At 50.8% G+C, this 288,358-nt stretch overlaps 2 protein-coding genes across 4 annotated transcripts; both read right to left on the bottom strand.

Annotated features, from left to right (window-relative positions):
- Positions 1–67,564: 67,564 nt before the first annotated feature.
- CLCN4 (chloride voltage-gated channel 4) lies at positions 67,565–131,278 on the bottom strand. Of its 3 annotated transcripts, none has more exons than XR_006295770.1 (14): positions 131,133–131,278; positions 129,739–130,010; positions 105,820–105,974; positions 103,097–103,196; positions 98,564–98,751; positions 96,195–96,317; positions 90,512–90,718; positions 90,303–90,383; positions 88,555–89,100; positions 86,691–86,877; positions 84,820–85,218; positions 76,980–77,196; positions 69,924–70,746; positions 67,565–69,585 (listed from the first exon to the last, which is right to left on the bottom strand). XR_006295770.1 is itself a non-coding variant. In XM_043571263.1 (14 exons), exons 4-14 carry the CDS (start codon positions 105,961–105,963, stop codon positions 70,656–70,658), a joined length of 2,283 nt encoding a protein of 760 aa, XP_043427198.1. In that variant the 5' UTR covers positions 105,964–105,974; positions 129,739–130,010; positions 130,419–130,521; positions 131,133–131,278; the 3' UTR covers positions 67,565–70,655. The 3 variants fall into 3 exon arrangements, 2 of the variants coding, with proteins under 2 accessions (XP_043427198.1, XP_043427197.1); XM_043571263.1 differs by adding an exon at positions 130,419–130,521 and having other exon boundaries at positions 67,565–70,746; XM_043571262.1 differs by having other exon boundaries at positions 67,565–70,746.
- Positions 131,279–154,815: 23,537 nt separating this feature from the next.
- WWC3 (WWC family member 3) lies at positions 154,816–272,256 on the bottom strand. Its single transcript, XM_043570794.1, has 23 exons — positions 272,110–272,256; positions 230,443–230,552; positions 223,370–223,573; positions 212,146–212,222; positions 210,707–210,786; positions 199,955–200,084; positions 196,769–196,915; positions 192,409–192,482; positions 182,723–182,965; positions 179,869–179,958; positions 178,497–179,062; positions 173,144–173,264; positions 172,042–172,116; positions 171,140–171,226; positions 170,220–170,412; positions 168,280–168,426; positions 167,790–167,941; positions 166,160–166,325; positions 162,745–162,909; positions 159,990–160,082; positions 157,072–157,299; positions 156,510–156,637; positions 154,816–155,138 (listed from the first exon to the last, which is right to left on the bottom strand). Exons 2-23 carry the CDS (start codon positions 230,456–230,458, stop codon positions 155,102–155,104), a joined length of 3,219 nt encoding a protein of 1,072 aa, XP_043426729.1. The 5' UTR covers positions 230,459–230,552; positions 272,110–272,256; the 3' UTR covers positions 154,816–155,101.
- Positions 272,257–288,358: the final 16,102 nt, after the last annotated feature.

Below are 288,358 nucleotides of genomic sequence, written 5' to 3'. Positions count from 1 at the left end.
TGGGTGCATGTCAAATGAACTAATTAATTATCAAGAACCAACCTAGGAGTGGCTGGTGTAGCAGACACAGTCTAGGGTGGCCCCCATGATCTCTACCTCCTGGTGTTCACACTCTGGGTGAAAGTTTTCCTTTCTTCCCTTCTGGGTTCTTTGGCTGCTCTAATACTCAAATCAAAATTTTAAAAAAATTATTTTTTTAATTGTTTTAATGTTTATTTATTTTTGAGAGACAGAGTGTGAGCGGGGGAGGGTTAGAGAGAGAGGGAGACACAGAATCTGAAGCAGGCTCCGGGCTCTGAGCTGTCAGCACAGAACCCGACACGGGGCTCGAACCAGCGAACCGCGAGATCATGACCTGAGCCTAAGTCGGATGCTTGACGGCTTGAGCCACCCAGGAAAAACAAATTTAATTCATACATACAGGAGTTCATAGAAATAGACCAAGAAGTGACCACAGCAAGCAGCTTTTATACCTTGTAGACAAAGAAGCCGCAAATCTGTGAAGAATTGACGAAAGTCCGGGCTTGGGGTAGCAAATTAGTGAGAAGTAACAGGTTTGTTTCCACAGCCCTCTGGCCTTGGACCCCCATCTCCGGCAGGAAGGACGTCTCCCTTCCTCCGGGTTCGGGGCGGGCGCCTTCACGGGGGATTTATGTCCTGCTCCCAGGGCACACGGCAGGCCAGAGTGTCCTTGCACGGGCTGCTTATGCGACTTGAATTCGAAACAATCAATGTGCCAAAGTGGCGTATTTGCGGGGCAGCCTGCCCTGAACCCCAGCATGAGCCACGGTGAAGTTCAGCCGTGCCTGCTTGACACAAAGCAGAAACACGTGCAGAGCAGGTGCACTGCCCCGCGCCCAGCCCAGAGGGCACGCTCGCTCCGGTCTTTCCTGTCCATCCACCATCCCCCGTGTGCGCCGACCGGTCCTTAAACACAAAGGAGCGACCCGCCGTCCCTCCTCTCCTGTGTGGGCCCCGCCACTTCTCGCCCCGGCCGACACGTGCCCCGGCTCGTCCTGGCCGTTTCCCGCGGACTGGGCCGCCCCGGCACCATGAAGAGGCGGTGAGCTTTGTAGATACGGTTTTCACGGTTTCGCGTGGACCTTGAAACCCAAGAGAAGTGGGAGAAGGAATCTTCCGGCAGATGGAACGTCATCAGCTGCTAGAATCTTCGAGTGCTGGAAATGGAAGGGATCCCAGAGATTCCGGGTCTGAAAGTCTCATCTCGCAAAATAGGAGACTGGGTGGGGAGAGGAGGAGAAAGGAGCGGGATCCCCCAGGGAGAAGGCTGGTGAGACAGAATTCTCGAAACACCAGGTGTCTTGTCCCGTCATACTCCTGTCCTGCAAATCCAGGCTGGAGACCTCTTGAATCTCCATCATTCTATGACCCGAGAATTTTCCCAAGCATCATGGCTGCCTCTGAAAGAACTCGTTCCCTCGTTTAAATCTTTTATATATTTATAAAAGATTTATAAATGTTTTATATATTTGGCTTTCCAGAGCTCTGCTGACATCCTGGAGCAGAATCCTGTGAGAGGAAGGCCACAGTTGGTGCCTTTACCAGAAGAATTTGCTCAGTTAAAGGTCCCATTTTATAATCTGGTTCAAATGGCAGAGGTCTAGAATGGGAGTAATACTGGGCAGGCTCCATATCTTTTGTCGTCCTTCTGTGCCCAAAGCGAGCGTTGGGCCATTAAAAAAAAAAAAAAAAAAAAAAAAGAGGGTTCTCTAAGATTGGACAGCATTTCAAATTTCCGTAATGGGGGTCATTACACACTTTTAAGACTTGAATAGTCCCACTGCCTCCCGGTTGGCTGTTTAAAAACACAAAGGGTTGGCAGAGTTTAGGTGAATTGCTCACATTTGGGGTTTTTATGTATAATTTTTAGACATAGGAAAGACAAAATAAGGTGCAAACCCCCCTTCGTAAAAGGCCCCATCTGCTGCAAGGAAAAATATTGTTATCATGTGTGAAAATTCAACTACACGGTTAAGGGGAAAATCAGAGCATAATCTAAAAGTAAAAAAGATCACATGTTTCCTTAAATTCCATCTCTTAGCCTGTCTCCTCCAGTTCATTCCGGTATAAGATACACACAGCAGGCTTCAGCTCTCTGCAACTGTGGCCCCAAATAGAGCATTTGTTTTTAATCACGGAAGACTTGATTTTCATTCATTTACAGCCCAGGGTAACCACGAACTTATGTGGGAGTTCAGAACGAGGCTAGAGATGCCCTGGGCCCACCCCCTGGAGAATCTGACTGGTCTGTGCTTTGGGCTCGCGGAGAATTGCTTTTCCCTGCCCGGTGCCCGGTGTCGGCTGCCAGCGAGCTCCGGGAGGGCGCCCGAGCCAGCTCATGGGGGTGGGGGGTGTTTTGCCGTGACACCTTGGAGGCCTCTGGCCGCCTGATGGTTCCCCTTGCTCGAAGGTCTCCGCCTCACTGCTGGATTTACCCTTCTGACCCTGCGAGGAAGGGGACCGATTGCTTATGGCCAACAGGATTGGAACAGTGACTTACAAATCACCAAGTGAAGATGATTTGTCGGGATTCACAAATGCAGTCTGTATTTAAGGCCATCTTCAAAATACAATTAATGTTGAAGGCCTGTTTTCCTTCTCGAGACAACGCCAAGAGTCTAGGGAGGTGTTCTGGGCCGGCTTTTATCTTAGGAAAAAGAAAAAAAAATCTAGCACCGGGCGGTATCCCTGTCTATCCAATGGTTCAGAACAGGAAGTTCACCCCAGTGAGTCCAGAGTTCTGTTGATTCAACAACTTGCCTTTTTTTTTTAATTGTATTTATTAATTACTGACAAAACTCAAAAGAATATTTCTGGTATGCATGTTTCTTAAACCATGATAAAATATATTCCTGTGTTTGCATCACTGGAAGAATTCCAGAAAATGAACATTACTATGGTTTTGTCCCCTACGTGCCCCATCCCAAACCCACTTCTTTTCCTGAAGTTTCTCAGCCTTACCACTACCGATATTTCGGACCGGGTCATCCTTTCCTGTAGGAGGCTGTCCTGTGCATTGTAGAATGTTCACCGGCATCTCTGGCTTCTACCCACTAGAATGCCAATAGCACCTCCCCAGACGTGAAAACTAAAAACGTCTCCTGGTCTTCCCGGTTTGAGAACCACCGATCTAAAGGTAAATCTTATCCTGAATTTTGTGTCATTTCCTGCTGATAGATTTTAATCACCTATATTTGCATAAATGTTATTTAGTTTTGCTAAATATTTTTTTAATGTTTATTTATTTTGAGAGAGAGAGAGAGAGAGAGAGAGAGGCAGAGAGGGAAGGAGAGATTCCCAGGCAGGCTATCAGCAAACTCGTTTGTGAGCAAACCGCGACATGGTGACCTGAGCCGCAATCAAGAGTCGGATGCTTAACCGAGCGAGCCGCTCAGGCGCCCTTAGTTTTGCTAAATATTAAACACTTTTTTTACAATTCTTATATAGTCTAACATGGCGTGTCAACTATATTTCAATAAAAGATTCTTATAAATCCAATTGTTAAGAAGAATATATACAAAGACAATTAGGGCAAAAGGATGCATTGAATCTACTGATCAAAGGGTAGACAACCGATATCTTTATAATATTGAGCACTGTGGTCGAAAATGTGTCCAAAAACTCTTTGGCATTCCCTCCAAAAGATAGGAATGACTTCTCCTCCTCTTGAGTGTGGGCTTGGCTTAGTGACTTGTCTCCAATAAATAGAAAAAAGCAGAAGTGACAGTGTGTGACTTCAGAGACCCTGTCCTTTAGATCGCTCACTCCAGGGGAGGCCAGCTGTCACATTGCCATATGGAAAGACCCATGTGGTGAGGAACTGAGGCCTCCAGCCAAGAGCCATGTAAGCGAGCTTGGATGTGGCTCCTCCAGCTCCGGCCAAGCTCCCAGATCACGGGACTGCTTGATTGCAGCCTCACGAAGCCCTCAAGCCAGAACCACCCGGCTACGCCGCTCCTGAAGACCTGACCTACGCGAGCGGTGAGATAAAAGTGTTGTTTGGCCCCACGAAGTGCGGCGTAATCCGTTCTCCCGCAAGAGATGACTCGTACGTGGGTTCGTTTCTATGAATATGGCATGACTCTCCACTTTTAGTAATTTTTAATGTTTATTTATTTTTGAGAAAGAGAGAGAGAGAGTGCAAGCAGGGGAGGGGCAGAGAGAGAGAGAGGGAGACAGAGTCCAGAGCAGGCTCCAGGCTCCGAGCCGTCAGCCCAGAGCCCGACGCGGGGCTGGAACCCACGAACTGTGAGATCATGACCTGAGCTGAAGTCGGACGCTCGGCCGACTGAGCCCCCGAGGCGCCCCCGTTTTTAGTAATCTTTAATGACATTCAATAAATCTGTGTCATTATTTCCAGTCAACTCGGTGGAAATTATTGTTAAATACTTCAATTTTTTGATGCTGTTGTAATATCTTCTTTTCTTTTTCTGTTTGCTAGTGGTGAAATGAAACAGTTGATCTTGTGTGTTTATTTTGTATGCAGCAATTCCAAACATTTATCCACAGTGATCTGGAGTTTTCTACATAGATAATCATATTATCTGTGCATAATGAGAGTTCTTTTCTCTTCCCTTCCAACTCCTGTGATAATTTTGCTGGCCAGTATCCCTAATACAATAATGAATAGAACTTTTCTATTAGCAAGAAATTTTCGTACACATGATGTTAAAAGGAATACATTTAACCTGTCCTTATTATCATCTCTTTATAAATATTCTTCACAGAACATTACAGAAATTTTGCTCTACTCTTTGTTTACTAATATTTTTTACTATGAATATTGAAGTTTACGAAAAAAGCTTTTATGCATCTGTTGACCTGATTATATAATAGCTCTCCTTCAACCTCTTAATTAATAACATTAATTGGTTTTTTCCCTTGTTAAAACATCCCACTTTCCGAAACTAGACATTCATTTCTCAACCACTCTGGTCTCAATTTGGGAAGCAGAAATAAGGGTTTAACACCTAACACCCGTCCCCCCAAAAAGGTGTTAACCCATCCAATATGATTGTAACTTTTAGCAAGCAGAGAGGTATAAATGATTTGGGGTTTTCTGTGTACTCATAAAACAATTGTATTTATTACTGACAGCCTTGATCTACTGTAAAGGAGGATTTGCTCCAACTATAAGACATTCTTGAAAAGGCAAAACTGTGGAGACAGTAAAAAGATCAGTGGTTTCTGGGGGCTAGTGGGAGAGGGGTGGGTAATAGTTGGAGCACAGGAGATCTTTAGGGCCGTGAAACTAGTCTGTATGTTATTATAAAGGTGGATACGTGTCATTATATATTTGTCAAAATCATAGCATGTACAACACCAAGCGTGAACCTTAATGTAAACTACGGACTTTGGGTGATAATGATGTGTCAATGTAGATTCATCAATTGTAACAAATGTACCACTCTGTTGGGGGGGGTGTTGATAACAGGGGAGGCTGTGCATGTGTGGAAGCCGGGAGATATGGGAAATCTCTGTACTTTCCACCCAATTTTGCTGTGAGTCTGAAACTGCTCTAAAAGATTTAAGTCTATTTTTTTTTTCAAGAGGAGCCGGGGTTTGATTATTGTTTCGTGTTGGAACTGCATACTGGAGGGATTCATGGGCCCTTGCTTTATCCCTAGATCCGACACATACTGAAACACGCTTGAAACACGCTTTTATACTTTTTTTTTATTTTGCGAAGGATGGCACGGGCTAGCGGGAAAGGGGAAGGAAAGAGAGAGAGGTAAACCATTTTGAATATTACATTTCTAATTCACCGCGTTAACACTCCGTGATTATTACTGGAAAATATTTGTGATTGCAAAAGCCTGCTATGGGTGGATGTGTTTTGATTCGATTTGCGTTGCTTTGTTTTTCAAAGAAACAGCGACCATCATAAATAGCAACCCACTCAACGCCACAGATGAGTTAGTGCCAGATCTTGTGATAGATTCAGCGTGCTTGAAATCGCACGTTGGGGGGCGCCTGGGTGGCGCAGTGGGTGAAGCGTCCGACTTCAGCCGGGTCACGATCTCGCGGTCCGGGAGTTCGAGCCCCGCGTCGGGCTCTGGGCCGACGGCTCGGAGCCTGGAGCCTGTTTCCGGTTCTGTGTCTCCCTTTCTCTCTCTGCCCCTCCCCCGTTCATGCTCTGTCTCTCTCTGTCCCAAAAATAAAAATAAATAAATAAAAACGTGGAAAAAAAAAAGAAATCATACGTTGGGATTGCAATCATAACGTAAGTCTTTCTGGTGTATCTTTTTGTTACTTTTTCTCTGCACCCACAATTTACTGGTGTCTCCATTCATTTATTGAGTGGGCCATACATGTAAGGCACCATGCTAAATGCGGTGTTCGGGCCTTCTGGAATAAACTAGAAGACCTCTTCTGAGGTTTAACAAGCTATGCTGCCATCTAAACAATGTTTCACTCACAGTCTCAAGTCAAATCATCTGGCATCGCTACTAACGATGGCAGATTATGCTTCCTGTAGAGCTGTTACTTATGAAAACAAGAAGAATATAGGTCTCTTGTGAGGTAATAAAGATGATTTTTTTTTCTCCTAAAGGAAAAATAGGAAAAAACTATTTTTAAAGACATATTGGCTCAAAGGAGAACGAATTACTCTTTTTTTTTTTTTTTTTTTTTTTTAAGAAACCCAGCTAGATTCAACGTGACTTCTTTCTGGTTTCAGATTGGGACCATAATTTTGATACCCTATCGTGCAACTTACTGCTTTAGGATTCAGGGGGTTTCGTGAGGGTATCACAATGATAGTTGTGTCCTTCCCAGTTGAGTCAAAAAGACGTTTGGTTAAAAAAAAAAAAAACAACCCAAAACCCCAAACAGAAACCTTGTTTGTCTAGTTTGAAAGTTAGTCCGAGTGCTTTCATGGGACGACTGTGAACTGCTGTCCTTGGGCTGTGTAAATGTCCTGGGGCTGCTTCCGCACCACTACGATGAAGCAGTGAAAGCCTTATGGCCTCATTGAGTTTTCCAAGGGAGTGTTTAGTGTCTGGGTCCATCGAGACTTCCCTTCACACTATTGGGTAAATATTATATTGTATCTAAAGAAAGGATAGAACCTAAGTATGGTAAATTTCAAATGGTTTCATTCTTTTCTAGCACGTTTGCTTGAGTGGGAAGAAACTAACCGAGGAACAACGTGCAACGGTTGGTAAATTTTCACCACAATTTTTATAAAGCAGAACCAAAAAGTAACAACGCTCTTTGTCAAGGAAAATTTTCCTTGTCAAAGTGTATCTAGAGAGGTGTGGGAAAAAGAGCAAGTGATTTCATGGTAGACATTTCAGGATTCATTAAAACACACTGGACTTCAGTTGTTTTATCTGAGTATTAGGTATAATAAGGACTTTTCGAGAGGCAGAATTAAATAAAATAGCATATATGAGACCATATAAAACGAGCGTAGTGTTTGCCTTACAACAGATGTTCTAAAAATGTTCATTTCTGAAAGAATAAAATACCCACGAGAAATACCTACTGTCACTCCCGTCGGCATTGGGAGAAGAGCCAGGGGCAATCTGGCCAGTCTTGGATTTTTACCTGTAACACCACTGTATCCAGAGCTAGTCTATGTCAAGATTCGTCAAAGCAATGAGGACTTGTTGCATTTATGGGAGCCTTTTCCATGGCAAGTAAGAGAATATCAGGGAAGGTCCCGGGAGGACATTTTTTTCAGTGTGCTTTTGCACAAGGTGAACAGGAATCTAAGTTAGTATCTGAAGATTCATTACAAGACCTTGGCCTCATCTCCAGAGAAAAGCACGTAGGACCCAGATCACATGGCCTCAGTTCTCATGACGACTTGGCATGACTGGTGTCTGGAAACAAATAGGAGATGATGTGTGAACGCTCTTAGTCCCCACCTCGTTGTATTTTAAATGAAATTAGAGATAATGAGCAAATACACAGAAGGTCAAACAACGGTGCACTTGAAGCACCATGCAGGCGGGAGGACGCTGATGAACAGACATGCAGACCTGTTTATGATGACCTTGGAATGCTGAGCCAACACCTAAGAGCATTTGCCTGTGAACCAGCACCCCTACTTGACCTCTCTTCCCTCCATCTTGAGCCTCTTCCCCTCCTCCCCGGGCAGCCTGTCTGAACGGAAGCCGGAAGCCGGAAGCCCACAATTTCTCTCAGAATTGCTCTCCATAGGAGCACTCCCCTGGGGATTATCAGTTCATTTTCCTGGGGCTTTGAAACCACTCATCCAACAGACCCTACCCCTCTGTCTTCTCTATGTTCTGAGGCCATTTTATCCTCATCATTGTTATTGATGATCCCTGGGATTTGAGTTGAATAAGACTGAAGACCACAAACCCGGTCCCGATGCTCACCAGCAGAGCCCCCACTCACCACTGTTCACTGTCACCCAATGGCTGCGACCTTCGAGCTATTTCTTTCAAATCAATATGCTTACTATGGGCCAGTGGCACGGTGTCCCGAGAGAGCGCTTTCCTCAGTAGGTTGAAAAGGAAAAGGCAATCTTTGCCTTCACCATCTGTGAAGGATAACTGAGGAAATAAATTTAGTAACAAATGTACACAACAGGAATGACCAGGAAGCCATTTCAGCTACAAGAACTGAGCCAACTCAAAAATGAAATAAAACGAGGTAAAACTGAAATAAAGGAGAGACTAACGAAGATCGACTATGCTTCAGGTATCTAATGTTCAGATGCGTCATATTTTCAAAATTCAACTCCTTAACTCTCGTTCCCATCTGATCTTACACATGCCTCTAAAACAGGAAACTCGAATTTCCCAAATAGCTACAAACATGTCAGCCAAATGTAAGAACTCAGGAATCTGTGTGTGTGTGTGTGTGTGTGTGTGTTGGGAATGGAGAGTTCCTCACATTCATCGCCTCTCTCAAGATCGCAACTAACTAGTTTTTTTCACCTTGAGCAAGTTACTTACTCTTTCTGACCCTTAATTACCCATATGTAAAATCAATGTAGTAATACAGACTTCAGAAAGTTCTGGTAAGCAATAAATGAGATATGTGTGGAAAACACCCAATCTGGTTCCAGGCAAAACGGGTGACCAATTATGGATAGCTGTTGTGTTTTTATTGTTGTTATTGAAAGTTCTGCATGTCAATATCTAGATGCATGTCAATATCAGGGCGCCTGGGTGGCTCAGTTGGTTAGGCTCAGATCACAAACTCATGGTTTGTGAGTTCCATCTCTGCATCGGGCTCGTTGCTGTCAGCGCGGAGACCTCTTCAGATCCTCTGTCCCTCTCTCTCTGCCCCTCCCCCCCGAAAAATAAAGAAACATTTTTAAAAAATACATGTATGTCAACATCTAGCCCCAAGTTCCGCGTGTCAGTATTTGAATATCTGAATGTCGATGCTTCGATGTGTGCAGGTCAATATGGAGAACCAAGGATGCTGCTCCCATTCTCCCTTCTAGACACACGAACGGAGAAGGATTTCTTAGCTAAAAACTGCAGGTCAAGAAACTGGGAAAACATGGAAAACAACCCTGTTTTCCGAACTACATGTTACTTGCCTTGCAGCTGGAGAACCAAGGTCCACATGACATTATAACAACTCTAATGTGTGCTAAAGACAAAGGGCGCCTGAGTGGCTCAGTCAGTTAGGCGTGTGGCTTCGGCTCAGGTCACGATCTGGCGGTTTGTGAGTTCGAGCCCCGCGTCGGACTCTGTGCTGACGGCTCGGAGCCTGGAACCTGCTTCGGAATCTGTGTCTCCTTCTCTCTCTGCCCCTCCCCCACGTGTGCTCTGTCTCTAACAAAAACAAACATTAAAAAAAATTTTTTTAAGTGCTAAAGAAGACACAGATTTTTGCACCCAGTAGATGGAACATTAACACATATATATGGTTTTAATTGGCAAATGTGTCCATATACCTTGTACTTTAATATGCTGTTCTTATGTCCAGATTGCACGTGGTGGGCTGAACAATGACCCCAAAGGTGCCCACACCCTAACCCTCTGAACCCCTGGCTATCTTACCCTACACGGCAAAAGGGATTTTGCAGATGCGATGAAGAAGTTAAGGATCTTGACTCTTAACACGGGGAGATTCATCCTGGATTATTCAAATGGGCCCAGTATAATCACAAGGGTCCTTGTTGGGGGATAGGGGTGGGGGAGAGACGAGGTGCAAGGATAGAAGCAGACTTCACAGAGGAAAGAAGAGGCCACAGTGCTGGGTTTGAAGGTGGAGGAAGGAGCCATGAGCCAAGGAACGTGGGCCACCTCTAGAAGCCAGGAAAAGTAAAGAAATAAATTCTCCCCCACAGCCTCCAGAAGGAATGCACCCCTGTGGGCCTGTTTTAGACTTCTGACCTCCAGCACGGTAAGATAATAAATCTGTGTTGTATCGAGCCGCTAAGATGATGGTATTTGTCACAGCAGCAGGAAGAAACTCATACACTGCAGAAATGTATGACTCAGCACGTCTCACGGAAAGCCCTAGAAACAAAGTGCCATGCCTCGCGCCTCTCCTTCTGGACAACGGCAGGAAGTGTCTCACCCACTCACACCTCGATGGTTTGGAAGCTGAGGTGATGTGCCGGGGAGATATCGAGCAAACGCCACCACAGCACTGCTCTCTGTCATTATTTCTACCACGTGCAAATAAAGGTGTCTTGAATCAGAGCTCCATTTAAATGCGACCCAGACTTTTAGATGCTTATCCTCATCTGCAAAATCTCTCGTGCGCAATTCAGATGAGCTGTTTAACAGAGCAGATCTACTCACAATTTATAACAGACACAGAGATGATTGGGATCAGCACCCCCTACTGCTCCGGGTCCCCGAGGCAACGCAACGTGGAAATGCGAAACAAACAAACAAACAAACAAAACCATTCTTTCTCAGGATAATTTTTTTTTTTTTTGAATCTCAAATATTAAAAGCCATCAGTTCCCTGTCATTCCCAGGCACTCACTGCTTTCCTCTGCTTGGGGAATTTTTCCAGAATTTCTACCCACTTTTCTTTCCCTGGACCAGGGACTCTCCCTCCCATTTCCTCTTCGTACCTGGTGTATTTGGCCAAAGAATCATCGTCTGGCTAGAAGAAATCCTGCCCGGTGCTACGGATCACACCTTGCTGATTTCTTTGGGGGTACGTGTGAGCCTAAAAGAAAATTTCGCAGGCTTGTCTGTAGGCTTCTCTGAAACATTTTCTGGCACTAAAAGTAAACTTATGGATTCCAGGCCCTTGTGTGGGATCTTTGATCCAGGACTGTTCCAGAAAGTACATGCTCTATGCATTATGCATTTCCTAATTTGCTGTCCCCTGGTCCATTTCCTCAAATCTCCCATCAATACAAACTTTCCCTGGCTCTGCTGATGTACTGTCCTGTCAGCTCCCTCCCTGCCTCCCTCTTTCCTTCCTTTCTAGCTTGTTTTCTCCTTTCTTTCTTTTTCTTTCTTTCTTTCTTTCTTTCTTTCTTTCTTTCCTCTTTCTCTCTTTCTTTCTTTTTCCTTTCCTGTCCCTTCCTGGACTCTCTCTTCTTTCTCTTTCTGTGTCTTTCTTTTTCTTCTTCACTGTATCTCTCTCTTTCTCCACCCCCCCCCCGCCCCGCCCTGTCCTCCCCTCTCTGCTTTCACCCAGGCCATTTAAACCGTGTTTTCCTAACCCTCAAATGCAGGGGGCTTATTACAACACTTTGTTGGAGCCAGTGATTTTCCAAGGGCACATAGTTAGGTCGTGAGTGTTGGTAGCTTTGCGAAGGCCCCGGGGGATTTTTAACAGACTCCGGTTGGAATTAGCCATTAGCATGTTAATGTCACCCTGCACTGGGGAGGCGGCAGATGGTGATTCTGAGGGATTTACACCCCCATTAACTTCATAGATTAGATTCTAGGTAAGGAAATGCCCATGTGAACAAACAGGAAATAAATTACTAAACGAGGAGGCATCGGATAGCCAGTCTGGTTCCGTTTGTAAGGTCGCATGTGACCAGCAGGAAAATCAGGCACCCTGCGCTAAATTCCTGTTTTGCCTGATGACTGAATGAGTTCCTTCAACTCTGAACCTCAGTGTCCCCATCTAGAAAAAAGGCTGGCTAGTGGGTTTGCTGGCCTCACAGCCTTGCTCTGACAATTGGACGAGGGCAGGCGCGGAAAACGCCTGGCACCTGCCAGGGACTCAGGGATCTCGCCGGGGGATGTCCTAGTCCCTGCGGGCGCTACAGCAAAATGCCACCCACCAGGGGCGCCTCCACAACCGACCTCGTTCCTCCCGGTTCTGGGGGCTGGAAGTCCAACATCGGGGTGCCGGGGACAGTGACTCTGCTCCTGGGCTGTAAACGCCCCCTCTCACTGTGCCCTCGTGTGCTGGGAAGGGTGAGGGAGCGGTCTGGGATCTTTCCTAAGAACATGGGTCCCATTAGGAGGGCCTCACCCTGATCACCTAAGCACCTCCCAAAGCTGCCCCCCAATACCCTCACACGGGGGCGGGTAGGATTTCAACATATGAATTTGGGGGACGGGGACACAAAAACTCAGACTGTATGTAGCAGGGTAGGTCAAAGAAATGACCTTTCAGCCCCCTCCCCATGCTTATATGATCTATTTTAATACCCATAACAGCTCCATCCAGAACGACATGTTAAGTCAGAACCTCTGGAAAGTCTGAGGCCTGATCCCACTTGATCTGATAGGAGGCACGGGGCTTTCTGGTTCGGAGAGCAGGCCATTTATTACTCAGGGCAAAAACAGCCAGAGTAATTTCGCACCAGTCCCGGAGCCCCAGCACCCGCCCCCCCAGCCACCCCCCACCCCCTCCCACCCCCCGGCCCGGGCGACAGAATGAAGGCCAGATGTTAGATATCCACCTAGGATCAGACACAGGAGAGGCTGAGGCCCGGTCATTATACCACCTCTGCTTCTTTAATCCGTCCCCACAACCGGTAAGTAGCAGTATTTCTTATATTTCTCAGAGCCAAGATTTAAGGCGCTTAATTCAGCTGAAGCATTTGCGTGTACTCGGAGAGCAAAATAGGCTGTACAGGAATGAAGTCGGCCCACGGAGATTGTCCCTGCAGCTCATTACTTCCGTCTCCAACACTAAAACTGACCTGTAATCCGTTCCATTTCTTTGGGGAATTTTGATATAATATCAAAACTAAATCTACTTTGAGTATTAATGGAACCTTCTGAAGATTTCGTATTTCACATGGAACGTTGTTGATAAATGATTTAACCCCAAACTTAGAAATCCTCATGGAAGGTTACGGACAGGTAGGTATCTTGGCGGAAAGACGGGGGTCACGCAAGACGCATCTCCGATCGCCAGCTACCAGCAAGCACATTCGTGTACTTTGTTGTATTTGAACCAGTAGAAGGCTCAGGGCAGAGGCACTTCAGATAAGAAACTAGAAGAGCTCAAGGTGATTCCCGGCAATGATGGGGGAGGGGCGGATCTTTTGGAGGGTCAGATGCACCTGGACGAGGGTTCAAACCGTGACCCCCTTTAGAGATTTCGCTATCCCCCTTGAGTGAAAGCCACACTGAGTTTGGGAGACTTGTTACTGACCGTATGGTGCCCTAGCCCGGGGATGGCTCAGAGCGAAAAGTCCCTGAAAGCTACAAATTCAATTTTATCGTTTACCGACATATTTCACGTGGTTAATAGAAAGAATGCCATGTAGTTAATGGAGATATGGTCGTAAAATTAATACCGAAATTTTTAGTGCATCTTGTTGTAGACCCAGCTCAGTGGTTTGTGCAGCAGGCACAAAAATATTCGTATGACTGTCTTTGCGTACATGTTTCTCATTCTTGGTTTCCTTTCATCTGATCAGGTGTATGAGAGCTTCGCTTCTGTTTATCTTTTTACAATGACAGCTAAAGGTTACATCTCAGAATGCAGAAGTCTGAGTTAAGTGTGGTACTTAAATTCTAATAATAATGAAAAATAACTCATCAGTGAGAACCCTTTTGGAAAAGATCACTCAAGGAGAAAATTGTTCTTGACAGTGTTAAGAGCACTGCTCCGCTCCGCCAACGGGCAATCATGAGGCTCCGGAGAAAATCAGCATTAGCATCAGGTAACATTCTTCCAGATGCCATCAAAATTCTCTCTCATCTTCCCCCAGTCCAATACTCTGTTCCTCACCACCTGTTTCATTTGAATTAGCTGCCAGAGAGAGGAGAGGAACAGTGTACATCTCACTGCTCTGCAATTTCCCAGAAGTCAGACTTTATAATGCGAACTATTTTTTAGCTCCCTCCTGCCCGATCTTAAGTGCAGGCAGCCTCCTTTGCATGGCAGCGCAGGCTGGCGAAAGTGGCCACGCAAGCCCAAGCCGTGCACAGCGATCTCAGTCACGCATGGGGACAATAGGATTGTGCTGCGCCTCACATTGATGTTAAAAGATGAAGACCCCTCTTCCCGTCCGTTACGAAAGCGTGGGGGAATAAACCACGGCCAAACTTGTATTTCTTTAGCACGCTGTAACTTATAACCCCCGACACATGGAGAATCGAAGTGTTTTGGCTGTTTGTAAACACTTCTTACGTAACTTCCGACGGAGTGTCTTTTCGGGGCCTTGGAACATCGTCACACTCCTTTCTACATTCGGATCTGCTTCTACCGTCTTACCCTTCGTACTTCCAATAGCGGGAGCTGTCTCTGAGAGTCTCTTCAGCGTGAAGTCTCTTCAGCCAGCCTCATTTCCTCCGGGACGTGTACCGTGTCGTCCCAACCGCTCTCCTCATTTCCGTGCGTCTGGCTGCACCTCTAGAGTCCCTCCAAGGGCGACCGCATGGGTGTTGCCGCGGTCACCCTTTCTTTCCGAAATCCCTTTCCGTTGACTTGAATTTCACTTCCGATGTCATCACTTTTCATTTCTTCGCTGCGCTTTCATTTTCGTTGGCCAAGTCGCTCCTTCAGCTGTCCGTTCTGTGCCATACCGTGTGGATTTGTGGTGGGGACGCAGGAAGGCAATACAACTACTGCTTGGCTGTCTGTGCCTGAACCGAATGACAGGTGCACAGACACACTCACCAATCGAGTCTGAAAGGAGCGATCGCCAACTAGCCAAATGTCCAATATACCAAATGACCAATTTGTCCAAAGCCAATTAACCGAAGGATCAATTTGCCAAATTGTTCATTTGCCACGTGGCCAATGGGTTGAGTTTGCCAAAATTACTCATTGGCTGAAACCTTCCTCTAAGGGATAGTTGTCTTGAATACATTCAATGAAATCACTATTTTATTCTTAGGATCGTATTCTCCTTTACTGTAATAAGTAAAAATATTGAATGGTTGTGTTTTAGAATATATTCACTATGTTTGTAATATAAAATCCTCATGATTATTAACATATTCAATAAATAACTTTACTGACATGGTTTTCCACGAACGTGAACATTAATGGAAAAAATATTCATGAAGTCAAAACCACCCTAAAACCCAGAACTTCTGACAAGTCGATGTGACTAGGAGAAATACATTAACTGACTAGACCCAAGAAGACTATTCTTAAAATAAGTGTTTAGTAAACGTATAAACTTTGGTGAATCAGCCATTAGGCGTTAGGCGATTGGGCCGTTGGGAAATTAGCTCTCAGCAAGCTGGCTCTTGGCCAACTGGTTTTCAGCAAATTGTCTCCTAGTCCACCACTCTGTCCCCCAGACCCTCCCCCCTCTAGACCAGGTCAGAGCCCGAGTGCGTGGTGTTTATCTTTGTGATCTGGCACCTAGCCCAAAATGAGTCCCACTTCCGTGGTAGATTCATTCTACAAATGGTAGAAACGGAGGCCAAAGTCACGCAACAAATACATGATAAACCCGATCGCAGACCCGGCGAAGCAGCCTGTCAGCATCAGGAGTTTCCAGAAACATATGCTGAATTGAGTCACGTTCACTTACTAGTGTTCGTTCATAGACCGGCTGCCTGGGAAACCGTTACGAGCTGGGCACGTCCGTCTACACTGTCTCCAGGGAGCACAGGCAGGGTCCTTATACTGCGGGAGGGGGGGGGGCTTGGGCGGGAACCCCAGGAATCATCTCTAGAACCCACAGCAGAACTATCTTCAGTATGAGCGTTGCTGTTTCTTTCTTAATCAGGAAAGTGGAGATCAGGAAGCCGCTACTGGCTTCAGGGGCTGCACAGAAAAGAAAAGGAAAGAAAAGAATAGAAAAGAAAAGAAAAGAGAGCGGAAGGGAGGGGAAGGGAGGGGAGGAGAAGGGAAGGGAGGGAAAGGGAGGGGAAAGGAGGGGAAGGGAAGGGAAGGGAAGGGAAGGGAAGGGAAGGAAAGATTCCCCGGGGCCCTGCGCTGGGATCTCCGGAAATGCAGAAACAGCACTTTACGCGTCCGCAACTGGCTTTGCCAACATAAAGGGCAGAAGTCAGCACCACTCTGTTCTTGGCGCCTGAGTTTCCCAGGAGTGCATCAGACTCGTGAGACCTAAGGCACGCCTGGACCTCAGCTGAGCGGTAGACTGGGAACGGTGGTTCTCGATTTTCCAACCTAGGAGAACTGGACGGATGACACGGGCCAACTCACCACCTCTACCGTCCACAGTTAACTAGTCCTGAGGTTGTCACAGTGCCACACCCCCGCATGGGAACATAGCGCTGGCAGGTGTGCGTGTCTGTTTTCTTGGTGCAGGAGACGGGAGGGATTGTCCCTGATTCATCTGCACTCTCACCCCTAACCTGTTACCTAACACTTCTTGAGTGGCATTGGGAAGGCCCACGTTTGGGGAAGGGAACAGAGCAATCTTGTGTTTATCAGTGTCCCCATGAGTCAGCCTGCCCACAGTAGACAGTAACCGTCATTAAAGTCATTTGATGAGTCAGCCTCGGCCCCTGCCACAACCGTGCGCTGGTTCCGACAGAATGAGAGTTCCTGGTCCAATCCTCAGAAGGGTGACATGTGGAGCGAGGAGCCAACCATAACAGAGAAAGGAGCCCATCTGTGCCAAGAGCCACAGATATGTAAATATCTCCAGCCAAAAGGACTGAAAGTTAGCCATATGGAGTTGACCAATGGGGAGGGGGAAAGGATCACGACCAGCTATATTTCCCTGCAGAATATTCGGGGGACTCAACGGAGTAGGAAGTAATCGTTGGATGGGCAGCACGCGAGGCAAGAGTGAAGCACAGGGTGAAGGCCCTGGTCTGTGTGATCCCAGCACAGTGTCTCCTGCCGTGACTACCAGGACGGGCTGGACCTGGGCTGATCCTCTTGAGCCCAAGAAACCTACTGAGCCTTCTAGCTGTGAGCTAGAAGACGTAAGAGTTGTGCTCAGACTTTCCCCTGATATGGCCATCCGGTAAGCCTTTTAAAGTTAGAGTTTTTAAGGGTCTAAAGCCTTGTGTTGCCAGTCATTGGCATTTTCCCTCAAGTTCTCACCCGGGAACAAGTAAAGACTTTTTACCGCAACTTGCACAGGGGTATGTTTCTTTAATATCTACATTACAAAGGTTAAATCACATGTCCCTAACACGCTTGCCCTTAGCATTTCCAGACAATTTTAAAGGAGGCAAAACGTGATTATGAAAAGCTACTCTCTAACATGATGATTAGCAAGCAAACATTTATTGCCTCGTCCTTTGCAGACGCTGAGCTAACGTGGGGCGTGTATGGGCTCATTCAATACTCAACGCTCTAAAAAACACCTCCGTTCTCATCCCTGGCTTATGGTTTCGGAAGCCAAGTCATGAACAAGTCAAGTGACACATCCAAGGTCGCACGGGAAGGAGGCGTTGGAACCAGACAATTGCCCCCTGATTCTGATCTCCAGACCTAATCACTTAATCACCACCCTTTTATTTCATCTCTCGCTCTTTCTTTGACGCGCACATACGGAGCCTCGTCTCAGGTGAGACCCTCCGCGGGGGGCCGAGGGCGCAAAGCCAAGACCCGGACACGGTTGTACGATGTGTGCTCTCCAGCTGGGGGCTTGTGACATCCAGACAAGCCATCTGGCCCCAGACCTCCACCCTGACTACCGCTTTATCCTCCACTAAAGAGAACCCATGTGTTTGCATTTCTTTGGTTACTTCAAAGTTGCACTTTTCCATAGCAATGAGTAATAGTTCAAGTTTACTTCTGAAATGTGTTAGTTTGTCTTCCCTTGCTGGGAACTGGTTTCCCAGGAAGACTCCCAAGTGTTTCAAAGGCATACTTTCCACCCAGAGCCTGAGAGTGCACCTCAGCTGGTGTCTCGTGGTTTTTATTGCTTTGCGTTCCTTTTTGCCCGATGGAAGGGGGCCAAGCAGGCATTTCTGAATAGCCAAGGTCCAGGGAAATGGAAATTAATTCAAATTAACACAAATATTTTACACGGGTGATTTTTTCAACCTTACAAATGTTGGAATATCCGAGAACAAAAATGAATTATGACAGGGTGTATTTGCTAATCGTTTTTGGTCACATGTGGTAAAAATCAACTTGAGCTGGTTTAGGCAGAAGGGGGATTTACTCTAATAAGGGGTATCTCATAGAACCAAGAGGAGGAGACATTGGGTCTGAGGAAGGGAATGTAAATAAGAACCAGAAACGAGGCCCCGCCCCTCCCCAAAAGATGCTGAAGGGGGAGGGGGCGGTGGCACATGTGTGCAAACACGCATGAGTGCCCACGTACATACGTGCATATCCGTCGGTTACTTTTTCTGTGTCTCCATCCAAGTGGCAGAACATGGCTAACCTCAGCTTAAATGCTACCATTCCAAGACCACTCAGAGTTCAACTATCTTTCAGTACCAATTTAAGTTCCCAGGAGAGACTCTCATGGGCCCGTTGGGTCATGAGTGCAATCCTGATGCAACCAATTTCAGCCAGCGTGGGCCGGTCACCGTCAAGGCTTCCCAGAGGGTCATCCGTATATCAAATATTCCAGCGAATATATATTAAGTGTCTATTAAACCAGATGCTGGAGAAACAGCGGTGATCACACGGACGTTTGCATTCTTTTTGGTTTTTTAAGTTTTTGCTTTAATTCCCGTTAGTTAACATGCAGCGCTATCTTAGTTTCAGGTGTACAACAGAGTGATTCAACACTTCCGTACGTCACCCGGTGCTCGAGCGCCGAGGACATTCGCGTTCTTGAAGACAGTTCTCAAAGGGAGAGGATAGCATCCGACCTACGCAAACTCCCCAAAAGATTTCTACCACACAATCTCTAACGTTTTAAAATTTGTTTTATTTCTTTATTTTTTAGTGTTTTATTTATTTTTGAGAGACAGAGCGTCAGCGGGGGGGGGGGGGGGGAGGCGGGGGCAGAGAGAGAGGGAGACACAGAATCCGAAGCAGGCTCCAGGCTCTAGGCTCTGTGCTGACAGCTCGGAGCCTGGAGCCTGCTTCGGATTCTCTGTCTCCCTCTCTCTCTCTCTCTCTCTCTCTCTGCCCCTCCCTGCTTGCACCCTGTCTCTCTCTCAAAACTAAAGAAACGTTAAAAAAAATTTTTTTAAAGAAATATTAGGGAACCAAGAGGCAATGAGGTTCATTTCCGTTGGAAAGCGGATTTTGTGTTGTTCTACCTTTATTTCAAAAGTACTGGAAAGAATGTCATAAAAATCTAAATACGTGGTGTCCATAAGCAGTGTGGGAATTTCTGGAGTCCTCAGTTTCATTTTAATGGCATACCATGTTCTAACCTTACTTGGAAATGCCCTCTAACGTCTCTCACCGCTCTCGCCCCCTGTTAGGTTGAGGCCGAGAGTGTGGTCCGTGCTCCTTAATTCTTCACAATTATTATTAGGACATTGACCATTCAGTACTTTGGACTGGGATCTTGGGTTGGGCCCCACTGAATGCACCCCTCGCAACTGCCTTAGCATTCCTAAAATGTCTTTTTAACTCACCCACCAGAATATTTAACTCTTCAGAGACGCCAACACCACTTTCTTCTGCAATAGGAACATCTAAGTTATGGTCTACACCTTCTGCATATTCTGAATGAAGGATTCTTCTCAATCGCTCTAGGATCAGAGTCGTGGTAAGGTTTTTCCTACACTACGTTGTCATTTGAATGTTCTATTTTGATGCACCATTTCAAAGATTGATGTTCTTTAGCTATTTGGGGTGTCTTCCTTCTCCCAAGTTCTCATTCTGCAAGGCTGGGGCAGGTGGGTCTTTTAATTTTACCATCAGGCACAAGAAGAAAAAATAAAAAAAACTCAGATCACTAGAGGCTTCATATGTTTTCCTTAAATAACAGGTTCTCAAATGTTAGTTAGCATCAAAGACACTTGAAGGGCTTGTTAAAACACAGATTTCTGGGCTCTTTCCCCAGAGTTTCTGATTCAGAAAGTCTGGGATAACCTCAAGAATTTATATTTCTAACAAGTTTCCAGATGGTGCCGATGTTGTGGCCAGGGACCACACTTTGAGAACCACTTGCCTTAGATCTTTTAAAAAATGGTTTGTTGAAACCTGACAGGCTCGAGGGGGCTGGGTGTACCTTTAGGAATAACAATGGCATAGCACATTCTGCTGAACGTATCTTCAGCTGATTAGACAAATTAACTGTCCATGGAACCCATTAAAAATGTATGGCTAGTTGCATTAACTACAGATGTCTTGTATGAATATTTAAGAAAAGTTTATCAGCCTTGTATTGGTGCCAAAAGCCTACATTCACTTTCCATGCAAGTGTAAGAATATCTGTGGGGAAGAACGTACATGCATTGTCATATCACTTCTTGTGTTTTAAAACAATGCGCAGTCTAGCAAGTTACCTTGTGGCTACCGAGAAACGAATTCTAAAGTCTCGAATTAAACTCAAATGAAACTAACGTTTTATTCTCTCCGAAGAGAGAGGCAAAAGACCCAGAATAGCCAATGCAGTATTAAAGGAGAAGAACAAAGCTGGAGAAAGGACGCTATGAGACTTCAAGACTTGCTATATGGTGACAGTCATCAAGTCAGTGTTGCGTTTACAAAAGAATAGATAAATAGATCAATGGAACAAAATAGAGGGCTCAGAAATAGACCCACACAAATAGAGCCAGCTGACCTTTGACAAAGCAGCGGAAGCAACACAATGGAGCAAAGATAGTCTTCTCAACAAATGGTGTCGGGGACAACTGGACATCCACATGCAAAATAAATAAATACATCTAGACGCAAACCTTACACCACTCACAAAAATGAACTCAAAATGTATCATGGACCCAAATGCCAAACACAAAACAGTAAAACTCCTAGAAGACAACATAGGAAAAAACCTAGAGACCTTGAGCATGGCAATGACTTTTTAGGTACAACACCAAAAGCACGACCCATAAAAGGAATAATTGATAGGCCGGACTTCGTTAAAATTAAAAATTCCTGCCCTGCACAAGACAATGTCATGAGAATGAGATGACAAGACACGGATTGGGAGAAAATATTTGCAAAAGACACATCTGATAAAGGACTGTCGTCCAAAATATACAAAAAGCACTTAAAACTCAACCATAAGAAAACAAATGACCTGATGTACAAATGGACCAGAGACCTTCACAGACACCTCACCAAAGAATCTATACAGATGGTAAATAAGCACAGGGAAAGGTATTATACATCGTGCGTCATCAGGGAAACGCACGTTAAAACAGTGAGGTGCCACGATACGCTATCAGAGCAGCCGAAGTCCAGAACATAGACGACACCCAATGTCGTCAAGGATGTCGAACAACAGGAACCCTCATTCATTGTTGGTGGGGCCACTTTGGAAGGTGGTTCGGTCTAAGACTAAACACACTCTTAACACACGACCCAGTGATGCTGCTCCTTAGCATTTATCCAAAGGAGCTGAAAACGTAGGTCCGCATAAAAATCTGTGCCTGGATGTTTATAGCAGTTGTATTCACCGTCGCCAAAACTCGGAAGCAACCAGGATGGCCTTCAGGAGGTGAATGGATAAACTGTGGCCCATCCAGACCGTGGACCAGTCTTCAGCACTAAAAAGAAATAAGCTGTCAAGCCCGATCTAAATGCAGATGACGGAGTGCAAGAAGCCAGTCGGAAAGGGCTCCACAGTGTATGGCTCCCACTACGTGACATTCTGGAAAAGGCACAACGATGGAGACGGTAAGAAGATGAGTAGTTGGCAGGGGTTGGGAGGACGTTCATCAGTTGTGACAAATGTCCCAGTCTGGTGGGAGATGCTGACAACGGGGGAGGCTGTGCACGCGTGGGAGCAGGGGGTGTGTGGGAAATCTCCGTATCTTCCTCTCGGTGTTGCTGTAAGCCTAAAACTGCTCTAAAACACAAGGTCTTAAAAAAATTAAATACATTATATACGTGCGTATAACAACCTAACCCCCCCCCCCCCGCCCCGCCCCTGGAAACCACCCTTTCTACTCTGCGTCTCTCTGGATCTTTCTGGAAGCCCATAAGTGGATGAAGGCAAACCAGTCGAGACTTTCAACCGGCATTCGCCGAAGCTAGTAACCCACACTGCTGGCAATTTCCTAATGAGTGACGCTGCTGCTAACGAAAATGTCCCAACTCGCCTCTCACCACCCTCCCTCACCTCACCCTTCCTCTGTCACCGGATCCAAAATGGTCGCGGCCTTCGGCTCCTTAGACTTAAGGCCTCTGATGATCGGATAAGAGCAATGGAAAACCAAAATACAGTGAAGCCCAGTTTTTTTTTTTTTTTTTTTTTTTTCTTTTTCTCAGCCTTGAAAGCCTGGGCTTACCGAAGAGCCTGAGCAGAATCGTGTCATTGGCATCAGGTGTAGAAAGACGCTGCAGCCGGCCGGGTCTGCAAGGTCGCAGCGCAGGGGTGAGCCAGCCTTCCTCTGGATGCCTGGATGCAGAGTTCAAAGGAAACATCTAGCAAACGCTACCTTCAGTAAATCCCCAGGCCAAAGGTAGACTTTTCAGTAAATTAATAATCCCTGAGTGACATCCGATGAGTTGTTTCAAAGGCATTTTCCTTCACCCTGTCCCGACCCCTGACCTATGCTTCATTCCTTGCAAAATGAATGGAACCCACAGTGGGGACTTTTCCATTAAGACTTGCCCTTCCTGGAGGGCTGAGCGGAAACCTTGAGCACAGCAGATCCTCGATTTACACTTAGGCCCCTCTGCAAAACTAAACGGTTTGGTGCCTGTAATTTTTATGTTGCTGATTCTGGAGAAGTTGGCTTTAGCAAAAATAAAAAAAAAGCGTCGAGTGAGAAGCAAAACGCTTCACGAACGCATTGTGTGTTTACCCGACCGAGCAGCTCCTAAATGATGTTTTCAGTGCTCTGCTTTTCTTTCCCTAACGATAGAGAATATTAACGTCATGGAAGTCAAAAGTGACAAATTACGGGCAGGCGTAAGCACAGACCCAAAAGCTTGCTGGAAGGGTTCAGGTGTGGGCCGCATCGCACTAAAAGAGGAAACCCCAAGCGGGCATTAAGGGAAAGAGAGTGAACACTGACCAAGTCCCTCCCACGTGCCAGGACCCCTGCTAGATCTTGCACTTGACCTCATTTATTACCACCACGCCGGCTACCGTCCCCAGCTGCACCAGCGACTGGGCGCCTAGAAAGGCCAGGTGTGGAGGGACCCGTCCACAGTCTTCACGGACGTCCTGATTCGCACCAAGCTGTCCTTTATCAAGAGTGCTCATACCCGGGCTGACGGTCAGATCGTGTATCTGTCTTTGTATTGACTACGGAAGCTGAAGGGGATGAACAATTTGTCCGAAGTCACGTGGCTGGCAAGTGACGAAGCTGAGTTTTGAATCTATGTCTATCTGGTTAAAAAACATGGCACTTTTAAATCACTGTGTTTCAGCCCCTTTGAGCCTCAGCTTCTTTGCCCATAAAATGGGGCTCCCGGCAGCTTTATTCATAATAACCGAAAGGTGGGAATGACCCCAATGTCTGTCAAGTGATGAATATGCATAAACTACATGTGGAATATCGTTCAGCAGTAAGAAGGAATAGAGTCCTGGGGCGAGTGGGTGGCTCAGTCGGTTAAGCATCTGGCTTTGGCTCATGGCATGATCTCCCGGTTCGTGAGTTCGAAGCCCGCATCGGGCTCTCTGCTGTCAGTGCAGAGCCTGCTTTGGATCCTCTGTCCCTCTCTGTCTGCCCCTCCCCCACTCATTCCCTCTCTCTCTCTCTCTCTCTTTCAAAAATAAATAACATTTTTAAAAGTTTTTAATTAAAAAAATAATAATAATAGGGGGCATGTGGGTAGCTCAGTCAGTTAAGTGTCCGACTTCACCTCAGGTCATGACCTCAAGGTTCAAGAGTTCGAGCCCCACGTCGGGCTCTGTGCTGACAGCTTGGAGCCTGGAGCCTGTTTGGATTCTGTGTCTCCCTCTTTCTCCACCACTGCCCCGCTCACACTCTGTCTCTCTCTCTCAAAAATAAATAATAAAGACATTTAAGAATTTTTTTAATAATAAAAAAAATTCAAATAAATTTAAAAAAGGAATCAAGTCCTGACGCATGCTATGACATGGATGAACCTTGAAAACATGATGCTAAGTGAAAGAAGCCACACACGAAAGGCCACATACTATGTGACTTCATTTTGGGAACTGTCAAGAATCACAGAGACAGAAAGTAGATTAGCGATCACCTACTCTCTGCCGTCCGCTCCTTGCTCTGGGCCAGCCCTTTGTCCACCCGTCTGTCCGTCTGTCCATGGGCTGTCAGGGCTTCCACCCCAATGCCGGCTCCCCGGGTCCGCCCTGCCTGCCTTCCCTGCTGCCTGCCACCCACCCACCCCCCCCCCCCCCGACTCCGGCCCAGCAAGAGCAGAGCAGGAGCACCGCTCTGTGTCATTCCTTGTTTGGGGATGTGGTTCCCTCATCCCGGCCTCACACCGTGCTGTGCTGCCCGTGGCAGAACCCACAGCCTGGAGGGAGGACTCATAGGAAGGGGAGGCTAAGTAATGCCAGGACATGTGCAGTTCTCAACAAACAAGGGGGGGACGGGAGAGGGGAGGAGAGGAGGAGAGGGGAGGAGAGGAGAGCTCTCTCAGGAAAATGAGCAGATAAATGCAAGCTTGCAAGTGCTGTTGTGAGAGCTGCAAAGTCAGAGGCCGCCCGCTCCGCAGACCCCCATGGGAGAAGAAAGGAAAGATAAGCCTGGATCCAGGCAAGGGTGAGGGGCGTCTAGGCCCCGCCATGATATTTGAACTTCATCCTATCATGGGACTCTCCTGAAGGATTTGATTGAGGGAGCGCCGTGATCGGATTTCTCTTTTAGAGAAAATATTCTTGCGGCCGTGGAGCAAGAAACAAGGCCGTTCGCAAAGAAAGGAATTCAAGCGGGAGGGGCAGGTGGGGAGGGAGGGCGGCCAATGCAGAGTTGGGGTCGCTTTGAGTTGATAGTGCCTAGGGGAACTGGAGACGGAGCTTTCTGGAAGGGGCGGGAGGCTTAGTTTGGAGCCTCGGAGGGAGCCCTAGGAGAGAGAACAGGAACAGCATCAGGCGGTAGAGGAAGGTATGGTTGGGATCCCGGAAGGCAGACGGGCAGGGCCAGACGCAAAAGGGGTGTGGTGGGCGTTCCAGCAAGTGCTGGAACTTGTGGGCCCTGAGAAGGGAGCAGGCCTTTCAGTCCACGGCCATTGGTGCCAGAATCTGGTGTTTGGATCTTACCTCTTCTACTCTCCTGCCATTTTTTTGTCAGTTGTGTACGTGTTTTCCACACGTGTACTTCACCCCCAAGAGTGCTGACACCGTCACCAATTTTTAAAAGGCCACGAGCACACGGGGGCGCCTGGACGGCTCAGTCGGTTAGGCGTCCGACCCTTGATTCCAGCTCAGGACGTGATTTCGTGGTCCGCGAGTTCGAGCCCCACATGGGGCTTTGTGCGGGCGGTGCAGAGCCCGCTTGGGATTCTCTCTCTCCCCCTCTCTCTCTCTGCCTCTTCCCTGCTCACGCTCCCTCTCTATCTCAAAATAAAATAAATGAACTTTAAAAAAAAAAAACAGGACACATGGGAATGCAAGCTGGTGCAGCCACTCTGGAAAACAGGATGGAGGTTCCTCAAAAAACTAAAAATAGAACTACCCTATGACCCAGCAATGGCACTACTAGCCATGTGTCCGCGGGATACAGGTGTGTTGTTTCGAAGGGACACAGGCACCCCCATGTTTCTAGCAGCACTATCGACAGTAGCCAAAGTATGGAAAGAGCCCGAATGTCCATCGATGGATGAATGGATAAAGAAGATATGGTCTATACATACACAATGGAGTATTACTCGGCGATCAAAAAGAATGAAATCTTGCCATTTGCAACTACGTGGATGGAACTGGAGGGGATTAGGCTAAGCGAAATGAGTCAGTCAGAGAAAGACAAATATCCTATGACTTCACTCACATGAGGACTTTAAGAGACAAAACAGACAGAACGTAAGGGAAGGGAAACAAAAATAATCTAAAACCAGGCAGGGGGACAAAACAGAAGAGACTCCTAAATATGGAGAACAAACTGAGGGTAACTGGAGGGGGTGTGGGAGGGGGGTGGGCTAACTGGGGAAGGGGCACTAAGGAATCTACTCCTGAAGTCGTTGTTGACTATATGCTAACTAATTTGGATGGAAATTACAAAAAATAAAAATAAAAATAAATAAATAAATTAAATAAATAAAATAAAATAAATAAAAAGAGGCCACAACACAAAGTTCAACACGAACAAATGTTGCGACAGGCAGGCAGGCAGGCCTTGAGCCGACACACAGAGATCACCTGGCTACGGCGTAATCCCCAGTTCGGCCACCAAAATGGTCAGATTTTGTGTCTTTTTGTTTTCCATTTTGAAACGTGCATCATTCTTTGCGGCAGCACAAAGAAGACAGGAAAGTATCACGCACCTTGATGACCGACCGCCCAGACTTGTGATCGTCCTGCACACTCTTAAGGATTTCACGTCCGGGAAGCCGTTTCACTTCCGTGAAACCGAGGGTGTGCAAGGACCCTTCAAGTGCACAAACTGCCACGTCGCCTCCCTTGCCGCTCGCTTCTCCCCAGCTCAGCCCACTCTTTTTCATTGAGCCAATGATTCTCCAGCAGCCTAAACAAGAGTTGAAAACTGGCCACCTTTTGAACTGTCTTTCTAAGAAATTATTTGCTTTTTCTGAAGCATGTATATTCCAGAAAGAAAAACTAGTTTAAAATATCGCTTGTCTCAACATGTTCAAACCGGACAGATGTAAAGGAAGACATGAAATCCGTTTTTAAAGGATATGCCCGTTAAAGACACATTCAGACGTGACTGAGCACTTACGCTTCTTATCGTAAATGCGAGCCTTCCCTAAATACCACTGATTATCACCTCCAATGGCCTGTCAGTTTCATCAGAACCAAACATAGCCCCAGATTCCTTCTGCCTTTTTGCCGGAGAATCCTGAACCGGGAAACACGCGGCCATCTGGTTCCCCTTTGGAATCGCCGCGTGTTATAATATACAATCACGTGTGATAAAAGAAAACGTAGGAAACATATGGTGCGAGGTCCGAAGGTATTTGAATGATTGCGCCAAGGGCCACTTTTAGCTCATTTTATACACGGCCGGAATAAAACCAAAAAAGTTTTGTTTTTTTTTTTTTTTTGCAAAGTCATTTGCAACAGTATATTTGTTTGCCCAGCGTGATTGCGTTCTTAATCCGCTCTTTTGATGTTAACTCAGAAAGTGACAGTGAAGCGGACCGACCATAAATCAACAGGTTACAACCGGGTCTCTCTGGCATTCTTCTCCGCTCAGAATGTCACGTCGACCGGCACATATTGAGGCAATTCTACAAATTGGGTTATCTTGAGAAGGGGAGAAGTGAGCGGGAAGAAAAAGGATGGAAGAAAGAGCACACAGAGAGCTCAAAGAAGCTCCAAATTCCTGATAAGGATCAAGATGCCTCAGCTTGTGTGATTTACTATAGCCACAGTTTGGTCTAACCTCGCGGACAACTTGGTTCCAGGTTTTTCGGGAGATGTGTTTTTAGTTCAGTGGCACACAATAACGGCCTGGTAGGGCTGATCTACCTTGCTTATGGAAGAAAATCACGTATTTTCCCCGATCAAATATCTTACTTGTTTTCCAGAGAGACTCTCAACCCGAGACTCCCAGGCGTTACCTTATTTTTTTCTTTAAAAAATACTTACACGGTGCTTGTCACATGCCAGGCATCTTTCCAAGGGCTTGCAAATGTATTAGCCCTCGTGACAGAAATGCCGTAATACTCAAAACAGCCACGTGACGTAGGCATAATTATAAGGCAGAAGTATTCTCGTTTGCCGATGAGAAAACCGAGCCACGGACACGGCACCCGTTGGTGGCCGATCCGGGACGCAAACTCATGTCTCGAATCGTATCGCTGGAAATGAAAAAAAGAGACCCACTCGTTTTCCTCGGGTAAAAAGGGGTATCTGATAACGCACGGGGACTGCTTGGAATGAACTCTGGAGCTGAAAACTTCCAGTCGGCACCAAAGACTAGAACTCTCCCTGCCCCTCTCAGTCACGGCCTGTGCCTCTCAGAATCTGCCCTTCTCTGCGCGCCTCCTTCCCTCCAGCTCACTTGTGGCCTCTCTCGGCTCCTACTCTCTCACAGGTCCTCTCCCCTTCAGCTCTGTTCTATGGTGTGCTCTCTCTCTCCCTCCGTCCCTCCCTGCTCTTGGCTCCAGAGTCTCCAGAAAATGGCCGGTGGCTCTGTGAAGCCAGGCCACGCTGTAGTTTCCTGGACAGCCTCACCTCGCCTTCCCCTGAGTCAAGCCCACTCTTGCCACTCGACTACCGGGATGAGTGTGATAATGAGTCACCAGAGCGGCCTCCAACAGCCCCCCACCCCCACCCCCAGATGTGCATGCTGTAAGAGATGAGTCCGTTTCCCTCCCCTTGAACTGCCAGTAGACTGTCGTGGAAGAGACGTCCCGGGACTTCCGAGCCCAGACAGCTTCTGTTTCCTTTCTCCTGGCAATCGGCCACCACGTTAGAAGTCCGACCACCCTAGTTGGGGTAAAGCCCAAACCCTCACACCATGTTGCAAGGAAGACCAAACTAGCTATATGGAGACAGAGAGATCTGAAGAGACAGAGAGAGACCAACAGACCTAGTGGAGACCTTTCTGAGACGTTCTGGCCCCTCCTGGCTGCCAGGTGATGCCGCCAGATGAACGACCCTCAGTGATACACACGGAGCAGAAGAACCACCTATCTGAGCCCTGCCCCAATTCCTGACCCACCCCATTGTAATAAATAACACATCGTACTTTCCAAGTTCTAAGGCTTGGGCTAGTTTGTTACATAGCAAGAGATCACTGAAACGGTGGCATCGTTTGCTTTTAATAAACGTTGTTGGGGCACCTGGGTGACTCAGTCGGTTAGGTGCCGACTTTGGCTCAGGTCAGGATCTCACGGTTCCGTGGCCATGGAAAGAGATATAACGGTGGGGATGCCATTAGCCCATGTTGGGAGCTACCATTCACATTCAAAGTGATACTCAAACAAGCTCAGTTTAAAAAGACAACAGCGTTGGGGCGCCTGGGTCCCTCAGTCGGTTGAGCGTCTGACTTCGGCTCAGGTCACGATCTCACGGTTCGTGGGTTCGAGCCTGTGCTGACAGCCCGGAGCCTGGAGCGCTTACGATTCTGTGTCTCCCTCTCTCTCTGCACTTCCCCTGCTCGTGCTCTGTCTCTCTCTCTCTCTCTCAAAAGTAAATAAACATTAAGGCACTCTGGCCTCACCCAAACCCCCGCGCCAGTCAGTCTTTGGGGGAAAAGGACGTTGGTGTAGATCGCTGGTACAACTTCTATAAAGTCACTTCTCTGAGATTTAACCCTGACTTCTACACCCCTGCTCTTTTCTCTCTCCCGCGCCTCCCCGCTCCCCCTGACGGGACTTTAGTCCCCAAAGCCACCTGACCCAGCTCCCCAGCCACCAGTGGCGAGCCCGGAACTGCCTCAGTGGGACCGGACTCGAGACCCCCTCTAACAACCCCCAAAGGCCCAAGTGGGAAACCTCCTTTTGTGGTTTCCCTGCCGCCTCCATCCCCAACCTCTGCGGCGCACGTTCGTTGCCCGCATCCGTGTGTGGGACCCTCTGCCAGTAGGGCGCGGCGGTACCTGCCAAGAAGCAAAGGACTCTTTGGAAAAACTGCCATTTGGGAACGTGGATAAGACACCGGGGCGAAAAAATGATTATTTACATTATTTGAAGCTATTCAGGGTGAAATACAGATCTAGGTTTCGATTAATTTAATTACATGGGTAAAATCCCTCCACATCATTATAAGCTTTCAGAATTAGCTGCGTGAACAACTCGAGAGTGGAGCAGTTGACCAAGCGCCCGGGGAGACCCTCGGGGGGTCCTGAGCTTGGCCCCAGAGAATGCGAAAATCAGGGCCTGAACTCTTTTGCCAACGATGATGTTCTGGAGACTTCTCAGCTCCCAGATCCCAGGTCGCTCCATGGTTGACCTTGCCTAAAGAAGACCCCGCCAGTTACATGCTGAAATCTGAACCCTCCAGTTAGGACTCTGCAAAAAAAAAGTCTCTTTTTCATAAAGGATGCAAAAAGTAACAGTGATACCCTCCACTTGGATGGCTCTCAAGGGTATGCTGAGTGAAAAAGTCAGCCTCGAAGGGTTACATGCCGTGTGATTCCGTGTATACGAAACCACCATGGGGGCGCCTGGGTGGCTCAGTCGGTTAAGCGCCTGACTTCGTCTCAGGTCATGATCTCATGGTTCCCGGGTTGAGCCCTGCATCGGGCTCTCTGCTGTCAGCGCGGAGCCTGCTTGGAATTCTCTGTCCCCCTCTGCCTCTGCCTCCCTCTCTCTGAAAAATAAATAAAACATTTAAAACAGAACAAAACAAAAACCACCATGAAGTGACCAAATCATGGTGAGGGAGAACAGATCAGCAGTAGTTAGAGTGTAACACGAGGGAGGTTCTTTGTGGCGATTGAACAATCCCGTTTCCTGACTGCGATGACTTCTGCAATCTACACATGTGATCAGATTTCATAGAAACACACGCACGCGCACACACGCACAGTGTCTTGACAATGAGCCAGCGTCTTTATGTAAGAGCTTATCGTTGGGGAAGCTGAGTGAAGGATACACATGCTCTGCGCTATGTTTCCAACTTCTTGTAAGGTTTAAACTATTTCAAAATAAAAAGTTATAAAACCGAACAACACCTTTGAAAACCAGAGAGAGACAGAGAGACAGAGAGAGATGCAGCCAGTTTTCCCTTTCTTCTCCCTCAAATGCCTGTTTTGGCCATTTTACTGGAATCCAAGGATGTTCTGATGAGATGGTTCGTGTCAAAGGCCTGCTCCAGTCTGTCCAGGATAAACACGATCAGTTTCCACGACGACCATGATCATTATTGACAAACACAATATAAATCGTTACTTAAGACACCTCGCCAGCCAACAGGCTGGGAATTTAGTAAAGGCATTTATTCTACTGCTTAGGATAAGCGAACCGAAGGATTGTCTGAACATTTTCTTTATCCTGATTCCCCTGGCCCCCGACTGCTAAAGAGAATTTCAACTTGGCTGAATGTGATTCAAAGTGAACTTGAGAAACAGAGGGGCTGATGTCAGCGACCAGGAAACCAGTCTTTGACTGGGGCATCATCCAGTGAACTTGATGCAACAAAGGCGTTGAACCTGGTCCCGATGAAAAGAAGATCTGCCTGCCATATGCGTGGCTCCCACACAGAAGGCCGTGGGGCCGAAATGTAGGTGTGCACGTGCGTGTCTGAGACCGCCAGGGCACAGCCAACTGTTTGACTAGAAGCCGTATGATGGACGGGGGAAGGAGAGGGGGGCCGGGGCCAGGTGGTGAGGAAAAGGCTAGCAGCCACACGATGGGAGGTCAGTCACCGGGAGCAGATGTTGGAAACAAAAGCACGTTAGTGGAAGGAAAGCGGAATTGGCAGGGAGCCGGCGGAGTTGAAATCTTTTCACGCGAGCAATTAAGCAGATCGTCAATGGGAAATGTTTAACAATATATTAAAACTATTTTCGTGCCCTAGATGTTAAAGAAACGTTAAGTGCTAAAGGCAAATTTAAGCTCAACATATTCTCAGAGGTGTACGTGCCCGGGCCACCTCCTCGGGCCATGTCCGAGAGTGTGTGTATATATTATATATACTACATATAATGCTGAATGTGTAGCATACAGATGTACGTATCGATAGCCTGGGTCGGTATACAGATATGAAAACTAACCACCGATGTTATTTCTAACAGAGATTTTTTTTTCCAGTTTTATACAGCCCTGAATGAGGTGTTCAGCACGATGGTTTGATTTCTGTATATTGTGAAATGCTTACCATGACAGGTTTACTTAACATCTATCATCTTGTACGGAGAGGAGGAGCGCGAGATTCCTGATCTCAAGTTTAAAGGATGAATAAGAGAAGGAAATGGCATCAGGACGAAGCACTGAGGTCAGAGGTAACACCATGGGCGAAAGTATGCACTGGCTTGAGCAAGGAGCCCAGAGGTTGAGGGAATGGAACAGTGAGGGATCAGACCGGAGAGCTAAGCAGAAGCCATCTCAAGAAGGCACCTAAGTTCCTTGCTGAGGTGTTTGAACATGACCCTTAAGGTGATGACACCCTGAAGAATTTTAAGTACATTCGTACATCAAACTTGGCTTGAGGAAGGTGGCTCTGGTGTCCATGCGGGGTATCGAGTAATGTGGAATCAGGAGAGAAGTCGCTTCGAGGCAGTTCGCACAAGATGTGATGAGAGGTTGAAGCAATGGCGGACATGGACAGGAGGCCACATATTTGGGGGGTATTTAGAAGGTAGAATCAGTGGGTCTTGGTGGCCAGCTGGCAGAGGAAAATCAACGTGGACTCCCGAGTTTCTAGCTGCAGGACGACCGGGCTGGGAAGAAAAGGCAACAAGTCCAATCGTGAACGCGCACCGTGAGTGGAGACGGCCGGGAGAGAGAATTCTGGAACTGGGAGTCCAGCCCTCGGGAGAAAGATCCTGGCGTGAAGCTAAGTTCTCGAGAAGTTTGCAGCTGACAGACACCACAGGCGTGACTGGCTGACAGTGGCATAGGTGAGGTGAGGATAAAACCGAAGGGGAACCAAAGTGGGGAATGCCGATGTTTACAGGATGACGAGGGGACTGAGAGGATTTATTAGGCAAAGGCAAGCAGTGGAGAAAAACACGTTTCAAGATGGAGAGAATAATCCTGAAAGAAGAACATCTTTGAGTTCTCTGTGGGCGGAGGAAAAGGTGTCACGTGGAAAACAGGAAGATCAAGGAGAAATATACTCAATTTGCCAAAATCGATGACGATGAAAATCCATATCAAGTTAATGTGTTTTCGCATCATGCTCCGTAAGTGGTCGAGAGGTTTTACGTAACTTCATACGTGGGCATATAATTTATATTTCGACTTTTTCTGCGGATGAGAAAGACTTTAAAAGCAGGGCCAGTCAACTGTTTCTGCAAAGGGCCAGACGGTAAATATTCTCAGCTTTGAAGGCCAGACGGTCTCTGTCGCGACTCTTCAACCGCCGTATCTCAAAAACGGCCATAAACAGCGTGTACCTGAGTGAGCACGGCCGTGTCCTAATACAACTTTATTTACAAAAACAGGCAGTGAGTTCACTTTGGCCTGAGGACCCTAATTTGCTGACCCCTCACCTATAGTTACCTCTTTCCAGACCTTCCCTCTCTTCAAAAGCAGTTGCCAAAAGGAGGGAAATGGACATGGTTTGTTCAGAAGAGCCCAACTTTTCGCAGGAAGGACACACTGAGGCCGAAAACATGTCGTTGCCCCTTTAACCACCGCAGACTCTCTAGGAAACGTTCGGGGGAATTGAGAGGCGTTCGCTTCTGGCAGAGAGCAAGTTCTTCGGCCTCTTAGCGTAATTGGTGCTGCACCTGCAAATTAAAACACGTAGAATTTTTACTCCAAGCTCCAATTATATGCAAGTGCCGCTGTTTTGTTTCTTTCCTCTACTCGTGTCGTAGGTCACGTTAATAGTCTGGGTAAAACAAAAGGAATTCTAATTAGGTATAGACCTGTGTGTTTTTCTTCTTTCCAAGAAACACCATGATTTACGGACGTAACAATGACAAAGAGGAAAGGCGGTTGGAGCCTTAAGAGGGATACGAATTCTGAAGTGTATCGAATACAGTGCAAAATAGCAACTCAATTAAAACATTAGAAATGTTGTAATCCCTTCAGGGATTTCCTCCCTTTAGTGTATTTCCTCCTGCTCAGGGAAGGGCTGTGGGAAAAGCTTGCCAGAAATCAAAGTTTGACTCAAAACTTAGCAGACGTGGGAGGGCAGAAATTGCTACGGCAATAAATGTTTTAGTATCAGGAATCTTTTATACAACGATGCGCACTTCTGTATTAATTCAAAACTCCCCGTAATAAAAAGTAGATGGGGAGGGGGGGTTGAGGCAGGGAGGAAAGAGGAACGAGGAGGAGGGGGGAACATCTCTGATATTTCATGTAAGCTTTTTGGAAGATGATTTCAGGGAATTAATATAATTCATGGCTTTGTATTTGGCAAAATTCACATAAAAAGAACATTACGGCTGGAGTCGTGGCCAGTATTTTATCTTGGAAATAGCATATGCAATTTTTAATGATTTCTCTAGTCCCTGAGAAACTATAAGGGCTCAGCTGGCCCCTTAATCTATATGACATTTTTATGACAATTAAAATATCACCCTAAGGAGGGTCTTTTGTTCCGTTGACAGAGTTTATTGGGCTAGCAGAAGCTAACAAAGCAGAACAGAATTATACAGCTAATACTATATTTAAAACCTCACTTTATTACACTTAAGGCTATCCCGCGAAAACGCAGTGGCCTTCGGTGTCAACCAAACAAAATTCGTCACACAAATGTTTAGTATCTGATTATAATTTTTCCCTAAGAGTAAGTTTCTCCGTTGGGACCACAGTTAACAAGATTCATCCTCCCAAACGTAATGAGAATTTGAACAGCAGCTAAAAATCATCTCATGTCCCTTTGTTAGTTCCTTGCTGTAGTTGTATGTAAATTCATCTACCTCCTTCCAGAGAAAAACTGCAAGTCTTTGGTGGGGGGGCACCTTTCTCTCCCTCTCTCTCTCCTTCTCTCTCTCTCTCTCTCTTCCTCCCTTTCTCCCTTCCCCTCCCCCCACCCTTGGGCTTTGAACTGCAGAGTTACACAGACATGGGATGGAACCTTCACCCCCAACACTTGTAACTGTAGGACTTGAGCCAAGCTGCCTTAGCTTTTTTTAAGCATCAGTTCCCTCATTTGCCAAAAACAAATAAACAAATAAGGAAATAAATGCCCGGGATTAATCTCTCTAAAGCTCTCGGCACAGTGGCTGACCCATAATAAGTATTCAAGAAGTGCTAGCTGTCTTCCTTTCTCTAGAACCACTAACTTTTTTCTAAAAATTCACTGCCCTCCTTGATCTAGTTCGATTACCAATCACATCTGGTCAAAGATCCTGGACTTAGTCTTAGGGGATCCCATGTCTGGCACGTGTTTAATCGAGGTAAGCTCTGGAGGCAACAGGGGAACTCTAAAAATACAGTTTCCTAGACCCAACCTCAGTCCCGCTGACTTGTAAGCCTCAAGGACAAGGCCCTGGAATCTGCATTTGTGACAAGCCCTTCCCCCCACCCACCCCCGCACTACCCAGGCAGCTCTAAGCAAATGGCTCAGGTCATCCATACAGCTCACCTTTCTGCCACTCATATGGCAGGTTCATAATCAATGTCATGATCCATTTCCTCACTCACAGTCCCTGGGTGCTTCTCACACCTCTGTACGATACCCAAACTGCACCTTTTCAGAAGACAAACCGAAGAAATGCAAGAAAAATACAAAACACGCACTAGACTGGGTGTTGTATGGAAACCAATTTGACGATAAATCTCATATATTGAAAAAAAAAGCAAAACGCGCACTAGAAAATGTCTGGGTCGTGAACTGCCTTCAGCCTTATCATCTTCAGGCTCACGTCGCATTTTCTGACCGTTGCCATTTTCCGATGTAGGGCAGACTTTAAGTACAAACTGGAAGATGAAAGATCAAACAGCAGAGCCACCCAAATGTCACTGATATCGAGGATAATGGCCCCTGGCGTTACAGGGTTCAGGGTTCTGTGCGCATCCGATTCTTTTCTCAATATCACCCTTTTCCGAGTCATCCTTCAGAATAAATGCCATCTCCGAGCGGTGATTTCTCAAGCAAAGGGAGTTCTCATTTTGCTTCTCATAAAGTCGTATCGTCCCTAGCAGTCAGACTGGCGATAGAAACCACAGTCCCAGAGGAGCTCAGGGCCGTCGCTAAAAGCCTGTGTGCACAGCCTGGAGGGACGGCCCGGCCGGGCTAGGACCTCTTCACGCCAGGCCAGCGCGGACTCTCTGGGGGCAGGTGTAATGACAAAATAAGCCACAGTCCTCCGTTTACCTACTCCCTGATAGAGTCTTTGTTACTCTTCACCTTGTCATTATACCTGCCCCCAGAGCTATTCCACTCCGCCGTGTCGCAGAAGGGTCAAGTTGGCCACATTGATTTCGCCTCACTTGTCGTTGGCCCGGCTTCCAGAATTAACCATTCTAAGATGAAAAGTACAGCATAGGGAACACGGCCAATAATATTGTAATAATGGTGTATGGGGACAGACCGTAACTACACTTACCATTTCGTAATGTACAGAAGTGTGGAACCGATATGTTATACACCCGAAACTAACATGACATTGTATGTTGCTTATACCTGAATGAAAATTTTTTTCACCAAAAAATACAAAGGATTAAAAAACAGAGTTAACCATTCTAAAATATTTGTACCAAGGGTGGGGCGATTGCTGGAGGCGAAAGATTTTTAAGGGCACCCATTAAATGTTTATGAGAGAAAAGAAAGGAGCAAAGGAGAGAGGGAGGAAGAGAGGAAGGAAAGGGAGAGAAAGGAAGAGGAGAAGGAAAAGGGAAGGAGAGAAAAGAATGTGTTGGCGATGTATTGGTGACGGACCAACCAGAGGACACCCCGCCCCCCAGCAGAGCCGCCCACGTGTCCATCTGAGCACTCCGGGTCTTAAAGGGCCACCTCCAGCTGGAAGGAAGGCCAAGCTTATGTGCCAAGTTCAGAGCCCCAGCCCATTCTCAGCCCTCTAACAGTCATCGGGGGTTCTTCTCATTAAAATAGTGTTTCATAAAGGAAAAAGAGTACATATACATGTATAAAAATCATATATTTATATATATATAATGAATATAAAATATTAACATATATAAAACCTGAATACACATAGAGTCTGGTCCCTTAAGCAAATAAGTAACATACACCCATTTTCTCATTAACAATTAATATGATTGATTCACACTATCATGGTTTTCCTCTTTTCGTGTTGCTAAATCTTGATAATTTTTTTAAATGCCAATTTATTTATTTTGAGGAGGGGGGCAGAAAGAGAGAGACTATCCCAAGCAGGCTCCCCACTGTCAGTGCAGAACCTGACGCAGGGCTCGATCTCATAAACCGTGAGATGGTGACCTGAGCCACAATCAAGAGTCGGATGCTTAACTGACTGAGCCACCCAGGCGCCCCATTGATAATTTTTACATAATCAGGCAACGCCCTATTTTCACTGATGGCTAGCACAGCTGAATCCTCTCCTCACCTGAGACAGGCATGTGACATGGGATGGTCATTGGACTGTGAGGAAGGCCATTGGATCCCGGTTCCAACTCTGCCACAAACCTTGGGTAACTCACCTGTGCTCCTGGGCCTCCATCGTCTCATCTGTAAAATGGGTCGGGAGATCCCTAAAGTCCGGTCCTTGGATCAGCAGTGTTAGCATCATCTGGAAGCGTGCTAGAAACGCAAAATCTCAGGTCCCAGCCCAGACCTGGCGAATCTGTGCGGGATGTCAAGACCCACAAGATTCCAACGCACAGGCCCTGGTGTGGATGGCTTCTGTGAGTACGAAGGGCCCTCACCTGGGGACACCCGGAACTTTGGTTTACACACAGCCAGCCAATACTTCTGCAAACGTACTATGGACGGAGCCACCGGCGGGAACAACTCCCGCTTGTTCGGCACCTCTGGGCTCTGAGCACTACAGGAAGTGGAGTGATCACGCCCCCCGCGCTTCTATACACACACCCCTTCCGGAGCACTCGGAAGAGAAGATCAGTCTAAGTGGGAGGACAGACAGACAGAAGTCCAAACCAGATCAAAACGGAGGCCGTGCTTGCAGCTGCCTAGTGAAGCTGGTTGATGAATAGGACCTGGGGACGGGCAGCAGGATCTCACGGGGTGGTTTTTACAGCTGCGTTTGGCGACGCACCGCACTCCCTCCTTTCGCCTTCCTGAGGTCCTGGGCTGATGGACTCCATCATGGATTGTCACATGCAGGCCACGGTGTGGTAAGCAGAGTAACGGCCCCCAAGCCTAATCCCGGAAACCCGAGAAGGTGTTACCTTGGATGGCAAAGAGGATTTTGCAGGTGTGATCTAGTTAAGGGGAGATTATCCAGGAGTTTCCAAATGGGCCCAAGGTCATCACAAGGGTCCTTACCACAGGAAAGGGTAAGAGTCAGAGAAGGGGCGTGACCATGGGAGCAGATATTGGAGAGATGCCATGGCTGGCTGGAAGGGAGCCAATGAGCCAAGAAAGCAGAAAAGGCAAGGAAGAGATTCTCCTCCAGAGCTTCCAGAAGCTTCTAGCCATGCCCACACCTTGATTTCGGACCGATTTTCAGACTTGGGGCCTCCGGAACTGTAAGTTAATGAATTTGTGTTTCGTCATGCCACTAAGCTTGTGGCGATTGGTTACGGTGGCCGTAGGAAACTCGTGCCCCGGGAAGAAGAGTGGCCTTCCTGTCACAGTCAAGATTCCCCAGGTGGCAGGGGGCAAGACCAGGTTCCCAGTCACCCTGATGGAGCGTCACGTCAGGAACATGTCACCTGTCGGGATGTGCTGCAGGTGACACAGAGCGTGGCCCACTGGGCCTGGAGTGGCTCTTCTGGAGAGAACACCCTCTTCAAAGGGAAGGGCACTTTCTCCCACCCCCACCATTTCCCCTGTTTCTTTAACAACTGCCACTGTCCAAAGACGTTAGGCTTCCCAGTTTGTCTAAACGTTCGAAACATTCTAAGAAAAATACTATATCATTTTGCCGCGAAATCCTTCGTGATGGAGTCACATACTCCACACCACCAGGGAAGCTGGCAATTTTAATCAATTGTTGCAACAGTGAGCTCACCTGTAAGATCAGGACAATTAATGTCGCCGTCTATGGGAGGACAATTACATTCAATGACATCATAATGATGCTCCATCAACATCCCATTATTTTCCAAGTGTTCCATCAGGCTTGACAAACTTTGTTAAAAGTTCACTATACCTTTTTGGTTTTTTTAAATGTTTATTTCTGAGAGAGAGAGACAGAGCGTGAGCAAAGGAGGGACAAAGAGAGAGAGGGGGAGACACAGGATCCGAAGCGGGCTCCAGGCTCCGAGCTGGCGGCACAGAGCCCGACGCGGGGCTCGAACTCGCCCACTGCGATATCATCGCCTGAGCCGAAGTCAAACGCTTAAGCCACCCAGGAGCCCCAAAAGTTCACTGTACCTTTTGATACATAACCACAGGCAGACTTTCACCGGAAGCATGAGATCTTTCATTTTGGACGTCCCAATGATCCCATCAACTACTACGTCGTTTTTTTTCAGCAACAATCAATTCTCCATCCTTCACGTCAACTGGGTATCCTGCAATTTAACTCAATTCAGACACTACCGTGGAGTTAGAACAGACCTCACAGGTTAAGGGCTCAGGACCACAAGACTGGCCTCACTGGAGATACCACAGACAGGGTCCCCAGCGTATCCACACTTCAGCCTGGCATACTACAAATTCGGGGGTTCCCATGACCGCCTCCCACTCAAGGTAGATAATTTGCTAGAATGACTCACAGAACTTAGGAAAGCACTATACTTACAATTACAATTTATTATAAAAGATACAAACGAACAGCCAGGTGAGAGGTACGTAGGGCGAGATCCAGAAGGATCCTGAGCACAGGACCTTCTTGTCCCTGTGCAGTTGGAGTGTGCCACCCTCCTGGTACACTGATATGTTCACGACCAGGAGCTCCCCCAATCCTCATCCGAGTTTTTATGAAGGCTTCATTACAGAGGCATGATTGATAAAATCATTGGCCACTGGTGACTGAACTCGGTCTCCAGCTGCCCTCCCCTGGAGGTGGGGGAACAGGGCTGAAAGTTCTAACTCTCTAGTCACTGGTTGGTTTTTCTGGCCACCAGCCCCGTCCTGAAGCTATCCAGCCACACCTCCTTCATGAGTCACCTCATTGGCATAATTTCAGGTAGGGTTGAAAGGGCTTTCTCATGAATACAAAAGACACTCCTATCAGTCTGGAAAGTACAAGGGTTTTAGGAGCTCTGTGCCAGGAACCGGGGACAAAGACCACATATATGTTATATTATACCACAACGACCTAGGGCAAAAGCCAGAACCAAAGTGGAATTCGGTTCCTTAGTAGGCAGTGACGGGAACACCCTGCTTCAGAAAGAGGTGATACCTCATGGGGAGGGGCCAGAAGACAGAGCAGCGGCTCTCGGCTCAGCCCGTTCACCCCCTTGAAGGATTTGGCAACGTCTGCAGATATTTTCGGTTGGTCCAGCTGGGGGGCCGGGGGTAGGCGCGCCTGGCATCCGGCGGGCAGAGGCCCAGGTGCCGCTCGACGTCTCACAGTGTGCAGGGTGGCCAAGAATCATCCCGCCCCAAGAGTCCCCGGCGCTGAGGAGGAGAAACCCTGATACGGAGTGTGGGTCTAGGGAGCAAGGAATTCAGGCCAAGGAGTGACTGCAGACTTTGGGACCTGCAGGCAAGTGTTCCCAGGCCCCGAAGACAACGGTCACAGGGGAGTTAGCCCGTCCGGCTAAGCCGTATGGTCATCATATACGTGATTTTGCACCCACATCGTTGTAGCCCTCTTGGGATTTAGTCAAGTCTTTTCCGAGTTACAGTTCCGGTTTTCTTCCTTTATTTTGTTTCCTTTTTCACTATTACATATATTCAGAGTAAAGTCTTTCTCACCTGTCAGAGGGAACCAAGCCGGCGGGAAGGGGGGGCGGAAGGGGGGCAGGATGGTGGTGAGTGTGGAAATCGGGTGAGAGAACCCCAGGGGGAAGAAGCAACTCGGGGTGAAGATTCAGGGGTGCCTGGCCCACCAGCCGCCTCCTCTACAGATCCCCTTTCTGGGGTTCAGACCACAGAACTTTGGAGCTTTGTTGAAGAAGAGGGGCTGCGTCCTTTCCGTGTGTGAATGTCATTACCAGCAAAAGTCGCGGACCAGCAGGAAACTTTTGGGAGGCAGCATCTAGAACAGTCTACGCTGTAAGCTCAGAGAAAGCCTGTTTTTAATCAGAAGCCCTGGAGAACATAGCCCGTGCCTCTGATTGCTTCGTAGAACGGTTTGCGACGAGCCACCACAGGCGGGGGCTTCATAAACGCCCCTGAAAGACAGCGGGGCAGCCACTGTCTTCTTGTAAGGTTTCACCTGGGATGTGGGTTGGTGGCAGCAAAAATTCATGGTCGAGACTCTGAGTAGATGAATCTCATCCCGGCGGTGGTTGGTGGTCTAGTCTCCTGCCGCAGCAACATTAAATAGCACTCACCAGCCCTGCCCCCAGCTCCTTAGACGTGAAGGCATTGGGTTTGCATGTCAGATGCAGGTATCAGTTGTGGGTGTGGATGGGGCTCCCGCGGAAGGCCGACCCAGGATCAGACAATGCGTTAAGAGAGCACGAGGTCTGGGCTCCGCCCTGGGGTGCTCTCGGTTGTGGGGGAGACCCGACCACGGGCCGAAGGAAATGCTCATCAGAGACATAAGGGAGTATGCCGTGCCACTCGAAGTAGCGGATGTGGGGGATTTTCTCCCCCTTCGGTGGCAGGATTTGAACCCCTTTGAACCCCGAGTCAACAGTAATTTCTGGAAGACCAGAATGTTTCTGTTGCCCATTAATCAGCGTTGGGCGTAATGGAGAGCCCGAGTTAAACGGAATCTGCCCTGAGCCAACGTCGTGCTGAGCCGAGCGGGTGCCCTGAGCGCCCCCTGTGTTTGGTTCTCCCAAATCCGGACTGCACTCCCCGCGGCGAGCCGGACACCAGCTCTGCTCCCAGCCTGTGGGAGGAAGAGAAGCAGAAGGCACCTCCATAGGAAGAAAGGCATTAGCCCCGAGTAATGTTGAGTTGTCGTTGTAGTTGCTTCCGCTGCGGTCGGTGCCAAGCTGTGTATCCCTCTGCTGAAGTGACAGCGTTTCCATAATTAAACTGAAGTCTTAGAAAGTCAACTCGAAGAAAAATACCTAGTAAATAAATACACAGGTGGGACAGGGACACAGCGCATATCTGAAGTTTGCAGGGAAAAGACTGGTATTTGGGAAACGCGTTATAATCTGTCAAGTCCTCCAAGTCGAAGAGTAGTGCCGTCCAGGCGCAGGAACCCTGAGTTCCTGCCGCAAAGTCCCAGACAGGTAGACCTTCCCGTCTGGGTGACCTCAGATGGGTGCAAGTTTAGGAACCAGAATCGTAGAACGGACGGGCCCTTATAAGACGCAGCCGGTCCTTTCCCTTTACGGGGGAAAAGGGAGGGGCCAGATTGTTTTAAGTGACTTGTCCAAAGTCATACCATTGGCGATGACTGGGGTTGGAACTCTGGTCCCCTGCCTGTTCACCCCGGCCCCTCCCCTCTCCAGATTCGACCCTTCAAGTTCCGGCCCAGACTCCTCAGGCCGACATTCGTCTAGGAGACAGCTGACACACCGACTCCCACACCAGGTTGCTGATGGAATTTCCAGCCTGGAGCCGGCACGTCCAATATCTGGATGGGCCTGTAACATACAGGAAGTGGGAGGTGGGAGAAAAATGCACATGGTTCACGAGCTGAAAACATTCATCAACCCCGAAGCAGCGACCGGCTTTGAAAGAATGAGCTCGTAGGTTACAAAGAAAGAAAATACTTCTAACAAATATTAGCGAAAGACCTATGTACATAGATTTCTTTTTCTCTTCCTTGTTTTTTCTTTGTTTAAAAGCGTATGAATGTCGTGACGTCACGTTTGTCTATGTCTGATGATTCATGTCTTATGGCAAATAGAGGCCGAAAGAAAAGAGGCGATCGCTTCATAGGACAGACTTTCAGGTAACCTCAGGGCCAAAAGAAACTCCTTGGATGAGAGACCAGGGGACTCAACCGCATTAAATACTTCATCTCTGAAACTGAGGCCTCAAACAAACAGTGACCTGGGACACAGTCCGCACCCTACAGAAAGAAAGGAGAGAAGGGCCTTTTTAGCAGCGAATGGCTGTGCCCAGCTCAGCTTTGGGAGGGCCAGGCTGTGATGATCCCTTGTACTTGGAGAAGGTCAGGCCGTCCGTGTCAGGCTGGCTGTGGCTTATCCTGGATAAATCGCGCCGAACAGACGACGCATTACAAGCTGGCGCCCGCTTCGAAGAAGACACCAGCCCCCTCAGCCGGTGGTCGAAGGTGCCAGTAATTCTCCCATTTTGGAGGCAGCGTCAGAATAAGCAGAACACATTCATTACACCTGGTCGGAGACCAGCAGATGCCAACACGTGTAATTCGGCAGCTGTGTGCCCCAGGCACTAGAAGGTACTATTTCCCAAAAGAATGGGAGCGTTTCCGTTGTTAGCACGTGCAGGTACCCCTCACTGGATGCAACAGGCAGACCCAGAAAGATTAGGAACACATTAAATTTCTGAACGCGGACGCGTACCTTAAACCCCCGATGACAACAAGCAACGAGAATGGAACTGGTGCCGAATGATTTGTCCTGTCGGTTTCCTTCCTGAGTCCTCGCCGCCCCCCGCGGGTCACCATAATGCTCCAGAGAGAGCCCCCATTTCTTCAAAGGCGGCCCCCACCTCTTTCGTAAGGCACCAGACTGGAAAACAGAGTGAGTGCATTCACTCATTCATTCATTCCTTTGTCGTCTTGTACAATAATGAAGACACCGACGCAAGAACATAGGACCAGTCGCAACCTAGTGTTTTAGTTTCGCAAGCTTTGAAAGTGGTATTTTCTATGGCAACCACGGTGCTTTCTGGGCAAGCGAAGGGACAAAGGTTGGTAAAAACCTTCCAATTAACTGTGCATTAAAATTCCCTGTGTGTATTGCCGGTGAGCGAGGACTGTCTGGGGAGGGGGTTGGGGGGGGGGATAAGGGAGTGCCCTCGTACTGAAATCTATTTCCTCAGGGGAAATCGGGTTAAAATGGACTTCAAAGGCCCCTCAGATCTACAGAAAGGAGAGCTTAAATGTCAGGAGATAAAATTGTGATGAAAAGAAATCATCACAAGAGGGGAAAAGGCGCAAAGGGCAGTATTCAATTATTTGTTTGCGTTTGTTTGCCTACGATTAGCGCAGTGAAAATGTACTTGCATTAGATGCCAGCAAGTCTCCGAGGGCTAAAAAGGTGGGGGGCTGGAGGGGGGGGGTCACGGACAGCTTCACCGGGGTGTGCATCCAAAGCTTACTTTACAAATAGTCACATCATTAAAAAAAAAAAACAACATAAAAATATCCGTGCGCATATGGAGATGAATATACACACTTCGGAAGCGGTGGGTTAAATTACAAAACCGACGGACGAATTTGACTTCAGACCCGTCATTCTGCAGCCAAGTCCGGTTCTCCTCATATTCCCTGAATCACACATTAGCAGCCTCTCTGAAAAATACAACGAAGCTGCTTTTCTACCCTGTGTTTACAACCGCTTCCGGTTCCAAGTTCTGGTACGAGAAAAACAAGCCAGAGGGAATGATGACGTTCACGGACGCGTCGTTCTAACGTGACAGTAAGTTACCCACCTTTTTAACTGGGACTGGAGATAGGACGCTAGGCGGGTAGCCTCTTCTAGCTGCATAAGCAGACAGTTTCTTTTTTCCTGAAGGAGAATCCTGTAGGTAAGAAAACGGTCCATTGGTGGATTTTTCAGAGACAGAGTGAGTGTATTTCCCCAACAAGAAATCCAACTGTGAATTCCCCGCGCTCCCAAAGGTTTAGGTTTGAGAGACTAAATTCTAAAAAACCACCTCCAGGTCACAAACACCAGGATAACACAGACTGGTTTTGTCTTGCTTGAAAACGTACCCCCAGCACCCTGGGCAGTGCCTGATACACTGTAGGAGCCCAGCAGGTGCGTGGCCGGGTGGACGGACGGACGGGTGGACGGATGGGTGAGTGGGTGGCTGGGTGGAAGGAAGGAAGGAAAGGAGGGAGGGAGGGAGGAAACGTAAATTATGAGTATACCAGCCTGGGTCCTTAGGTCAAAGGAACTAGAAGTTCTGATCAACCCCCTAAAAAGCAATACGAGGAAGTTCTAACACAACCCCACAGTATATTCTTTGCAATTTGTGGTTTGCAATTGTTAAATATTGAGATGCATGTCGTTCTCCTTCCATAGCACGGTCCGCCTCTTCTCAGCCGATCCTTTTATTATCTTCACCAAGTCCCAGGTTAAGGAGCCGCTCTGGCTGGGTTATAACTCGATATACGACTTGAACAAGCGTCCCTTGGTCACTGAAGAAAAGGTAAGTGTACCCAGAGTGTCGGGCCAAACAGGGAAGCCGCAGCCCTCCGTATTTGGTCTCCACCGGGTTTGTTTCTGTCCCGATGTGCTCCATTTCACATCCGCTCCTCCCAGTTCGGGGCCGGCTCCGCTGTGATTCGCGCCTGGAGGTCACCACACTGTCTGTCGCGAAATCGTTACTCAAGAAAAGGACACAAAGTGCAGTCAGAGGAGGGTTGGAAATGCACCTTGACTGATCTTCATCCTCGGAGAGTGGTTTCTGGCCTGACGATAAGGAACGTCTTCTCTTTCTATTGAGTGGCAAGTGAACTGCCTTTCGCAACACACGGTGGTATATTTATCGATTTACTGCGGCTGTCGGCGTGCACCGCATCCTCCTTCCTGTAGCCACCTCTTTTGCTCTTTGGGGGAGACATTAGGGGTAAGGCAAGGGCTTCGCCTCATCGCTTCCTTATCCTCTCAGAGGATGAGCCCCCCCACCGCCCACCCCCAGCAGCGTTAACTCGGTCACTGACCCTTCAAAGCCTGCAACTTTCCTGAAGCTCCGCTCTACGCCCAGCAACACACGATCACGCCCCTGAAGGAGCTCATGGCCTAAGACAGGGAACAGAGAGGGACACGAGTACTTACTCTCGCTCAAAACACTTCTGTGAGAGAAATATTTGCCGGGGCTCAGGTAGAAGCGTGGGGAAGTGGCCCCTGCGTGCCCCTGAGCGTAAAGAACCTTCCTCGGGCCTCTTTGAAAGCCATGCTTCCACCTTCGTGACTTAAAAGACAGCAACGAACACTCCCGTGGGAGCCTACAATTCTCTCCTCACCCGGTCAAAACCACATCTGAACTGCCTCCTGTTTCGGTTATCTGTTGCGGTGGGACAAGCCACTCTGAAAGTGGGTGGCTTACACCAGCAACGATGTATTTTTTCCCATGATTCTGTGAGTTGACCGAGCTCAGCTGGTAGTTCTTCGGAGCCATTTGGCATCGGCTGGAGGCACTCACTCGGCTGTATTCAGCTGGCACCGGAGCTGGCTGGAAGGGCCGAGAAGCCTTCGCTCACATCTGGTGCCTAAGTGGGCTCTCCACATGTGGTCTCAGGATAGTCAGACTCTCAAATGGCGGCCGGATTCCAGGAGGGAGAACTTTAAGGCAGCCATTCCTCTCAAGGCCCCGGCTTGGAAGTCGCAACCGACGGAACGGGAAAAGACATTTGCTAATGACATAGCGGACAAAGGGCTAGCATCCAAAATCTATAAAGAGCTCACCAAACCCCACACCCGAAAAACAAATAATCCGGTGAAGAAATGGGCAGAAGACATGAATAGACACTTCGCTAAAGAAGACATCCAGGTGGCCAACGGGCACACGAAAAGATGCTCAACGTCGCTCCTCATCAGGGAAATACAAATCAAAACCACACTCAGATATCACCTCACGCTGGTCAGAGTGGCTAAAATGAACAAATCAGGAGACTACAGATGCTGGTGAGGATGTGGAGAAACGGGAACCCTCTTGCAATATTGGTGGCAACGCAAACTGGTGCAGCCGCTCTGGAAAACAGTGTGGAGGTTCCTCAAAAAATTAAAAATAGACCTACCCTATGACCCAGCAGTAGCACTGCTAGGAATTGACCCAAGGGATACAGGAGGGCTGATGCATAGGGGCACTTGTACCCCAATGTTTAGAGCAGCACTTTCAACAGTAGCCAAATTATGGAAAGAGCCTAAATGTCCATCAACTGACGAATGGATAAAGAAATTGTGGTTTATATACACAATGGAATACTACGTGGCAATGAGAAAGAATGAAATATGGCCTTTCGTAGCAACGTGGATGGAACTGGAGAGTGTTATGCTAAGTGAAATAGGTCATACAGAGAAAGACAGATACCACGTGTTTTCAATCTTATGTGGATCCTGAGAAACTTGACAGAAGACCATGGGAGAGCGGAAAGAAAAAAAAAAGGTTAGAGAGGGAGGGAGCCAAACCATAAGAGACTCTTAAAAACTGAGAATAAACTGAGGATTGATGGGAGGTGGGAGGGAGGGGATGGGCATTGAGGAGGACACCTGCTGGGATGAGCACTGGGTGTTGTATGGAAACCAATTCGACAATAAATTTCATATTAAATAAATAAATAAATAAATAAAATAAGTCAAAATAAAGCAGCCATTCCTCTCAAGGCCTGGGCTGGGAAGTCCCAGAATGTCGCGTCCTTGGCAATCTACGGGGTAAAGCAAGTCATAGGCCACAGGCCAGACTCCGCTCTTGGACGGGTGGAGCAGCATGCAGGTACAGGGAGGAGAGGAATTGATGGTGGCCATCTTGGAAGATCATCTCCCTCACTTCCTAAGACGGAATAGACTCCCCTTCTGCCTAAGATGGTCAAGGTACACCATCAACGATCAATTTCAGTACTGTGCAACAGGTTACATGAAAGAAGTAAAAATTTGTTACCATGTTGTCAGAAAAAGGGGAAATAACACCAGTTTGGGAAGAATGCCTCTGGAAATTCTTCACAAAAGTGGAAAGCCTCTGTGGTCATCCTCAAACCCTCGAGCTTTAGCAGAGGTGTTGAGGGCACCTAAATGGCTCCACGAATGCACATTTCCTAGGCAAAAATCAATGGTGAGTGGCTAAGTGCTCTGTATGAGTCAGGCGGGTTAACTACTGCAGCAAACAACTCTCAGATCCCAGTGGTCCCATCAGGTAGGCTCTGCTCCACGTAGATATTCCAGGACCCAGGTCCCTTCTATGCAGTGGCTCTAACATCGGAGGGGACCTTGAAGTCCTCCACCACATGCTCTGTACTAGGTCACCCCTCAGGGAAAGAGAAAGTACAGGAACTGTTGATGGGCCAGGTCTGAAGATGGTGTGCCATACCTACCCCCGTCTAACGGTAAGGAATTCTGGGAACTGTGGGCAAGCGACATGCCCTAGAAAGCAAGGAAAACTGGTGGCCAACTACTCGGGTTTTGCCACCAACTCTAATCCGTCCCTGACTCTCTAAAACGCAAATTCCCTCTGTTATTGGTGGGGGGGGGGGTGTTTAATTCGTATTAAATGTCTGTTAGCAGCCATTTGAGAAGAATTAGATACAAGATATAATTCTGCAAAAATATCTGGGCGGTGTCTTGTGGAGAGCTGCCGAGGGCCCTGAGCTCGGAAAGATGTGACAGAGAGGGGGCGCCTGGGTGGCTCAGTCGGTTGAGCGTCCGACTCTTCATTTCAGCTCAGGTCGCAATCTCACAGTTTGTGAGTTCGAGCCCTGCATCGGGCTCTGCACTGACAGCACAGAGCCTGCTTGGGGTTCTCTCTCTCCCCCTCTCTCTGCTTCTCTTTTCTCTCTCTCTCTCTCTCTCTCTCAAAAATAAATAAATAAACATTTTAAAAAGAAAATTTTAAGGAAGAAAAATGCATCTTATGGTACTGTACTCTATTGAACAAAATCCACATACACGTGGAGCCACACAGTTCAAACCTGTGTTGTTCAAGACTCAACTATAATTCTTACCTGATACTTTCATTAAAAAAAAAACAAAGTTCTTGTGTTTGCCCGCCTCTTGGCATTTTGTAATGTTCATTTCAACTTTCACAAACCGATGAGATAATTGGGACTATCAAAGAGAGTAAGTTGTCCTTGATCTTGGTTAAGTTCCAGAATTACACCAGCAGCAACTTAGAGAGGCAGGTCAGAAAATGATTGTAAATGATTCCATGGTGTTGTATTTCTTTCTAAAGAAAGGCTCCTTTTTTAAGGTGGGATGATACTAGTCTACGGGTGGACCACGAAAATGCGTCTACCGAGAGCAAACTATGGTGGCGTTTACCGAGGAGAGAGGCAGGCACCGAATCTCACAAGTACAAATTCTCTCGGTCCTTAGAGATAAATACCGTGGAGAGAGCCGGCAGGTTCTTCGGAGTCACCAGGACCTGCATGGCATAGCTCTTGGGACCATCCAGTGGCCTCATTTTTAATTCCTCGTTATATACTCAGTCTTCTCGTTTCTAAGCCAACTCCCCAGATGTCCGGAGACCAAGACAGAAGGCTTCGGGGTGGCCGGCACAAAATGTCCCAGCCCTAGACAAAGTCAGGGCTTACATCTGTGTTCCCTGTTACCATTCAGTCTCTTAGCAGATGGGCTACTTGGAGTCAGTGCCCAAGAGCCCAATATCTCCGGTCACGCTGATAAAATAGGCCGTCTATTCTTAAAAACCCAGAACCCTGGTGACCCCCTGCGTCGCCTACACTGTCAACCTACGACCTCGTCTTACCTCTTTCGTCTCTAACTGCACTAGTAAAGACTTCTGCCCTGGATGCGCCCACAGTCTCTCACGGCCACAAGGACTCGGTACAACTTTTATTTTTATTTATTTTTTTTTTTTAATTTTTTTTTTCAACATTTTTATTTATTTTTGGGACAGAGAGAGACAGAGCATGAACGGGGGAGGGGCAGAGAGAGAGGGAGACACAGAATCGGAAACAGGCTCCAGGCTCCGAGCCATCAGCCCAGAGCCTGACGCGGGGCTCGAACTCACGGACCGCGAGATCGTGACCTGGCTGAAGTCGGACGCTTAACCGACTGCGCCACCCAGGCGCCCCTCGGTACAACTTTTAAATAAAGTCATTCTCCTTTGTTGTAGTTTACGATTTAACAGGAACGGACACAAAAAGAGCCCAATTCTTTAACGCACGAAGTAGCAATCAGATCACCCTTTGCTTTTTCAATCTATCCAGCTACAAACATGATTGTGACAGGGGTGCCTGGCTGGCTCAGCCGAAAGAACATGAGACTCTTGATCTCGGGGTCGTGAGTTTGAGCCCCACGTTGGCGGTAGAGATTGCTTAAATACATAAATAAACTTTAAAATAAATTTTAAAAACGATCGTAGTGTTGTTGGCCTTACGTGTGCTCCTTAGGGCCATGGGAGGAGTTTTATGACTCCGTATACTGGCTTTCCGGAAAGAAGCACCACAGAATACCATGATTATCTGTATTCACGTCAGATCTCAGCAATTAGAAGTCAGGTTGGTGAACCAGACCTTCTATTTCGTTCCCTGGAATGCAGGGCGTGAGAAGTCACTATGGGAATGCATTCTGATCCCTGCTCACTCAGAAAAATAAGGATTTTGTTCGCTTTTGTTTGCCTGCCAGCGAAAACAACAGCAGTTTCAGCTCTGTTTCTTCAGACCATATGACTTGGAATTTATGCCTTTTACTTGGCTGGCTTCCGATGGCCGTTTATAGACCCATAATTTTATGTGCCACCTTCCCATAAAATTCACTCCCAGTTTGCGAAGCCAAGGCCAATGATGCGCAAACCAGGTGTTTGGAGACACGTTAGACAGAGCAGCTCCGAGAAATGATGCCACTCGGGTCCGTGTTTCCTTGGCCCTTGGAATTCCAGACAAAGGGGCCCGTACCCTTCCCTGATGTGCCTGTCAGCAGAAGGGACTCGTACGGAAGGTGGTCTCGCAAATTCACGTGGTCCTCCCTCCGGTGCTGCCCAGGGTCGATGTCCCCGTGAGGAGCGGTGGCGTTGGCTTGCCCGGAAGGTGTGGATGAGCACGCCGCCTCCCCTCTGTGTTTATCTCCCTGGCTCCGTGTAGCCCCCGACTCATGGCCCTGTCGGTGATAGGACAGCAGAAGCTAAAAGCATCGATTCCAAATCCAGGCCTGCCTTTTATTCCTACGGCTGGTTACGGAGTGGCGCACGGGCCGACCTTGGGTGGTTCCGAAGCCCTGGCGAGGTGGCGATTGGAACCCTTTGTTGTCCCCACTCAAAGCTTGGGACTCTCTCTCTCCTCTTCCCTCCCTCCCTCCATCTTCAAGGCCCCTCTGTCCTGAGTGAACTCTGTGAGTTCTTCAGGAGGCAGGCACCGAGATGGAGTCAGGGGCGCGAAAGGTGCATTGGAGAGAAGCACCTGAGGGGAAAAAAGAGAGGAAGAAGGATCGGGCAGAAGAAGCTGCCAGACTTGGATGCTGGCCTGACAATTTCTCCATGAGCCCAACAGGCAGCTCCAGAGCACGAATTGTGCTTCCAGGAGCCCTGCTCTGGGGAGCAATGGCTAGGATCCGGGAAGCATTGCCCTGCCGTGGTCCTTGGCCAGGGACTGCCCTACGAAGAGCATGACCTTGGCTCTCAAGCTGAGGCGGTGGGCAGAAAACACACCTCGCGGGTCAGCAGCAAGCTTTTCCTCGAGGCTCGAAGGAGGATCTGAGGGCCACCTCTCGGTGCCTGCCATAGCCACCACCTGTCCACTGGAAAACAACCCGACTCCCAACTCCGTGTAACTCTGGCAGGGCAAGGAGTTGAGACCCTCTGTTTTCTTGGTCACAGGGATGAGCACATGGGCCAAGGAGGGACCATCAGAATCAGTTCCAGATGTCAGTAAGGCTGTGGGAGGGTCAGGAAGATGCAAACGTGGTCAAGAGACGGGTAAGAGACAGGGAAATAGAGAGACGCTGGTGGCGGGTAAGACCAGTTTATGAGCCACTTCGAATCCTCTTGGCCTCTGCCCTCACCCCATCCACTGCGACCGACACTGGTCCCACGCAGGCTTTGACCAGCCTCACACGGGGGCAACCCGGCCACCCCAGGACTTCTCCGAGGCCACCGTAAGTTCATTTCTACCCAAAGACTTCTGTCTTTCGGGACACCTGTAGGACCTGCTGGGCACTTACGCGTGTATAAATGTGGGAGGAGTCAATGCGCACGGGCCACCCTTGATGACTGCGGCGCTCGGCCAATGAATCAGTGCTTCTCCCTTCCGTCTTTTGAAGATCCCATATTGCCAGGGGACTCATTCATGCATCTTTTGCTTAGCTGTCCCGTGTTCCCTTTCCAACACGGCTCCCAAAAGAATTACAGGCACACAAGCCCTTGTCTCAGGCTCTTGTTTTTAAGTTTATTTATTTATTTAGAGAGAGAAAGCACAAGTGGGGCGGGGGGCCAGAGAGAGAAAGAGAGAGAGAGAGGGAGAGAGAGAGTCCCAAGCAGGCTCCGCACTGTCAGATGCAGCCTGATGCAGGGCTCGATCTCACAGACCATGAGATCATGACCTGAGCTGAAGTCAGACAGTTAACTGACCGAGCCACCCAGGCACCCCTGTCTCAGGTTCTTTTATGGGGGATCCCAGACTATGGTAGATAACACCATTTGAACACCTGGATCCAGCTGTCCTTGAAACCACCCCCTTGGACTTTCCAATTCCTTGAGCAAATAAACTTACAAAGTTTCTTTTTTTCTTTTTCTTTCTTGGGGTGTGTGTGTGTGTGTGTGTGTAAGCTAGTTTGAGTTGAGTCTTTGTGGTTCACAACCCTCACAACTCTATTTTCATCTTCTAAGCCACTCATCACCCCCATCACATCACCGACCTCCACGTTCCCCATACCTGTCCGCCATCCTGGTAAATTTCAAGAAGCAGAAGTGTCGCCAATGACTCCCCCCAACCCCCCACCATCTCCTCCTACATACGACCGGGTGCCAAATCCTGCAACCTTTGGGTGTTCGGAATTTATAGTGCGTCTCTTAAAGACAACATGTTGAGTTTGAAGTGCACGGGGGCTCTCCGGCTACATCCAAACAGGAAGTTAGAGAACCAGTCTGCAGTTCCGGAGACAATCAAGGCCAGAGATCAAGGAGAGCTGGTCAAAACCGAGAGCCTGGATGAGGTCACAGAAGCAGGTCGTACAGATGAGAAGGCCAAGGCCGGAGCCCCGCCAAGCCCAGGTTTCTGGAAGAAATCAGAGCAGCAAATGTCAGGTGCTGCCGAGGGTCGAGGAGGACCTAGGAGGTAGAGAACCCTCGTTGAGTGCTTCTTTCCTGACTCTCAGACTCCATGTGTCTGGGCACCAGCAAGAACCGGATGAGGGGCGATCGGCAGCCATTCTAGCATCATCGGCCACACCTCTCAGGGCCAAGGCTCCCCTCAAGACAGTTCCTTCGTCAGCACCAATCAGATTCCTAAAGACTCTCGACTGGGGCACGAACACGGTTCGGGGGGCAGGGATCCTCAGAACCAGTTTCTGCCCTCTGTCCCAGGCTCTCCTCTCTCATTTATTACCCCCGATTTCCCATGTTTCCGTTCAAAATCTCTCCACTCCCAGTGGTTGGCGATACCTCCCACGGTAGAGGGGCAGGCGCGAAGTGCACCCGGTTCCCATGTCGTGCACAGTGAAGGACTCGGGAAAGGTCCCCAGACTTCAGGATCATGCTCAGAGGTGCATCTGGAGGGACTGCGGAGGATCCGAGGAAGCGCAGACATTTCCACAGCCCTGATCGCACTTGGCTCAGAGGCGACTGGTAAGCGTGCTGGGAAGGAGGCTGCAGTCTGAGCCCGGCTGAATCAAATGGGAGGTGACAGCTGATTTTTGAGAAGGCATTTTAATGAAGTTTCTAAGCGAGGAAAGAAGACTCGCTGACAGACAGCGGTTGCTACTGTGATCGCAGACAATTTTCCGGGGCTTTGACTAGGAAGGCATTTTGTCTTAACCGACGCGTCCATATTGCAAATGCCAGACGGTTGGCGCGTGCAGCACAGGGTTCGTGATGGCATCGGAAACCTCGAATGTGGGAGTTCTCTGCTCTTTTATTCCTTCCGAGCCTATTGCTTCTAATATTTACCTTTGGGGATTATATGGTAAAAGGCAAGATAAATCCACCGGTCACCGTTCCTAGAGCACGGTTTGCCCAAACCAAGCTACCTATAGGAGGAATAGACAGAATCCAATCGGACGGGGAGGGGTGAAGAGGCTGAACTTCAAAAGGCGCAAGGCGGAAATATTCCGTCCACCTCCCAGACTCTGCCTTTCTCCTTGGCCCGCACGCTCATTTGCAAAGAAAGCCCTTACTGAGCTCATTTTCCCGAGCCTCTATGTATGGTCTCTAACAACCCGCGGATTAGCTTGGCACAGGGCTGTTCGTGCGGCCTACAGACATCGCTGTAGCAAGCCGCCACTGGGAGCCAGGAGACCAGCCAGAGCCTCCCCTCCCCCTCTGGGGCCAGTGGCTGCCGCTCAGGGACTGTACCGGTCACCACCTACACACTGTGGCCTCGGCTACTGGCATCTGCTGGGCGGTGGGCAGCCTGGAACCCTCCAGCTGCCCAGAGTGAGACAGCCTCACCCTTCCGGAGCGAGGAGAGGGTGTCGGGATCTGGGGGTCACTAGGCAGGGAGTGAAACTGACCAAAGCAGTGTGCCTCCACCCTCCCCCCAACCTCCCACCTCTCGCCCCACAACCCCACCCCACTCCTGCTCCAGCCAGGGCCCGGCCCCGACCCTAGAGCGGGGCCGGAACTCCGGCAGGTGACGACTAGGCACAGAGTCGCCCACCACCCAAGCCCAGTCACCCAGGACAAGCAGGGCGGGGCGCGGCAGGACCTCTCTCCCTCGTTATCTCAGAGCCCACCTAGCACCCTCCATCCCGCCTCCTGGCTTGCAAAGCCTAAAACATTCACTATCTAGCCTTTTACAAATTAACTTTGAGACCCCCGTGTTAAATTCTCATAAACACTTTGGCCGGGAGCGGAATCGTAAAGATGACGCAGGGGCTGGAGAAGGGGAAGCCCCGAGAGCCTACACCGGGAAGTCAGAAGGAAGACACAAATCGCATCTTCACACGCCAAATACACACGCTCGGGAGCACCGCATGCATTTGCGACGCTCTGGGTCATTTGCACGCCAGCCATGGTTATAGTTGGGGATTTGAATGCCACCTACTGCCTCCGCTCATTGGAGACGATCAGTCACACTCCAGAACCGGGCGGCGACACCGTGCCGGGCAGCACCGCGCACGACACTGGCCGGAGGACTTGAGGTTCACGGAAAGGTCTTCTCTGCCACAATTTTCACACTCGTGGTGGAACAGAGTTTCTCAACCACTTAGGGGTGGGGACTGTCCTGCGCGTGGTAGGATGTGTCCTGGTATCCCTGGCATCTATTTTTGCAACGGGTCCCCGATCGTGTCCCCCGCAAAAAATACGTCCAAGTGGGGGCCCCTGGGTGGCTCAGTCGGTGAAGCGTCCATATTCTGCTCAGATCGAACCCCACATTAGGCTCTCTGCCGTCAGCACAGAGCCCGCTTCAGAGCCTCTGTCCCTTCTCTCTCTGCCCCTCCCCCCTCTCACAAGTAAACATTAGAAAGAATTAAAAAAAAAATATGTCCCAGGCCTAACTCCCAGTACCTGTAAATGGGACCTCATTTGGAAATAGCATGTTTGCAAATGTAGTTAAGGTAAGGATCTCGGGATGAGATCATCCCGGACCTAGACCTTAAATCCGATGACAGGTGTCCTTAGAAGAGAAGGAGAGGGAGACGTGAGGCACAGAGACATGGGAGGCGGTTGGGGGGGGGGTGTGAAGTTGGCGGCAGCGTCGGGAAACGAATACAATCCGCTAGACAGCGGGAGCGCCCTCCCCCAGTTGTGACCGTGCAAAATGTCTCCAAATATTGCCAGATGTCCCCTGAGGAGCAAAGTCATCCCTGCCTGAGAACGACTGTGTCGGCCTGCCACTTCTAAACTCCAAAGAGAAGCAATCTTCTGATCTAAAAGGAAGGACCCGGGGAGTCCATAAAGGCTAGGCACCCCGCGACACAAAGCAAACCGCAGCCAGGAGCGCCGGCGTGCCGGGAACACGGGGACGGCATCTGTTGGCTAGACGTTCTCTCCGAACCGCCGCTGGACACAAGCCGGAACCCTTTTTAACGCATTTTGATCACTAAGACCCCGGGACAACTATCATCTTCAGTTCCTGGCGAGGTGGGAGGTGAATCCAGCATCCTGGAAACAGAAAGGACGCCCAGAGACCCTCCCTTCCCAGAAGAGTGTTGCCGGGAGACAGTGCAACAGTTCACGGAGGGGCTGCTTTTGCGAACAAGGGCTCCTGGCTCCTGGCCTCGCGTGTACAGACTGCACAATCCGTACGTGGAGCCCTCAGCTCCGAGTGAGTGTTCAACAGCATAATGAACTCAAAAAGTGCTCAGCCTGGAGTTTTGACTGGTGGCGTAAAATGTTCAGGAACTATTTGCTATTATTATCCAGAATGAAGCAGGTTCTCGAGTAAGCCGACCGATTTGCTGGGAACGTAAAAGTCACTGGTGCGCTGAAGCCGCCAACCCCTCGGCTTCGGAGTGGACGGAAACAGAGAGCGCTCAGGCAGAGAATTTTCAATTATCTGGATGAGGGATTACCCACAGATAGCAGTTAATCCAGAAATAACTGGCCCGCCATCGGCGGCCGCCGCGAACAGCACACCTGTTCCCGGCTCGCCCACCTGCGTGTGGGGTCAGGGTCTCTGCCCCGAGAAGCCACCGGCCGGTGATCGAGAGCAGACCTCAGAGGGCCGCCAGCCCCCGCCTTGATTTGGTTAGAGATAATCCACAAAGCCGATTCCAAAAGTCACTGAAAATAGCCTGCCAGCCATCACAGTCATGTCAGATCCCCAAAAAGTCATTCAGAAATACATAATTTAAAATTTTTGAAGGGCGCCTGCCTGGGTGGCTCAGTCAGTTGAGCATCTGACTTTGGCTCAGGTCATGGTCTTGCCGTTCGTGAGTTCGAGCCCCGCGTCGGGCTCTGTGCTGACAGCTCGGAGCCTGGAGCCTGCTTTGGATTCTGTGTCTCCCTCTTTCTCCACCCCTGCCCTGTTTGTGCTCGCTCACTCTCTCTCTCTCTTTCTCTCTCTCTCCCTCTGCTGTAATAAATTACCACAAACTTAAAGCTTAAAACAACACAAATTTATTAGCTCCCCATTCTAGAGGACAAACGTGTGGACAGGTCTTACGGGCTTAAGTCAAGCTATCAGCAGAGCTGTATTCCTTCTGGGGGCTCTAGGGGACAATCTGCTCCTTACCTTTTCTAGCTTCCGAAGGCCGCCTGAGTTCCTTGGCTCGTGGCCCTGCACAACCGCAATGTGCTTCCATCATCCCATCTCCTTCTCTGACTCTGACACTCCTGCCTCCCTCTTAGAAGAACCCTTATGATGACACTGTCCCCGACCCCAATAATTCGGGATCATCGCCACCTCTCAAGATCCTTAACTGAATCACGCCTGCGAAGTCCTTTTTTTCCGTGGAGGGTAACATGTTCATGGCTGCAGGGGATCCAGTTGTGGACAACTTTGGGAGCCAACGTTTGTGTCTACCACGGTGTGGAAATTCTGATGAAACATACATCTAATCCAGGGTGGGCGTAATCGTGTTAGATCATAAAACAAGAACTCTCTGGTTCTGGCATTTCTAAGATTGTGACTGGAATCATTCTTCATATACGTGAATGCGCTCAAGGGATCTAATGCACACAGAGGTCAGGAGGCATATCCGATTGGAGTCGTGGTCAAGGGCAGCTAAGGAAATACGTGTGCACAGGGTGACGCACCAACCAGTGACTGGAGGGCGCTACTGAACACCCCAGCCGCCTTGTCCCTTGTGGGGGTGATAGCCTGGAAGTGAGTGCTCTCCACCATCCCCCATGTCTGTACCTGCCCACGGCAGCAACTTACCGGGTAACTCCCTTTGCTGGCTGCCTTCCCCTCTCTCCTCCTCCTCCCCATTCCCTTGCGCCGTTTCCTGGCGTCACCTTGCAAATAAATGACTGGCACTTGAACCTTTGTCTCGGGGTCTGCTGTTGGGGGAATCCAGACTGAGGCAGCCCTACCTGTGCCGACAACGGTAACTCAAGGAGAATAAGACACTTTCCCCGCTGCCTGTCGTCACGGAGTGCTTGGGAGTGAGGACAGAATCGCTGTGCTTCGGGAGACACCCACCTGCCAGGTGGACAAGTGACAACCGGAGAAGGCAAGGGGTAAAAGAGTTGAAGACCTGACCCTTCTAACATGACCCGAGACACCAAAGCGTATCCCTGGGCCCAGTGTCCCCATTTAATTTATTTGAGTCTGACCTTACTTCATAGCCACAAACGCTTTCTGAGTCATATAAATATACAGTGCACTAGGCTATAAGGCTTTGGGATAAGACCAAGAAGAAAAAGATATATTCCCGGTCAGTGGTGTGCCGGTAAACGTTCCCCAATGGGGGCGCAGGGGTGGGGCGAAACCCGGTTTACGGTATCTGGCTTTTTGTGTGGCGTACAAATTCCCACCATAACCCGTTTCAAGCTAGGAACGTGACAGCAACCGGCTGGCAAAAGTCCTGCAAATTTCACCATCGGTCTTGGGAACTGGTACAAGTTCATCACACCAGTGCACAGGAATCTGTAATGATATTAAGTGCATAGTCTAGGTAGACTATCTACCTTATCGGACGACCCCAAAGTGGAAAATGACTCAGTACCACAGAGCTTTGTTTCTTACTCCCATGACAGTGAAGGGCAGGTGACAGGGCGCTGGGGAGTCCTCCTCCAAAGTCATTCAGAGGCTTCCAAGATCACCCTGGTCATCTCCCTCCCAACCCAGGAGAGCAGAAGACTGCAGCAGATTGCACACGGGAAGTTTTCCATGGGCCTCGTTTCTGCTCACATTCCACTGGCTAGAACCTGTACATGGCCACACCTAACTGCAAGGGATGCTGGGAGACGTAGGCGTGTCGCATGCCCAGGAAGAGAAGGAGAGCGCAGACTTGTTGGGCATCGGCTCTCTCTGCACGATCACATTTTTGAGCACTCGTGTTGTGTCAGGAACTGCGCTCGCCACGTTGATATGGACAGAAGAATTAACATCCTGGAGAGATGAGAGCTTCACCGCTACAGAGATGGTGGCTGGGGGTGACCTGATCCTGAGTCAGAAACCAGCTGGGTCAGTTCTCCTTCGACAAGACATAGCTCTCAGTCTGGCCCCTTCAGACGCTGTCTTTTGTCTTACTGGTGAGCTTCAGGAAGAATGGATTCTTCCGGGTACGGAATGGGGCCCCACGAGCCTCGGCAGCCGCGAAGCAGGGTCCAAACGGTTGGTTGATATTAAGTACTCAGCTATGCATGGTATTTCTTCGTTTTATAGACTATGAATTAGCATGCTTATTCTTCCAATATCGTTCCCCAGCATTTTGCCCCGGCCTCCTCAAATCCCCAAGAAAGGAGTCAAGTGGCAAACGGTGCCCTGGGATTTGCCGACAAACCCAGAGTCTCCCCGTGGGGGTGTTTGTGCTGGTGAACTTCACCTGTCCTGGATGTCACAGCTGAAAGCAACTTTTAGCAGAACCACCTCTCTAAAGGTCACGACGCTCTTTCTACGTATATATTTTTACTCCCCTTCAGATGTGGTTATTAGACGCACCTTTTGGGTATTTTTCTACTAAGTAAACAGAATCACTTAAAGTTCTTATATCTAAAAGAGAGAGAATCTATTAACCAAATCCAGAAATACTGAAATTTAATCTCATTTCTATTCTCTCTCAACATTGAACAGCAAAAGAACTTTCCAGTCAGTGGGGCATTTCTCCCTTTGATGTGACACGTTCAGTAAAGTCATGGGCACGGATTTCCCGAGCCGTTAGTCTGTGCGGCATTTAGAGCCTGCCACACTTCTTTCTGGTTCAGTTTGATCAAAGGTACACCAGGACACATAGGGTCTGCAGACTCTGCTTTCATATTTAGTCTTTGGAAATTCAGGGTCTCTCAACTGAGCAGCCCTTCTCAGGCCATGAAACACCAAGCCGATTACCATTTTCTTCTGACGCGGAGTGTTTTATGTGACATTTTACACAATGGTGGACGGCTCTCTTTGGGGGAAACGCTCTCTGTCTCCAGAAGACTCTGCCACGATGATTTTCTCGATTTATTCCAAAAGGTCACAACTAAAGAGCAGGTCCTCGGCGCTTATCCGTTCTTCAAAAATATGTAATCATTGATTATCGTCACAGTACGGGATACCAGAACTGACGCTGAAGAAAAATAATGGACACATCGCTCCATGACCTTGAGAAACTCGCAGATTTGAGCAAGAAAGCAAATCCCAGGTTTCCACCTTCGGAATTCCCACTTTGCAAATCAGTACTCCACGTTAGCTCTGGGCCGAAGAGAGGAAATAGAGTCACAAGTGACCCCATCTGTCTCCAGGGACCGTGCTTTGGAACTTGACGTTAAGCTACCGTGGAAAGCGAGGCCTGCTCTCGTTAACGCTCAGAGTCCGACTTGAAGGTCCAAGTGCAGACGTGAACCCATGGTGAGCTCACACAGCCCCGCCCATCTTGGAAACAGCACGTGCGTGGCAGTTACGCTCTCTAGGTCCCGTAATTGCAAAACCAAAGCCCAAATCAGATGATGTGATTTCACCCGCCAACAGTCCCTGCTCCGAGCCTGTAATCATTGTTTACATTTTCCCACGTCAGTCTGTGGGAGCCCCCTCTCTGCTTTTCCTCTCCCGTTGGCAGCTGGTGCTGTGAACGTTTGGTTGAAACAAACATTCTTTCCCGGGGCATGCACATCTGTCCCCTCGCTCTGGGCGGCCGGTGCACACACTTGAATTATGCATGTTTCGGTGAGGTTTTCACGTTGGGAAGGGCAATGCTTTGGGGGGGGAGGGCTCCGAGGGGGACTGAAGAGGAGGCCAGGTTCTTCTTCTCCCCTCCACACTGAGGTGTCCCTTCGCCTTGACTTGACTGACGATGCCTCTCTGGGCACAACTGGGAGCTCACGTTACAGTAGGACTTCTGGGGCCTTTGAAGTCCCAGCTGCAGGGGCAAAGCCCATAGCGATTAGGGGCCAGCCCTCCCCCGGGAAGGACACGGCTGCGCACTTGAACCCAAAGCGCAGTGAGAAAGGAGCACCTGGCTGAAATGGAAGCAAAGAATGCGACTTTGGCTCCGAGCAGAAGGGGGTTCATTTAATCCCACAAGAATGTCCATTTCTACACAGTGCCGGATTCAGAAAAACACGAACTTCAGAAAATAAACACGAAACCAAAAAAAAACAAAAAAAAAACCAAAAAAACCTTCAGATCTGCCAACACAGCAAAGGAATATGCCCGAGTTCCCTCTAACACCGTCGGGGCGCCAGCGCGAAAAGCGGGTCAGCAGAGGCTCATCTCGGGATGACGGGGAGATGTTTTCCTTCTTGTCGCCCCGGTGTCCCCAAGCTTCCGCAGACGCCCGCACAGTCTCACTCTCTCCATCCCTTCCCGCGCCCGCTCTGGCCGTCTACACCCAGGCCTCGTTTCCCAGAGGCCGTGCCTCGTCCAGGCGTGGGCGCGTGTGCATGTGTTCTGGTTTTAGCATCCTCGCTCCATCGGCACTTTCCCATCACCTTAGACCGGCGGTTCTCACACGGGAGCCGCACCCCAATGGGCCGGAGGGCTCGTTAACACACGGGTGGCAGGGCTCTGTCCCCCAGCTTTCTGAACCACCAGGTCAGGGTGGGGCCGAGGGCGTCTTTGCATCTCTAACAACCTGCCGGCTGACTCTGATAGTTGCTGGTCAAGAGACCACACTTTGAGAACCACGGGGATACCCCAACCGGCTTGACTCTGAGACCGATCGGAGCTAAGGTGAACTGTCGTGTTGTTGGAAAAGGTCCCCGGACTGAAAGTCGCAAAAAGGGCCAAGTTTGAGCTCTAGTCAGACCACCAACTAGCTACGCGACCTTGGGCAAGTCCCTGGAGCCCAGAGGTTCTCAATCTGCACCACGCTTTGGGGTCACACGGCAGCCCTTTCTAAAGGGGATGCCAGATCGCACCCGCGACGCATGGCACCAGGGCAGCAGCATGCCGTAAACGCTCTACGGGTGACTCTCCTGTGCTTCGACCTCTCTGAGCCCCAGCTTCGCCCTCTGAACGATGCGTACGATCCCTTTCACCTCACGGGACCACTGAGAAGGAAAAGCATAAATAAATATTGAGACCCCTTCATAAATGACAGAGAGCTGGTCAAACAGAGGGTAGGTGTTACTTTCCCCGGCAGAAAACATATTTAAATTGTAACGGAGGTCACCAATACCTCCGCTGGTATCCAAGCAGGACGGATAGTTTCTGGCACAAATGAAGCCGTTGGAGAGGCTTGGAGGATGAGGAGAGCGTTTTAAAAGCGTCTCTCTTTTCCACCCAGTGTAAGAAAGTTCAATCATTCTTGGTAACTACCCAGTGCTTCGGCGGCCCTGACGGACTCTAAGCCAGGAGTCGGCAAACTTTTCTGCAAAAGGCCAAATACCCGCCGACAGCTGGGAGCCTGCTGGGGATTCTCTCCCTCCTTCTTGCTCTCTCCCTCTCTCTCAAAATAAATACACTTAAAATAAATACATAAAAGGCTGACTAGCAAACACGGTCACGTTTGCTGGCCTTGCACAGCTCTCTTGCAACAGCTGAACTCCGCCATTGTAGCCCGACGGCGGTCCCAGGCGACTGGCAAGAATGGGTGTGGCTGCGTGCCAATAAAACTTTATTTGCAGCAACAGGTGGCAGGCTGGGTTGGGCCCGCGGTCCCGTAGCTTGCCAACGGCTGCTCTGAACTTTCAATGAAGATACAAAAAATGTTCAAGGTCGACTCAAGGAAGCCACCGGGCATCTTTCGGGTGAAATGTTGCAAGCGAAGAGCCGCGCTCTGTTTGCGCTCCGGTGTGCAGGCTGGCGGCGGGCTACCGGAGGGCCAGGCAGGGCACACTGTAGGAGGGCCGGAAGAGCAGCCTTCCGAATCACCGGTTGGCGCCGGGTATATGCCCAAATAAGATGACTACAGTCTTTCCGGGCACGCAGCTGGTTCTCAGAAAGAAAGAGGTGGATGTCCCCGCCTGCCTGACATTGTTGCTTTCTGCTTCAAGGCGGGGGACACTCTTTCCCGGCCACCCAGAGCATGTACACCCTGCCTTGGCCTAACACTAGAGATCTGCAACCAGCTTGATGAAAATCTCACCCACACTATCCCAAGGCAGGGTCCCTGTGTCCACGCTTTGTAAATCCCAGGCTGCCCTCTGCACAATTAGAGTGGGGGGCGGGCTGCCCCTCTCCCCCCGCCCGCAGACGCAGAGCATCACGCGGCCGTGCGGTGACCGGGACGGTCTAGGGGCTGAGAAGTCAGACTCAGGGACCCCACGCCAAGTTGCTCTCCGCCTCGTTCCTCTGGACAGGCTCCTTCGGGGACCCAGTCACCACAGCCACTGCTACTTCCTGCCCTGGAAGTCCCCCTTAGAGATCTGAGAGCTGGAAGTCAACTTGGGAAGTCAACTTGCTCAAACGTTACTCTGCACACAAAACCCCTGGAAAATGCAGATTCAGACTCAGCAGGCCTGAGCGGGGCTCAGACCACTGCACTTCCCACCAGCTCTGGTGATGCAGGAGAGGTTAGTCCCTGAATGTCATTCTGGTTGTCAAGCAGAAGGAAAGGCCCTTGCCTCACAGATGATGTGCTGTAAGTCCCGTCAAAGGGGATTCACTTCTCCCAGGCCCCTCAGCTCTGAACAGAAACTCCTGCCCCCAAAGAAGCGCTTCCCAAGGACTGGTCTTTGCGACCCTGGTCTTTCTAATTCGCTAACCACAGGAGCCACGCTTTCTGCCGGGGGGGGGGGGGGGGCACCCAGAAGCATCCTGTGGACACTTTGGAAAGCGCACTCCCCCACCCCTCCCCAGCCCCCCGCACGCAGACCCATGGGGCGGGTTCTCCCATCACTGTGGAGACTCCCACCCCATGAGCACCTCGCTCCCTCCCTGGAGGGATGGAAATAGCCCGCAGCCACTCCTGGAAATGCTCATCTTTCTGGGGACAGGCTGAAGTTTGAGAAATGTCAGGAAAGGAAACCAGCCCATCAAAAGGAAGCTAGCTCCAATTTCCGCTCGGGTCGGTACCCGCTGGGAACAGGTGGGAGCCGAGTGAGCGTGTGTGAAATGAACATGGGCCCGCGCAGAAGGAAGGAATGTTCCACCACCAGCAAGCGTCCTCTGGATGCAACCTGTCCCGGGCAGCCGGCAGGACGAGAGTTTATGTATGTGTTTCCAATTTCTCTGACAGAGCCTGTTTAGATTGAGGGCGGCCGTTTAATCTTTGAAATATGTGTTCCATAACAGATCCTGGAATCGCATGGAAATTGATCTTCATTCCGTGAGCCAAACCCTGACGAAAGGGGTTTGGAAATCCCCACAAGGTGCTCTTTGCTTATTGTTCGTTGGGAAAGAGAAGACCATTTCTTTAATGAAACGCGACGTGGAGGGCCTGCCAAGAAGAGACACTCCTGCTCTACCTTCCCAGATGGTAGGTAGCTTCTTTCTGGCCAGTTAACTACCAATGAACTGGGGACGAGCTGTAACGATGGGCGTGCCGGGCTCCCCTGCGCTCGGCCAGAGCACGGGTCCCAGGAGGACGTGGAGGTCTCCGGTCCCGTCTCGGTCCTGTCTCAATTCGCGAAAGCCCAGGAAGAAGCCCGTCGACCCCCGGACGTTTCTCGGCAAGGTCATTCTGGGTCGCTGTCGCTAAGCTCCCAGAGTTACAACTGACGGGTCGTCACCTTTCAGACAGATCCTGTTCGTTCGTTCTCCCCCTCTGGTTTTTAAACTACATCGTGTTGAGGGGAAATAGGCAAGGCCCACAGAAGGCTGGTCTTTGAGGAGTTTTACCAATGAGACTTATTTCTACATCAACACCGTGCTAGAGAGGTTTTTCCGTCTGGAGGTACAGCAATAGTTCTGTTACCCCCCACACCTTCTTATGCTTTTCTCTTCTCCGGGCCACTACAAAGCTACAGAGAACTGGAATTTCTCACCGAGTTGTTTCTTTTCTAAGCATTTCCCGTTAATTTGGAGTCAGTGAGACCTTTTCGACGCCCCCGAAGAGATCTGAGTTTTTGTTTGTTTTGTCTCATTGCGGTGGTTTGGAAATGACTGTAGAGCCTGGAAAGAAGGCAGCTGGTTAGCCCGACGCGTGTCACTTTTCGGGGTCTTAAACTTCAACCAAAGCGTAGGTCCTCTGACAACACAGAGTCGGCTTCCAACTAGAGCTGCCGGGAGGGCTCCGTAACGGGAGAAGATGAGACGACCCACCGTTTTCATGGTCTGCTCCGTGCCACGTGCCTTGGGTACAGCCAGTCTCTCGCCGAACTCCCGCGGCCGTGCCGTTGTCACGGGCCACAGCTCAGTCTACAGACACGGGATCATCTAGGCTCGGGGAGGTTTGACCCCTTCGCAGTGCCACACAGACACGAGGCAGTGGCGCTGGCATTCAAGTGCGGTCCTATCGGCGTGTGAGTCGGCGAGCGTGACTCCCTGAAAACTCGATACTGCGATTCTGTCAGAACGTTGGTTGCATCTGCACTGTCAGCACGGAGCCCGATGCGGGACTCAATCCCACGAACCGGGAGATCGTGACCTGGGCTGACATCCACAGGCAGACACTCAACGGGCTGAGCCGCCCAGGGGCCCCTCGCCCCCAGCTGTACCATTTTATATCCGCTCCACCAACAAATGTGTTGGCTCTGCCTCGGAAGTATATCCAGAATTCAAGAGTGTCTCTGGGGCAAGCTTCCATCATAACTCGTGTATTCGGAACAGCCTCCGAGCCAGCCTCCTGGCTTCCAGTCCTGCTACACAGCAGCCAGAATGGTTCTTGTACAGTGCAAGTCAAAGCACGTTGCTCCTCTTCAACCCCGTGTCTGGACCTGGCCCTATGGGACTCTGAAGCATCTGTTTGTGTTAGCTTCCTCCCAAGGGAAAAGCAAAACCAACTTCAAATACCCGACGCTCCCTCCCTCAAGCGCCACCCATCCTGCAGCCCCCGCCCCTGGTGGGACCCCAGGAAGTCAGGCCTGTTTATACCTCAGGCCACTGGCACTCGCTGGCCCCTCTGCTGAGGACAATCCTCCCTAAGTGGTCCCCAGGCTGGCTCTCTCCCCGAATTAGAAGGGACTCCCCTCACTGTCTCTTTGAGGCCGTCAAAGGGATGTGGGCATTCTCTGTGTTTTTCCCTTCAAATTTTTACGAAGTGGAAAATTAAAAAAAAAAAAAAAAACTGTTGGGGAAGGACATAACTTAAACCCTTGTGATTCCCAAAGTGATAGATAAAAAGCTTGAAAAGAATTACTAGACCGCTGCCCAACCTGTCCTCCCTAGCGTCTGTGCACAGGGCAGAAACACGGATGGCCTGGGGACAGTGGTCCTGCCCCATCCTTGGAAATACACAGCACCAAGTCTGAACTGTTACCTAGCTGTCACCCACCAGGCTAAGAGCAAGGGATTTTAGAGCTGACCAAACTGTTCCATCTGGGCACAAACACGCTGCAAAATCAGTATCTCTCCCATCTACAACTTGCTGCTTGAAGACTGTGCTCGTTTTATTTTTAAAAGGAAAGTTCAAACACTTAATTTTTAGTAAGGTGCCAACGTTTACACAGAGGGTTACAATTAAAAAAAAAAAAAACCACCACATTGCTCTGTGGTCGTTCCAACACCAAATGCGAACAGATCTCATAAAAGTCGCACGTAGGCTCATTCCCGGCACACCTAGGACGGCAAATAAATAGTTATTACTGCGTCAGCGAAAATGGAGTCTGGTTAATGTCCCCAAGTCACATATACATGCTCCCCCGTCGTGTAAATCATTTCAGAGGCTTGTGTTTCTCATCTTCTCCAGCTCGGCGTCTGATAAGGAGTCCTGAGCAGATCTGCACTTGTCGATAATCCAAAGTAACCAGTTCTCCCCTCAGTGAAACGAATTCCCCAGTTTCTGTGGCTTACCGGGGCCCAAACGAGATCTTACTGAGAGGTCTTCTCCTTTGTAAGGTCTTTGGGGAGTACCAAACAGAGAAAGTGGAGCTGGCCTGGTTCTGAGAAACAGCGAACACTGAGTATTGATTGCTTCTAACACATTTACCTTTCCATAAATGCCACCCACGCGCCCGCATTCCCGGGGGGGTGCACCGAAACACGCAAGAAATCCATGTGTCCCTCTCGGGATGTTCTTTATGATGTCTGCCCTTCACGTTTCCTTACTAGTAGAGAGGGGGAGCAAGAAATAGGTTGATGTGCTCTGTTAGAGAACTCCGTTTCTGTCCCGCACTTATGTCTCTTTACATAAAACACTGCTTCAGAAAGGATCCAGAAAGTTCTACAGAAGTCTAAAGGGTTTGGTTCTGGAAAAAGAAACACACACACCGTTCTGAGAAATGTTTATTTTACTTCCACATCCCAGTTGTACTCCTCCCGCTCATCAGATCGCCAGATAGACAAGGTTCTACATTTGGCTACAGCAAATCCCTTCAGAATCCCGACCCGGGTACTTTTACAAGAAAGACTGACAAACAGCTCGGAAGCCTGCTCCCCCTGGAGTTTGTGTGAGAGCCCGGGGCCAGCAGGCGAGCGGACCGCACAGGGGACTTCGGGCTCCCCGGGAGGAAGGCAACCAGCTCTGGCAGCCCCGCTGCAAATTCTCCCACCCTTGACCTTCACCTGCCTGTCTGACCATGGCCTTCTGTTGCCAAGAGCCTGAACCCCACGACAAATTAGAGGTTCAGCTCATGAAGGAAAACAAGGCTATTTGCGTCAAAGTAACACTCCCAACGGTCTGCCGTGAATTTGCAGACCTCTTCTACACTAAGGCCTGGGAGGAGGACAGAGCACAACCCCCCTCCACCCCCCCCCCCCCGGCTTGGTGACCTTGGCCTGGAGTAAACTATCCCTTCATTCCTCTATGGCCTCATCTGGAGGAGGAAGAAGTTCTGTGGTTTCACTGCCCTTTGGCTATCCGTTCACGGTTTCGTGTTCCCTTTTGAAGCTCCCTGTTTTAGCTGAAGGGGCTTTCTGGATTATACGAATCCAGGCTGTGACTAACACTCTTTCGGGAGGCCACGCGGGAGTTAGCGGGAACTACATGAAGCAATCTTTAAGACCTCGTAGGATTTCAAGTCCGGGAGAACCCAGCTTCACTGGCACACGCTCCATGGAAACCCCAGTAACAACACTAATATTGGGATCTGTGACTCGACACTTAACGTGCCGTGAACGGGACACCAAGATCAAATTCTCTAGTACTGACCAGTGTTTCCACACTGAAGTGGCTATTTGAGATCATTCTGGAGGGGGCCAAGTGAGCACAGAAACAAATTTTCCAGTGTTTGTCAGCACGATCTGACTTCACTTTTTTGGACCCAGAGGACACAGCAGTACATTTTCTTGTATCAACCAGAAGTTTCACAGAAACCCGCTAGTCGCTAGGTTTTTATACAAGGTGAGCATTTTTACGAGGACTGAGAAACGATGGCTTCCGATTGGGAGTTCTAGGTCAGATCTGAGAGACGGGGCGGGGAACCGCTCGGGGAGCGGGAGAATGTCTGGAGGGTGTGGCAGGAAAGAGAGTAAGGAGGACAGGGAGGACACCAACAGACACATGATGGTGGCATCCAATCCAGGGGACAGTCTTCCCTCCCAAGGACCAGTCCCTCTTCCTTGTTAGAAGAATCCAAAGTTCATTCAGAGAGTACCAGGCCTCACTAAAACTTCTCCTTCCCACACTCACGTGCAGCCAGGGGGAGTCACGGGACCAAAGTCCAGCCAATGGACATCAGCTGGGCACCTGTGGGCAAGCTCTGCTTCCCGGGCACAGGCATCGCACCTTGCTACGTGTCTCCTCCTCCCGCTTCGTGCCTAGGAAGCCGACGGCCTGGCCGGCAGCCGGGTAACAGAGAGCCCGGCCTGCGACTCTGAGGCTACAAGCCAGAGGACGAAGGACGGCAGACAACAATAGCAAAGCGTACGGCTGCTGGGTGGTAATGCGGAGACACGCGAGAGTGCCCGACCCCCGGTCTCTCTCTCGTTCAGCTCATCACTGTTCGTGGGATTTCTCTCGGGCCGCCAGACACACACCTGGCACGTCAATATCCGAGACCGAGATCGCAAAGGGCGCGGGCCACTCGGTGAGAAGGGGGGAGCGGGGACACACGTGACAGGCTCCCGGGGGCGGACGTACTCACACCGGTGCCACAGCGGACCGGAACCGCAGCTCGGTTCCTTCTCGCAGAAAAGAGCCGAGTCCCGACTAAAGGGACAAATGCACCGTTAAGGTCAACACGAAGGTGCCCAGTGCTCCAAGTGGCGGTCTCCAATTTAACTCTGCCCTTCTGTGCTTTGACTGCGAGCATGAAAGCGCGCGCTCAGATATTAGAGCCGGACGTTATGCATCCTACAGAGAAGATAATGGAACAGATTTAGAATCAATTTAGCATTTCTCTCGCAATCCATTTGGAGGAGTTCCCACTGAGACTTCGCATGCCTCACCCTCCCTGCAGCCGTATTTAATAAGAGCTGAGAGGAAAAATAAGTAGTAACACTGGGTGGCCGGCTTTGACTCTCACGTACGCTATCTGGAAATTGAAGCACGCTTACGGCAAGCTGGCAGCATACAGGATATGGCCCGTGGAAAGTGCCGGACTGATCAATATTTAAGAATGCACAGGCCACGGTGATCAACAAGTGAGGTACATACCACAGGGACGCGAAACCATGAGCAGATGCGTATACCCTCAAAATCGCGGCGGGTCCCTTCGTGCGGGAGGAAACACGCGTAGCACTAAACGCTCGAGCAGTGAGTTCACGGTGTGGTCCCGAGATGCTGGTGTTGCACCGAGAAAGGGTTTCTCACAGTCAGCGGAGCAGAAGCCCCGGATGTTGGTGCACAGACGGAGGAGGGCAGGAGCAAGACAACGGGATGGTCACGAGTGAGCCCACTGGCATTCGTGCAGCTTTCACTCGGTTCAAATTTAATTTCTTTTTCTTTTCCGACAAAGTAAGTGCAAACATCTTTAATCCAATTCAGTAAAATAGCAGCAACACTTCGGGAACCAATAAATAAAGATGCTGACGGGCCAACACCCCCTGGCCTCTTAGACTCAAAGCTTCCCAAACAGCCTTAAACAGAAGGGGCAAGCGTTTCTTGACTCAGCATTTGTGTTCTGTGTCCTTGTACAAACCGCATCGTTTACACCCACCCACATGCTCCCACGGCAGTTAATAAACTCATTAAGAAACACAGCTGGAAACTCATAAGGGGTTAAAGCTATAAAATGCCTACTCGTGGATGTCTTTAAAAAAAAACACACACACACCAGGTTTTATCCTCCTTTCGTTCAAACAAAGCTTTTGTTTCCACTGCCCCTAGCGTATAATCGTTCATTAGGATAATAACATATCATTTGTTTATTTCTTTTAAAATGACACAGTTGTGTTTCTCTCAAAATAAATGCCACCTTGTTTCTAATTAAACATGATGGATTCAGGGTCCTGGTTTGCCATCTGGGCCATATGTCTCAAAACATCCTTTTTCGTGATGATGCCAAGAAGTCTCCTGGAGAAGAAACAAAATACAGAAAAGAGGTCAGCCTTACAATATTGACCCACGCATGTCCTAAACCCCAGTGACTTTGCCACTTGGACACACAGAGACACTTCCCAGCTTCCCTTCAATTGGGTGGGGACAACTGAGTGAGCTCTGGCCAACGGCACGTAGGTAGAGAGGAGAGATGCCCCGATCGACGCCCGTTATCGATGGACTCCAAAACCACTCAGCAAATGGTCACTGGTAAACAAAAAATTCCCGAAAGCATCCATCCACAGATGACATACACAGAGAAAAATGTCTCTTTATAATGGAGGGCTCCAGCCGCCACCACCTCATGAGATAGAGCTTATCATCAACAAGGTTGGCATATGGCCAGAAACCACTTATACCAAATCAAACCATGAGGAAGCAACCAAATAGATTCACAATGTGAGACTACTGATTTGGATTCTTCAAAAAAAAAAAAAAAATCTACGTTATAGATAACAAACAAAAAGAGACAAGAGACTGTTCTAGACTGAAGACTAAAGAGGAAAAATAACCAAATGCAATGTGTGAAGCTTGAAGGAATTCTGGATTGAAATCTGATATGAATTGGATATTGAATGATACACTGAGTTATTGTTCATCTTGTATAATTATGGTTTAGTGGTTATATAAAAGAATTTCCTTAACTCTTAGAAGATGTATGCTTGTGGGGCACCTGGGTGGCTCAGTCGGTTAAGCACCCAACTTCAGCTCAGGTCATGATCTCACCGTTTGTGAGTTCCAGCCCCACGTCAGGATCTGTGCTGACAGCTCAGAGTCTGGAGCCTGCTGCGGATTATGGGTCTCCCTCTGTCTCTCTGCCCCTCCCCCGCTTGTGCTCGCTCTCTCCCTCTCTCTAAAATAAACTTTAAGAAATGCTTTAAAAAAAAAAAAAGAAGATGTATGCTTGATTCGCAACTGCCAAATCTCAGAAGCACCCAAGATGGCCTCCTCAAGGTGATGGATACATAAACCGTGGTCCATCCAGACGGTGGGGTATTATTCAGCGCTGAAAAAAAATGATCTGTCAAGCCATGAAAAGCCATAGAAGAACTTTAAATGCACATCACTAAATGAAAGAAGCCAGTCTGAAAAGGCTACATACTGTGCGATTCCAACTCGATGACATTCTGGAAAAGTCAAAACTATGGAGACGGTAAAGAGATCAGCAGTTGCCAGGGCTTAGAGGGAAGGAAGGAGGGATGAAGAGGAGGAGCACAGAGGACTTTCAGGGCAGTGAAACTACCCTGTACGACACTATAAAGATACATGTCATAAAAGATACATGTCATTCTCCATTGATCAGAACGCACAGAACGTACAACAGCAAGGGTGAGCCCTAAACTACAGACCTTAGTTAACGCGTCAATATCAGGTCATGGGAGGCAACAAACGTAACAAGTGCAAGACATTAACAAGGGAAATTAAAGGGATGAGAGGATATATGAGAACTGTGTACTTTATGCTCAGTTTTTCTGTAAACCCAAAACTGCTCTAATAAAAAATAGTCTGTTAATTAGGGGCGCCTGGGTGGCTCAGTCGGTTGAGCATCCAACTTCAGCTCAGGTCATGATTTCGTGGTTTGTGGGTTCGAGCCCCACGCGGGGCTCTGTGCTGACAGCTCAGAGCCTGGACCCTGCTTCAGACTCTGTGCCCCCCCCACCCTCTCTCTCTGTGCCCCTCCCCGGCTCACAGTCTGTCTCTTTCTCCAAACTAAATAAACATTAAAAAATTTTTTAAATAAAAAAACAAAAATAATTTTCTGGGGGCATCTAACTCAGTCAGTTAAGCATACTACTCTTGATTTCAGCTCAGGTCATGATGTCACCGTTCGTGAGTTCAAGCCCCGCGTCGGGCTCTGTGCTGACAGCTCGGAGCCTAGAGCCTGCTTCACATTCCGCGTCTCCCTCTCTCTCTGTCCCTCCCCCGCTCACGCTCTGTCTCACTGTCTCTCAAAAAATAAATAAATGTAACAAAAAAAAATAGTCCATTAATTAAAGAAAACACCCTTGTGGGAGAAACATGGTTGCTGTTTAGAGTCACTTGGCTTCAACTGAGTTCAGAGATGACCTGAAATACATTTCTAAAATTTATCAGAACGCAGTAAAGCAAGATGCTGTTCTACTAAAGCCGCCCGGAGGACTTAGCTCGGGCCGCCGTAACAGCGCCCCACAGATGAGGTGGCTCAACAACAGAAATGACTGTTCTCACGGTTCCCAAGACTAGAAGGCCCGGGTCAAGGTGGTGGCAGGTTTGGGGTCTCCAGAGGCCTCTCTCCTTGGCTTGCAGACAGCCACCTTCCTGCCATGTCCTCACAGCCCTGCTGCCTCTTCCTCTTCTTCTAAGGACGCCAGTCTTATCAGATTAGGGCCCCGGCCTCACGCCCTCACTCACCCTTACCTCTGAAGGACTCCATCTCCAAACACGGTCATGCTGCAGGTTAGGGCTTCAACATAGGAATCCGGGGGGATACAATTCAGTCCCCAGCCGTTCTTCCATTGCATTTAAAATCAAAAAGGGACAGGAAACAGGCGAGCAGCTTATGCCTACAATCGCCACTAGCAGAGGTGTGGTGGGAAGACAAACGGGAGGGGTGTGAGCAGTCGGGTCCGCAGAGACAGGGCGCCGACAGGGCGCTCGTCCGTCTGCGTGAGGCAGGGAGGGCTCTGCCGCTGGCGATCGCCAAGCAGACCGTCTCTCAACCGACACCGCTCTTTTGTCCTCGGACGTTTTCTTTCTTTTTTTTTCTTAACATTTATTCATTTTTGAGAGACAGAGAAAGAGCACAAGTCGGGGAGGAGCAGAGAGAGAGAGAGACACAGAATCCGAAGCCGGCTCCAGGCTCCGAGCTGTCAGCCCAGAGCCCGACGCGGGGCTCAACGCCACGAACCGCGAGATCATGACCTGAGCCGAAGTCGGACGCTCAACCGACCGAGCCCCCTGGACGCCCCTGTCCTCGGAGGTTTTCTACTTGAAAGCCTGGCTCAGGACATTCCTCTCTAGAACACCTGGGTAGTACCACCTGAACTGGAGTGTGTCCACATGCCCTAGTAGATGACAAACTCCCTGGCTCTATTAGTTTTTAGATACCTCTTGAGCTTTCTCCGGGTCTCAAACAGATGCTCAGTAAGATGGTGATTAAGGCAGTGTTGCTTTGAAAAAGTTTGACCTGCTCCTGTTTGCAGAGCGATAGGGATTCTATTCCGCCCGCCCCTCCCTTATCCCCGAGGCCTGGTTCTGTTGCCCCACCTTCACCGGGGAGCGGTCCAGGCAGCCTCCCCTTAAAGCTCTGTAACTACAGCACCTCCAAGTCAAGCTGCTCACAACACTCCCGGGGACATGTGACTTCAGGAGCTGCCTCGGCCTCAGGCATAAATTGTGCCTTGGCCTGCAACGGTAATCGCTGCGAAAGAAGAAAGCTCAACATCTACAAGAAGCAGGCAACATCAAACCCGGCAGAGATCATTAGTGGCGTGAAATGTCCTATTTGGCTAAAATCAAGTGTTCAAAGTTCCAGCCCCTTTGGGGAGTGGCCAATCTGTGACCGTGAACGTATGAGATGAGGGTAGCCAGGCTCTTCTGAGAAGGCCATCCGTCCAAGTCCCGGGGGCCCGCCTAGCAGACTCAGGGAAGGCGGACACAACGTCCCCTGCCCGCCTTCCCTTTCGATATCCTCTGGGGGAAGACCCCACCCAAATGCAGTCTCTGCCACCGGAAGTTTCCAGACTCGGGCATTCTGGGGACAAAGACTTCGGTGGTTCCTGGTCTGGTTTCAAGACTACCTTGGACCCCCAGGCCCCGAGAAATCCTGCAGACGATGCAGGTCGACAGGGCGAGCTGGGGCTCTCCCCGCGAGCAGGGAAGGCACATGGTGACGGAATACATCAAAAACGCAAGCTGGCTCAAGACATGCCTGTCCTGGCTGAAAGCCCGAGGAGATGAAAGGCCCGCAAACAAGGATCCCTTGCCAGCAGTAACGTATCAGCATCTGTGTTTGTTTAAAATATGTAGAGCGAGAGAGAGTGCGATTTTGTTTTCTCGCAGAACATTCGGAGCCAATTTCGGCACCCAGATCTTCACAGGAAAACCTCATGGGGCTGCGTGAGGTGTGAGCGGGCGTTAAGGGCAGAATTTCCTGCCAGAACTGGAAATTCCACGATAACTGACATTGGATTATTATTTTAAAGGAAAAGAGAAACTGCTATGCACTTGAGACGCGGCGGGTGATCACAGTGGTATTTATGCCGAGCACTAGAAATTCAAGTATGTAGATGGGCTTCAGGGTTTTGCAAAGTGGAGTCCTGACCGGCAGCAGCACCGGGGAGCTTGCTAGAAATATATATTCGCAGGCCCCTCCCAGACCTGCGAATCAGTCACTGCAGTGGACCCAACACTCCCGGTTTAACCTGGAGCTTGAATCCCCAGGGGGATTCTGCGATCCACCAAGTTCCTTTCAAATACACCAGCGGAAGTGATCTCTAGCCCCAAACATGTATTTATTCCTTACTGATCGTCCCTCCTGTGTGCAAGACCCCCACCCTGGCTGCAGCCAGAGCTGAGGACGCTCGTCGCGTGGGCTGGGAATTCTCGGGGTCAGTGCGCACCTACGGCCCCTCGTACAGCCCGACGCTGCTGTGACTCTTTGTTGCAACGGGGCCGTCCCATGCCTCTACCCACTAAATGCCAGGAGCATCCCCTGTCCAGTTGTGACACCCAAAATCTTAGGGGGGAGCAAAATCGCCCTGGTCTAGAACCGTCGCGTCAAACTGGAGCATGGGCTCTGCAACGTAAACTACGTTAGGGAATTAAGGCCCCGAGTGCACTTAGGGGCCGGAGTCTCCAGGACCCATGCCCCGGCTCTTCTCAGTCTACAGAGGAATAAGCCGGGCAGCCGACCCTATGCTCCAGGCCACCCTCACTCAGCCAATCTCGTCCCCCACCGAAGCTGCTGAAGCCGTGGGATTCAGGGAGCACCGCGGAGCCCAAAGAATGGCCCTCGAGGCGCCGCACCTCTCCTGCCATCACGAACCTTTGATCTTCGAAATGCCAGTTTCCCGGTCTGCGGTTACACCAAGCAAGAGGTACACCTCCGCCGCGGCAGAGACGATGCCACGGGGCCGCCAAATCTCTCAGCTCTACAGTAACCGTTGTTGTGAAAACGCGAGGTTGTTTTGAACAGACTGCTATATTAGGGAACAATTTGAGCAATTTGAGCACGATGTGAACTCCACATTTGCATGTGGGTGATTTCATCCGGGACACGTTCCAGGTGCGTGCAGAAAACTGCACCCAGCTGAAGCCAGGGGCACAGGAATACAGCCCACCCTTGAACGACACGGGTTTGGGCTGCTGAGGTCCACTTATATGCGGATTTGTTTCAAGAAGTACAGTACGGTACTATAAACGTAGGGTCTCTTCTCTAGGATTTTCTTACTGACACTTTCTCTGGCTTACTTACCATAAGAACACGGTATATAATACATAGAACAGACAAAATAACGTGTTAATCGACTGTTTACGTTATCGGTGTGGCTTCGGGTCAACGGCAGGCTCTCGGCAGCTACGGTTCTGGGGATTCAAAAGTTCTACGTGATCTCTGACCGCGAGGGAATCTGGCGCCCCTAGCCCTGTGTCGTGCGAGGTCCGACTGTACAGAGCTCGCAAGCTGCAGCCCTCACGACACCTACCTCTACAAAACAACTTCAAGTCGTCTTCAAGGTAAAGTGCTACCGTTGTTGTAGTATTTGTGTTTTCCTGACCATCTAACGTGCAAAAGCCGTGCTACTTTTTTTTTTTAGCAGGTTCCCATCGTGTGTGCGTGCGCACGCGCCACCGTGGCGTGTTGCACACACGACCCTGTTTTTCTCATCAGCCCGTGCTTCGTAGCTCCCTGCACGGGGGCCCTGGGCTTCGAGGAATGCGCTCCTCCCCCTTCTGACCGACCTTCAGCCTCAGGCCAGACGGCCCCCCCCGCCCCTGCCCCCAAGCCTCTCGCACCTTCCCGGGCCCCGCGCCAAGCTCCCAAAGCTCCCGGTCACGGTCAGGTCCTGCTCGGCGCGCTAGCTCGCCGCAGCTTCCCGATGCCCTGTCCCAAGTACCTATCCGCCCCGGGCAACCTCGAGGCCCTGCACGGCCGTGGCCGTGTCTTATTCCTCTTGTTCTCAGAGTGCGGCCCCAGCACACAGCCCGTCCGCGCCTGTCCGGCCACTCACCCGCTGCGCGTCACCAGGCACTGCCGGAGCCCCAGTTTCCGGAAGATGTCCACCACCGTCTCCATGGGGGTATGGTCCGTGACCGTGAACGGGCTGAGGTTTAGGACGCGCCGCAGCTTCAGGGGGTGCGGGCTGTTGGCCGGCAGCTCGGGCGGCTCCTCCGTGAAGTACATGATGGAGTTGCTCACGATGCCCTCCTGCCTCTGTCTGGCGTTCTCTGCAATGGGCGAGCGGGAACGGTAAGCCACACGAGGGCCCGTGCTTAGCAACTCCGTCGGCCCCGCACCCGCACCGACACACATCTGCCCTCCATCCACATCCTAGACCCCCACAGGGAAGGGGTTCAGAGGGCGAACGCCACATTCCTAATGAGGGGCTGCAGCCAAACATCTATAAAATCGGCATCTCTCTGAAGCGAGTGCCCTACGAGGGTCCCCACGCTGACCTGATCGTTCACTGCCAAAGTCTCGACACGCGGGCTTGAGCAGGGTGGCTTCTTGGGGAGAGCGTGCTGCCTCCTCCCGGCCTCCAGGGCCCTCCACCCTTGCTTTCCTAACAGTCCCTCACCTCATCATGGGCCCAGGTTGGACGTGACAAGAGGCCTTGCTGAGCTGCCCAACGACCCTAATAAGTTGGGTATTTTTTCTTACAAACTAACTTTTAACTGGCCCAAGTGGCATTATGAATCCTGAGAGGAACAAAAACCATAGGACCATCCTAGGCTCCCAGCCCAGAAATGCAGCTCAATCCCAAATATGACCCTTGGGACCAAAGAAATAACCCCAGAAAAGCCACCTTCCCCCCACCTCTCGGATCTCCTCTCTTAAAAATGGACCGTGTTGGGGATTCCTCAAAGAAAGATAGTAACACTGTGATGGTAACAATTAGCCTCTTTCTATCTGTAGGCAAGGCCGCGCAAAAGCCAGCTGAAGAAAAGCAGGGTAACAGGAACTCATTAGAAACACAGGCTATTTTAAGTCACACATGAAATAAATCCATCGGTCTCAAGATATTTCTCCAAGGCGATTTTCCTTCTGTTGGAATTTTAATCTTTCTTTTGGTTCATGGGAAAAGGTTAGGAAAAATGTAGTGTGAGGCCTGCCTTCAAATGGATCCTGGTTTCGATAATACATTTCTTGCCTTCTCAAAGACTACTATTCACCTATATTGTTCTTTGAAAAATAAAATTCTAACTGCCTGCTCTCAGGCCATTTATTGCAAGAGTACTCTAATGGAAAACTGGCAGCATTCGGGGTCAGGCAGAGTTTGAAAAGGGGTCTCTGTTTAAAAGAGGAACAGAGGGCCCCCTGGGCAAATGCCGGCACATGATGTCACATCACGCGCACCGCACCTTTCTCTCCTCCATCAAGATGGTTCCGGCCGGAGGCACTAAGGTGAGGATACAACGGTCAGCACAGACTCGGGCTCACTTTCACAGACCGACCAAGTCTCTGAAAGGCCCACGTGACAAGAATGCCATCGACCCCAACAGTCAGGTTGACTGGGTCGAGGATGGATCCTTCTCAGGACTGGATCAAGCCACAAACCTCAGTCGAGAACTGAACGCATGATTCGCTGAACCCCTTGTAAAACCCAATACGACTTCGTGAGCTGTCCAGTCTACTTGTTGAAATGAATACCCACCCTATCGATTTCCTCTGAATCTCCCGATCGGGTTAGAAGCCCTGATTCTAATAGCAGCTAGTTCAGTGATTTCTGGCTCACCAGTACATTCCCAGTGCCTGGACAATGCCTAGTATCCAGCAGGCACAAAACAGATATCCGCCAAACGCACGCATCACTAAGCGAATGAATGAGTGAGTAGGTCTCCTAAGTAGGTCTCCTAAGTAGGTCTCCTAAGGGTCCGCCCGCCATGTAGAACCCAGCCCATCCCACGTAGGAGGTGCTGCGAACGAGAATCAAAGGCGTCGGCCGGCGTCCGAGCCGGAGACATGAGCTATGCTCCCTGTCACTCCAAGAGTGGCGACTGCCGCTCTCTCCGGAAGGGTCTGTCAGGCCACTCTGGAATTCTGTTATCGGGACTTATCTCAATGCTCAGACTTTGGGGGCGGGGGTGCTCCGGCCACTAACAGAAGAACCAGCAAGAAAGCTTTTTGCATCGTCCTGCTGGGGGGAGCCATCTACTCCCGGCTCAGATAAGAAATCTTCACCGGTCACCAAGATGCCTACAACAAACTTCACGTTGTGCGCTCACAGGGGGCACAGCCTGGCTACTGTCACCCCCGTCCTGCCGGCTCCCAGAGCTGTTCCAGTACATGGCGCGTGCACGAGAAATAGTCCCCGTGGGAAAGCTTAAACCAACTTCCCGCCCAGGGGATGATCCCGTGCTACCAAGAGTGTAGACTCCCAGACCCCAGGGAGCCATGAAGACTCGTGTCGAAAAAAAAAAAACAAAGCAAAACCAAACCAAACACAAAAAGCCCCAGGTTTACATATGTAAAAGACCTAAAAGACAAGAAGGAAATGCACTAAACATTATTAACCGTGGCTTTCCATGGTCTTGAGAAAGTGGGTATCTTCTTTTTCCCCCTTTTACTTCTGATTTCCCCAATATTCTATGAGTATGTATTACTTTTAAAAATAAAAATGTAATAGAGGCATCTGGGCGGCTCAGTCGGTTGAGCATCTGACTTAGGCTCGGGTCATGATCTCACGGTTCGGGAGTTCGAGCCCGGCGTCGGGCTCTGTGCTGACAGCTGGGAGCCTGGAGCCTGCTTTGGATTCTGTGTCTCCCTCTCTCTCTGCCCCTCTCCCCCGCTCGTGCTCTGTCTCTCTCTCAAAAATAAACAAACATTAAAAAAATTTTAATTTTTTTTTCAATGTTTTTTATTTTATTTTTGGGACAGAGAGAGACAGAGCATGAACGGGGGAGGGGCAGAGAGAGAGGGAGACACAGAATCGGAAACAGGCTCCAGGCTCCGAGCCATCAGCCCAGAGCCCGACGCGGGGCTCGAACTCACGGACCGCGAGATCGTGACCTGGCTGAAGTCGGACGCTTAACCGACTGCGCCACCCAGGTGCCCCAACATTAAAAAAATTTTAATAAAAACATAAAAATGTAATAAACTCCATTTTTAGTTGTTTTAAAGACCACTTAAACTGTTAATAAACAAGATTTGTTATATATTCTACCAGAACTAGTGTCAGCGGCCACCGCTCCTGAAAAATGAGGTACGTTTTGTGAGTACTTGCTAAGGCTATTCAACTTGACATTCCATTTTCTAGCAGACAATACCATGACAATGCCAAGTACAGATAAGAGTGCTGGTAAAGTATCATGTGGAATTTAAGATACCAAACAGATGAACATAAGGGAAGGGAAGCAAAAATAATATAAAAACAGGGAGGGGGACAAGACATAAGAGACTTTTATTTTTTACTTTTTTAATGTTTATTTTTGAAAGAGAGAGAGACACACAGAGCACAAGTGGGGGAGGGGCAGAGAGAGAGGCAGACACAGAATCCGAAGCGGGCTCCAGGCTCTGAGCTGTCAGCACAGAGCGCGATGTGGGGCTCGTACCCACAAACTGTGAGATCCTGACCGGAGCCTAAGTCGGACACTTCACTGACTGAGCCACCCCGGCGCCCCCATGAGAGACATTTAAATACAGAGAACACACTGAGGGTTGCTGGAGGGGTTGTGGGTGGGAGGATGGACTAAATGGACGAGGGGCACTGAGGAGACAGCTTGTTGGGATCAGCACTGGGTGTTATACGTTGGGGATGAACCCCTGGATTCTGCTCCTGAACTCATTACTGCACTATATGCTAACTAACTTGGATGTACATTTAAAAAAAATAAAAAATAGGGTGCTGGTAAAGTAAATTTCACAAACTATGACAGACCAAGAAATTTTAAGACTGGAAATAATCATATGTTCAGTAGGCTATTATCATGGCTCCACGGCAACGGTTCTCAACGGGGAGCAATGCTGCCCCCACCCTTAGGGGACGTTTGGAAAGATCTGGAGACATTTTTGGTCCTCATAACTGGGGGATGGTGTTGCTACTAGCACCCATTGATGGGAGACCAAGGGTGCTGCTAAACGTCTCTCGGTGCCCGGGACGAGCCCTCACACAAAAGAATGATCCAGCTCCAGATGTCAGTGGTGTTAAGGTTGAGAAGCTCTACTTTAGAGTAACATGTTTTTAGAGAGATAACACTCGACCATCCCGTCCATCAAAAATGCTCCCATATGGGGGCGCCTGGGTGGCGCAGTCGGTTAAGCGTCCGACTTCAGCCAGGTCACGATCTCGCGGTCCGTGAGTTTGAGCCCCGCGTCAGGCTCTGGGCTGATAGCTCAGAGCCTGGAGCCTGTTTCCGATTCTGTGTCTCCCTCTCTCTCTGCCCCTCCCCCGTTCATGCTCTGTCTCTCTCTGTCCCAAAAATAAATAAACGTTGAAAAAAAAAAAATTTAAAAAAAATGCTCCCATATGACAGATGTAATTAACTCGAAAGGTTAAAATGGAAAACTGAAAGCAAGCGGAGTGGTGGCCAGTACAAAGATGGGATTGCAAAAAAAACCATCTCGAAGAAAAAGCAGAGGATGTTATGAGAAGTTCCAGTTTGCCGCGGCACGGAGAAGTCCCTCTGTACATGTGTGTTAAGCCCAGCAGAAAGCAGATGATACCGCCGCTCTCCGTGGCCTATCCCAATCATCAACGGCCCTCCCAGGAAGAAACCGCTTTATCCCTAAATAGCCCTTCCAACAGATCTGACACTTTGTTCAGTTCTGGCCGTAGATCCCTTTCTGTAAGCAAGCATCTTCCACATGCTAGAGAATCATCATTAAATCATCCACCAGATGAAAAAAAGGAGCATTCCCTTAACTCTTGCCTGTGACTCCAACTTTCCATCCCTTTAATCATCTTTGCGGCTTCCCGCTGAGTCCTCTCTGAACCCGTCCTCACCTAATTGCAGAATTCAAGACTAGAAGAGTCTGAGCCCTGCTGAGCACAGAAAGAGCCTCATATTTGCAAATGGCACTGAAAGGCAAAGTCCCATTTACTGGGAATTTGAACGAGGGTCAAACGAATCGCTCTTTTAACAAGGACGACGGCTATGGTTCGGCATTCCAGAGATGTTTGGAAATAACAAAACGTTTTCAGCTTCGTGTGAGCAGCTGCTATGATTTTAACAGGATACGTAAGAAAAATCCTCATTTGCCTCAGTTAGCGTTCTTACACAGGCTGTCTGGGAGCTACCTGTCTAGAATCTCTGCTAATTCCCCTGCAAATGAAACTGGCATGAGACAGCCACTAGCGAAATGCTAAAGTCATACTTCTGTCTTCACGAAAGGTCACATAATTCTGCAAATACCGGTCACATATTTCTCCACCCGAGTACAGGGACTCCTCTGTTTCCACAGATCAGGAAAACAGTTTTTCTGATTGCTCAGAGCGAAACACTCCTCGCCTTTCCACAAACCATGTAAACAGCAGCTTCTATCCTATTATCGGTCTGATTGAAAGCATACAGGTATTATTTACCCGGCGTGTTGCCTCTTCAGACATTCCAAACATAGCTTCTAAGAGAGCGCTCCGTCGGCAAGCTTAAATTTCCTCTCTAACCGGTTGATGACAATTACTGCTTCCCACTTGATTACGGTAATGGCTTTCAGCGAAATTAGTAAGCTGTCTCTTAGCAGGTGTGCCTGGAGCTACACAATAGGTAATGGGGCCGGTGACATTTATTACTTTAGTTTTTAAATTTCAACCTTTGCTTAAAAGATTTTAGGGACTGAATGGATTTTTAAAGGCTGCTGATTACATTATTTTAAAACAAACCCTACCCTACTTACACAGCTTAAAACAGATGCCGTTATCTATAAGGCAATATTTACGCCCAAAGGCACCTACCTGTTAAGCGACAGGACCTATAATAAAGAGAAGCATCGGGGCGCCTGGGTGGCGCAGTCGGTTAAGCGTCCGACTTCAGCCAGGTCACGATCTCACGGTCTGTGAGTTCGAGCCCCGCGTCGGGCTCTGGGCTGATGGCTCGGAGCCTGGAGCCTGTTTCCGATTCTGTGTCTCCCTCTCTCTCTGCCCCTCCCCCGTTCATGCTCTGTCTCTCTCTGTCCCAAAAATAAATAAATGTTGAAAAAAAAAAAAAAAAAAGAGAAGCATCGCTGAGCACGTAAGCACAAATTAACGGACACGGCTTATCTAAACTTATTTTTATAAAGCCTTTGGCGAAGATACCTTAAAGCTATTTTTTTAACGTTTATTTATTTTTGAGACAGAGAGAAGACACGCGTGCACGTGGAGGAGAGGCAGAGAGAGAATCCGAAGCAGGCTCTGTGCCCTCAGTGCAGACTCCGATGCGGAACTCGAACTCACGACCCCGAACCCTGAGATCACGACCTGAGCTGAAGTCTGACTTAACCCACAGGGCCACCCAGGCGCTCCTAAAGATATTTTAAAAGCTATTTAACATCACAAAGAGATTTTGGAAACTCAAAAGGAGCCGCAGAGATAGTTAACCAAGGGCAGGGAAAAGCAAACGGTCATCTGGTGGAGGTGTGTTCCCAGTGGGCGTTCCGCAACCCGACCGACTGTGCCAGTCCCCCTGGCGAACTTAGGTACGCTGGAAGACAGGGTACGTGGTAAAGTCATCAAGTGTCCACGGGGGCCGTGCCTCGGGCCCACCGTGGGCTGCCGGAACCAGGAGCAGATCATGGGAGCAGGCGTGCTGAGCCAGACGGCACTTGTACTGGCCACGTGCCACGGGTGGGACCCCAGCCCGAGGGGGCCTCCGAGCTCACTGTCCTCCTTCTTAGGTCTCCACGTGCCTCACACCCAGACCTTTCTCTTGGGAGTCCCTCTACCTCCCGCCCCCCTTTCCGTGCAGGCACCCCTAGGCTGATGTGCCCGCAGGCTTGCTTCTCGGACCCATGGGTCTCTGGCACCGCCTCCCCCCACCCCGACCCCGGTCATCCACGCACTCCTCTCCCAACACGACAGCCTGCCCCTCAGCCCAGCAGAGTTCACCTAGCGCACAGGGAGGAAGAGCACCACGGGGACCTGACCCACGAGGGTCTCGAACTAATGGGACGGGACATAATGCCACCAAGCAAAGTGAAGGGCCTGTGTGGTGCCCGGCGGTGGGGCGGGGGGAGGCGTCTGAGACAAAGAACTCACCACAGAAGTCGGTAAGCCCGCCTGAAAGCCTGTGTCCCAGACCAGCTGGCCCGGGGCCGGGCCGGGCTCTCACACCTCAATCCTCGCCGGCTCTACCTGACAACTCCCTAAAAGAGGCGGCAGCCGCAGCCGGCCACCTAGCAGCAGTGGGCCCCTCGGCTGCGTGCAAACGCGGCGCTCATTTTCCAGCCAAGCACGTCTCTCCCTAGGCGTCGTCCCTGCCAGTAGGACCTGAGGACCAGCAGCATCACCATGAACCAGGAGCTTGGGAGAAATGCGGTGGGGGGGGGGAGGAGGGGCCTGGGTGGCTCAGTCGCTCGGGCGTCCGCCCCTCGATTTCGGCTCAGGTCACACCCACGTCGGGCTCTGTGCTGAGCGTGGGGCCTGCCTGGGATCCTCACTCTCTCTCTCCCTCTGCCCCTCTCCCCCGATCGCACACTCTCTCTCTCTCTCTCTCAAATTAAAAAAATATATACGCAGAGCCTTGGGCCCCACCCGAAAACTACTGAATCGGAATCTGCATTTCCACCAGATGCCCAGGGGATGTGAAGGCGAAATGCGCAGAGCCCCTGGCTTCGAGCCCTCTGGCCTCTGCACTCTACCTCCTTTGAGAATTCAGGGGCTACAGAGGCTACCGTTCCCCTCTGAGTACATCACGAGCTCCCCTCTCTTTACTCACTTATTGCAAGAATCAGCTCCCTCCTCTGGGCAAATCCGATGAGGCGCTCGGAGTCCCTGGAGACCACCACCGGGAAGCCGTTGTAGTCGGTCTCCTTGATGAGCGTCTCCACGTCCTCCACGGTCATGCTGTCCTGGGTGAGCACGGACAGAGGTGGCTCTCCGCGCCGTGGCCGCATGACGTCAGTGGCCAGCGTGCGATGGGTGAACTCATCCTTCACGTCCAGAAACGGGTACCCGTTTAAGTGGATATGAGCCTCGTAGATGCCTTCTTTCCCAAAGGCATCGGCCACCCACTTGCTGGTCACGGCTGCCGCCATCAAGGGCACGATGTACTCTAGGCCACCCGTTAATTCAAACATGATGACCACCAACGACACCGTCATCCTGGTAACCCCGCCTGCAACCGAAGAGAGGAGTACAGCTCTGAAAGCCCACCTCCGGGCCCTCACGAGGGCATGAACTATGGAAATGGACAAGCTGGCTATAAATGCTCCTGACACCTATTCTGAAGAGACGGGTCGTCCAGGTTGCCCATGGCGGGCCTCTGCAACGGAGGCCAGGCTGTCAAATGCGGCCTTCCCTCTTCCCTCAGGGAGCCGTAAGTCACTTCTGACGGGGGGGGGGGGGGCTTTTCTTCGGTGAGGGACAACAGGGTTGTCTGTCTACCCAAGACCACGTGCCTGGCTCTTTGGGAAGGGGATCCTATGTGGGCTATGCAGGTTTCTGACACAGCAAATGTGGCTCTCTTCCAGAACCGCACGAGCTAGAAAATTGTAGAGATTCGTAGGAGCTGCAGACAGGAGAGGGACCCAACTCTGTGTCCCTCGGTATTTAAAAGGAGACTCCATACCAACTCCTACTAATCACCCAATGAGCTTCCACTGGGCTTTCTCGAGCTCAGCACTAGGAACACTTGGGGCTGGATCTTTCTTTGATGTGGGGGCTGCACTGTGTACTCTGGAATGTTTAGCAGCATCCCTGGCCACCGCCCACTAGATGCTAGTAGCACCGCCCCCGTAGGTGTGACAACCGGAAAGGACTCCTCCGTTGTCCAGTGCTCCCGAGAGGCACAGGTGCCCCCAGGTGAAAACCACTCTTCTAGATGGTACAGCTGCCAGATGGAGACTCGATCACCCTGGGCCCTGCATGACGGAGTGGAGAAAAGCCCTCTAATAAGTCACATCACACACACACTCACAACACACACACACACACACACACACACAGAGTTGATTCTCACTGTTCGTGGTGGCTATGATCTATAAAGTTGCCACGAACACTGTATGAGCAAACACTCAATCACTGCCCTACGGGAAACGTAAGGTTTCTGCGAGTTTCTGGTCACAACATTTTTGTGAACCAATCAACACCGAACCTTATTTTATGTGCATTTCTGTTTAAAGACACCTTATCTAGGACGTGTAGATGACTCGTTAACATTGAACTCACAGCCAAGAGCACCGTAACTCGTGCCCGAAGGGAGTTCTCCACACCCCTATTTTCTCTGCAAGCCACGTCCCAGCCTTCCTGTGCTTCGGGTCACCAGACAGCACTGTGGCTGGAGGCCATTTAAAACAGCAGAATCATTAACCGAAAGCATAAAAACGCCAAAACATGGCACTAAATAGACCACGGAAAGGAAAGGATACTCGTGCACAGTATACAAGAGTCGACTGCACGTCACGAGTGAGATACACGCCTTGGTGCGCTAAGCCAAGGAGATTTAGGGCTTTCCTTGTGACGGCAACGCGAGCTTGCCTATCCTGAGAATGCCAGCACTCGAGTCCCCTGCCTTCCTTCTCGCCGGTGCCCGGAGCCACAGCAGCCCGTGCGCTCCGTGCAGCCCGCACCATCCCCCGGGGGCTGTACCTAGGCAGGCGGCGGCTCCCACCATTGCGTAAAGTCCGGGGGTGACGCAGTCCGCTCCGGGCCTGCACCAGTTCCTGAAGACGATCCAGTCGTGGTGATGGTAAGCCAGCTGCTCCACGCCGATTCCCACCATCCTGCCCGCCATGGCGCCCACAGCCATGCTGGGGATGAAGAGACCCGACGGGATCTCCGGGGGAGGGGGGGACACAGGGAAAAGAAGCATGAGTGGAGGAGTCCGCGTGTCCACACCCCACTCCCACTGAGCGCTCCCCCCCTCAGCAAGCCTGCATTTTGCCTCAGTCTTCAGAGGAGGTGCAACGCTTCCCAACAGGGGTCAGCTGGCAAAAGGCGGGACGAGTGATTTCACCCGCTGAGTCAGGCCCAGCTACTGCGACTTGGACGGGACGCACTTTTACACTTGCGTCTCCTCTCCCTGGGAAGCGGGCCTGGTTCCCCCGCTGCGCATTCAAGAATGACAAGCCCCGCTGCAGATGACATTCAAAGTGAGCATCGGCCACTCGAGATACTCCCCACTCTCTCTCTCTCCTTGCGCGCCATTCAGATTAGCGTTTGAAATGAAATGTCAAGCCCCAGCGTGAGAATGGAAAAGAAGGGCGCGCGGCCATTCACAGGTCACACAAAGCAGCTCGGAGCAGCTGCCCTGCGCCTTGCGAAGCTTTTCACGGGCCGGGCCAGGTGAAAGGCAGCAAAGAAACAGACTACGTAAACTGGCAGTAAACTGGGAGATGTCGGTGGTAGCCTGCTTCACGTTTTGCCGTGTGGAAATGCGTTTTATCGCGTGATCAGACGCACGCAACAGAACACGCCTGACTCTCCGTGTTCGCGGAGACGTCGCGTGCTTGGCAATCCCGACCGAGAGTCGCCTTGATGCTCCCTCCCACACACCAGGTAAGTCTGGATCCTCGAGTACGATTTCTAGAGTTTGGGATGTTCCTGAAGAAACTTCCTTTCTGAGCTGCCCCCGATCCCTAGGCATTTAACTCCCCGTAACTGCCAAGGAGACTTCTCCCAGCAGGCACCGGAAGAGGCCGCAAACGTCTTTCTCAGACACGCAAATAATCCATTTGCTAGGAGACGATTCGTCAGAGAGAGTTGGCCGTTTAATAAAGCCCACCCATCCTTGTTCTTAAGGCAAAAATTCAGGTTCGCATTTGACCATTACACACTAAAGTACCCAGTTTCTTAGACTTTGTAAAAAGAAACAAATCCTAAAAGTCCCACACAGAAAGCAACAGTAATGAACACTACAGGGGCTCTGCAGGGTTCAAAACGTTTGGCTTCTGGTCCTGAGTGCTCATGACACAAGCGTGCGTTTTGTGAAAATTCCTCGAGCTGTCCACATCTCCCTATGAACGACATACTCTGAGCCTTAGCTCCTTCACTTGTAAAGGGATGAAAATCTCTATTTCACAGGCTGGCTTATCAAAAGCATTGCTTCTTATGGATTAAAAGAATGTCAAGTGCCCGGCACGAGAGAACGGTCGATAAAGGTCGGTTCCCCTTTCCCTTCCCATCACGATTTTATTTTTTTGGTTTTTTTCTGAAGTTTATTTATGTACTTTGAGAGAGAGAGTACGAGAGGGCACGCACCAGTGGGGGAGAGGCAGAGAGAGAGAGAGAGAGAGAGAGAGGGAGAGGGAGGATCCCAAGCAGGCTCTGCGCCGTCAGTGTGGAGCTCGAACTCAGGAACGGTGAGATCGTGACCTGAGCCACAGTCCAGAGTTGGACCCTTAACCGACTGAGCCCCCCAGGCGCCCCCATCCTGAGTTCATTTTGGCGAGCAGGGCGCTATCCCCAGAAGAACAGGAGGTGCCCCCACATCTTCCTTCCCCCGTTCACTCACCTTCATGCCGAAGGTAAAGATGGTAATGACGATTTTGAAGACCAGTGCCAGGGCCAGCTGCCACATGGCTGTGTAAACCCCCACCCCGGCCGGCCGGTCCGGGATGTCGTCCACGGGCCGCGTCATGTTCGGGTCGTTGATGTAGTCACACAGCTGGGAGGACTCGAGGGCCCCGCAGTCATTGAACAGCTCGGAAATGAGCTCGCTCGTGCTCCGGCGCGTGTACGGGTTCGGGTAGGCGATGATGGCGGTGACGGCGGTCACCACGATGACCTCCAGCACCGGGTACTTGCCCAGCTTGGTGGTCTTGCGCCTCCTGCACCAGGCGATGTTGCCGCGGATGAAGAGCGTTCCCCACAAGCCCCCAAAGACCCCGAGCAGGATGAAGGGGAAGAGCTCGGCCATGTACCAGGGCGTGTGATACTCCACGTAAAAGAGAACAAGGCGGCTGTTCCCAAAGGGATTGATGGATCGCAGCGTGAAGGCCGCCACCAGGGCCGCGAAAAAGGACCTCCACAAGGTCTTCAGGGGAAAGTAGTAACTGACCTGGGACGGACAAGCAGAAAGTTAGAGACCGGCTGAAGAAAGGGCTGCGCAAAGCCCCAGCCTCCGACCCGCAGCCACCCGCTGGCGCTTAGTGTCACGGTCACACCCAGACCAAAGATGGGCAGTACTCGCTTCCTCAAAGTAGGTTCAGTTAGGACCAAGATGCACCAACGGAGGTATTTAAAGGACTGTGTGTCTAAAGTGGAATCGATGCTGGTCACGATGTGTTTGAGCTATTTTTCACGAGGAATGGAAATATTTCATTATACTTCTGTTTATGTCACCAAGACCCTCCTAAAGGCACATAAAGCCCCGGATTTGACTCTACAGACAACAGAACAGGTCGACGGTTGGAAAACCCTGGCCCAGCAAATGTACTTGTAGGACACAGGAGTTAAGAATGGTTTTTACATTTTTGGGGCGCCTCGGTGGCGCAGTCGGTTAAGCGTCCGACTTCAGCCAGGTCACGATCTCGCGGTCCGTGAGTTCGAGCCCCGCGTCGGGCTCTGGGCTGATGGCTCGGAGCCTGGAGCCTGTTTCCGATTCTGTGTCTCCCTCTCTCTCTGCCCCTCCCCCGTTCATGCTCTGTCTCTCTCTGTCCCCAAAATAAATAAACGTTGAAAAAAGAATGGTTTTTACATTTTTAAATGCTTGCGGGGGTTGGGGGGTGGGGAGGGGGGAGAACCATCTTGTGATATCTGAAATATTCAAAAGGAAAAACAATATTTTGTGACACGTGAAAATAATATAAAATCCACACTCCGGCATCCATAAGGCAAGTTTTACTGGAAGGCGGCCATGCCCATTCACGTGAGTGCTGTCTGCGGCCACTTCCCCGCTACAATGACAAAGCTGACAGGTTCCAGCCGGGACTGTAAGACCCCCCAAAGCCTAGAATAGTCACTCTCTGGCCCTTTGCACAGAACATTGGCTGACCCCTGGAATAGATCCATTCGGCTTGCCACAACCAGAAATGCCCCACTAGGTTGGCTATGAGAAAGACTGCCAACTTCAAACAAAAAAAAAAAATTACACCGGCAATTTCCGAAATTAATACTCGAAAACAGGTATTTAACGGCAAGAACTGGGGCTTCTTAATGAGCTGCGGTCAATACCCCTTGGAACACAGCCCTGAGAGCCTACTGCCGTGCCGGCCCTCCGCGCCCCTGACCTCTCAGGCCACAAGTCCCGCCCCGTCTCACCTCCTCGAGGCTGAAAAGCACACCTCCTATTGGAGCCCCAAAGGCAACAGAAACTCCAGCAGCGGCGGCAGCCGAGAGCACCTGTAAGGCAAAGAGCACCACGTAGGCCCCGAGACCTGTCGTGCAAACACGCGTGCGCAGGGGACACGGGGCCAGGACCTCCGGAAGAGGCTGTCACCGTGGACGGGGGTCGGGGGGAGCCTGCTCACCTCGCGCCTCTTGCCCTCGTTCTTGCTGTACTTGGAGAAGAGGCTGCTGAAGAAGTTGCCACAGCAACAGGCCACGTGCACCAGCGGCCCTTCTTTCCCGAGGCTCAGGCCCGAGGACACCACCAGCACCAGGGTGACAGTCTTGATCAGCAGGGTCCACTTCCCCAAGTAGCCCCTGATGATGAAGCCGCTCAAAATGGTCTTTATCTGAAACAGAGCACAGAGAACGAGGTGGAATGAGCCGCCTCAATGCCACAGCGAGGAAAGTGACAAGTCCCCCCTGCCCACCCCCAGATTCACGCGATCATACCGAGGACAGGCTACTTTCGTTCTGGATTTGGCTAGGATTTCATATTAACAGAATTTGTAATAGCATATAATTTTTTTTATTAATGAGAACTTGAAACCATTCAATGCGTAACAAATCTGGAGACTTTCTAAAGTAATAAGAGACCATAATGAGAACTGAAGGAGCGATTATCAGGGTCTCATTTTCTTTACGCCATTTTAACCCTGTTCACGTTATCCTCCGTTGTGTTGAAGAGAGACGTGTAGCTATCGATTTTAACTCTTAATCTTTTATCTCTTTTTTTTTCTTTTTTTTTTTTCAATGTTTATTTATTTTTGGGACAGAGAGAGACAGAGCATGAACGGGGGAGGGGCAGAGAGAGAGGGAGACACAGAATCGGAAACAGGCTCCAGGCTCTGAGCCATCAGCCCAGAGCCCGACGCGGGGCTCGAACTCCCAGACCGTGAGATCGTGACCTGGCTGAAGTCGGACGCTCAACCGACTGCGCCACCCAGGCGCCCACTCTTAATCTTTTATTATTGAGGGACATCCAAGATAAAGAGACAGAAAGCTGGCTAACTGTGTGACAAAGCAAACAGAACAAAATGGCAACTGAACCATAGGTCGGGGTCTACAAACTGCGGCCCATTGGCTACATCCAGCACACTGCCCATTTTTGTATGACCCACGAACTCAGAGTGCTTTAACATTTTTAAATGGAATGTGTAAACCAGACTACTAACCTTTTACTGACAACCGTTGCTAGATTTTCCCTCTCGGTTCACAAAGCCTAAAATATGGATCCCCTGCCCTTTTACTGAAAAAGTCTGCTAACCCCTGCAGCAGGCCAGGGGCATGGGGGTTTACCGCCCAATTATTTCAACTTTTCTGAATGTTTGAAAATATTCTTAATACGATGTCAGAAAAAGATGATGCTCAACATCCTAATAACGCATCTCCAGGGGACGTAATGGTGACTGCATTCAGAGTGACTCCTTGCCTTCCATAGAATCCTGCCCCTCCTACTGAAAAGGACTCTGGGACTACAGGTAGAGTCATCTTGCTCCTTTTTCAGATCTACCGCATTTTAAAAGGCCAAATAAAAGCCAAATAATGGCTTTCCTGCTAAAGGTGCGGTTTGCCTTACGCTTTTAGAATTCAACTGGGTGCCAACCTCAGTGATTAATTTCATATATTGGAGTCCTCCTCACCCCAAATCCCTATTCTTTGGATCCAGAAGCATCACCAATGGGTAAGTAATTTTTTACCTTCAACTTCTACAACTGGCTGAAATGGAGTGAATGTTTACTGTCTGAGTTGGCAATTCACAAGCCTGCAATAAGTGAGTCAGCCAAGGACATCCATGGTCAATTTCTGTTTTTCCCATCGCATAAATACATAACGGGACAATGTTATCTCTTGTCAGTGTCAGGATATTGGCATATCTTCCAAGTGCCTCCTGGTGGACATTGCTGTGCCAAGAAATTAATTTCTCAAATAGCTATTACAGCCCTTCTTGAGCTTGGTGCTCGAAACCAGTGAGGACCGGCTCTCCCCCTGGAGATTTGATGCAGTTGGTCTGCGGTGTATTCTGGGCCTGGGGATTTTTACAGCCTCCCCGGGTGATTCAAAAATGCAGCCCATTTCTCCGTATTCAAGGGACGGTCCCCAAACATTCTCTGGCACCACGTCACCTTTGGCGATGGGGGGGGGGGGTGCGAAGTGAGCTAATCCTCAAAATTTTAAAGGTGGACGAATGGAACACTTAATTCATGGAGACAGACCGAGCGAGCGAGCGTGCAAGCACGCACCCGAAAAAGCACAAGTGGGGTGTTCTGGCGATACCATCAGACAGTGTTTCTTGAACTAGCCTTTCACTAATGGCAGACAGACTAGCGGTGGTTAAGGTGGTCTTTAACTAGTGGTGGTCGGCCTGTGTGAGCCCGCGCCCAGGGGATCCCAGATCCCTTTATTTAAGGGATGTTTTATTATGCCTGCCGCAGTCCTGCCCTTTTGTGTTGCCTCGAATAAAATTATCTATAATTTTTTGTCAGTTAGTTAATGTCGATTTGGACCCTAGGGTACAGTTTAAGAGCGTAACACCATTTAGAAAATTACAAGCATCTAAATTACCTGAGCCTCCGCCAGCCGTGACATGCGGTGAATTGAACAATGTAATAGGTGTTTTGTAATCTCTAAAATGATTTTATAAAATTGTCACGATCAAATTAGGAACTAAAGAAAGCAAATTCATTCCCAGTAAATGCCAAAAGGTAATCACTTGCTTAATATGAATTAAGAGAGACCGAATCCAGTGGGGCTTTAACGAGATGTACTGCAGTGGTTCTGGGACTTGCCGGTGTTGACTGTAAAACCTTTCTGGTAAATGAACGTTGGTGTGCGCATTCGCGTTTTGCAATGGGCTGAAACATCAATTCAAAGCAACTTTTTTTTTTGGGGGGGGGGGGACAGAGAGAGACAGAGCATGAACGGGGGAGGGGCAGAGAGAGAGGGAGACACAGAATCGGAAACAGGCTCCAGGCTCCGAGCCATCAGCCCAGAGCCCGACGCGGGGCTTGAACTCACGGACCGCGAGATCGTGACCTGACTGAAGTCGGACGTTTAACCGACTGCGCCACCCAGGCGCCCCAATTCAAAGCAACTTTTAAAAGGACGTGATTTCTTCCGGAGTCAACGGTGGTTCTACGGACAAAGCAGGCAGAGAAGGAGGGACACCGGAACCCCAAGAACTAGTCTGCACTTTTCAATGTGCCTTATACAAGAGCACGTGTTACACAAAATAAATGTTCTCTACATTTGCGTTGCAAAAAAGGTTTCCAAAGGAATGTCCATTCTGAGCAGTTAGCCTCTTTGCTAAAATGAGGGCGCGCGGCCTTGTATCTCACTGTGAGTGAAGTCAGTTTATGTAGTCACTTGGGTCTTGACTAGGAGGTTCTTTTCCAGCATGAATCATTCACATTTCCTGTCTCCTCTGCCCCTTTCCTCCAAGAGCTGGAGTAGGTACTGCACCCCGAGGTTAGCAATTTCAAGCCCTAGTGTGGTAACAGTGAAAATTTTGCTACTACTGAGTCATGGTGACCGAAACTTCATTAGACAGCCGCCCTTGGCTTCGTGGTACTTTCAAAGATCATTGTCAGCTCTTTCATAAATTGAGAAACCAATCTGTTACATGTTACATATGACTCAAAAGCATATTAATAAAACAAGCGCCCACGCACCCGCATTTCAGATAGAAGAATGGGTACCCAGGAAAGCCCCGTGTTTGTTTCCTCGGTGGAACCTTCCTCCTTCCCGAGCCCAATCGATCGTTTCCTTGCCTTCCTTTATACCATCCGCGTACGTGTGTCACTAAACAGGGTACGCCTCCGTTGTGGCCGTTTGCGGACTTTGCAGAGATAGAATCACACTTCAGATATACTACTGCCCCTTTCTTCACTCGACACTGCCTTTCTGCGTTGCATCCACACCAGCGTGTGCCTTGCACGTCTGCCACATAGGAAACGTGATGCCCGACTCAGGACTTAACTCCTTTCCGGTTCAGCTGTCACAAATAGATGCCCGCTCTGGACAAGACCAAGTGCAGGCGGCCCCTCACAGACAGAGCTCACCTCCAAGCCCCCTGTCTGTCTACAAGTTCGCAGGCTGAGCCACGTGTCCCCGGTTGTTGCCGCCTGAAATTTTCCAATTCCCCGTTGGCCACCTGCTCATTTTGGAAAGGCGACTCGGGTCAAAAAAAAAAAACAAAAAACAAAAAAAAACAGCCTACCATCGGGCAGTGGGATCATAAAACTGAGAGGCCAACGCCAGTCTGCTCTTTCTGTCATCTGGGGTGCGTCAGCTCTTAGACACCAAATACAACACAGTCGGTTCGGTCACAGCGCTTGTTTTGAAAACACAAATTTGTTCCAACGTGACTCATGCATTAGGGAAGAACTTGAGCATAATGCAAATTTCGCGTCTGCTTATGCACAACTTCAGCCGGGAGAAACGCGGCGGGAGCGCACAAAACACACGCGGCACGCGCCTCCAACGTCTACCAGGTCACACGCTCAGTGGCGAGTACAGATTTCTTAACCATTTAACACGTGTAAGCCGGGCTACTGTTTCGACTGGCTTTCTGTCTTTTCCATACGTGTCGCTGACGGAGTTTCTGCGTGTTGTGCTCCTGGAGCCATCTTCCCCACGAGCGCTGTGGTTTCTCTTGTGCGATTCCGCACGGCCCCGTGAGCTGTAGGGGCGCCCGGGTCGCGCTGCAGCACGACGGGATTGCCTTTCAGGTTCCTGCGGTAACGTGTTAATACAAACCGTCAAAAAGTCAACATGACGCATCAGGTCTTTTTCTTCTCTCTCTCTTTCCCGGAACGGGACGATGTCGCGCTTTTCTTTCGGCAGTCTCTCAATTACTCCAGCCCTCTCCGTGAACCGCCCGCAACAGCGGCAGTGCTGGCAAATACCAGCAAAGAATGTGGGCGCAGGGGAGCAGGGACCAACGTGGGGCCGTTGCCATCATCGGTCACATCTTTAAACTCACCGTCCCCACCACCTAGGGGCGTTGCCGAAGCACCAGCCTGAAGGAAAACGGAACTGCTTCGATGGTAGTGATAACATAAGAACTGGTGAACTTATTTCTGGCCAAAATTTTCAGCATCTGGGCTTTTGGGGAATTAGCCCGACTCTCATTATTCTAGCCAGCAGATCCTCCTAGGTGGGAAGTTTAATCTCAAGCATCCCTCCTGATCGATGAGGTCACTTCCCTTACACTTTGGTTACGCGAAAATGCAAAAAGACGTTAAGAGCTCTGAGCCCACAAGGGTGCGTTCACAGTGCATGCGCTGAATGTGGAATTAAGCTTTTTAAGGATCGCTATTACCGTGTCACCAGAAGAGCAAAACAGGGCAAGGGAGTTGACCCACAAGAGAGTTGACTCATCAGTGAACTTTCTGGGTAACAAACGTCCATCGCTGTCTTTGCTCACATTACGTCACAGGTGCACTTACAAGTTTCTGAAGTGCCACACTTATGTATGTGGTTAATTAACTCCCATTCCACAGGCTGTGAGAGTTATGCCTGGCTTGCAAAGACAAGAATTTAATCATCTGAGAAGCAATGGAGCATAAATCCTGAATATAGAGCATAAATCCCTAAGCCAGACAGCTGGGTTCAACTTGCTGCTAACCAGCTTCGTGACCTCAGGCAAGTTACTTAACCTCTCTGTGTTTCTTTAACTCTCAAGGGCAAAATAGCAGACCTTCCCTCCTCGTCTCACCGTAAGGACTAAACGAGTTAACAGAGATCACGTGCTTGGCACCTAGGTGCTACATAAGTGTTTGCTAGGCTTATTATCGGCACAGAAGAAATCCAGCCGGCACTCACCTCTGGTATACCCGAGCCACAGGCGTATGGCGCAAAGACGCGCACCAGGGAGACGGCCAAGAACGCAAACAGCAATGCCCACAGGATGTACATTAGGTAATTCAGAATGTAAGCACTGGCGCCCTAGACGACAGACACAAAACAAGAAAGAAAGATGAGCCGTCACCAACCAGAGCGCCGCGCCCGCCCGCCCCCTCCGTGCAGAGGGCACAGCGGGAGCTTTGAAGGCATCGGCCAGCTTCCCATCCGGTCCCGTGTCAACAAAAAGGCCAGCGTTGGTTTTATCAGCTATTGCCATTGCTACGGCAGGTACACACAAACACCGCACCGGGCGTTCGTCCAGGAGCTGTGCCCACACACCTTCCGCGGGGCGAAACCCTCAGCACTCGGGGAACCGCCAAGGTCACGGGGCCTTCCCCCTCGCCCGCCGCGGGTAGGGGAAGGCGGGACGCCCAGAAGTCTGCCCTGGCGACCCCGGAGGCTCTGTCCGATGTTGCAGGATGCAGCCACCCGGCTGTGGTCCCCTGACCCGCAGCATCCACATCACCTGAGCCCGCGTGCGGGATGCAGGTTCTCGGGCCGCACCCCGGGGCTGCCAAGTCACACGCACCCGAGGTGGGGCCCAGCAAAGTGCGCCGCGACACGCTCTCCAGGCGCTTTTAGAGGGAAAAATACATGTTCATCTCCTTCAGAATAACTCCTTGAACCATTTATTCCAAATTATCTGATGAATGAAGGCTGGCTTTCTGAACCAAACACACGGTCTGGGGTCTTTGATGCTGAGGACCTGGTTGGCCGGGTGGAGACATTTCTCTCGGCCTCAGCTTCTTGCCACCATCTGGATCACTCAAGTGAGGGGCGAAGGAAAGCGAGGTCACCTAGGAGTCAGGCCACGGATACGGCCGCATGTGCGCCTATTAAATGCAAAACCAGGTTCCAGGAGACCGTTCTGGCCTTTACAATCCCATATATTCACACCCGAGGCAAGAGAAATCGGACCGAAGAATACATTTCACCCACTTAAAATGTGCTTTTTTGAGACCAAAAATAACTTCTCACTCTTGGTAACAGTCATTCTTTGAATCAAAGCATAAATCTTAGAAACGGATGAAAAGATAGACGGCCATATTTCCCAAAAAAAACCATATTGCAAGGAGGAGAGAAGAAATAAAATACGGTGTCCAGCCAATATCGCCTGCCCACTCCCATCAACCCAAGGAGAGAATTTATTTTTGGACGTCATGGAGAGCACTGAGAACGTGTGAGATTTCAAGATCCCTGTCTACCTCTCAGATTGGAAGGAATTAATTTTCAATTCCGCTGAGAAGGAGGTTTAGCAAAATGGCCAAGTGCATTCCACATCGCTTCAGCTGTGGCAAGTACATGGGGGGGGAGGGGAGGGGGGAGTGCGTGGGAGGGGGTTTGGGGGGGGAGAAAAGGGATAAATCACATCCATCGTCCAAAAATAGTTCTAGCTTGAACGCCTCCGAGTTACCCCTAACGTGAATCTTGCCGACCCAGCGCCCCCCGACCTGGGTTTCCGATCTGTCAGTGACACATGCATACAGATCTGAAGCTCTAAGTCCCCTGTGCCGGGACACTCCCATCCGAGAAGGCCCAGAAGCACCCTCTGCGATGCACTTGTGAACCGCACTGGAAGATGAGAACTTGAACCCCACCAAGATAGCACTTCGCACCTGCTAGGGTGGCTGCAATCAAAACCGGGCGAGGAGGCGGATGCCCTGAAACCTTCATGCGAGCAAAGGAAGTCGGACACGAAGGTCCACGTATTGTACGATTCCACTTAGAGACGGAAAGGTCAGTGGAGTGGTTGCTTCTGACTGGAGGGCTGGGAGGAATGGGGGGGGGACTGCTAAGGGGTGCAGGGCTTCCTTGGGGATGATGAAGATGTTGTGAAATTATTCTGTGGTTAATGCAGCACAACGCTGAGGATATTCTAAAACCCAGTGGGCTGCACGCTTTCAATGGGCAAGCCATATGGGAGGTGAATTATATCTCACTGAAGCTGGTATTGTTAAAAAAAAAAAAAAGATAACTTCTTTTATTAGAAGGTATAAAAAGCAACCCTATTTCTGTAGCACGATCAACAGACCACTCTCGCTAAGAAAAATAACAAGGCTTTTACGAACACCTACGTATACCATGCACACGAATCGGTACGGAAGGCTTTTCCAACTTCGGTTTGCACATCAGAGCTGGGAAAAGCCAAGCCGCACTGGTATTGAGCACCGACGGCTGCCGGAACAGACACTTGGAGATAAAAGTACAGACAGTCACAGGAGGCCCAGGTTCCCAAGCGCCCGTGGAACAGCGGCCGCTCCCAGCCAGGACCCTCCCCAGAAACGCACCTCTGACTGGTTCACCAGCAGCTCCGACCATTTCTGCCACAGGGGACACTTGTCCCTGTCCTCAAAAGTGGTCTCGTTGGACGTCCAGCAGCACTGCTCGTGGCTGTACCAGAAGGCAGACAGACAGACCCCCTCCTTCAAGTCGGTCATCCAGTCGACGGCGAGATCGATGACCCCAGCCAAGGTGCCTGGAAGAGGCAGCGAGAGCCACTTAGAGGAGTCGCCCTGTGATGACGCAGGAGAACACGGGGCCCGGGGCCAACGCAGAGACGCGGCCGGACCAGGAGATGAACATGCAGCAGAAGGAACACGTAGAGAAAGTTTCTTTCATCGATCATCGGGTCTCCTGAGCACTTACGGCGTGGGCAAGCAGCGCCCAGGCCGGTGACGAGCAGAGGACGACGATCCGTGCCGCCCGCGTGCCTTAAATCCCGCAAGACTGACGGTCAGGCAGGTCTTAGGTCACCACAAGCCACGGGGGCCAAGCAGCTTTCAGAATTCACCCCTTCCAAAGTCTAGAAACACGGTGCCTGTGCCCTGTAAATGATGCAACCCCCTCAGCGGCTTCTGGGGCACGAGGCTGGGATCACACACATTATTAACCTGTCTCAGGCCAACCTGACGACTCAGAGAAAACGGAGGCATAACGACTATACCAGCCTCATCGTTTAAGCACCGTTTTGCCACCAAATGGGAACCAAACTTGGAAAACCTCACCTATTAGGACTTTCCCGGATTTTTAAAATTACGGATAAGGGACCGTGTGGATCTATCTGAGTAAATAACTGCTTTGAACTCCGATGAAAGTGAGATAACAGAGAGTGTGCGGTGGGCCACGGAAGCCTACCTTTGGGTCTCCTTCCAGAATAACCCATTCTAGAGTCTTTTACAGAGGCAGGGAAGACTTTCAGGCCGCTACATTTTGCCAACTGTTACTAGATCTCTATCTCAATACCACCTCCCCACCTGCATCAACACCGAAGGCGTCCGCACGCCTGCGACACGGCTCCCCCTTCCCGGCTCTTCTCCTGTTACACCGAAAGCCGCCCCCTGTTCTCGGGAGAACGCCTGAATCCTTAGCAGGCAGCAGACCCGAACAGCTGGCCCCTCATACCTCTCCAGCCTCAGCCCTCTCCATCGCTAACCGCCACACTGCCCACACCATGTTCCCGGATGGAGCACACCAGGCTCTCCTCTCTGCGCCACCTCAGCCAGCACTGTCCTTCCCACACCGGCCAATCTCCTACTGGCCTTCCAGAGGCAGTATTTACATCCTCCTTCGGGAAGCCTTCCCTGATTTCCTAGGTCTGGGCTAGGCGTACCTCCCAGGCATTCCCCCATCACCATACCTGTCACATCCTGGTAACATGAGTGTGTGTGCGGTGAGTGTATGTGTGTGTATAGCGTCTAGTCCATAAATGGGGCTGGGAGGGTGGAGATCCTGTTGTGTGGTTTGCATGCCATGGCCAGATGTCCAGACTCTGTGTCCACTCTATGTCCGCAAGTGGCTTGTCCATTGTTGTATCTGTGTTGGGGACACGGCGCGAACTATACATCCATAATGCGATAAATGAACGACAACCAGAAAACCCCGGTCCAGCCATTCACTCCTCCCTTCGCACCAGTCCCTAGTCCACGCCCTGGGGATATGGCAGTGAACGAGGCAGACTCAGGTCCCTGCCATCGTGGAACTGCACGTCATGGGGGGAAAGACCCTGGACAAAAGAAGTAAGTGAATCGGGGGCTCCGATAGCAGGTGGGACATGCTAGAGAGAAAAATCCAGCACGTCACAACGGTGCAGCCACTTTGGAAGACAGCCATCTGCAAGGTGTCCACCCGGGAGAAAGGAAAACATAGTCCGTGCAAGGACTCGCACACGAATGTTCACGGCAGCACTCCTCACAGCAGTCGAAAAGTGGACACGACCCACGCGCCCATACTGCCGCATGGAGAAATAAAATGCGGTCTATCCACACGATGGAACAGCATTTGGCAACAAAAAAGGGTGAAGCACTGACGCGCGTGACAGGGCGAACCCCGAACCGTGATGCCCAGTGAAGGACACCAACCGCAGGACCACATACGGTAGGATCCCACTGCGTGAAATGTCCACGAGAGGCAAACGTATAGCCACGGGAAGCAGATCCGGGGCTTCCTAGGGCTGGGAGGAGGCTGGGGGCACTGGGGCTTGATAGCTAAGGGGTATGGAGGTCTTCTGGGGGCTGATGAAAAGGTTCTAAAATCGCGGTGACAGTTTTACAACTCTGCATACGCTAAAAACCACTCGATTGTACACTTTAACAAGGTGAATTGTACGAGATGTGAATTATGTCTTAATGAAGGTTTTACATGCACACGCACACGCACGCACACTGGGGCGAGGCTGAGAGAGGGAGAGAGGACTTTTAGGAAAGGTGGTCAGGGAATGCCTCAAAGGAAGAGGACACTTGAACGAAGACCCAATGAAGGTGAGGGAGGGGTCCAGTAGATACCCAAGGGCAAGACCCAAGGATTCCCCCCGAATTTCGTCACTATTCTTTCATTTGTGATCACCTTATCCCTCCTCCAACCTTCAGGGCAGACTCAGCGGGCTGGCCCGCACTGTGCAGCTCAGCTTCCTTCGGTGGAACAACAGCAACACCCAGTGGTGATTCCTGATAAACGCCCTGTAGCGGCGACGCTGCTCAGGCCTCCCCATAATGGGAGCCGAAACAGGATGCCCAGGGCGCCGCTGAGGAGAGGCCAGGCCAGGCAGTGGGACCCCTGAGTCCTCCCCCACGGTCAGAACAACGGGGGAAGGCAAAAGCGAACGGGACACAATCTGCTGACTTTCCCTTCAAGGCCACCTTCACTGTCAGTATCATCCCCTTCTCGCCTTCCTCCTAGATCTGTCTGCTGGTGTGTCCGAGGGATCGCCCTTCGCCAGGGGGGCTTCAGCCCCAGCTGCACATTAGAATCGCAGGTAGAGGGGGCTGGGAGAAAGAGAGGAGAGGGGCTTTACCCAATGCTAGGGCACCATCTCCAGGGATCCTATTTCCTTGAAGCCCAGGCAGCAGAATTTTTGTTTTCATTCCCCAGGTGATTCTTCCTGAAACAACTGCCAAAAATTGGGCTGGCAGTGAAATCAACCGGGCAGTGTCAGATTGGTTAAAGAGAGCCCAATTAGGCTCTTACGTTCGTCAATAAATCCATGCTGCGCTGTGCGCCCTGGGAAGATGCTGGAGTACCTACTCCGGATTTCCTCATTTCCTCTATTTACTTGTCCTTCCCAGAAGGCAAGAATAATGATACAGTATACAGCTTCATACACCTATTCTACATAAAGACGTCAAAATTCACAGCAAATTCCTACCCTGCCCACTTTCAAAGGTCTTCGTGGAAGCAGTCAAACAAATTGGTGGCGAAACACCGTATATCCGTGAAATCAAAGTCCCCGCCGGCCTGGCTGCCATTTTATACAGGGGATGCCCCCGGGAAAGGGAGGCTAAAATTAGGGAAATGGATGGACAGCCACCGTGACCAGAGGGAAAGAGCCCCCCCTTCCACACTAGTCTGGGCTCTGTAGGACAGGCCAAGGCCAATGGAGCCCCTCCCTGGCAACCAAGCCTCTCCCACAACTGTATGTGGAATAAATGAAAGAATGCCCAGAAATCAAAATCCTCTGTAATCGGAAAATGTGTATCTATGCCCCCTTAATATTCTTTTTTAGAACATTTACTACATTCGGCCTGTATTCTAGTGATCCTCTGATCGATCCTATAACCACAACTATGATGATATTACAGGCAGGTGATTTTTATCAAGGGCATCTCTTAGTGTGCTCAGATATTTTCTTCTTAGACGTTAACCTTCACAGCCTCCTAAAAGGAACTAAGTTTCAGGAAACAATTTCCACGGAGAGCTGGTACCTGTGACATTCAAAGGGCAGGTGTCCCCTCCAGATACTCATCCCTTCACTCTGGACACCTCCCGCTGGCAGCAGGGTGACGGGATTATAAAATGAAGGGCCCGGAGTCCCTGAGGGTCATAACAACGTCGGCCTGCAGGTATCTCCCCTGGGCCTAGTCCAGGGGGGCTGGAATTATCCCGAGTATCTTTAGGATGTGTACAATTCGTTCCAGGGCCTGCCAGTATCCGTAAACACCTCCCTCCTATGGGGTTTGGTTTTTAGAGATCAAAGTGCTCCCACACTTTCTGGCATACAATGTGCCTTCAATAAAATCCACTACGGCAACGAACGACCGTGCGGTGCAGAAGCGGCTACCAGCTCTCTAATTACAGCTTTCCAGTGACGGCACTCGGGCCCACGCCTTGGGGTCTTGCCTTACTGACGGCACGCGTCACGTGAAACGTGTGGTCGTGTATTTTGCTCCTAGGTATTTCAAGTAAGAAAAGCCTCGACAGATAAGAGAGGATCGCTTCTTTTTCGGGATACCGTCCCAGACGGTTGTCGATTTGGGTTTTGGTACCTCCAGCTCCGCCCAGGAGGACCTCCTGCCCCTCCACGTGTCCGCCGCGTGCCCTCCACATACCCGCCAGCAGGCCAATGAGCAGCATCACCACCCATCCTGACCAGGCGTCCAGCAGACTCTTGATGAACTCCCATATGGACTCCTTGCTTTTGCTGGTTATCTAGAAACAAAAAGACACAGTGGTTCATCTGGATACGCTTTGTAACCCATGCTTCCTGCCGAGGAACGGTTTCCTTGGGAAACGGGTGCCTAAGAAAATGAGTGTGATTAAGCAACAAAATTCCCACTGACGATATCCTTTCGGTTGCCCAGCACAATGACAGAATGGGCTTTCTGGCTCACAGGGTGACAAGGATGCCATAACAGTCTCCTAAGAATTAGAATCCCCCCCCCCCGAAAATCACTTAATTAAAAAACCTTCCGTAGTGTGACGTGATCTTTGATTATTCAGAAGCCATTCGAAAGGAGGCATGAACTCATCGTCACCACTTTCAATAAGAATTACTGCTGGGGGGTGGGGGTAGGGGCCCGGGCGCCGCAGACAGTTAAGCATCGACCTCTTGGTTTGGGCTCAGGCGTGATCTCACGGTTCAGGAGTTGGAGGCCCCTCTCTCCCTGCCCCTCCCCCCTGCTCCTGCGCACATGTGCTCTCTCCTCTCTCAAAGATAAAGAAATAAACCTTATTTTAAAAAAAAGAATGACAAGGGCGCCTCGGTGGCTCAGTTGGTTAAGCATCCGACTTCAGCTCAGCTCATGATCTCACAGTCCGTGGGTTCAAACCCCACGTCGGGCTCTATGCTGGCAGCTCAGAGCCTGGAGCCTGCTCCGGATTCTGCGTCTCCCTCTCTCTCTGCACGCCCCCCCATTCGTGCTCTCTCTCTCTCAAAAATAAACATTAAAAAAATTAAAAATAAATAAAATAAAAACAAGAATTCCTGCTTTCACTTACACTGTAAGGTCTGCTCGCCAAAGAACCCCTTCAACAACGAGTTCATTTCCTTTGCTTCTTTCCCAGGGTGAACGTTATGAGTAAGAGCTCCGAATGAGCCGCACGGGTCACCTTTGCTCCCCCTTCACAGAGCCCCGCCTTCCTGGGACGCCTTCCTCTCGGCACCCTTCACAGCATCTTCTGGAAAGACCGCGCGCTCCGCGGCCCGGCGGGCCTCTGGCACGACTACCCGGCCGCGCGACAGTGGCACGAAAGGAGCCGCGAGGAACGCATACGCGAAGGGGCGAAGCGGCGTGCGTGGCCGCGTTCCGGGAACACTCTGGTGCCCGACAGGGCCCGAGGGCCGGAGTCCGGCCGCCGCGGCTGCAGGCCGCAGGCCGCCCCGTCTCCCGCGCTCCTCCTCGCCGGGGACCGAGGGGCCGGCCGTCCTCTGACCCCGCCGCACCCCCACACGCGTCTCTTCCCCTTCTCCCGCCGCTCGGTGCAGCGACCGAGCGACGGGACACTCCTCGCCTACGGGAAGGTGCCGTCCCCGAGGGCCCGTCCGCCACCTCGCCACTCTCTCCCTCCTTTCGCTCGCGGCCACTTCGCCGGTTCCCCTCCGCCGCCTCCACGTGCCTCTTCGAAGCGTCTGTCACGGGCGCCCCGTCTGCGCCCCGCCGGACCTTCTCCGTCTCCGCACGCAGGCCGCCTCGGCCGCTTCGGACCCCTCGGCGCCCGCCGGCGAGCCCCCGACGCCCCCGCAGCCCCGACCTCACCCCGGAACCGCAGGGCGCCCCCCACCTGCCAACCGTCCCCAGCCGCGCGCTGCGTCAACGGCGCGCACTCGGAGCGGCTCCCGCGGAACCCGCCGGCCGCTCCCCTCTTCCTCCCTCCGGCCAACAGAGGCCTCGTCCGCTTCGAACCCGCGGCCGGCCTCGTCCCGGCCTCCGCTCCCCGCCCGCCCCCGAGACCCGCCCCAAATCCCCGCCGGAGGCTCCCGCACTTCACTGCCCTCGGTCGCACCTTCCTCCTCTTTCCCCCCAGCTAATAATCTCCGAGCTTCCTTCCCGCGTCTCCCTTTGCGACGCATCTTTCTCGCACTCCGTGGCCGCGACCGGGAAGAGGAAACCCAACCCCCTCTTCGCGGCCTCCTTGGCCACCACCCCCCGCGCGGCTCCACGGCCCGTGCCGCCAGACTCAGGTCTTCCCTTCTGGGAACCCTCCGCCGGGCCTCCGAGCCGCCGGAACCACCCACGGCGCCGGGTTCTGCCATGCCTCCGCCACGCGAAAAAGGGCCGCTCCTGACCTGGGAGCCCTTTCCTCTTTCCCCGCCTAGCAAACTCCCAGTCATCCTTCCAGACCCCAGTGAAATGTCACCCTCTCTAAAACACCCTTCCCTGACCGTCCCTCCCGAATGATCACACGGCCCCGATACCACCTCGCCGTGGCCACTGACGTATGTGCTGACTGCCCGCTGGACGCCAGGCCCTGAAATACGGGCTTTCGTACACACACACCTCATTCGGTGTTTACGCCGAATGACCTCCACCCTCGCAGAAGAGAAACCAGGGTCCCGAAACGGCACCCCAAAAGTCACCCCGCCTAAAGGGGCCAAGGGCACGATGTGCCTGACTTGTCTGGTTCCGGAGTCCCCTCCCTGCCCCCCACACCATACCTCTGTATGACACAGCCCCCCACCCCGAGCACCTAATACCGTCATTATCTGTCCACATCTCTGCCTCTCCCACTAGCCCTTCTCTTTTTTAGAACGTAGCCCAGCATGTGACACGTGACCCTAACCTCAGCTCAGGAAGCGTCCCCCTTCAATATGTCTTTTAGGAAGGCCACCTACCTTTCTGTGTCTGTCGGTGTCCCGTGACTTTTCCCTTAGCCAGTCGATGGTGTGGAAGTCCTCATATGTCCCCACATCAGGGAATGGCTCATCGAGGAAATCCATCAGGTTTCCAGAACCACTCATCGCTCCTGCATTGACCATGCTAGTTACACCTGGGAGAGAGAACCTGTGATTAAAACCATCATGCAGGACATCTGCACAGACACGGCAGAATCATCCACATGTACTTTTTCCTTTGTCACGCGCGGTCGTTATGTTCTGTAAAGGCACCACGAACTCCAAACTGGTGAGCACGGAGGCAACGTCCCAAAGCGTTAGGTGGGGTTAGGCTCCCGCAAGCATCATCTTTGCAAACGAGGTCGCATTTTTGTGAACGGGTCAATCTACAACCTTGTTTTCTGTGTTCCTGTTTAAGGATATCTTGCAGAATAGATGTTGCTGATTCATTAACACTGAAGTCGCGGCTGACAGCGCGACAAGTCGTGCCTGGACGAAGCGTGTGTGACAAATGTCTTTTCTCCACAAGGCACGCTGCAGCCTTCTTCCAAATGGAAACACCAGGAGCACTGCATCTCGGGGCCATTGCCAACAGCACAATTACCCATAATAAGAGCACAAAAATGTGAAAACCCTGGCACGAAACAGTCCGGGCAAAGGACACTCGTTTCTAGTCTGGGAGCTGAAATCAGACGGAGGGGCTGGGAACGCGCCTCTCTGGGGACTCAGACTTTTCGCCACTCTGCACACGCACACGTCCGTGAATAACCGGGACAGAGGCACGCGCGGGGGCTGGGGGGCAAGGCTTACAGGTACGTTTTAGCGAGTAGGCAGAAGCGCAGACGCAGACCCGCAAATCACGAGGATCGGCCACCCGCATTTCCGGAAAACCTCAAGTACTGCGGAAGCGAGGGAGCCATCCAAACGAGAGCACTGGAGGGGAAGCAGGGCGGAGGCGCGCCGCTCACAATCGAATCCCTGGAACCAAACCAGTGACCGGTCCTCTCGTGAGATGGAGGAGACCACGCAGGCAGGCAGCCACTGTGGTCGTCACTACAGATGTGGCATGCTGGCGAGCATACCAGGAAGCCAGGGTGAGCTGCAGAGGGCGGTGGCCCTGGGGGGGGGGGGGGGTCCCACGGAGACCGACAAGGGAAGACGACGACCTGCCACATGACCCATGCTACGGTCTGAATGTTTGTGTCCCCCCCCAAAATTCACATGTTGACGTCGTAACCCCCAAGGTGATGCTGTTAGGAGGTGGGGCCTTGGGGAGGTGATTAGGTCAGGGGCGCAAAGCCATCACGAATGGGATTAGTGCCCTTTTACAAGAGACCCCAGGGGCACCCAGGTGGCTCAGGCGGTTAAGCGTCTGACTCTTGCTTTCGGCTCAGGTCATGATCTCTCGGTTTCACGAGTTCGAGCCCCGCGTCGGGCTCTGTGCTGCCCACGTAGAGCCTGCTTCGGATTCTCTCTCCCTCTCTGCCACTTCCCCACCCGTGCTGTCTCTGTCTCTCTCAAAATAAATACATAAACTTAAAAAAAAATAATAGATAATAAATACATACATATATACAAGAGACCCCGGAGAGCTCCCTCACCCCTTCCACCGTGTGAGAACACAATGAGGAGTCCTCACTGGGAAAGGGGCCCTCACTCACCCCACCGGGCTGGCCCCCCGGCGTCAGACTTCCAGCCTCCAGAACTGCGAGACCTAAGTGTCGATTGTCTGTAAGCCCCCCAGTCTGTGAGACTTGATCACAGCAGCCCAAACAGACTAAGAAAGGCCAAGAGCCGGGCCAGGCTGGCCGCACGCCCCCTGGGCACAGAAGCTCTGGATACAGGCACTCACTTTTAATTTTTCTTAAAATACAGTCAAAAGGGTTCGGGCTGCCAGAACGGTAGCCGGGCGGAGAGTTTCTCGTCTTCCTGCCTAAGATAACAATTCCACTCCCACTATCCTGGCCCCCAAGACACCTTCCACGTTATACCACCATCAGAGCCTGATTTGCAGATCACGTAGGAGCTCATTTGAGATGTAGGGAATGCTTTGCAGCAGGACCAATGCTCCCCACCAGTTAGCAGAAAAAATAATACGCTCCTACAAAGACGAGAGGTTGGAATACGCACTAAATAAAAATTACTTTGGCGAAGAGCATGGAAATTTGAATTATAGGGCGAGGACCACAAAAGTGCTGGAGTAGATGGTTAAAGAGGCAACGGGTAGTTATAAAAATATTTGAGCATAGGCGTCTCTCATTGCTCTATGTCTTTTTATATCTGGAGGACTCAACCACGACCTGATGAAACTAACTGCGTTTTAATCAAATGGAAAAGTCGCTATGGGCAAAGTGGGGTAATCACCTTACGAGCAATAAAGTAGCAACAGTGAGTGATTTATTGACCGTCTGTGCAACTCGGCTGCTTTAAAACTTTAAAAGTTTGAGGTCTGAGCTATGCCAAGCTGAAAACTATACCCGCTGATGGGTACCCAGGGAAGAATCATGTTGCATAAGTCAGTAGCAACCAATAATAAAAAGGAAGGAGTGAAATTAGAAAGCAAAGATCTCATTTTCATTTCTACAAAAACAAGGTGGTAACAGCTTTGTATTATATGTGGCAAAGAAAATCTCTGATGGGAAAAATAAGAGAGCAGAGACTCGAACATTCTATTAAAAGGGACTTCGTGTTCCCTGAAGCTGAACCAAATCTGTAGTCAAGCAACAACTCCAGGCAATCAGGGTTGAATCAAAAAGTCACTCTTGAGAACAGTCACCACCTTTAAATTCTGATGGAGTAGGTCAGGGTGGTGACAATTAGACACATAACCGGTAAAGGAAAATAAACGGGATCTAGTTGGGGTCTTCTGTGGGAGCCCAGAAGGAGGTGGTGAGGTCACTTCTGACACTGGGATTATTAGGCAAGACAGGAGGGTCCGGGGGAGGGTGAGAAGAGGGCATCCAGGTGGGAGACATGGATGGGTAAGGAATGAGAGTCCAGCCAAACATGAGAGCAACTAGAAGCGAACTCTAAGGACTTGCTGAGAAATAAACTTGACCTCCGTAAGTTCATCCTGGAACCTGGATCTGAGATTCCTACTTGGTCTGGATCATCCAGGTCAGGGCTCAGCACACTGCAGCTGGAACACAGCCGTGCCCAGTCGTTTAGGTAGGGTCTATGGCTGTTTTCACATTACGAGAGCTGAGCGGTCATGGCGAAGACAGTATGGCCCACAAAGCCTAGAATGTTCAGTATTTCGGCCGCGTACGGAAAGCGTTTGCTGATCCCTGATCTACGCAGTGGGCTGACTGCAAAAAAGGTCATATTCTCTACCCCTCCGTGTACCTACCACATTTTCAAGGGGCCTTCACAGGTCCTCTTTGTTAAGACGTGGAGTCCATCTCTCCACCCAGTGACTCTGCACCGGCCTTGTGACATGTGGCAGAAGTGACAGCATGCACGTGTGTTCAGTCTAGATCCCAAGAGGTGATGAAGCTTCTTCTTTTTTTTTTTTTGACCTCCACCTCTGTCACGGAATGGAGAGCTGGGTCATCTTGGCTGAGGCCGTCCTAGGTCACCGAGGCCCAGCCAGGCACAGATCGATGAGCGAGCCCAGCCAAGATCAGCTGAGTTTAGCCCAATCAAATCACCCAGCCCACCCACAGACTGTGAGAAGCATAAACGGTTATTGTTCCAAGCCACCGGGTTTTTTGAAGAGCCTGTCACGTGGCGGCGTCCTAACAGTGTTTCACATTGTTACTTGGGCTCGAGGGAGAGGAGGAACGAGGCAGATAAGCGAGCTGTGGCATGGCAGACCAGCCCCGGGGACGGGACGGGATGAGGACCGGCTGATAAAACGCCTCCAGCTGGAGGCATCCGCGGCCTGACAAAGTAACATCTCTCCCACGCGACCCGGTTTACCTACAAAGGGGCTCTGGAAGACACATGGGGCACCCAGATCTTTTATGCAGTCCTTTAAGGCAAGAAGGTATCTAGGTTTGGTCTTCCGGTAGGACGACTCCAAGGGGCTAGGGTCAAAGTGTTCGACAGCAGATGACAACAACAGACCGTGTCCAGTAAAACTCACTTCACCCAGGGCCCGACGAACACAAGCATGTGTTAACTGTGACACTCTCGGTGACGTAACTTAGCACGTCGATGTCGAACACAGCTCTGGATGGGTCGGCTCACCCTCAAAACAGGGATCTGTAAAATGTTAAGGAAACCCGCACTTTGCATAGTTGGGGGTCGGCAATAACAAAACGGTTTCTCCAAGGTGAATGAAGGCAGGAAATCACCCAGATCAAGATAAAGAATGACGGGTTCTGACCCAGATATAACCAAGGCCTGACTGAACATAGAACACCCCATCCTAGGCTAATAAGGATCATCAGCATGTCTGACCAAAAACGTCACGCAGAAACCCGTACATTTGAACGTCCGTTTCCTCTACCTTGAACGGCTTTCCTGCCCTCTGACTGGAAAGCTTCTATTCACCCTCCAGAATCCTGTTCTGTTTCACTGTCTCTGGGCAACGTGCACTAATGTCCCCAGAGGGATTTGAGGGCTTCCTCCTTGGCAACCCAAAAGCATGCTCGGTTTTTCTTGTTTTTTTTTTTAAATGACGGTTAAAACAGTAACAACACAAGAGCCACCCTCTTAACAAATCTTAAGCGTACAGCACATTATTGTGCAGAATGTTGTATAGCAGATCTCTAGATATTTTTCGTCTTCCGTAACTGAAACTTTATACACAAACCCCCCCATATCGGCTCCCCCCCAGCCCCTGACAACCACTGCTACCTTCTGCTTCTGTGAGTCTGACTCCCTGCAAATGAAACGATGCAGTATTTGTCTTTCTGTGACTGGCTTATTTCATCCGTGTGGCTGCGCACGGGAGGGCTCCTTTTCAAACGCCACTGTAGGTACGCATCACGTCGCCTTCGCCCATTCATCCGCTGACGGGCATTTCGGTCGCCTACTTATCTCTGTCCTTCTCCCAGCGGATCACGATGCTTTCTTTGCTGACTCCCGCTGGTAGGTAAAGGTCGGCTGGTAGCTCCGGTACCTCGGACAGGGGTCTGGGAGCTAGCTCGGGCCCAGGAACGCTCGGGGCACAAAGCAGGGGCTGGCAAACCACAGCCCGCAGGCCAAATCCAGCCCACCGCCTGTTTCTGTAAATAAAGTGTTAAGGGCACATGGCCGCACGCCTTCCTTTACCCACCGTCTGGGGCTGCTTCGCCCTACCGCAGCCGAGTGCAGCAGCTGCGACAGAGACGGTAAGGCCCGCAGAGCTGAAAACACTTCCCCACTGGCCCTTCATAGGAAACATTTGCTAACCCCTGAATGTCAGCTCAGTCGCTACAAGGGGACGGAAAGGAGAAAGGTGGCAAGGACAGCCTGCCGGAAAGGCTCATGAGCCTGGGAGGTTTCAGCGGCAGTTTCTAGCGCGTCCACACTGCGGGAGGAATCTTCGGGTACTCACCCCCGTGGGGACCAGCCTTCCTTGCTGCTTGGAGGGTTTTCACCTCTTAATCTGAGTTACGAGTCTCCGTTCCATCGGCCCAAGTCATCTGGGAATTCGCTAATAGGGAAGTCGGCAAATAAGGCAACGTGGTCTGATCTGGGAAAGAACTTACGGTCTTCAACCTCGTCTTACGTGTGGATGTAAAACATGACGGCAGCACCACGCATAACGGCTCCAAGTGGGAAAGCACCCAGACGCCCGTCCAAGTAGAGGAGAAAAATGTATCAGGGCTTAGTCCCACAATCGAACACTACAGAACAGGCGTTGGCAAAATGCAGCATCCCGTGGCCCAAGTCCAGCTCACCGCCTGCTTTTGCACGGCTCACCAGCTAAGCATGGCTTTTACACTTTTTTAATCATCAAAACACAAAAGAATGATATTATGTGACAAACGAAGATTGTAAGAAATTCAGTTTCGGTGTCCACAAAGTAAGCGTTATTGAAACACAGCCCCAGTTGTTAATTTGTGTATTGTCTCGTGCTGTTTTTATGTGGCAAGGGCAGAGCTGAGTAGTTCTGACAGAGGCCACACGGCCCCCGAAGCTTCAAATATTCACTATCTGGCCCTTAATAGAAAAAGTTTGCTGGGGTGCCTGGGTGGCTCAGTTGGTTGAGCGTCCGTCTTCGGCTCAGGTCATGATCTCACGGTTCGTGAGTTTGAGCCCCACATCGGGCTCTGTGCTGACAGCTTGGAGCCTGGAGCCTGCTTCAGATTCTGTGTCTCCTTCTCTCTCTGCCCCTTCCCCACTCATGCTCTGTCTCTGTCTCTCAAAAATGAATAAACATTAAAAAAAATTTTTTTTAAAGAAAAAGTTTGCTGCTATAGAGCAAAGAGAACAATCAATAATTATACCCAACGACAGAGATTTTACAACATAATGTAGAACAAAAGCTGGAAGTAAATTCCATTTATACAAAGTTCAAGGGGCACCTGGGTGGCTCAGTCGGTTAAGCATCCAACTTCAGCTCAGGTCACAATCTCCCGGTTTGTGGGTTCAAGCCCCGCATTGGGCTCTGTGCTGACAGCTTGGAGCCTAGAGCCTGCTTCAGATTATATATATATATATATATATATATATATATATATATCTCAAAATATAAACATTTAAAAAATGTATATAAAGTTCAAAACCAGCAACACTAATCTGTGGTGAGAGTATGGATAGCAGATACCTTTAGGGGTAGGGGTAGGGCCTGGAAGAAGTCACAGAAGGTTTCTGGGGACCAGTCACATTCTGTTCCTCGAGTTGGCTGCTGGTTACGTAGTTGAGTTCCCTTTGCAAAAATTCGTGGAGGTGCACACTTACACTTTTTGCATTCTTATAGATAGATGTTTACTTCCATAAAAAGTTCAGTTAAGAAAAGTGGTTTCAGTCCCGCAGCACCTCCAAAGGTCAAACACAGACTCGCCACACGACCCGGCAATTCCACTCCCAGGCTTATGTGGGAGGAAACTGCAAACACGTCCACAAACACACAAATGCTCACAACAGCCAAAAAGTGAAAACCACCCAAAGGTCCATCAATTGATGAATGGACTAGACCCTAAAAATGCAACTAAAGGACCCCACTAGCAACATTTCGACCTGGAAGCTTTGGGAAAATTGAAAAGGTAGTTTCTAACACACACACACACACACACACACACACACACACACACACACATTGAGGTTTCTGTGATAGCCTACAATCAGAAGAGTTTCTGCAATTAATTAGCTACTCTGATGCTTCAAGATTCCAGACGCCTTGGGCTCAGTCGGTTAAGCGCCGGACTTCAGCTCAGGTCACGAACTCACGGCTCATGGTTTCGAGCCCCGCGTCGGGTTCCTGCCACACCCCAAGGAAGTTCTAGGGAAGACCGGCCTTTGGTCGCTCCCCCCACAGTTGTAAAACCACTGCACGACCACAGGCACGTGAACTGCCCTGCACAGGCTTTGTTGTCCTCACCCAGTTTCTAGAAGAACGACTGCATCCGATGCCACCCGTACCCCTCAAACCCTTCCGATAAGCTGCGGCTGATTTCCGACAGTATCTCCGTGCCCGAGACCCCTGTTTCACGACCCCCCGAAAGCGGCCCTGGAGCCACGGCACGCCCGAGGTGCATTACTGGGAGCAGGTAGGACCTGAGGGCGTGCTCAGGAGCTGGTGTAGAAACACCCCCACCCCCTCACCCCTCGAACGGAATCACTTCAAGGCATGTGTTTTGCACCTGTACAGAAAAGATTTGCCACTGCAGGCCGGACACTGCTCTCCTTGGGAAGGCCTGCATCTGGGAACTTGGACTTCAAGAGGGTTCCCACCATCCCCGAAGTGGTAAGAATGGCTCACTGTGTGTACACTGGCTGTCCAAATAATGTCATTTGTGCCACACTCCCGCTTTCCCTCTAAAGGTCTGGAATTTTGACAGCGAGCTAGACAGAGGGTGCCGGCGGAAGCAGCCTCCAGTGAAACCCCCAGCACTGAGGCTCTAACGACCGGGCCTTTCCCCTTTGCTGATTTTGCCCTACAGCCCCCCCTCCCCGGCTATAATCAAGCACAGCCATGAAAACAACCATAGACTGTCCTGTGAATACCCCTGGTTGAACCCAGAGATGATCTCGGGGACCGGTGACACACAAAGCTCCGGTTCCTACAGCGCCCAGAGCATAGAGGTAGCCTCCAGTCGCCCACTGGGTGACCCGCACCTCCAGCCCAGCCTCTGATGGCTGCCTTCTTTCACAGCCACGCTTGCCCACGCCCCTCCCCAAGGACCCCGCACCGGGCTCCTGGTCCCAGGGTCCACCTCTGGGAGAACACAGATGAAGACAGCATGGCGTTTTCTGCTTCGTCGGCCACCGATGCCTTTGCCTATGTAAAACCCACAAGGGGTGTTCTTATGGCCCCGCACCAAAGGGCAATGCCTTCATGACGTGGGGCTAAGCGAAGACTTATCAGCAGGGACACAAAAGCATGATCCATAAAAGAAAAACTGGACACATTATGCTAACGGGCAAAGTAAAACAGATTAACAGCCCGTCAACACAAGGGTCCAAGCCGTCCCGAGGCCTCTAGCAATTCTGGGACAGCCTGAGCACCCAAATGGCCTGTCCTACGCCCCTCGACGGGACGCTGGTGGCCGATCACTGCCTAGATGGGATACACACAAATTCCAGTGTGCGTCAGCACTCCCAGCACGCTGGATCCAGGTCCCACGCCCGGACTTTCAGCTTTAGCAGCTCCGCGGTGCGGCCCAGGGACCTGCATTTCTAACAAGCTCCCCGGGAGGCCGACTGATGATACTGGCTCGTGGACTGTACTTGGGGAACCACTGGCCCCTTCATTTTTTGTCCCCTCCTATTTCCCACTCTCTCCCATGCCCTGTATCCTTCCCACTGTATTTTCATCACCAATATTTTTAACACCGACCTTATTTACAAACTGCGTTTTGTTAGAATAATTACTTGCAAGCTTGCTTCCTTCCGTATCAGATTGGGAGTTCCTTGAGGTCGGTTCCTCACCTTTATTTACCATCTGGACTTTTGAGGAAGTGTTTGCTGGGCCCTGCCATACGGTAATATTACCCACTAAACCTAAAAAGCTTAGCCGACCGCATACACTATCTCCATTCTACAAGCGCATTACTAATATTGTAATCCATCTATAGATTTAAAAAAAAAAAAAAAAGACCTCTATCCAGCACTCAGCTCGATGCTTTGGACATCACTGCGTAGACATACTGAAAAATACACACAAGAAAGATACCTTATCCGTGCACACACTCAGGACAAAAAGAATAATATAAACCAGACTGAAGTCGCTACCCATGTAAAATGTGAGTGGTTTTAACACCTTTCTCTGGCTACATATCATCTGGTTCACGCACCGTCCCACACTTGTGTGACACCACCTTCCCTGCTAGGTTTGGGGGGTTTCCTTTTAACTGTTCGATTCATGTTGATTTTCCTTCATTACATTTCACCCATGGAAACAGCTGAGCTGAGAAATACATAGACGACAGTGCGGCTGCCAAGCGTCCTGGCTGATACTCAACCGCGGGCCTGTGCCCCCGGGGACCACGGGAGTGGACTCGGAACCCAACACGGCGGCCGAAAGCACCACAAGCTGACAGTTCCTTTAGGCGAACCTTCTTCGCCATTCTTGGAGGTAAGAGGGAAATTGGTTTAAAACTCGCTTCAAACTCTCTCGAGAAGTTTCCTGAAATAAGGTTTGATTAGTTGCCCCGCACACTTACTGTAGGGATTCGAGCTATTAGACTCGATCCCAGATACGGGATCCCAGGCCCGCAAACCCTGGCACAAGAATTAATAAGTCCGTAAACAAACCGGACCACAGCAAGGCGTAGCAAAGTCAAGTTGTTAACACCAGCGGAAAGGAGGATACCCTGAGAGCAGTAAAAGAAAACAGACACACGTGTACAGAGCGAACCCTTCAACCACACACAGCCGTGACCACGAACGACGTGCCACTACTCACACTGACCAGGCTGAAGCTCGCAAACCCAACGTCAAGCCGGACACGAAGGAATACGCGAGTCCGCTGATAGAAAGTTCCAAACCAGCAAAATGCATCTGTCCGAGCAGGTACCCTGGGGCTGGGGAGTCCCTAGAAGGGGACCCCGCAGGTGGCTTCTGGGGACTGGTCACGTTCCGGTTAATCTAAGCCCTGGTTATCCGGGTGTGGTCACTTGGTGAAAAATCAGCAAGCTGCACACTTCTGCTTTACACACTTTTCCGCACATGTATTTCAGTAAAAGCCTTACTGAAGGGCAATCCAAAACAGCCATCAGCTAGAATTACATCTCACGGCCTCTAACTTTACAAAAGTTAGACTTCTGTAGGCTACAACACCTCCCTAAAGAGCCTGTGATATCCTGCATCTTCGAAATACCTGTCACATCACCTCTTGCAAAAATGACCTCCCACCGAAGTAATTCAGGTGGAAAGTCTGAACCCTCGGACAAAACCAAGGCACCGGGGCTGGCAGACCCGCCGCGCGGTGGGCACAGGACACAGGCTCCACGCGGCGTTACAGGTCAGCATACGTTCCACCGTCACGAGAGGAAGAGGGGAGATGCTGGCACAGAAAGTGATATCCTACGGGGCGCCTGGGGGGCTCAGTCGGTTGAGCGTCTGACTCTCGATTCTGGCTCAGGTCACGATCTCACGGTTCATGAGTTCGAGCCCCGCACCCAGCTCTGTGCTGACAGTGCGGAGCCTGCTTAGGATTCTCTCTCTTCCTCTCTCTGCCCCTCCCCTGCTCGTTTTCTCTCCCTCCCTCCCTCTGTCTCAAAATAAACAAACAAAACCTTAAAAAAAAAAAAGCAAATTACAACCTACACTGGCAAATGCTGGGTTCTCAACACGACAGCCAGACATCCAACCCGACTGGCATTGGGGGTTTATTGTACCAAAGTGTCCAGACTCTGAAGATGAATATAGGGAAATACATTGTGAAAAGATACAGGCAGCTGTCCATGTACTAAAAACCGACACACTCGAAGTCGTCATCAGTATGCCCTAACTTACCGTGAATGCACCTATAAACCTTGCACGAAGCGCCTCTCCCCTCGGCAAGAAAGAGAGAGAGAGAGAGAGAGAGAGAGAGAGAGAGAGAGGTGGGGGCTAGAGAAGGAGGGGGGGCCACACCGTGAGCAAACATGGAGCAGCTGGAGAAAAGTGGAGCTTCAGAAGGGTCAAGAGGGAGGCAGTGCCCGCGTGGGGAGCAGACCCAAGGGGCAGCTGGCGCCAGGCCTCCCCCACCACGAAAGTTTGGGTCCTCACCACTGTACTCGCTGTCCAATGCCACACAACATTACCCCGGGACTCAGCAGCTAAAAACGCTAAACACGTATGATTTTACAGCTTCTGTGGGTCAGGAACTCGCGAGCAGCTCGTCTGGGTGTTTCCGGCTCGAGGTCTCTCGGGAGGTTGTGGTCAAGCGGTCCGCTACGGCTGCGGTCATCTGAAGGCTCGATGGGGGCAGGAGGACCCGCCTCCGAGTTGGCTCCCGGACACGGGTAGCAGTTGGGGCGGGCTGTGGGCGGCAGGCCTCAGGTCGCCGTCCTGCGGCTCCACGGGACCTGGCGGCTGCCTCCCTCCAAAGCAGGCGATCCGAGGGAACAGGCGGAGGCAGTAGAGTGTCTTGGGACCTAGCCTCGGAAGAGCCACGGCGTCACTGGCACGGCGCCCTACTGGTGGCACAGGTGGGCCCCGGGTGGCCAGCGTGGGAGGACACCGCACGCGGGCCCGGGCACCGGGAGGTGGGACCGCCGGGGCCACCGTGGAGGCCGACTCCCGCGCCAGCCACGGCCCGAAACCCCACCGATGTCAAATCCGTTTGAGACGACGGACTCCCCCTTTTTAAAACGTAGACACCTTGGGGCGCCTGGGTGGCGCAGTCGGTTAAGCGGCCGACTTCAGCCAGGTCACGATCTCGCGGTCCGGGAGTTCGAGCCCCGCGTCGGGCTCTGGGCTGATGGCTCAGAGCCCGGAGCCTGTTTCCGATTCTGTGTCTCCCTCTCTCTCTGCCCCTCCCCTGTTCATGCTTTGTCTCTCTCTGTCCCAAAAATAAATAAACGTTAAAAAAAAAAAAAAAATTTAAAACGTAGACACCTTTAGGATGGTGAGGGGCCGGGACGCATTCCCTCCTTCCAGCCAGTCCTCCAGATCCCGAGGCGGGTTCCCCAGAGGCGCTGACAGTGAGAGGAGCCCCCGGTGGTCGTGGCGCGAGGGGCCAGCCGAGGGCCACGGGGCCAATGAGCGTCCCCAAAAGAGGGAAGCCCAGAGCCAAAGGACAGGCGGAAAGGCACTCGAAGATTAAACTTTGCCCGGAGCCAACAGAGACGGGGGGGGGGGGGGGGGGGGGGGGGGGGGGGGGGGGGGGGGGGGGGGGGGCCGCGGCGGCCTCCTTCTTCCGCCTTCCTTCTTGGCCGGCCTCCCAGCTCCCAGCGCTCCGTGCTCCTTCGCTTACAGCCTCGCTTCCGCAGGACCGGGCAGCCAACGTGGGACCGTGACCCTCCCTCCGTGACACGCCTCCTACGGCCCCGGGGCCACACAGCTCTCCGTCGCGGTGGGAAACACAGCCTGCGTGTCGGAGAGGGGACGAGGCCGACTGCACGTGGCCTCGAGTGACACAACAGACTCGGTGTTCTCACATCCCCACCGCTAGGGGGAGGGAGGAGAGGCAGGAGTCTCTGCGCCCCTGGTGCCAAGGGCCAAGGGACTCGAACCTCCCCGGAGACTCCTTCTCACAGTAACAACTTTTTCCAGGACTCCGTGTGCCAGGCGCTATTTTAAGCACGTCACACGCATTCGGTCGCTAGAGCCCTTGACGGTCTCCGAATTAAATACCGTCACCCTCGGGCCCACGCTACAGATGAGCAAACGGAGGCAGAGGAGAGGTCAGGTCACAGGTTCGAGTCTCACAGAAGGTAAGCGAGGAGCCAGATTCGAGCCCAGGCCCCGAGGGCCCTTCTTCCGCAACAGCCTCGCAGGCCTGGGTCCTCTAGGGACCCGAGGGCCGCCGCTTCGGCTGACAGGGCGCTGCCCGCCTCTTCCCTCCTAAACTGTGCGGAAAGCTTGCGTGGAGCTTCGATATGGGCAGGCTGGGCGACCCTCCGGCCTCTGAGAGCGGTGCCATGCCAGCTCCCCAGGGCCGCCCCAACCAAGTACCGCAGACCGGCCGCCTCAAGTAACGGCCGTCTATTGCCTCACAGTTCTGGGGACCACGAGTCTGGGATCCAAACGACAGCAGGGTTGGTTCCTTCTGAGGGCACTGACGGAGAATCTGTTCCAGCCTCTTCCTGGCTCGTAGACAGCCATTCTCCCCACGTCCCTTCACACTGCCTTCTCTCTGTGCCTTCCTCCTCTTAGAAGGACATCAGTCACACCGGATTATAACAACCCTGATGACCTCATTTTAACTCGATTACCTCTGTAAAGACCCTATCTCCAAATAAGGTTGCATTCTGAGGTCCCGGTGGTACCTCAACATATGAATTTTGAGGGACACAATTCAACAACGCTGGTGGGAAACAGCTCTCTGTCTCTCCCTGCCCTTCCCCCCGCCCCGCTCCCGGGACCTCTTCAGACCGACCTTCCCTTGGCCATTTCCTCCGTGACAATCCATTTACCGCTTAAGGTGCAGTACACCCCCCCCCCACGCACACACACACACATACACACACACACAGGTAAATAAAATTTAAAGGGACACTCACGACTGGCCACTCTGTAAAGGTTAAATGTAGGCAGTCATCCAACACGGCCTTGAGGTGTCCCTCCTGGAGCTCTCAGGACGAGGCCACCGGGTGGCTTAAGCGTACTCTAACTGGGTCACCAAGATGAGGGCTGAGGGATGCCTGAGTGGCTCAGTTGGTTGAGCATCTGACTTCGGCTCAGTTCATGATCTTGCAGTTCACGGGTTTGAACCCCACGTCGGGCTCTGTGCTGACAGCTCGGAGCCTGGAGCCTGCTTTGGATTCTGTGCCTCCCTCTCTCTCTGCCCCTCCCCCGCTCATACTCTTTCTCTGTCTCTTGATAATAAATAAATGTTTAAAAAATTAAATAAAAATAAATAAAAATATGTTTCCCTTAGGGGCGCCTGGGGGGCTCAGTCGGTTAAGCATCCGACTTCAGCTCAGGACATGATCTCGTGGTTTGTGAGTTCGAGCCCCGCATCGGGCTCTGTGCTGATGGCTCAGAGCCTGGAGCCTGCTTCGGATTCTGTGTCTCCCTCTCTCTCTCCCCTCCCCCGCCCGCACTCTGTCAAAAATAAACATTAAAAACTTTTTTTTAATTAAAAAAAAAGATGAGGGCTGATGTGTGGTCAGTTAGTAAGCTTTGGGCAAGAGGGGCGCTTGTGGAAGGCATGACTAAGCTGAGAGGAAAAATAGCTCGTCTGTAATCTTGGCGGTCAGCCCTCCTATCTATTCACCACAAAGCCCACCAAAGCAAGCAGCGCCCCCAAGGGTTACAGTGAAGGGAGAAAAACGGCTTCATGTTTGGCCACAGCCACAGACGAAGTTCCACATTTAACCAGAAGGGAAACGAAGCAGCAAGGGGCAGGTAAGCACAGGCCGCCCCCCAGAGACACGGTAAAAAGTGCTCCCTCCAGCCACGCCCCGCACCTGCCAGGCACCTGAGCTGCTGCCCAGGGGGGCGAGCCCGACTCCACCCTGGGAGGCTCGAGGGCCTGTCCCCCCAGGCCTCCATGACTCCCCTTCTGTGACTTCAGGAGGGCTTACCGTCACCTCCGACAGGGAAGCTCTGGGCTCAAACCGGGCTCCCTGCTCTGAATGACACGGAGGTCTGGCCAACAGCAGGTGCCTCAGCGAGCAGAACCGCAGTGTGAAACCTGGCTGCAGGGAAGGAAATACAGCACGGCGACGGTGGACAACACCCGGCTGGGGCAGGGAGAGCTCGGATAGGGTGACAATGGATGGCCTCTCGGAGGAGGGCTCAGCGGGCCGTGAGTGACCTGGGCCGGCCAGCATGTGACACGGGGGCTTAGCCCTCCAGGCACAGAGAGCAGCCAATTCACAAACCCAGTGACAAGGATGAGTGTGGCGGGCTCAAGGTCCAGGTGTCACCGTGACCCTAAGAATCATGGCCACCAAACCGTGACCCAAGGGCACGGGGGACTTCATCCACCACGGACAGCCGGGAAGAGACCTTTCTAGCATCATATGTGGACCGCAGGCGCCATCTCACGTGCTGTCCCTGTGCACCGCTGCCCATCGAGGGTAATCGTGCCCCTGACCCGGGGCGGCCTCCTGGGCCCGTCTCCACAAACTGCCGTTACACGTTCACAACTTGACGGCGCAGTCCGCGTGGCGCCCAGCACGCTGCCGCCAAGTCAGCCAGAGGCGCGCTCCGGCTCACCTGGCCACCCAGGTCCCTGAGGTCCTGGACGCCATCGCATTCCTCACCGGCCAGCCCGCTTCCTCTCTCAGCCACCTCGGACTCTTCTCACAGCAGCCAGGGTCACCCTTTCAAACACAAGCCCCCACACGTCGCTCCCAGGCCTGAAAGCAGCCGGCAGCTTTACGCTCAGAATAATTCGGGGCCGGCGCCGCCCCTGCCGAGTCCCTGCACGGTCCGCCCCCCGCCACCCGTCGGCGCACCTTCGCCACCGCGTGTTCTCTGGGTCGCTCTTCTCTGGACCCACCGACCTCCTCGCGGTTCTTCAAATGCACCTGGCCGTGCCTTGCCTCAGGCCCTTTGCACTGGCTGTTCCCTCAGCCCCGAACACTCAGGCCCTCCAGGTTCACATAGCTCTCCCTCATTTCACGTGGGTCCCTGTTCACGTGCTAGCCCCCAGAGAGGCCTTCGTGACCCCCCGACTGGCACTCTGAATCCATCACCGTCTATCCTTTGCCCCCTGCCGTACCTCACTAAACGCACGACCGATAAAACGGTTCCTTTCCCTTTCCTCAACTCGAATGTTCCACCAGGGCATGAGCCTTGTCTGTTTGGCACCACAGTGCGTCTCACTGCCCAGGCTGGTAGGTCTCAACCAGGGGCACTCCTGCCCACCCGGGGACGTTTGGCAATGCCTGGAGTTTGGCTGTCACAACTGTCACAATGCCAGTAGTGCTTCCTACTGGCATCTGGTGGGTAGAAGCCAGGGAGGCTGCTAAACATCGTAAGATGCACAGGACGGCCCCCCACAGAGAGTCGTCCAGTCCAAACGGCCGCAGTGTCAACGTTGAAGAATCCGGGCCTGGACACATCGCAGGGACCCAACAAATATTCGCTGAGCAAGGAAGTAAACGGGGGAGGGAAGGCACGAATGAACACCGAGGCTCGCGTCTCATGGAAACCTCTCTGCAGCCAGATACGAAAAGTGTACATGTTATAGGGGTCCGTGTCTATGCGGTTCAAGAACGCGCGAAAGTAAACAGTGCTGATGGAAATCAGAACAGTGGTTGTCGCTGGCACGGGGTTTGGCTCAAGGAAGGCAAGATGGGGCCCTCCGGAGGTGTGGGGAACAGTCTCTGTCAAAACCAACCGGATTAAAAATCCATGCATTTTGCTCCGTGTAAATTACATCCCACAAAAGCAAAAACCTTAAAAAAAAAAAAAAAAAAGGCACGATATACACTCTGTAGATGGGTGCATTTGCAACAGCCATTTTCAGAAACCACATTTCAGCAAGTTATCGGTGGCTGCCTGGGGAAGGGGGGGATACGAAGGAGACGTGGTGTTCTCTGCCTAACCTTGATCCTGCCGGAAAGTCACCGTGCGTCCGTAACGTGGACGAGCCATTCAAAAATACTTCCGACGGTCTGTGAAGGAAAACCACCCCTGCCCTTAGAAAGGAAACTTTATCTCTGCCGTCCACTGAAAAGGCGGTTAAGCAACGGTTTGATAACGCGGTCTTCCCCACAGCCGGCACGCAGGGTTTGCGGAGGAGGGACAGCGTGTGTGGAACAGACTGTCCCCAAGGGCGCCCATCGGTAGTGGGAAAACAGATAAGCCTCACCACTCGCTAACTAACAGCGCTCGGCTCCATCGGGCGGGAGGGTGGAGGCGGGAGGGGGGGTGGCTGGGAACCTCTGGCCAGCAGGCCTCAGGGCCACCGGGGGCACCCGGAGCCCAGCTCCAAAATGCTCCTGCCGGGCCTCACCCCGTGACCCACTCAGTCAGAGCCCCCCACCTGCCCAAGAGTCTACGTTTCTTTTCTATCTTGTTAAAAATGTTTTATTATGAACATTTTCCTTTTTTTATCTTTGTATTTATTTTAGAGAGGGGGAGAAGGGCAGAGGGAGAAAGAGAGAGAACCTTAAGCAGGCTCTGCCCTGAGCACGGAGCCTAATGCGGGGCTCGATCCCACCACCCTGGGATCACGACCTGGGCCGAAATCAAGAGTTGGACGCTCGACCGACTGAGCCACCCAGGTGCCCCTATTGTGAACATTTTCAAATACACAGAACATTACCCAGAAGAGTCCAATGAATAGCAGCAAATTCAGTGTTTCCATTTGGCCGAATTTGCCTCACCTTTTTCTCTTCCCATTTAACTGAATCATTTACACATCAATTATTTTCTAGAACAGCGGTTCTCAAAGGGTGATCTGGGGACACCTTGGGGTCCCCAAAACACTTTAAGGGATCCATGCTATCAAAAATATTTTTATAATAATCTTACATTGTTATCTGCCTTTTCCCATTCTCATTCTCTTGTGAGTAGACAGTAGAATTTTCCAGAGGCTACATGACGCGTGATATTGCGACGGACTGAATGTAGAAGCAGGTATGAGAATTCACCTGTCTTGTATCTAGCCGTACGTTAAAGAGATCTCCAAAAATGGTTCAAAGAAATTGCTAAGTAACTTGTTGCTATCGTGACACTCCGTCCCTAAATACCTCAGCACGCGTCACCAAAAAATAAGACTCTTCTACGTACACGTGTGTTGGTTATCTACGGCTGTGTAACAAAGACCCCAAAACGTGGCGGCGGGAAACAAACCCGCGTCACCTCACTGTTCGCGTCGGGAACCCCAGGGTGGCTTCGCTAGGTGCCTACCACACCACAAGATTATCACATCTAGTGACACTGACGGTAGTTTCCTTATATCGTCTAATGACCACTCACATAAACATAACCCGGGTGTCCCTGGGTGCCGATTATGGGTGTTTGTTCGGGCCGGGGCCCAAACGGGGGCCACGAGTTATATTTGGTGATTGTCATGGGCTGAATGCGCCCCCCCAGAATTCACATGTTGAAAGCTAACCCCCAATGTGATGGCATCAGGAGACGGGGCCGTAGGGAGGGGACCAGGTCCTGAAGGAGGAGCCTCGTGATGGGATCAGTGCCCTACGGAGAGACCCCAGCGAGCTACACAGGCTCCTGCCACGGGCGGGGGCAGGAAGGTGGCCCCCGCAGCCCCGAAGAGGGCCCTCACCGGAACCGACCCTGCGGGCACTCTGGTCTGGGACCGCCAGCCTCCGGGGCTGCAGGACATAAACGGCTATTGTTGCTAAGCACCTAGTCTGGCACTCTGGCAGCAGAGGGCGCCGGGACAGTCACTCGGTCTCTTAAGTTTCGTTTGATGGCGAATACCCTCCTATTTCCAACTTCTTTCACGGCTGTGACTTGTGGGCTGTGACCTGTCGCAGAGGTGGGCCTGAAGGCCCAGTGAGGGTGCCAAGCCGGCGGGAGGAGCGCAGGGGCGAGAGGGGCCCGCAGGGAAAATGTCACCCCCACGCAGCGCCTCTCTCCCTGCGGGCCAAAGTGCCTGACGCCAATTTTGGGGGGCCGGGAAGAACCGGCGAGAAGGCCGATGGCAAGGGGACGGGGAACAGCACAGTGCAGGCCGTTCTAAGCGTCCCACCCCACCCCCACCACACTGGGCACACGATGCAACGCCATGGCCATCACCACCAAGGCCATCACCGCATGCTGACTCCTGGGCGTCTCCCAGCCTGCTGACCGTCTGCCGTCCCTCTGATCCCCCCGGGCCAAGGCGGCAGGACCAGCAAGTGCCGTGGGCCCCACAAGGCAGACCCAGCACCACTCTGATCCCCAGGCTTGGCACGCCTGAGCACTGTGCCCCGAGGGGGCTCCGCGGTGGGCGAGACACCGCCACCGTCCTGCCACCCTCCCATGGCGCCACGCGCTGCCGCCACGAGGAAGGGTCGCGGCTGTGGGGCCTGCGGGCGCAGGGAGCCTCCCCGTCCCGGCTAGATTCCCGGCGACAGCTCGCTCACAAACAGGCCTCCCCTTCCGGACAGAAGCTCCTTCTGGAACCCACAACGTAAAAAAAAAAGCCTTCTCGTTGTATTTCCCAACATATACGACGTGACGAAAGGGAATTGGATCTCTGACGGAGGGCTTAGCACCAGACGACTCATAGGAAAACGAATTCTAGAATACCGGAGCCAGAAGAACATTTAGAGATCATCCCAATCGGTGCTTCTCAACCAGGGGCACCGCTGCCCACCCCAGGGGACACGTGGCAGCGTCTAGAGACATTCTGGTCGTCACGACTTGGGGAGGCGCTACTGACAGCTAGTGAGCAGAGGCCTTGATGCGACCGAGCATTCTACAGGGCACGGGTGCCCCCCCCCAACAGACTGAGTCAGCCCCCAATGTCACCGCTGCTGAGGCAGAGGAACCCTGAGATCTACGTTTCTTGGTTACTTTGAAGAAGAGAAAATTGTGGCCCAAAGACACAAAGTAACGTGCCCAAGGTGCCACGGTCCGGAAGCCAGAAGAATTCAGGTCACTTCTCTATCACCCATTCGGCTCTATCTAGGGTTGGGCTGGGGAGAAGGAAGGCGGAGGGCCCAAGGATCTTAAATCCTGTAGCCAACTTGAACCCAGTGAAGGAAGCTGCAATAAAGAAGTTGCTGAATTACTGCAGCAACACATCAGGGTGTCCAAACCCTGAACGAAAGGCCACATATAGGAAATTACACCAGATACAAAGATTAACTCGAACTAGATTAAAGACTCGAACGTAAGACCTGACACCATAAAACTCCTATTAGAAAACACATGTGGCGGGGGGGGGGGGGGGGGGGGGGGGGGGGGGGGGGGCGCGCCTGGGTGGTGCAGTCGGTTAAGCGTCTGACTTCGGCTCAGGTCATGATCTCACAGTTCGTGAGTTCAAGCCCTGCGTCAGGCTCTGTGCTGACAGCTCAGAGCCTGGAGCCTGCTTCGGATTCTGCGTCTCCCTCTCTCTCTGCCCCTCCCCCACTCGCGCACTGTCTCTCTCTTTCAAATATAAATACACATTAAAAAAATGTTTTTCATTAAAAAAAAAAAAAAAGAAAACACAGGCGGTAAGCTCCTGGACATAGGTCTTGGCGATGTTTTTTGGAATCTGACACAAGCAAAAGCAATTAAAGCAAAAAATAACTAAGTGGGACTACAGCATGTTAAAAAGGTCTGTACAGCAAAAGCATTCATTTATAAAATGAAAAGGCAACCTACTGGATGGGAGAAAACGTTTGCAAATCACATATCCGATAAAAGGCTAATATCCAAAAAATATAAAGAACTAATACAACTCAACAACAACAATAAAAAAAAAATCAGATCCAAAAATGGGCGGAAGATCGAAATAGACATTTTTCCAAAGAAGACATCCAGATGGCCAACGGGCACATGAAAAGACGCTCAACATCACTCATCATCAGTGAAATGCAAATCAAAACCACAACTAGGTAACACCACACACCTGTTAAAATGGCTATTAACAAAAGGACAAGAAATAACAAGTGATGGCGAAGATGTGGAGAAAAGGGAACCCTCACGCACGGTCGGTGGGAATGTCAGTGGTGCCCCCACTATGGAAAACAGTACGGAGGGTCCTCAAAACACTAAAAATAGAACTACCATATGATCCAGCAATCCTACTTCTGGGTATTTATCTGAAGGAAACAAAAAACACGAACTCAAAAAAATATCTGCCCCCCTATGTTCACCGCAGCATCATTTACAATAGCCAAAGCATGAAAGCAACCTAAGTGTCTGTCGATGGATAAATGGATAAAGAAATTGTGTGATATATTTACAGCGGAATATTATTCAGCCGTAAGAATGAAAGCTTGTCATTTGCAACATGGACGGACCCCGGGGGCATTATGCTAAAGAATGTAAGTCAAACAGAAAGATAAATACCTTCTGATCCCTCTTATATGCGGAATCCGATGGGGGGGGGGAGCTAGAGAATAGATTGATGGTTGCCAAAGGCAGGGGGACGCGGTGGGAGAAGTAATTTTTTTTTAATTGAAGCTTCAGACATGGTTGGATCCAGGGACTTGAAAATAATTAATGGCAAATAAAGATCAGTTACCAGCGAGGTAATGAAAATTGCTAGCTGTCTCCTTGATAATGATTTCAGCTTGCAATGCACGGCCAAATCCAATTCATCCTGGACTCCTGCACCAGTGAGAACTGCAGGGGCACCACAGATGGCTTAACCCCCTCTGGGGTGAGCAAGGGGGCTCCCACCAGGCCTTCGGGGCTTGTTCAGTTACTAAACATTGACTGACTTATTAAACACTAACTAAATATGCCCTGTATCAGGCCCAGAGCTAGAGATAAAGGAATGAACAACACAGACACAAATCCCTGCCTTCATGGACTTCATATTCTAGCAGGGGGAAACACAATAGACAAGTCAATTCTTTAAAAAATTTTAAAAGGGGGCGCCTGGGTGGCTCAGTCGGTTAAGCCGTCCCACTTCGGCTCAGGTCATGCTCTCGCCGTTCGTGAGTTCCAGCCCCGGCATCGGGCTCTGTGCTGACAGCTCGGAGCCTGAAGCCTGCTTCGGATTCTGTGTCTCCCTCTCTCTCTCTCTGCCCCTCCCCTCCCCTGCTTGATAGCGCGCTCTCTCTCTCTCTCAAAAATAAACGTTAAAAAAAAATGCTTCGAAAAAATCAAAAAGAAGAAAAAAATACAAGGAGAGATCACTGTTACCTATCAGAAGAGCTAGATTTTTTTTTTTATTAGTAATACCAAGGTGTCCGCAGGGAATCATTTACATACAATAAGACTCATTCACAAATAAATAAACACAAAGAGATACCACTACATACCTACAAGCATGGCTAAAATTAAAAAACAAAAAATAAAAACAACTCAAGGTGCTGGCAAGGATGCTGATTAACGGAAATTCTACGTTGCTGGTACACCCACCTCGGAAAATACTTTGGCATTTTCTTATAAAGCTAAACATAAATTTCAAAAAAAGACTACAGTAGCAAAGACATAGCTACAGAGATAGAGACAGAGACATGAATGTATGCATATTTATATAGATATAGACGTGGATGTGGACAGAGATACGATTTTGATATTTGGATCTCTAGGCTGAAGTACACGCGAGACTACGTTCCAATATCTTGCCAGCTCGTTTTCTGACACAGCATTAATTTCTCCGAAACATTAGTCTGATTTTAGCAAATGAGAAGCCTTGCTGACTTCACCCCACCCCCCATTTTCTTATTTAAACATTTACACATCTCCATTTCCCCCCCCCCCCCCCCCCCCCCCCCCCGCCAATGTCTTCTGGGTGGCAAACTTATGAAGTTCTAAGTTGGAAGAGAATTATCCTTTGTTTTTATAGCTTTGCCTTATTCTGAAATAAATAGTCAGGGCAAATCAATTGAAAATTGGTCAGAAAATAGGCAGAGAGAGGAAGTATATAATCCCCTGCTTAGAGCCAAAGCTATTGGGGCTGCCTGACATCCTAGTAAGCCCACAGCAAGGGGAAAAGAATAGAGAACCCTCTTTAATTATCAACTAAAATAGCACTGCTTTTTAACATTGTCCTCGACAGTTGCCGGGGAATCAAATTATTCACGGTGTGAGTTCCAACACAGCTTACGGACACGCGACCTCCAGAGGAGTGGGGTTTTACAGGAAGGAATGCCACATTCTCCTCCTAAGGGTGCCCACCCATGTCCTGGCCTCAGGCTGTAACCAGAGAAAGGAATGTAAACAGGTCAGAACGCTTAAGAGAGCCCATTAAAATCCCACCCCCACCCCCCCACCCCGTCTGGCTAGAATTGAAAAGTCACCTGACACCCCCCCCATCTGCCGCTGAGTCATCAAGCCCCTTCTTCCAGCAGGCTAATTATTCAGCACGGGGCGGGGGGGGGGGGGGGAATTAAAAAGAACACTGGGAATTCTTGGGGTTTGGTATTTGTCTCCACCCCCCACCCCCTTCCAAAATCCACTTTGTTCTTCAGAGATGCAGCTAATCCGCTCTTAACGCCCGCAGTTATCTTCGGAGGCTGCAGCTCATTTTATTTATTCTATTGTGTTTTGTTTTCTTGGATACCGTTATTTTTTAATCTACCGAAAACACCTGGCGGGGGCGGGGGGGGGGGATGCATTTCTGACATGTCCCCTTTCAACGCTGGAACCTTGCAAAATTCCGCAAAACGATTTATATTGCACATCTAGCTCTTTGAATTGCTAACCAAGAAGTTTCCACTCCATTCAAAGCCAAGGGGCTCTTGCTTTAAAAGAAATCAGGCTAAATCCTGAGGACAAACCCCTGTAAGGAGAATTAGTCAATGTGTCATGATTTATGAAGCACAATGGCAGCTGGAAAACAGTTGACAGTTATCTTGGACGAGCCCCTTCCTCTCCCTATAATGCACGTAGGCTGACGGTTCCAGATTCTTCGCTCTCCTGAGCGAGAGGCCCCGGTCTTCCCGTCTGGCCCCTGCCCACTTCCCCGGATGGGCACGCCAAGACCCGAGTCACGCGTGGGCCTGCGACACCCCCCCCCCCGCCTCCGCCGCACCCCCGCCTGGCGCAGGCAGCAGCCGCAGCGGCCCAAGACCCCACTTTCGCTTTCCGGGGCGCCGACGGGCCGCACGCCTGCAGGCCGGGGCTCCGCCTGCAGAGTGGGCGCCGCGCGTCCCTTACCTGCAGTGCCGCATGGCGCGTCCGGCCGCCCACCTGCACAGCATCCTAGAGCATCCTTTCTTCAGCGCGACGGCTGCGAGCGCGGTGACGTCACCGGAGGCGGGTCCCACGCCGCCACGTGACGCCCTCGGGGCGAGGCGGGGAGAGGGTGGGGGGCGAGGAAGACCTGGAAGTCCCCGGAGGTGAGGAGCGGGGGACCGGGAAGCTCCGCTCCGGGGCCTCCCCTCTGGGCAGTTTGCTGGACGTGCGCAGCTTGCCTGGCCTTTCACCGGCTACGGGAAACAAACAGCACACAGGAGGAGGAACCCGAATGATTACAGGCTCCAAGCGTGTAATAGGATTTCAGAAGAGTTAGCAGTACAGGGATTAGTAACGACAGGGAACAACTTAGTGTTTGAGTTTTAAGAGACTTTATCAAATGCAACGGAGAAACCGATTTTGTGTAAATCAAAAGGGCAGTTGAAATACGAAGCGCACGGAAATACTTTGCACTGAGGTTCGCTGTTTGAAGTCATACCTCAAATACTTTAATTTGAAGCATATTCATCCTGGAATATTACGTTAATTGCAGTGGTGAGTAAGGCTTTTGTCTGCTGTCACTAGCATAACATTCTAATCCATATTAACGTGGATTTGCCAAATAAAAAAAAATAAGGATACCGTATATTCATGCCACCTACCCGTGTTTTCTTAAATTTTCTGGCAAGGAATTTGATCTCTCAGACATGAAGGAGTGAATTCACAAGAACTCACTATTTCACGCTTTTTAATTTTTATCACATTCTGCAGAAAGTGAGTCATCTTACTATTACAGAAAATATGCACGATGTCAACAGTTCTCATTCACAACTCAAAACAGCCTTGCCTAGAAAGCCTTAGAAAATTCCCAACAGTGATCATGTAAATTTGAAAGGGCATATTTCAAACTTGAGCAGTGAACATACCAAGTTTTCTTCTGCCAAACCATATAAACGGTTTTGAAATGTGAAAGGACAAAAGCAGGAACCGGTTTTACTTGTATCCCAGCTTCATATAGACTAGTTTATTTTCAATAGAGTTTAAATCCCAATTTTAACATTCCCTTGCCCACCCCCCCCCCCAAGAGATGTGAAACATTGTTTTACAAGCAGATGAGAGTTACCTACTTGCTATTTATTCGGCAGGTTTCACGTCCTTCTATATTTAACCTGGGCCCTTTTACGGCCATTCCCTCCACAGTACCCAAATATCTGTTCAGAAGGTCAGTCTGTAATTTGGGAACAACCAGGGGCCCTTGCCCCTCACAACGATCTATTATTTTCAGCACCGGATTTTAAAACTCAACAAATGTGGCCGTGTGGTTTTCTAGGTCACTCCTCGCAAGCTTGTTTTTCTAGGTGATCAGTAACTCTTACCTTGGGCTTTCTGGTTCCTGAGATAGAAAGTTAAAAGGCTACCGAAATCCCCCGTTCCCGTGGGTGGAGGGTCTAACGGAGACAGAGTCTGACAGGCTCACTTTCCTGCCAGAGGCAAATGTCGATTTCAGCCCCAGGCGCCCAGGGCGGCCCCACCCCCACCCCCCACGGAGCCAGGCTCGGAGGTCACGTGCTGGGCCCAGCCACTCAGCCCGGCCCAGCCAGCTGGGTCACCTCTCCGGTCTGGAGGCCCGCCATGCCAAGCTCTGTCGCCTCCTACCCTCGGTGTGTGTCCCCGGCCGGCGAGAACCTCGCGTCCGGGACACAGGACGCTCTGCCCTGAGAAGCCGGCCTGCACAGGCTGCTGTGACAGAGTTCCAGGAATCGAGGGGACGTGGGGAGGGTCTATAAAATGCCCTCGTGCGGTCTGAAATGACATGCTCTGTGTTCCGGCTTGGCAGAAAGATTACAGCAAAGGCACCTTCCTCATTGTGGGGCGATTTTTTTTGCCAATAGGTCAGTTTCACCTTCTCTTTCGGAGGGGATTGCTCAAGTGTAAGACACATTACAGCCAACGGGGCGGGTCAGAAAAGGCCTAAAATGGCCGTGTCAGTTTCCAACAGAATGAGATGACTTCTGTCAAAGGTTCAAAATAGCCGAAATAAAACCAGCGAATCCCTGGAGCACTCAAACCAGAACATGCTTCACAGTGGTGAGTTATAATGGTATAATTTTCAGTGGTTACCGGTCATAGCAACTTTGGGAAGCGGTGCACGTTTTGCTTATCCTTTCCAGAGACACAAGCAAGAAATGACCAGGTCCACTTGGCTTTGCCTGCCTGACTGGACCGGTTCTGTCTGCTCGGGGACCCTTCAAGGTTGGTCTTCATTTGTTTCTGATTTTAACAATTCCCCCGCTTTTGGTCATCCGTGAAGCAGGCTGAGAGTATGACCGGCCAAAGGATCATGGTCTTGGTAGCCAGTCCAGAGGATCACACATTTCTGTTTCCATTGAGTCATCAGGCCAGAGGGCCCTGTAGTCACCATCTTCATCATTCATTCACGTGGTTATTGCTGATTTCCTCCAGTTGCCTGATCTTGTTGGATACCATGTGGCACGGGACTGACTGCCCACAGGCACTTAAAAGCTTCAAGTGCATACAATATGATGATTGTAGGGAGAACAATAGCCAAGGATTGAAAAATTCCCCAGAGCCGAGATACCCAGGAGCCAAGGTTTAACCAACCAAATAAATCAACTGGGTTATAATCAGATTCAGGTTTTACTTTACTAAGTCAATTTACAAAAAAAGTTTCCTTACATAGGCATAACATGATGTATTAGCAAACACATATCCTCGTGATTTCTTAGGACAGGATGAACTTGATGTTGTATTTCAGGAGGCGGTGTCGCACCTGGGCTTCCACCTGAATTAGGCGGCTAGGTGATGTGGGCACTCAGGTGATTTAATGAGAGGCATTTCTGTGTTAACAAAAGAAAAACAAAGACCGGCAGTTGAAGCAAATTAGAAGTTCCGTTTTCCAAATTGGGAGAGCAGTCGGCTGAGAAGATTTCGAACTGTCGGATTCTAAGTATCTTCAGACAGAGTGCAAGCAGTGACAGTCAGGCAATCAGACAGACTTTCCCGTTTGTGGTGTGAATGTCCCTGGGGGTGGTTCTGAGGTGGCCACCTGGCCACAGGCACAAAGATGGTCCACACCTTCTGAAGCCCGTATCAAGTTGTCCAGCTTCAGCCTGCCTGGCTTCGGAGAAGGGGCAGCTTTAAGTTCACAGTGATTCCAAGTCAAAATAGTGGGAGAAAATTGGAAATGCTGGTCCAGAGAGTGGCAGCCAAATACTGGAGGAAGCTGGAACTCAGGATCCAGTCCAGTCCAGCTGGAACTCAGGATCTACTCAGGTAGAAAATAAGCCTCAAAGACGATCACCAGCACTCGAATCTAATATCCACCAGGGTGTGTTACCGAAACATAATTTTCTCTCCGTAATCATTTCCATTTCCATCCAAGACCACGGAGGCAAGACCAATTTGTTTTGCAAATTAAGTGGAGTTTTAATAAACTCGGCCTGATTATTTACGTAAGTGCAGCGAGAATAGTGATTGATCGTGTTCTTCCGGATCCTTTTAAATCTGCAAAACCAAACATGAAAGAACCAGCAATATTTTAAATGAAGTCATAAAAATTATAGTCATCTTCATGGATCCAGTGGGTCTCTTGTAATTAATTCTTGTTGAGCTCGATCTTTTGTCGGTTTTATGAACTCATCACTTTTCCATGGAAGTTTTAGAAATTCTTACCCACTTCAGTATTATGATCTTAAAGTCATCAGAAACCTCTATTCTACAGAGTACTTATCAAGGTCTTTTTCATGAATCTCCTCAAAGATAAAGCATCTTTGCAGGAACATTGTTGCAAAAGCATCAGGATGAAACAAAAGACTTAAAAATCGGCAGTAGTTAAACATCAGATGAGAATTTATTATAATGCAACGGACAAGAAAATTTGGTCATTTCTGATATACAATATTTTAAGACAATCGCTGGAATTATCACTGATAACACTATGTCAGTACACCAGATTCCCAAGAACTTCATATAATTTCTAGAACATTTATATCAATAACATCCATGTAAATATTTCCTAAAAAAGTTTAGCATCACTTGTTACTTGATAATGCTTCCCATGAAATGTAACATAACATTAAAGTGTTAGTTGAAAAAATAACTTAGCTTTTTAAATAAAGAAGACCCATGGGGCGCCTGGGTGGCGCAGTCGGTTAAGCGTCCGACTTCAGCCAGGTCACGATCTCGCGGTCCGGGAGTTCGAGCCCCGCGTCAGGCTCTGGGCTGATGGCTCAGAGCCTGGAGCCTGTTTCCGATTCTGTGTCTCCCTCTCTCTCTGCCCCTCCCCCGTTCATGCTCTGTCTCTCTCTGTCCCAAAAATAAATAAACGTTGAAAAAAAAAATTAAAAAACGAAATAAAGAAGACCCGTTTGCATACGCAACCTGATGAAGTCAAAACATCAAATCTTTGTTTTCTAGGCGGATAACATTAAAGGTAAAGAAAAACCTTTGTTTGCAATTTCTTACCAAGAGCAGACCCATAATCGAAGAAAACTTTGTCCTTCTAACAGAGAGGAAACCAAATTCTAATTTTGCACCATTATACTTTGGATGTTAAAATTCTTCCTTTGGGGCACCAGGGATCCCATGGTTCATGAGTTCAAGCCCCACATGGGGCTCACTGCTGTGAGTGGGGAGCCTGCTTTGTATCCTCTGCCCCATCCCCTCTGCCCCTCCCCTGCTCGTGCGCGCATGGGCGCGCGCGCGCACGCGCTCTCTCTCTCTCTCTTTCTCTCTCTCCAAAATAAACATTTAAAAAATAAAAAATAAAATTAGTCCTTTTTGTTTTTCTTTTTAACTTAAATAAATCCATTTTAATCTTGGTCTGCTTGGCCACACATAAGATTCCTTTCTCAAGATCCCTTTTCCACAAGCCTTCAACTTTGTATATCTATTTGCATTTAGTCCTATCTTTTCTCTTATTCTGGGACAGTGATTTTACTTTAGGATAAAATTACTTTTTCTTCCTTACGAAAAATGCATCTCCATCCCTCATATCATCTTTTAGCCAAAACACGCATCCTGCTTTTCATATCCAGCCATTTTCTTTCACCCTTCTTATTTCTAGTAGTTTGGAAAAAAAAAAACAAGCAAACAAAAGCCTCTTTTTTCTGACAACTTCACCTTTATTCGTTCAAATGTTGTTTTCTCAATTTCAAAAAATTGCAAAGCTTATCTAGAAACGAATCGGCACAAAGCTGTCGCCACAGAATAATTACAGATTCGCTCGTAGACAATAGCATATAATACAGCGGAAATACACCATACGCATTTCGAAATTTACAGTATGACATTCACTCGCATCTCCAGGCTCAGCCTGACATTGCCCTGGGAGACCGGGGATGATACAACAGGCAGGGCCACCAGGGTCCCCACATCGTTGCTGAAGACGGTCGCCCTAAGCTGACCAGGCAGAATAAAAATTCAAAAGACCGGACAGCAAGGTCGAAACTGGCTGTAAAGAGCTGGGAAGCCGCCACCACATTTCCCAGCCTTGCAAGCGGTTAAAAGAAATGGGGCAAATGCTTTTAAATAATTTTTTTCTTCTTTCTTTTCCCTTTTGTTCTTCTTTCTCCTTTCTTTTTTTTCTTTTTCTCAAGGGTGGTTGTTCTCCTAAGGGCCTTTCCAGCTGGCCACACAGACCCTTCCGATGCTCAATTTGCTGTGGGAAAAAAAAAAAAAAACCCACCCAGTGGCTTTCCAACATGTGGGAGAATTCCACAGCAAGAAACAGAGTGAATAGTATGGCCCTGCACATACTCACACATACAAAACCATAGAAGTGACAGAAAGAAAAGTTTAATAAACTGACACACGTTTCCCATTTTTAGTATATGCCACGCACGCACTCTGTAAAGGATGGATAAAATTGAAGATCCATATTTTCCATTTATCTAGATATAAGTAGATCATACGCATATTTTCTGTGCACAGGAAGGCTAACGTTCACTCACCGAGGGTCTGTGAGCGCAGTTTGGGAAACTGGAAGTTTCGGTAAATCGGGCGCAGTAGGAAGAAGCTGACCGGCCTCTCACTTCCCCAGGGGGCCGCCTGCTGCACCTGCGTTGTTTGCCTGGAGCCCGTGCAGGCTTTGTACCGAGTTACCTGCCGCTGCTTCTTCTGGGTCGTTCACAGCCCTTCCTCCCATTTTTTAAACTATTTGTAATCTTTGCTTTCCAGGGCAAACCAGGAAGCAGGCGACTGCGCTCTATCGTATATTAGCATCCTGTGGTAGATTAACAAACTGATAAATACATTGCAAGGTTACTGGAAGGGTCTTCTTCTAATAATTTTTTTCCATGTGGCGTCAAACATGTTTATCGACAGACCCAAATATTCGCTCCTCTTTGTAAAAATTAAAAAGTAGATAAACTTCTGCTTAGCATTTAATGTTCATCTGATTTGGAAATGAGTTAGATATTCACTTAAGAGCCATTATTTGGTTTAACTTAGCATAAACTTTGACCGTATTTACACATACTTAAATTACTTCTTTTTAACGATGATGCTCGGATTAGACATCAAATGGTTAGCCATTATCTTATTTATTGTTTTGCTGTTGACAAATTTCGAAGACATGCTTGCTTTTATTAAACCAGCAAATTTAAATGAGTTTTTATTTATCAAAGATTATCCCAGATCATGTGAACTTGAAACAAACATTTGGCTTACTTTCTACAATTTCTAAGAGTATACTTGATTTCTGTAAACACTCGGTTTTCTTTAAGCCAATTAAATAGAGCTCTTTGCAAATTAGTTTTGGCAATACTCATAGAAAAATGTCACACATTATGACATATATACACAGACATACAGACACACAGACATGGAAAATACAGACACAGAGCTCTTACAGCCTTTGTTTAAAAATGTTTAGCCATGTCCCAGGTACAAAACTCAAAAATAAAAATGGTTAGATCCAGACTGTGTTTCCCGGCAGATACAGTAAGTTAAAGTTATATGCTCAGGTGGCCAAAGTTTTTCTAAAGATTCGTATTTGCATGCTGTAAGGATCCTTTCAGAACTGTGTTTGAAATGAATTTGTCTTTGAGAAGCTTCTCCTCCTCTCCCCACCCAGTCTCCTATTTTGCGAGATGAGACTTTCAGACCCGGAATCTCTGGGATCCCTTCCATTTCTAGCACTCGAAGATTCTAGCAGCTGATGACGTTCCATCTGCCGGAAGATTCCTTCTCCCACTTCTCTTGGGTTTCAAGGTCCACGCGAAACCGTGAAAACCGTATCTACAAAGCTCACCGCCTCTACATGGTGCCGGGGCGGCCCAGTCCGCGGGAAACGGCCAGGACGAGCCGGGGCACGTGTCGGCCGGGGCGAGAAGTGGCGGGGCCCACACAGGAGAGGAGGGACGGCGGGTCGCTCCTTTGTGTTTAAGGACCGGTCGGCGCACACGGGGGATGGTGGATGGACAGGAAAGACCGGAGCGAGCGTGCCCTCTGGGCTGGGCGCGGGGCAGTGCACCTGCTCTGCACGTGTTTCTGCTTTGTGTCAAGCAGGCACGGCTGAACTTCACCGTGGCTCAAGCTGCCGTTCAGGGCAGGCTGCCCCACAAATATGCCACTTTGGCACATTGTTTCGAATTCAAGTCGCATAAGAAGCAGCCCGTGCAAGGACACTCTGGCCTGCCGTGTGCCCTGGGAGCAGGACATAAATCCCCCGTGAAGGCGCCCGCCCCGAACCCAGAGGAAGGGAGACGTCCTTCCTGCCGGAGATGGGGGTCCAAGGCCAGAGGGCTGTGGAAAGAAACCTGTTACTTCTCACTAATTTGCTACCCCAAGCCCGGACTTTCGTCAACTCTTCGCAGATTTGCGGCTTCTTTGTCTACAAGGTATAAAAGCTGCTTGCTGTGGTCACTTCTTGGCATCTCCTATTCCTCTGGGCTCCCGTATGTACAAAATTAAATTTGTTTTTCTCCTGTTAATCTGCCTTATGTCCATTTAATTATTGGACTAGCCAAAGAACCCAGAAGGGAAGAGGGGAAAGTTTTCTGCCCCTACAATACAATATATTTGTATCTACACGGATACCTTTGTATCTGAACACAGAAAACAATTAGGTAGCAAATTCGCTGAAGTATCAATCGTATTTCACTGGTTAGTGGGATTGGGGGTGTTTTACATTTTTCTTCTTTTAGCTTAGTTACATTATCTATATATATATAATATATATTTTACAATTAAGGTGTATTAGTCTTGAAACAAGAAACAGTTATCGCTTGTTTTCTTAAAAGCACCATGGCAGGGGCGCCTGGGTGGCGCAGTCGGTTGAGCGTCCGACTTCAGCCAGGTCACGATCTCGCAGTCTGTGAGTTCGAGCCCCGCGTCGGGCTCTGGGCTGATGGCTCAGAGCCTGGAGCCTGTTTCCGGTTCTGTGTCTCCCTCTCTCTCTGCCCCTCCCCCGTTCATGCTCTGTCTCTCTCTGTCCCAAAAATAAATAAACGTTGAAAAAAAAAAATTTAAAAAAAAAAAAAAAAGCACCATGGCAGACAGGATCATGGAATGAACATTTGTGGCTGGTTTTTTTTTTTTTTTTTTTTGTGGCTGCTTTTCAATGCCGATCTTATTACTTGAAGATTCTCAAATCTTAACTGCAAAACCCCGGGAGAACAGTTCCTGGTCGTCCTAGATTATTCTGCTCATAAACATCTTTAGGAAAAGCGGCCACCAGCCCCAAACCGGTGTTAACGTTTAATGGTCTGTCGGTCAGTCTCACTTTCTCTGCCACGCCAATTCCCTTCCTGTTGTGCCCCGTGTGGAGACAGAAAGTGAGCGGTGACCGTCTTTCGTGCAACGATCCTTCAGACTTTGAGCTTTAATCGCTCCTTACAGGTGCCTTCCATATTCTTCGCAGATTCCTGCTCTGTTTCCCTTTGAAGCCGTGACATTTTTCCACGGCTGGGCCATGCTTGGCCGCGACAGCTCTGGGGGAGGATGCTGCTGGCATCTGGCCAGTGGCTGCAGGCGAGGGATGCTGCCTGGCCTCCCACGGCACGCGGGGTGCCCCCAGCAGAGCACCGGGAGGACAGAGCTGGAGGAACCCTCGTTTACAATTACTCGCGAATGGGGCGCCTGGGTGGCTCAGTCGGTTAAGCGGCCAACTTCAGCTCAGGTCATGATCTCGCGGCTCGTGAGTTCGAGCCCCGCGTCGGGCTCTGTGCTGACAGCTCGGAGCCTGGAGCCTGTTTCAGATTCTGTGTCTCCCTCTCTCTCTGACCCTCCCCCATTCATGCTCTGTCTCTCTCTGTCTCAAAAATAAACGTTAAAAAAAAAATAAAAAATAAAATAAAATTACTCGCGAAGTATAATTTGATGCCAAAAATGTTCCGTTTTCCAGCCCCTTTTCAGAGTTCACCACGGTATATATAGCGTGCTGGAAACTCTGCTTCATTTAGAATGCCTCCAACGTAGGACTTCCGGCAGGTGGCACGTACAGGAGAGAACCTGGCGGCTGGGACACAGAGGTGGCAGGAAGCTTTCAGAGACGAGGAAGTGCATTCACGGCCTGCTAGAAAGCCGTTTGCAAGCCCCCTTGCATCAAAGCCCTGACGTCAGTCTCCCGCTCCCCGGGCTGGCGTGCCCTGTGGTCGGGCCCGGTCCTCCTGGCTTCTCACCCGGGGCACCGCGCTAGCTCCCTGAGACTCTCCATGGAGCGAAATCATTTGCTCACGCTCGCCTGGAGCTCCTGCAGGAAGAGAAGGGAGCTGGGTTGACCTGTCTTTGAGACTACACTCCCTGGGGTGCAGGGGTAGACCAGAAGCAAAACCGTCTCCCGATATTCTCAAGAAAGACCAGCACCTCTTATCATACGCCGTCTTGAGGTACTACGTGGCCAGCTCACGGTATCGCCGTCTGCGCTCTTTTGCCAAGCCTCCACAGGCCTTGATTTTCCCTTCTGTAAAGCGGGCCGCAGTGGTAGGCGGTAATAAATAGCCACCACCTGAAGGCACGGTGAGACTTACGTGAGGGGTCCGGAAAGAGCAAGCTGGAGCCTGAGACACAAGGAGAAGCGTCCACCCGTATATATGCTTATCAAAATAGCCCCCAACACTTTCAGCCGAGTGGAAAAAGTTCATAGAGACTGTATAACCAAACACGCACACCCACAAAGCCCCACGCGGCCCAATTTCTTCACACACCATGGTCGATCCCCATAAACCCAGGCTGCAGGGGCGAGCGGGGCGCGTTAGCCCTGGCTGCTCGGAAGTGACTATTCCCCTTGCACGATAATGCCCGGTCGTCAAACACACGGCAGCCTGTTTTTATTTTTAAGTGTGCGATTTCGCCCATTGTGAATTTTTGCATTAATTTTCATTTTTATGAATATTATCTGGATCACCGACTTTTTGGTGCCCACTTAAATTTTGCACCCAAGGCAAGTCCCTGCCTCACCTCCTCCAAATTCCGGCCCTGAGTCCCTGGCAAACTCCTCTGTAAATGGTGGGCCTGATAAAACCTGGAGCTCAGGACCTCGTTTCATCTGCCTTTATGTCCTGAGCTCCTGTGCATCTGAACGCATTCTCCAGATGGACGAATCAATGAATGTGTCCCCCACACCGAGCGTGGTGCGACGCAGGTGGCCAACGTCATAGAGACGAGAGGGAGAAGCGACTGCTGGAGACTAAGTATATGCAATCCAGCCTCGCCCAGGCATTCTGAGCTGTGCTCCGAGATCACGACGGACATCCGAAAGCTGCGAAGGTGGGGCCATCTCACCCCCACATCTATCGAAAGGGACAGCCTTGAATGATGTGACAAGCAGCAGCTTCGAAAGCCCAGGAAGTCGCCATTCGAGGAAGCCCATCCCGGGCGGCGCTGAGGGCTAAGAGAACCCTCCCCACCCCCCCACCCCCCACCCCAGAAGCCACGATCCTGTTTTCCTCTCGGACAACGAACACCGTGCAGCCTGCGGCGCGTCCTTTCTCTCTTTGGGTGCCAGGAAGCTCAGACTGTGCTAAGACAGTTCAGTGGGACCGGGCCCTCACAGCTGCGTGTGCACAGCGGTGTGCTGGCCGAGGTCGAACAGCGCAGCTCTCTGGGGGCAGAGATGGGGTAGGGGTGGGGAGCCTTGGTTGGTGGCCTTTGCAGATGCCCGCGTGCGAGCTCTCCCGCCATGGCTGGTTGCCAGCTCACTAGCCGCGCACTTGGAAAATGACCGAGTATCTGCGCCGTACGTAAGCAGGCAATACAAGTGAACCGTTTCATTGCACCTGGGGAAGGGACAGCTCTTCTCACCCGGCACGCGTTCTTGGAGGAAAGCTGTGACTCGTCTGAGCGCTTTAGATCAGATACGGGATTTTTATCAAACCGTACTGCTCCAGTACGGTAGCCACTGGCCACCGGGGGCTGTTTACGGTGAAATTAACTGAAATCAGTCAAATCTAGAAGTCAGTTCCTCCGTCACACTAGCCACGTGTCGAGGGCTCGAGAGCCACACAGGGCAGGTACAGAACAATTTCATCATCAGTTCTATCATGTGCTACAAAGCATTTCTTTTCAACTAATTCCATTGCAATGAAACAATTTGTGTTTATTACCCAGGGGATTCTGCCTGTAATTGCAGCGCAGGAGAAGCAATCTGGCCAGAGTGTCTGTTCGCGGGGAGCGCGGAAAGCACGGATTCCAGAAGGCTCCGTGCCTCTAGCCACACGTCCCAGGCAAGATGTTTCCAAATGCCGCAGGATGTGCACCGTCTGCCTCTGCACTTCCCTAGAGGCCCGCAAACCTTGTTCCAGAGCAGGGGAACGGACCCTTTAAAGATGAGCGCTTCTGGGCTCGGCTGAATAATGACACCCCCCCCCAAACATATTAACACTCTAATTCCACGTGTCACCTCACATGACAAGAGGAGCTTGGCGCCTGTGATTAGGTTAATGCTCCTGAGGTGGGAGATGACCCAGGCTTGGGGTGGGGCGGGAGGGGTCCAACGTCATCACAAAGGTCCTTATAAGAGGGAGACGGAAGGGTCGGAGTCAGAGAAGGCCATGTGCCCACAGAAGCGGAAGTCAGAGCCACACAGTTGCTGGCCTGGAAGAGTGGGGGAGGGGCCGGGAGCCAACAGATACACGTGGCCTCTAGAAGCAGAAAAAGCAAGGACATAGATTCTTTCCTAGAGCCTTCAGAAGGAAGGCAGCCTTTAGACTCCCAACTTCCATCCAGAACTGTGCGAGAATAAACCCGCGCTGTTTTAGCCACTGAGTTTAAGGTCATCTGTTACGGCAGCGAGAGGTACCTAACAGAGCCTTGACTCGTTGATTCACCCGGTTCATACTGATCGAGCACCCAGTGTGCGCCCCACACTGCGAGGCCCAAGGGCCAGCAATGCTTTGGAGTGACCCGGTGCCTCTGGCCTCAGAGTTTACAGTCTTTGGCGAGAAAGCCACGGAAGGAGACTTTGTATAGCCGCCAGCGCTCAACGAGAGAAGTGCTGGGTGACGGGGAAACACGCTGTTCGGGGCCGAAGCGTGTGCCCTCAAATTCGTATGCGGAAGCCCCACCCCCAGGACCTTAGATGTGAGTGTATTTGGAGATAGGGTCTTCAGAGAGGTGATTAAATTCAAATGAGGTCATCGGGTTGAGCCCTCACCCAGTGACCGGTGTCTTTATGAGAAGAGGAAGGCAGCCGGCCGCAGGCACCAAGGGACGGCCACGGGAAGATGTGCCAAGAGGACAGTCGTCTGTGAGCCGAGGAGGGAGAAGAACCCAACCCTGCTGGCACCTTGATCTTGGACTCCCAGTGTCCAGAACGGTGAGAAAATTAGTTTGTGTTATTTAAGCCCCCTGGTCTAATACATAAAGTGGAGGGGCCAAATTTATTCATGGATGGACACCACTTCCCGCCTCCTTGAGAAAGCAGCTGGTTAGCCTAGCAAAGGATGAGCGGGGTCACACAGCAGCTGGGGGGACACAGGAGGACGATGGGCCAGAGGGAGGATGGGGTGTGTCCCAAGGCATCAGGAGGGGGCGCTTTATGCCACAGGAACTGGAGCAAATTTGATTTGGCCACAGTAGTGTTAACAAATTTATCACTATTATTATTATTACGTATTTTAGAGAGAGAGAGAGTATGAGTGTGGGGGGAGGGGCAGAGGGAAAGAGAGAGAGAAAATCATAAGCAGGCTCCACGCTTAGCGCAGAGCCCGACGCAGGGCTCGATCCCACGACCCCGGGATCATGACCTGAGCCCAAATCAAGAGTTGGACACTCAACTGACTGAGCCACCCAGGCGTCCCTAAACGCTTTTTTAAAAAATTATTTTTAAAAAGAGAATAAAAAAACACGCGGATATCCCTACAGATTACGAAAACGCGCCAGGAAGACGCGCTCACGAAACAGATGCAAAGCGTCATCTGAAGATTTCAGTGTGAGAGAAAAAGGTAAGAGAAACGCTATCTGAGACAGCAGCATGCACTCGAAGTAGACAAACTCAGAAATGAACGGGGAGGACTCAGCAAAGAATCAGAAACACGAGGGAGAGAACAGGAGGAACACAATAATGATAAATGCAAAACACAATATTTTAAATATTAAAAGGGAAAGAGAAATACTAAAAATCACAAAGAAATGCGGAGCTGAAAGGGTTTTGAGAGAAAGTGACAAACATAAAAAATAGGCCAGGAAGAGCCAACAGCCAAATGAAAGCAGGAGACCTGGACAGATACTGGAAAGTGACATTAAAGAAAACCGTCAGGGGACCTGAGTGGCGCAGTCGGTTAAGCGGTTAAGCGTCTGACTTCCGCTCAGGTCACGATCTCACAGTTGGTGAGTCCGAGCCCCGCATCCGGCTCTGCTCTGACAGCTCAGAGCCTGGAGCCTGCTTCGGATTCTGTGTCTCCCTCTCCTTCTCTCTCTCTCTCTCTCTCTCTCTCTGCCCCTCCTCTGCTTGTGCTTTGTCTCTCTCAAAAATAAATAAACATTTAGGGGCGCCTGGGTGGCTCAGTCAGTTGAGTGTCTGACTTTGGCTCAGGTCATGATCTCGCAGTTCGTGAGTTCAAGCCCCGCGTCGGGCTCTGTGCTGACGGCTCAGAGCCTGGAGCCTGCTTCAGATTCTGTGTCTCCTCCTCTCTCTGCCCCTTTCCCACTCATGCTCTGTCTCTCTCTGTCTCTCAAAAATGAATAAATGTTAAAAAAAAATTTTTTTTAAAAAGGAAAAAAATAAACATTAAAAAAAAAGAAAACTGTCATCGTATAAAGAAGTGAAACTATATCGACAGGGCACACAGAAATCGAGAAACTCGTAAAAAAAAAGAGCCAGCACCAGGAAAGAAGGTGGGAAAGACTTTGGATTTAAATAAGAAAAATCCTCTGAGTATCAGGGTGTAGGGGTGGGAGACCAAGTCACTGGTAGGAAGATGGAAATCAGTTTCTCATGCAAGTTCGAGAGCATCCCTTCATGTCAGAGGACAACGGAGAGCCACGTCTAGGGTACTCAAGGGAGGAAAAGGTGAGGCGGGGATTTTATATCCACCAGCCTGCAGGAGCTCAGAGAATATTGTTCCCACAAGCCCTTCTAGAAGAATCTGCCCGGAACAAGCTGCAGACAACCAGAAGGAGAGCAGGCAACAGGAGGACTGATGGTGACCTCTATATGCATTTACTTGTAGAGCGATGACAAAATGCTTATACGAGACAGAAGACGGGATGTAGGGGTCAGGGCCGTAGTAGAAGATCATTTTTTAAAAATGACGGAAATGAGATCAGAGAGCAATAAATAATATGAATAATGTAAATAGCCCATCATAATTCACGTAAAAAGGTTAACACATTTTTAGAGTATCTAACAAAGCAGAACGTAACAATCTCCGTGGAGACCGATGCGGCTGAAACCAAACGACTGAAATAAATGATGTACAAGGAAAGCCCAAACACAATGAAAGGATCACATTCATAATATCAGGGAAGGTGGACTTTCTGGCACAAAGCGTTCGGAGAGACGAAGGCCATTTCACGGCGCGCAAGGTTACAACGCACGACAAAGGCTTTGAGAGTCACTAACGTTTTTGTGCCCAATAACAAGCAACAGCTTTCAGAAGGAGAAACTACCGGTGACAGAAGGAAAAGTGGAAACCCTAACAGCCATCCTCCATGGGTCCGAGACGGCTCAAGTAGACGAGATGTGAGTAAAGACCCAGAAAACCCAGACGTGATCCATGAAATAGGGCTTAGGTGTGTATGTACGTGCAGTGGGTTGAATTGTGTCCCCCCCCCCAAGTTCATGTCCACCAGAACTGCAGAATCGGACCTCAGTTGGAAATAACGTCTTTGCACGTGGAATATTTAAGGATCTTCAAGATGAAATGCACAGCGGGCCATAAATCCAATGACTGGTGTCCTTTTAAGAGAAAGGAGAGGGAATCTGTTGACACGTGAAGACGGCGCAGAGCTTGGAGGGACGCGGCCACAAGCCCAGGGCCACCTGGAGCTACCAAAAGCCAAAAGAGGGAGGAGGGCTCCTCCCCGAGAGCCTCCAGAAGGAGCGGGGCCCTGTCCGCACTTGGATCTCAGACTTCGGGCCTCTAGATCTGTGAGGTAACAAGATTTCTGTTGTTTGAAGCCACCTGGTTTGTGGTAATGTATTATGGGAGTCCTAGGAAATGAATATCAAATGTATGCAAGTATAAATCAATCAGCCGACTTCTAAACCCTAACTATACAGAATGTGCTGCTTGTCATGGAACATTCATAAAAAATGACTATCACAGGCCACAAAGAAAACCTGAATACATTCCGAAAAATAAAAATAACACAAACAAGATTTCTCTACTTTGCCACGAAAGTAGAAATGAATAAAAATCTGTTAAGACCCTCGTATCTGGATTTTTTTTTAATAGAGCAGGCCAGAGGTGGGTTTTTTTTTTTAATTGCTTTTAGGTTTTATTTATTTATTTTGAGAGAGAGAAAGAGAGCAAGTGAGGAAGGGGCAGAGAGAGAGGGTGAGAGAGAATCCCAAGTAGGCTCCGCGCTGTCAGCACACGGCTCGATGCGGGGCTCGAACTCAGGAACCATGAGACCATGACCTGAGCTGAAATCAAGAGTCAGATGCTTAACTGACAGAGCCACCCAGGTGCCCCTCCAGAAAGACGTTTTAAAGACATGTTAATAATGCTTTGGGGTCAAAGCGGACATACAAAGTGAAATTCTAGAATTTCTTAGTTATAATGATAATGAAAACTCAACAGATGAGTTGACAAGAGAAAACATAGAGCACTAAATTGGTTTAGGCCTATACAATTTCAAATAAACACACCCAACTCAAACAACTACCCAAACGAGGCAACTAAGGAAGATACAAGAATACAAAGGATCCATAAAAACGAAAGCAATATTTCATGAGTTGTAAGACAGAAAAACAATAGAATAAGTAAAATCAAAAGTTGGTTCTATTTTTTTTTTTTTAAGTCAGCTCTCCGCCCAACGTGGGGCTCAGACTCACGACCCTGAGATCAAGTCACAAGCTCCACCAACCGAGCCAGCCAGGCGCCCCAAGCTGGTTCTCTTTAAAAAAAAAAAAAAAAAAGAAGCCCCCAAATAATTCAGTAACTGACCTAATCAAGGGGAAAAACAAGGGAGAAAACACACACGCAGAGAGTCGGAAATGCCAGGGGGAAAGAACAGTTGAAAGGAGGAACCGCTAAACATTGTGCCGTGTGCTCTTGACAAATAAAAGGGAAAACATGTGAAATGGATCATTTTTTTTTTTTTTAATTTTTTTTTTCAACGTTTATTTCTTTTTGGGACAGAGAGAGACAGAGCATGAACGGGGGAGGGGCAGAGAGAGAGGGAGACACAGAATCGGAAACAGGCTCCAGGCTCCGAGCCATCAGCCCAGAGCCCGGTGCGGGGCTCGAACTCACGGACCGCGAGATCGTGACCTGGCTGAAGTCGGACGCTTAACCGACTGCGCCACCCAGGCGCCCCGAAATGGATCATTTTTAAGAAAAATACAACTTAACCAAAACTGACCTCAAGAGACAGGTCTAAAGAGCTCAATTGCCATAGAGGAAGTAGAGAAGTGATTTAAAGAGCTCCCCTGTGATTTAAAAAAAAGAAAAAGAAAAAGAAAAGAAACAGAATGCACCCCAATGGTTCCCCAGCAGAATTCTTTCAAACTTACCATCTCGGAGCCAAGAAAAAGAAGAAAAACTTCCACATTTTCTTCAGAAACTATAGCACTGACCCTCAACGCGGCCAAGACTGCACTAAAAAAAAATTTAGTGTAGCAATGCAAAAATCATAAATATAATACTAACAAACCAACTCCAAAGCACATTAATGCTTATATATCATGGCCGAATGGAATTGATTTTACAAAACGTCTCTAATAGGAAACCCAGGAATATAATCAATCATTCTTAGAGCTTAGGAAAATGATACGATCATTTCAATAGATGGAGAAAAGGAATTAGAAAAACCCAATACCTATTCATGTCGAAAATACTCAAGAAAATAGAAATCGATGGGCTCATCCTTGACATCAAAGCGTGCCTGTGTGAAATTCATCTCCGGAAGCCAACATTTTATTTAACGGGGAAACGCTAGCTTTTCCAGTGAGGTCTGAGAAAAAGGTCTATAGCCTTGTATGTAGAGTATTTATCTTGTCCCTATTTTCTGTCTTTATCCATGTTAAGACAGACTATAAAAATAGGCCAAAACCTATCAAAAAAACACCTAAAATATAAACGAGTAAAACTGCAAAGCCTTCCCGAAAGACACAATATTAGTTTTGAACAAATGGAAATACGTAACACATTGTTGGATAAGACGATTCAACACCATAAAGATGTCAGCTTTCCCTCATCTGTAAATTTAATGCGATCCTGGATAATGATTCCATTTCCCTCCACTCCGGGGGCTAGACAAGTTGATTATAAAATCCATTTGGAAGCACAACTAAGCAAGGATCGCTGAGAAAATGCTGAGAAAGAGAGAGAGAGGGAGAGAGGGAGGGAGGAAGGAAAAGAGGAAGGAAAGAAAGAAAGAGAGTCAGCCCTAACACAATAAAACAGATCAAAAAGCTTCTATAACGAAGGCAGTCTCCAACACACTTAGGCTCTGCTGCGGTATTCTCATCTCTGCAAGTGGCAACCGCTCGCAAGGTGACACCATGCTATTGGTGACGGTGTGGGGAAACTGTCGCATACAGGGCCGGTGAGAACACGAAATGGCACAGCCCCCAGCAGAGAAATGAGGTGGCACCCCGCAAAATCTCAGACGCATTGACCCTGTGAGCCGCAGCTCCCGCTTCGGACCGATCCCACCGAAACCCTGGCAAAAATACGAAAAGATGTCTGCAGAAGGCTTTTTCGTTGCGGGGTTATTTTTAACAGCAGCAGACTAGAAACCCCGGGGGGGGGGGGCCGTTGTATAAACCGGGGCACGTGCAGGGGGGCTGGGCATCTGGTGAACGTAACTCGCATGCGCGATGGACGTGAATTTGGGGGAGCCGGGGGGGGGGGCAGATGGGAGTGCGTCGAACGGTGACCTTCTTTAACCTGTGAACACGACCCTGTTTGGAAAAAATGAGTCTTTGCAAAGGTAATGAAAGATCTTGAGTTGAGATCATCTAGGATTAGCCGGTGGGTCCTAAATGCAAGGACATGTGTTCTGAGAAGAGACAGAAGAGGAACAGAGAGGGTGATGAAGATGGGGGGGAGGGGTTGACTGGGGGCGTGGCTCTACCACCAGGAACCCAGGAACGCCAGGGTTGCAGGCAGACCCCAGATGCTCCCAGACCCCTCCCAGATGCTGGAAGAGGCAGGGAGGATCCTCCCCCAGAGCCTTCAGAGGGTGCCCAGCCCTGCCGACTCCTTGATCGCAGACTTCTGGACTCTAGAACTATGAGAGAATAGATTTCTGGGTTTTTTTATGTTTTATTTTATTTGGGGGGGGGAGGGGCAGAGAGAGAGAGAGAGAGAGAGAGAGACACAGAATGCAAAGCAGGCTCCAGGCTCTGAGCTGTCAGCACAGAGCCCGACGCGGGGCTCGAACTCATGAACACTGAGATCATGACCTGAGTCAAAGTTGGAGGCTTAACCGACTGAGCCACCCAGGCGCCCCGATTTCTGTTGTTTTAAGCCACGAAGTTTGTTGTAAATTGTTACAGCAGCCAATACAGACGTTGGTGACCTCTGAGGTACATTTGTAAGTGCGAAATGCCAGGCGGAGAAAAGTGTGTTTGGTGTGCTACCGTTTATCGGAGAGGGGAGTGAACACAAACACAGATGTGGATGTATTTGTGTATATGCATATATTCACACGTATATACGTGTGCAGCCTGCGTATATGCCTGTGTATGCACTTACATATGCCTATGTATCTGCTTATACTAAACACTGAACAATGCAGGAAAAGGCAGTATTTCCTAAATGGTGACCCCTAAGGAGAGGGAAAAAAAAATAGGGTAGAGGCAAGAGTAAAAACAACTCCTTTGAATACACCTTGTCTTTGGAACCATGTCAATATTTTACATAACTAGAAAATAAAATTGAGGAGCGCCTGGGTGGCTCCGTCGGTTGAGCGTCCGACTTGGGCTCAGGTCATGATCTCATGGCTTGTGGGTTCGAGCCCCGCGTCGGGCTCTGTGCTGACAGCTCACAGCCGGGAGCCTGCTTCGGATTCCTTGTCTCCTTCTCTCTCTGCCCCCCCCCCCCCCGCTCGTGCTCTGTCTCTCTCTCTCTCTCTCAAACATAAATAAACGCAAAAAGAAAATTTTTTTAAGAAATAAAAATAATAAAATAAAATAAAAATGCAAAGTCCAAAATAAAGCGAAACACATGTGCCCAGCTGATAGTCACATAGGACGGAAAGATTCCAAGTTACTTTAAAACACGGTCAATTTGAATACATATTCCTAGTGAGGTACACCTTAAAATAACTGGGGGAAAAATGCCAGTTTCTAGTTACTTATATTATTGGTGGTCGTGTTGGTTCCGTTATTCTGAAACTGTGGTGTGTATACGATACAGGACAAAGAGAAGGAGTAATTACGCGATATTTTCTCATCCCTTTATCCTGAAAAAAAAAAAAAAAAAGAAAGAAAATATTGCCTACCTATTTAAAAGGCCTAAAAACAATGACCAGCCCAGTATCGGTAAGTGCCTCTAGCACCAAGAGACCCAACCCTCCATGGAGAAATGACCATTTCCGGGTCACGCGGGATAGCAAGGGAGCCAGCTAAGGCTGTTCCCCAAAACCAAAAAGGACCCAGGAGCCAACCAGGCAAGGTCCCCCCGCCAAAGACAGGGGAATTTAAGCATCGATAAGGGTAACAACTCGAATGGATTAAAGCACACCAACCATGTTTAAACTGTGTGTTGATAATAACGACATTAAGAAAACCGTGTGGGCTTTTTTTTTTTTTTTTTTTTTCCAAAAACCAAGAACAAATCGGTGACCACTGTATAATGCTAGGAAAGCAATCCGCTATTTTCAGAACTGGTCGAGAAAAAACACTAAGCACCTATCTTGCTTTACCCATACAAACTGTACCACTAGGTTCTCTCTTTATAAAGGTATTTCTAAGTAAGTTAAAAACAATTGACAGCGTTCGACTATCCTCACTTTGCAACCTTAGTGAGTTAATGGATCTAGGTGTCGATTGGCAACAGTTTCCAACGTTACAAAAAAGACACTGCAAGCCACCAGATGGATGAAAATAGAAATTCCTGCCACTCATTCTCCGCCCCCGCCCGCCCCCCCAAAAAAGGGAAAGCATCTGATCAAAAGGGAATCTGGGGGCGCCTGGGTGGCGCAGTCGGTTAAGCGTCCGACTTCAGCCAGGTCACGATCTCGCGGTCCGTGAGTTCGAGCCCCGCGTCGGGCTCTGGGCTGATGGCTCGGAGCCTGGAGCCTGTTTCCGATTCTGTGTCTGCCTCTCTCTCTGCCCCTCCCCCGTTCATGCTCTGTCTCTCTCTGTCCCAAAAATAAAAATAAAAACGTTGAAAAAAAAATTAAAAAAAAAAAAAGGGAATCTGACCAAACTTGTAGATTCAACAACAGCTTTTCCCCCCACAGTATTTATTAATGGAAAATGAAGTTCAGAGGAACACTTCAAAAAAATTTTTTAAGTTTATTTTGAGAGTGCGAGTGTGAGCGAGGGAAGGGCAGAGAGAGAGGAAGACAGAATCCAAGCAGGATCTGTGCCGTCAGCGCAGAGCCCGATGTGGGGCTCAAACTCATGAACCGTGAGATCGTGACCTGAGCCAAAACCGAGAGTCGGACGCTCAACCGACAGAGCCACCCAGGCACCTCCAGAGGGACACTGCAAAGGCCAGAACACGGGAGGCTCAGAGAACATGCAATCTTGTTTCTTCAACAAATTATCAGAGTGTGTATGTGGGGGGGTGGTGCGGGGTGGAGGGATAGATCCTGTAAAGACAGACGCAACTACAAGGAGATACGACCTCACACCTCCCAGGACGGCCATGGTCAAAATGACGTAACAAGCGTCGGCCAGGATGTGGAGAAATCGGAAGCCATGCACACTGCTGGTGGGAATGTAAAATGGTGCGGCTGCTTGGGAAAACAGTCTGGCAGCTCTCCAAAAGGTTAACCACAGAGTTACCGTCCGACCCAACAGCTCCACCTTTAGTAGAGGCCGAAGAGAAAGGAGAACATACGTCCGCACAAAGACTTGAACGTGAATGATGGAAGCGGAATTATTCATACTGGCCAAAGAGTGGAAGCAACCCGAATGTCCGTCGACTGGTGAGCGCATAAACAACACGTGGTCTATCCGCACAGTGGATTATTCTTCCGCAATAAAAAGGAATGAAGTCCTGAGGCCTGCTACAACGTGGATGAACCTGGAAAACCCAATGCTGAGTGAAGGAAGCCAGACACGAAAGCCACACACTGTATGATTCTGTTAATAGGAAATGTCCAGAGTGGACAAATCCATAGAGCCAGAAAACAGGTCAGTGGTTGCCAAGGGTTGGGAGAATGGGGGGGGGGGGAGTGTTAACGGGTGATGAAAAAGTTCTACAATTGATCGTAGTGATACCTGCACAATTGTGAATATCCTACATACCGATGAGTTGCATGCTTTAAACAGTGAACTATATGGTACGTGAATTCTATCTCAAGAAAACGGTTACCAAAAAAAACCCATCGGCGTGAAGAAATCCCATTAAATGTATATTTGGATTGTGTTCAGTTAAAAAAAAAAAAAAAAAAAAAAAAAAAGAATGACCGGGGCCCGGGTGGCTCAGTCGGTTAAGTGTCTGACTATCCCTCTCAGCTCAAGTCTTGATCTCAGGATCGTGAGTTCAAGCCTCAAGTTGGGCTCCGTGCTGGGCGGGAAGCCTATTTAAAAAACAACGTAAAAAGCGAATGACCCACGAGACCACTGGAAAGGTGAACCCTGGCTATTGAATGGCATCAGAAGTCAGCAATACGTAGCTGAACAGAGAAGGTGCACATACTTAAGCCCGCATGATCACATTTTTCTTTAAACAGAGAGGGTGTATGGAGGATGGCCGCACGTGTGTTCGTGTTACTGTTCTACTCTTATACCTGTTTTTATGTTTAAAAAATGTACATTTTTATATACTTAAGCCCACGTGATTACGTTTTTCTTTAAAAAAAAAATCACACATCTCCATTGTGTTCTTAAGGCAGGTTAGTTTAATTTTATGGGAGGAATACTTTCCAACAATACAAACAATGCAAGTAGGGAACAGTGACAAAAACAGAGATGAGTACTGATTATAACTTATTCCCACGACAGAAGGTTATTTCAGCAGTGACAATTCTGTGATCAGGTGACATGAAGACCAAATTCCCTTTTACTCGTCGCGCTGTTTCTAAAGAGCCCTGGGGGCAGACTTCGGATCGTCTCTGGACCAGACCTGCTGATAAAACACGGCAGCTTTCTCATCCCACGGCACGGTTATGGTCAAGTTCAAACAGAAGATGAGAACACCCCTTACGACAACAGGCCTTCAGTTTTCTGGCGCGTGGGGGTTTTCTAGGGGGTGGCAGTCTCAACTAGAAAGAAGCTGGAAACCCAGGTCACGAGAGACAAGCCAGTGATGGTGCTTCCCGTCCACCTGCCAGCTGGGCTGGTCTCTGTCGCCGTCCCTGTGCCCTTTCCGGCCCCTCACCCTCCACCTCCTCCATCTGGCTGGCTTTTCCTTCCTGGCGCACTCTGGTACCGTTCAGGTGCAAAGGCGGACTCTCGCAGGGACGCGGGAGAAGTAACTGGAGAGGTGACAGACGCAAGCGCCCCTTGGACTGGCACCGGAATCGGGATTGAAAAAACAAATGACCAACCCTGGGGTGCGGGCACACTCGCAACAGAAACCTGCATATGCCGGGCAGTGAGAGTTGTGTGAAAGCCCTGGGGTGAGGGCCTTCTGCATTGGCACGGGGGGTTTTCGCCACGTTGCTACTTGATGGGGGGTGCCGGAAAAGCCCCCCGAGGCCCCCCTCCCGCGGAGAGAGCTGCGTGTGGCAGCCGCTGAGGAGCAGCGGCCAGGCAGTGCCTCCAGGACACATTTGCACGGCCGGGGAGCGGTGTGCCCGAGACGGGCGTGACGTGCCCTCCACACACCCAAGTCCGGAGGCAGGCGGTTCTCCGCTGGAGCTGAGAGTCTCGACAGCTGGGGGCCGGCCCCCGGTGTCACCTGCTCGGCCGCGCCATCTGCGGCCGGGCGGTTTTGGCAAGGACTGATGGTCTGCACGTCTCTGCCTCTGTTGTGGGTTATGTACACAGAGAAATTAGCAAAAAAAAAAGCGAGACTAGAGGCGGAAATACAGAGCAAGAGCTGGGCGCTGCGAACGCACGATCTTCAGTCCCAGCACCACTGACAAACGCCACTGTCTGTGACGGGTCTGTGTCAACGAAATGCTTCTACAAAATTCATTTTTCACAAATGTAAAAAGGCAGGCAGGTTACACGAGGGGGCGGTTACAGACTAATGAGAAGGGCGAGACACTGATTAGAGGGGGCGGGGCATTTCCCAGGGAGAGGCAGAAAAATCTAGGAAGAGAGTTCTGTTTTCTTTTTACGTTCCATGTGACCCACCTCGTTTACTTTTCTGAGGCCTCGTAAAGGAGAGTGCGTTTCATAGATAATAAATACGTATTAGGCGAAATATTTATATCATTTGGCATTTTAAAAGAATATTGGTATATTTTTATTACATAATTTTTTTTTTTTTTGCCTCGTGAACTACTTCTAAGATTTCTTAAGAAATATTGGGTAGAGTCCAGTACTGGGAGGGGGGCGGGTTTTGATTTAAATTAAATACTCTCCTGTAAGAGACCCACTGGGTAATCGTCGTTACCCACACACACTTCCTTCCACAAAAAGCGCCTTCCAAGGCCATCACTTCTACGTCATAACCGATACGTCCATCCGTGGATTCACGGAGTCTGCGAACACGCGCGTTCCCGGTTCCCGTCACTTCCCTTCGCGGCACGGTGGTAGCGCAGGAGCCCCACAACCGCCTCGGAGGCCAAGGACAGGGGGAGCGGGCTCAGAAGGCGGGGCTGCCTGCGGACGGCCACCACGGGCAGCCACCACGGACAGGCAGGCTAGAGGCCAGGATGCCGGGGCTCGGGGCCCGCGTCAGACTCACGGGGGGGACGCACGGGGACGCGCGGAGAGACGGCAGGACGGGAGGCTCGTGGCGCGCACTGCGCACGGGAGACAGCTCTGCGGTGCCCGCACGGCGTGTGACCCGGCCCTGGGCCACCGCAGCGTGTGACCCGGCCCTGGGCCACCGCAGCGTGCACGCCGGGCACGGTGAAGACACGCGAGAGACGGCTACAAGCGATGGAGTGAGCACAGAGTGTTTGCGTTTTGGGTGTCAGAAACAAAACCGGCCCCAAAGTTTCGTTCTACTGCATGACAAATACTGAAGCACACAATTTTAGTCTTAAAATACATCTGAACGTCAGTATTTTCCTTCAAGGAAAAAAAAAAGTACTATAAATAAATTACAATACAGTGAATTTGCCTGAACTCACTTTGTTTCTGTCTTCCAGCCTTTAAGTCAAATAAAACAGCGTAAAAACTGTACACTCTTAACATGATAGTTGATCTTTTATAAAATAACCTGTCTTCAGAGATGTCAATTTCACAACGAGGGAAAGCCAAGCCCTGTTGCCGTCACTATTATAAAATATATATGTATAGATATAGATGTGGGGTTTTTTTTTTTTACAAAAGGTGTATATTAATAGCTTTGCACAAATATTTTAAAGACAAATGTAGCTAGTCTAAGAACTTCATGAAAATAAAACAGGCAGATAAATACTTCATGTGTACAAAGCACTGTATCAAACATCGTCGGCAGGCAGAGGAGGTATGTTAATCCTTGGTCTTGTGAAAAAATGCTATCTTCTCCCTGGGATTGGAAAGAATGACAGGTTAGAAGCAGATATACGTGCGACGAAAGCTGATGGGAGGCTCTCGTATCAATGATGGCCTTTCTTACGCATACAAAAAAAATGAATTTAAATTCCTAACAACACATCTGTTTGTATACAGATTCTCTAAATGCTGATGGAAGTTATGAAGCCCCGTGAGGCCAAGGGTTTGTTCCCGGTGCCTAGAACGGTGCCTGGCCTATGGCAGTTGCTCTGTAAATATCTGCTTTATTAACAAATGAATCTCTCTACAAATGAAGGAGTTCTAAATCATGATTGAGGGAGGGCGGTGATAGTGTTTTATGTTCTTTTATGATGGCGACATGAAAATTCAGCGTATAAAAACATTAAGGCTAAAAGGCACAGATTATTCAGCCATAAAAAGGAATGAAGCACTGACAACGAGCTACATACACATACGTGAACTTCAAAGACATTATCCTAAGTAAAAGCAGCCACGCACAAAGGTCACATACCGTATGAGGCCACTTCCACGTAACATCCAGAACTGGCAAAGCCAGAGGGCCCAAAAGCAGCCTGGGGGTGCCAGGGGCCGCAGGGGGCAGGAGGGGGACGGGCAGTGGCTGCTTAACGGGGACGGGGTTTCCTTCTGGGGTGAAGGAAAGGTTCTGGAACTGGACAGCGGGGACGGCCACACAACACGGTGACTGTACTGAATGTCGCGGAGTTGCCCGTTTTAAAACGGTGACTTTTATGCGTTGTGAATTTCACCTCAATCTTTTAAAAAGTCAGACACAAAAGAATATGGACATAACTAATTCTCCTCCTACGAAAAGCAAAAACAGAAAACTTGACGTATGCGATTCAAATCGGGGGGTGCTGATAATGTTTGATTCTTGCCGTGTGGCGTTGTGACAACCCACCGGACTAGTTTACACATACAACATGCACCCGTCCCTGTGTGTATGCTATGCTTCAATAAAAAGTTAAGTGAAGAGGCACAGGTGATACGTGTGTATATGTACGTAAACCACCGTGTTGTTCACAACAGCAGATGTTTGGAAAGGTTGTCAAATAGAGTAGTTGGGCAAATTCTATCTTACGTGAAACGTGACAGCCAGAAAGGCCAACAGGTTATGTGGCAACCCAGGATATTGTCACTAAAAGACAAAAAACGAAACGCAAACGGGAACCCACATTATGACTGCCAGCAGCGGGAACCCAGTTCCTGGACACAGAGGAGCAGAAAACACCAAGATGCTGGCGGCAGTGGGGATTCCGGGTTTGTTCGGAACTGCCCGTGGGGTTTTGTAACGCTTATGCTTGTGGTGACGACGAAGGTGTGACAGTGCAAAGAACGCAAGGAAGCGGGGCCGTGGCGCCTCTACCTGAAGGTCTGCACCTGGACGGGCTCTTTGTGGTTCTGCCCTCGCAGCTGGCAGACCCCCTTGGAGGCCTTCCTCAGCATCTTCTCAGCTGCCTGTTCTTGATGGAAGTCAAGTTTGGTCTGTCTCGTCTGGAAGAGCAGCGTGGGACGAACAAGGCGTCGTTGCTAAGCCGCTCCCGGCCGCCGGGTCGCGGAGGGGAGAAGGGCCTGCCCCATCCACACCCCCCCCCAACAGGGCATCTTCACAGAGGCTACTGGGGTCCCCGGGGGGTCATGCCTTGCAGACACCCGACACGGAACGTTCCACCGCAGAGCGGGGAATGGCGATGCCAGCCGGGGGGTCCCGGGGTCCCTCCCTCCAGCGCTCCCCCCCACCCCCCGACCCGAGGCGGCTGCAAAAGACGTGCGTCGGCGCCACCGGGGACACCGGCTGCCCGGCCCACGGGGGGAAGGGACCCAGCTCCTTCACACGAGCACCGGATGGTTTCAAGTACAGCTTCGTCAGCGCGACCGGGCGGGCCCAGGACGCCAAGGGGCTGGCGAGGCGGGCGCCGGCTTCCTACCTGCCTCTCGGCTTCCTTCAGCAGGCTCCGGAACCGCTCGTCGCGCAGCACCCAGTGCGGGAGGTCGGTCTGGCCTCGGAGCTGCGCGTCCTCCAACCGCTGCCTCAGCTCGCGCAGGGCGCAGATCTCCTCGTTCAGCTGCCGCTGCCGCGTTCTCGAGGCCTGGAGATCCAGCTCCAGGTCCAGGGACGTGCGGGCCATGAGCTCGGCCAGGGAGGCCCTGCAGGGCTGCGGGAGGCGGCAGCTGTGAGCGCATGCGCCGACGGCGGGGGGGGGGGGGGGGGGGGGGGCAGGGGCTGCGGCGAACCCAGACCCCGTCACCCCCTGCCAGGTTCTGCCACGCGGCACGCGGGCAGGGGAGGCGCGGCTGTCGCACAGGTCGAGGGGGGGGGGGCGTATGCCCACGCGTGGCCGATGTCAAATGAACCACAGGCGTGGGTGAGGCTAAGTCTCCAGTATCAAGTCAGTGACGCAGGTGGCCCGTCTCCCGAGGCCCCACGCATTTGCGAAAGCGTGAAGAAACAGAGGCGCTCAGACAGAGCTGCCGGGATCGGGGGGGGGGGGGGGGGGGGGGGGGGGGGGGGGGGGGGGGGGGGGGGGGGGGGGGGGGTGGGGGGGGGGGGGGGGGGGGGGGGGGGGGGGGGGGGGGGGGGGGGGGGGGGGGGGGCGGGGTACGATCTTTCTGAGGTTCTGCCTGACAACATACATCAAGCCCCAAAACGTGCATTTTCTTTGGTTACGAAATTTCATTTCGACTTGCACTTAAAAGGCCCAACTCAGGGCGCCTGGGTGGCTCGGTCGGTTAAGTGTCCGACGCTTGGTTTCGGCTCAGGGCACGATCTCAAGGTTCCTGAGTTCGAGCCCCGCATCGGGCTCTGCGGACCGTGCGGAGCCTGCTCGGGATTCTCTCTCTCCGTCTCTCCCCAACTCACACATGAGCTCGCTTTCTCTCTCTCTCTCTCTCTCTCTCTCTCTCTCTCTCTCTCTCTCTCTTTCCCTCCCCTGCTCATGCTCTCTTGCTCTCTAATAAATAAATATTTCAAAAAACAAATAAATAAAAGGCACAACTCATGACATGTAAAAGTAATCAAAAGTAATCCAAGTAAAGTTTATGACCGAGGGGCACCTGGCTGGCTCAGTTGGTAGGGCGTGGGACTCTCGATCGAGGGATTTTAAACTCGAGCCCCATGTTCGGTAGAGAGATTGCTCAAAAATAAAAAAGTCTTAAAAAATAAGTTTATGACAGGGGGCGGCTGGGTGGCTCAGTCAGTTAAACGTTTAGTCCGACTCTTGATTTCGGCTCAGGTCACGATCTCACGGTTCGGGAGTTTGAGCCCCAGTGCAGAACCCGCTTAAGATTCTTTCTCTCTCCTTCTTGCTCTGCCACTCCCGCCCCTGCTCACACTCTCTTGCTCTCTCTCTCTCTCTCAAAATAAATAAACGTTAAAAAATAAAGTTTATGACTGACCAAACCTAAATACAAGAGAAAACGGATTAAGTCAATTACAAGGGCAGCAGAAAATACAGCCACTGTAAAATGTCGAAAAAATATACTGGACGATCTTAAATGATCCATGCTAAAGATTGCACAGGCACACACGCAAGCTGTCAAAACCTTCCCTCCCCGTAGAAGCCTCAAGTAAGCAAACCCACCACGTTTAAGGAAAGTCCTGAGATGAAAAGCGAACTTTGTGTATGGAGTGGAGAACGGTACTTCCCGCTCAATGGGAAGCAACCTCAGGAACGGCACCCACTGTAGCACCCATCGGTGGGCATCGTTCAGTGGACTGAGGAACTGTATGCTTTCTACACCCACGTACACTATTGTGCACACGTACAGCGTGCACGCATACGTACATTTAATGCAAATACACGACGTGACTTAACAAACGCAGGTTCATTTAAAGGCACTGCTGAATTCGCGGTAGAGCTCGGTTGGTTCTCCGCAGCGTCCGGAGGCATTCTGGGTCATCACGGCTCGAGGGGAGGGCGGGTGCCACTGGCTACTAGCGGATCGAGGCCAGGGAGGCAGCTCAACGGCCGCCAGCGCCCAGGGCGGCCCCCACAGCGATGACCCAGTCAAACTGCCACCAGCATGCCGGCTGAAAAACACCGAGGGAGCTGAACTCTGTCCTGTGTTCTCGTTCCCAGTCAGCAGCTGCTCTGAGTAGAGCAACGTGGGAATGTGGGACTTACTGTTTCTTTAAAAGAATCTTAGCCTGAAAAAGATAAGGAACTACTGGCTCACAAACTGAAGGCGGCACAACGCTGTCAACCGGCGTGATGTGGAGAAAGAACTCGGTGGGTAAAGGGAACGAAGGCAGTAGAACGGGTCTATGTGGAAGGCTCTGGGCTGAGACTCTCCCATTTTCTCAACTCTGTGTGTTCCCTTGTCAAAAGAGAGAGAAGGATGGTTTTTTCTCATCTAGGATGGTTGTTCATGAACGTGTCATATTTAAAAACGGAAAGGTCATGAATTATCCTAGATCATGATGTTATCTCAGGACATTAAGAAATATTGGCAATATTTTGACATTACATAGGCTTCTGAAAAATCATACCGCAGTAAACGAGGAAATAAATATATTACCTTTTAACTAACGTGACCTAAAGTATTACCTTTTAAGTTTTAATTTTTTTATTGTTTATTTTTGAGAGAGAGAGAGAGAGTGTGCACGTGCACAAGTGAGGGAGGGGCGGAGAGAGAGGGGGACACAGAATCCGAAACAGGCTCCAGGCTCCGAGCTGTCAGCACAGAGCCCGACGCGGGGCTCGAACTCACGAGCCATGAGATCACGACCTGAGCCGAAGTCAGACGCTCAACAGACGGAGCCACCTAAGAGCCCCCACCTTTTAACTTTTGTAACAATAACTCCCAGGGTAAGTCTAGACTCCGTATCAGTTTCCGTGGCACATACCTGCTTATAGCGAAGGGTTCGTCTTTCCAAGGTGTTTCGGACAAAGGGGGACTTCCGAGGCAGGGTCGAACTGTCGCTGTCACTACGATAAAGCTGTGCCAAAAAGAAATGATGTTCAGAAACACTTTCGCAGAAATTCGATATTCATTCTCTCGGTGTACCCTGAACCGATCTCATTTCTCCTCACAGGTACCCGAACGCGCTCACGGCTACGGGGGCTTTTTAGCAAGACTTGCGGGTTCGGCGAAGACAAAACTACACAGGAGTTTCGAGTCAAACTACAGACAAGCGAAAACAAACTGAATACACAAACCAACCCCCTGTCCTCCTTCATGTGCCACATCAACGAAACCGCGCGAAGTTTCCAGGGTGGTAGGGTCCACAAGATTTCTGTCTCATTGATACCAACTGTGACGGGACGTCCTGCGTGACGCTCAGGAAGCCAGCACGGACTTCAGCGCCTTTGACTTTTTATCAGGCGTTCTCATTTGCTCTGTTTCTGGCTTTGGCAAGAGCTGGGAAAAAACGGCTTTCCGAGAGACTCATTCCTGGTAGTAGGACGAGCCAGCAGCCCTAACACCCGCTCTGCCAGGGAAAAGGTCTGCTTTTAAGAAGCAAAAGAAAGAACACCTTCTTTATGGGAGCCGAGACATCTGATGGCGGGTTCGCGCTTCAGGATCCGTGTGTATCTGTGCGAAAGCCAAAGTCCTTGCCTTTGCGGCCTTATCTTCCGTGCCAATTGACCCACAAGACTCGGGAAATGCTGTGGCACACCGGTGTACGTGCCTCCCCGCCCCATCATCACAAACATACAACAACAAAGAGACCTCTAAAAGCATCACTTGTAAATGCACGCTGTTATGCAGGGCGCAGAACACGGCACCAGAGTTGGAAACCTCTCTCTGGGGAAGCAAAGACTTCCTCCTTTACCTCCCTGCCCTGCTCACTGAGCAGACCCGAACCCACTCTGCAGTGGTTCGGCCTAAGGTGAGGAAGGGACGTGAGGGTAGCCTTCTGTTTCGTGCCTCCAGGTGTCTCGTTAAGCATCAGCCCCCACGGGGCTGCGGCCTGATGGGGCGGGAGTGTCCGGGCCTGACCCTGCGCGACCCAGGGCAGCCGCGATCGGACGCCTCGCTTCTGTGGGGAGACGCACGGCAGGTCTGGCAAATGGCACAGGAGCAGCTTGGGCCACGTGGCCCCAACCCCCTGCTGTTCACCGCCCCCCCCCCATAGGATAAAGGATTAACTTTTCCCCAAGAAAGGTTTGGTCCTTGCCTAGCTCCCGGGAAGTGACCCGTGAAGCCCTGGAATGTCTTGCCTAAGCATCCCTGTTTACCTGGGGACCTCGGGCCAAACCACACAGGCTCTGCTGACAATGTGATTTATAGTGGGGGCCTTAGGCCATCAGCTTGACCTCCGGAGGGGCTGGAGACTAAGGTCAGCCATGCAGGCCATCAGCTATGCCTACGTGACCAGCCCCCCACAAACCCCTGGTTGGCGGTACTCCATGCCTGCGGCCTCTCCCGGCAGTGACCAGTGCCAAGAGCCATCCAGGCAACTGGAAGAGAACTGGGAGCTTGCACCAGGTGTCTCCTGAACGCTGCCCTATGCGCCTCTTCCCCCTGCCGACCTTGGTCTCTATGCTTTCATTGTAATAAACCACAATCACGCGTGTAACGGCTTTGCCGAGTTCGGAGTCCTAGCAAGTTCCTGAACCTGAGCATGGGCTCGGGGACCCCTGGACCACGCTCCCAGGCCTGAGCCTGATTCTCTCGTATGACTGAACTTTGCTTTTGCCCAAATGGAGCCAGCTCCTTGGCGGTCCCCTGCAACCGAAGGAGCTTTACCTCCACGAGCCCAATTCAGAGGTGGGAAGGGTCCAAGTCCTCCTCAACCCAAACAGCTGCATCAGGCCACTGTGTCATGACTATTTACCCTTCAAATTCCCTTCTCTTTCCTATTCCGTGCTGTTACTGTCACACCGCCACTGTTCGCCAACCCCCAACACGCTGTCCTATCTTCAAGGACCACAGCGGATTGGCTCTCCCCCTCTACCTACCTCGGGGCTCTCCATATCAGAATCATATGTGGGCTTCCCCAAGCCTGATGCCCAGGCCCCACCATGGCCAATGATGAATCTTGGGAACCCGGGCACTAGCATTTTGTGAAGCCCTCCCACCTGCCCAACACCCCCACCCCCCCACCATCGCCAACATGACTTGACCGCACGGCCAGCCAAGGTTGAGAAGCACCCAGCATCTCCCGCCATCACCCTCGGGGGGGAGAATTTACATGCTGGGGGGGTCAGAACCCTGCCTCAGTGTCCGGAGTCTTCAACGTTGCCATCCTCCCCGGGACCCCGCTACAGCTACACTTTAAGACCTCCAACCACTCAGTGGCCCGACTTCCCAATCTGAATCCAATTCAGGATACTCCCTGTTCCAACCTGTCATTCCTTAGGCCGATGTAGAACTGATTGGCCCTGCTTCCCGGGTACCACGAGCTGGTGTGCATACAGACTGAAAATCTGGGGAGGAATGTATTGGAATCTCGAACAGACACAGAGTCACATATGCATGGGTGAGGGGAGACGAAGCCACAATACTGATTTTCCATCCATACACGCGTGGTGCTCATCACTGGTATGCGTGGGAACACGTGTGTCTTTTAGCATAAACGGTGAAAATAACACACGACAAAGGGGGTGGGGGGAAGAAAAACAGTCCAGACAGGTGGCAACGGAATTTCAACTTACTCTGCAAACATACTGGCTTCGTGCTCCAGGGGAGAAGGTCTGTGAACGGACAATTGTGCTACTCCGGACAAAAGGCGACCCACGGGCCCTGCGGCCGGGCCTCTCCTTCGGAAGACTCGCGACTTCTTCTGGGAAGACATCTTCTGTGTTGGTTTCTTTATCAACCTAGACAGTAGCTCACCGTTACCATGACTTTTTCTAGAACACGAGCAATAAGCTTCACATGAACCGTCCCGGCCTTCTGCCTTTGGAGTTCTAACTGGCATTTGATACTTACGTCCAAAACAACTTCTGCTAATTTCTCCCCCTAATACACACCTCTCCACCTCCTCCGAGAACCCCTACCTTCTGATGGTTCATGCAAAAAACAAAACAAAAAACAAAACAAAAAAACCCCAACTTCCTGTCATCCTGGACTCTGCTCTCTTTCGTACACACCATATCTGGTCCAAGATCAAATCCTACTGGCTCCAGGTTTACGAGGAAGCATGTTTTGACCGCTTGTCATCGACCTTCCATTTGGGTCACCAGCATCTCGCGCCCAATCAGCACAGTGGGTTTCTCACCGGTCTCCCCCTCTTCCAGATCTCCCTCCCCTCCCCCATCTCTTCTCAACACAGTCACCAGGGAGACGCCGGTGAGGCCGAAGTTAGATCTGGCAATTCCCCTCCTAGCCACACGCTCAAGTGAACTGAAAACAGGTGTTCAAACAACTACTTGTACACGAACATTCAAAGCCGCGTTATCCAAACAGCCAAAGGTGAAAACAGCCCACCTGTCCATGCACGGAGGGGAGTTCCCAGAATGGGCAAGTTCCCGGGCAGGAAGTAGACTGCTGGCGGCCAGGGGCTGGGGAGGGGGGCTGGCAAGTGAGTCTCACAGGCACGCGGTTTTACTTTGGGGTGATGGAAACGTTCTGGAACTAGGCAGAGTGGTAGTTGCCTGCACTGGCGACATACTAAATGCCCCTGAACCGTTCGCTTTGAAATAGTTCATTTTCTGCCAATTACACGTCAAGAAATTATTTTATTCCACTTATTATTTACTTATTTATTTTGAGAGGGAGAGCGAGAGAGCGTGCATGAGTTGGGGAGGGGCAGAGAGACAGAGAGAGAGAGAATCATGGGGCTCGAACTCACAAACCGGGAGATCATGACCTGAGCCAAAATCGGGAGTCGGAAACTTAGCCGACTGAGCCACCCGGGTGCCCCCCCCCCAAATTATTTTAGACAAAGGAAAACCAACGAGAAACCTTACGTCAGATCAGGTCAATCCCGGGCCCCAAACCACCCACCACTTTCCCAATCATCTCAGAGAAAAGGGAGGGTCCCGGGTGGGCCCTGTGTGATCCGGTCCTTCCACTTTTCTCTGTCCTCGGCTCTGACGACCCCCTGCCCCACACCGGCCTCACTGCTGTTTTCTCAGCCCCCCACCCCCGCCCGTGGGCCTGCACGTGCAGCTCCCTGTACCCGAATGCCGTTCCCCGGCCCCGCCCACGGCTCCGGAGACTCCTTTCTCAAGGCCTCCGCTCAAAAACTCCCTTCTCGGTGAGGCTTCCGTGACCTTTCATTCTTTTTTATTGTAAAAACCACATAAAATCTACCACCTGAACCATTTTTCAGCGCACAGATCAACAGTGTTAAATATAGTCACACTGTTGCGACACAGGGCTCTAGAGCTTTTTCATCTTCCCAGACTGCCACTGTCCCCATTAAACGACAACTCCCCATCCTCCCGCCCCCGAGCCCCTGGCCACCACCTCCGTGCTTCCTGTCCGTAGGACTCTGACCACTCAGGGGACCTCCTGTACGTGCAATCATTCGGTGTTCGCCCTCCCGTGGCTGCCTTATTTCACTTAGCGCGACGTCTTTGGGGTTCGCCTCTGTGGCAGCGTGGAAGGATCTCCTTCCTTTCTGAGGCTGAATGACATCCCGCGGGGTGGCTATGCGGCGTTCGCCTTATCCACCCACCTGCCGGCGGACGCCGGGGTGACTTCTACCTGCAGGCTACCACGAATCACGCTGTTAGGAACCTGGCCGTGCCAGTATCTCCGGCAGGCCCCAGTGTCTGGATACACATCCAGAAACGGCACCGCTGGATCACACGGCAGCTCTGTGAAGCTTCTCAGGAAGTTCTGTATTGTTACCCGTAGAGGCTGCACCGTTTCACAATCCCGACCTTTCTGAGACGTAAACGCAAGTGCCTGAGATACACTCGCAGCCCCCGTGACTCTCTCAAGCGGCGAGCACCCTCGTACTGGACGGAGTTACCCTGCTGCCCGCCTCCCCCTCGAGGCGGCACTATTCCCTCCACGGCCGCGTGTGCAACGCCTCGCGCCTCCCCGCGTGCACGTGGAGAGACAGTGCAAACGCGGTGAGGGACGGGCAGCTGGGGAACCCGGGTGCGAGGCAGGCGGGCGTTCGTTCTACTGTCCCGGCAAGTCGTCTGTAGATGTGAAGTATTTCAAAATGCAAATGGGGGGCTGGGGATGACGACAACCCACCAAACCAGCCCGCCACGGCCCCCTCCCCGTTTGAGCCGAAGCTTTCAAAGGTCTTGAGGAGCTGCCCGGTGGCCATTACTGGCAGCCTAGCCCGAAGCCACCCGGTTGGGGCCGCGTGGGCCGCGCCTGGGGAAACTGAGGCAGGCGGGTTCCACTTCTCTCAGTACTTGTGCTGTGGGGGGAGAGCGGGGGCCACGCTGATAAAAAGCTTCGGGGAGTTGAACCGTTTGGGAACAAAGTCTCGACCGAGCGCTGACGCGGTGTCTCCCCACCTCTCCGGCTTCCTCAGACCCACATCACCGCAAGCGACCAAGATTTCTGCACGGAAGATACGGCCGCGAGCACAGCTAAGATCGGGTGAACAGAAGGGGCAAAGGGACACTTCACAGTTCGTCACGTCACCGACGGAGAAAAAAGACCATGAGTGTCCAAAACCCCGGGGACTCACAAAACATCCTGAGCCCCGAAGATGGGAACGGGTCATCGCCCCACAGCACGGAGGGGTACAAACCTACCAGGTTTCGCCGTAGCCGTCCTTTCGTTTTACTTGAGAGCTGACGGTACCCGCTGGGCCCAGGTGACTCTGTTTCCAGATCTAGGCCCTCATTTCTCTCCCTCGACTCCCAGTGAAATACCACCTTGGCCGTGCCCTCCCCCCCCCCCCCCCCCATCCAGCAGCACGGCCCACATTACACCACACCCTCCCCACAGCCCCGGTCGCGGGCAAGCCACGCCGCCCTACTCTCGCGTATGAGTCTGTCGGCCCCGGTGTCTTCTCGCCCACCCCCGCACCGACTCCTTCGGTTTCCCATGGAGGATGTGGGCCCTCCCGCTCGTCGTCCAGGGCGGTGCCTGGGACGGTGCGGCAGGACCTCGGGGGGCCGCACAGATCCCTCACCCTCTTCCACTGACCTTACGAGGTGGAGGCTGAAACTTCTCGGGGCTGTAAGGGTCTGCCTGGCCGGCAAACGTGTGTCCACGGATGGGGTCGGCGCCGACGCAACAGGGCTCGGGGTGCGGGGGGCTGGTCTGGGCGCAGCTGCTGCAGCCGCTGTCCACCGAGTCGGCCTGCCAGCTCCTGAAGGCAGACATCGCGAAAGGCCAGACAGGTGCGTCAACGCCTTCCTTCCCTCCGCCTTTCCTTCCCCGACATGGCCTTCCCTGTCCGCCCCCCTCTTCTGCTCTTTCTCAGGAATTCCCAACTGAACTTGACTCGCATGGAGCGGAACGGATGCTCACAGCGCCCCAGGATCTGGTTTTGGTTTTTCATTTTGTGGATCCTTCCCTTGCCTCCCCAGCTCACACACAGAACGTTCTGCGTAACCTCCATTCAATTTGGTAAAAACCCCTTGGCAGAGGCGTGGCGTCAGAAAAATAAAATGCATCGTTCCTGACAAAACTGGAAGGACACAGCCTGCACAAAGGGGCTGAGTCCCCCGCCGCACTCAGAGCACGGCAGCAAGACCCACGCACCTTCCGGTGGCCAGAGAGGTGCTTCCTCAAGAAGTGAACGGGCTTTTCTGGGGTAGAGGGAAGACGACGTGACAAGGACTTTCAGTGAGAAGGTCTGTCTGTCTTTATCACCCAATGGCAGCTGCCGAAGATGCCAGAATCCTGAACCCTCTCTCCCAGGCCCCCCCAGCTTCCCGAGGGTCCCTGAATACACTGCTCCCCCCACTGCCGTGCGGTTTCCCTCCCTAAGATCAATGCCGAAAATCAATTCAGGGAAAACTATCGGGAAGAAGCAGGAAGCTTTGGAAATAGAGGATGCTCTTCACGGAGAGACAGGCAAATAAAGCAATACAAAAGCGCCTCCAGAAAGGGCCAGACAGAAATCCATTCACTCGAAGAGCCTGTCCGTCTGAATTATGCCTCTAACCGCAGAGCGGTCTCTACCGAGTCAGGGGTTCACCAAGAGGCTGCTTGAGGTGCGATGCGAAGGGACAGTGCATGACTCCCCGGGGGTGAAATGCCCAGAACAGGCCAATCCACGGGGACAGCAAGGAGACGAGCGGTGGTCAGGGGCCAGGGTAAGAGGACAGCGCGACTGCTCTAACGAGAGAGGGGTTTCTTTCTGATGTGATGAATAAAGTGCCCGGAAATCAACTGTGGCGAAGGTGGCACAACCCTGTGACTCTCCCAGTCACCGCGGACTTGTTCACCTGAAACGGTGAACCGCGCGGGAGGGAGATCATAAGCTGAAAAAGCTGCTTAAGTACAACTGAAAGGGACCTTATACCAGTCCCGGCAGAGCAGAATACTTGCAGCCATTCACAGCCGCTCTCTTTCGGGGACACTCCACAACACGAGGAGAGGGTGAAAAGCCTGCGCGGGGAGCTGGGGACAGGGGTCAAGGTACCGCCTCCTATGGCGCTGCACGAAAGTCCCCGTGAGCATCCCGGCCGTCGGGCGGCACGGAGTGTGTGCCCGGCACGTTCCACGGAGGCGCGGGTGGGAAGAGCCTCTTGCCCCGGGGCCCTCTGCCGGGGCGGCGGCTGCCTGGCGCCGGGCTCCGTGCGCCCGGTGCGCGGAAGAGCCCTACCTCTCGGACACGGCCTCGGCCAGCTCCTCCTTCCGCTCCATCTCGAGGATCTCGTCCTCCGTGTACTCCAGCTTCACGCGCTCCTCGGCCAGCTCACGCTCCACGGCCTGCAGCTGGGCAGTGGTCCTGGCCAGCAGCGCCGTCACCGCGTCCTGGCGGGGGGGGGTGGGGGGGTGGGGACAGGGCGCACCTGAGCCGCAGCTGGCCGCGTGTCGCCGGGACCTAGCCTGGCCGGCCCGAGCGGCTCCGAGGGCTCGATTTTATAAAGCCACCAACGTGTGGCGCACAGTCACCAGCTCGTCCGCGTTAAACCCGCCGTCACGCATGGCCACAGCTACGGAAACCTACTTCCGTGCCGTCCCCTGACACTGCCTCGCGGCGCCACTATGTTCCGACGCCAAGCGCGCACAGACGCTCGTGAGGGGTGGACCTGCGTGACGGCGGGTGCGGGCGGCAGAAAAGCGGTGGCGCCACGGGCGGGCACACGTACCGTCTTCCCGGCGACGGCCGGCGCGGGGTCCCTGGCGGCGGCCCCCGGCCCGGGCGGCCCGCAGCTGCCGAACACCTGCACCGCGTACCAGCGCAGCTGCATCTCGCTGGACCCGTCGTAGTCGGCCAAGTTGATCTGAGCGATGCCCTGCACCAGTGTTAACAAGCAGAACGGGCAGTGAGTGATTTCGCCTTGACAGCCAAGGGGGATCTTGTAAGACATCGAGGTCGCCCTCCCATCTTAACCGGAAAGACGGAATGTTTTCATTGCTATTCGAAGGACTGCAGGAAAATGGAAGTGGTCGCACAGGATCTGATTGAGGGAGGCTCCTCGACGGCTGGTTCAGCCCGCGGAGAAAGTGCCAGAAGGGGTATGGGGGCAGACAATGGGCAACGTGGAGTGGTGGGTGGGGCTCAGGGTCTGCCAACCGATGAGCCGCCGATTCGCTCAGGGATTTGTGAAACAAGAGAGGGCTGGCTGACCGCCACAATCTAGTTCTACTGCCGAGGGGTGACACCAAGGAGAACAACTCCAATCTGGGAAAGAAGCCACCCGGGCTGCCGAGTCGTGGCCCGGGCAGCACGTGGCTGGGGGTACTGAACGCAAGCTGCTGGCGCTTAGTTCCCGAGATACCAGATAAAAGATAGGATAGCCAGGAAATGTGAACTTCAAGTAAACAATGCATTCTTTTAAAGCATAAGTATATCCCAAATGTTGCACAGGACACTATACTCAAAAAAGAACCCATAGTTTATTTGAAATTCACATTTCATGAACCATCCTGTATTTTAATTTTTTAAAAAGTGCTTTAGGGGCGCCTGGGTGGCTCAGTCGGTTGAGCATCCGACTTCGGCTCAGGTTATGATCTCACGGTCTGTAAGTTCAAGCCCCGCATCGGGCTCTGTGCTGACAGCTCGGAGCCTGGAGCCTGCTTCGGGTTCTGTGTCTCCCTCTCTCTCTGCCCCTCCCCCACTCATTCTCTCTGTCTCTCTCTGTCTCTGTCTCTGTCTCTGTCTCTCTCTCTGTCAAAAATAAATAAACTTTGGGGCGCCTGGGTGGCTCAGTCGGTTAAGTGTCCGACTTCAGCTCAGGTCATGATCTCACGGTTTGTGAGTTCGAGCCCCGCATCGGGCTCTGTGCTGACAGCTCAGAGCCCGGAGCCCGCTTTGGATTCTGTGTCTCCCTCTCTCTCTGCCCCTCCCCCACTTGTGCTCTGTCTCTCTCTCTCTCTCTCTCTCAAAAATAAATAACTAAAAAAAATTTTTAAGGTGCTTTATTTAAGTGTATTTCTTTTGAGAGCGAGAGTGGGCGTGCGCACGTGCTGGCATATGCGTACACGAGCAGGGGAGGGGCAGAGAGAGAGAGAGAGGGGGGGAGAGAGAGAAGCCCAAGCAGACCCCAGGCTGGCAGCACAGAGCCCGACACAGAGCTCAGTCTCGCGAACCGTGAAATCATGACCTGAGCCGAAATCAGGAGCTGGAGCTTAACCGACTAAGCCGCCCAGGCGTCCCCATCCTCCATTTTTATTTGCTCAGTTTCTCAACCGTACTTCGTTCCCTCAGCTGAAAATGGGGGCAACAGAGCAGTTTTGCAAGTATTAGTTGAGATGACATAGTTGAAGTACAGCACACCTGGCGAGACCAATGGTTTTGTGTCCTCGCGTGCGCTCCCAGGTACAGGCATCACGTGAGGGGACGACAATTTCTAAGCAGCCCACCACAGGTGAAACGAAGGAGGGGACAGAGGGAAGGAGCGAGCTGGAAGGAAGGAGGGGATGGAGAGACAGAGACAAAGAAGAGAGAGAGGCAGGCAGAAAGACAAGAGGAGAAGGGGCAGGAGCGAGACCGAGACCGATGGGAACACGGGGGAAGGAAGGAGGGAGGCGGGGAGGGGAGCCGAAAGGAAATGGGGGGGGCGTGGGGGGGAGGGGAGGGACATACCAGCAGTTCTTCCTGCAGCTGCTGATTCACTGAACACACATATAATTGAAGTGACTTCAACGTCAACATGCTCGAATGCACAGGGATTCTGAAAATTTCATTAAATACCAGGGGGGCCTGGAATCCCAGAGCCTTAGAGCAGTAAGTGTTCGGTGTGCCGGAGTCGATCGGTGGCAAATAGACTCGGATGTGTCTGGAACCAGGAAGCGGGAGGAAAAAACAGAGAGGTAACACTTCCTGACAGATCTGTGCGACTGAATCCACGAACCCCACGCACGGATACACACGTAGGTCTCCCTGTTCGGATGCCCACGGGCCGAGTTTTGAAGTCTTTCGGAAAAGGTCCTTTCCTCAACTAAGAGTAAGCCCAAAGAATTTACGTACCCCTGGAGACTAGGGGGAAAGCACGCGTAAAGAGAAAGGCTTAAAAGTCAGTGCCTGGTAAGTGGGACCCATCTCCGGCTGCGGAGCTCACAGAGGTAGCGCCTTCCAGCGGCGACAACGCGTCTCACCTTCTCCTTTGCGCAGGCAAGGGCCCCCGGGGCCCAGGGAGAAGGCTTTCTGTTCCCCTCGTGGGATCAGAGAGCTGAGCGCCACATCACCCAGCTCCCAGACCAGGATGCACGTTTTAAACCGAAACACTGCCGCTGGCTACTTTCTCAGCATCACCGCGGCACATGACCCGCCCGGCTCCCTCAACTTCGTCTGCCTCAGGTCACGACTGTCTCTAAAACTTACGATCCTTTGGGTTTCAGGCCTTTCCCGGTATTTTCTTAGGAATACGCTTTGGAACTCAGGTTCCAAAGCTGCCTCTTCCCTCCCGAAGCCGCCGAGCAGGACCGGTCGGCGAGCGGGGCCGGCGAGGCGGCCAGGAGCGCGCCCCCCGAAAGGAAACGCTGCCGGCCAGGTAGCCTACTTACACTTTGAAGTCCTCCTTCATGACCGGCCCCGCAAAATTCTTTAGTTGGAACACATTCACGAGAAGACATTCACTGGCAGTGTCGAGCCTAGAAAACAAAACGCGAGTTCGCTGAGCGCACATCCCCCACGGTGGAAACTTCCTTCGGACCGACTACAGTGGCGGCCCTCGACTGAGGGCGGTTTTGCGCCCCCCGCCCCCCGCCCCCAGACGTGTGCGAAGTCGGGAGACGTCTTACTGTCGTGACCGGGTGCGGGGCGGGGGGGGATGTTATGTGTCAGCGGCACCTGGGGAGCGGGGACCAAGTTCCCGTGCCACACCCTCCGGCACCCAGGTCGGCCCCCACGGCAAAGAACGACCCTGTCCCGGACGGCCACAGCGCCGGCACTGAGAAACACCCGGCCCGATGACGGGGGTGAGCCAAGGAAGTCGTGGGCATGCACGCCTCCCGCCTTGCTAGTCGCGACACCGCTGGTTACCGCTCTCCCTGAAACGGGGACTGGGACCCAAAGGCTCCGCGTTGCGGCCCACCCGGCTTCTGGCTGCGGGCACGAGGGGCTGGGCCTCCCCGTCCGTGCCACAGCGGACACGGGCAGCTCCAGGCGGAGCGTGCGCTCGCTCCCCGGGGCTCTCCGGGCCCCCCGCTTATGGCCCCTGGCCCCCAGCTCCACGAGGGGACATCCCGGCTGTGACTCTCGGCGCTGGAGGCCAGCGACGGAGCGGCTCAACCCCAACCCTCCGTCCCGCCACCTCCGTCCCCTCAGCCGGGACGCCGAAGCAGGCTGGGGGTGTCCAGGCCGGGGGCGGCACCCAGACCACGGTGCGGGCCCGCCCGGCCTGGAAGCGTGAGTCGCCGGATGGGCCCCGCGCTACAGATCATCTCTAGGAGTCTCCTGTACTCACAAGAATCCAACGTGGATCTGGGGCCCTTCGTTACCACAAGCGTCTCCATGTGCAGACTCCTCGGTATCTTCACTCCTGAACAAACCGGAAGTCACAGGGTTATTCCGCAGGGAACCGATCAGCGCCGCTTTGGCGGAAGCCCCCTCGTGTCAGGGGCGCTTCTCACCGAGGAGAGCTTTCTTAAGTTGCGACATAAACAAATTCTTTAAGTGACTGCACGGTCATGGGCCCTGGGGACCTGCCATGCCCTATCTCAGTGGGGACCTGCCTACAAAGGGTTGTTGTTTTTGAGAAAATAACTTGGGATGTCTTTCAAAACCACATGTGGTATTCAGGGCAAAGCTCAAAAGTGGCTTTTAAAAAAACTTGTGATAAGTGAAATGTCTGACAGACACCTGAAAGGGAACAATGACATCAAACATATCAAATCAAAATAAAGTCCAGAATCCCCAAAGGTGTCCTGTCACTTTCCTTCAGCTTAGGAAGGAAGGGAAGGAGGGAGAACGTTCACTTCTAACGAATGCCTTTCTAGAAAAGCGGGTGTCTCTTGTACACGGGTTCTCCTGTTCCAGCTCTCATGGGCTTAAGCCTGAAACTGGCCAGGGCCAAACAGGAGGAAGTCGTCCTCGAACCACGGAAGGAGGGCCAACCTCCAGACGCCACACAGAAGTCAGAGGAGTTTTCTTTGTGGCTCGCTAAGGCCCAACCTATCAAAGTTGAGAGAAGCCAGGCAAAGATTCTAGCCCTGGAGATACACGCAAAGTTTCAATATGTGGAAGGCTCAGTGTGTACACGCGTCGTGCTTAACAGTGACACTGTGGACGGGACGCCTGGGCGGCTCAGTCGGTTAAGTGCCCGACTTCGGCTCAGGTCGCGATCTCACGGCTCGTGGGTTCGAGCCCCGTGTCGGGCTCTGTGCTGACAGCTCGGAGCCTGGAGCCTGCTTTGGATTCTGTGTCTCCCTCTCTCTCTCTGCCCCTCCCCTGCTCACACGCGCTCTCTCTCTCTCTCTCTCTCAAAAATAAATAAACATTAAAAAAAATTAACGACAAAAACGGTAACACTGTGGAAGGGCTGCTGAGGGAGAAGATCGGCTTCTAACCTTTTGGTTGGAGGCTCAAACACTCCGCTATCGCTCGCCAGTGAATAATCGGACAGGCATGCAGACACATGGCGTGCTCTCCTCTCCAACCTCGTGGCACTGTCTTCTCGAAGAGTCACCGCTACAAACAAGAGACACACCGGGGGTCAGGAGGGGACAGCATGGGAGGCCAGGGACCGTGATGCCAAGAAAGGAACACTCTGAGTCAGTGCACATATGAGATTGCTGAGCGTTCCAGAGACACGCCATTATACAGACATGCACATCATATACATGCATATGTTTAAATATGCTGCACTTCATTTTTCTTTTGATATTGAAAATTTGCAGGTACAGGCTTCTGGTTACTTCTTGAAAAGCTCTTTAAACAGTCACAGCTGTCTTTTCACCTCCTTAACCAGCACACAGAACAGAAGATGACAGGGGGACGCCCCTTCGTATCACACTTGGAGAAAAGACCGTCATACCTGAAAGACCGGGCAAGAGACGTTACCCGGAATGTGGACAGCAGCTGTCCTCCTAAATGTATCTGAGCAGGGGACAGGGGCATTTTTCATTTCCTTCCTTATCCGGCATGGTTCCTGCCCACATTTTATATACTAAAACACACTCTATATTTTATCATCAGAAAAAAAAATTTTTTTAATTATCCAAACAAACCCTAACGAAACGCGGTGACTTTCAGGACACGGCTGACCCCAGACATGGCCTTGGCAACAACCCCTCTCACTGCGGTGTCCTCGGCAGCCCCGGGGCCAGATCGGCGTCCCAAATGGCTTTTCTGGGGCGAGCAAGCCACCCTGACGAGGCAGCTTCTTTTTGCCTCGTATCTATTGTAATCAAGAGCCCAACACGGCCTCAGACATTCTTCCTTCCGGCATTTCATCGACTGCCTCTGCCCCGTCCCTCGCAGCGACAAGGCCCTTTCCACCAAGCCAAGCAAAGCGGGCATTCGGTCTTCCCGCGCCACGTGTGAGTGTGCACACGCGAGCGTCAGCGCTCCCCGGGGAGGCAGACGTGGTTAGAGCCCGGGTGCAAACGCGGAGCCCCCGACGGAGCACCGCGCCTCGTGACGCCTCTGCACACACTGCACGTCCCTCCGGCCCGTGCGGCTTCTCTCCGGCCGCCTGAGCTCCGAACGTGAACATCTAGGCACCTGTGCACCCCGTACAGGGGGATACGTCCAGTCCACCGACGACCAGCTCTCGTCTCAACCAAATTATTCACGTACCAATTAAATCCAAACGCGTTAAAGAGCCTACAGACAGGGCCGCGGTCTTCAGGCTCACGATCTCAACTGCAGACAAAAGCCGTCCTTCCAGAGGTCTGCAATGCCAGGCCTGGGCGACTACAGGCTCCTCCCCGGGCGGGGACCGAGGCCGGCTCCACTCTGGGGTGGCCGGAGGCACCGACTCTCAAAGTCCAGCTCTTCCGGTCGCCCCCGCCACAGGGGAGGCCCCAAAGTCCCCAGCTCGGAACTGCAGACGGAACCCCGGTTTGGTGCCCTGACCCCCAGCAGACGGAACTGCTCCCTATCTCCGTCCCCAGCCCGGACACCCAGCACGGCTCCTAGACATGGCTTTGCATTCCGTCCAGGACATAACTAACACCAGGCAGTGACCCCGAGCACTTCCAGGTAACCCGACGGTACAGCCCTGACAAAATTTCTCCCTCGTTGCAATGGCAGTCGATGAGGAGAAAAAGGAAATGAAGGAATGAATCCTCAGTGATCCCAGGCTTCGTCACCACATTCACGGAGCAACTGGCAATGGGGAGCAGTTGCCAGAGTGACGTATGGTGAGCCGTTGCTCCGGGTGAGAAAAATCGCACAGCAGACCCCACGTTACGTGCCCAGCCACCTGCTCTCAGCCTTCAAGGCAACCGGCTAGACCACCGGAGGCAATGGCAATGAGGCAAGGAGGAAACAACCTTCCACACGTTCACCTTAGGAATCTCTGACCCTTCCATCATGAAAGACAGACAGACAGACAGACACTGAGACCCGAGGACATCAACACTGCTTGACGAAAAGAAAATACAATGAAAATCACATTTGGGGCAAAGCTGGCATACTAGAACAATGTAAGCCACTAACGTCCGGGGAAAAATACAGAGGGATGAATACTTAAAGCATTTAGAAAAGTTCTTAGACGACTTCAATAGCCGTGATAAATACTAATGTTGAAATAACAATTAATAATAATAATAGTAACTGTGGAGCTACATTAAAGTACAACTATAAGATACGCCCTTTGTGGCCACGCTCCTACCATCGTACATACATCGATTCGTTGCACAAAGATGTGCCTACTGCCTGGCCAACAAGGTGAAGAATTCCAAGGTCACTTACAGCGAGTGTGTCTGGCGAGCCGCATGAGAAAAGAGATAAAAAAAAAAAAAAAAAAAAGCATAAAGTGAAAAAACCGCAGAATTGAAGCCAACAATTTTCAACAGAGTATAAGTATTCATAATAAAAACGCCAGTAAATGGGTGAACAAAATCAAGGTTTTCCCAGATTTAGATTAGCAAGTGCTAATGGGAAATGAAAATAGGAAAAGATTTCAAAATCTGACATATTTGGCTTTTTTAAAGATTTTGTTTTTAAGTCATCTCTACACCCAACGTGGGGTTCGAACTCATGACCCCAAGATCAAGAGTCGCACGTTCCACTGACTGAGCCGGCAGGGCACCCCGGCACATTTGCTTTTTAAAATCCAAGGACGACAGGGGCACCAGGGTGGCTCAGTCGGTTGAGTGTCCAACTCTTGATTTCAGATCAGGTCATGATCCCAGAGTCATGGGGTCGAGCAGCCCTGCACTGGGCTCCGTGCAGAGTGTGGAGCCTGTTTGGGATTCTTTCCTCTCTCTCCCTCTCCCCCACTTGTGATCTCTCTAAAAAAAAAAAAAAAAAAATTTTAACCCAAAGAAGATAAAAGTATAGTAAAAATATTTAAAATGTGACAGATTACAGTCTATCTTCCCACTCCCAGGTCCCATGTTTTGCCTCCTCAGGCAAAACACATTTAAACACATTTCTTCCATTTAAAACACAATGGAAGAAATTATTCCTAGGGCTTGCTTTGTAAGTTTGGGCAATTTAGAATTTTATCTTACTAAGATTTTATCTTTCTAAAACTTGCTGGAGGTCAAACTCAGACTGTTTTGTTCCTAGGGAAACTAGAAAGTCAGAGGGAACCACATGATGGCAGGCAGGCATCATAATGACTTTGGGCTCAAGCGTTCCCACACGCATCAAGAGAGGCCAGAAGTCACCCTGTGTCCATGCCTGAAGCTCGTTACCCAACCCAGCCTTCTGGGAGCACCCACCAGGACCAATTCATTCACTGAGCTAATTATTTCTAAAGACCGGAGTCAACTGACAGTGTCATGTAAGAATCTACCACGAGGTGGCGGTATCTGACCGTGGCGCAAGCAAATACCTCCCCGGCTAAGGAGTCTGAACCATTATAATGTCAGCCAGAGTGGGAAGAAAAATAAAGGAATCAGGATCAGAAAGTCAGGCAGCTCTTCTCCATCTCATCCCGTCTTTCCCTCGGGCCTCGTGTGGATTTTCTGCCTAACAAGACTACTTTTGCATCTCAACCTTTATAAGGACGGGCTGGTATGGGAGGCAAGGCACTGAGAGCGGTGAGCTTAACGACAGATGTGCAATCCGGTCCTTGTTTTGTGTTTTCTTTTTTGAATCCAAGGAGTAAACACGGAGCACGGAACCTGTGACTATAAAGAGCAAAGTGAATGAAGGTCACCTGCATATGTGAATTACCGAAACAATATACCCGGGGGTACGAAAGGTGTGTCTGCAAACACAGAGAAAGCACCAAAGTAACAGATGCCGGAAAGCCACCGGGCTGCCTGAGGACCTCACAGCTCCCTGGTTACGCACGTAGGTGCTAACCGGGAAGATTACTATATCACGTACGTAATAACCAGTGTGGGTGTATCGATAAAACTCAGGGTAACAGAATGGTGGAGAATGCAAGAGGCCATCAAGACCGCCTCGTTCAAGGGCAGGGAAGCCAAGATTCAGCCAAGTCCAGGGATGCACTCAAGGTCACACAGCTAACCAGTCAACAGGGCAGGGAACAGAATCTGGGCCTCTAAGCTGCGAGTCTGAAGCCGTTCCCACCAAAACAACCTGGTTCCGTGTTCGCGTTCTATTTCTGCCCCCTGCTGCTGAACTACCCAACGGTACACACCCAGGGTTTCTCAGCATCGGCACTACCGACATCTTGGCGGATCATTCTCGGAGGTGGGGGGGGGTGGGGGCGGTGGACTGTGCTGTGCACTGGAGGATGCTGAACCGCATCCCTGGCTTCTGGCCGCCAGATACCAGCAGCACCTCCCTACCACCACCTCAGCTGTGACAACCAAAAACATGTCTCCAACCACTGACAGGTACCTTCCAGGGTTCAAAAACTCCCCTGGTTGAGATCCAGTAAGCTATACAAACACCTAGCATTTGCTTAAGTGGAATGTCTAAAACCTTTCTGCCATGTAAAGAAAAGTTCGGGAACTTCAGGAATGAGACCTGGTTCTCGATCCTCTGTGAAACCCAAAGAAGTTAATCTTGCGGGAGGGTTGGCTCAAAGAGGCGCACGGGGTCAAGAGGAAGGCTGGAGCCCAGGCCCTGCTTCGGGCACAAGCCATCAGCTGGAATATTCTGTAGAACAGCAGTCCAGTTCCCCACACGGGCTACGAGCGGACGGGCCCTGGCGCCAAGCAGAAGCCGAATGAACTCGGACTAGACGGACCCAGTTCGTGCGCCTCGATTTGAAGACTACCAGAAAAATCGATTCGGTGGAAATGACTGATGCTGACTGGCACGTCTTTTGGAATGACACCAATTCTTTTCGATCCCACGTCTGATAAATTACATCTTTGAAAACCGTAAGGCCAAAGAAGAAGAGACGAAGTCAGAGGGACAAAGGAAGGGGGATCTGTGCTGGGCTACAACCCCACTGCTGCTCCTAGGCCGCACACGCCCCGGAGAACTCACGGAGGCCCCGGTACCTCTGTAGCAGCCTCTGAGTGTGGAAGGCTGTGGCTCTTCCCGTCCTTTCCAACAGGCAAGCGCATTCTGAGAACGAGCCAGACGCCCGGGAAAGGCGCCTTTGCCATTTGAACGATGTCTCCGGGACACAGACACGAGGCCCGGCTAGGAGAGCACACGGACGGCAGGTGCGCGCCTCCTGGCCCTACCAACGGTCTGGAATTGAGAGCTCGCTATGGAATCGGAGAGCCGGCGGGCTGGCTTCAGTGCCACCGCACGCGATCTCTTCCCTGATTCGGAAACCCTTCTCCCCCCCCCCCCCCAGGGCTCATCAATACTTACTTGCGCCCACGGGAGCGGCAGCCGCTTGGGGTCCTCGCTCGCGAGGTCCTTCCCCGTCCCCGGGGAAGCCGTGCGGCTGGAGGGACGCCGTGCCCTGCGAGTCTTCGTCCCCCAAAGCCGAGGCCTGAGCCCGCAGTCTGTCGAGCGCGCCCAGGCCGGGCACCTCGAGACTGTCCCCCAGCTGGGCCAGGGGCGAGTCGCGCGAGGCCGGGAGGAAGGGCGTGTCCAAGGGTGAGCTCGGGGGCGACAGAGAGGACAGGGAGGAGCGGGAGGACAGCGACGCCAAGGACTGCGGCGTGTCCAGGGAGCGCCTCTGCCTGTGGAAGCCCGAGGGGCCCGGGGGCTCGAAGAAGGGGGCGTCTCGTCCCAGGGAGTCGAAGGGGATGAGGTCGAAGCGCAGAAGCTGGCCGCACTCGGCGTCCGGCCTCTCGTACTGCGGGAGGCCGTAGATGTCCGTGAAGCTGACGGAGCTCAGGGAACCGCGGCTGGAGGCGAGCGAGCCCCGGCTGGAGGCCAGGGACCCGCGGCTGCTCCCCGAAGACACGGTCAGGGTGCTGGCAGACAGGCTGAAAGGACAGACACCCCGTGCTGTGACACAAGCAGCCTGCACACCCCGGCTGGAGCCCCACCGTTCTCCGCTGCGAAGCTGAGCGTCTGGTCTGTTCTAGAGGGAACGAAACCCTGCCCAAGGCTCCCGGGAACCAGAGCGGGTCTTTAGCCACTTGCGAGCATTTAGAAGGCGACTTCGTTAATATTCCCTTTGTTTCTTTCGAATATCAGCAGAGAGCAGCAGTTAGCATCAGAGACTCACGCCCGAGTCCCCGGTCCAGCTCAGACGCAGAGTAGCTGGGTCCGCTGGGTCAAGCTGTCTGCCCTCTCGGAACCCCCTACTTTCTCACTGGGGGCTGGGAAATCATTCCTGCTCCCTCGTGACATTTTTAGGAGTAACTGAGGAAATACTACATAGATAGCCCTTACATTATGCTTCACGATACGGTAAGTACTCGAAAGCAGAGGCTATTACTAAGCATCCAAAGCTTACTTTACAAATAGTCACATCATTAAAAAAAAACAACATAAAAATATCCATGCGCATATGGAGATGAATATACACGCTTCGGAAGCGGTGGGTTAAATTACAAAACCGACGGACGAATTTGACTTCAGACCCGTCATTCTGCAGCCAAGTCCGGTTCTCCTCATATTCCCTGAATCACACATTAGCAGCCTCTCTGAAAAATACAACGAAGCTGCTTTTCTACCCTGTGTTTACAACCGCTTCCGGTTCCAAGTTCTGGTACGAGAAAAACAAGCCAGAGGGAATGATGACGTTCACGGACGCGTCGTTCTAACGTGACAGTAAGTTACCCACCTTTTTAACTGGGACTGGAGATAGGACGCTAGGCGGGTAGCCTCTTCTAGCTGCATAAGCAGACAGTTTCTTTTTTCCTGAAGGAGAATCCTGTAGGTAAGAAAACGGTCCATTGGTGGATTTTTCAGAGACAGAGTGAGTGTATTTTCCCAACAAGAAATCCAACTGTGAATTCCCCGCGCTCCCAAAGATTTAGGTTTGAGAGACTAAATTCTAAAAAACCACCTCCAGGTCACAAACACCAGGATAACACAGACTGGTTTTGTCTTGCTTGAAAACGTACCCCCAGCACGCTGAGCAGTGCCTGATACACTGTAGGAGCCCAGCAGGTGCGTGGCCGGGTGGACGGACGGACAGGTGGATGGATGGGTGAGTGGGGGGGGGGGGGTGCATATGGATGGGGGGAAGGGGTGGGGGGGGTGAGTGGGGGATGGGGGTGGGCAGGCACAGAACAGACAGAAAGGATGAGGGGCTAGACTAGAAAATGGACTCAAACGCAGAACACGCAGTAATCTACTGGAAATTCTTAGAACAAACCCGGGTCCCTCATTTAAGGCCTCTCCAGGCAAAAATGCATACGATTCTAAAATCTACAGAATTAAAAGATTAGACACAAACAAAACAAAACAGCAACTGTCACAGGGTTGGAGACAATTTTTCTCCTCTTTCCACTTTTTCTACTTTATTATTATTCTGAGATGAACTTTTTCCACTACACTAAGCCCACTGCCTAGAATAGAGCCTGACACGTACAGGCACTTAACAGTCACCGAATGAATGTATGAATATGTTTGCCTCAGAACAAAACAGTCCTTGTTTACAAATCAAACGATGGCATTGTAGCATGGGACCAAGTAGGCACCCTTAAAACAGCTGCTCTGTCCTTCGACAGGGGAAAGGATTTATGTCGTCCCAATCCCCAGTGACACTCACGACCCCGGCGCCAAGTTCCTACCTGACAATGAGGACACGGAGGCCGAGACGGGCAAAGACTGGCCAAGCAGCGGGCACATCTCAGCCCTAAGACGCCAACGTCGGTCACTCTGGCCCAGCTCCACACCGGCTCTCTCTCACACCCCTCAGCCTATTCGCAGGGAGAGCCTCCTACCTCGGGGGCCCACACTTCCGGTTCCAGCACGCATCAAGTGGAGGGAGGCATGCGGAGAAACAGGCCTGCCTCCGCCAGGCCCACGCTTCACTGCTGCAGGCGCCCTCGAGGGGCACACGGCCGCAGAGAACGTGCCCGAAGTGTTCGGTGCGAAAGCGCTGCCGGCACAAGGGTGTGCCGTCCTCGCCCAGGGCCGTGTAGTGGCACCCGTGGACGGCTCTCTCCTGGGCTGGTCCCACAAGAGCCTCCCTCAGCCGGATGAGCTTGGCTGAGCCGGTCCCGGACCTAGGCATCGAGGGGAACGGTGGCTCCATGGGGCTCCGTGGATTTGTACCCTGGGACCACAGCACTCACGTGTGCCAGGGTTTCCACACGGCGAGGGCAAATATAGTCAGGGGTGCACGGATGTGGGGTGTGGAGAAGCAGGTGGCATTTGTGGGACCGGATCCACCCCCCTAAGAGAGAACCAACCCAGTGAGCGCCCAGGGCCCCCTAGCCAGAACACGCACAACAGAACACCAAGGGTAGAGAGGAAGGTAACGTTGAAGCCGAAGAGTCTGGAAGCACAAGGGCACGGATGAACACTTCAGTTCCATAGTCCCTTCTCAGACTCAAAATCAACTCCGTGTTTACTCTGAGTGAAGTGACAGGCCACGCTAGCATCTTAAGCTAACCAGAACACATCCCGCCTATTGCTAGGAGCTGGGCTCTCCGAACACCAGCACTGCCTGCCAACACTGACATCGGCCACTAATGTCACCACACAGACCTCAGCAAAAAACGATCGCTATCCGAGCATCGATAACCCCCAACACAGAGAACGGGCTAACGGGATGAACTGACAGTTCTAAGGGCCTCCGTACAGATGGAATCATTCAGCTGACTGCTGAATCCACGTCGGCAATGCTCACGTAGATGCAGCGTACGGTCCTCTTAACACGCTGAAGTTGAAGGTCCACTAGATCATCAGACAGGGTGGGCTCGCCAAAGCTCAGCTGATGCCCTCAGATACCCATCCGACAGCCCCGAAACGTGGAGGTCAGACCCAGCGTTTGGCACGGCCCGTGGTCACACGCGCCAGATGGAAACCAGGAGACCCCCACACACCCCAAAGCGCCGAGCACCGAGGACACGGGACGCTGTGCTGGCCTCACCAGCCAAGAGCCCAGGACAGACCGAGGAGAGGCACGTTGGGGCACGGACACACGTCAGGCTGCCGGCTTCCTGCCGCAGCAGAGAGAGCGGGCTTTCCTGGGGGCGAATCAAGGTCGCAGATGAAAGGAAGAGGTGGCTGGCCCCAACGCCCACAATGGAGGAACGCAGGCTTCCTCTCCGTGCCGGCGCCCGCCTCCCGCCCTCCCGCCGGCAAGCCCACACCCGTCCAGGCTGCCGTCCTGCGGACCGGAGGAAAGCACCCCCATACCGGGAAGGGGTGCGGTCTAAGCGGGCGGCTTCCCTCGCTCCATCCCCTTCTCCATCCCCTCCTGCTTCTGTCCAGGAGCCAGGAAGCTCGGAAGCCCTGGGCAGAGCCGGGACCTCCGACAGAAGGGAAGGCGCGCGCTCCCCGCGCCTTCTCCCTTCGCTCTACTTGGCGAGGAGACACGCCAGGCGGTAGACGCCTCGAGCGCCAACGGCAACCGGCACCGATCTCGAGTCACGTGCCAGCTCTCCGAGTCAGCTCTTCCGGCTGGTTCTGCACTAGCAGCCGGGTCCCCCCTGCCCCCGACCCCGGGGGGGCCGGCGCACCTTTCCGTGGCGCCCTGCACGGACGTGGCCCGCGCGCGCTGGATCTCCTCCTCCAGGCGCCTCCGCTCCTCCTCCAGCCGGGCCACGTCTTCCGCCGGCCTCCGCTGCTGAACGATGAGCTGCAGCTCCTGAAGCAGGGCCTCTTTCTCCTTGATGAGCTGCAGCCGGTCCCTGTCGGCCTCGGCCAAACCCGGCCAGGACTCGTTGTCAAGCTGGGCCAGCTGCTGCTGGATGGTCGACACCCTGCAAGAGACGGGCCCAGAAAAATCCACGAAGTCAAAATGTCACCTTCCCACATTCTCGGCACCATCACGCAGATTCTAGAAACTCACCCTGCTCAGTACATACTGAAGTTAGCGCACCAAGTGACAGAAATAAAGCATTTGGAAACGAGGAGTGATAAGAATGACGCGTAGGTCTTTTGCACAACGTCCCCGGGTCTAGACTGGGGACGGCAGTGAGCAAATCGTGCTTGTTGTAGAGAAATGACAGAAAGGCTGGCGTCCTCCACGTACCCGTGCACTGTGCTGTCTCAGGTGCACGGTTTCCCACATGGCACTGTCGCAGAGCAGGATGGAACCGGCTCCTTTCTCCCCATCCCCCGTCATCAGTAGCTAAACACTGCGCCGGGTACGTGAGACATGCTTCTGGCTTCCCGCCTCGTCTGCCGTGCCTGACCGCCAACGCCACGTAGACAAAGTGACAGGACAGCCACGCACCCCTCACACCGCTTCTGGACAGAAAACCCCCGAAGGCCAGTGATCTACCTCTCCTGGTTCTGTTTGCTCTCTCCAGCACCAGAGACCTTGACCGTAGGTGACATTCAAAATGCTTTGCAGAGAGCAGACACTCGGCAAGGGCTAAGCGCACGGAACTGGGAGCAGACATGACCGCAAATATCCGAGAGCGGGAGGGTCGGCCCTGGCAGGCGTGGGTGTTGGCATGAGGTAATCAGGGGGGTAGAGACTGGTCAGCCTCGCTAAATGCATCGGCATGACCACCCTCCGGGTGTAAGAACGCGGGCTCTATTGTCACCTTCCACGGGCCCAAACTTCCATGCGTTCGCTTGGCAGACCGCATCACCGTGTGTCCCAAGTCGCTGCTGAATGCAGACTGAACGGCAGAGATGCGGCCTGTATCTTCAGAGCAATCCTTTCATGGCCAGAGTAGACTGCTGTAGGCCCTTCAAGTTTAGGTGTGGCTAAATATGAGGCCTATCTGTTTTCAGGCAGAAGCGAGGGACGCCAGACTTGCCCCGAACCCGGCACCGCGAAGGACAGACAGACATTGGCACACGTGCCCAAAAACCCAAATCCAGAGACGTCCCTGAGGTCGCAGAGAGCGGTGAAGAAGGGGCAGCGGTGGGGGCACGTGGCCCTGTAGCCTCTAAGGCAGTGATTCTCAAAGTGGGGTCCCGGACCGGCAGCCTCAGCATCACCAGGAGTTTTGTGACAAACGGCAACCTCGGGTGCCACCCCAGACCCGTTGAAGGAGACACTCTGGGGATGGGGTCGGGGCGATCTGGACTTTAACAAGTCCCACTGGGACTTCTGATGCTCACCGGAGTTCGAAAAGCCTCTGACCCCAGGCGGCCCGGCCTTGTCCAGAGGATCCTAACTGGCCTTGGAGCTCTCAGGGGCTCACATCAGGCTCCGATGTGGTGATCCTCACTAAAATGGGAATGGCAGGAGTGCCCCTGAGGCCACCCTGTCCCATGCCCAGGGCACACACACTCATCAAAGCTGGCATCCGCCCGCTAGGTCCAGCCCTCGGAATCCTTCTCGACACCAAGCTCCCTGCAGACGCTGCCCATCCATCGACTGGTGTCGGTCCACGTGTCAAAGCCTGTCAGCCGGCCCTGCACTAAGTCAGGCTCCTCTGAGCTGGATGTGAGCGTGCGGGCTAGCCAGCCCGGCCAGAGGACTGGGTAAGACGCCTTCTTCGAGTACCAAGCCAATCCGAAAGCCAACGGTTTAAAAAAGGAGTGTACAAATTACAGTTTCAACGTGTGCATTTTACTCAAGTCCAATTCCCCAAGAAGGTAAAGAAAATAGTTGAATGTCAGTAGCTTTATTAGGCAAGTTCTTTTCCAACTTAAAACTAATTTCCTGAAAATGTGTTGGAAAATGGTGCCAAATCATGTCACTGAAAAATACTAATGACAGAGGCAGCTGAACAGGGTTAGGAATCCAACTGGGCCTTAGGCATCCATCTATGTCTAATTAGTGTAATTAAAATTTATGGCAGTCATATAACTGAAGCCCAAGGAAAATACACTGCGAGTAGGCCCATAAATAAGTTAGTGCCAAATCAGACATTATACCCAATGAAATTTCTGGAACGTTCTACCGTAGATCCAGACAAGTCCAAAGTAAGGAATAAATATGAAGGGGCCGAACAACAATGAGCAAATTCATCGTGTCCTCGTAAGTTCTCATGTAATTTACCTGACCAATCCACAGGAAAGCCTCTCTGAACCCTGCTAAAGTTGGCGGTATTACTTTGTAACGTGTACTAATTCTCATACATCCACTACAAGCGGACACAGTTTAAAAAGCACTGCCTCCGAGTCTCTGAGGTGCACACGAGAGGCGATCGTGATTCTGTCCAAGCCGGCCAGGCGCAGGTTAGCTATCATTCTACGTGGATTCAAGTTGCCGAGGGCGGCAGGGCGGTGGAAGAGCCAGTCCTAGCTAATCCTACTCTTTCCAGGCAGATCTCAAGTAATATCCACTCTCAGAAAAAAGAATGAGGGGAAGAAAAGAATCACAGGCGGGAAGAGAAGTAAAGCGCCAGCTTCGAAAGGGCTGTCCACCGAAGGCATAAAAGAAACAGCACGGCGGCCGAGGTGAAGCACGTTTCTGTGACTCGGCACAGCTCGCAAGAAAAATAAGCAAAGCCACGCGGCAAGGGGCAACGTCTGTAGAAGAAACCAAAGACAGACGGAAGTGGACTTCACGCCACCCGTCGGGAAAAGCTGCCTGGGCTGTGCCGAACACCAGGCAAGCATGTCTACGCTTGAGGATAGCGCTCTTTAAAATACATCTCACAATGACGCAAGTGATCGCCTGGTCATCTGAGAGCTAGCTATGAATCTAGAAGACTATTGACACGTATCGCAAAGCGCCATTTCTTGCCCTGTCTCCCTACTCCAGATGCAGGCACACGGGACCTGCTCTGGGCCGGGTTGAGAGCGTGGCACACGTGTCTTGTGTGTGTGTCCGCACTAGAAGCCCAAAGCTCTAGAAGGATTCCTTCACTCATTTCTGGTGCATTCACCGAGGGACAAGACGGCCTTGCCTTTGACACAGTACGCCTCGTCTACTGTGCCGTCCCGTGCTGCCAGCCTCGAAAGCAGCCATCCGCCAGGAGGCCCCGTAGTGTGGCAGGTTTACTGGAGGAGACTGACTTCACGCCTAAGACACAGCATCACTTCCGGTGCCCCTTCTTCCACATCCACGCCACACAACTGATCTGAAGGCTGGAACCCCACTCCTACGAGTACCATCATCCCAGTTCTGAGCACTCTGAGGAAAACAATCTCCAGAAAAGCTTTCTTTCCTGAAATACCATTTCGGTGAAATTAAATACATGAAAGCAAACCAAGGCCCTGAGGACGGTTTGCAAAAAAGAAACGTTCCCCAGGTCATTTTGAAGGGAGTCCGAGAGCCGCTTAAAATTGGGGACGGTTTATTTCCTGTAAGTCAACAGTATTCTGTACTGATTCTAATTTTTGATAGGTAATACATTTTATGGCTTACATATAATCTCTCACAAATGCCTTTAAAAGCTTCAGTGGCTCAGTTGGTTAAGCATCCGACTTCGGCTCAGGTCATGATCTCGTGGTTTGTGAGTTCGAGCCCTGCGTTGGGCTCTGTGCTGACAGCTCGGAGCCTGGAGCCTGCTTCGGATTCTGTGTCTCCTCTTTCTGCCCCTCCCATGCTCATGCTTTGTCTCTATCTCTCAATAATAATCGTTAAACAAATTTTTAAAAAAAGCTTTAAAACGTATGTCCCTGTGCTCATGATGGAGAAGAAATGAAGGCAAAGCCTCAACCAAACACTGAGCCTTCATATTTATTATGTAATCTCCAAATTCCATTCCCTGAACAGGTCTAAGGTAGACACAAGTAATATATGAATCTTTTGTCCCCCTCGCTGTTTTTGCCTGACCACCTGTTCTGTTACAGCCCAGGCACCATTAAACCATGAATGGAAAGGTGCGTTTATGCTGCAGAAACTACTTAGGCCCCCACAGTTCACAGAAGCCCTAAATAGTGTCTGCATTTTTCTGAAAAAAATAACGCACTTCTAATACAGCACAGTTCTGAGGTATATTTTACATACCCAGAACAATCCTTGGTTTTTTCCATTTATATATAAATTCTGCAGTCTACTATATAATTTTGCATGTTCCTAAAATATGGTTGCTTTCCGGAAGAGAAATGGAACCCCAGGCAAGCCAAGGTCCCATTTGACGCTTGAGACATGACAGACCCCCCAGTGCCACACTCTGGGACGTCGTGTTGGCTTGGAGCCTTGTGCCTTCAGATTTCAATCGCAGCTACAGATTTGACACTGCTTATGTTTTCTCTCCTCAGTTTTCTTTTTGTAAATATCCATGTACACGAAAAGCAAAAGTTCAAGAAAATCTCAGTTGAGATCTAGGTCAGATGGACGATAAAATCGCTTCAGCTGACTGAGCTAAGCATCAATAAACCGCTGTCCATTTGGCTCAGCTCTCTATTCTGTGTTGGAAATTCGAGCTGAATCTCGAATACGTGGTGTAGGAAGGGTCTACTAACACCCCCAAACCCTTCCCTGCCCTCGTGTCTTTTCCCCTTTGAGGGTACAGATCTTCAGAGCGCAACTCCTTTAAATGAGAAGCAGAGCATCTGTAGGCTTCTTTCTCTTGGCCTGAATGGGGAAGAAGGAGCCAGGCGTGGCAAGGATGCTTTCCCACGTCGCTCCTGGCTGTGATTCACTCACGCCCGAGCCCCGATACACAGTCACTGCAGAAACGAAGGAAAACTCCAAGCGACTGATCAAATTCGACTGGAATCCTAACACGACTTTGGTTTCTGACGACAGATGAACAGCAGGACCCGTCCTGGCAACAAACGCTAAGACACAAAAAACTGGATGGGTCCGATGTTTTGTTCCTATCTGGACTGCGAGTGTTTCTATGGAAACAGCTGCAGTTTGTGCACAGTTCTGGAAAGAGTGCTCTTAGGTTAAAAATAAGGAACTATCTGCGTCACTGGGACTGCTTCGAGACCCATTCCTCCAAATCGGCTTCGAAAAATTCTAAAATTTTCAACCAATAATGTGAAAGTATTCCTATCATAAGGTCTGCCTTGAGAATCCTAAGTGATGTTCCTGAAGGGAAACCCAGAAGCAGTTGTTTGGGTACATTTTCCATGACCCAGAGTTGAAAACACAAAACTAGTCACCATGATGGTGATCTGGTCGACAGAATTCTCTAGAAATCACACTACCACTTGGAATTAGGAGTTCCACTTCCACTAACTTCCTTTTAATCTGAATACATCCTGGGGCGCCTGGGTGGCTCAGTCGGTTGAGCGTCCAATTTCAGCTCAGGTCATCATGATCTCACGGTTTGTGAGTTTGAGCCCCGCATCAGGATCTGTGCTGACAGCTCAGAGCCTGGAGCCTGCTTCGGATTCTGTGTCTCCCTCTCTCTCTCTCTGCCCCTCCCCTGCTCACGCTCTGTCTCTCTCAAAAATAAACAAACATTAAAAAAATTTTTTTAAATAAATAAATAAAATAACCACTCTCAGGGCACCTGGGTAGTTCAGTCAGTTAAGCGGTTAAGCGGCTGACTGATTTCAGTTCAGGTCGTGATCTCACGGTTCTGTTCCTGGGATCGAGCCCTCGGGGCACTCTGTGAGATTCCTCTTGTTGTTGTAACAAAAGACCACAGATTCGGTGGCTCAAAATAGCACACGTTGTTATCTTCCAGTTCCAGAAGTCACAAGTCAAAACTGGGTGGGCAAGGCTGTGATCTTTCTGGAGGCTCTAGGGAAGAACCCATCCCACTGCCATTTCTAGGGGCCGCCCACAGGCCTCAGCTCGTGGCCCACGCCACTCTGATCTCTGCTTCCCTCCACGTCTCCTTCCCTGACTGTCCCTCTTCCAGGGACCCTAGTGATGACACTGAGCCCACTTGGATCATCCAGGACCATCCCCCCATCTCCAGGTCCTTAACTTAATCCCATCCACAGTTTCTTCTGCCATGGAAGGCAACACAGTCACAGGTTCTGTCTACAGGACACGGACATCTTGGGGAGGGGGGTGGTTCTGCTAACTCCAGGCACTAAGTCAGGAGTCTGCCTGGCAGGCTGGAGCCCCGGTTTGTCTGGGGAACACCGAGGGGTCGGCTCGGCTGGAGCAGGGCGGGGAGGGCGCGGGGAACGGGCTAATGCCCCGAGTTAGCGAAAACCTGCTCCTGTGGGCCCTCGCGACCCAAACACAGTAGGGATTCAGGAGCAAAACGAGCAGCCCGAGAGTAAGGCTTCTCAGCCAAGACACCACCGACAGTCTGGGCAACCTAAGTCTGTGCCATGGGGTCAGGCGGCATCTCTGGGCTCCGCCCGCTGGGTGCCGGCAGTGCCCGGTCTCTAGTCACGGAGACAAAACGCTCCCTGGGGAGCAAACATTGCCTCCTTCAATGCTTGAGACCCATGCGAGGCAGAGGAGTGACAGCATCTAACACGTTTTGAAAGGATCACTTGTCTGGAAAAAAAATTCCGACAGAGCAACTGAAATGACCAAAGGCTACACAAGAGTATGCTGAACCGCACCAGGAAACGCACCGTCCACACCAGGGAGAAGCGCATGGCAGCTGGGAGGACGTCTCCGCCCATCACTCTAGGAAAACTGACAAGGAATGAAGACGTTTCGTGATGCTAAGCGCACGTGAGAATCAGGGCTCTCAATCGCCATTCGCAGCAGTGCAAAAACTTTCAGCGTACGTGCCTTTAGACCCACACATCTCATTGCTGAGTCTCGGTCCACGGGAACCGTCATTCCTGCAAGGCTGGGGCCCACAAAAAGACGTGCAGTTTGTGGAAAGGGAAAACTGCAGCCATCGAAGACGTCTAGCCGCAGAGTGATGGCTATGCCTCCTAAGCTATGCATCACGTACCGTATTTAACTATGCTGGGCTTAATTGATTTCAACGTTTAGATAAAAGCCTGGAAGGTTTCACGTCAAACCATTAATGGTAGGAAGTGGGATTAGAGAAGGGAAAAACAGCTGGTCTCTATTTATGGATTGCGCCTGTGACAAAAACGATGTATTCATGTATTGTTTTTGTAATGAAAACAAAGAGGAAAATACAAGCGTGCGTGCACGTATGTAAGCATGCCTGTGGTATATGCGGACATCACGTACAAGCATACACGGGCATGTGTTTCTGGCTCTGGCGCGTGTACACATATGTTCACGCACACATGCACGCGCAGCCCCCGCAGGTACTGCCCGGTGGGGTGGGGGGAGGTCCTCACCCCCAGGCAGAGCCGCTGATAAACTCACAGATTTCTGTTAGCTGGGGAGGAGTTTATCTCCCAAATAGGTTAAAGACCATACGTGATCGCATCACATACACCACACAATTGTTTGGAAATGCCCCGAACAGGGCAGGTGCCGGGTAGAAAGAAGTACGATCTCCCATCCTCCCAGCGGCTTCTCTACCCACTGGAGCTCCTGGGGTCACCCACGCAGACCACGGGCGTGGCCCCGCTAAGACATCGCAGTCCTCCAGCACAGAGAAGGGTTTCTTGGCCTCGGCACTGGGGACACACGGCAGGGATCATGCTTTGTGTGGGTCCGGCCCGTGCGCTGTAGGATGATGGAGTGACAGGCCTGAGCCCCGCCGACTGGATGCCGATAGCAGGTCCCCCACAGTCGTGACAACCACAAATGCCTCAAGACAGGGCCAGAAGTCCCCCGCCCCCGAGCTGGGAACCCCTGTGCTAGAGGGAAGACAGGCAGCGCTCATGCAAGCCGGCCCAGGAGGTCCTCACGTCAATGGTGCCAGTGCAGCCCAGAAAGGCGTTCCCGAGAAGCCCTCACTGTCCCACAAAGGCTGAAGCACCCAGGGCAGGACTCCACCCCCCACCCCCATAGCTGCAGTGCGTTTCCTAACAAGGTTCTGGCAACCTTGAAAGATTACTTTCATTTAAAAGATATTGATGAAATGCAGTGTCCTCCCCTGCATATCTGCCTTAAATACTTGCCTTTTCGCCCAAATGTATTATCTCAACATTTAAAAGGTGACTCCCTGTGTACCGATGCTATCTCTAGAAAACAAAAAAAATCACTTGCTATGTTGAGAAAATGTCACAGCAAAGCACGTAACAATTAAGTGCCTAAGTGCAGCAACCTTCTATTTTCTGCATTTTAAAACAGCGCAGCAAATTCCAAGCACCCACACTGCGCAGTCCAGTAGAAACATGCAGGAATGAGCAGAGGAACATTCCACGGGGACAACAGCCCCTGACAGACGGCAGCGAGCTCAAGAGCAGGAACGCGCGGTAGATGGACAATACGGCCACGGAGCCCAGCAGCACGGCTGAACGGATCTGGCGGCAGTCCGTGTGGAAACATAAAGCCCACTGCACATGCGAGGGGGGAAGCCAGGGAGAGCCGGGTGTCAGAGCTCCGAGCAAACAGAAGGCCCGTGTCAGGCCCTCTAGCAGGGGAGTCATCTGATCTGCTTCGGTTGCGATTTTTACATTTTCTACAAAGGCAACCAAGTGCATTACCAGACATCAGGAATGATACAGTCGATCAAGCAGACCCAACTATTTCGCTTCCTTCTCCCCCACCCTCCAAGAAAACAGTTCGCATGTGACTCAAGAAACTTTTTGCAAAACGATATGCTTCGTAGCTTTCCGAGGCACAGATTTGGAAATGATTTGGTTTTAAGGCTCTTTTCAAAAGACACAAAAGAGAGAAAGTGTCTAAGAAGAGGACACAAAAGCCACGGCAGGGTCAGAATATAAAAAACGGGGTCCTGGGGACATGGGGAGGGGTATGACGTGCTAAAAACCCTGCCTGCCTGTGAGGATTGCACGCTGCCTCTCAATCCTGCCCCTGGCTACGGCTAGGACCGGGACAGGGGGACAGAAAGATGAATTTTGAAAATGTACAGACAGGGTCGAGTCTCAATTTTCAGAGGGCAGATGATTTACAGCAAAGGTCAACGAAAGTGGCTACGCTTCAGTTCTATCGAAATCCAAACAGACCGGGGGCCGCCAGCACGTGCTGACCTAGTCCTTATTAACCCGTCTCTTAAACCAAGACGCGTGGCTTTCTCCATTAACCTACGGAGTCGGAAAGGGCACATATAAAAGACAAGGCGATTGTGTTGAAGCCTTGGTGGGAAGGCAGGGAGGGCGGGAGCCAGGTGTCTCTGTCTTTTTTAAATCATGGCTTTATAACTGTTCACAAGAGTGACCGTTTCACATTTTTAAATGCATATGAAATTCTGTTGTGGGTATTAGGAAGCTTCCACAGAAAGGAAGATCTTTGATTTTATATTCTATCAGACGCTGCTTTCTGAGAAACAGTGGACGATCCCACACTGGAGTTCCACAAAACCTCTTTCCATGGGAGAAAGGAAGGAAGCAGAAGGCAAGATTGGAAAAAGGAGCTTCTTACCTCTTTCTGGCTTCCTCATACTGCCAATTAAGCCTGACTCGGTCTACAAGTCTTGTCTTATCATCAAAGACAAACTTTCCGGAACAGAAGGAAAAAAAAAAAGGGGGGGGGGAAACATATTAAAACATATTTTCAAAATAGAAAATTCATTTCAACTTTTAGCAACAGTGAAGAAGGATCTTATTTTGTCTTTAAATTTCCACTTTTCGGGACGCCTGGGGGGACTCAGTCGGTTAAGCGTCAGACTTCAGCTCAGGTCATGATCTCACAGTTTGTGAGTTTGAGCCCCACGTCGGGCTCTGTGCTGACAGTGCAGAGCCTGCTTGGGATTCTCCCTCCCTCTCTCTCTCTCTCTGCCCCTCCCCCACTCATGCTTGATCGCTCGCGCGCTCTCTCTCTCTCTCTCAAAAAAGAAAACAAATGTCCCCTTTTCAAGGGTCTGGAAGGAAACACACCAAATAATACTTAGCTGTCACCTCTGGTTGCTAGAAGCTGGGCGTGGGGCTGGGAAGCTCTGCTTTTCAAACACTGGTGGGTCTGTTTGTATTTTTTACCAGTGGAAGTGTATTCATCTATTGTATAATTCCTAACAACAAATTAAGTTTAAAAAACAAAATAGGGAATTCCTTAGTAAAAGTTGACACAAAGGCATAAACGTCCGTCCCACTTTGTACAGTACATTTTGTCATTCTTCAATAAATGCAGAGTGACGATGTTCTCCTGAGAAGTCACACGATCGGAAGACGACAGACTTAGCTGTGTTAGGCATGGGCTACAGGACTCCTTCTAGCGTCACATGGCATGTTAAAGAGCTCAAGGTCAAAAGCAAATAAAGCAAGGTCTGGAGAAGCCTGGATCGGGGCACATCACCTTAGGAGTTAGAATTGAAATGTGGTGCCCTGACATGATCATTAGTTGTTCTTATTTTCTTACCAATTACACCAAACAAAACAAATTCCTAAAACAAAACAAAAAAAGACCTGTATGGGAGGTAATCGTAGCTCACCTTGGTCACTTCTTTCATTCCTGGAAATCTATGACACCATCATTAAATCGATCCTCTCTGTAGATCTGACCTTAACTAGACCATGGCCTCCAAGTCATTTTTTTAAATAACGTCATGTCAGCAAATATTTGAAAATATTCTATCTGAATGATTAGTGATGAATTTATCGATACCAGTGTTGATACACATCAATAGGAATGTCTTTATCTTCATCGTCTTGAATGGCGAGATGGAAGAAATGCCTTATGAGGGGCTGAGCATTCTCCGATGAGATGTGTCAGAATTTTACACATTTTACAGCCTCCCCACGGTTTCCTCAACACACACACACACACACACACACACACACACACTCCTATGCTTTGACGTCACATCTCCAGGAGCCATCTACGCTGGAAACGAGCTACATGTCACCTCACCACCTTGTTTGTCGGAGACTCCTGCAGCTGACCCATCATCAAGACCAACAGATATTTCTTCAACCTGTTCTTGATGCTCCTGTAGATCTCTGAGCTCTGTTTTTGCACTCTTCTTTGAGAACAAAATGGACATCTTGGTCAAAAAAGGAAAAACCTACGGCCCAATGGATTCAGCAGGTTCCTGCTTCACAGTTCCTACGTAGCATGTACCCCAACCATCGAATCCCAGCATTAGGCCTGCAGCGTGTATACATCTGTGTTTGCAAAGTCCTGGGGTCAAAAAGCATAGCCAATTATGTCCACACCCATCCCACAAAACTGATGACCCAAAGTGATAACTAAGCCAAGTACGCAGACGTCTAAGATGGTGCCCAGTAGACTCCACCTCTTGGGATTTGCCCCATGTGTGAGCCCCTTGAGAGTGCTCTAGAGCCATGATTACCAATAGAATACAACAGAGACGATGAGAAGCCATTTCTGTGACCAGGTTACAGAAGACAGTGACTTCCATCTTGCTGGCAGACTCTCTCAGCTTGCACACTTTGATGAAGCAAGCTATGGTGCCAGAGAGGTCCATACGGCAAAGAAGCAAAACCCTCTGTCCCACGACCCGTGGGGAAGTGAATCCTGTCAACAATCACGTGAGCTTCAAAGTGGCCTCTTCCCCAGTCAAGTCCTTGGATGAGACTGCAGCCCTGGCTGACGCCTTGATTGCAGTTTCGTGAGAGCCGCTGAAGCAGAGGGCCCTCCCAGACTCCTGACCCACAGTAGAAGTCTGAGATAATCGAAGTGTGATGTTTTAAGATACTACATTTTGGAGTAATCTGTTAGGCAGTAATAGCCCACTAATCCAATTACGGCCTTTCAATATCCTTTTTTATAACGACATGATATAAACAGGGGTTTAGACATCAGAAACGTTGATTCAAACCCAGCCAGCCCTGGCTACATGACCTTAGCTGACTCGGCACCTGATCCCCTCGTCTATCAAAAGTATATGGAAACAACTAATAAGGTAACAGCCATGAAGCGGTCAGTCCAGGGCCAGCCCCAGTAAACTCACAAACGATAACAATTTACTCCGTGAGTTATTGCATGACCAGCCACTCCCCACCTGACATTTTTAGAAAGTCTTACCTAATCATTAAAGAACCTTTGTTTCTTCCAAACTAGTCGAATCTCTAAATTCTAATCCTAACCTATGATAACGGCAATTATTCATGGAATTCAATGAGTCCTGTACCTCTTTCTTTCCTGCACACCAAACCCTTTAGGCAAAAATAGCAGGCATTTCTGACTTACAGATTCTATTCTGTGTGTCTTTATATAGATGGTGACCCTATCCTTTAACACCAAAATTGCCTGGTCAAAAACGTCTACGCGGACTTTTGAAAGCAGGGAGGGGAAAATTGAAAATAGGGCTGTTCTGGGACGTCCAGGACAAAAAGAGTCATTATTTACCACAGTACTCTCAAAGAGATACTATTTGCCTAAATTTCAAAATATTAGTTAATTATTTAAAACCCAGAGTTTTTGTCAAGGGTCTTTTCCCCTTGTTTCCTTTTCTTTATGTAATTTTGGGGAGGGCATTCCACATTCCATTGATGTCTCATCTTTACTTAATAAGCTCTAAGAAAAAGAAGCCATCTTTTTTTTTTTCAATTTGTTTTCCATTTGTAATAAACTTCACTCAATAACATTACAACAGGAGTGTCTTTAAGCATTCACCACCCTGCTTCAGATGATGACTGCCAACTTTGTTTTTGTGGCTAACTCAAGGCTTCACTAATTGCCAAAAGGGGCCTTATGAAATTCTTCCAAGTCCCAAGCAAAATTAATTTTGATTCAATTCAATTTCCTGACATTCTTTTAGAAGAATAAGAAATAGCATCAAAGTATAACTCAAGGGTGCCACAGCCACAAAGCCTCGGAAAATCACTGGGCTAAGCCAACGATCGGTAAACTATGGCCCCCGCAGGCCAAATCCAATCCTGTTGTTAAAAATAAAGCTTTATTGGAACACAGCCCTGCCCATTTGTTCGCACACTGCCTATGGCTGCTTTTGCATTCTAACAACACAGTTGGATAGTTATGGCAAAGGTCTAAAATATTTACTATCTAGGGGTGCCTGGGTGGCTCAGTCGGGTAAGCGTCCGACTTTGGCTCAGGTCACGATCTTGTTCCCGAGTTCGAGCCCTGCATCGGGCTCTGTGCTGACAGCTTGGAGCCTAGAGCCTGCTTCAGGTTCTGTGTCTCCCTCTCTGTCTGCTCCTCCCTTGCTCACGCTCTCTCTCTCTCTCAAAAGTAAATAAACATTAAAAAAAATTTAATATTTACTATCTGGGCCTTTACAGAAAAAGTTAGCTGATCCCTGCTGTAAGATATCATATGTCTGTTAAAAACACACCTAAATTCAATTCTCAAAAGGATTCTGCCATTTTAAAGAATCCGAATCACGGGGCGCCTGGGTGGCTCAGTCGGTTGAGCGGCCGGCTTCGGCTCAGGTCATGATCTCACGGTCCGTGAGTTTGAGCCCCGCGTCGGGCTCTGTGCTGACAGCTCGGAGCCTGGAGCCTGTTTCAGATTCTGTGTCTCCCTCTCTCTCTGACCCTCCCCCGTTCATGCTCTGTCTCTCTCTGTCTCAAAAAATAAATAAACGTTAAAAAAAAAAATTAAAAAAAAAAAAGAATCCGAATCACAAGGAGAGAGGTAATAAGCAATTCGATTGCCTTCCAGGCCCCGGGACCTTCACAGCTGGATTTTTTTCCTCCAACACAATGGCACAAAAGCCAAAACATCTCTGAAGAGAAAGTGGCAGAGGAAAACAAACGAGTGACGAGTGACGGCACCGCGAAGGCGGCTCTTTCCTCTCCTGGCACATTCGGCCCTCCCCTCCACCCCAGCCCCCCCCCCCCCCGCCCGGTTCCTGGCATACCTCTCCAACGATGTCAGTCTGAGACCCAGCGTCGCAGAACTGTTGAGGTAAAGAATCGCCAAGCACACCTGGATTATGAGGGAACTCCGGCAGAGGGTCGGTGAGAGAAAAGCTATTCCTGAAGCCGTCAGTCAGCTTGGCCAGGCTCTGGAAGAGAAGGAAACGAGCCGCCTGAACAGAGGTGGTGACGCTTCCCTTCCCGCTGAGGGCCGCCCCTGGCGCCGGCCCACCCCACCCCTCCCCCACCAGGTGGAGAAGCCAAGTTTACCGCCACGTGCACCTTTAATACAATTCTTCGTCATTTACGTCCCCCTGTGACCGAGTCCCCCTGCCAGCATGTGGATAACGTAGACAACTGCCGGGGTACCACTGTTACTGTTTTTCTTCTTTAGGAAACACAGCGTGTTTCAACACACACACACACGCACACACGCACACACGCACACACGCACGGTACCTATGTGAGATGGTGGATGTGTTAACTAACTTTATCGTGGTAATCATTCCAGATTATATATGTATATCAAATCATTAGGTTGTATACCTTAAGTTTATATAATTTTGTCATCTGTACCTCAATAAAAGGGGGGAGCACTGCCATCCAAAACGTTCTATCAATAAATGAGTCTGAGATGAATGCCACCTTGAGATTTTGATAAACCACACAGAAGCAAAACCACTCCCGGATGATGTTTACGTATTTTCACAACCTGGTTTTTCAGGTGACTGTACATGACCAAGAGAGAGAATCCCGAGCAGGCTCCGCACGGTCCGATGCAGGGCTCGAACTCAGGAACCGTGAGATCATGCCCTGAGCCGAAACCAAGCATCGGACACTTAACCGACCGAGCCACCCAGGCGCCCTGAGTTGGACCTTTTAAGTGCAAGTCGAAATGAAATTTCGTAACCAAAGAAAATGCACGTTTTGGGTGCAAGTCAAAGAGCAATGAGATTTTCTACAAGTTTTTAGAAGACTTTTGAACGTTTTTATCTTCAGCAGACATTGCTGCGGACACCAGGACGCACAGGAGCAGTATAACACACGTAGCTGGTTCTGGCTCTAGACAAAGGCATCTTGGAATGGGCCGGTACCATTAAGCTCATAAAAGAAAGACAAAACAACTTCTTTGATTTTACTAGAGAGGACGTTCCCCATGCCTCTCCCAGGAGCATCTCAGAGAAGATGCGGGGGTCTGAAGCTTCTTCTAGAAATTCTATCTCCAGCCCCCACAGTGGGGAACCCACTCGAGGCAACTGGGCGGTTGCCCCCGCCCTGCACGCCTGGATCGGCCAGTGCGGAGCAGTTAGCGCAACCTCCAGGGGCAGAGCCTCCAAGCCCCCGTGGTGAAATGCCGCTTGGTTCACCCCTGGGGTTTAGGCTCACGTTATGATGGGTGACATCCATACAGCACCTTGTCCGACACCGCACTCAGAGGCCTCAGTAAATGGCAGTAGCTGTTCTTGCTACCAGTGCTCGGAGACAATCTAACCGTCGATCATTTACTTTCATGACCTGGAGAGGGCGTGTGAAAATACAGATGTGTGGGCCACACCTCCAGAGCCTTATCTAGTAGGCCCGGGGCAGGGCCCGGGAATGGGCAACTCAGTGACCACTGTGGGGACAAGTCTCTTGGATCCTTGACCTCAGGAGGCACTGCCATGGAAGGCAGCTATCTGTGCACCTGTCTCATTTGGCCTACGAGTCTGAGCTCTGCTTCACGTGCCCTTCTATGCCCTACATTCTACGGAATCTAGACCGGTGCCTACTGGGTACTCAGTGTGTGGAACACGAAATGAAAGCCGTAACAGAAACATCTGAAAGCACCCGAGCATCAAGCAAAAAGGCCAGCGCGCACCCATTTGCAAACACTCAAGCTTTTTCTAAAAATAACAACATCTGGGGTGCCTGGGTGGCGCAGTCGGTTAAGCGTCCGACTTCAGCCAGGTCACGATCTCGCGGTCCGTGAGTTCGAGCCCCGTGTCAAGCTCTGGGCTGATGGCTCGGAGCCTGGAGCCTGTTTCCGATTCTGTGTCTCCCTCTCTCTCTGCCCCTCACCCGTTCATGCTCTGTCTCTCTCTGTCCCCCAAAAAATAAATAAACGTTGAAAAAAAAATTTTAAAAATAACATCTACAGAAGCGCGAGGAACAAAAAGAACACGATACAATGCTCCACTGATGGCAGCCACGGAACCGAAATGTACGCACGCAGTAGGGTACTTCGCGGCCACGTCAGGGAATGAAGCGGCGCGTGGTGGACAGATGCCGAAAAAGAGACGGGGTGTTATCGTTAGGTGAGGAAGCCGGGGCAGGGGAGCAGCAGGCATAGTCCTAGCTCCCCGTGAGGATGGCTGAACACGCGTTCACACTCTCCCGCGGCTGCATAAACACTAGCCGGGTATACGGGAAGCTAATAAAAGTAGTTACAGGAGACAAGCGAATGAGGCAACAGCAAGACCTCTCATCATAGACTTTTTAAATTATTTTGATTATTGAACAATACGCATCACCCATTTTTGTGGCTTAAATCGTGTCCTCCAGAAAGTTACGTTCAAGTCCTAAGAATCGGGGAATGCGGGCTGCTTTGGAAATCGAGTCCTTGCGGACGGAATCCAGTTAAGGTGAGGTGATACAGAATTAGAGTGGGTTCTAACCCAATGATTGGCACTCTTCTAAGAGGAGACCATTTCGATGCGGGGACACAGGGAGGGCACCATGTGACGAGGAAGGCAGAGGCTGGAGCAATGCAGCTACAAGCTGAGGGATACCAAGGAATGCCAGAAGCTGGAAGAGGTGAGGAAGGATCCTCCCCTACCGCCTCAGAGATGGCAGGGCCCCGTCGGCACCCTGACCCTGGCCTTCTGGCCACCAGACCCTGGGAGAATAAATTTCTGTTGTTCTATGCCAGTGTGTGCTCCTTTGTCATGGCGGCCCCAGGAATAACTAATACCCGTATTTGAAAACATTTTAATATGCAGTATACATAAATATACACACGTAAAGAACGTATATACACATATATGTATGATATATATGCGTGTTTTTAAAAATATATGGATTGCATATATAATACATACGTAACATAATATATATGGTAAGTACATATTTTCCTAAAATTTTAAATAAAAGACAGACGCGTAGGCAGGCAGACGAACGGACATGGGATCTGAAGAGTGCCAGGCCCCTACCTGCATCAGGTCCCGCCTCTCCTTCTCGCCTGTGCAAATGGCTTTCTTGATGGTCCGGAGCTCACTCATTATGGCCTGTGCCTCATCCAGCTTGTAGTTGGTGTGAGTGCTTGACATCTTACGATCAATCCTGGTTAAAAAATAAAAATAAGAGATTATAACATTCCATTACACAACAACAACAACAACAACAACAACAACAACAACAACAACATAACTCAAAAGCTTTACAGAAAGGTGGGAAACGGTTAAAAGCGTTGTGGCAAAGAGAAATAGAGATCCCATAAAACCTTTCTTGCTTGTGGTAAACACGCAGAGATGAGCCTTGGCCGGTGGACGGTTTCCTTTGCTCCAGGAACATCCAATGCAGGTGAGGACCTTCGAATCAGGATTCCCATGACCTCTACTAATGATCAGGCAACAAACACTGGCTTAAGTAATATCCTGAGATGGTAAACTCCTCTCTGAGAGGGGGATTATGTCTTACTTGTTTATCCCCGGCATCTGGGTTAGCGGTCAAAACTGTCTATTAAATAAACATACGAATGACATCTGTGTGCAAGGAGAGCATATGGGAAACAGCAAAATGTTGTGAACTTTTAATAGCGATGCCTTCCATAAAATTGGAAACTCTGTCTCCACTACCTTCTTCCATCTCATTCTCGTTCTGATCTCCCTCTCTCTCTTTCTCCTTACTACTCACCTCCTCAGTTCTTTCTTTCAATCCAAACATCCATTCATCCATCCTTCCTTCCTTCCATCCATCCATCCAAACTCCCTCCCTCCCTCCTTCCCTCCCTTCCTTCCTTCCAGCCAGGCCGCCCCCAGGCACACAAGGCCTGCTTCCAGGTGGTGGAAACAGAGCGCTGACCGAGAGACTAGGCCTGGCTCTGGCCTCCACAAAGCAGGCCGCCTCCCGCATACAGCACGTCCTTTGTCTCCCTCCCTTACCTAAGTCTTGAGGCTTGGAAACCCACAGGGCTAAAGCAGTTGGAATACTCTGATCCAGAAAGGGGCACGAACTCCGCCGCTTGAAAGTAGTTAGCATGCCTTTCAGATTCCAGACCCACCATTACGCAGGTTCCGGTTCGACACCGTTCTTCCCCACGTTACCGGAAAATCTGGATCCTTAACGGCCAGCCCAAACTCGCCGGTTTTCCGCTCACGAAAGCATCCTGGCACACTGGTGAGGACCAGTGACGCTGCAGCACTACAGCGGGACCCTGGGCAAGCGGCTTGGCCTCTGCAAACCTCAGGTTCACGTTTCCCCCACTTAATGAGGAAAGGCCAGGCGTGTAATGTTGGCGGTGATTATTATTATCGTCAGGATAACACTGAATCTGTGTATTCATGGGAGAAAAAGTAAGTAATTCACCAACTCTGGTTCTTGAGGCCCGGAGTTGATCTGAGCTCTCACGACCCTTGGAATAAGAGAAGGACAAATACACCAAGGCAGGAAGCCATTCCCTCCCTTTGGAACCGGGCTTCAGGGCTCCACGGCCACTGCCGGCACCGCATCAGCTGCAAATCACGTATTTACGAAACCTGGCCCTGAGTTCTCTTTCACGGAGTCAACGCCACGGGCCCCCACCCATCCAGTGGTGACACGCTTCCATCCCAGCAGGGCCTGGCCACGCGTTTTCCCATTTCGGCTGTTCTCCAGAGAACCAAGGGTCTCCAATAGAGGCCGGAAAGAAGAGGCCGTCCATCTCCACAGCGCCACATCCGCCGAAGAAGTGGCCCGGTTTTTCTTGCAGGGAAAAGCTAGACTCGTTTACGTAACAGGGTCCCCTGGCACCCATCCTCTGATAAAAGGCTTTCCAATACATCTCATTTAATGTCACAGCCAACAACCCGCAGAGGCTCATGAAGTCGGTGGAAGGGTTCCATCGTTCTCAGACAAAACACCGAGGCCGGGCAAGTCTGACTTCCCTGTAACAGTCAATGCCCAGCGCCTCTGCTAACCAGGTCTCCTGCTCCAGAACGAAAAACGCAGCAAATAGATCCTCACCTGACGCCGACACCCCCGTGGAGACATGAACTCCGCTGCACTGAGCACAAGGTTTTCAAGTGCTTGAAAATCAAAGCTAACCACACAGCCACAGAAGTACAGACACACGCTCCCGGCGCTAAGGCTGTGACGTGAGACCCTACGCATGTCAGCTCCAGCTTTATACGTAAGTGTTGTGACTTCCTTACGGCTTTCAGTAGCAAGAACGCCTGCGCGTGGCCATCACATCAGTAAACCCAGGGGCTGAGCCAGCAGCCCGTCAAGGCACCAGGCCCCATGACGGAAACGGCTGCCACACACAGGAAAACAGGCCGCAATTCCCTCAGGAAGAGGGATCGGCAGCCCCGTAATTCATGCCGCCGGCGGACGCTGCACAGCACCTGGGAGAACGGAAGTTCAACTTCAAGGCCACGGACCTGCGCTCTGGCCTTGGCTATACCCAAGTGGCTCTGGGACCTCGAAGAGAATGCAGATTGGCCTAGAACAGCTGTCTCCGCTCTGTGCCAAGGGTGTCCGGCGCGGGGAGCAGGAGCGGCTACAGGGAGGGCCCGTCTAGGGCTCGAGGACCCTCACCCCTGCTTCAGCGAGCACCTCCCCTTTGCTCCGTCTCAGACATTCTGGTTGGTTCCACAGAAGATGTCATGTGCAGGAAAGGGAAAGGAAAAAGATTCCGCTGTTAAAAAAGCGCGAAAGCTATTAGGGAACATGATCTTGAAGTCCTGGTATTTCAGAGAGAATACTGTTATTTAAAAACAGTTATATACCATTATTGTATTGTGCATCATATTTCACAACTGTATGTCAATATTAATGGTATAGAACAGAACATACAATCATCTAAAAGGGTCATTATGTATTATGCAAATATAACCTTAGGTAAACACTCTATACGGTATATATTATTTGATTACACTATATAATTATATAACTAGTACATTACAACAGTTGAACGTGCCAAGCACCTGCTAGGCACCAGGGTCTTGCTGCACGCTTGGCGTCTGTCACCTCGTTGAGTCCCCTCAGCAGCTTTAGGAGGGAAGCATAACCCTCTCAGATTTTATAATGAAAAACCTGAGGCTCGGAGAGACGACCTCCGCGGCCGCAGATGACAAGCTAAGATCCGGCAGAGCCGCAGTGTTTCGAACCCACGTCTCCCAATTCTCAAGCCTGTGTCGGATCGCCAAGTACAGTGCTGCCCCCTTGATCCCACAGGCATACTCCTGCTCAGAGCGGCCAAGGTCGGGCCCATATGCTTTTCTAAGGGCAGGCAAGGCTTCACAGAATCCCAACCACTTCCATTTTTCAACGATGATAAATTTCATCTAATAAAAACTTCAAAGGGTAGGAAACCCCTTCCTTCCCATCTGCAAAATTCATTTCTTTGGGAGTTTTCTCCCTTTGCTCCAATTCCCTCTAGAACTTTGGTCAAATTCAGAGGATGTGGTCAGTGATTTGGTATTTTCTAAAATACCAATACACCCCATTTCATAAAGAAGATCGTAACATCTGTGACTGCCAAGGAACTGTCTTTTTCTTTTTTTAATTTTAATCAAGAGCCCAAGAGAGTGCGGATACATCCCAAATAAAATGACAGAAAAGTGGTAACTGTCAACAAAAGGTAAAAACTTAAGTTAGGACACCCGGTGCTATGATCTGAATGTTTACGCACCCCCCTTCACATGCTGGGATCCTGACCCCCAGGGGGATGGTGTTAAGGGGTGGGGCCTTTGGGAGGCGATGAGGTCATGAGGGAGAAGCCCCCAGGACTGGGATCGGTGGGATCAGTGCTCTAATAAAGGAGACCCCCACAGAGTTCCCTGCCCCTTCCGTCCTGTGACGCCACAGCAAGATGGTGGCTACACAGAGGCCGACCAGGCTGGCACCTTGATCTGGGACTTCCGGGCTCTGGAACTTTAAGAAATAAATTTCTATTGTTTATAAGCCACCCAGTCTGTGGTATTTTGCTTTAGCAGCCCAAATGGACTGAGGCACAGTGTAAAAAAAAAAAAAAAAATCCAGTACCCAGACCACAGTCTCCACGTTCCAACAGCTTGAAGCAGCCTCGGGGAGGTTAAGTGACTTGCTCAGGGTCACGCGGCCAGTAAGAGGCACGGTGAAGTTCACACCAGGGCCGCTCACACCGGCTCTCGGCCTCTTCATCACTGGGCTAGCAATACGCTCGGGGTCGAGGCCTCCAAATTCACACTGTGTCACAGCCGAAGGCTGATGTGGTCCCAAAGTAAACCGGTGCCCTCCAGGGTCGACTTTTGAAAGAAAGGGTTAGAGGGAAAGAGGAGAAGGTGCAGCTTCAGGCGATGACAGCAGTACGGGTGGGAAGGCATCTCGGAGCATCTACGGACCTCCACCTTCTGCTACCCTGGTTTCCGTATCTGCTGTTGGATTTAAGACGTCAAGAGAACCGCACCGGCAAACGCAACACCAAATGGCTCCTTCAACCCGCGGCTTGGAAGAAGAGGGCTGCCAGGCCGCCGAAGATATTCCATGTTAATACCACACATGACAACCCAAAAGAATGAGGAGTTTTGTTACGACTCCACACCGCCCAAACGGGAAGACGCTCATCAAGCAACTACGAGGCTCGAAGCGAAAACGGTACCCCGTGGCGAAGAATGCGCCCCCCGGAAACTGGTCGTTGGAATATTTCGTGAGCCCCTCTCTGTGATGTCAACGGCAGGAATGAGGAACAGGATTTCTTAAAACACAACAGAGCACGGCGCGTAGACGACAAGGTAGCGCTGGAGGGCGGTTAGTAAGAAGGTGACCGGGCCGACGTACACAGCCCTCCGGTGGTCCAGGCAGCCCAGAGGGTGCCAGTGTCCAGCAGTGACGCGAACCCCGTCACAGCTCCCAGCGGGCAGGAGCGGCGACATCAGCCACTCCGCACAGCACCCAGGGCCGGGTCCACTCGTGCCACTCAGCCCTGCCCTGTGCCTGAAGCGTCCGGGTCCTGAGGACCCAGCAGGGAACAAGGCAGAGTCCTTGTTCCCACGTGGCACGATGCGAGTCAAGAAGAGAGACCGCAAAGAATAAATCATTAGGGCAGGCAGCGATCGGCGTTTTAAGGAAAACAAAGCCAGGTTCCGGGACAGAGTGTGACGGAAAGGGCTCCTTTTTAGGTCCAGTGGTTAGCCAAGGATCTTGACAGGACACCATTTGTCCAGAAAACTACAGAAAGGAGGGAACAGGCAGGCAAGTAGAATTTGGGGGAAAGAGTGTTCCAGGGACAGGGGGCTGCAAGTTCCAGTGGGGAGAGCCAGCAGGGCGGCCAGGGGGCAGACACAGGGGAGTGGGGGTGACACTGGGAGAAACGAGGTCAGGACAGGGGCCAGATCATCCGGGGGACTGTATTCGAAGGGAGAGAGAAAGCCCCGGAGAGCCACAAGCACAGGCGACATTTGAAAAGTCGCCACGGCCACAGCGTGAGAACGGTGAGCCGTAACAGCCACCGTGCTAGAAGCTGGGAGAAGGAACGGGGGTCAGGTGTGATAACAGCACACCAAGAACAACGGGTGGTAAAAAGGTGGGCAGGACAGTGCCCCCTGCCAAAGCGTCTCGGGCTGTCACACCAGCTCTCGGGGACCTCACGGGTGTCTCCGTAGAAAAAAGGCTTCAACGGCACGTAAGCGTGGGAAACTCAGGGTGAAGCAACGTTAAATGAGCTTTCTGGCTGCAGGACAACTGGGAGTCTAACACGAGGTACGTTCCAGATCTCCAGGAGATCTAGAATAACTAGAGAGGGAACTCTCCCACACCCACTGGCACACTCAGCGCATTCTTGTACATCACCCGTTCGGGGAGCTGTGCACATGCCACTCCTGAGCCCTCCGCCTTTGCCCCTGGAGGGGAGTAACAAGTTACATTAAGATAATTTTCCCAAACACCCTTCGGAAACTTTAGGGCAGGGAGCGCAGCCGCCTTTTCCCTGGAAAAGCTCAAGTTTTCTAGAAAAAGACTTCCGTTACCCGTAAACGCTGCTCCGATCGTCTGACTTTTAGCAAGAGCCTCAAGAGAAATTCAAATGACAACCACGCCGAGATACTCTCTCTCTCCCGCCTCTGCGCCTGGCAACGCCGCGAACGCTCGACAACACATTCTGTCGGCACAGCCGTGGCAACAGAAACTCACCTGTCAGTGGCGGGGAGGCAACGTGGCAGAGAGAGGGATCTGGCCACATCTCCTAACGCGACCAGGGCATTTACGCTTTGACCCAGCAAGCCCACTTTCGGGAACTTATCCTGAACGCCTTCCTACCCACACGGGCACAGCAGCAGGTGTAAAGCTGATGGGAAACGTTATAAACGGGCGAATGAGGCTGACGATGCCGGGACCCACCAACAATCTCCGCATCCCAGGAAATGGGACTTTGCCCAGCCCGGCCCCTCCCCCTCCCCCCGGAAAAAAAAAAAAAAAAGAAAGAGCACCTGAACTCAAATCAGATCAAGCCTCACAGACTAATGACACTAGTTTGCCTAAGTGGCAAGGGACAGAGGAACGTGTCAAGTGAGCCCGCGAGGGCCAAAGCAGCAAAATCCAGTATCAGGGACATTCTACAGGACAAGCGAATTAGTTCCTTCGATGAATAAGTCGCCAGAAGGAAAGAAAAAAAAGCGCAGGGGCGTAGAGATTCACAGACACACCAACCAAACACACCGTGTGGGGCTTCTCCGAACCTGGACCAAACGAAACAGAGAAACGGGAAACGTGCTGGAGAGGGGACGATGTTACGAGAGGACTGTTAAGTGGGGAACAGGTGTTGTAGCTACGTTTTCAAAAGGGATCCGTAACTTCAGAAGAGCCATTTATGGACTCAAAAGGGTTCCGGGATTTGCTTCCGTAAGGCAGCGAGGGTCTCAGGGGTGCGGCAGGGTGACGGACAAAACAGGACCGGCCCCTGTGTGGTGACTTTTGCCGAAGTGCGGTCAAGGCCACAGGACGGTTCCACGATACTATTCTCTCCGCTCCTGTGTACGCCTGACGCTTTCCATCGTTAAAAGTTTATATGCATTACACGCACACGCTCCCACACAGGCACGTACCTATTCTATCATTAACCCAGGACGGTGTTCGTGGCCAGCTCCCATTTACAAAAATTAACAACATACACAGACCTGAAAAAAAAAAAATACAAAAGGTTCTTTTTTCCTCACTTGGACCCAAGCATAATGATGGATTTCCTTGTTAGCCAGGAAAGTTCACCAAGATAAACAAGTAAGAGTTTAAAATGTTATAAGCGGCTAAACTCCTGGCGAGGTGCTCTGGAAAAGAATACACTGGATATTCTGGGAAGCAAGAACAGCAGAAAATTTTCTGGAGGAAAAGCTAGGGTCTCTGGCTTAAGTCGATGCTGGTAATAACATCCGAGAAGCCCTTTCGCGTACAACAGCTCGTGTATTAGGGGTGAGGCGATCACATTATCAATGCTTCCAGAAGGTTCCCCAAATGTCCTTGATAATAATGCCAATCTGCAGGATTCGATGGAAACTTAAGAGTCAATCCTCAATACCAGAAAGAGAATGAGGCTGTTTCTGTCTCCCGCGTAGCATGTATACTCAGAGGAAGGTTATCGGATTAGTTTTCGCTCGCGAAGAAAGGTAAGCATGGCACGAGTGCCTGTGTTCTCTGTCCTTCCCGTGAGGACAGACTGAGCCTATAGTGACAATGCAGCCACCTCTCCAGGCGGCTCGACCTGGAAAGCCGCAGTGAGTCCCCCAGGGCCGAGGCCAGGTCCAGAACCTTCTCCCAGCCTCCACTGGGGAGCACGGGCATCCTCACGGGCTCTGGAAGGGGGTCCCTCCTTGGCAGGGACACGTTTACCATCACCACCCCCCAACGGAGACCTTGCTAAGGAAAGCAGAAAGCAAAGACAAAGAGCGCTGGCCCTTCTCTTCTTAGGAGCACGACCCATACTCCGCTCCGGCCGCAGGTGTGAAGTCACAGCTCTGCCTGCCCTGGCTGCTTGCCACCCAATAAACCTGGAGACAGCGAGGCCACCTCTTCCTATTGTTGAAATTAGTTTGACCACAAGCGATGGATTCGCTTCCTAGAGATGCTCGGTCCCCTGAGCCCCAACACCTTTGTTTTCTAGTGCTCAGTCATCGGCTGCTGTTGCAATGGAACCCGTGCGTTCACATAAAGAAACGGAGACGGCCGGGGGGACGGAGGCCAGAGGGACGGGCACCGGGCCGGCGATCCCGCTACAGAAGCCGGGGCCGGCAGGGAAAGGTGCCGGGCAAGGCTCCCCTCTGAGGCTCGGGGGTCCTGTGTGTCCTCACGGTGTTCCCGAACCACCCTGAACCTCTATCACCTTCCCCAGAGCTCTACAAGCGAGAACTGAACTAGCTGTGCTCTCCAGCCGGCACGATGCCGAGCATTAAGTTAGGTATCATCTGGAGACACTGTGAAGTCCCGATTCTCCCTGGTAATGACAGAAAGCTCCTGGGTGGCCAAAGGAAAGAATGAAATCAATCTCTGATTCAGCCAGACAGCCCTCGTAACTGTAGAAGACCTCCCAAATGAAATTATTTGCTCCTGCTCGTTTCTCATCCGGCCCTTCGGCGGAAGTGACACAGGAAAACGTGGCCACAGCACACACGGACGCGCCCTAGCAGGCATCGGAGTATCTGGAGGCTGGCTGGGCCGTATGCGTAAAGTTACGGAGCACGAATTGGCGCGCCGGGAAACGCCGTAGCCAACGGACAAGATGAGGAACGCGACAGTAGCCGATACCGAGAAGGACTGATTTGCTTAAGCAGAACTTTTTTAAAAAGCCATATGGACTAGGGCTCGTTAAAGGAACTCCCACTGTAGACTGAAATCACACGAGACTGTGCACAGCTGGAAAACGGCAGAGCAGCAAAAAGCTGACAGTAAGGTTAAAGACTCCCAGCCGCACTAAGCGTGTGGATGGGATTATCAAAATCCACCGCGAGGCAGGGCCTGCAGAGGGCATGGCCACATCTCAGGGCCAGAGAAAGCCAAGCAGGACCCAGCTCCAGGGAGGACCCAGCTCAGTTTTCTATCGTGCCTCCCTTGGTGCCTATAATAGGTCCTTCATAAAGAAATGGGCCCATAAATCATCAACCAAACCGATCCTGGATGATTAAGAAGATGAATCGCAACATTAAACAGTATTAAACAACAGGGTTGGGCACGCCCAGCGATTACGCTTTATCTGAGGCTGAGATAATTATGCTTGTCCGACACTTACATTTGTATCACTTCCCTATCAAGAGCAACACATCAGTCCCGTTTGACACGCTGTCACCGCGTCCGCACACAGGATTCAAGAGAGTGATGTGCTGCCCACCCTTACGAGGCCCAGTAACCACACGGATCCCTGCCACTCACCGAAGGCTGGCCAGAGCAGGCACTGGCACCGCCCTCTGGACAATTCGGCCCAATGATCTGAAGGTGCGCGTCTCCCCAAAATTCACAAGGTGAGCTCTAACTCCCAGTGTGATGGTATATGGGGATGGGGCCTTCTGGGGTGGGGGGGGCAACGAGAGTTAGATGAGGTCATGTGAGTGGGGTCCCCCACGAGGGGAGGAGAGACCCTAGAGGCCAGAACTCACCACACCACCACCACCACCACGGAAAGACACGGCAAGAAGGCAGGAAGCAGGCCCTCAACACATACCAAATTTGCCAGGACCTGATCTTGGACTTCTGGCCTCCGGAACTGTGAGAAAGAAATGGCTGCTGTTTAAGCTCCCCGGCCAAGGATGTTTTGTTATAGCAGCCTGAGCTACTAGCACAATCCCCAGTGACTGATGGGAAGAGCAGGCACAGAAGGTCTCGTGAGGCACGTGTTCAAGTGCAGCAAGAGAAGCCAGGCTCTGAATCTCGACCGACCAGTAAGCATACAATACTCTTTCTTAAGAAAATCAATTCTTTCAGAAGGACATCACCATTTACGAAATAACTTGTGTTCATTGGATCTGCTGACTTAATATAGCTCACAAAAAAGAAATCCACCCCCAAACTCTTAGTCGGGACCAAGTTCTAATTGTAAAGACGCCAACAGGAAGGTCTGTAGACCAGACCGCCCCACAGGATGTTCTGTGACGATGGAAATGTTCGATTATCTGTTCTATCCGATGCAGTCACCGCTAGCCCTCTGGCTCTCAATCGGGGGCACGTGTGCCCTCCAGGGAACACTTGGCAATGTCTACAGAGAGTTTTGGCTGTCGCAACTGGGTGGGAGGGTACTACGGGCATCCAGGGGGTCAAAGCCAGGGATGCTGCTAAATATCCTGTGATGCACAGGGTTATCTGGTCCAAAGTGCCAACAGCAGCGAGGTAGAGAAAATCTCCACTGGCCGCCTGTGACTGCTGAGCATTTCAGATATGGCTAGGTGACTGGGCTTCTAAATTTTGAATTTTAGTTCACTTTAATTTAAATAAAAACAATTTGAGACTAAAAGCAACAGAACTAGAAGTCAAATTTAAACATCCACGGGGGTCCTGGACGGTGCGGCTACAGAGAATGTGCATACATGTAAAATAAAGGTCTTGTTTCCCAGGTATTTCCATTTAAAGGAACCAAGTATCTTCAGGGAAAAGAAAGATTCCGAGGCTTAGGACTGGGGAAAACATGAGCAGAAATAAAAGCATAGAAGCGGAAGGCCCGTGAAGCTTCAGGACGCACACCCAGGCACCCAACAGGCGAGCACAAGAGCAAATCATAGGAAGCCCCCCCTCTGTCATCGCGGCCAACTCACTCTTGCAAGGTCTCCACCCCCTTTTCCTTGTACTGCAGTTCTTGCTTCATCTGGGTCAGCTCTCGTTTTAATCTGGAAAGCTAAAGACAAATTATATTTTTTTTCCAAAAAAAAAAAAAAAAAAACCTCTGAAAATCGTTTCTACAGTTGTTCGTGTTAGCATTGTCCTCTAAGTTCCTGATTCGCTCCCGATGCGCTGGGTCGCCTAGGCTCTCCATGAATTTCCATCCACGGGCAAACAGAACAGCCAGCGTGGAAGAAGCGCCTCGCTTGGATACAAAAATCCCAGGTCCCGACAGGTTCCTACCTACGTGGAACCGGCAGCTATCTTCTTTTTCAGGTAGTGATTTATACGTCACAATCAGCAAACCGCCTAATGCGTTTTTCACCTTCCCTCTACTTACTACTCCGAGACCCCACATGTGGGAACACCGTTGCCGGAAGCCTGCGGTCCCACTACCTGAGAGTGCGTCACATGGAGAGCTTCTCGGGTCCACCTGAGGCCCGTGTTAAAACTCGGGAGGGGGTGGGGGCACCTGGGTGGCTCAGTCAGCTAAGCGTCCAACTTCAGCTCAGGTCACGATCTCACGGTTCGTGGGTTCGAACCCCGTGGCGGGCTCTGTGCCTGGAGCCTGCTTTGGATTCTGTTTCCCTCTCTCTCTGCCCCTCCCCTGCTCACGCTCTGTCTCCCTCCCTCAAAAATAAATAAACATTAAAAAAAAAACCCTCAGGGGGTGGGCCTGGCAGCTCGCATGTGTAATCAACTCCCCAGGTGCTCTTCTTGGACACGCTAGAGTTTGGGAACCGCTGCACTGAGAGAGACGCTGGCGTTTGGGGCATGAGACACCAAGAGGCTTCGTTTCCAAGACGTGTCCCATGATTTGCTGCAAACGCAACAAAACCGTCCCCCTTCCCACGCGACCAAGGCAGGGCACTGAAGGGATGAGACGGGGGGGGGGGGGGGGGCACGTAAAGAATTCCAGTGTCCCCAGGGAAGGAGCATCAGAACCTTCTGGTCAAATGCCATTGCGGGAAAGATTTCCCTAGGAATATAGCAACCAGGGGAGAACAGGAGGAGCTAAAGCTGCCAAGGGTCAAGGCTGGCAACCCACTGATATCGGGAAGCAGGCCGTGGAGGCCGGGCCCCGACGTCACCCAATCTTTCCAAATGGGGCAGGAGGGCCCTAGCTCTAGGGAAAACACAGAGGGGTACAGGTGGCTTTTGGTTAGATGGGTTGAGCTTTCAAAAAGAAACTTTTCTCCTCCTGTTAGAAAAAAAGTGAAGGGTAAAACCAAACATCATCATAGTCCACGAAATTAAAAATGTTACCACAACATGAGTGTTAGACACACCGACCCCCGTTAGATGAGCCACGAGAAGTAACGCTACGTGAAAATACACACAGGGCTTCTAGTTGTGGGAGTGCTCTTTTACTCACCCTATCCCGACGACTTGCTATTTCTGCTTTAATTTGGTACGGGTCGTACTTTGTATTTGTTGAATATCCAGAGAAGGCTAAACGGAAGGAAAACATTTTATTTTATAATGGATCCTTCAAAATAAATAAATACACACAGACAGGAACTTCTGAATCAACAATTAATTCTAAGTCTCCAATTTACAAGTTGGCACCGGCTCATAAGGAATTAACATTTCACAGCCTCAAATCTTCACGTCTGATTTCTGCATGTGGCCCTTCTATGTGATTCCACACGAGGCAATGCATGGCTATCGGTAAATCAAAACTACTTCGAAAGCGAAATTACTCGGGTTAAAAACCACAGATACGCTCGGGGGGTGGGGGGGGGAGGTGGTTATGATATGGAAAACTGCTCTAAGTAGATAAATAGTACATACAGGATGAATCCGTTTTTGCTTCCTTTTCAAACGCATATACACATGGATGTCACTCGAAGGACAGAATCCCAAAGCCACCTGTGGTTATCCTGAGTGGTTTCATCACAGAAGGTTTTCTTTCTCCTTTCTTCACACCTGTATTCTCCACATGAACGATTTTTGGCATGAGAAACAACCAGTAAAGCTCTATAAAATAAAAACGACGACTTTCTAGCAATGTGTCAGCAGCTGGCAGGCCCGAGAAAAAGCTGTCCTTCCATGCCGCGTGCTCCGGGCCAGACGCGGCACCGTTATGAACAGCCGGGACCTGGCGTGAGCAGGACGCGAAGGCCTGTTGAGCTGTGCGCCGAGCACGGTCAGCCAATTTCCGGTGGTGCGGACAGCGAAGAACCTTTTCCAGGGATTCCGCAGCCGAGCAGTTAGTGGCCGCTTCGAACTTCTATCACCCCGTTCACCTCCCTGCACTGCTGTTTCCTGATGCTTCCGTCTCCTCTCTTCAGCTTCGGAAGCCGTCGGCCCCTGTGCCGGAGTGACTCGTCTCTGCCCCCACCTTGGCTGGCGGCGCGCGCCCCTGTCCCCGGCTGTGGCCAACCCCGCACCGCTCTCGTCTGCGTCCGGGTTATTCCCACTGATTCCACCTGCTCGGAAAACCCATCGGCAGCGCTGGCATCTTTCTCTTCACCCCTCTGCTCTGGGAGCTGAAGGCTGCCTGTCACTCGGATGACTGGGTGCCAACCGCTAGCGACTAGTTCAAAATCACTTCCTGACTTTGCATCAGAGAGGACGGCTCAAAGTCATCAAGGGGCTTACACAGCAAGATTGTTTAATACCCTCAATTAGAACTGCATCCAAAGGTAGTGTGAGCAGTTCAGAGATCTCTTTTAAAAAACAGTTCCAGGGGCGCCTGGGGGGCTCAGTCGGCTGAGCGTCCGACTCTTGATTTCGGCTCCGGTCACGATCTCAGGGTCGTGGGATCGAGCCCCACATCGGGCTCCAAGCTGAGCATAGGACCTGCTTAAGATTCTCTCTCTCTCCCCCCCCCTCCCCGCCCCTCTCCCCTGCTCGTGTGCTCCCTGTCTCTCTAAACTAATAAGAAGAAGAAGATAGTCCCTATCACGGTCAGAATTTCAAACCATTAGAATCTACTAGAAATAAATATCCGGAGGAGCTAAGCATTTGCCAACTTTATCTCAAATGTTCTTAGAATCGTAATCTCTTGAGGACACGGAGTAAAATACTTTTAAAACAGAATTCTTTCTGAGACAAAGAGTGTCTATTTCCAAATCCTTCGACTTCCATCTTGACTGACTTCCTTGGCTTCATTTAAGACCAGTACTGAGAGCAACGCCCCAAACAAAGCCCTTAAGAGTCAGAAATCATCTCTACAAAACCCCCACCTTGAACTCCCAGGACTTAAACGTTCCCCCCGACCTGAGGTAAAGGGACTTCCACTTGGATGCAGATAAGAAGCAAATGAGCCCAAGGCTCGCTGACTGCTCACCCCCACGTGGGTCCACCCGTCACCCTGCGTTTGAGGGAGACCACGCCAACGGCTGCCACCTGCGGTCGTTTCCACGTGGGGCAGAAAGTAACTCTGGGTTCCCAGAGTCCGGGGAAACTGACAACAGCGTCCGACAGCAGTTAACGTAACGGTCTGAAATCGTTGCCACAAAAGTCCTCTTCTGCGCAATTTCACAGGGAAAATTAGCCGACAGACTTGAAACAACAGGATACGGCTAGACAAATACACAGCCACCAGCCCCCCCAGCTCTCCTTCCTAACTAACAGGACCCTCGGCTCGCGGGGCGTGCACCCCTCCCCTGGGGGAGACTCAAGGTGTACCGAGTCCCGGAGGGGGAGCCCGATAGAGAAATGGTATCCCTGAGCCACCGAATGCACCCATGGGGGGGCCCAGGGGGGGCCCACCCCACCGCTGAAGGGCTCTTATGTGACAAGGAGCGGGTCTTTTCTGTGACTTACGGCTGAAACCATCCCAAATGATAAAACGGGGTTTCCTTATGCAGACAGCATTCACGTTAGCTTTGCTACAGTCTCTAAAATTTAAAAATTCCAGGACTGGGACGAGGGAAGAGGCAACTCAAGTACCTAAAAGAGTGAGTCCATTTATCTTCAAATACGAAGGAGCGTCATGAACACTGGCATAACTTTTAATAATGTGATTTAACTTGCAAAGCCAAATCCTTAGTTCCTGACATCTGCCGGTAGGTCTAATGGAACCCATTTCTGGAGTCCAAGGAACACCTCAGGGCACCAGCCTCCATTTTTCACGGCGTGCCCTCCACGACATTTAAAAAAAGAATCGTGCCTCTGTTAAGACACGTCTCCAACCTCAAGGTTCATGATAAATACCAGACCTTCGCCTCTGAAGCTTTCTTCTCTCTTGAAGACTTGAGTGGCCACAGCTATTAAACAGCTTAAGGAGCCCACTCAGGCATACCGTAGTGCTTTGGGTAACACGAAAATCAGATTACAGTCTAGCTGGACCACAGCGACATCAACTCTTGGAAAATCTTTGTGAGAGACGATGATCACGTCTCCCCACTTGAACGAAGACTAAGTTTCCAGTGCCTTGATCTACATCAGCCAAAAAGGGACCTCGGTCTGAATCTTGGGCTCCTGTGGGCCAGATGCCCCAGATTCTCCCATCAGATTAGCTTCTCCAACAAGAGAAGGAATGGACCCCGGGCTCCCCAGTGCCCATTGTCCAAGAGGTGAGCGTGGCCCGTGCATTTAGCACTCGTGACGCTGCAGACCCCAGGACTTATTTTGGATTTTGATTTTCCAGGGTATCGAAAAGGGAAAACACGTCTGCTGGTGCGTCTGTCTCTGTCTCCCTGTTTCTCTGATACACACAGGCCTCCTCTGTGCTGTGGGAACCCAAGATCACCCCAGGGGGGTAACATGCTTTGAAAGACCAGTAGTCCTTCTCCAAAGACATCCTCTGGGCAGACTGCCCCTTAGGACCAGGTGTGCACCTCCAGGCATCGGCACCACGGGGAGTTGCTCAAGGAAGCCAAAAGAACCCTGGCAGACAGGATGGCAAGCCCTGACAGTTCCCATGCTGACAGGTACTAATTACCAGAGCAGCGACAAAGGCATGCACATAAGTAACCCAGGCCAACAGAGGAGGGCATGACATTTGTTTTTAAAGGCACCATAAGCAAAGGAACAAAAAATATCAAACAAGCCCGCTCAGAGGCGACCTACAGAAGTAACACAAGATCCCACCAAATTCAGACTGAGAGTTCTCTCAGAAATGCTCTCTAGGACAGACTAGGGGATTATCTCTCAACAGACATAGGCTCTGAAATCGCCTTTAAGATTGAGTCTTGCCAACTAATACCCGTGAAAAATGCTGCGTGTGATCCATTTTTCCCCTGCCAGCTCCAACACGCTTACCCACGAAGGAAAACAGAAGGCTGAATGGATGGACTGTGGCCATTACACTCCCCTAGGTAGTAGAGGAGAAACCCCTCTCCTGGGTAACCAATGGAAGGCCGTCTTTGTGGGACGGGCCTAAAGCCTCAGAAAGAATGCTGGCAAAACTGATAACCGATAAGGTCAAGCTTCACCACCACCTAACCCAGGAATTCAGGGTGGGTCAGCACTTTCTCACGGGAGATTAAGCCAGCTCTCCCAACCACCCGAAGATACTTTTGGTGCAGACTTTTGGTGGCTCCTAGGAGCCAGAGGCACAAAGTCATATTCCTGCTGCCGGAAGAGACCGTCACAGTCAATCCAGACCGATGGATTCTCAACTCTGGGATTCACCTGGAAAGCTTTACCCAAAAAAAAAAAAAAAAAAAAAAAATGTCTGGCCCCACCCGAGGTCAAGGAGATCAAAATCTCTGGGAGTGGGGCCCAGGCAGCAGTTTTTAAAAGCCCCTCAGGAGATGATACCCTGTAGCCAGGGTTCAGAACTACTGGTTTCGACCAGGGGTTGGGAAATTTTTTCTGCAGAGGGCCAGAGAGTAAATATTTTCGGCTTTGTGGACCGTACAGTCTCTGTCTCAGCTCCTCAACCCTGCCATCGTAGCTTCTATAGACAATAGGTAAGTGAGTGGATGTGGCTGCGTTCCAATAATACTTTATTTATAAAGAGCCAGAGTGGACAAGATTCAGCCCAGAAACCACACATAATTTGCTGACCTGTGGTTTAGACTGTAATTCATCCCATGCAAGAATTCCTTCCAAAAGATCCTGCAAATGGTCATAATACTTCATCTGAAGGCACCTAGGAGCTCAAGTTTCTCAGGAAGACTGAAAGATTAACTCTAGCATAAAAGCGTCTGACATAACAAATGTATTCAGTGGGAAAGGCAAAGAGATGAGCACATTAGAATGAAGAAAGTAGGGCAAATCAAGACCGAACTCTCTTCTTCCTCTAAATGAGATATCAATTCACTCTTCACCCAGAGAGAATTCTGCTCACTGCATGAAATAAACGCGTGGAATCCAGACAAGTCTTAAAATAGGCTTGAAAAAAGAAAAAGACCTCCCTGTTTCTACCTCTAGATGTGAGCAGCGTTAATAATTTAATGTAGCTCCTCCTGGCTTTTCTCTCTGCTTTGTGGTGGGGGATAACACACATAAAGAGAAGCATACAAAACAATGAATGAATGCAAAGCAAATACAAACATAACCACTCAGGTCAAGAAATACAAAGACCTCCAGTTCTTAGCATTTTCTGTTTTCTTTTTTTTTTTTTTTAATTTTTTTTTCAACGTTTTTATTTATTTTTGGGACAGAGAGAGACAGAGCATGAACGGGGGAGGGGCAGAGAGAGAGGGAGACCCAGAATCGGAAACAGGCTCCAGGCTCCGAGCCATCAGCCCAGAGCCCGACGCGGGGCTTGAACTCACGGGCCGCGAGATCGTGACCTGGCTGAAGTCAGACGGTCAACCGACTGCGCCACCCAGGCGCCCCTCTGTTTTCATTTTTTATAGTTACAATGAATGCGGCAAGAAGTTCCTTTGCTACAAAGATTTTAACAAAACTCCTTTGCCAGCAAAACAAGACATGAAGAAAGTAGGGGAACACGACAGGATGGAACTGTGGAAGAGAACCGGTGTGCTCAAAGAGAACGAGCCCACTGCAGAACAGCTCCGTCCCCGGGTTCTACAAACAAAACGGGCCCGGGTCCCAGGCGGCTCCCAGAAATAGAGTAGGGTAGGGTTTTTAGCCTCACGGGGACATGGACGCTCAAATCCAGCAAGCGTCTGCTTTTGCTTTGCTCAGGGACAGAAAAAGGTCAAGGTTTGGATATTCTTAGATACCAGATGGCCCAATATTGACACAAAATCTTTTCTCTCCAGTGAATGGAGTTTTATTCCGGTGATTTCCACAACTCAGGGAGGAATCTGTGAAGGGGGTAGGACAGATGCACGTCATTTCCTCCCGCCCTCCTGCTCCAATATTAAAAATGGCTGTTTTGGGGCGCCTGGGTGGCGCAGCCGGCTAGGCGTCCGACTTCAGCCAGGTCACGATCTCGCGGTCCGTGAGTTCGAGCCCCGCGTCGGGCTCTGGGCTAATGGCTCGGAGGGGGTAGGACAGATGCACGTCATTTCCTCCCGCCCTCCTGCTCCAATATTAAAAATGGCTGTTTTGGGGCGCCTGGGTGGCGCAGCCGGCTAGGCGTCCGACTTCAGCCAGGTCACGATCTCGCGGTCCGTGAGTTCGAGCCCCGCATCGGGCTCTGGGCTGATGGCTCAGAGCCTGGAGCCTGTTTCCGATTCTGTGTCTCCCTCTCTCTCTGCCCCTCCCGCGTTCATGCTCTGTCTCTCTCTGTCCCAAAAATAAATAAACGTTGAAAAAAAAATTTATAAAAAAAAATGGCTGTTTTGGGGGCGCCTGGGGGGCTCAGTCAGTTGAGCGTCCGACTCTCGATTTCAGCTCTGGTCATGATCTCATGCTTTGTGAGATCGAGCCCCACGTTGGGCTCTGGGCTGACAGCGCAGAGCCTGCTAGGGATTCTGTCCTTCTCTCTCCGGCCCTCCCCTGCTTGTGCTCTCTTTCTCTCTCTCAAAAATCAAGAAATGAACACTTTAAAAAGTGGCTGTTTTAGTTAATTCCTCTGTTCCCCATCAATGCCTAACTGTTCCCTACAATCAGCCATTAGGGAGACAGAAATCGTGTCCCCAGCATTTGGGACATACCAATACCAGGTGCTAAGTAAGTATCTGTTGGAAACTAGACGAATAGTTTAGCAATCCTGCCATGGGCCACAAGAAAGCCAAGACATAGAAAGTGCTCTGCCTCCCACTCGCCCCTCTGAGTGTTGCAAACTTGCCAGAGGCCTTGTCAATTTATAATCGGTCTTTACTTCTAGATAAGTTGAACAACAGGAGGGCAAAGTGTTTCAAAAACACAATTAGCTCCTTTGAGCTGCCTCTTCCATGCCTAGGAAACAGTAGGCAGCACTGAAGGCTACATGCACAAACAGATCTGGGTTCAGATCCCAGGTCTGCCATTTACTAGGCATGTGACCTTGAAGAAGTAACCTCGCCTCCCCAGTATTGCTTCTCACGTGTACAACAAAGACAGCATCATGTGCTTCGTAATGTTGCAATCCGAACGATGCACAGAAAACTCTAGTTCACTGAATACTGGTTCATTTCGCTTCAAGTCACTGCCGACGAAGGAAGTAACGAGAAACGGGTCCAAGTGTTATCCCGCTCCCAGTACCGGAGCAAGGAGACGCCTCCCTGCTTTAGAGGACTAGCAATCTGGGCTGTGTGAGACCGGTGTGGTCAGAGAGAATTCATTTGAGTCACTAACAGAGTTTTCGTCATCGTAATTAGTAGTTCAGGTTAAATGGCAAGTTGAAAGAGCTTGGTCCAAACCCCAGGAGCAGCAGCAACCTGGTGAAGCACTTGGATTAAGTCCGTTACGATTTCATGTGGCGTCTTATCCCAGATGAGCCAACAGGCCCCAGCAAAATCCACCGGCACCTCTAGCCCTTCATGAAAACAGGCTGGCCCTATCTGGCCCCCAAGGCCACTTATACAAGTGGATGCAGAGATTGTGTCTACACAGAGACTTCTAGCAGGTCAGGATTCTGATGGGCCTGGTTCAGAGTGTCAAGGGAACACCAGAGTCATCTGCTTCCTCTACTGAAGGTTTCTTCATGCACCACGCAGGACGGCATCTTGAGTAGCTCTTTTTTACTGGGCATTAGGAAAATTCTGTGGAGCACAGGAAGGAATATTACCGAGTGCGATTTCCTACATGCCCAAATGTCAAAGCCCACGGAAATACAAAAACTGATGGTGAGGGATATCCCATCGCTACAGGGCTACAGGTTCTGAATGCTCTTAATCCAGGGGCTCAGCTTTGGCCCGGGATTCCTCCCTCGCCTCCCCCAGGGCTGGGTGTGGAATCCAACAGGATGCACCAAGGTCCTCCTCTACTTGCACCCTCACAGGCTCGGGTCCAGAGGCCCCACGTTCACCACGACCGAAGTCTCAGCTGCACTGGTCGTAGGCAACATGTAAGAAACATCTTCCCTTGCTGCGATTTTTCTCTTCAATCACTGGAAGAAAGTTCCTGCCAAATTTGTCTGGTCTGTCCTTCCCCCATTCCATCCGTAGACGAAAAATCAACCGGAGGGCCTTTGGAGATCTAATCAAACTCAACCATGGAACAGATAAGGTCCCTAAAGGCTACTGGGAAGAAACATTCCATTAGGTTGAATCATATGAAACTGCCTATATTCAGCCCTTTTTAAACTACAGAAAGAACAATTTTCTATGGTTCGGCGTAGCTTCTACTAAGTAACTTTCGAAAAGACTTAAGATCGCTAACCATAGGCTCTCAGGAACAGTTGTAAGCCACTGGTGCAGCTAGGCGTGACCTCGCTGTACCAACACCATGGGCTTCTAATCCTATGAGCTAACTAGGAGAGACCATATGCTGGGTCATAAAAGTCATCTCAATAGATTTCAAAACATTGAAATCTTACATAGTGTAGTTTCTGACCACAATGGAATTACATTAGAAATCGGCAACATAACATCTTTCAAAAGTGCCAACAACTTGCTTTTAGAGAACCCAAAAAGAAACAGCCAATCTGGGTTGACTGAAAATGAAAACACCAACACCTGCGGCATGCAGTTAAAATCGCACTTGGAGAAGAATTCATACCTTTTAGAGGTTAGGTGAGAAAATAAGAAAGGTCTAAACTCAATGGTCTACGTTTCTACTTTAGGAAGCTAGAAAAGGAAGAACAGAGTAAAGCCAAACTAAGAAGGAAAAAATAATAAAGAGAAATCAATAAAATAGAAAACAGGTAAGAAATAGGAGGGGGGGGGGGGAAAGCCAGCTCATTATAAAGACAAATACAATCAACAAAAGTTTGGCTACACTGAGGAAAAAAAGAAGACACAAATTAGGAACATTGGGAATGACAGACAGGACACCACCTAGGAGTGTCTAGATCTTAAATGAACCGAAAGGGAATTCTACAAACTTTATAAACTTGACGACCAACTTTATAAACTTGACAACTTGGCTCGGCAGTCGGCAAATCTCCCTGCAGGCCAAATCAAACTTGTTACCTGTGTTTACACTTTATCAGAACAACCCACACACATTCGTTCATGTATTATCTCTGGCTGCTTCTGCATTATAACAACAGGGTTGAGTAGTTGCAGCTGAGACCTTGTGGCCCACAAAGCCTACAATATTTACTACCTAACCCTTGGTAGAAAAGTTTGCTGACTTTCGGATTCCATGAAATAGACGAATTCCTTGAAACACACAAATACTAAAACTGATTCAAGAAGAAACAAACAGGGGCGCCTGGGTGGCCCAGTTGGTTGGGCGTCCGACTTCGGCTCAGGTCATGATCTCACGGTCTGTGAGTTCGAGCCCCGCATCAGGCTCTGTGCTGACAGCTCAGAGCCTGGAGCCTGCTTCAGGCTCTGTGTCTCCTTCTCTATCTGCCTCTCTGCCTCTCATGCTCTGTCTCTGTCTCTCTCAAAAATAAATAAACGCTGGGGCGCCTGGGTGGCGCAGTCGGTTAAGCGTCCGACTTCGGCCAGGTCACGATCTCGCGGCCCGTGAGTTCGAGCCCCGCGTCGGGCTCTGGGCTGATGGCTCGGAGCCTGGAGCCTGTTTCCGATTCTGTGTCTCCCTCTCTCTGCCCCTCGCCCATTCATGCTCTGTCTTTCTCTGTCCCAAAAATAAATAAACATTGAAAAAAAAAATTTTTTTTTAAATAAATAAACGTTAAGAAAATTAAAAAAAAAATAAGAAACAAACATCTGAGTAGCCTTATAACATTGAATTTATAGTTCCAAACACTCCCACAAAGAACTCAAGATCCAGATGGCTTTTCTGGTGAATTCTATCAAATTCTATCAAATACCAATCCCACACAAACTCCTTCCAAAAACAGGAGGAGGGAACACTTCCCAATTCGTTCTGTGAGGCCTGATACCAAAATCAGAGAAAGACATTATAAAAAAAGAAACTATGGAGATAGGAAACCAACCTCTAAAAATTCGCACTGAGCTGAGCACTGCGTTCTGATGAACAGTTAAAACAAACCCCCCCCCAAAAAAAACCTAATAGATATCAATACCCAAAGAACAAGAGATAAGACAAGCTGGAAACAACACAGCATTATACTTGGGTCCTGACCTTCTCTCGGAACATGTGATAGCACTGTCTTCAGTTCCTGTTACAGAGGGGAACCCCCACCCCTCGCTTCCCCACAGCTTGTAAGGCGTATTCACCTTCAACAGCAGCTGCAATAAAAAAAAGACCTATGGCCCCTCGGCCTTAACTCCATTCTGACTCGCAACACAGAACAAAGCTCTGACTGTGTCTTTATTATTCGCCAGAGCCAAGTACCTGGCAACATGGTGGCCACGTCACAGGTTAAGGCTTCCCGTGTCTCAACGAGACTCAGGTTGTTATCACACAAAACCTAGTCGTAGCACCTCCACGCATTCTTCCCGAGCTCACGGGCACCCAGAACGGTCACGGCCGTGTGCACCTGTGGTGGACTGTTAAGTGTGACAGCGCTGTGGGGAAGAGACTGGCTCAAGCAGTGACTGACTGTGTCGGTAACGAGATGCTTTGGTTTCTGAGACGGGACCGGGCTCCTTCAATACCTGAGCATCCGCCGAGTACTAATGAGATGGGAGCCCACGTCCAGTAACCTCTAAAACGAAGAGGGATTCCTTTTGAGAACACCAGTGCGCAGCCATCGGAGGCGGGGAGTCCCCCCAATCTTCTGGGTTACGCTGAGTTCCTCCGCCTTCAGCGTGCCGCCCCAGAAAGGACTCTACAGAGGGACAGGTGCTTGACACACGTGATGGCTCCCGAGTCTTTCCACGCAGGATCAACGAAACCACTGCGCGGCCCTCCCGGGGATCACCCCTAACACGCCCTATCGGTGGCGGAGGGCTCCGAGTGAAGCCCTTTTCCGCACTGACAAACACGAGACACGAGGTCGTTTCGTGCCGCTGCCTGAAAGCTGCTTGTTGCTCTTCTACCCTCCCCACCTGAATGTGATGCGACGAGGGCAGGGACCTCTGCCTCCTCAGGCTCCGCCGCATCACGGTGCCTGGGCACAGGGCAAGCACTTGGTAGATACCCACTAAAGGAGTGGCTAACGGAAGACACCCGATTCCAGAGCAAAATACCGACGACCTAACGATACGCGGTTAGAAACTTTACGGAGCCGTCTTGCCCGAGTCAAGTTCGGTGTGTGCAGTAAGCCGGCGGAGAGGCGGCTTCCGAAGCCGCGCGTTACCCACGGGGGACAGTCAACTCACAGCTAGCGTACGAGCGGCTGTCGTCCTCACACATTTTGTGCAGCTGCTGGTATTCCTCCTGGGCCAGCTCGAACCGCTGCTGCTTAATCTGGTAGATTTCTTTCTTGGCATTGAGAGCCTCCTGGGCCACGATCAAATACTCCTTCAGCATCCGTTCCTGCTCTCGCCTCCACTGTTCTCTGGGATCCTCAATCTGGGTAAGCTCTGAAATTAAAAGGGCGAGAACGTAAGTGACTTACAAGTAAGGTCTTGAGGTTGACCAACAGTCACGCAGTCACGTGACTGGCTGATACGAAAATTAACTCATTGGCGGGATGTACGTTATGGAAGCGACCTCATAACGAAGCTTCCTGAGGCGTGGAACCCCTGCCGTTTGTAGATCCACAGTTGGAACGAGAAGAAAACTCTAGGGATATGAAGAAGTTTCCCGCGGAGGAGACGATACCAGACAACTGTTCACACTGCGAACAAACATCGGCGGGGATGAATCCAAATGAGCTCTCCGCTGTCAAACTAATGGCTACTCCCAACCTTCTGGTCACTGACTTCTCTGACCCAGAATGCCCTATGACCTGGCTGCTCCCCTTCGTCGGGCCTCTGCACCAGACCTGCAGCCCCTCTGTGTTCTTCGCGAACTTCCTTGTCTCCTCCCACCCATAAATCCTACCCCCCCCCCATCTTCCACTCCGGCTTTCTCACTCTCCGTGGGAGGCGCATGCCTCCCTCTGGCTCCAGCCTCTCTCCTGAGTTCCCATTTTTCTTCCGGCTGCCTCCTAGGTAGATCTCCACCCGGACGGAACCAGAGGAATTCTGAGTCATTCGTCCGAGGCAGAACTCATTCTGACATGGCGCCCGTTCACCACCAAACCCTCAACCGACGCCAACAGGGACACAGCAGTCACCTGCTTCTCCTTCTGCCCCCTCTCGACGTGAGCAGCATCATCCAGATCCACCCACTTGGCCAACCTGGGACCCATCCTCAGAGAACACCTGCTCTTCTCCCTCACCCAGAATTCTCTGCGGGCCACCAAGAACTGGTGCTTCCTGCCCCCTAGAAACAATCGTGGCTGACGACATGCCCTTCTCTCCATCTCCCCTAAGTTCAATCAGATCCTCACGACCCCTCTCCGAAACCACGCAGGCGTCCTGCCTCCTCAGTGCGCTCACCAGAGTCGCCTTCCTAACTTGGCTTGTGATTCTTTAACACACGAACGTCTTTCAAGGCAATATCCTCCTCATGACGCCGGAGTCCCGAAACTAACTTGCCAGCTTCACTCCTAGTTTCTGTCCTCCCCCAACCAAGACGTCCTCGAAACAGGCTGAATTTTTCCAAAGTCTCCATCGCTGGAAATGCTTGTCTGCATTTGTTCGTGCTGCTTGCGTCCTCTTCCGCCCCACCAGGAAACCCTACTGTCTTCTGAGTGCCTTTGCCAAAGCACCTCCTTTCTGAAGCCTGCCCCGCCCCTGCAAGCACGTAATGTCTCTCCACGACGGCTAGGACTGCAGTTCTTGGCACTGGGCACGTGACTGTTTTCACATTTCTGTTCCCCCCCCCCCCCCCGCCAAACTACGAGCCCCTCAAAGGCAGGCACGGAGCCTTGGTCATCATTATATTCTCAGGACCTTTTCCTTCATCTGAAACCCAAGGCAAAGCCATCACTAACTCCTGACCGCAGGAGCACCAAACGAGCGGCAGGAAGGGGAGTCCGCTCCACAGGCAGGGGACAACGGTCCCGAAATCAGAGCCTGAGACTGAGGCGGCAGACTGAGCATACGGGCAAAACCCCCAGACTCGGGAGACGCTCCCCTCCTCCACCGCCACAAATCTCCTAACGGGGAGATGTCAACCGAAGCGTTGCCCTAAATCAAACAAAAACTGCAAAGCGGTGTCCCTGTTCCAAATTTAGAGACCCCAGGCTATGGTGGCTCTGTTACAACCATGACACATTGGTAAATACGTGCAGGCTGCTGGCACAGGAGTGCAGAGTACAGGAGTACCCCAATCTTACACAAACATGCAAGATAATTCATTTAAAGCGGCTTGGGGAGCTCCCCTCTATTTGTGAGAAGGGGTGCTGCCTGATTCACAAAACATGTAATAAAGCCAATCAGATCTTCATAAGTAAGTAAAACACAGGGGCGCCTGGGTGGCTCAGTCGGTTAATCGTCCGACTTCGGCTCAGGTCATGATCTCGCAGTCTGTGAGTTCGAGCCCCGCGTCGGGCTCTGTGCTGACAGCTCAGAGCCTGAAGCCTGTTTCAGATTCTGTGTCTCCCTCTCTCTGACCCTCCCCCGTTCATGCTCTTTCTCTCTCTGTCTCAAAAATAAATAAACGTTAAAAAAAAAAATTAAAAAAAAAAATAAGTAAAACAGAATAAAGTGTGCTCGGTCAGCTCTACGGCAACAGCCAACAAGGTGGAAACAAGCCTAAGTCCAGCAACTGATGAGGGGATAAATAAAGCAGGACCCATCCGCACGATGGAAGGTCATTCGGCCACGACGGGGAATGAAGTGCTGCTTCCGGCTACAGCGCGGACGGACCTCGAACACATCCCGTGGGGTGGAAGAGGTCAGACGCGAAAGGTCACGCAGCGTAGGATTCCATCTACGTGAAATGTCCAGAAGAGGCAACTCCAGAGAGACAGAAAGGAGATTTAGTGATGGCCAGGGGCTGGGAGGCTGGGGGGGAGAGGGGGAGTGGCTGCTAATGGGTTCCAGGTTTGACTCTGGGGGAGGGGGGTGGAATGTTCTGCAACTAGAGAGGGGCGGTGGCTGTCCAACAGTGAACGCACCAAACGCCGCTGAACCCCACACTTTAAAATGGCTAATTTTCGGTTTTGTGGATTTCACCTCAAAACGGTTAAAAAGTAAATTTTATGTCATGTGCTCTTTACCACAGACACACACACACATACCCCCCCCCACACACACACACACGCACACACAAGAGCTTGCTAGGATGTTTCAAGTAAGTTCTCCCTTTAAACCCCCTTCCTTTGACACCCACCGTCCCTTTCACACTGCCACTCTAGGCCCCTACTGGACAGCCTCTCCGGGCCTCAAAAGCCCCCGCTAGACGATAAGAAACCAAATATAACGACAACGATCAGGGTCCTGACCGAGTCCCAGAGCTCACGTTCAGCAGGCCCAGGACGGGGCCGAATCACATCTGTAACTGCCGGGTGTCGCCGACGCCTGTGTGTGGCAGTGAGACCCGCTGCGGCCCACCAGCACTGCCTGCACTCTGTCCAGTGCCCCGGAGGGTCTTGGGAACCTTGAAGGTGGTCAACCAGGGTCCCTCTGGTCCCTCACACCCTACTGCCCACCTGCACGGTTCCAATTTAATATCTGACTCTCTGGGTGCTGTGCCTTTAAAGAGTTTTAAAGTTGTGCTATGAAGAGTTGGGTTCTGGGGAGCAAGTTTTCTGGAATGCGCTGTTTGGCCCTCCATGTACAAACTATTGCAATAATAATAACCTTTCTTGTTCCTGCAAGAAAAAAACAAAAGAGTTGGGTTCTCTGAGAGAGGAGGCGGTGTGATCCCGGAGCTGATGTCTTCACCAGCATCACCCACGGTGCTGAGTCACCCCACTTATACTCACAGTGACTGGAAGAAAGTCCACGGTGACTACTCAGTTTTTGGGTTCAAGGCCACGTCTAGAGCGTCGTGTGGAATCCTTGAGGTGCGCACTGGGTCTCACTTTGGGCCCTGTGTCCCCAGGGCCAGCACAGAAAGGTGCTCTAAAACAGTCGCCGTGACAGTGAGCAGGTGAGCAACGAATGCCCACAGCAAAGAAGGGGGCACACAGGGATGAGCAAGTTGGGTTTACGAGAGAGGCGAGCCAGAACGGGTCCAGGACCTCAGTGGCAGGCTGGCTTTCCGGAAAGATTGTGTAAGGCAGATGCCTCTGCCATTCAGTAATAGCACCTGGGCCCGGGGAGGCCAAAGATTGATGAGGAAGCCGCAGTGAGCATGTGCCCGGGCCCACGGTGCAGCGACCCCCACCTGCGGGAACATCCCCCATCTGCGGGAGCGGCCCCCACCCGCGGGAGCATCTCTCACCTGCGGGAACATCCCTCACCTGCAGGAGCGGCCCTCACCTGTGGGACCATCCCTCACCTACGGGAGTGGCCCCCACCTACAGGAACATCCCTCACCTGCGGGAGCATCTCTCACCTGCGGGAACATCCCTCACCTGTGGGAGCGGCCCTCACCTGTGGGACCATCCCTCCCCTACGGGAGTGGCTCCCACCTACGGGAACATCCCTCACCTGCGGGAGCATCCCTCACCTGCGGGAACATCCCTCACCTGTGGGACCATCCCTCACCTACGGGAGTGGCCCCCACCTACGGGAACATCCCTCACCTGTGGGAGCATCTCTCACCTGCGGGAACATCCCTCACCTGCGGGAACAGCCCTCACCTGTGGGACCATCCCTCCCCTACGGGAGTGGCCCCCACCTGCGGGAACATCCCTCACCTGCGGGAGTGGCCCTCACCTGCAGGAGCATCTCTCACCTGCGGGAACATACCCCACCTGTGGGAGCGGCCCCCACCTGCGGGAGCATCTCTCACCTGCGGGAACATCCCTCACCTGCGGGAACAGCCCTCCCCTGCGGGAACAGCCCTCCCCTACAGGAGTGGCCCCCACCTGCAGGAGCATCTCTCACCTGCGGGAACATCCCTCACCTGCGGGAGCAGCCCTCACCTGCAGGAACATCCCCCACCTGCGGGAGCATCTCTCACCTGCGGGAACATCCCTCACCTGCGGGAACAGCCCTCCCCTGCGGGAACAGCCCTCCCCTACAGGAGTGGCCCCCACCTGGGGGAACATCCCTCACCTGCGGGAGCGGCCCTCACCTGTGGGACCATCCCTCACCTGCGGGAGCGGCCCCCACCTGCGGGAACATCCCCCACCTGCGGGAGCATCTCTCACCTGCGGGAACATCCCTCACCTGCGGGAACGGCCCTCACCTGTGGGACCATCCCTCCCCTACGGGAGTGGCCCCCACCTGCGGGAACATCCCTCACCTGCGGGAGTGGCCCTCACCTGCAGGAGCATCTCTCACCTGCGGGAACATACCCCACCTGTGGGAGCGGCCCCCACCTGCGGGAGCATCTCTCCCCTGCAGGAACATCCCTCACCTGTGGGAGTGGCCCTCACCTGTGGGAGCGGCCCTCACCTGTGGGAACATCCCCCACCTGCGGGAGCATCTCTCACCTGCGGGAACATCCCTCACCTGCGGGAGCAGCCCTCACTGCAGGAACATCCCCCACCTGCGGGAGCATCTCTCACCTGCGGGAACATCCCTCACCTGCGGGAGCAGCCCTCACCTGCAGGAACATCCCCCACCTGCGGGAGCATCTCTCACCTGCGGGAACGGCCCTCACCTGCGGGAACATCCCTCCCCTACAGGAGTGGCCCCCACCTGCGAGAACATCCCTCACCTGCGGGAGCGGCCCTCACCTGTGGGAACATCCCCCACCTGCGGGAGCGGCCCCCACCTGCAGGAGCATCGCTCACCTGTGGGAGCATCCCTCACCTGCGAAAGCATCCCTCACCTGCGGGGGCGGCCCCTCACCTGTAGCAGAGGCCCTCACCTGCAGGAGCTGCCCTCCAGCAGCTGGGAGGGCAAGCCCAGACAGCAAGACACCTTGAACACACACTGTCGTGAGACACCAGGTCGGCTGGGGCTACAGGGAGGGCCATCCGCAGCTGGAGCCTCGCTAAGGACAGCGCCCTGTCCGCTGGGTGGTGGATTTACCCAGAAGCCCTCCTGCCACTTGGGTAACTACCTGACAGGGCAGACAGGCCTGGGCCCCGTCTGGGGCAGTACTTATCCCCACTGCCCAGTCTTGGGGTAAGAGCCACAATCAAGGGCAAGGCTGACCGCCAGGCACCAGAAATTCCACTGCCCGGGGACTGAGAAAGGAAGCCTCGCCACTCGGGTTTCCAAACGCCGACTCGGGAGGCCGGGCTGGAAGAGACAGGCAAGAATCGGCCCTGAAGACACCAACCTGGGCTGACTGCACTACGGGACAGGAGAAGCCGTGGGACCAGAAAGAGCTACAAATCACTCCGTGGCAGGCATCGCGAGTCTTCGGGCCCCCCGGGCACCCCCACACTTAATAAACTGAAGGACAGAAAACTCGCTGAGGGGAAGCCGTGCTTGGTGTCCTGAGGAATGAAAAATGTCGAACGACAGAAACACTGAGGGTAGCTAGAATGAAGCCGGGAGGGAGTAAAAAGCGGGAATCTGAGTGACAAGTGGGTCCCAGCCGGGCCAGATCGAGGAGGGCTGACGAAAGTGCAGCAAGCCGAGAGCGAGCGGTGGAGAACAGATCTCTGATACAATGGAGCTTGTGAACCAGGGTGTGTCCGGCCGTTTCGGGGAGCTGTCCTGACCAGCGGACAGAGTTCAACGGCACCCCCCGCCCAACCTCTGCTCACTGGACGCCGCAGCACCTCTCCCGGGCGTGACCATGGACAAGGCCTCTGGACACTGCCAAGTCGTCCCGGGAGACAAAACCAGCCCCGATGGAGAGCCACTGCTCTAAACGGTTCTTTGAAGAAAGCTCGCGAGGTCAAGGGACCCTTATTTTAGCTGTGGTCTTTACACAGTTTTCACCCTCCCCAAAGATCAAAAAGGTTTGGTGTATTCAAGTTAAAATTAAACGTGTAAGACAAAATGAAGGTAAGGTAATCACTTGGGTGTTCATTGTTCCAAGAACCCGTAAGCTCCGCTTTGCAATAAACAACCTTCTCATTATGAAAGATCTTTCTATTTCCAGACTGCCTGGGAAACGTAGTCCTTCTATTAGCCATTAGAACTCTCCTTTCAACATTTTCCGTGCAGTTCAGAGCAACACACAAGCAAGGTAGCTCCGTAACCACTTCACTTTCTGAAGAACTCAACAAACAAAAACTTCAGGTTACATTGATAAAATCCAGTCCAATGCCGCATCGGATAGTAATGATTGTTTTAGCTGTACAAAAAGAGTTCTTAGCATCTCTGAGATCAACATGAAAACTCATTCACATGTAATAACTCAAATGTGGCAGTCTACTTACTATTTATGTGGTCCATGTAATAAATTCCAATTTGCTTATCATATACAGTTTCCCATCCTAAAGGAAGTTCATCCCCAACACAATCGGCAAAGGTCAATGGCTTTGTTATCCTGCAAAATAAAATTATGAAAGCAAATTTGAAAGTCAGGTCAATTTCGTGTACGTTGGCTTGAATCGACTCCAGAATTAGATTTTAATACAAAATTAGATATTATCTCATCTAATTGACTGCCTTTGCTCCAACTATTTAGGTGGAAAATTAACTGACTGGCTTTGCCCAAATAATAATCAGCAACAATATCTGTACGCTTGCAGTTAAAAGCATTCCTATGTCAAAGTGCAACTTTAAATAGCAGCGAAAAGAGATATGGACAGTTACAAAACAGGTAAACGAGCATCTTCTTCCAAGCACTACGTTTAATGAGCTGATGACACTGGAACCTTCCACAAGAGGACACCTATGTTTTGTTCTCATTCCTTTACAGATGCCCCCCACACACACACACAACGGTTTGCATGCATTACAGCTTAAATCTATCTGAAATGTATTGGTAAGTTTCACCTACCGGGCATCAGAAGTTAAGGAGTGAAACATTAACCACTGACCAAATGCAAAAAGCCCAGCACGCGTGGCGACAATACAAGGAGATACCTACTAAATAAATACTGCCTGTATTCCTTATACAGTAGGAGGCAGAAATTGCCTTTTTTGTTTTTTGGAGAAAAACAACAAAAGCGCATTGTCTACAGACCTCTCTCCTTGAAGCACAATTGATTAAGGAAACCTTGGCTTGACATAGATACACAAAAGGTTTCCAGATGGGTTTCTTTAGGGAGAACGTCCCCTCCCCCACATCCCATGATCACAATGATTGACAAGACAGCTGTTGGATGAAACAGGCCACACCTTATAATTGTCTGAGTCTGGGCAGCTATCTCTTCGGTCGTCTCTATAAATGCACACTGACTGGTATGCATGGGAATCCGATAACCTAAATTTCACCACCTCAATCTTCCCACATCTTCTGTTCAAGTCCTTGGCCCCAGGAAAGTGAGATACCACAACCACGGCCAAACCTCACAAGACCAGGATGAATTCTGAACATGTTATTTCCCCAAACTGGTTTGACAACAAGGCTCTGTCTCTCCCAGTAGCATTTAGAAACTGATAAGCGCCAATAAGCGCCATCAGAATGGAACAGATTGTAATTTGTCTCCATTTTATACATAGTTTTTAGATGTTAGAGTCAACATCAAAACAGAAATATACAGAAGGCAAGATACACCACAGACAGCCTGCCAACTACAATGCACTCAAAACACACGACATCACAGGATGAGCCTAGTGCATGCCACGCCGTCCCGAAACACCAACGTCTGGAGCACGATTCCTTTACAGGTCGGGGATGGCGTGATGGCGGCGTGGCTCCAAGTCAAGCAGGTAACAGTAGGGCGTTGTGCGTGATTCAAGTTCTGAATGGGATCAAACCACACCAAAAACGACGCTACTTCAGGATAAATGGAGCCCTGAGCACATCTCTGCCATTCTTGATTCGCACATAAGCTGGGGGAAAAATGCTCAAGCACAGGTGCATTCCAAGCACGTTTACATCTGTGATCTCATTTCGTCAGCAAAGAGAGGTGGGAATCCTGAACTAGAGCTACTGAGGCCAACTCACTTCATAATTCAGAACTGTTATAAAACTCTCTGAAGTTCATCTTTTCAATCTTCTGTCCAATAGCCAGTACAGGGGATTATAATAACACTTCCATACTTGTTGTTCTAAAAATAAACCAAATGACACCTCTACTGTTCTAGTAGTGAATTTTATGTTGGCCCGATAGAGAAGCCGGATGTCTCTGACTCCACTTTCTTTCTAAACGAGGCATGGAGGGGCGCCTGGGTGGCTCAGTCGGTTGAGCGTCCGACTTCGGCTCAGGTCATGATCTCACAGTCTGTGGGTTCGAGCCCTGCGTCGGGCTCTGTGCTGACGGCTCAGAGCCTGGAGCCTGTTTCAGATTCTGTGTCTCCCTCTTTCTCTGACCCTCCCCTGTTCATGCTCTCTCTCTCTCTCTGTCTCAAAAATAAATAAATGTAAAAAAAAAATTTAAAAAAATAAACAAGGCATGGAGTTTGCACAGTCATCCACAGAATCAGTACTACAAAGCTAGTTGAGGAGGAAGCACGCCTCTCAGAGTCCAGCTCACGCCAAGAGTAAGGTCCCTGCACCCACATAGAAGTTTATCAAGTCCTTGCTATTGGTCTTATCGATCCACAGGGCCTACACCTTGAGCCCATTTACTTACTTGATGGTAGTCTGAACAGGCTCAATGATGACGTTTCCCAGCTCCCAAAAGACAGAAGTGGTAAGCTAGAAGGCAAAGATAGGGATCCCTTGGGCAGGCAGAACGCGGCAAAGGGGCCAGCTGACAGCAAGGAGGAGCACATAAACCCACTCCCTGGCTTCATCCATCATACTGTGAATGAAACACGCATGCCTACAGCAGGACACCCGTGACAGCCAGCTTCTAAGAGGGCTCCCAATGCCTCCTGCCTCCTGGTGTTCATGGCCTCACACAGTCCCCTCCGCCACAGAATAGGGTTGAGCTGTGCAACCGACAAGATACTGAGGAAATGACGGTGCGTGGCCTCTGAGATGCAGTCATAAAAGACACTGTGCTTCCATCCTGCTCTCTTAGATTGCTGGCTCTGGGGGAAACCGGCAGCCAGGTTGTGAGCTCCCTAAAGCAGCCCGATGAAGAGACCCAAATGGGGAAGAACTGAGGCCTCCTGCCAACAGCCAGCACCAACTGGCCGGCCACATGGGTAAACCACCTTGAGAGTGGGTCCACCAGCCCCAGTCAAACCTTCGGATGACTTCGGCCCCGGGCAGCATCTTGACCATGACACCTTGTGAGACCCAATCAAAGCCCACCCAGTGAAACTCCCATATTCCTGCACCACAGGAGTCATGTGACATAATGCTCACTGTCATTTGAAGCCACTAAATCTCGGAGTGATATGTGATGCGGCAATAGGAAACCAATAAGACACCTAAGCTCTCACTTCCCTTCCCAGTCTATCGTCAGATCCCGTCCGTAGTGGACATTTGTGGTGATGATCCAGGCTGTCCTCTATTAGGAGGCAGTGAAATGCAGAGAAGGCTTTTCCTCCTATTGCAGAACATTACAATAAACATCCATGCCGACCTTCTGATTCACCCATCTACCAGGCCGACACACCCTCCAGACTTCCAGACGGTTGCGACTTCATGGCACACAGGCACATTCTGGCCTGACTTTCAACAACAGCATCGAGCGTGTCTAAATTGATTGTCCTAATCATCATTCCGAAATATTTATGGGACAAAGACTTCACGGTTTTCTGTTGCACAGCACAGGCCATCCTTGAATATTTGAAACTGTACCAATATCAAAATGATGTCTTTCCCCCAAGAAGGGTGTTGGTGGGTAACATTGCTTCAGTAATGACTAAATCACTTCAGATGAGAGGTTCGGTCTTAGGATGTATTTGATCACGTTGATGTAATGAGGAGAGCTGAATAAATCCTGGTTCCCTTTTCACTGTCAGAAGGCCAACGTCTGGGAGTCTGGAACAGTGGAGTTGTTTTGGTGTTAGTCTTTCAGCAAGGAGTGCTTTCTGGCTGTTGTTGGCTAAAAAGCAGGATTCCTGTACGTCAGGGGGAGGCCTGGAGCCACGTGGGGGAGATCTCATACTCAGCCAGAGACGACCAGCACCCTCAGCAAGGCGGTGGGCTTCTTCCGGGACAATCTTGTGACCCTTCATCCTGGCGACGCTCTTCCCTCCAAGGGGGCGGCGACACTGATGTCCAATGGCCCCTCCTCGAGCGCAGTGGCTGTCTGCAGGTGCACGGCACTGAGTGCCAGGATAGGCCCAGACTGGGGTTACGAGTCCTCCCTAAGGCAAACCCAAAGTTCTGTCTTCACTCACTCACAGGCAGGCCGGCCCAAGTTCCTGAATTCTCACCTCCCCAGAAACCTGACGCTAGATTTTTCCAGCCGACACCTTCCCACAGTCACCACACACAGGCTCAGGGGCATTTTTGTTCTATTACAGTTTCCATTACAGAAAGTTTAGGAACTACACCTGAATAGGTGGGAACTGTCCATTCATACCGCCACTCAAATAAAACCATTATTCCTATTTTACTGTGTTTCCCTCCACCTTTTTTCTGTGTTCTTTTCACTCTTTTTTTAATGTTTTATTTATTTTTGAGAGAGAGACACAGGGAGAGAAACAGAGTACAAGCGAGGGAGAGGCAGACAGAGAGGGAGACACAGATTCTGAAGCAGCTCCAGGCTCTGAGCTGTCAGCAGAGGCCAATACAGGGCTCGAACTCGTGAACTGCAAGATCGTGACCTGAGCCGAAGTTGGACACTTAACTGACTGAGCCACCCAGGCGCCCCTCCGTGCTCTTTTAATTTGTTTTTTCTGACACAGTCACGCTCACACAGTATATACAATTTTCTGTCCCGTCTATTCCACTCAACTTTGTAATGTGTAACATCTTTACTTATTAATTCATACCTGGAGCCTCCCCCCAAATTACTGGAGCTGGCCTAACACTATAGCCCAAGTATTCTGTCTCCCTTCTTAAATTATCTGCAAACATCACCTAGAAGAGTGGAATAGACTAAGCTCAATCTTAAATAGGGACAATTATCCCATTTCAACTGCCTTTGACCCCTAGTACGTAATCTAGGAATAAAAGAGCTTGCGTTCTTACCAAGCGTTTGCTAAGGGGATTAATACAATTCACCTAAGCTCTCTCCTACTATTGACAAGCTACATTATTTCCTGACTTCTGCTAATACGAATATTCATAAGCAGTGCTTGAGAAAACAGTGCAGCAATTTCTCAGAATAGTTAAACACTCAGTTTCCATATGACCCAGTAATTCTACATCTGGGTGTATACCCAAGAGAAATGAGAACGTACATCCACACAAATGAAGGTCCATGCTGGCATTACTCACAATAGCCAAAAGGTGGCAACAACGAAGGGCCATCAACTGATGGATGGATAAATAAAACACGGTCTACCCATTCAATGGCATATTATATAGCCATTAAAAACACAAGAAAAGAACGCAGTATGGACACTTGCTACAACACGGATGGACCTTGAAGTCATCGTACTGGGTGAAAGAAGCCAGACACAGAAGGTCACGTGTTGTGTGGCTCCATCTATAAGAAATGGCCAGAACAGGCAAGTCCAGTGGGGCACAAAGTAGATCAGTGGTTGCCAGGGGCTGGGGGCGAGGGGACGAGAGTGACACTAATAGGTGTGGGGCTTCTGTTGGGAGGGATAAAAATGTTCTGGAATGAGATAGTGACGGCTGCACAATATGAATACGCTCAAACTCATGAACTGCGCGCTTTAAATGGTGAGTTTCGTGCTATACGTGAATTACATCCCAATTTGTAAAACTATGATGAAAGGAACATCTCTGTATTAGAAAGCTCATAATCTGCATTTACAACTATCTTCCTCAAGAGTCCAAGAAGTAAATTTTCAAGGTTGAAGAACATGACGCTCTTTTCCCGGTATCTCCAACCCAATGTAAAACATTCACAGTAAAGTACGAAGAATAGGAGATAAAATCACCTAAAGCCCAGAAGCCCTGGATTCACGTTTTCATTTCTTTTCCTCTCTTCTCTGTCCTCCAGCTCACTTTTCCACAGCTGATACGACACCACATACAATTTCGTACACTGGTTGGTCTATTTCCTCGTGCCCTTTCACTCCGCATTAGCACCACTTTCTGTCATGCTGGAATCTTCCATCACTTGCAGTAAAAAGCATAACCCATACACCAGGCACCTCGAGTCACCTCTTCAGGTATGTCCCGACACTCCGCTCTTTATTGTCAATGACGAATGTGAGCTTCCAGTAAGCACCTGACATAAACTGCCCAAGTGCGTGACCCCTGCCAGAGAGGTAAGAGACGGTCTGTCTCATCACCCTCCGGGGAAATCTACAATGCGCTTGCTCAAGGGCTCAGAACAAACCCGTAAGGCACAAGCGGGCTTTGCTTTCAGGCAACAAGTAGGTAGCGAGCACAGCCTGAGTTTGATGGCATTTTCCCGATGCGGGGGAGCTGGGGAAACATGGAAAGCGATGAACCGAGAAGCAGGGCACCCACCGTCCCCACGCTTCAACGCATGCCCTGACACCGGCCGGCCCTCACCAGCCCCTCACCCCGCCGCCCCGTCTGAGCGACGCCGGCCAGGAGAGGTGCCCCCTGCCCTCAACAACCACTCGGACACAGTCCCCTCGCGGAGTCTCCCCTTAACAAACGGTTCTTCCCGGCCTCAGCAGAGGAGAGGAGTACGTGTCGCTGGCCAATCTTACCAGAGCCGGTGCACAAGAAGGGAGAGAGTGATGAACGGCACAGATGCCGGTTTCTTTCGTTCCCTTCCACCTGCTGCATCCCCCAGGGCTCTTTAAGAAGGTGGCATCGGGCCGCCCCAGTCGGTGCCAGTTCCAGGAGAGCCATTTACTGCCGAGAAACCCTGGATGAGTCATTCTGTTTCTCTCTGAGCCCCGGTTTCCAAATCTTCAAAATGGGGATGAGCCAACAAGCCCGCCAGGCTCGTGCTAACTGGGGGTGGCCTCTTTAGTTACAGCCTGGACGCGGGCTGCGGCCGCTCCCCTTCCTGCCTCCCTCTTGTGTCTCCAGGAGACTCGTTTCGGACCGTATTTGCCTCCTCTTGCTGCTGGGACGCATGATGACGAACGTGGTGGCTTTAAACAGCATAGGTTTTTTTATCTTACAGTCCTGGAGATCAGAAGCGCACTTTGGTTTCACAGAACTGAGCAGGCTGTATGGATCCGAGGGTCTGGGAAGCCCCTTCCCTACCCCCGGGACCCCCACTGCACTTACAGGAGCGAGAAACTTCTGTTAAGCCACTGAGATTTTGAGCCATTTGTTAGAGCACTTGGTTGGCTAACGCATTCGGAGATCCGGACGAAGGGCAGAGAGAATCAGAATCAGTGAAAAGTCTGAGTGTTTCGCCTCACTTGGTTATAGGGGCGTCCTTGGTGATTTAAACCGTGTTAGCCAAGCGCAGGCATTATTTGGAGAGGACTGGAGAGTCTGTCCTTCCCCTACCGTGGAGTCTCGGGGGGGAACGGGTGAAAAGGACCGCTGTGCACATTTCTGTTCTCAACAGTGCTGTCACTTTCTGGTGCAATCGCTATTTCCCCTGGCTGCCTCCCCTACTGGTCTGTCAGCTCCTTGAAAGCAAGGGTGCTGTTTCTCTAATCCACCTTTTTAAGCCAGAGCCCTCGCACACAACGGGCCTTCACGAGACTGTGTGAGAAGTTGACCGGGACAATTCCAGAAACTGGTACCATGTAAAAACCAAAATGGAACCAACGAGCAGTCAAGAGACAACGGGAAGAGACAGACTCGAGAGAGAAAAGGGCACTCAGAATTTGACTGAGCTCACAAGGTCGATGTTACAAGAAAAGCAGGGCTCAGGAGGCCAAGGCACTGTCGGTTCATTCCTGCCTCTGACAGCTCTTCTAGATACATCCTGAGAAGGAAGAAAGGCAGTTGGGCAGGCCACACAGCTTGAGGAAATGTCCCTGAAGACCTCCCCTAGCTTTCTATTCTGATTCTCTACTGACCAAGCCGACGGCTCACCTATGCCCTGGTTTCCTGAGCGTGGGCCTGTCTACCGGGAAGGGAGCAAACAGAGGCAAGATCGGCAAAGAATAAACTGTCCGAAGGCAACCAGTCTAGGAGGTATTTCGGGAGACCAGCAAACTTCCCAGAGGCTCCCCCTCCCCAGCGATCCTCCTGGTTCTCAGATGGTTCACGCACTGGTGAAAGAAAGTCACAACACCCAAAAAAGACCACGAGCTGGTGCGTGAGTGAGCATAGGGTCCCTCGGTATATATTTCGTTGAATCGCAGTGACAGTGGACACAGACAGCAATTAACTTTTGTAAACTTTGTGGGAGACAACCTCCAACCAAGGAAACTAGAACCACTTAAGTGGCGACGGGCCTTGGCGAATGCCTGTCGCACTGGGGCCTCCGTTTTCTCATCTTTACAGCGGGGTGGTGAGGCTGAAGGGCTGTGACCGTTATCAAGGTTTCTGAACCTTATTACACACTCTGTATTTTTTTTGTCTAGAAACTGGAAAAATGTAATTATTCTTCTGATTTAGCAGAATACTGCACAAATGGCACGCGGTTTAAAAGCCTGGGATTCAGGTGCTAGAATGCAGAGCGAAGCAAGCAGACCCCAGGCCGCTATGTGATGGGAGTGTACCACCCAAAGAAAACCACACCCAGAGGGGCGCCCTAGCACAGCCATCTGCCCGAGAGCCCCAGCCAGCAGGGCCCTCTGCCGTGAAAATCACAGAGAAAAAGAATTTCTCATGGAGCCCATCGAGTGCCCAGTCCCAAGACAACAGAAAACACTGTCCACCTCCACGAATGAGCTCCAACGGTACAAGCTAGAGCCCGGAGAAGATAAACGTCAGCCCAGCGGGTGGAAAGAATTCTCTAGGGCGGTGCTATCCAAGAGAAATACAAGAGCCACATACCGAATTCAAACGTTTCTAGCAGCCACACTTAAAAGGAAACCGGTGAAATTAAGTTTACTAAGATATTTTATAGGGGCGCCTGGGTGGCTCAGTTGGTTAAACAGCCGACTCGTGATTCGGCTCAGGTCATGATCTCACAGTCATGAGATTGAGCCTTGCATCAGCATGGAGCCTGCTTGAGATGTTCTCTCTCTCCCTCTCTCAGCCCCTCCTTACCCCCCCCCCACAAAAAAACCTATATATATACATATATACGTGTATGGGTGTGTGTGTGTATTTTTTTAAGAAACCCAATATATTGAAAAAACTATCACTTAACATGTGATGATGATAAAAATTTTAAACAGATATTTTACCTGTTTTTCTACAAAGTGTACGTTTTACTCACAGCCCACCTCATCTTGGGCTCACTACGATGGGACATGCACAGTCGCCCATGTGGCAGCGGCTCCTGGGCGGGACAGCATGGCCCTAGGGTTCCCCTGCTCTACCGTCACCTGACTCCACAAAAGGTCACAGCGAAATCCACCCGCTGAGATGCTGGGCCCTTAGGAAATATCTACACTGAAAAGCCTTCTTCCACAAGCCCATAGTGGGGATCCTAGATGCTTTCTAGGGTTTCTAAGACCACAAAACTTCATGCAGGGAACTCTGCTTCCCTCCGGCTCCTCGCTGTTCACCTGCGTTCCCAGCAACCTTCAGGAACGGCTTTCCCAGACTTGGACTGTCCTTTCCCTTTGCCACGCCTCCCTCCCATCCCCCTCCAATTCAAATCCTAGTCGTGTCCCAGGATGTGGCACGGAATGCCTCCTGTCCGTACCCAGCACGTCCCAGCAGGAAGTAGGCAGCCCTTTCTCTCCCAGCCTCAGCACTCTCTCTCCTCCTGGGACATCTATGAAACCTACAAGCAGAACGTGGTGATTCGTTCATGTCGCATCTCCCCCACTGTTGGTTCCTTCTGGGCAAGAACCGCATCTCCCCCAACTCTGCCCTGCCCCCACGGAGCTCCAGAGTGTCCCGTAGGTGCCACAACCGCACACGCAGGGGAAGTTACTGGCTTGATCCGATCGATGGCGAATGGAGTCTGCGGTCGCTCTAGAGCTGTTTTTAGATGTCTCTGTCTCGACAGAATACGTTCAAGAGCAGGTGTGCAGATCTGAGGCCTGAGAGACTGGATCCCAAGGAGCGGGCTGAAGCGTGGCGGACGCCTCTCTTCCTCTCGGGGATGGGACTAACAGGTGCTCAGGGGCTGTTTACTATGCGATAGGAAACGCGGGCTTGTCGAGTTAGAAATGGCATCCTGGACCCACGGCACTAACCGACGGGAGCCAGGGCAGGCTGAGGGGCCCTCACGAGGAGACCCAAAGTCAGCTGTGGGTCCTCCAATAGTCCACAGCTGCCTTAAAAGCCCACCCGCCCATTCCACGCCCACGCAGACCAGCGGCCCTCAGTGCCCAACCTGTACAGACGAATCTGAGTTTGTCCTCCTCCCTGGGCTCCAGACCAGGCAGCTGGTCACCAGGGAGGGTCCCAGCCACTGCAGTTCTCTCTCAGCAGGGAAAGTGGAGAAATGACGGCTTCCAGGAAAGTCTGACTTCTGGAATCTGTCTTTGCCAAAGAGGAACCAGAAAAGCAGGCATTCCAAAATACACATAAAAGACAGAAAGCAGATCTGTGGTTTTGAGGGACTGGAACAGGAAAGGGGACGTGCCGGGGGTGGGGGAGACGGGAATATGCGAAAACCAACTCATGGTGATGGTCATACAGCTGTATACATTTGCTAAAACTCCTCAAACTACACTGAAATGGGTGAATTTTGTGCTGTGTAAATTACACCTCACTAAAGGTGTATTAAAAATACACACACACACAGGGGCGCCTGGATGGCTCAGTCAGTAAAGCATCCGACTCTTGTCTTGATTTCAGCTCGGGTTATGATCTCACAGTTTGTGAGATCGAGCCCTACGTCAGGCTCTGTGTTGACAACGCAGAGCCCGCTTGGGACTCTCTCTCTCTCTCTCTCTCACTCTCTCTGCCACTCCCCTGCACTCTCTCTCTGAAAATTGTAAGTTGTCCAGAGTGTTTCATATGATTTACAGTGGGAAGAAACAATGTCAAGATTCCAAATCATATGAAACACTCTGGACAACAGCTAGCTTCACTGTCATCTCACATTAAGCTGTTACGCGCCTCTGGCGATTCTGATCCACAGATTCCAAGTGATGGCTCAACAATGCCCCAGAACGTCCTCCAAATAGCTGGACACGTGCTGACACACTCTCTAAAGTAACCGTTTCCGATCCTCTGCACTCATCCATCACCTTACCCTGTATCGGGCTCTCGTGTCTGGTCACAACCCATTCATGAGCAGTGAAAGCCACCCGGCAGGTCGCAATCAGTGCTTTCGTTTAAAAAGAAAATCTTAGAGCACAGCACACCTCTGAGGGGTAGCATGGTACATACGACGTTATGAAACTTGTCTTTTGGTCGTGCATGCGATACAAAACAGTCCTTCCTTCCTTTCTGTAGCAGTCAGCAGTACTGGGAAGGGCGATGCTCTGGTTTATACCCACAGGCAAGTGCACCCAGTCATACGTTAGGCACTTCGGTGTAGGGCTACCGCCCACCTCCCCGCAGTCTTGCAGACACAACTGAAAGTGTGCGGCCACACCCGGCAGCCGGGGGCAAACCCGCATTGTGCTCTGGCCAGACAGGGAGAGTCTCCTTCAGTCAGCACAATTTTAAGCGATGGGTCCACGATCATCACCCCCAGTTCACCCAGCAGGAACCTGAGCTCAGGGATGCGTGCCTAAGAAATACCCAGACCAGACGAGGACTCGGAAGAAGCCCTTGCAGGGTCGCTGGCTGGCTCCCTGCACTCCCACTGAGCTCACAGCAAGGATTCCAAGCAAAACTGAAACAGTTCCAAGAATCTATCAGGCAGGAACCACCATCCCTGGGGAAAACACTAGAACTAAAGATGCCATAAAATACAGGTACACCTCCTCTTATGGCACTTGGCAAATAATTGTGTTTTTTCACAAATCGAAGGCTTGTGGCCGCCCTGCATAGAATACGTCTATCAGCACCTTTTTTCCACAGCATTCGCTCGTTTCACGTCTCTGTCTCACATTTTGGTAACTCTCTAAACATCTCCAACTTTTTCCTTATTAGTCTAACTGTTCCGGTGATCTGTGATCAGTGATTACAACTCACTGAGAGCTCAGATGATGGCTAGCATTTTTCAGCAATAAAGTGTGTTATAATAAGGCACGTACGCTGTTTTTTAGACATCATACCGTTATTGTGCGCTTAACAGCCTATAGTATAGTATACGTATAACTTTTATATGCACCGGGAAAAGAAAAAGTTCATTGGGCTCTCTTTGTGACACTCGCTTTACTGCAGTGGTCTGGAACCAAACCCCAGGTGTGCCTGTAAGCATATACGCACCAGACTCCACCTCTAAATAATTTCTATCTCCATCATCCTCCTGAGAAACTTCTAGTGAGGATTACTCTGACAGGAGTACTTCATGGAAGTTAGTTAATGACCGTCTTATTTTTAACATGGACAAAATGCTGGATGAGGGACTTCACTCTAAAAATAAAATACAGTGTTACAAAAGTTTGATTCTTAGCTTAGTACGGAATACAACGGACAGGAAGGGATATTTAAAAATTAAAAGGGGAGGTTGTAAGGAAGGATTTGGGAAAGAAAGAAAGAAATAGTAACAATTGACGGAAAAAGTAAACTCAACTGAAACGAGAGAGGAAAACCTCACTGGCCGAGGAGAGCCAAGAGGCCCAACAATAACATTCTTTAGAAATGGCATCACAGGGGGAGGCAACCAGGGAGGGTCCTGGCCATCCTTTCAGAGGAGCGGCACACAGGGGTGACGTCACAGTCCTCCGGGCTCCGTGATCTCAATTTCAGCTTTGCAAACAGCGTCCAGATCAAGCTCACCCCTTTGGATTGCTCCCAGTTGCAGGAATTCCTGTACCAGGATTTTAAGAGTAAAAGGACTTCATCACACATCTCTTTTTGCACGAATTACCTCTCCCCCCACGAAGAAAACAGCCACATTTCTGCCATCTGTTTTCTTTTTGGCATGAGAAGTCCACTCTTTATTAATGCATCTTTGCACATATCACCATCTGAATCCACGAACAAAAGCAAAGGGGACATGCCTGAACATCTAAGACATTCGGTCACCACCCAGCAAGCTCCTCGGAAGAAACGCCCGCCCGGAGAGGACACGAGGAGTCAGTTAAGCTCTCTGGGACCGCGGATCTTCCAGGTCTCGGATCTCGTTGGGAATCTGAGATAAGCCACTGATCTCCTCCCTGGAAAAACGTGCCTACACGTACACCCAGAATGCCGCCCGCATCTATATGCAACGTTGCCAGTCCGGGAAGTCCGGTTTCAGGATCCCCGTGCCCAAGGCTCCCTGCCCAGGGGAAGAGGCACCAGGTAGACAGTGCGGCTCCCGGGGGCAGGGCCGATTCACCGGCGGTAGGTTCAAAGCCCAAGAGAGGAGCACCAAGACCGCCTCCGACCTGCCCGGGAAGGGCACAGGAGGCTGCCAGCGCCACGCAGGCCAGTCCCAGGAGGACCAGGCCCTGCCCTGGCCCCAAGCGGACGGCGCACGGGCGGGTGCGGCAAAGGGAAGCGTCCCCCAGAAGGCGTGGGCCGTCCTGACAAAGCAGGGCCGCAGTCCGTAGGTGGCACGAAGTCAGGAGGAGTGGAGGCTAGGCGCACCATCATCACATTAGCTGCGCAGGAAGATCCCTTGGGCTGCAGAGAAAGTGGACGGCAGGAGGAGGGACCAGAGGCGTGAGCAGGAAACAAAGTTTGAGGAGCACGGGGCCAGGGGAACAGTGGCAGGGCCAGGGCCGGGACCCGGACCGGGGTGAGGGGGGCAGCCTCCCGGAGGGTGGGCGCTAAGGGGAGAGTATCAGCAACCCCAGCGCCACTCGGTAACCACCCCCGTTCATTCCCGTCACCCTGCTGGTTACCCTGCTGGTTTCCCTTCTCAGTAACACCAGGAAGGCGCTGAGTCTGAGGTCTTTGGTGTGTATCTGCACGAAGGCACGCCTACCCAAAGGGCAAGTCGTCATTGGTGGAAAGGTTTCGACGATGCCAGGCTCCCCGATACTCTCCAAAGAGCCGGGAACAGGCCACCGTTGCCCTTACCGCAGCATCACCAGCAGGGGGCCCAACACACGGGCCGTGACCCAATGAATGAGTGAGGCAGTCCAGGCGTTACTGGGCTGGAGTCAGGATGTCCTGTAAGAAAAGCAGCTACCCCCAAACCAGCAGGCGCTGCTGTCAGGAATCTGTCATTTTGTTCAATATTGAGTTGCAGGAACTGAAAAAAAAATTTTGTTTAAGCCTCAGAGTAGGACTGGAAGCCAACAATATTTGAGCAGCCCCATGAGGTGGCTTAATAGTGAGCCCCACCTGGGTGGCTCCGTCGGTTGAGCGTCCAACTTCAGCTCAGGCCACGATCTCGCAGCTCGTGGGTTCGAGCCCCGCGTCGGGCTCTGGGCTGACAGCTCGGAGCCTGCTTTGGATTCTGTGTCTCCCTCTCTCTCTCATTCTCTGCCCCTCCCCTGCTCGTGTTCTCTCTCTCTCTTTCTCTCTCTCAAAAATAAACATTAAAAAAAATTTTTTTTAATAGTGAGCCCCAAATTCTCCTTCAGAACCAAAAAGAAGCTAACGTTTCCCACCCGAGAGAGCACAATAAACATGCGGCGTTCTAACAACCGCTTCAAAGTCTACACTCCTTGGACCTGAGCCAGGGTACGTCCTGCAAGCTCGCCGGCTCCAGGCTTCTTCCTCTCATGCCCCTGCCGCTCTGGCTTAAACTTCTAGACCCTACAGCCTCTGGAAGACCCTTCATGTCCACACCGAGCCTGCCAGGTACCAGCACGGGGCCGCGTGTGCAGGCCCCTCCGGGCCGGCCGGGCACTCTGGGTTAGAGTCAGTTCCCCTGGAGGACACGCTCCGGCCCTCTCCGATGGCTCCTCCCATGTTGAAAACCACCACCAGGAAGCCCACGGAATCATCCCTTGAGCACTGGGCTGCTCCTCTCCGGATGTGCCAGCCGCTTAGAGCAACAGCACGGCACCTGGCTGTCTCCAAAACAGAAAGCCACACTTAGAACAAGTAACCGGCTCTTCTTCTGAAATACATTTGTTCTGTCCACCTTGTCAATGCACACCCTTAAGCCCGGACTGCCAGCACTCGGAGCCTGGTTCCATCTGAGCAGAGTTCAGCACGGGCAGCAAAGAGCACAGCTAAGGTCAATCGGGCCAAGGTCAATCAGGCCTGCTTCGTGACCCACGCAGAACCGCCAGGCCCCTCGGATCACCGGAACGCTGCTTACCAGACTCCACCTCGAGTTCCTTTTGTGGGCCTGAGGTCCGCTTCACGACGGCAGAGGGGACACGAGCAAAGTAAGGAGTTATTCCCAGGCCCAGAAACCAAGGAAGACCAAAGGACTTCCAGACGTGATGGCCTGAAAACCCAATCGCAGAGAATGAGCCTGCAGGGACACAGGCCTCTGGTCTTCGTTAACCTCCCCAAAGCAGCCCAGTGCTCTAACCCTGAAATGCCCTTAACTCACCTTCTCACCCTAGGCATCCATAGCCCCCTGCCCTGCAGAGGCCCCCTCACCACGAGCCCAGGCAATCCCGTTCCCAACTCTGCTCTGAATCGTCACTGAAGGACAGGGGCCTTCGGATGCCCCCCCAGTGTGTGCACACCACAGAGTCAGGGAACACAGAGATGTTGACATCCCAGCACTTCGCACAGACCCTGACCTTACAGCAGGAGTGCACTATGCTAAGACAGATGAAGGGAGAAAGGGCGAGGGGGAAAGCCGGAGGGAAGGATGGGTGGAGGGATGGACCGAAGGATGGACAAAGGGGTGGATGGAGGGACGCACAGATGGATAAATAATTGGATGGGGGTCAGTGGAAGGATGGATGGATGGATGGGTGGACGGAGGGATGGAGCAGGATGGACAGAAGGACAGAGAAGGATGGAGGAAGAAAGGGAGGGGTGAACAGACAAAGAATCCATCTACACAGGCCAGTAGGGAGGAAAGGTCTTGAAAAGGAGAAGGTGGATGGTAGGAGTTAAGGGGAACTGAAAGCCGGAATTCCCAAACCAGGTCCATCAAGATTTATAGGTAAACACATTCCAGGCAGGCTTAGGGGGCCAGAGGGCAGCCCAGTTCCTTCGTATCTTAATCAGGCTTTATTTCTTTAGATTGCTTTCCTAACCGGGAGGCTGGAAGGTAACGAAAGAAGGAGCCAAACTCAACAGCAAACCCACACCAACCACAGAGACGCTGCCCCCAAACCTGCTACTGATTTGATTTTCAGCAAGGCCGCTTTGAGAAAGGGTGGGTTATTTTGGGGAGCCAGAGAGAAGCATTCCTGCACTGTCCACTGTGGCAGCCACTAGCCACATGTGGCTATTTAACATTCAATTAATTAAAATGAAATAAAATCAAAACTTCATCCTTCAGTTGCACCAGCCACATTTCAAGTACTCAAGGAACATACGCGGCTGGCGGCTGCCATACCGGGCAGGGCAGACACGGACTATGTCCATCATCGCACAGTGCCATCTTGGACAGCACTGCTCCGGTCACAGGGCAGTGGGGACGCTCTGATCTCTCGGGGGAAGGAGACTGGGTAAAACGGGAGTAGAGGAAGGCAGCTGACCACAGTCTGCTGAAATATTTCTTCGGAGCAGCACACATTGTAAGTTGAAAATCTTAAAATACACTGCCACTCTTTGGTTGGCTGATCCCTCCGGCACAGCGGCTCTCGCAGGAGCCATTTGGCCTCCCAGGAACACTTGGCAGTGTCTGGAGACATTTGGGGTTGTCACGAGCGTCAAGGGGAGGAACTACCGGCACGTAGCGGGCAAAGGCCAGCGATGCTGCTCACATCCTACAATACGCAGGACGGCCCCACAACAAACAACTGCCCGGCCGTGAGGTCATCAGTACCACCTATGAAAATCAGCTAAAATATGTAAAGAGCTTAACGTATAAAGAGGTGTGTACAGCACTGTGTACAGCAACAGGAAAAAAAGGAAAAACGACCAACAATAAGGACAGGATAGGATCTGATAAATTGCTGCCCGCTAACAATCACTCAAGAGTTACTCACGGAGGACCTACCACATGTCAGACTTCGCTTAGGCGCTGTGGACTTCTTTTAAGTTTTATTTTATTCATTTTGAGAGACAGGGAAACGGGGGAGAGCAGGGGAGGGGCAGAGAGAGAGGGAGAAAGAATCGCAAGCAGGCCCCGCGCTGTCAGCAGGGAGCCTGACGCAGGGCTCAAACCCACAAACTGTGAGATACTGACCTAAGCCAATATCGAGTCAGCTGCTTAACCGACTGAGCCAACCAGGCGCCCCCTACCTGGGATAATTTTTAAAGTGTGTTTAACAGCACACTGGAATAATTTGGAAGGGCTCTGGTTATTGATCAGGGAGAAAGAGTGGCTATCAAATTAGCTGATACATGACCACGGTTTGGTTCCTTTGGTTACAAAAAGAAAAAAAGACTACAGAAGACGTGTGAACACAGCAGTACTTGTCGGTAGAGGTTGGACTGGATTGTGGTGCGTTTACACAAACAAATCATTTTTTAAAAGGGAGAGTTTACCCAGAATCCAACAGAGCTCCGTCTCCTCTCCTCTTCCCATGATCCGTACAGACAAGTGCGGCCGCCACCGCGCTCCCATCGGGCTCCTGCTCCCCTCCGCCCAGGAGAAAGGCAAGCCAGGCGGCGAGAGCTGGCAGCGCAGGGCTCCAAAGCCACCCGGAGGCCAACTCGGCCTGCAGACGTGTTCTGTCTGGTCCGCGGCGCCGGCCCTCACGGTGATTTACCGAAACCCCATCGAGTTGCCAATACTTAAGCTCAGAAGATCTCATTTCAAACACCTGAATTTCTACCTCTCTTGAACATCAGAAGAACCGGCACACGGGGGTGATGAGCCCCAAAGACAACGCGTGACAAAAGCCGAGGAGGGCCATCCCCGTCGGAAGGGGCGGCTTGGAAGCTGGCCACGGTCCCCACCACTCCTGGTTACCCCTGACACGCGGTCACGTGGTTGGGATCCCAGCCCTGGTGGGCACTCGAGTCCGTAATCACTGCACCAAGGTGAGGCACAAAGGTGGGAAAGTCCTTCCCGGGAACAGCCCAGCAAACGGTACGCACGAGGCGTGCGAGCAGAGATGGGCACCAAGCTTGGTATAGATGATGCTCACCGGCTCAGGCATATAATCTTGGCTCAGGATGAGAGAGCTTGGGGGCCCCACGCCCTAGGACAAGCTGTGGGAAAACTATAAAGGGCTATTCGCTTGTTCAAATAGTCAGTGCAGGAAGGCTGTTTGAGATCCGAGGTGCCAAGAATTTCCTCCAGGACTTCATCTCAGGCGGGAGCAAAGAAATAACAAATGGTCACCACCCGACAGATCCCCTCAGTGGCAGGGGCGCAGAACGCTACAGAAGGCTCAGAGGAGGAAACGTTTCAACAGGAACATAAATGATTTTTATGGTCAGCAGAACATCAAATCCTTATCCCCCCTCTCACGGCCCCAGAACGATGATATAACAGCATTTGTAGCTGTTCTAACCTTTCTTTCTCCTTTACAAACCTCCGTGTTTCTGGTGGTCAAGATCAAGGCTCATCTGCCCAAGTGTCACAAAGGGCTTGAAATCGTCAACAAATATTCCTTCAGTCCCGTGAACGAGAGGGAGCCCGTGAGAAAGTGGATTTCCACCCTGGCTGCAACTCAAATCATCAGGGACATCTGGATCTGTCCAAGGCGTTGGACTTAATTGACTCGTGGTGGCACACGAGGAACACTAGCTTGTAAGCGCTCCTTGGGTCACTGTAACTTGAAGTCGGGGTTGAGACCCTCGGGTAAGTGACGCTCAAAGGCGGGTAGTCACCTGCCTCCTGTGTGTGTGGCATTGCCCCGGAGAGGGAAGATGGTAAGTGAGCAGGGTCGGGAAGCACAGTTCGGGAGCGCACCATCGGTTACTTTCCACAAGCATCTGCTTTTCTTCTCTTTATGTTTATTTATTTATTTATTTTTAGAGAGAGACAGCGTGAGTGGAGGAGGGAGAGAGAGAAAGAGAGAGACACAGTATCCGAAGCAGGCTCCTGGCTCTGAGCTGTCAGCAGAGCCCGATGCGGGGCTCGAACTCACAAACCGTAGGCTCGTGACCTGAGCCGAAGTGGGACGCTCAACCGACTAAGCTGCCCAGGTGCCCCCCCCCCCCCCCCCCCCGGCATCTGCTTTTCAAACCGAGAGTTCCCCCTTGAATACTTAAAATATCTTCGGAGCTATAATCAAACAATTATCTCTCCTCCTCCCCAGGGGGCAGCATTGCCACGTGCCAAGTGCAGGAAACGCTCTAGGAAGCAGACGAGGGCAAGCCCCAGAAGGCATATGGTCTGACAAAAAGGCAAGAAAAGAAAAGCGCCAACCAAATACACGGGCTACCTACATTTCACGAAGACAGGCTTCTGCACGGAGTAACGATGAAATGCAACACGTACCCCAGGGCCAGCCTCTCCTTTTTCGCAGGGAGACGGTAGTTCCAAAATAGTAATTGATTTTTTAAAACTGGTACAGAGGGCACGTGCTAATAAGCAGGAGACGTATGGCTGACCAGGCGATTATTCAAAACACATTTCGTTGCGTTCTTCCTCTAAGGCTAAATGTGATGCAACACATAAGGATCCCATAAAAGCCGCCCAGCAAAACTACCTTGCGCCGTAACGTGGAATTTAATAAAACACATGCACTGCTGTGGCACTGAATCCCTTTGAGGCGATCTTTTTCTTTTCTTTTCCCATCCATCAGAGTCTATTCTTAGGAGTCCCTATGTGGTTCCCAAAGTTTGTATGGAAGTTAAGTCATTCTACACCAGCTGGAGACATGGGAGGAGCAGTGCAGGTGGCAGACTGGAGCGGAGGGCACGGGAAGGAAGAACCATGTACACAGAACATGACAGGCTCTCAGCCCCTATGAACCCAGGAACAAGAAAGGACCCGCCAAGGTGGTAAAGGATGGCTCAAGCATCGGCGGAAGATACTTTCTCTTAAGAGAGTCCTACGAAGCAGGGGCGCCTGGGTGGCTCAGTCGGTTAAGCGTCTGACTTTGGCTCAGGTCGCGATCTCGCGGTTCCCAAGTTCGAGCCCCACATCGGGCTCTGTGCTGACAGCTCGGAGCCTGGAGCCTGCTTCGGATTCTGTGTCTTCCTCTCTCTGCCCCTCCCCTGCTCGTGCTCTGTCTTTCTCTCTCAAAAACAAAATTAAAACATTAAAAAAATAGATATAAATAAATAAAGAAAGAGATTCCTATGAAGCAGAGAACCCTGGGGATCTCGCCCTCTCCACCCCCACACCAGGCTTCCTATCAGATGAGAACTTCTTTCACTAGAAAGTTCCACCAACGGACCCAGAACCATCCCACCTTCTCGGTTTTGAGCCAAGCTGTCAGCCATCCTTTGCAGTTAAGGGTACAGAAGGTAGAGGGAACCCAGGCTGACAATGTGTTTCTTTCGAGAGGAAAACCACAGTATCCCACATTAACATGATTAAGATGACGTTTCAAGGAAGCACCAATAGTGCCCTCTCCATCAGAAGAAACTGAAAAGAAACATGAGCACGCAGCTCAGGGGTTTACATGGCAATGCTGAGGTGCCCTTCCCCCAGGGCACAGGAGAAACAGGCAGATGAATTGTTACCTGAGAGGCCAAACAACATGGCGGGTTCGGTGCCGGTCCTTCGGGAGGCCCAGGCCATCCTGTAATGTGCGTGAGCATGAGGAAGGGCGGCCTGCTGCACATTTACCGAACGCCCAGAACATTCTGGAGAAGGGGGAGCGGGGAGCCGATGCTGGCGGATTCTCTATGAACTGCTGGATTCTCTGTTTTAATGACACCTGTCCATTCAGTTAGGTCATCGGGCACCTCTAACCGCTGCTTTGCCATGTGGTTATTTGTTTGGGGTCGGGGGAGAGGGGGCTTATCAGAACCCAGGGTAGCTTGAGGGCAGGAGGCTGCACTTTGGAGGGGGTCGGTTTGTTTTTAGAAAGCTTTCTAGGTGTTGTAGGGTGCCTCAAGAATCACTGGTCCAGATCTGTGCTAATTGAACCCACCAGAACTTTTCCAAAACAGACACCAGTTACAAATCATAGCGTCCAATAAGGGTCTAATATCCAGGGAGCAGAAGCAAATTGTCAAATTTAACGACAAAAAGGCAAACAACCCAATGTAAAGACAGGCAAAAGGCTTGAATAGGTGTTTCTCCGAGGCACATGAAAAGAGGCTCACCATCATTAGTCATCGGGGAAATGCACATGAAAACCACAACAGATACCACTTCATGCCCACTAGGATGGCCTTCTTTTCAAAAAGCAAGAAAGCAAGCAAACAAGAAAACAGGACATAACAAGAACTGACGTGGGTATGGAGAAACTGGAACCCTCATACGCTGCTGGTGGGGCTGTAAAATGGCGCAGCCACAGTGGAAGACAGTTGGGTCGTTCTTCCAAAAGTGAAACGTAGAATTATCATACGACCCAACGAATCCAATCCCAGGGACGTACCCAGCGATCCTGAAAGCAGGTCTGCAAACAGACACCGGCAGTGCGTGTTCACAGTAGCTCTATCCACCACAGCCAAAAGGCAGGAACAACCCAAGTGTCCGTGAACGAACAAAGGGACAAACACAGTGGGGTGCTCCGTGTAATGCAACAGTAGGTGGCCGTAAGAAGAAATGAGACCCCAATCTCTGCTATGACGTGGATGAATCTGAAAACATCATGCAAGACCCAAAAGACCGTATCGTCTATGATTCCACTTATGCGAAACGTCCAGAACTGGCAAACAATAGAGACAGAAAGCAGCCTGGAGCTGAAAGGGGGGAGGAATGAGGGGTGACAGCTTAATGGGTACAAGGTTTTCTTTTTGGTGGTGAAAATATCTTGGAGCTAGATAGAGACAGCGGTTGCACAACACTGTGAGCATACTAAATGCCCCTGGATTAACCATTTGAAATGGTTAGTGGGGGGTGGGGGGAAAGGCTAGTGGTTAATTTCATGTTATGTGAATTCTACCTCAGTCTTTAAAAATAGGAGAATCGCTCCTCGGCCTTTTGCCTAAGATCAAGTGTAAAAATAGGAGAGAAATGGGTCAAAGGGGGCTTCCTCTTGGACCCTGCTGATCAGAATCTCCTAGGGTAGTGCTGCGTGTATGTGTGTGTGTGTGTGTGTGTGTGTGTGTGTGTGTAAATGCAAACAAACACAAATATACAGCACCCCAGGTTGATCTTGCATCTAGGTTTGAAAAGCACCAGGTTGCACATATGCATATGTGCAACTTTAAATTATTTTTTAATTTTTTTTAATGTTTTATTCATTTTTGACAGAGAGAGAGAGAGAGAGAGAGACAGAGAGACAGAGAGACAGAGCATGAGCGGGGGAGGGGCAGAGAGAGAGGGAGACACAGAATCCAAAGCAGGCTCCAGGCTCTGAGCCGTCAGCCCAGAGCTTGACGCGGGGCTCGAACTCACAGACCGCAAGATCATGACCTGAGCCGAAGTCGGACGCTCAACCGACGGAGCCACCCAGGCGCCCCAACATATGTGCAACTTTAAATTAATACAGAAATGAGAGCATTTCGGTGGCTAAGACCTCAGGGTTTTACCTGATGCTGCACTCATCCTGGGTAAAGAGTATGGCATGCTGTCCCTCCCTCTCTCTGGAAAAAAAAAATCAACGCATTTTTCAAAAATATAAATAGACACATAACATTCAGAAATACAAAGCCGTGACAAAATCCCAGCTACAGGGCACTCAAGAGCAACATAACCAGGACAGTGTGCCCATTTAAAATCATGCCCCCACACTGATGGAAGGACCCAGAGTGCAATTTACACAGATGAATGCAAACTGGACGGGTGTCCTCAGTAAGCACTGAGCATGACGTGTTCATGATGAACATGAAATAAGAGCAAACGATAATGGACTCTTAGGGGAACCAACCAGGACCAAAGGGGGTAGGGGAGCTGGAAGCGGCAGCCCAGGCTAGCCCGGCCAAAGGCCGACCGCTCGAACCGTGAGCCGGCTAACCGTCCAGGGCTGGAGACGGCATCGGGCCGAAAGGACCTGGCCCCGTGACTGTCGATGGCAACACACAGTCTGAGATTCCTGAGGACACCTGAGGGGCAAGGGCCACCTCGGAACAGAAATATGCCTGTGGCTTCAAGCCCATGCTGCTCGGCCTCTGGCACGGTAGACGGTTCCTGCTGGTATTTCAGAGATCTCGTTTTCTGAATACTGACCAGAGATGGTGAGACACCATTTTATTACACAATTCCACCGGAGGGGAGGTAGTTACCAAGAGGGACCACCGCACACAGCATTCATTTACTCCTTTATAAACAAACCCACTGCGATCGACACTTTCTCCAGCACTTTCTTTTCCTTGCTCCTGGAGAGTTCTTTGATCCTATCTTTCTAGCATGTGTAAGACCTAATTATGAAAAGAACGACGGCCTAAAGGTCACACTTTCATTTCACCTTTACTTTCACGGGAAGAACAAAGAACTTCAGTTTCTTTGGAACCCACTAATTAATACAAGAATGTTCAACTTGAATGTAGGGCTACTGTTTGGGTGACAGAAAAAAACCCCAACCACTTACACCTCCCAGCTTTGCAAACGTGACCAGCTGACTGCTTTACAAAACCAATTCCGGTAACTCACATGCCTGTGTTACTACCATGTCATTGGTCGGCTTCACGGAAAATTGTCCATTTTCATTTCTTTTACCAGTTCTGTATACGCCAAAGCACCTTCTTCTACTCTGGGTGGAGAGGTAAAGCAACCAGCCACCAGGGAAATGTGAAAAAGGATCCTGGGAAGGGGGCACCTGGGTGGCTCCGTCAGTTGAGCGTCTGACTTCGGCTCAGGTCATGATCTCGCGGTCCGTGAGTTCGAGCCCCACGTCAGGCTCTGCGCGGACCGCTCAGAGCCTGGAGCCTCCCTCGGATTCTGTCTCCGGCTCTCTCTGCCCCTCCCCCGCTCGCACTCTGTCTCTCTCTCTCTCTCTCTCTCTCTCAAAAATAAAATTTAAAGAAAAATTAAAAAAAAAAAAGGATCCTGGGAAGAAGAGGAACGACTCAGCGGCATGCTTGCTATTTTCTGTCACACCATCGATGAAGAGCTCAGCGGTGACACTGACCAGCTCCTGTGCAATCCAAGTCGTTTAAACTGCCATGAGCTTGGTGAGTGTTCCAGGAACTAATCCCGCAGCTCTGGAAGGTGGAAGAACCAGCTTAGCTCTTGCTCCTTCCCCCACCACCCGGCTGGGATTAATCCACATGGTTTTCTAACCCTGACAACAACAAAAGCGTGCCAAGGGTGTTATTTTCCCCGGTGCAAAAAGCGATGGCAGCCACTGCAACCGACGAAAAAGTGGCTACCAGCCACCCCAAAACAGATGGAAAGAACGTGATAGGTCTCTCCACTTTACACAAGATAAAAATCAGCCCATCTGAAGGAAGCGCAGACTTTGATCCCAAGTATTTACTGAGCTGGCACCAGATTTCAAACTGAGATGCCGGCGATGACTCAGGGAAACGTGCGTCTCATCAGTTATGTGTTTATAGAGAACTTCAGGGTGACCCATATTTTTAAAGGGGCTGGGTGATATACGGCCTAAGAAAAATGCTAATTAATCATTTTAAAGGCATAATGGCTAATAAGTACACGAATCTGTATTTGAAAGTTGAAAGTGGGTGTGTCTACGGTTCCAAGACAGAGCCGAGCGTGGGGAGCTGCTCCAAGAGGAGTCGCTGGTTCTGGCCTGGAGAAGCAAACGTCGCTCTGTCCTCCCTGCCGCGTGCGTGTGAGTGCAAGAAGCTATTCTTGGTAATCCTCGACATTTTTGTCAATGTGCCATCTGCACGCTGACGTTCGGGAGGTGTAGGATCCCGGTGGAGGGACGCTTCGGTTTCTGATGTCTTGGCTTTTAACACTGAGGTTCAGGGGATGACAATCTCGGTTAACCCGGTTAACCCGGGCCAGACCAATCAACAGAATGATCCGGGTGCGACGCGTTCGGAAGCGGTCCGTGGACGGCCAACGACACGGCGCCACGGCGCTTCTGAAGAAAAGTCACCCGGTGACGATGCTCTGCCGCGCCGGCCACCGCGGGCTTGTGCCTTATTGCTTTAGACCCCAAACCATCCAACCATTAGAAAGCAACCACCAGCCACTTGCTCTTAATAATAAAACCTCAGTTTCTAAACACAACAATTTGTGACATCATATGGGCATCGGCATGCCCCCGCGAGCAGGGTCGCAGCCTGAGCGCCGCTGGCACAGGGGCCGGGTCACTCTCTGCTGCGGCTGCCCTGTGCCCTGTGGGACATCGAGCGGCATCCCCGGCCTCTGCCCGCTGCACGCCAGTACCGACCCCTCCCCACAAACTGCGACCACCAGAACCGTCTCCAGACATTGCCACGCGTCCCCTGGAGGGCGAAACCGCCCCCAGCTGACAGCCTTGGTTTTGGTGGAATCGGTGAACCTGAGGGCCGGGATAGCTTTTACAGCTGTGGCCACATGCTGCTAGGAAAATATCTAAGTTAACTGTTGAAGTGAATGTTAACGGTTTCTCGCTGCCTCCCTGCAGCCCCGGTCCACCCACTTACCCATCTCCCACCGCCGGCAGGTGAGCCGCGCAGGAGTGAGGACTTTCCAGAGGCGGTGCTACGGACATGCGCTCTGAGAGTCCCCCTTCCAAGGCCCAAATAGCACAGCGTTTTGGGTAAACTTAATTTCATCCCCAAAGTAAGTCTGTCTGTCAAATATCCAGCCTGGGGCACCTGGGTGGTTCAGCTGGTGAAGCATCTGACTCTTGATGGCACAGTCATGAGATGAAAACCCACGTCGGGCTCCGCACTGAGGGTGGAGCCTGCTTAAGACTCTTCCCTCGGCCCCTCCCTCCCTCACTTGTGCGTGCTCGCGCGCTCTCTCTCTCTCTCTCTCAATAAATAAATACTGTGCAGCCAAAAGCTATTAATACACACACGAAAACTGTGTAGATAGTGCACAAGGTTGCTGAGAAGATGTAGCTGAAGACCTTGACCTTGAATCAACTTCTCCTGGTCTTAATATCTGTCCAATATTAAGTATCCAACATTAATTACGGAACAAGATCTAATCATATGACGTGAATTCTTTGAAAGTCCCCAACATCACTGAGTGCTACAAATACCAAGTTCCAGAACGAGATGATGCTGAAACCTGGAAACCAATAATTCGGTATATATTTGGGGTATTTTCAGGTTTATATCCAAGCTAATACAATAACAACGAAAGCTAAACATGCAGAAGCTTCGGTTGTGCCGACACGGGACACAAACAAGCATGACATCATTTCTCGGATTGGCAAAGTAGGGCCTGCGGGCCAAATTCAACCTGTTTCTTGTCTTCATAAATAAAGCTTTACTGAAGCAAGGCCAGGCCCATCCACATTTAGGGATAGCCTCGGGCTACTTTTGAGCTACAACAGCAGAGTTGAGTGCCTGCAACAGAGACCCCGTGGCCTATAAAGCCTAAAATATTTTCTCTCTAGCCCCTTACCAAGAAAGTTTGATGGCCCTGCTCTAATCTGTTCACTCTCTTTAGTAACATTTCACTTCCAGCAACTTCATTCACTCAGCCCACAAAACCAAGAGAATGCAAAGAACAGCTTCAAGCAGAGAGGAAAAATAGTTATCATGAACTCTGAGTGCCTGCCTTTACACTGGTGGGTCCCCAGGGCCACACAACTACAAGGAAAATAAGGAAGCAACTCAGAAGCGGAAGAGAGATGATGGAGAGAGGAAAATTTGATAGGCAGAAGAAAAAAGACTTTGAAGACCCACAATGCCGAAAGACTATTTACTATGATCACAAGAACAATTAAAATGTGTCTACTATGCACTAGACATTGACCTAAGTGCCCCCATTTTATGGAAAAGGAAACTAAGGCTCAGAGAGCCCAAATACTGCCCTAGGGCACACACCGAACGGCAGAGCCAGGAGTCAGACTCAAGATGTCTACGTCTAAAATGAGGGCTAAGCACACGTGGGTGGTCCCTATGGTTAGTGGTCCATTCCAGGACACATCAACGGCCCTGTTCACCCATACAAACCCTAACTATCAAGAAAATGTCACATTTTAATACACCCAAGAAACAAGAAGCATGTAGTACAATTTTAAGAGCTTCTTCCAAAAAAATGTGTGAAAGAGAAGAATGCTGATATTTAAAGGCCCAAGTATCAGGGCGCCTGGGTGGCTCAGTCCGTTAAGCGTCCGACTTCGGCTCAGGTCATGGTCTCACGATTCGTGAGTTTGAGCCCCGCGTTGGGCTCTCTGCTGTCAGTGCAGAGCCCGCTTTGGATCCTCTGCCCTGCCCTCCCTCTGCCCCTCTCCTGCTCACACGCTCACTCAAAAGTAAACACCAAAATAATAACAATAATAATAAATTTTAAAAATAAATAAAGGCCCAAGTATCAATCGACCCTTCAGCCACAAACTGCATTACAACCCAAACACTGCCACATAATCAGATGTCACATCAACTCTTCTAAAACAGAAAGCAGCGCCGGTGAGTCCTCCTAGAAGGAAAATTCCTCTGAATGGAGGTAGGTGCCTTCATGAAAACCACCTATGTTTTTGATCGAGTGATGATCACCAGGTTGTTCGTGGCGGTGGTCTCCCCTTACGGTTGGCAACACTCCTGGACAATGTTAGCATACGGCTTCTTAAGGGTACCTGGTGACTTCAGGGACATTTCCAAAAGCTTTTTTTTATTGTCCATTGCAGCAGAGCTGACATACAAAATGCTACATCGTATGGACACTCTGAGGAGCCCGGAAGCCTTCTGCGTGGCGAGCGGCTGCCAACTCTCATTGACATTAGCCTGGTCTGTCCCACCACCAAAGCAAGGTAGGCACCGGAATGTAAGAACAGGTTCGCTTTATAAGATTTTTTCAAAACAGTTTTATTGAGGTATAATCTACATGCCATAAAACCCTCCCTTTTTACGTATACAATTCACTGATTCTTAGTAAACGTGCCAAGTTGTACAAAACCTAATCCAGCGTTCGAACGTTCTCGTCGCCGAGGTAGCTCCCTTTCCCACCTCCGGCCCCAGGCAACAACTAGTTTTCTATCGCTATGGGTTTGCCTTTGGGGGACATTGTGCCGTCTTATGTGTCTGTTTCTTTCACTCAGCATCGTGTCTTCGAGGTTCATTGATCCCTTCCCTTTTCATGCGAAGCCCACTCGGTACTTGGGGGCTGTATCTAGTGACTGCACGCCACAGTTTAATGCTAGGATGGGTGCGAGGCCGAGGAAGAGCTGGAGAAAGCAAAGAAGGTTCTTCACGAACCTCCACTGTTCAATGGATGCCATACGACGTCACGAGCCTAAATGAAAAGCAGCCTGGGAGCACTTCTAACAAGTCTGTCAAGTGCACGGAAGATAAATGAACACCCACAAGAGAGATATAAGAGAAACATACAATAGTCGGCTTGAGGCATCCCAATGCCAACAACTTAATAGTTCTAAAAACTCTCGGAGCAGAAAAAAGACATTAGCGGAAAAACCTGGTGAAATCCAAATAATGTCTGGAGTTTTATGAACAGAAACGTATCCAAACTGGCTTCTTAGTTTTGACAAATACACTATGGTGATATAAGATATTAACAATGGGGGGAGCGGTCTTATCTTTGCAACTCTTCTGTAATTCTAAAACATTCCAAAACAGATGTGTATTAAAACCAACCAACCAACCACTGGTCTGCATTCAGCCCAGGCCTTTATCTCCTAAAGCAAACGCAGGGGAAAGCACTGCTGCTGAGAAAATAATTGCACCTAAGCAGCACTATAATTATAGTACTTACATAATCACAAATATCAAGGGACAGTCTAAAGGGTCAAAAACAGAGGACTACTTAATAGATGAGGCCCAGACGCTCCGTGGCAGCCTGCACCCCCAGTAAGAATGTCCGTGATGGAAACTGCAGACGCCACGAGATAGACACACACGAGCGAAGACGGCTCTGCTGGCTGCAAGTGACAGAGACCCCCGTTCGACCGGCTTTGGAGGGTTAAGTAGACACTGTTAGTTCACATTTCATGTAAGAAAAGGTGCTGCGGGCAGGTAGCTCTAGAACCTTCTTCAATCAGCTACCATCCACCTTACCAAGGGTGCAGCCTTTTCTCTCTGCCACCCTCGGCTTCTCGGCCAGCTCCCTCCTGGCTTTTGGGGCAGCGACGTAACCGCCCAGCTCCGGATGTAGGTGGAGACGGGTTAGCAGAAGGAGGAGTCGCTTCCACGCAGGTCCGCAGGAACGAGGAGCCTTGTCCTCAACTCGGGCTGTCCCGCACCTCCCCCTGCGCTCACGGCACAGCTCTGGGCCACGTGCTCCTGCCTCAGCCAAACGCAGGCAGGCCCGGCTACTGCCACTTGGGGCCAAATAACTCCTCGTGGTGCTAGGGGCTGTCCTATGCACTGGAGGCCATCCAGCAGCTTCCCTGGCCTCCACCTCCTAAATGCCAATCGCACCCCATCCCCACTCCCCAGCTGTGATGATCAAAAATGTCTTCAGACGTGGCCAAATGGCCCCGCAGGGGCAAACCCAACTCCCAGCGGAGACCCACCGGCTCTGAGCGAGCAGGACTTCAGCAGGAGCTGCAGAGAGGGCCACATCCCCCGAGCCAAGGCAAGGGTGGGCACTCCAACAAAGCAGGGGCTCTGACCGCAGGCAAAGACGACTGCTCTTGAGAATTCTAGAATATTTGAGAAAAACTAAGTGGAACACAGAAATACACAAGTAAGTCAAACCTGTCTCTAGGGGGGCACCTGGGTGGCTCAGTCGGTTGAGCGTACAATTCCTGATCTCGGCTCAGGTCGCAATCTCGCGGTTTGTGAAACCGAGCCCCGCGTCGGGCTCTACTCTGACAGTGCAGAGCCTGCTTGGGATTCTCTCTCCCTCTCTCTCTCTCTCTGCCCCTCCCCGCTCTCTCTGAATCTCTCTCTCTCTCAGAATAAACATTTAAAAAAAACCTGCTTCTACATGCATAATTACATTCAAAAAACATTTACTGAGCACCCACTGCGTGGTAGGTATTGTGTAGAAAAGCAGAGTCAAATCTCAATAAGTTAAAGGAAAGGAGATGGTTTAAATCAAACAAAACAAAACGAAACAAAACAAAACTATAACTGCTTGGTCCCTTCATTCTCTCACTTTTCTTTCCTTTTGCTTTTTATTTTGAAATAACAGATTCACAGAAAGTCGCTCCTTCTGTGGAAGGGAGGCTCCTTTACCCAGTTTCCCCCCCTGTCACGCCCTGCGCAACTACAGCACAAGGCCAAACCAGGGGACCGACACCCACACAGCCCACACGGCTTACTCAGAGTTCATGTGCACATCCGTGTGCACGTGAGTGGCTGTACACATTGTGTACTAGTTCCATGTCATTTCCCCACATGGGTAGTTTCTATAACCACAATGAAGACGTAGAAATATCCTGCCACCACATGCCTCCCTCGAGCCACTTTTATAGCCACACCTACCCCTGCCCCCCATCCCTAACCCTCAGCAACCACTAATGTGCTCTCCGACTCCATGTTATTATTTTAAGAATGCTATCGGGGCGCCTGGGTGGCTCAGTCGACTAAGCATCCGACTTCGGCCCAGGTCACGATCTCACAGTTTGGGAGCTCGAGCCCCGCGTCGGGCTCTGTGCTGACAGCTCGGAGCCTGCAGCCTGCTTCGGATGCTGTGTCTCCCTCTCTCTCTGCCCCTCCCCTGCTTGCACTCTGTCTCTCTCTCTCAAAAATAAAGAAACATTAAAAAAAAAAGAATGCTATATAAACGGAATCCTACCAATTTCTTTCTGCGTCTCGGTGTGCTCTGAAGAGGAACAGGCTAATGAAGGGCCCTCCCTGTAACACTGGTCCCAGGGGGTCTTTTCTGCCCCTCCAGGCCTGTGAAGGGGGGTGTGGAGGGGCAGAGAACAGCTGGGTTTCTTCTTTCCATCTGCGTGTTCTTAGCAAGCAACATATGTGCACACACACAATTCTCTTAACGGGCTTTTAAAACCCACTTCAGTTCATAAAGTACAGGGGGGCGGGTCCACTCACCCAGGAGCACAAAAGAATGAGTCCTTTACTCAAAATTCTCCCAGGAACTAAGGTTTTTTTACACCTTCGAACCTTAGCTTTTTTTAACTGTGTTTTTCCCAGCTCTACCGAGATGTAATTGACATAGAACATAGTGTAAGTTCAAGGTGTACAATATGATGATTCGATGGGCTTATATATGGCAATATGATTATCACCATAGCGTGTGCTAACACCTCCATCACGTTACCCGATTACCATTTCCTCTTTGTGGTGACACCATTTAAGATCTACTCGCTTAGCGATTCGAGCATATGACACAGTACCGTTCACTATAATAACAGTGCTGTGCAGCGGATCCCCAGAATTAAAAATGTATTTTTAGTGAAAATCTTTTTAAATGTGGTTATTTTCCTGCCTTCTTATACAGTCTTAATTCGCATCCTATTTAAATGATCTAATCTAACTCTACCGGTTGTCATATGACAGATACAACGTCCTTTTTGTTTTTTTAAAGTTTATTTATTTTTGAGAGAGAGAGAAACAGAGTGTGAGCGGGGGAGGGGCAGAGAGAGAGGGAGACACAGGATCCGAAGCAGGCTCCGGGCTCCGAGCTGTCAGCACAGAGCCTGACGCGGGGCTCGAACTCACGAATGGTGAGATCGTGACCAGAGCCAAAGTCGGATGCTTCACAGACTGAGCCACCCAGGCACCCCTACAACATCCTTTTCCGAAGAAGTTTCTATGGAGGGGTTCCTTGACTAAATTAAGGTCCCCACTGGCTTTTATGATTCCATGCCCCTTTCCTCTGGTTAGACTTCCCACTGGGGTTTTCAGGTCTTATCCTGTGCCACCCCCCACAGGTCCCCTGACCACTGGTCCCCTGACCACAGGTCCCCTGACCTTAATTAATCCTTTTTTTAAGATTGTTTTTTAATGTTTTTATTTATTTTTTAGAGAAACAGACAGACCGAGTGGGAGAGGGACAGAGAGAGAGAGGGAGACACAGAATCTGAAACAGGCTCCAGGCTCTGAGCTGTCAGCACGGAGCCCGACGCGGGGCTCGAACTCACGAACCGTGAGAACATGACCTGAGCCGGAAGTCAGTTGCTTAACTGACTGAGCCACCCAGGCGCCCCAATCCTGTCTTCTAAGATCAGGGATCAGCACACTTTTTCAGTAACGTTTTCGGCTTTGCGGCCCCCACGGTCTCTGCCCAGCCACTCAACTCTGTCCTCGTAGTTAGTCGTAGCTTGAGAGCAGCCACGGCGTGTGCGGCTAAGCTCCAACGAAACTTTATTCGTGGACGCTGAAATCTGAATGTCACATAAATTTCACAAAATACTACTCTTGTTTTTATTCAACCACTTGCAAATGGAAAACCCATTCTTATCTCACAGGCTGCCCAGGAACAGATGCTGGGGCCCCCCCTCTCCTAAGACCTCCTGGGGCCGGCCACTGCATCTGGGAAAGAACCTGCACTTACACGCTGGTCCATCTAACGACAAGTATTGCCCTTCTCCTTGTACAAGTAAGAAACTCTGGGCACAAGGAAGTTCAGGGATTTGCACGGCAGCACGGCGCTGGTGGCAGGTGCTGACCTGGGGCGCCCGCGTCGTCGGGCTCCAGGGCTGCCGCGGTCCTGACAGCCCACCGCGAACCACCCCGGCACCGGCTTATTAGTCTACGTGGGTTCTTCTGTTTTCCCCAGCGGCGTTTCCATCTCCCCGAGGAAAGCGGCTAGGTGATGTTCGTTTGTTACTCTCCATGGCCCCGGGCACAGACGTAGCATCTAGATCGGGGTTTTTGTTTGTTTGTTTGTTTGGGGTTTTTTTTTGATTTTTCTTTTTGCATCTAGGTTATTGAAAAGTCTTACTGTACATATTAGTTTTTTTGGCTCCCTGTCCCTCACGTTGAAGAGAAATGTGAAAGATTTTACGTTTCTCTCTTTCTCAAAGTAACAAATTAAAGGCTAAATTAAGGAACAAACGAAAAGCAAAAATCTCTTTTCTTTGATTGTCAATTGACTTTTCTTAGAATGTGCTGGCAGCTCCCGCGGGCAAGTTCACGCAGCTGCCCTCAGTTAGGATCACGTGAGGGCGTATCCTCATATTAAACCAGAAGCAGAAGCATAAAACCAGACCCCTACAATGGGGATGAGCCACAAAAACATTAGGCTAGATGCAAGAAGCCCAACACAAAAGGCCACATAGCGTACGATTCCATTCATTCATTCATTCATTCATTCACTCATTCATCCATTTTATGGAACTGAAATAAACCCTTTCACTTATTTATGCTTCTCCATTTTGTTTAGAACAACCACCACCACCTTAATATCACTGATGGCCCTTCCCCCTCACCCTTCCTCGGGCTGGCGGGTGGTTAATGGGGAAATGGCCCCCAGGGATGGGGCCAACCGTAAGAGCCCTTGGGGAGGTAATGGAACCCAAGTCCCCTGCCCAGGGGATGGGACACCTGTAGATCATATGATTCCATTTGGAGGCAATGTCCAGAACTGGCAAAGCCAGATGGCCCGAAAGCAGCCTGGGGCTGCCAGGGCCCACGGGGGGTGGGGGAGGGAACGGGCAGTGGCTGCTTAATGGGGACAGGGTATCCTACCGGGGTGAAGGAAAGGTTTTGGAACTGGACAGCGGGAGTGGCCGCACGACACGGTGACCGAACTGAATGCCACGGAGTGGCTCACTTTAAAATGAGTAATTCTGTTATGAAACGTACCTCAATACAACGACACGGAAAACAACGGTGGTAGATCCGGAATATTCCAACAGTGGCAAGAGCACCGGGACTTATCATTAAGCGACAGTGTCAAGCCACGGGGGCAAGTCGATAGCATGATCCCGTTTCTGTAAAATCCCCAGACAGAGGTCCAGGTTCATGCACATGTGTTTCGGCAGAGTGTCGAGAAGGGACCAAAGGACACACAGCAAGCTGTTATGGGAGCTCCCTCTGGGAAGGGGCAGGCGGGGATTTGCACGCACTCTGCGTGTTCATGCACGGTTTCGTTCTCGGGTGGCAGGAACGCTTCAGTGGCTTCCCCGTGGAACAGAAGGAACACCCCAGGTCCCCGTGGGCCTCGACATGTGAAAGGGCAGCCACAGTCGGTTCCACGCACAGCTGTGCACAGGAGCACGGCGCCAAGTGAGGGGCCACAGTTGCCGTGATGCCAAACAACGGATTTTTACCAAGGTTCCCGCGGCTCGGCCGCGTCCATCAGCTGATCAGTCACGTGAAGTGCATCAGACATCACAAACAAGTCCCGCAGGCTGCAGAAGGGCCCATCGGGACAGCATCACCCTCCCCTTTAAACCCGCTTCTCTTCTCTGAGAAGTGAGCCGGCGTTTCTGGACAAGGGAGAGAGAATGGAGCGAGGATGCAACAAAGGTGTGCGGCCTCAGCCAGACCCCCCTTCCCCCCTGCACTGGGCTCTGAGTGCCAGGCCCCACCTTGCACATCGGGACCTGGCCGGCCAGGCGGGCGTGACCCTGGCCCCGGCCCTGACCTGCCAGGCGAGGTCCGCCAGCCGTCCTGGGCCAAACTCCCCCCGTTCCAAATCCTCACGGGCTTCACCTGAGCTCTCCCGTCCGTCCCAAGATCACAGACACTTCCCAGGATTAACGGAGACCTGGGGGAAAAGGGCCAGAAAACATTTTCCCAAGAGCCGGAATGAGCGGTTCCCAAACAGCACGCAACAAAGAGCCATTTGTCAAAATTCTGAAATTCCAAGCGCAGTGACAGAACTGAACATACCTACCTAAGCCCAACACTGTAACACCGTGTGGAGCTGTGACATCATCTTCGGAAACAGCAATCTACTCAAGGCTCGTGTCAGGGAATAGAAACTCAAACCTAAAACACGGGCTACCTGGGCGCCACGTGCAGAGGGCACCGGGACTCGGAAGACCCCCCCCACCCCCCCAGCCGGTTCAACCATGGACAGCACTACGGAGGGGCCACAACAAGCAGCGAGCAAATGAGAACAGACAACAGCTGATCACAGCCAGCCCAAGCCTCGTGTTTTTCAGGGAATACACGAGGTCATGTTTACATTCTGACATTGTAAACATAGGAAGGGTCATTTTTCTGTGAGTAGAGCAGCTGCAGTTGACAGGGTGGAATTCAAGCCACGGCCACTTCCTATAGTCCGTAGGGACACCTGGACAAGGATGGCACTTCAGGGCAGCCTCTAATGCTGTGCCCTAGCCACCCGGTGGGGCCGTACTTGGCAACGAAAAGGAAGGAAGCGCCGATCCACGCTGCGACACGGATAAACCTCGAAGAGATCATGCTGAGCAAAATAAGCCAGACCCGGGAGGCCACAGAGCGTATGACTCCACTTAGATGAAATGTCCAGAACAGGCAAATCTACAGGGACAGAGAGCAGATTAGCAGTTGCCAGGGGCTGGGGCCGGTGGAGAGTGACTTTGGGTAACAGGTACAGGGTTTCTTTTTGGGGTGAAGGAAATGTTCTGGAGTTAGTGGTGATGATGGCACAACCTTGTGAATATACTAGAAGCCACTACCTACACAGTGTACTTTGAAATGGTACATTTTAGAGTAAGTAAATCTTATCTCAATTTTTGTTAAGCGGGGAGAATCTTCAGGGCAAACCCAGTGGATCCATACCCTCAGAGGCCTGCCCCGCACTGGGGACGAGCACCTTCCCGTGGCACAGAGCTCCACGGGCAGAAGGGGTCCATCTCCCACGGTGGCTATCGGGTGTCCTGGCTAAGCTTCCCACGCCATGGCAATGCCGTGCCCACCTTGGCAGTGCTCGATCTCCTGGTGGTGCCGCGGCTGGCGCTTAAGACCCACCAGAAGATCTCCCGCCTGGCTCGATGACTCACCCACCCAAGTGCAGGGCTTTCTGCCTAAGGACCAGCCTAGCCGACTCCCTTTCTCCTTCCCTCTCACTTCCTTAGCCCCTTTAAAGAAATAAAAAGAGGGCCCACCAGATAGAAAACACTGGAGATTCCGCAGCTCCACAAACAGCCTTTCAAGATGCCCTCACCATGTCTGTCAAGAGCTCCCGATTCCACCTGCCTTGATTCAAGTATTAGCTAAATACTGTGCCCTTGTTTTCATCACAGTTTCTCTCGTAGAATCCCTGCCTTTTCTAGCCCCACTGCTCCCAATCTCTCTCAATCAGGCCCTCACCATCCATGAAGACCTCCCAAGAGTTTCCAACTGGCCTCTCCTCTTGGAAATTCACCCTACCCACCACCCCACATTTGGCCAGCGCATCAGATGACTAAGGTGAGACTCCACACTATTCTAAAAGGAACAAGGACTCCTACCTGCTGGGAGGAGCTAGGGAGAAAATGGATGTAACGAGCATACTAGCACAGTACCCCCTGAGCATTCTACAAGCACCAGCAGTCACCGTTATTATCAAAGACACCAAGCTGACCAGATGCTTCCATTCTCAATGGGAAACAACCCTCTTGCTTCCCTCTTATAAGGTCCATGATTACATGGGGCCCACCCGGATAATCGGGAACAATCACCTCATCTCGAGATTCTTAACTTAATCCTACCTACAGATGTCATTGTAACATCTTTGGGGGAGCCATCATTCTACCTACCACGGGGTGGGGGAGAGGGGGCAAAATATCAAACAACAATGAATGCAAGATAGAAATAACTGGTGGGTATAACACAGAGCAAGGGGCACAGTTACCTGGCCAAGGGAGGGTCACGTCCAGGTAGTAGACGTGGGCTCAACTCTGGAGTCAGACAGACGCTGCCCCTCTCTGGCTGTGGGCAGTGAGGTTACTAAGTCAACCTCCCTGTCCTGTTTCATCACCTGCCCACCCACACTCCGTGCGGCCACTGTGGGCTTTCAGTGAAAGCATCCAGACAAACACCTAGAGCGCTTGGCACACGGTCAGCACTCCATTTCTGTTGACCACCATCACAGACCTGAGGGATCTCAGTGGGGAACAACCAAGAGGCAGGAACGGCACGGTGAGGTGTGTAAGCCCCACGGAGGCAGGGACCCATCTGCTAGTGCTCGCCACCAGAGTCTCAAACCCTGGAAGCGCACCCGAGACGGAGAGGCTGTGCAACAGTTATCAAATGAACGAACACAGAGGTAGGATGCTTAAGAGTGGGTGGGGTTTGGGCAGCTGAGTGGCATACCAGAAAGAGCACTGGTTCCGGGCCAGAAGACCCAGCTCAACTCCCCGTCCGCCCATCTGCCGGCAGGACGTCCCCATAGCTGTGGCCTTCCAGTGCGAAATGAGAGCCTGCACAAGACCGTCCTCGCTCCTCCAAGCCCAAAGTTGAGGGTTCCAAGCTCTGCGTGCTGTTACCCAAGGCTCACCCCCCTTACACAAAGACTCTGGGTCAGTCAAATTGACCTCATTTATCCTGAACACGCAGCACTTCCTGTCTCCAGCACTGTCCTCACATGCCTCCTTTTCTTCCCCAGCTCCAAGAGAGCACGCAAGAAACCCTCAACCTAGGAAATCAATGGAAGAAGGTAAAGACCCCGCAGGCTCAAATGAGCCCTCCGTCCTTTTCTCAGAAGCCATCACCACCTGACAATGGTGCTTGGTGACCACTGTCTTCATTGTATATGTCTGGCTCCCATCCCCCAGAAAACCCGGGTCTCCCCATCCAGCTTCCCAAGAATCTCTGTAAATACTTCTACATTTTACTGGATTTAAATGGGAATAACTGAATTCAGTAGCATTTAACTCTGCTTAATTTTGCTGAACGTGTCAGAAAGGCAACCAGCAGTAGCAAAGGGACCTGGACCAGAAGAAACTCACCAGGCTCGCCGGGTGACTTTTAACACATCACTTGACCCATGGGCTCCTGAAGCAGAACCTACTACCGAAGGTGAAACATTATTTCCACTTTCAGAATCAGAGTGAAAAGGGAGAAGAGGAAACTTCGAGAGTTCCAAACATCCGGGATCTATTTTCAGAAATGACTTTTCCATTCACTTTTCTTAAAAAAAAAAAAAAAAAAAAAAAATGAAAAAGGAAGGAAGGAAGGAAAGAAAAAGAAAGAACGATACTAAGCCAAGAATAGACCAAGAAATGACTATTGATTCTTCCAGGAGTCCACCCCTTATGGCCTTAAAAGCAAGATGCTCCCCCATGTCCATACAAACAGTACCTATTCTTCAAAAAAAATGAAAAATGGAGAAATCATTGCTTATTTATCAGAAAGTTTATATAACCCAGAAACAGATTCTGTGGAGTAAATATGGTAAACCACCCATTAATGAATACTGAATAAAAGTTCTAAGAAGGGGGTCATGATGTCACCTGGCTCTGTCATATGGGGCTCCAAACCTGGCAAATTCCCAAACCATGGGTTGTTTTCTCCATAAAGCAAGAGCCTGTTCAAAGGAATTTTAATATACCACAGAATGTCTCCAGTTGGAGCAGGTCAAATCCCATCTCGTGAACAAATGGGTCCCTAAAAGCTTATGTCATGATATCGTCTGGGTCTTCCACCATCGTCGGGATTATTTACATTCTGTTCAACCTCAAGTGTGATCTGGTGCACCATTCTTAAGCTGCCCAAAGTTGGTATTCCAGTGTTGCACAATCTCAACTGAGCTACAAGAAACAGAATGTGAAGTTTCGATCACTCAGTCCACCTATAGGATGATATCGACACAACCCCACAGGAAGCACACATATACACAGCTGTCAAAAGCACTCAAGGTTTTCAAAGGAGGCAAAAATGTTCTTCCCAAATTTTCTGCCTCAACAGCAAATACGTTTTTATAGAGCAGTCATTGAACTCTGAGTTAATATACATAGGATGCATATGTGCAACTAATGTAAACCACACAAGGCTCATCCACGGGAGCTACGAGCCATAGAAATGATGAATTCACTTTATATTTTTTAATGCAAAACCCTTTGTTAAAGGATAAAATCCTTTGTTAAAGGAAATGTATGAACATTATATGTAATAACTGTATATGTACACATGTATACACATGTATACACGTATATGTATATGTAATAACTGTATATGTAGTAACTGTATACATATGTATACATATGTAATATGTATAAATGTATGAACATTATACACACAGTACTGATCTGCAGAGATGGTAATTTTTAAACCTGAGGTGGGGGGGTGGGGGTGGGGATTCAAAATCAAACTAAAAAAACTGCATTTTGGAAATACTGAAATTTTTTATACTAATCTGTAGCCACATCTGTAAAGACTGTTTCCTTGGGCTTGCAACCTCTTGGTTGTGACTCCAAAAAGAAACGATACCTACAGTAATTCACCAACACACCCCGAGCCGTGGCAATATCAAATGTTGTTAAACACAACAGTGAATGGAATTACTCTAAAACCCTAGAAGAGATTATTTACAACCCTCGGTCCTCAGTTATTTTGCTTACAGCAGCATATTTTATGCTATTATGGCTTTTACTAAATCGTATATGAAATCATGTTTTAAGTCAGCAACAATTTTCGCCTAACCTACCACATTCACGTATTCCTTCATAATCTCGTTTTCTTTAAAAACCTATTTGTGTATCTGCCACTCTGTCGGTCCTGTATTTGGAAGCTGTTTGGAGAAAGTCCTTGAACAGCGTCTTCCAGTTGTGTGGCTCAAACACAACTCAAAAAGGGTTTCAACTGTCAGACGCACATGGAGAAAATGTGCTCCGACAAACCGTTTTTTTCCATATGATAAAAATCAATTACAACCTTAAAGGATAATCAGTCACCCATAAAAATCAGCAGGGTTCTGTTTTGAAAGAGGAAAAAGAATGGCTATTACACCATACCCCATTTACACCCTTCGGTAGACTCCACTTAAATGTTTGTGGCTTGCTGAACATTCCATACATATTTCGGGCAAGGTATTATGGGAGCTGAAGTGCAAGCTGTCCCCTGCTGAATTTCACTCACTATAAAAACAATGTCTCATAAAAGTATACACATGTTTTTACTTTACAAAAAATGTAAAATATGCACTTTTGTTCACTCAATCGACACTTTTAAGCATTAGAAACGGGGACTTCTAAAAAATCTATAACATAAGCAATGTCTGAAAAGGGGGAAAATGTCATTCAGTTCGCGCAAACAGATTTCTGGAAAAAAGAACATACGAAATGTGTATGAAGCACACAGAAAGGAAGATTCTACAAGCTGACTTCCATTGGGTCTGCTCACCTATGCCCTGGGTCATACCATTAAAATGGAAAGTTTCACATTTATATTTTTCATCTTGAATCCCCACTCCGACGTAACCACAACTGTTTTATATTACCCTCATAAAATGAGCCTTAGCCTTTTCTAAGCCAAACGGTGTTTTTAATTGGTTCATTTTCCAGTTGTTTGGGTTTTTAACAGACATACAGCATAAAAGGGCGTTACACTCCAAGCGGTTCTACCAATTCCAGAACCATCCAAGGCTTGATCAAACAGCTGTGGCTCTAGCCTTTGGTTAAAATTATTATATGATCTCACCTGATTTTCAAAATAACCAAGCATCTTTTTAACCCATAAAACTGTGCTAAGATTGATCTAAGTTTCTGAGTCCAGAAGTTTGCTGTGTTCAGGGAAAATGTTAGGGAAGCACGATCCTTTGGCTTTGTTTTTCCCTATCTGAACCCACAGAGATCTTCAAACAATAATGCAGCAGCTTCCCTCCTCCAAAGTTTATTTTCAAATGCCAGTGCCATGCAACACTGCCTTTCCTGTGCAGGTGAGGGGAAAGCAGGACCAATGTCACCAAACTGAACCTTCTCAAGTCTTGAAATCACTGGGGAGCCAGCACTATTGCCTTTCTGGCACCCAGGAAGATATCAGGTAACCACCAGAAATACTCGGTTTCAACAGAATCCCCAATTCCACACACACACACACACACACACACACACACACACACACACACACACACTGCATCTCTCCAAAAGCAGCGGAGCCATTGAAACCAGCAATCAAACAGAAAGTTAAGGAAAAGCGTCATTACATGAACTTAATTAAATGCAATATGGTAGTGCTTTCAGAAGAATCCTTTTTTTCTCCTCCATGGGATTTATTTACACGAATAAGACGACAACTTGGTGCCCTGTTCACATCTTGCACAAAAAGGAAACCTGAAGTTCAGCTCTTGTTTTTCGTTTACCCCAAAAGCATATGGGTCTAATCATATTCCATTCTGCCTGCAGTAGGCAAGGCTCTTTCCATCAGAATTTTACCTCAATTTTTAAGGCGCTAAAGAGCAACCATCATAGTTTGGGAGCGGGCTCTCCCAACTGCAAAAGAACTGGGAATCCCTGAAGTGGCCCGTCTGGCACCAGTTTCTGGATGGAAAGTACGCTGAGCCCGCCAGACAAGGAACCCACACCACGAAGCTGGAGCGCACGTTTCGGCTCCAAGATGACAGCTCATCTGGCCACCGCGGGGCCGGGGGCGGTGGGCCGCTGAGGCCCGGCAGGGATGGGCGAGGCCGCGGCGGAAAAAGGAAAAGAGGGCCATCCGTCAGCCCCGGGAGAGGAAATTCCAGGCGCCCAGCTTCCAGGCGCCGGTCAGCGGGTGACGTGAGGGAACCAAGTCACTGTGTCGGCCCCGCAGCGGGGGCCGGGAGGCGGCCGGGGCTCCGCACTCCGGGGGCTCGAGGCCGGGAGAGGGGGCGCCTCGATCCTCGTCCAAGGCCCCGGGGTGGGGGCGTGGAGGGCCCGAATCAACGCCCGGACCCCCGAGGACGCGCGATCTTCGTCCAGATCCGGAGGCCTCCCGGCGTCCTCGATCCCCTCCCCGAACCCAAGGGATGGAGCGTCCGGATCCCGGCCCGCACCCCCGCCCTTACCGGTCGCGCGGGTCGATCCACGACGTCTGGCGCGTGTTGTGGTCGATGTAGAAGACGCGGCCGTCGTAGTCGCGCGCCTCCTCCCAGCCGGCGGGCAGCGGCAGCTCGGCGCTCTCCCGGGCCCGCGGCGGCGGCGGCGCGGAGGGCGCGGAGGGCGCGGGGGCCGCGGCAGGGGGCGCGGGCGGCGGCGGCTCCCGAGCGGGCTGCGCGGGCGGCTGCGGCTCCCGCGGAGCCTCCCGCGGCTCTCCCCGCCGCCGCCGCCGGCCGCCGCTCAGCCACGGCATGACGGCACGGGCCCCGCCGCCGCCGCCCGGCCGCCCCGCGCGCGCCGCCTCCTCAGCCAGCACTAAGGCCCGGCGCCCGGGGCGCGGGGGCGGCCGCGGGGAGCCGCCCGCCGCACCCGGTGCATCCTCCGCCCGGCGCCCGCGCACCGGCGCCCGCCCGCTGCCCTCTTGGCCCTGCGCGCCGCCGTCCGCCCGCCCGCCCGGATCGCTCGGATCGCCGCCACGCGTAGAGTCACAGCCCCGGCGCCGCCACCGCCGCCACCGCTGCTGCCGGCGGCCCCTCGGTTCCCGCGGCGCGCCCGGCCATCTTCGTTCCTCGGCGCGGCCCGGTCGGGAGGGGGGCGGGGCTGCGTAGGCCCCGCCCCTCCCACTGCTCCGCCCCCCTCTGCCCGGGCCGCTTCGACGGCCCCGCCCGCGGCCGCTGCTAGTCCCCCAGTCTCCCTCCGCTGCTCCGCCTCCGAGCTCCCCGGGGCTCCTCGGCTACCCGCTCCTCTACCCCCGAGCCCCCGCCCCCGTCCGCTGCCGCTCCTCCGGCTCCCCCGCCGGAGGCGCCTTCTCCCCTCCGCCGCTGCTCCTCCTTCTCCTTCCCCTCGGGCTCCGCGCGCTCCTCCCTCTTCCCACTCCATCACCTCCCTCCTCCGGCCCCGCCGGGAAACCGCGCGGGGGCCAGGATGGGCGCCGCCGCGTCCGCCCGCCCCCGGGCCACCGCGGAGAGGAAAGAGGGCCGGGAGGACGGCACCCCACCCGAGCTGCAGGCGCGGCTCGCCCCGGGGCTGACTCCTGGGACCCACACAATTCCCGGGGGAGAGGGCGGTCACCTCACTACCCACTCCCGGGACTTGGAAGTCTGGCCTCCCCTCTGCCGACTTGGGGTGGGGGAGGACAGCGCCTTGGGTCTCCCGAGTGCCCAAGACGGTCCCGCGAGGGCGGGAAATGCCCCGGAGGGGAGGCCGAGGGAGCTGGGGAGCTGGAGGAGGAAGCCGCGGCCAGCCGTCCTGGGTCGAGCTGGGAGGACACACCTGGGAGCAGGGAGCTGGGCAGGTGGCCACTTATGCATTATGGATCCCTGCCAGGAGAGCCCCAGAAGGACTGATCCGGAGTCCCCACTCCGGGCCTGGCCTCCTGACCTGCTTTGAGCTCTTCCATCGTCCAGCCTGAAGGATCTGCTAGTTTGAACAGAGACCCAAGTAGGCCACTGCTGGGGAGGAAGCCAGGTCAATTCCTAAAACTAGAAACCTCGATGGCAGTTTATGTTCCACTCGCATCTCAAGCTGGGGAAACTGAAGTCCAACTTTGGGCCTGTCTCTTGCACCAAATGCCCCGGCTACTCAGTACTCCAGTTCCCTGGCCACAAGATTTAATGCCAGGAAATGCAGGAAAGTATGGGGGGGGAGGGGTTAAAACACTCTTAGAGTGATATAAAAATATCTAGTAAAAAGTCAAAACAGAGATCCAAATCTGGGCACACGGGAGAAGCGACTAGAGGAAACATGCTCACAGGTAGTTTGCATTCCTTCGGTGAGATGGTTGCTTAAAAATTATTTACCCTCCACATTGTTTGTAAAATGGTAATACTACTTTCATAAGGGAGAAAGTTGTTTTTAACGACGGTGAAGGCGTGGAGACTGCTAACTGGGACATCGCTGAGGAAGGTCTTTCCTCCAGTCTTCCCACCACAACACGGAAACTTCCTTGCTCCCCAAGTATCCGCCCCCACCCAAAACGTATGTGCCGGAAATAACACCGCTCGAGTCCTTGTAAACATGGATGCTTATTAAATGTCCAAGGGAAGGGTAGGGAGAGTAGCAAAAAAAGCAAATACTTTCTGATCTTGCGCTTTCCAGGGGATGCCCAAGCGCTTTTGCTCTGACACCTTCCCTTCTGGTTGGCATGCGTTATTGCCAAGGGGGCTGCCACAGCCTTTTCTCTCTCATCCCGCCCACCGCGCACGCAGTCACTTTGCCTCCCAACGTGGCAGGGCTGAAGCTGCGTCCCCGCCCTCCCGGGCACGGAGTCCTTCCAGAATTTCGTGAATCTGGGTACTGTCGCTAGAAACTGCCCCGAATGGGGCTGGGGTGTGTTAGAGTGAAGCCAGCGTCTACAGAGAGAGAACACCCGCACATCGAAGGACTCATCCGAGGAAAGGCAAGAAGAGAAAGTATCCGTAGAATAGGGGTGAGGGAGGCTACATCCAGTTGGGAGCTAAGAGGCAAGAGTGGACGGGCCTTTCGCTGAGCATGGGAGCTCCCAAGTACCCAATCGGACTGTGCTGCAGACCTACTGTGTGCAGGCATCGTGCTGGGTGCCGGGATGCTGCAGAGAGCAAGACAGAGTCTGTGCACGCCCCACACCACAAGTTGGGGATGAAACAAAGAAACAGGCAGTGACCGATTGTGACTTGTCTACAAAGGAAGCCCAGGTGCCAACCTCAAATTGAGGATGCAGGGAGGCCCGCGAGACTAAAAGGAAGACGCCTCAGATGAGGAAAGTGAGGCTCAGGTCTTCAGGTTCCCAAGTTCTGGGCCCTGTCCCCTCGGCATGTGGAGCCGCTGGCCCCAAGTACTTGTCGATTTGCATAGCAGATGCCGCATCCCACCCAGATCTCCGTGGCCCCTGGCACACACCCTTCTCGGAGGATTGCCCTTGCGTCTGAGAGCTTGTGCCCCCCCCCCCCCCCGGGGACTGAGTCTGCTATGTGACAGCCCTGCCTCTTGCCCTGCTGGGGCAAACACCAGGGCACCGCACTCCAGAGCTCCCCCTGGGCTGCCCCCTGCCCCGGCCCACCTCCCAAACCCCCTGCAGTCAGCGCGCCCCCCCCCATCAATCACTCACATGAGAACCCCCACCTCAGGCGCCCTTCCCGGAGCCTGACCTAAGAGAGTCTGGGGCGCTTGCTCTCTTCCAAGAATTTGGCAAACAAATCGTTTGGCCGTCATGACGACATCTACAGGTATCCCTGATTTCATGTGCGTGTCACGAGAGGGGAATTCAGAAAAAGGGTGACACAGCCAGTTAAGACAGAGGCCCTCACTGGAGAAGCCTTATCCACACGCCCACTCGTGGCCCCTGCACCTCTCCGACCCAGAGAAGGTCGGCGGACCTGCTGCACTTCTTCCTAAATGAGCTAAGGGGAGAGGCCAGAACTCGGGGTTCCCGGGGCCTGTTTACGGCACCATTCATACTTTTTGACTTGTGATGTTTGCCCTAGCCAGCCTCTGGCCCTCCCCGAAGACCTGTATAGGGAGCTGGGGTAGAAGAGAAGTCGGTGGCCGAGGAAGGGACTCCTGACTCCCCAGCAGTGCCACGAACTGGGAAGTATGGTGTGCGGGTGTGGACCGTTAGGGAGAATAAGGCCTGTCTTCCTTATAGGCCAGGTTTTCCATGTTGCACTAAAAACACAGGCACACATCGAACACTGCAGTGAAAGAAGGCTTTGGTCTGAGCTGAAGGCACAGTCATGCATTCTTTATTGCCTCTATAAGAATTCTTTTTAAGTTCATTTATTTTGAGAGAGAGAGAGAGAGAGAGAGCACGAGTAAGGGGAGGGGCAGAAAGAGGGAGACACAGAATCGAAGGCAGGCTCCAGGCTCCGAGCCGTCCGCACAGAGCCCGACGCGGGGCTCGAACCCACGAACCGTGAGATCGTGACCTGAGCCGAAGTCGGGCGCTTAACCGACCGAGCCACCCAGGCGCCCCTAATTGCCTCTATATTAAAACCACAGCCTTGCCCACAACAAAAGTGCAAACATCATAGTGACCTAGCCTCTCACCGAGATTTCTGATGGAAAAACAGCTCAGGAAAAATCCACTTAGGCTCTGGGTCACTGAGGTGGCGAATACTTGTTCTCCTCCTTTCCGACCTTGTGGGAAATCCCTTTTCTGAAACTGCTAAAATGCACTCAAGTATAGCTCGCAGAATATTTTCTTTAAAATGCTTGGTAAGGAGTCAAACCGACAGACTCTTTGCACGCCAGAGAAGCAAACGCAGAGTTGGAAGAGTTTTGCTCTTTCAGTGGGATTCCGCCTTCGCTCCCCGCCCCTCTTCCCAGAGGATAATCTTTATTTTAAAAAAAGAAGGTACAAAAAAAAAAAAAGGTACCAAATCGCATCTGTACACATTCAACACTTGAGAAGCTTCTAGAGAAGGGAGTACCACGAAGGCCACAATCATCGTGCCTAAAATGAGAGAAATAAATACTGCCAAAGGAGTCTTGCTTACTTGTATAAACAATCAAGTGTTCTAGGAAATGACACATTGGCTAATTCTGCACATTGTGCGGGGAGGAAACCGGAAGTGGGCCGGATCGGGTCTGAAGAAGAAATGGCTCATTGTTTGGCATTCTTTAAATGCTAGAATAATTACTCAATTACGGGCACTTCCCATACATTTAAATAATGCAAATCCAACAGGCTGTGGAGGAGATCACATGTAGTGCTTGCTAATTCCCGTCTCGCTGGTTTGGGGCCTGCAAAAGAAGAGAAAAATGCCAAGGTCCCCCACGCGGGACCCCTAGGCAGGCTCACGGACTGGAATGGGGACAGGGTGGGGTTATTCCCTGATATTTTATTTTGTGGCTTGATGCCTTTAGCTTTAGACGCTTATTTGACTCGTGATCAGAAAGGCTGCTGTTTAGATTCTGAGTGTGGACGGAGAGACTGGCAGCGCTGTTCCCAAACGTGTAGACGCATCCAGTTCTTTTTTTTTTTTTTTAAGTTTGTTTATTTATTTTAAGAGCGACCGAGACAGTGCAAGTGGGGGAGGGGCAGAAAGACAGGGAGAGGAAGGGAATCCCAAGCAGGCTCCGCACGGTCGGCCTCCACCGGCGCGTGGAGCCTGACGCGGGGCTGAAACTCACCAAACCGCGAGATCGTGACCTGAGCGGAAACCGAGAGTCACCCACTTAACCGACCGAGCGCCCCCATCCAGTTTTGAGATTAAGATTTGTCTCATTTCCTGATCTTCCACTCGAAAGCCATGCAGGGTGTTCTGGAAAAGTCAGCTGTGTGGATAAGACAGGAGGTCCGTATTTGGTCGTTTTTAGTGCATCATTCTGCTCTGCATCATTCGGCGTCTCAGCACAAAGCGGTGTTCTTGGAAGTGGTCATGGCTGTCATGTTGTAGGACTCCATTTGTACCTGGCTTATTAAAATTCAGATTAAAAAAAATGTTAGACCAATTTCTCTCCCAAACTTAGAACACTCGGAACCACCCACTTCCTTCCTCTCCAAGTCTCCCCTCCCAGGGCTACATTTTTACTTCTTTTCCTTCCCAACCCGTGGGTTCTGTTCAACAAAATGCTAACGAGCCAACTGAAAATGTATCCCAGGCAAACCATGATTTTAGGAAGACACAGTTGCCATGAGCCAGCATACTACGAGATGCTTCCTCCTGGCTGGATTCTCTGGTTCAAGATTAGGACTCTGGTCCCCTGTGTCTTTGGAAAAACAGATTCTTAAACTGCAGACCTCTGCCTTATGAGCCAAGCAGAGCCGCTTGGAAGTCTCCAGCTTACGGAAACAAGAAGGAGGGTTTATGCAACACAGAGAGGAGCAGCCTCTGGGTCATGAACCATTTTTTTTTCCACTTGCCAATACTGGTGTTACAACTTAGTCTCTTTCCTCGCATGAATGGAACAGCTTTGGAACACAGTTAACCTGGCTAGATCCTGGAGCAAAACCACAGGACGCCTGTCATACATCAGTGATTCTCAACCAGGGCCGGCCGTGGCCCCCAGGGGACATGCGGCAGTGTCTGGGGACGTTTTTGGAAGAAGGGCCCCTACTGGCATCCAGTGAGTAGGAGCCAGGGAGGCTGCTGACCCTCCCACAGTGCACAGGGTGGCCCCACCTCCCAGAGAACGATGCATCCCCCATGAGAAACCCCATAGTGTATGTGTGACTTATGATCACATTTGTACCGCCTAGGCTTTATCGTGGGGAAACCAAGGCTCAGAGAATGTAAGTAACTGATCCAATGTGATCTGGCCGCTGCTAAAAAGCATCAGCCCTGAGATGGAAGTTCAGAGAAACAGAACCAATAGGAGATAGATAGATAGATAGATAGATAGATAGAATATAAATAAAGAGATTCATTATAAGGAATTGGTTCACATGATTATGAAGGCTGACAAGTCCCAAGATCTGCAGTCAGTGAACTGGAGACCCAGGAGAGCCCATGGTGCAGTTCCAGGCGGAGGCCGGCAGGAAAAAGTGATGTCCCAGCTCAGTCGTCAGGCAGGAGGAGTTCCCCCTTACTGGCAGAGCGTCCATCTTTCCGTTTCGTTCAGGCCCTCGACGAATTGGATGGGACCCACCTACATCCGCTTTCCCCGGTCTGGCCTGTTGATTGACACCTTCAGCTCATCCAGAAGCAACCTCACAGGCACAGAACGCCGTGTGACCAAATATCTGGGCACCTCACGGTCCGGTCACGTCAACAGACAAACTATCCATCACACGTCTCGACTCCATAAGCAGTGGTTCTGTGTTTCTATAAGTCTTTCCACTCACAGAGAGGTTCATAAACCAGCAGCGCGGGGGAGCTCACCGTAACGCCCAGTCCAGACCCATTCGTGTGGGTCCCACCAGGTCCCACACACAGAAGGGGATGGTGCTGGGGTGGGGCGGGGGGAGGGAAGAGATTTCACAATGCTGATTCCAAGAGGATCTAGGTCACGTTTTCCTTACTTAGCTTCATAATCAGTCGAGGTTTACTGACCACGTAAGAGGTGCCCAGCCCTACTCCAGTCACTGAGCGGAGGATGGTGACAGCCACGTCCACACTCGCTCCGCACAACAAGCACCGCTAAGAAGCCGGGTTTGCTTGTCACGCAAGGTCAGGCCGTGTCTCCGTGAAGTGCAGCCAGACGTACCTGGCACAGGAGAAGAAAGAGGCAAAAAGCCAGCCCCAAGCCGACTATGCTGTAAACAACATTTGATTTTTGGTTTGTTTCCTGTGCCTCTCCACCCCCCCCCCCCGCCCCCGGTCGGCGTCCCCACCTAGAACTGGCCACATAATGTGTGGTCTGTGCTTTGCGGTGCACAATGGAAATGTGGGGCCCTGTCTTACTCCGATCACACTGCTTTCACAAAATGCCACAGACTGAGTGGTTTATAAACACCAGGAATTCATTTCTTACAGTTCTGGAGACTGGGACGTCCAAGATCGGGGTGCCAGCATGGTTGAATGAGGGTCTTCTTCCGGGTCTTTGTGTCCTCCCATGGCAGAAGGGTCGAGGAAAGGCCGGCAGGTCTCTTTCTTATTTATTTATGAATGGCCAAAAAGAATGTTTATTGAGCACACACCCTGCTTGGCACTGTGGAACACACTTCTTTTTTATACCCAAGAGATAGCGAAATTATGGCCTGCCCTTTATATAGTTATATGGATTATACAGTTATGTATAGTTTAACCTTTACCAACCCTCTGAGAGCGGGACACCTGTGTACAACTTACCGGAGTAGGGTCAGAACCCCAATTCCTCAGTCACTAAGTCCCAGACTCTCTCCAATAGGTCCAGTGCCCTTGACTAGTTTGTTTAGGGGACGTCTGCTGTGTGTGGGGGGGAGGGGGGCGTGGGGGGGTCTGGTCCTTCCTTTAGAAAGGCTGAATTCTATGACAGCAATTTACTAGCTGTTCCTGGACGCCGCCGTCCTGTTTCCCTCACCCTGAACTGGGAGGTCTCTTTTAAAAGAACATCGACCCCATGGGGCACCCGCGTGGCTCAGTCGGTTGCGCGCCCAACTCTTGATGTCGGCTCAGGTCATGATCCCACGGTCACGGGATCGAGACTCGGGTCAGGCTCCACGCTGAGCGTGGAACACCCTTGGGATCCTGTCTCTCCACTTCTCTCTGCTCCTCCTTCCCTCGCTCACGCGCACGCCCTCTCCCTCTCTCTCAAAATAAGTAAATCAACTTTAAAAATTAATAAAAAGAAAAGAAAAGAACATTGATCCCGTTCACGAGGCTCCATCACCATGACCTCCGCACCTCCCAAAGACCCCACCTCCTAATACCATCCCCCAGGGGGGTTAGGATTCCAACACACGAATTTGGAAAGCACACAAGCATTCAGACCATGGCGGATCCTTGTTTACAAAAACTGTGAAGAATTTCGAGAGGGTGATGGTAGAGCACTAAATCTCACTCACACAAGTCCTCTGGAGCACAGGGCCCTGTCCGTACCTTTGACTTCTAGTTGCTGTGTCCTTCGGACATTCCGAAGGGACGGCAGTTTTCAGCGATAGCACAGAAGACCGTTTTGGGGAGCGAGGCTCTGTTCCTGCAGATCAAACCACTCGTTCCGCAGGACGTCTCTGCCAAGCTGACTCCCTCCCCGAGTCTACCGTGACATCGCTGGCAAGAAGAACGTCTACTGCTCCTACGCCCTGGGTTCGCTGGTGTTGCGGGCTGAATTATGTCCCCCAAAAGGTGTGTTCAAGTCCTGCGCCTGGTACCTGTGAACGTGCCCTTATTTGGAAATAAGGTCAGCTGTAATCAGTTACATTAAGATGAGGTCATCCTGGCGTGGGGTGAACCCTCAACCACATGTAACTGGCGTCCTTGGAGGAGAGAAAAGACACAGACACACAGGGAGAAGGCCATGTGATGAAGGAGGCAGACATTGGAGTGATGTTCCTGTAAAGCCAAAGATTGCCAGCAACACCGGAAGCTAAGAGACAGACACGGAACAGACGCTCCCCTCGAGCCTTCGGAGGGAGGGAGTGTGACCCCGCTGGCACCTTGCTTTCAGACTTCTAGCCTCCAGAACAGCGAGAGAAGAAATTTCTGTTGTTTTCAGCCCTCCGGTCTGCGGCACTCTGTGACGGCGGCCCCAGGAAACTAATACGCCTGGAAATCTGTCGGGAATCTGTAGACCTCCGTCTACAGAATCCCATGTAATGCCAGGGAATCCCAGAAAACGGAAACCCACCCTGACAGCCCCCAGAAATCCCACCAAACCCAGGAGCCCCAGGTATGTCACACTTGATTCCAAGACCACATTCCATGAACAGTAAAGGCTGACACCCAGTCCAGACGGGAAGCAAACCAGCAACGCCCACATCCGCCGTGTGTTACCCAGAGCTCGGACCTACCTTGGACCACGGGGTATCCAACCTGTAGATGAGAGAAGGGTCTCTTTGTGGAAACATTCAGCTGATCCCGAAGGGGCAGTGAGGGAATCAGAAATGTGACTGAACCCCCCCTTCCCCCCCCGCCCCACGGATTGACTGGATCCTGACATCGAGCTTCAGTGGCTGCGAAGATTAGCAAAACCCCAGCTGAGGAAGCTCTACCTGACCAATGACCTTTTTCCTTCAAGAAATAAATTTCAAGGGGGACAAAAGAGAGATGGAAAGGGAGCCTGCAGGTGAAAAAGAGACTGAAGTGATGTAGCAACGAGTGATATTTGTGGGGCAACTGGAAACGGGAACGCTCCTTGATAGTTGATGGTATTAAAGAATTATTTTTTTTTATTTGGGTTGGGTAATGGTATTTCAGTTACCGTTTAAATAGTCCACACATTGTATAAATGCACGGGAAGTGTGACATAGCTAAGATTTGTTTAAAAAATAATACAGGGACGCCTGGGTGGCACCAGGCGGTGAAGCGTCCGACTTCGGCTCAGGTCGTGATCTCATAGTTTGTGGGTTCGCGCCCCGCGTCGGGCTCTGTGCTGACAGCTCGGAGCCTGGAGCCTGCTTCGGATTCTGAGTCTCCCTCTCTCTCTCTCTGCCCCTCCCCTGCTCATGCTCTGTCTCTCTCTCTCAAAAATAAGTAAACGTTAAGAAATAAAAATAAAAAATAAAAATACAGGTGACGGAGAGCAGGAGGGAGGGGGTTTCAAACAAGGTCATCGTGAGTTGATAATTGTTGAAGCCGGGGATGAGTCAAGGAGGTTCATTATGCTGTTCGCTGTCACTTACATATGCTTAAAATTTCCATAATAACAAAAAAACGCTTTCATTCCATGGGAAGTTTATAAACACATCTGAGCCAATAGAATCTGAATATTTAAATATTGTATTCATCTTGTCTCCCTGCTGTAACAAGTTACTATAAACATGGTGACCGGAGGGAATAGAAATTTATTATCTTACAGTTCTGGAGGTCTGAACTCTGAAATGGGTCTATTGTGCCAAAATTAAGGTGTCGGCAAGGCTTTGTTCCTTCCGGAGGCGCTAGGGGAGGTCCAGTCCCCTTACCTTTTCCAGCATCTAGAGGCTGCCTGCGGTCTTTGGCTCATCCCCCTGCCAGCAATTGGGTCCCTCCTCCAGCCTCAGTTTACATCTCACGCCTCCTTCCCTGACACTGACCTCCTGCTTCCTTCGTATGAGGACCCGTGTGATCACATTGGGTTCACCTGCATAATCCAGAATAATCTTCCCACCTCAAGATGCTTTCATTTAACCACATCTGCAAAGTCCCGTATGCCACGTAGAGAAACGTAGATTTGGGGGATTCGGATGTGTCCGGACGTCTTTGGGGGGCCATTATTCTGCCTACCACAGACGTGATTCGGACCAGGTATTTCAGATGGACAAACACTTAACCTTTTTTCGTTCAAAAACAAGATACCCTATAATGGTTCCTGCATACCTCAACGGGGGTGATTTTACTTCCCGGGGATATCTGACAATATCTGGAGACATTTTGGATTGTTAAGAAAGACCCGGGGCGGGGGGGGGGGGTGGGGGGGGAGGGTGCTATTGGAATCTAGTGGGGAGAGGCCATGGACTGTAGTACTGAGGTTGAGAAATTCGGGGCAAGAGCGACAGAAGGAAAAGTTTTCTATTGCGTATCTATTTTGCGTATCTACGTTTTCTATTGCATATCTACAAAGAGCAGGTGATCAGTAAACATTTGTCGAATTAGTAAAGAAGCAGCTTGCTGATCATCTGCATCAAACCTTGCCAGTAAAAGGACCTCAAATTTTGGTGACCACAGCCCAGACAGAGCCATGTGAAATATTAAAACTTGAATGTAATTTGAAATATTCAAAAAAGTATGCGTTCTGCTGAAATCGCGGAGAGAGGCACCCGGGCCCTAAAATCCAAAGCCAATCTGATCAAAGCCTCTACAAAGATTCCACGGATTCCCAAGGTCTTATTAGCAGATAAAAGGGTATTTATATATCTTAGGATTCCTCAAGTGCAAAGGTCTTTGGGGCTAAAGAGAAAAGTACATATTGTGAGAACCGCCTAAATGTGAAATCCGGTCAGGGGATCCAGCTGTCAGTCCTACAAGTGTCCAGGAGTGCACAGAAAATCCAAGAATGTGTACGGCTTAAAACTAAGGGTCAGGGGGGCACCTGGCTGGCTCAGTCCACAGAGCGTGCGACTCCAGCTCGGGGTTGTGAGTTTCGAGCCCCATGTTGGATGCACGGATTCCTTCAAAATAAAATCTTACGGAAACAAATCTAAACAAACAAACAAAGAAACAAAGGGTCAGGGTCTTGATTCCACCTCACAAGAAATACAGCATCGCATCGTGGACATAGCAATCATTAACAGGCTTCAGGTATCTCATTAGGGTCACTGACAAGAATCTAGCCAGAGGCCAGCCCAAATCTTGGCTGTGTGTGCGGGCTCAGTCTTGGGGTGGTAACTATCATCTGTAATGGGGACGAATCTCTGAGTTCGAGAATTTAGGAAAAGTGGAGAAACTTAAGAGAGTCAAAAATACGGGACTCATCATTGGGGTGAGGAAGGAATCTATGCCTATTTGATATTTTATGTAGTTGGACAAGTTTCAGAGACTTTCTGAGCATTGGAAACGACTGTAAAATGCATCATTGGGTAATTAATCTAAACTCTTGATTTTAGTTGAAAACTAATTTTGTATATGGTACTGGAACATTTTAAGAAAACTTAAGTTTCACTATAGGCTTAATTCGCTAGACTCAAAAGTTATTTGCACAGTTGGGAATGTATTTGCTTGTTAATTAAGACAGTTGAAGTGATTAAAAAGGAAACTACAGAACACTACATTTTTTTGTCTTCTTTTTTTTTTAAGATTTTATTTTTAAGTAATCTCTAGGCCCAACGTGGGGTTCAGACTCACACCCCCAAGATCAAGAGTCCCACCCCACACCGACTGAGCCATCCAGGTGCCCCACACTAAGTTTTAAATGTACCTGAAAATTCGTGACAGTGTTTAATTAACTAAGTTTGCAAGTAAAATCAAGTATTTTCCGAAGGCCCCTTAAAAGTGGTCGCTATTATTGGCTAGACTTAAAAATGAATTCAGAAAAAGGATAATGAGGTTTCTAGGCTGAACTTAAAAGGTTCAGGCAAACCAGGCATTTGAACCTGTAACTTAAATAAGCTATCAAATCTGTAAAACTGAATAAATCTTTTTTTGTGCATGCACGCGCACGCGCGCGCGCACGCACACACACACACACACACCCACCACTTTTGAGGGCTCTGATCACCATTTCTGAAGAGCTGTACAATGTACAAATGAATGTGCTTACATTTCAAATAGCGCAAGTACATCTTTGTGAGCCTATGGCAATGATATGAGCAAATACCAATACTGTTTACCGAATAAATTCCGCCCAAGCTCAGGACCTTACTTAGCTCTCCAGATCCTGCTTAGAGCTGATAAGGTCTGATATGGTTAAAGTTGCATTCCTCCTGAGGTGCTTGTGTTTCTGTCCTTTTGCATAATCTGAATCTGATTTTCGGCCCTTGTCATGTTCTCATTTATAGATTTGTGTGTGTGTGATTGAACGACTGTCATCTGAAGAAATTATTTCACCCCTAACCAACTGGTTTATGTTCCTTACAAAGGATCAGCTTAACTCTATACTACTTTAACTAGGGGAGTGTTGATGGAGGATCCAAATGACCCTGTTTGTAGCCAGTACGTGCTTTGGAAGTTCCCGAACTCTGTTTGAATTCCATTGTGGTCTGATTGTGCCCAACCACACTGAGAGCAACGCCATCAGACCCCACTCCAGACCTACGACATCAGAAGCCGCTTCTTAACAAGATCCCTGGGGCGCCTGGGTGGCTCAGTTGGTGAAGCGACATCAGAATCTGCTTCTTAACAAGATCCCTGGGGCGCCTGGGTGGCTCGGTTTGTTAAGCGTCTGACTCTTGATTTCGGCTCGGGTCGTGATCTCACGGTTTGTGAGTTCAACCCGGCACACTGTCAGCACAGAGCCCACTTGGGACAGTCTGTCTCTCTCTGTCCCTTCCCCACGCTCGCACACGCTCTCTCTCCTCCCCCCAAAATACGTAAATAAACTTGGGGAAAAAAAACAACCAAGATCCCCAGGTGATCCCCATGCACATTACAATTTGGGAAGCATTGGTCTAGACAAGAAATTCAGGTAATTCAGTGATGTTGGGTTGCTTGAGTTTCACGCTCAACAGAGTACACAGTACCATTTGTTTGAAATGAAAAGCCACCGAGTTCCCATTCAATTTATTCCGCAAAGGTTCTCTATAAATTATTCAATTATGTGTGTGTTTGTTGTTGAGTTAATGCAAGTGGCGCTTGGGTGGTTGGAACATAACGTCTCTGCGGAAGTCCCCTGGGGGATGGACCCGGGCTTTTGCTGTAATCATTGGAGCCCTAGCACCCTCGAGCTCCAGGAAGCATGCTAAGCTCCAGCCCTATCATCCTAGATAAAGTTCTGGGTGGATTAAAGAAGGTCACACATGCATTTCTGTTCCTTGTATCAGGAGGGGGAGTCTGTTTCTCCTCTCCGTGACTTACGTTGCCCTGCAAAACTGGGTGGAAGTGATGTTCTGAGGCGTCCATTCCCACGCTTAGGAGAATGGGCCCTTTCACTTTCTTGCTCTTGGAAGTTAGCCACCACGTGAGGAATCAGATTACTCTGAGGCCGCTATGCTATAAGGCGGCTCAAGATGGCTATGCGGCAAGGAGCACTGAGGAGCCCAACTACGTACGTCAAGGCTTCTTAAACGTTCCAACTTGGCCAGCTGTGCAGAATCAGGGGCAAACAACAAAATATTGTCGTTTAAGCCATTCATTTGGGAGGTGACCGGTCACGTGGCGATAGATAGCTCTGACGAACGCAGACCTGCATACCGGCAACCTACCTCCTCCCCGTCACAGAGTGGGTCTGCCGAAATTAAGAGGAGCCCCTCCCGCTAGGGCAGGGTTAGAAAGGTCGCGGTGAGGAAGCGGTGAAAGCTGGGATGGGGGGCGGGTGGCGAGCTGAGAAACAGAACGGGAGCAAATACAGAAGAAATCCTGGCCTGCTCTGATGGGCCCACCTGTTCCCAGATGTGGCCAAGCAGTGGTGCCGCATCCCTTGTCTTCTTGCGCAGTCTTCGTCGAAGCATAGCTTCCCACAAGTAAGCGTGCAGATTGTAAGCGGAAGCCTCCGTGAATTTTTACGAAGTGAACTCACCCGCTGAACTGGCACCAGATCAGCGCTCGAGATGCCCTGTCCCGGCCCCTTCCGGGCGCTGAACTGGCTGTCCCTCGGGGTTACAATCAGCATGGGGACGGTCAGGCCTGTTTTGAAATGTGCTACCACTGGGATGCGTACTCTGTGTATTTTTTTTGTTTCCGGCTTCTTGTTGTCAGCTGTACGTCCGTGGGATTCACTCACGTTGTTGCGTGTAGTTGTGGTTCATTGGATCTCCGTGACGGTATCGTTGCGTGTCTGTGTTTGGGCTGATCTTGCCTAAAACGAGGGTCAGCAAAGCTCTTCTGGAAATGGTCGGATTGTAAACCTTTTAGTCATTGCAGGCCATAGGTCTGTGTCACAACTACTCGTCTCCGCCGTTGTGGCGTGAAAGCAGCCACGGCCTAACGTATTTACACAATATGTAAACGAATGGTTATGGGCGTGTACCAGTAAGACTGCCTCTATTGACACCGAAATTAGAATTTTATAGGGTAAGCCCATGTTCAGGCTTCTAAGAAACTGCCGAAGTATTTTCTACAGTGGCTGCACTATTTCACATTCCTATTACTAACGTCGGAACGGTCAGGTTTCTCCACGCCTCACCAGCATTTGGTGTTGTCACTACTGTGGTTGTTTTTACATTTTAGCCTTTCTGATAGGCGTGCGATAATACCTCATCGCGGTTTTAATTTGTATTTCCCAAACGGCTAATGACGTTGAGCGCCTTTTCATCCGTTTGCCGTCTGTGTATCTTCTTCAGTGAAATATCTCTTCACGTCTTTTGCCTAGATTTTAATTGGATCGTTTGGTGTTGAACTGTGGAGTTCGAGGGTTTGGTCACCCGTAGTGAAGGCTTTGGGTTGCCTACCCAGCATCCGCCTACTCTCCTTCCTGAGAGAATCCAAATATTGTTCAGCTATCCACCTCTGCCCTGCACAGCAAGTCTCTTGAAGGGAAAACCAAGTCCCTCTCCTGCTCTAAGAATCAGCTCAACATGAGTAACTTACTATCTTCTGTCTTGTTAGTCACGGCGTCAGGAAAACCAGTGTGACCCAACTCCAGCCACGCGACGGGCAGTCGGCTAAGAGGGCTGCGGGAGAAGTCTCCTCTCTTTTCAAGACAAAGGCAAGGACAATATTATTTATCTCTTCCTCTCGACACTGTCAAGTTTGGACGAGGCTCCTGGAACTGCTACAAATGTCTTGCTCCCAGCATGCTCATTAAACTAATGGAAACGATAGCACAGAAATGGAAAAGTCTAGGTCCACGGTAACATCGTGACGCTGAAGATTCAACCAGCCTGGAAGACAGCTACATCTGGGCTTGCTAAAAGAGCTCTAACTTTCCTTACTGTTTGATCCAGCTGAGCCACGGTTTCTGACCCTTACGGCCCAGAACGTTCTAACTCACAGAAAGGCCTGCCCTCCTGCACGTGGTTATTGCCAAGGATTGTAGTTCCACTTTAAAAAAAAATTTTTTTTTTAAAGTTTATTTATTTATTTGGAGACAGAGAGAGAGAAAATCCCAAGTAGGCTCCACGCTGTCAGCACAGAGCCCGACGCAGGGCTG

The sequence above is a fragment of the Prionailurus bengalensis genome, chromosome X (assembly GCF_016509475.1).
Source record: "Prionailurus bengalensis isolate Pbe53 chromosome X, Fcat_Pben_1.1_paternal_pri, whole genome shotgun sequence".
Taxonomy (NCBI): domain Eukaryota; kingdom Metazoa; phylum Chordata; class Mammalia; order Carnivora; family Felidae; genus Prionailurus; species Prionailurus bengalensis.
Note: the sequence above shows the minus strand (reverse complement) of the source record. Positions and strands in the feature narration are given on the sequence as shown.

Excerpts from the sequence above, each read along its gene's own strand:
- CLCN4 (XM_043571263.1), bottom strand. The coding sequence starts at position 105,963 with ATGGTCAATGCAGGAGCGATGAGTGGTTCTGGAAACCTGATGGATTTC. Across the intron at positions 103,197-105,819 it reads ACACCGACAGACACAGAAAG|ATAACCAGCAAAAGCAAGGA; the intron begins GTAGGTGGCCTT and ends TTTTGTTTCTAG. Across the intron at positions 77,197-84,819 it reads GGAGCTGATTCTTGCAATAA|AGAACGCCAGACAGAGGCAG; the intron begins GTGAGTAAAGAG and ends CGCCCATTGCAG.
- WWC3 (XM_043570794.1), bottom strand. Across the intron at positions 210,787-212,145 it reads TAGCAAGTCGTCGGGATAGG|CTTTCCAGATTAAAACGAGA; the intron begins GTGAGTAAAAGA and ends ATTTGTCTTTAG. Across the intron at positions 179,063-179,868 it reads CTCCAGTCCCAGTTAAAAAG|CCTGTCTGCCAGCACCCTGA; the intron begins GTGGGTAACTTA and ends CTGTCCTTTCAG.